Below are 240256 nucleotides of genomic sequence, written 5' to 3'. Positions count from 1 at the left end.
CAAGGTTGTTAATGAATAAGTGTTTCCGGTACCTGTCCTTAAAGCCAACAGAAAGGGGGTTGGAAAGATGGGGGAAGCATAAAAGTGGGGGCAATTAGGAAGTTTATTCCCTTCTGGACTAGTAGAGTGTTAGCCATGGCTTTCTGCCCAGCTCACTTGACAACAGAGCGGACATTCAGCTAAGCTTATCTTTCTTTATGTAACTTTTTTGCTTTCTTATCTACAACCTACATTTGTGAATGCAATTATAGAAAGGGATTTCCTGGTTTTTGTGTTTAGCTCCCTCTTTTCCATCTATCCATCCCCCACCTCCCAACCCCTCCTTCTCTCCATCGCTCACTTATTCCCTGAAAGGCTTGTCCATCATCACATGCCGGCAGAGCTAAGCCCTCCAAGAGTATACTTTGCTCCACATGAATGATTGCTCTGTTGACATGACTGCACGGGACACACACATGCATGCGCGATCACTCCTGCCAAATCCAGGGCCTGGTTTGCACATTCTTTATGAACAGGGGAGTTTAAGAATAAATCTGCAGGAAACATCACATGGTGTGTTGATATGACTCCAGATCCAAACTAATACGGGTTTTGCCTTTGGGGGCCTTAGAGACACCTTGAAAAGCGTTCAACCATGAACCTGCTTTTGTGTCTGTGCCTGCTTGTCTGTGGGCGACAACAAACTTAAGAACAAGTACTTTTCATGTGATTGACGTCAAAGCCTTGGGAGCTTTGTAAATGTTCAACCTTAAGTTGCAGAATTTGACTGCACTAAGAACAAAACTGTGGATTGCAGCCACCAGTGGGTTTACAGATTTTATATTCTACACAAAAATAGACAGAAAAAAATCTAATATTTACATTCTGATGTTCACATACACTGTAAAAACGGATAGACATTTTCATACTATTTGGCATTAGATGATTTTGATTACTTAAAGTGTTTCTACTTGTCAAATGCCACAATATAAGGCAATAAAATGTATTAAAAAATTTTCAAAACTTAAAATTGAAAAGCTTGCTTATTATAGAACTTTATTTTAAATCATATCACTTAGTTCAAATGCTTTGAGTATTCTTTCAAAGGTTCATCACAAGATTGCAGGAATTTCAAGCCAAAATTGGCTTGAGGCAAAATGTCTTTTGCCATTGAATTTTTCATGGGACATAAATCATGTCTGTGATGTTCCCTCCAAACATTTACTTTACTTTTTTTAAACCGCTCTTAAGCTCTATACTTTAGGTGCAGCAGCACATCCTACAGCAAAACACCCACGGTTACCCTGCAACTGGAAGGCGTTATGATTTTAGCCAAACACTTCACTTAAAGTTTCATCAAGCCACTAGACATTTCTCCAATAACTGAACTATTTGTCAATGAGTGCATTTGCAAAATATATTTTGGGCTTTTATGTTTCTTTTGGAATATTGGCTTCTTACCTGATCAGATGATAGCAATTCAAACCATATCATTACAGGAATTGATTCGCTAGAAAGAATGACATCCTTACAGCTTCAGGCGGCACCCTCACAAGGTCTTTTGCCTTCTTTCTGGGTCTGGCATGAACCAACTTTGCTTATTGATTTTATGATGTACAGTATTTTGGTCTTGTAGTGCTCTATAAATAAAATTGAAATGGTATCTGGAAAGCGTACCCAAGGTTCACAGTTTTCACAGTGTTTGGTCCATCACAGGAACTTGTTGGACTTGACTGCTTCTCTCAACCCCCACAGAGGAACTGTTCTTCCTACAACAGCCGTTCTAAACAAGTTGTATGTCCAAGTCCCCTGTGGCAGGACTTACTGGGCTCAAATGAACAGTTCTCCAGGCAACAATGCTGCTTGATAATTACATAAAGAACTTTTTTGTGGCATTTTTATATATTATAAAGAGATAAGCAGCAGCGTTGTAATACAGGTGCATATTTTTGCATATAATAGCTGCGTAAGTTTTGTTCAGTCTTCTGTAGACTTTCTTTGATGAACCAAAACATGATGTCTTGCTGTCCTTTGTTGGTTTTTAGAAAAGTCAATACCGATTTAAAAATTTTGGAGAAAGAGGAAAGATAACAGATTGATTGAGAAAAATGAGTGAGGAATGGAAAAGTATCATTCTAAAATTATTCTAAAATATTCCCAACCTAAAGTGTTTTCCACTTGATTTAAGTAATTAACATTTGTTTCACCTTGTCACTTCCAAAAGTAATTTCTATGCAATATACAGTTCCTTGAAAAGGTGTAAAAATATTTTTGCTCTTTTTGTGGTGTTGCACAAATTTCACATTTTAATGTGACTTAATGTGCTGCACAAACATGAAATAAAATTTTATAAATAAAAAAAATCTGAAAAACATGGCATGTTTTTGTATTCAGCCCTCTTTAGTGTGACATTGCTAAATTAAATCCAGTGTAAATAATTAAATTGAATTAAATTCAAATTCAAAAATACTTTATTGATCCCAAAGGTGTAGGTAAACTACTTTTGAAGGTGGTGATGGCTGTGGGGAGGAAGCATCTCCTGTAGTGGTCTGTATTGCAGGAATTTAAAGAAGCCTTTAGATTTGACTGTCTTTGCAAACTTTTGTGAAATTCATTCAATTTGAAAGATGCTGTAGAATGTATTGCTTTCTCAGAATCGGTTTTATTGCATAAAAGCAAGAAATCTTACTTTGGTTCAGAGATTCAAGTAGTCTTTGTATGTTTTTTTCTAGCTTTTTAAATCCTGCATTAACATCATTCACTGACAACGTTCAAATCTCTCACACAATTATGCTGCTGCACTATCAGTGCTGTTTTACAAAAGAGATCCTCTTCTAGTTTAAGTAAACATGTTTTTACCTACTCACAGTCGGTATAATTATTGGTACGGAAACCTTATTTTTTCGCAATAACTCTGTAAACGGTTATGAAGTATTTGCTAAACACTGTTTTTGAACACACCATTTCGGCTTTCCAGGAACTGTTTGATGAATAGGACAACACTTGGGAAGCAAAGCACCATTCAGATCTGGGAGAGCAAGGGAAATACTTTCGACTTCAAGAAAGAGCCGACATGATTCACTGCGCACTGCATCGCATTCAGAATCATCAAGTATGTGAGACAATCAGCTACAGAGCCAACAAGTGGATTATTCTCACAGCCTTCATCTGGGAAAACGAAAGACATAAATCCAGCTGTATCATAAATTAAAGATTTTTGTTGGTTGTTTCTTTCCATACAGTGCCTTGCAAAAGTATTCGGCTTACATTTTTCTACATTCTCACAAAATACAACCACCAAACTTCTGTGTATTTTATTTAGATTTTATGAGATATATCAACATAAAATAGTCTGTAAATGTGCCATGAAATAGAAGGAAAATAAAAAAGAAGAAGCAAAACTTTTCTTCAACTTTACACATCTATGTCCTGACAGACTCAAATACATCAAGATCATCTAAACGAAACTTCTTCTTTCACGTTTGCTGTGTCTTCTCGGAGGCTTTTGAAGAGCTTTAATTGCCAGACCCGGAGCCTTATTGTTTTCTTTTAACAATGGCTTTCTACTTGCTACTTTCAACTGTTGGGCCAATAAATAATTCCACCTCTAGATCTCTGCGACTCTTCTGGATTTCCTTCAGGCTTCATGACTGCTTCATTGATAAAAATTCTCCTTGTTTGGCCACACCTCACTTCTCAGATTAATTTTTTAAAATGTTTTCATCCATCTTCATAATAATGTGATTCTCTGAGTTAGTCTCTTACTTGAAACAATCCACAAATAAACCCATTTGTGTCTTCAAAATACATTGATGACACAAAATGTGAAAATGTTTAATTAGGGTGGACCTAACCACTCTGCTCAGAGATAGACACTTTGACTTTGACTTTCGAACAGCCAGAGATTAAGAAGGGACATATAGAAATAGCCAACAAATTGTGGGTAATTAAGCAAAAGGTGTAACCTAGCCATAGGGAATGGCCAGAGAAAAGACTGAAAGTTAAGACCAATGGAAAAATGGAGGAGGAAGAGGGGTAAAAAGAGAAGGGTAGGAGGGTGGGTGCTGGTTTGTGCAGGGAGTAGCCGTATGAGAATAATTATAATGACTGATGTTGTTTACTCCCATTTCCCTTCGTATCATTTATTCTGTAGAGGTAGAAAACCCACCCAGCCCCCTTTGCATTTTCTTTTTGCGTTACAGACGAGAGTGGTGCCAAGCCAATGTCACAATCTCCCCCTCATCCATTTACACTGGAAACATTTATCCTGCACTCCTTTACTTCTGTTCTGCTTCCATCTGCCTTTGCCTTTATCCATCTTGCTCCATTCCCTTTCTTTTCATTACTGCTACGAGTGCGAATTCTCGAACACATGTGAGATGTTAGCATGATGTACATCCGTTTACACTGAGGAAGACAAACTGAGGTTGGATGGTGTCACGCTTTCTTCCTTGTGTTTAATGTAGTCCTGGTGGGCACTCACACACAGAACCAGATGAGCACCCCACCACCCTCTTCCTTGTTTAAACTGTGCTGTTTGTCTTTGCCAGAAAACATGCAACATTGTATGGAAACAGATGCGTCATTCTAAACACCATGTAGGGGGGAAGTCAGTCCGGGAATAAGGGAAATACAAAGAAACCCACAACTACATATTTCCATGTGTGATTGAGATTGTTGAGCTAATTTACAATTATTTTCTCAATTTCCCAAAGTCTAAGTGGACGCCTTAAACATTTTTTTGCAGCCCTAAGCTGGGATCATAAGGAATAAAAATAAGGCTGTTTTTTCTAAAATAGAAAAAAAGAAAGCAGTATATTTGAGGAGGGTCTTTTCCAGGCTGATGATGGTATTCACTTTGGAATTTACTAATGATCTGCCCATTCACAAAGAGGCGAGGAGAGGATAAATATTTTTTTTTCCTTCCATCTGTGCTTATTGATTCTGGCACCATGACAGACACCTAATGAGGAACAGGACATGGAAAAAAGCTCTGAAGACCCTCAGAGGGAGACTTCGCCCGTGTGTCAAGACAGACGAGCAGAAAATACATAGCACTGCACTGATATGCATCAACGTTGTTGAGCTTCCATCAGAGGACACAGAGAATGACAACCCTGGACATGAAAATCAGTAACAAAACTGCACTGCTGTTATTTTCTGAATGACTATCAAATTGTAGAGATTTTGTCCAAAACAGTCTGTTTTGTTAGTTCATTACAGTTTTCAGACATTTATTCACGGTGCCTTACCAAAGTATTCGTAGCTCCAGAGCATTCTTACATTTTGTCAAGCTATAACCACCATCTTAAGTGTATATTATAGGAACTTTATGTGATTCTTCTTAAATTATAATTCACTCAATCTCAGACATATCAGATTACCTTAAAACCAAATTGCTTTCCTTGACTAAAAGTGCTTGATTGCCTTCTTTGGAATGTGTCCTTCAACAGTGATGCCTTTCATACTTCTCTGTGTGTTTTATATTTTGTCAAAATATATCTGTAGCCTTTGGTGACTAGTTTTTGAGACTCCCAGAGAAACTTGCTCTCTGTTGAATACCTACATGTGCACACTTGAGCTTAAACAAAGACTCAATTAGTGTAAAAGCTATCAGAGAAGCATTTTAGAGCAGGAAGTGTGTAATTATTGCAGACAGAGGGGCAGATAGATGGATGTGCTTGTGTTTAACACTCCCACTCAATTTCCCTGCAATCTACTGGACTAATAGAAAGCAGGTGTCTCACTCCCCATACCTCCTTCTCTCCCTTGAATTTCCTCTCTTGTGAGTTGGTGTGAGTGTAAGACATGTCATGGTAAAAATGGATAAAAAAGCTCTGCTATCAGGTTGTTGAACTTGTGAAATAGAGTGAACATTCAAACAAGTTCCTGTTAATTTTTGAATGACTTTATTTTCAGATTTAGTTTTTTCAAAACCCACAGGTTCAAAAACTACAGAGATAGTTTGATTTAAACACAGTCTTAGACTGAACAGGTTTTAGTTTGTTTGTCACAAAAGTTTAAATAACACAACGTAATACAAATTAGTTAAATGTAATAGTGAAGTCAATTTACTACTATTTGGATTATCTGATCCCTCAATACAAACTCTGAAGCTGAATTGACTTGACTATTGAAAAAACAGAGCTTAAACATGACAAAGGCAATGCATTAACAAAGATAAATCATTTCATCATTGCATAACATCATAACTCAAAAACATCAAATAAACAAATAAAGTCCATGAATATTTAACAAAAAAGCACACCTTATATAGAAATTAATATGTTAAAATTCAAATTCAATATGTAAAATTATATTAAAGTTGTGAATAACCTTATTTTGCAAACAAAACACAAATATAGAAATTATGACGAATAGGCAATTATCATCTGGCATTGTTTGTAACATATTCTGTATTCATAATCAATAAACTAAAATAACCATTTTGTTTGTCACATTAAAAGTGTCTTTCATGTACAATTGCCTTTAAGCAGGCATTAAAATGAGGGGTTTTCACAAACCCCTCATATTTGTACTAAAACTGTTTTAGTGGTCTGATGCAACAGTCTGATTCAAAATTGGAAATTACCAAATTAAAGGAAATATAAACTTGAAGACATCAGTCTCTGTAATTTATTAAATGTAATTCTGTTAATGAATTTGCTTACTGAAATGTATGAACTTCTCATTAATATTCTAATTTTATGTAATTTATTGGCTGTATATATGTCTTCTATATTTCAGTGCATGATGAAATACTTTAAACTGTCCACTGTCTGTGCCTTAATAGTGTTTTTACCACCAACTAATGCACCAATGGGCAGACCTTGATGCAAAACATTTGTATGTAAAAATTAAAGAGTTAAATAAATATGCATGCAGCTGTGGTTTTTGGAAGCACTGTTTCCTTGCAGCCAGAGAGTACTGGGTTCAAACGCTGGCCTGACGTTTTGGACGTTATCTTCGCTCATGTATGGGTTGTCTTCTGGTATTCCAACTTCCTCCCATGGCCCAAAAACGTGACTGTTGCACGTGATGTTTTCCAACCGTTCTCTATATCTCTGTGTTTCTCTGTAATGGACTGGTAATCTGTCTGGTGTGTGCTTTGCCTCTTGCCCAATGACAATAAATGGGTGAAGTATGCTTTGTTAAATAATTGAAATATTTTTTAATCTGTGACAAATGTATTTTGTCCTTTGTTTTCTATTTCAGATACTATCTAACGTTCATTAATTTGCTGAATCTTGTCCCTTTTGGACATCCAAAAGGGACAAGAAAATCTCAGCAGCTTCTTGATTGCCAAACAGAGCAGAGAGAGCTCTGATTACTATGCAGGACACAAAAATAGCTGAGGTAGGCAGAGTTGGCTTGAAAATTCTGTAAAAATTAACTCTAATAAAATAAGATGCCAACCATTGTGAGATTATTGATCATTTGGTAAATGAGTTGTATATGTCAAAGTGCAGCTCTCAGTGTGCAGAGAATGTAACAGTGCAGGATTGGTGCACACTGTACTTGTGTCTTGTGCACGCAATGCTGTTTCACATTGGTCACAGCATCCCTCGCCTTTTCTCCACCAATCCTCAGCTTCCTCCCTTAGCAATAAAGAAGGATGCCTGGAAACATGAACAGTGAATCCATGTGACTACATTTGTTTGTTCTTAAAATATTAGATGGAATGCAGGAGATAAATGTTTGTGTCTTCATTATGTGTCCATGTGAAACAGAAGACGGCGTAACATGCAATGTCATAAGTGTTGTGTAAGAAAAGAGATGATTGTTTTCCTCAAGGCAGAATATTACACACATTTTGTGTGTTGCCCACACCAGCAGAGGAGATTCTCCAGATGTGTATGTCCTTTTTGAAGTGCTTTGTGCTGGGCATTTCTTTTCATCTTCTGCATTTTTGTGCAGTGAAACACAAAGTCACGGATTGATGTCTGTTACCATTATATTAAACCATCTTTTTTCCCGATGTCATATCTTTTTCCATCTAAGTTGTAATACAATTATAGTACTTTTATTGCAGTTTTGTCATGTATGAAGGGTGTGGTAAGTGGTTGCTACAGAGGACAACAACATAACACAGCAATAAATAAAGAAATGGTGCACCATGCAACCAACTGAATTTCATCTTGTCCTCTGCTACTTACATAAAAATATACATGGGTGTTATTCATACAAAACCCATATTGCTTTGTAGTTGGCCGGAACAAGTTAAAATATGACTCTTTCATTGGAGTCATATTTTAACGCCTACAAAGTAGTTAAAATAGGGTCTTTGTTCAAAACAGATTATTTGTAAGCACATCCCAGTCTGACACATAGAAAGGATTTATGTAGATTAAATTTAGATAGTTAAAAACTGATAAATGCATATGTATGCATCCACTTTAACTGGATCATAATCACAGGGACGCTGGCAAATTTATCCAGAATCCATCATGCAAGCCAGGTACAACCTGACCATTCATTCATTCATTCATTCATTCATTCATTCATTCATTCATTCATTCATTCATATCATCGGTTTAAATTTAAATGAAATTTAAAAAAAAATTTTTGGAACAGTATTCAGATCATCAAGTAAAGAACAGCATTTGATAGAGCAAATAGGTGAGTTCTTGGACAAATTTGATGATATGTAGGATTTGTATGTTTTCTATGTAAAAGAAACAAAGGAACAAAACAGTTAAAAACATGTGTTCATTGTGCTTCATTATGTGTCTTATTGTCATCACTAGTGAGATTTATCTATTGATTTGATAAATTTACATCAATTTCATTTTATAAAAAGGCATATCTTTTTATTATACGTTCTGACACAACAATTCTGTCGGATGCTTTTTGCTAAATAAGTAACAAAACACAAACAATTAAAACAGATCAGTTGTATTTTTCCTGAAGGCTCGATTTGACTTATCCTGGTGTGTAGAGGACATTATTCTATTGCTGCTTTTTCAAAGCCTTAAAGATGTTTCTTTTGATAATTCAAGCAAAATGAAGTGAACTTAATATATATATAAATAAAGACAACACACACAAAAGAGATTAACACTTACACACACCTCATGTTCACAAACCTGTTCTCAAATGCACCATAGAACTTCTAGGGTTTGCTCTAGAGGCAAAAGACCCTGTTATTCTTTATCTATGAGACTGTACTGCTGTTACTCAAGGTGAGCACGTATAGCACAGACCAGGGCCTGTCCTGAAACGCTCTGCAGAATTCAAGTAGCAAATGCATGATTTAAAAATATTTGACCACACATAGACATACACAAGGACTGCATTCACCAGAAAAAAAATTGAGTAAATGCGCGTCTACAACTACATGTGTATAATCTCTTTCTCATGCAAGCCTGCTGTGCACTTATGCACACACATGTGCATGCTCAAACCAACACATGGGGCGATACGTATTTTAAACAATTTATTTTCTGCTGCTGCAAGTTTCTCCGGGTCTGGCAAAAGCTTAGATGATTTGTCACTTTGAGCCATGCTTGCTGGGAACCCCTCAGAAGTCCCTGTGGAACACACTCTGGAACCTTTAAGTTCCTGCCCCTGGAATGCACTCTGCTTCACCCTTTTAATGTTTAAACCTAAAATGTTTGACACAGAAATGAATGAATGAACCCACTCACCTACTTACATCTGCAAACAGAAACCAAGAATAGGCACAGTTTCAGAGTTGATTGTGTAGATTCCAGTGACATGCCAAATTTATTAATTAATGTATTCCTTAAACCCATGCATATCTGTTGCTGCTTATAATAAGATTGTTTGTCTTAAAACTATTTCTGGCATCCAAACATCATCATCAACAACAACAGCAACAACAACAAAATGTAGGGCTGTGGAATAAATTAAAAAAGTAATAATCCCAATTCTAATTAATCTGCTTCAAGAATATCATATTTATAAATACTCCAAATTACTTTAAACTTGATTGAACTAAAATCCTGATTATTAGGGTTTTTATGTGGTTGTTTGATTAAGTAGAAACTAATAAAATGTGTTTCACTTTATAATCACATCCAACTAAAAAAAATGATAATAAATTGAGTTTTGCGACTTCATTTCCCAGGAGTCTTTCCAAGGGGATGTCCGCGTACGTCAGAGCTCTCAGCAAATAGGATCCTTCCCAACCCGGAACTCACTAGAGAAGAGGGAAGTTCAGTTTCTTTCCGCGCAAAGAAAGAGGTTTTTGTCGGCTGTAAAGAATATTTTCGTATGACCAGCTTCTGCTTTGGAAATACATCAATTTGAGAGCTGCGCATACTATTTGAATGTAAGTTCACATTTGAATAATCTGCAGTCGACGGGTAATGACTGTCAAGTATGTATGTTGCTGAGAACATTCTAGATTAAAAACAATCCATGAAAGAGAGTATAAAAAAGTTTAAATGTATTCCTTTAACTTAACTTCGACACCGACTGACATACAACAGCAGTGGTTTGAGGCTGCGTTGGGTTTTTATTGATAGTTTTCCTTTATAAAACGGTCTTCTGTAGAGGAGGAAATACTGACATCCTGTGGTCTGATGTTGATACTGCACATATATGTCTATGTGCCCCCATCTATCTATCTATCTATCTATCTATCTATCTATCTATCTATCTATCTATCTATCTATCTATCTATCTATCTATCTATCTATCTATCTATCTATCTATCTATCTATCTATCTATCTATCTATCTATCTATCTATCTATCTATCTATTCAAAGACTAGACAGCAATAGGTTAGGCACTATTATTAGGCAAAATATACCATTTTGGTGATCTGTGAACCATGTGGTTGGCTTAGAAATTGCGGTGAGAAACTAAACTATAAACTGAGAAATTGATTGGCTGAGAAATCTTTTGTTTTATTCTTATATTTCCAAAAAGAACTAGATGAAAACGATGGCTAAATTTTTGTATGAAGCAGTGACATTCATTGTCCACAGCATGTAACTAGACTTGTCACAGTGACAAATTTTGCTGGATGGCAAATTGTCTGAGATGTTATTACGATAAATGATAACATTGTCGTTTTAGGACATATGCTATTGGCATACCAATGCAAGAACTCATTCTCAAAGGTTGATAAACATTACATTCTAATGGACATTTAACACTTTAACTGGGACGCATTTTAAATATTCAAAATAAACAAAACATGAATAAATAAAATTAGAAGTCTCTATAAGCAAAATTGTACTTCAAAAACAAGGGCTAGTTGAAACCAATGCAGCAGACTCACACATCACTGTCTCACTGCAGTGGGACATGGTCAGAATGGTCAGAATCAAACTGTCTGTCAAACTGTTTCTCATCTTATTAAACCGTGTTGAACATAAGGAAATCATATGCAGGCACATTTGCAGAAAGTGATGCTAAACTGATTTTGGTTGTACTGAAATAATGTCAACAATCTCATAATTACATCAGCAAACTGAGCAAAACCCAAAGTCCACAAACTTAGTTTAACACGTCCTCAAAGATAATATTTGACCAGTCACATCTCATTCCTCCTCCAAAATGTGCATATCTAATTCCAGAGCTGCTGCTGAGTCTGTTTGTACATGTACATGATTTTTTATTTTTTTTTTGTGTAACCTGAGTTTTAGAAGTTTTTCTTGTAACTGTATTTTATTTTTGTCTGTGCCTATATGTACTTGTAACTATAGGATAGAGATGTTAATGAAACTCCGCTAAGGTTGTTTTTCTTTTAGGTTCACCTTCAGATTTTTTGAAAATGGAGACCCTCAGAGACAAGTCAAAAAGAGTCGTTTGTTCCTAATTTGGTTTGGCATTTTTCCTCCCTGAAATTAGTATTTTTATATTCATTTCAGCGTGCCATAGGGGCTTTCCAGCTGAGCTGATGGCAAGACATTAAACAAATCATGTGTTACGAGGTGATCATAAAATACAAGCCTGTGGTGTCCCACATAGACCTGTCATTATGGCAAAACACAACAAACACGCACACACACGATTCTCGAGCTATATGCAGACATGAAACATGTCCTCATACACATCCTTGGGGCCTGCCCTTCTATGCTGTTTTCCATCTTCATAAAAGGTGAAGAATGTACTGTTTATTTTTCAGTAGGCAGTCTTGGATGTGCAGAAGATATTGCTTGGATCACAGGGATGTGATCATTAAATTGTGGTAATAAGAGGGTAGAATAACTAGATCAAAACAATTTATTTCCTCTTTTTTATTCATCCCACTTATTCTATTAACCTCCTATGAGAGCAAGGGTGGCTTTGGAGGATGTAGGCCACATATGCAGATATTGACGTAATTGTCAAAAGCATCTGTTTTTAGTTATTGTTTATTTAATACTAGCGTGGTAAAAACCAGCCGCTTGTTCTACACTTTCTACGCATGGACGATTGGGACACTTGGCTATTCAGAAATGATTGCTTGCTGGAGGCATGGACTCTGTTGAATTCTTAAACATTTGGCTGGGACATGTGTAAAGCGCCCGCTCAATAAAGCTTACCGGAAATTGCGTGAGCTGTAAACATTCCAGTGGGGAGTAGGATCATCTTTGCCAGCAATAAAATGTCTTGAATATTCCTCCAACTTTAATTGCTCAGTATTTGGAGGCGTGTCCAACACGGACTGAATAGCTTCTTTCACTTCCTCCTCTGCCACTGCCAAACTGCAAAGGCATACTTCAATTCTGAAATGGCACAGAAAAACGATGTCAAATCATTCATAACCCTTCTTTCTGTTTGCTGATTGGTCAGGTTGAAATTCATCTAGAGAAGTCAAGCTCAATGAGAATAAAACAGATTGACACTGAGGGGAGATTAATGCTAAGTTTGAACACATCCATTATCACAATATTCACATTAGAAAGAAGTGTTTGGAGTGCAATAATTGTTGGGTGATATATTCCAGGAGTTATCAACTTGGATTTTACATCCTAACGTAATGTTTAGGCAGATGCACAAAATCTGATGACATCAGATATTCACACTGGCCACAAATGAATGGACGGAATGCTTTAGATCACAGACTGAAGGAAGCACACATGAAAGTTGAATAAAAAATATGCATATATCACAACTAATATCATCAAAGCAATATTTACCAATGATTTTCTTATATCATACAGCCCTATCTAATAACCAGTTGTTTTATTTAAGTTTCATTTTCATGATCAAAATGTAACTTTTTCAGTAAGTCTAATTGGAATTTGAGATCTGCCTATTAGGATTATCTGGCCAATTTTTGACTTGGATATTTTCTAAGGCTTTGACCTGCTCAGTTCTCACTGTCTTTGTTTTTACACCAAATACAAGATATTTTTGCCAATTCTCATAAGAATCATATGATTTTTTTCCCCCCCTATAAACCCTGCCAGGAGTGGTGGTTAATTATTTGGAGTGGAGGTGGCATCACACAATGAGAGAGAGCAGTCGTTGTGAAATTGTATTTTATTATTTTAGATCAAAGACAAAAAGTGATTTTTCGAGTTTACATTTTAATTATTTTAAACATCACTAATGAACATGTTTAATGTTATGGTTAGTGTAGCTAGCATAACTCAATGCAGCACATGCTGCATGTGAGTGCACCAATGACTGACTTTCATACATGAAGTCGTGTCATGTTGCCAGAGCAACACTAAAAGGTTACCAGAGCGGCCTTTTAGTGTTCATTGATGGAACATTAACATTTGTTAATGTTCTTCAGTTTCTGACTTTCTGGGCTCCACTTTCTCTCTGTATCTAATTGTTATAATGTCTTTGTTGATGGTTGCCTACTTTCTACTGATGAAAGTAAACGTTATCAGCGATATTCTCTCTATTTAACAAATGATATGACCGTGCTATCATTTTCAAGTTAGGATCTTATGCTGTTCTTTTTGTCATTGAGCAGCCTACTAAAGACTGTTTATTATTTTTCTACTTCGTACCGGGCGTAGACAAATCGTGATTTAATTTGTTAATAATTACATTTTTTGAAAATCATTTATAGAAAAAGTTCCCATATAAATGTTTTTTTACTGTTTAAAGAAGTGAACCTGAGTTTTTATTTGTCAGTGTAACAGTAAATCTCCATGTGGAGTTTTCCTGTAAACAAAGTTTGTCTTATTTTTCAATCTTGTACTTCCCAAACACAATTTGTGTTTTCTTCAGGTTAAACAAAGTGGTTTATTACTTTTTTCTTTTATTTCTAAATACTTAGTGGTGCACAACATCTGAAGCCAATGAAACTGGATAGCGGGAAACGAAGAGATGTCAAAATAAATCAAACATCTATGTCCACAAATATGCTAACAGAAAAATGGTATACCGCCAAGATCCCTTTGCCATTATTCTGTCTTGATGCTTACAAAATATGATGGTAAAGTTCAAGTTTCATGACAATTTCTGTGTAATTCTTGACTTTAATGGCACATTTATTGCTGTTTCCTAGGATTTCTTTAAGCTCAAAAGTAAATTTGCCTGTGGAAAACGTCAAATGACTGAGCTGCAAGTTCAGCAAACCACAGCACAGTGGCCAAATGCTCAGGAGATGCCCTTCTGGCTTGAAAAAGCCATCGCTTGGGGCCAAATTGACACTCCACACACAGGGAAAGACATCTCCTTACACTTGAAGAGACTGAGGGATTTCCTCCAGCAGCTTCTCTCAGAAATCAGCAGTGTGGTGAGTAAATGTATTTGTTAATAGATTACAGTGCTACAGAAATAATGTAGAAAAGTTGGCTTTCAGAAATATTGCTGTTAGGCATAACATCATTACTACCTACCTAATTGTGTTGTGGTCCTCCTTATACTGCCACCTACCATATCGGCCACTGTTGAGTTGGCAGTAGATCATTTAAGTCTTGTAAGCTGTGACTTGTGAATTCCGTAGATAAGGTCTTTATTCTACAGATGTTGGATTTGATTGATATCCAGAGTATTAGACCAAATTGACACTCTTGTACACTTCTTGTTCTCTTGTACTCCTGACCCATTTCTGCTATGTGGCAAGGGCATTAAAAAGACGACAGGAAATACTGATTAACATCACAGGAAATACTGATTAACATCTTCAACAAGGCTTAGGTATCTTTTGTGTGCAAAAAGAACATGTACATGAACGGGAGAAGTCAGGGTTCCTCACAGAATAATGTTCAAGGCATCAAACTGCCTTTAACTTCTCTTCTTGTTTTCCCTTGATGAATGTTTTGGTTGTTTTGTTCCTATATAATCAGATGCATTGTAATTGCATGTTTTACCATTATTTAGGTGTACTTTTGTCTGCCATTGCAACTGAAAACTAATGCACAATATTACGGTGACAGGAGTGCAACAGTTTTTTTTTTCTGTTTTTACATGTTAACATTGCACTATATTGATTTTAAAGTTTTCACCTATCAGGCAGAACAGCAGCCATTTGATTAATGAAACTTTGAATAAATTAATACAGAAATAAGACTATCAAGTCTGCTCAAACATGCACCCACACCTTCTGAGTTTTAGCCAAGGCTTGAATGGTAATTCATTCAATGGAAGGGTCCTGCTAACAGACGCTGTTCTGTGTGTTGCTGAGGCAGTGTATGCCTGGCTGGCAGCTCTCAGTGTTGGGTTAGTTAGGTAATAGCCGCAGTGGGACCTTGAGTGCTAACCTGATGTATCCCTATATCAGATCCAGCAAATCTGGGAAGAGGTCCGAGGACAAGAAGGTCCGCTGTTCTCAGAGATTCCTGAACTTTTTGATCAAATCTTCTTTTTTTTCCCCCAACAACTCGGTGATTCACAGCATTTAAGATTATTCCTTCGTATATTAAGACTGGCTTTCCAGTTAAATCTTTGTTTTCTGTTTATCCATATTAAATTGCCCTTGGAAATTATGGTTTGAATTTTCCAATGTTTTACTGAAGCATTTAATAAGTAATTAAAAATCAGTTTTCTGTTTATATTTGACTTATTACTTCAGCTTCGACTTTTGAATCACCAGTATATTTTTATAGATCAACCCTCGCTTTTTTTCCCTGCAGGTCTCTCTTTCTGTCAGCATAATTCTGGCTCTGCGTAATGCAGATGAGTCAGAATGAGCAAAGTTATGGAGCACATGCAAAGAAACAGTATGGTAAAGCTTAATTGCATTGAAATCTTTTTTTCTTCGCAATGGGCTCATAAAAGACCAGCTGAGGATAACCCACTTTTTGGCAATGATATGAATCCTTTGATATCTTTACAGCTTTCCTGTGGCTTATGACCCAATATGTGAAATAATCCTATTGTTCATTTCCAGGTTCTATACATGTTTAGAACAGGTGAGGATGATTGTAAGACATCAACACTCTCAAAAGCCAATGCTTAAAGTTAACTTCTCAGAGTTTTCGTTTTCTTTTAGCCATTTCCTTGTCAGATGCAGTGGTTTCCATTTTCACAGTGATGGTCTCAACAGTATTATTGTGGAGAAATGTATCGTCCAGAAAATTCTGTTAACGTGACAGGTCTAATTTGCGGTCCACTTCACTTTACAACTGTTTTGAGTTATGAGAATGGATTGATACTGTTTCAAGCTGATGCCAGTGCAGTGCAGTATACCTACACAGTCAGAGAAGGAGATGGAGTAGAGTAATATTTTTGAACTTCCATAATGTATTTCTTAAAATATTATCTAGTTGCTGAATCAGTCCATCCATCGGACCGTCTGTTCATTCACCAACCCATTGATCCACACATCTGCTCTGTAAGTTGTAGTGTGTGATTTTTCAGGTTAATATCACACGTTTGAACAACGTTTGGTTGTGGCTACCATGTTGAGCTGTATTTGAAGTACTGTCATGACGATTGCCCCGAAATATATTTTGAAATGTATTCTGTTTCAAAATTGTCTTTGGCAGTAGCAGCACCAATAAAAGAATTTACAATAAAACAATTTGTACTTAATTTATTATTTCCTTGACTCTTTTTGAAGAAGAATTTATCTTTTTTATGTAATTATAAAACATAAAGCTGTTGATACATTACAGGATTAGCATGTCTAATAATAACACACTCACAAACGTGCTAATACTTGATTTGTTTGGGTCCATTGCTGTGGGAGTAATGTCTCTGAAGTTTTATTGGAGTGATTGGCTGGTTCTCATTCTTTTAGTCTGTGTACTACCCTCCCACGCATGCTGGGAAGAAGCTCTCTTTCCGTCAATTAAACTTGAACACAGTTATTGTGTAGGTGCGGCTCTCAGAAGAGCCTCGAGGTAAATCCAGGGCTTTTCTCCAGCTGCTTATCAGATACATCCTTCTGCAAATTCTGAAATTGGAAAACCAACTTCTCATTGGATTGCTTTTCTTTGCTCTTTTAGTAGAAACAAACATGGATATAATTTGTGCATGCAATGGAGCCATTCACTTCCATCTATCCTTTAAAAAGACAAAAGTTTACATTTTCATTGTTTTTCTTGTCAAACTTGTCTCAGTTTAGAGCTTCACATATTAGATAAACCCTAAAATACATATGCATGATTTATATGTATTTTTCATGTTGGTGTCTTTCTTCACCATCTATTTCATTCTCATCTATAAACATGTCTCCTTAGGCTCCTTGGCCAGTATGTAATCAGTCACTTCTGTCAAAGAATGTCTGGTTGTAATTACAACAAGATACATGGTCATAATTAGAGACAGTGCTGGTGAGGCTTTGATGCCAATTGTGCCCTGGTAGTCGGTCGTAATTGCTTTCTTTTGTGATGGCTTATTCTTATGGGCATTCCTTCAGTCACAGAGCATTCAACAGTTTGTATTGTAAATGAGCATTCTTTCTCTGTTGCATCAGCAACACACACGCGCGCGCACACACATACGCACACAGACGTTTACCATACAGCATTTACCATAGACTATTCAGCAATCCGGAGGCCAAATGTGAGGGCTGAGCAACACACAGAAACTGTGTTGTTGCAGACAATAGCTGGGGTATTTAGGTTCTATTTAAACTCTGCTTGACCTACCATTATGATTCCCATTGGTGGTGATCTCATCCTCTCAAATTAGTCGTTAGTCTTTCTCCATGAGACACTGCTATTTAAATATAAATGCCTGAATTTTTTATTTTATTTTTTTTAACAATGTTTTTTTTTTTTTTTTTTGTAATTGCTTAAATGTTAATTTATGTCTTTTTTTCTTTCCTTTTGATTCTGTTTTTCTTAGAGCTCCACAACAGAAACATTGAATACGCTTCCATTATTAGGTCAGCTTTTAGGCCGGCTGTGCTGGAACCCTCATGTCACTGCAGAAGGTGAATCTATGCTTTGGGCATTACTTTATCTTTTTAAAACATACTGTCAAAAAGAAACAAACATGAAAATTACCTTGAGAAAATTGGTAAATATTGTGTGTGTCTTGCAGATGAAAGTAGAAGACTTCTCCTCCAGTGTTTGTTGGCTCTGTATTCTGAGTATCCAAGCAATGCAGTGGAAACAAAAGCCAACCAGTGGATACAGGTAGAAACTGATCTTTTAAAATAAACTGCTTGACAAATTAGCCATTATTTAATGTGTTTTATTGACCAATATTTAGCTAATTTTCCAAATGTACAAGTAAATAGTTGTTCCATTTAAAAGATACATAAATGTTATTAAAATGAGAGAAGGTACAATCAGGCTATTGTTTAATAACATCAAAATAATTCAAGTGTACCAAAACCCTGTTCTACTAACTTTTGGAACTTCTTACACTTTGTTTGGAAAATTAAATAAATACATTGGATAATAATTCACAAACATACTCCGAATGCCATTAGATCTTTTCTCTGCTAAAACCTACGCTAATATAAAAACATGCCTTCTGAAGTCTTCTGGGGCGTAAAAAAAACCACAATTGTATCTCAAGTATATATGTTGAAGCGTGAGGGTTGTCCCATCGTATGCATAATGCTTACATGGTCAGAAGGTGGTGGTTATTTATTAGTTTCGCAGCTATACTCTGCAAAACTAGATGTATCTAGACACAGGCCAAGATTTATCACCAGTGATGACATTCATTACATAAATACTGATGGCCTGTGACAGACTGGCGACTATCCCAGGGTGTACCCTGCATCTCGCCTGAAATATTTGCTGGAGATGGGCACCAGTAGACCTTCTGACTCCACTAGGGACAAGGGTGTATAGAAGAAAGATGGATGGATGGATGGAAATACAGAAAGCAAAATGATATGACATGAAGGGAATCATCCTTCAATCACAATATAGCTTGACTTAATTGTTTTAGGGAAAACAGTTATATTTGATGCATTTGGGCTAGATAGATAAACATGACAAGGCAAAGCAAAAAATAATTAAATCATTAAAAAGACAAACAAGAAAGAGACATTGAAACCCAAGTTAATTATAATACTATTAGCGTGGGTGTTTTTAAAGTAGGTATTTGTAATTATCTCTCAATAAGAAGAGCTGTTATAGAAACCACAGAAAAATAGTTACTTATTGCTTCTGGATCTCCTCATCCATGACAAGTCTGAACGTGAGGCAGATAGAGTTACGATGTAGCAGGCAGTTTTCCACATTCACAGTAAGTTGGTCTCCTGCGTAAAACTTTTAAGTAGTGCTAATTTATAGGACCTAGTTTGTACGTTTTAATTGCCGCCTCCATTTTTGCGCTCCTGTTGTCTGTGGCATACACATTCACCAGGCTCTACCTTCTTTGTGCCTTTGGTCATCTGCTTTCTAATTAAGAGGAGTAATACTCAAAATAAAATGATGGTTTGCAAAATTTTTCTAAATAAAAACTGAAAGTTTCTCCTTATTAAACAGTTCAAGTTTTATTGGTGCAGTAGAATAAAACAAGACATCCAAACCGAAATTCCAAAATTGCGTTCTTTAACGGCTACTTTAGCCGTGTAGATGTTTAGATGTTGTTCCTTACACAGACCTGGCCAGCTTGGTCAATGGAGATTTAGAAGGAGGAACGACCAGACTATTTTTGTGCCAAGTTTATAACCTAATGACTCCCACTCTTAGCTGGGACTGGTCTTTGTAGTTTAATTTATTGCATGTGTTTGACACTGCGTATCTACTTCTTGTGCTGCATTTTACCATGGAATATGGCTCATAACAGGGAGAAATGGTGTTTACTCAATCAGGCAGGCTGAAACTGATGGTGGAGGTGCGGAAACCACCCATATTTTTAAGGACTTTGCTTTAATGGCGAGGAGACAACAAAGTGCAAGAGAGTAGGAGACTGCATATCCTTACCTTCTTAGAGATCCTGAAAACTGTACTAGAATTCTAATCTTGTGTAAAGAGGACATAAGCAAAGGTTTAACAGAATTGCACAGCTGATGGCCACTGCACAGCAAAGTTAGAAAAAAAATTGTGACAAAATCTCCTGAGTTTCCAGCCATTATTGATATTGAATTACTTGTGGTAAATCGTGCGCAACAGTGTATTCTTCCAGATCTTTTTCATAAGCCAGTTTTCATCACACCAGGCTGGGTCATTTTATTGTTTGTGTTCTGGATGACTTGACATAAAGATTACTTGGTAATAAAACACATTATTTTAACAAAAAGATCTCAAAATAATTCTTCTTTGACAGCCTCTGGACTGCTGAAGAGATTTTCTGTTTCATTTATTTTAATAGGGATGTGCTTTCCATCTCTGTCTTTCCAATCCAATTTAATATACACAATGAATTGAGTAGATTGTGTCTCTAATGGTCTTAGTCTGCATAGTCTCCAACTATGTTTCACTATTTTAAAGTCAAATTAAAAGTGACTGTTTCACAGCCTCTTGTCATCATTTAAGAATCTGCCTTCATATTAATGCTAGCCAGCAAAGCGCCCTGTGTGTTCTGTAAGCGAGCGCAGAGAGGAGGGAAAGAGAAGAGAGGGAAGAAAGCTTCTGCCATTTTCAACTTTGTGAGGGTTCACACAGATGGCTCATGATAAACAATGTGAAACCTTCACATTTCTGCCAGATTAACTGTGTGTTTGTATTCTTTTGATTAATTTCTCGTCTAATAAAACATCTTGCTAATTAAAACAGAGCCGAGAAAGTAAACCTTGAATTTTGCCAGATGTTCTTTGACCTGTTGGAGGGGAAGCTGAGTGCAAGTGAGCACAGTGGTGTCTGCATCTGTGTCAAGATGTTTTTATGTGTGGTCATATTTGATATTTTGCGCAGGATATACTGGCCAAATGTTCAGTAGTGTAGAAGGTACAATAATATTGACAATAACTGAAATTGTATTAAGGCTGTAAAAAGATTGCAGACTTACAAGCTTCTGCATTTTTCCTCCAAATGTAAAAATGGTCATTGTGGCCTAATAGTTTCTCTTTAGTTTAGTCTGACAACAGAACACGTCTCCAAAAATGAAGGTCTTTGGCTCTAGCTGCATTTGAAAACCACAAACTATTTAGTTGCTTATTTTATTGTTCTGGGGCCAATTTGCATATTTCAGACCAAAACACATCCATCTCCGGGACACAGAACTAATCTCCTTCCTGAGTGGTATGATGATTAGACATTCCCACCACCACCCACTTCTGTACTTGTGAATAATTGCTTGGACAGATGAACTTTCAACATTCAAGCATCTTCAAATTGTTCCCAAGAAGATGGGGAAGTCTAGAGACTTTCCCCATTGTTCCTGGTGTTGCCTTGAAATACATCCATCTATCTCCAATTAACTCAAGTGTGTCAGTAAACCCAACAGAAGTTTGCGAAACCATGAAACCATAATCTGGGTTCCCTTGGTAGTTCAAAGAGATGGTACTCATTCTCTAGGTAAACTTATGTTTTTGAAGGTATTAATGAATAAATCTGACAAATTCTTTCTGTCATTGTTCAACAAATAGAAACAATTTTAGTAATTCTGACCAAAAACAAGAGACGAGTGGGTTGATTTAACTTATCTGGGCTATTTATACTTCTGATTTCGATTATATTTAGAAATATAAATATATTTGGTGTTCCATGGTTATTTATTAAAGTTAATCTAGCTATATTATTGCAAATATACTTTCAGATTATCAAAATAAAAGTTCTTTATTGACTGACAGGGAAGGAAATTGGTTGCATCAAATTTTTATAAAAGAACAGAGTAAATGGGGTTGAATACAAATGTATGTAAATGTATGTGATCTTGAAAATTATTTGTTTTTTACTTCATAGGTGTAGAACAAGATTTTCAAGGATCCAATAACATCTTGTACAACAGTCATTGTCATTTTTGCAGCTTTTCTGCATTCTCTCCTTTTATGTTTTGAAGAATGTTCCATTTACCACCAGTGATGTGAGTGACAAGAAGCACAGCAGAATCTTTTTGCAACAACCTAGCTTGTCTATTGGGGAGAGCAGAGCAGATAATCTGTTTTAGGTCAGAGATGCTCCTTCTTTGTCTCTGTGTCTGCACAGCGCTGCCTGTCTTGGAATGTGAGGCAAAGCCTGTTTTTTGTTATCCTTGACTGATCGTGCTCCTCAACATTGTTTTCTTATTTCCTTCTTGAGAAACTGATCATCAGCTGCTATGTGGCATCCAAATGCTTTGTTCATGTGCATTTAGGTCATTTTGAGAATTTAATGAAATATTTCAGTTTCTTTGCTGTTGTATGTTTGCAGCAGCATGTTTCTCCCAATTGAAGTGTGTACAGTATTTCTCTGCCTTTACTTCAGCTTCCTGTCTGTCTCTCTTCTCCACATCTGAGTTTTCACATAGGGTTTGATAAATTCTGGGGTATAGCCACAAAGCTCCGGGCTGATAGTCATTAACTCTGTTGGTCTGTTTCTCAACATCCTGCACATGTAAAAAGACCTCACAGTGCTGCAGTAAAATGATCTTTGAGAAGATGACAGTAAGGCGAGTAAGAGTGTAAGTAAAGAGGGTGTAATTTTAGATAGCCAAACAATCAGCTGAATAATAGCTTAATCTGCTCTTTAGCTGCGCAAGGAACCACAAATATTTCCTGCAGCGACTGTAGACACTTTATACTGTATATTTGCAGCTGTTTGCTCATGCTAAGTTTACATTTTATTATTAAAAATAAAAACATTCCCTCTTCATATTAGCTTTGTTTTAAGTGTCATTGTACGACTAAAATACACTTTATGGTTCCAGGCACCTGGATGATCACCTTAATTCGTTCTCTTCATCTTTTCAAAAATGCTAAAAGAATATCAAAAAAATAAATAAATAAATAAAGAAACCTCATTACTCTGTGGTTGGCTGTCTTCAAAAGTTCTGCACGGTCTTAATTTTGTGGAGTCTCTAAATGTAAAATATTTGCAGTTTATTAATTTTTTGGAAATATGCTTCATATTATTTTGTTTTGTGATTTGTATTGTGGCTGAGTGGTGTACTTACAATATTTTTGTTAGATTATTCACTTCCAGCTTCTTGGTAATGCACATTTAAACAGGTTCTGTGTTTTTACAGAGATTTTCTAAGAGTTAACTAAAATCCATCCTCAATATGTTTTGCTGAGCTTACAATAAACTTTCAGGACTAAGGCTAGGTGTTGCTAAAAATCTCACAATTCAATTAATTTTTCAATTATTTGGGTCAGAGTTCAAATCAATATAAATTTGATTCAGTGTTGCTTAAAATACTTCAATACAGGTCTAGTAATAAGTTGAGTTGGAATTGGATTACCAATTAATAACTAACCATTGTGGTAGGCATTAGCTTATCAGTTTTTGACCAGTGAAATATGTAAAAATAAAACAGTCGCACAATAACACTTATGCTCAATATGTAACTATGAAAGCCAAAACATGACAGTACAGTATTATAATTGAAGTAAAGTATATGTAAAAATAAACAATTTGGCTTGTGGAAACTGAGATAAGTCACATAAGTTTTAAGTCACATTTTTAAGCTTTTCTGAACGGCACTTACACTCTGACCCAAATGCCACATTAAATTGAGTGGTTCCTAATTAGGCCCGAGCAGCAAAGCGCTGCGAAGGCCTATTGTTTTTGTACTGTTTCTTATTATTACGATTCTCCCTCCAAATGAATTGGCTTTTGGGAGGCTTTATCATATTCAAAAACTCACCAAACTTGGCGGAGGCCTTAAGCCTGGATAAAAATTTCGTATTTTAAGGTCGTTGCAAAAATCCCACAAGAAACGGCGCCACCTAGCAATTTTCAAAGGACCTTTTGCTATTCACTTACTTTATCATAGAGACATGAAATTTCCCCCGCAGTGGCCAATAGGCCGGAGCGGTGCTTGGCTGCGAGGGCCGCACGACGCCGCTAGCGGCTTTAATTTAAATTACAATGTTCTTAAAAGGCTACAAAAATAAAGTATTTGCTTTTAGCTTTAATAATGCTCTAATTGTAAAATCCATTGAATTTTGTGGGTGCGTTGGTCAAAATGTGAACATGTTGCTTTGGTATGAACACTTTTGAAAGGCAAAGTGTGTTAACTGTGCATAAAAAGAAATATACAAGAGGGCTGGATTGTTTTTTTATTTTTTCTAAAAGTAACTAACACTTAACATTTTTTTGGATTCCATCAACTATGTGGGCTAACTCTATATAGTCCCTCGATTGTTAGTGGGTGTTGTGCAAATAATGGACGGGCATACAGATTTATTACACTAAGTTTGAGGTTGAGTTGGTTCTAAATCAGTGCTTTTAGAGATCCAAATTCTTTATTTGTGCTCTTCCAGCGATTTCATCTCCCCTTTTTTGTCTCTGCTGTTTTGACCATCTGAGGCTATACTTAAGTCTGTCATTGGTTTTCAATCATGGTGCTGTAATTGTTAACAGACACCCATCCAAAGCAACCCAAGTCTTTGCCTCATGCCTTTTTTCTTACATCCTCTGTTTTAATTTTAGATTTATGGGGGATCATTTCTATGGCAGTAACTTGTCCCCAAAGCCAATTCAAGTTGCTTTTTTCTGTGTGAGAAAGATGGCTTTTGACCTAAAGTATTTGCCACCCATCGATCTTTCTGTTCTTTATCCCATTCCTCTGGTGACCACACACTTTTTCCCCTGTTCAGAATACAGACATCACAGTGACTTTTTGTCTCTGATACTTATTCTAACCAAACCTTCCTTACTTCTCATTCCTCATCCCCACTGTGCCTCCTCACTAACTGTGGGTTGAGTATGATTGGTTTTGTATGTACTATATGTGCTGGGTTTGAGGGCTCTCAGATGGTAGTGATTGGGGTGGTTTTGTGAGACTATGTGGAGGGTAAGCATCCTAGCGTGCTGCACAGCCAGGCCAAAGAAACCACAGGGCTGCACCAACAGCTCTGCAGTACTACTTTTCCTCAGATTTAGGTTTCACTGATCTCTTCTTTTTATACATATTCAACATCTCACAATGTCTTTCTCTTCTTATTTCCTTCTGTCTTTTATTCTGGTGTTTCAAAGCAGTTTGTATTTTTTCACTACTTAGTGAGCCACATGCCATGGTTTTGCTGTGTAATCAAGATGTCAGGTTTTAGGTAGTCAGCTTGTATTAATAAGTCTATTTCTTATGGGTAAATTAAAAGGGTTGTTTCAAAGACTTGAACAAGCTTTTGATCTGGTATTCTTAGGTTACACACACACGCATACAAGCACAACACAACCACAAAGTTATATATATAAAGCATTCAAACACTGCTTTGAATCCAGTGAGAGGAAAACAGCTGACCTTTAACAACAATTATACTGCCAATATCCTTCAATTACTTTTTGATTGTCTAATTTTGCAATAACATACGCAATTAGCAATTATCCTTAATTTAAATTTGATGTCTTGAAATTATCTCAAGACCTTTAACTTTTGGCTGGGGTACAGACCCCATTTTTGGGAACCACTCTAAGGTGTTTTTAAGAGGTCACAGCATCTAATCCAAAAGGCAGAGGTGGTAGTGGCTTTTCAGGTGGTTCTTCTATTTTGGTAAATGGCTTGCCTTCCAATAGAATAACTTCCAAGACCTTAGAAACTTCTCAGACACTTTTAAAATCATGCTTCTCTCTGAGTCCTGTACCTCGGTTGGAGATTAACAGAATTTTTATTTTGTATTTGTTTCCTGTATTTTTTTTAATTATTTTCTTCTGCTGCATTCGAACTTTTAGTTTTAAATTCTATGAAGTCATTGTATCTCCCACAGATTCACTTCAGGGTCATTGCTATGCAGCTTTTTAAAAAATGCTATATTAATAAAGTTGGCATTGTCCACTTTATGTTCTTACCATATACTTTGAGTGGATTGCTTTGCTTCATTTCAACCAACATTGTTCGCAGCTGATTATGGGTTGGGTTCATTATTCTTGTGTATCAAATTATCATGAGGCCCCGTTGTAAAACGGCAAGGGTCTGTTACAAAGAATGCTCATTTCTACTTCTACTCCTATGCTGCCAATGCATTCATACTCATTCATACTGGAATACCTTTTTTCCACTCATGTGTTTCAAATGATGTGATGCTGACATAGTCATCTGAGTTTCCAGTAACTAATTAGATTACTTTATTGAAACTTTTGGTTTTGATAAATTGATTTGGTTGCATTCATGATTTGGTTGCATTCATGACATGCCAAACCTGCATATTGTTTCTTCTGCTCCATCACAGAAAGTCCTGTGTCATCTGGCTACAGATGAAGAAGATGGTGCAGCCGTGGACCTGATGAAGCATTTAGGAGTGCCAACCAAAGAATACCATCTTAAAGTGCTGAGAAAGGTATTTTGTTTCTATAGCTTCTGTTTATAAGCATACTTGCATTTCATTTTGATTTCTTGCATTTCAGATGGTGACAAGAATACAGAAAAGCATTGGGAATAGTCGGTGTTCTGAGAGCAGCACAAATAAGGGGTGAATATAATTCACATTCAAACAAGCTGTAATCATGGTAGATTGGTTTCTGTTCTGTTGACTGAAATTGCAAGAAAGTTGATCAATAAAACAAAAACATACATAAATGAAATACTCTAAATACAAAAAGAAGTTAAAAGTATCTGTTAATCAGTTACAGACATCAGTAGTGCATCACATTCCCACAATTGAAACGTTTCCCAAATTTATGTGACTTACAACGATTAGTATGTTAATTTGACATCATTTGCGTTGAAAAAGGTACAATTATCAATTATTCTTTTTTTATTTTTAGAGTGTTCTCTTCTTGTCTGAATCTTAATGTTAGGATCTAATGTCTGCCTCATTAATGTAGAGTACTTTCTTTACAAAAAAACCCTAAGAAATAAACACTATAAATATGTGCAATAAAACGTTCTGTTAAGAACATTACTACTAGGTCTGTGCTTTTTAGGGGTTTTATGAAGGAGTAGACTTTAAATGAAAAACAAAGCAATGCAGGAAAGATCAGCAAACATTAACTCTAATCTTCACCTCCTATTGTTCTGTCTCCACAGTAATATAACTTTAACATTTTGAAAACTCCACATAGGTGTTCATGTGGCAGTATTTGGGCTGCGTCTGAGGCTTGTGTGCCTCTCATCACATGTCCTGAAGCATCTCCTCTTATTGGTGCTTTGCTGCAACAGCAGATGACTTGCATCAGAGAAGGTCTGAGTGAAAACTTCCTTGATACTCTACATTCTGCCTACTCAAGGTACCGAAAATGTTTCTACTGCAATTTTAGCTTGTGCTGCTATATTTGAGAAAAATATGCTAAGTGTCTCAGTGGTGTACAATGTTGTACTTATTAAGAATTATTTTATGTCACAGTTCTAAAAATGATGTAAAGTCTTCATTACTAGAAAAGTTGGGAGATTTTCAGAAATGCTGTAAAATCTTATAGTTGTGGAATAAAACTGAATACTGAATACAATTTTTAAGTCTTTATTAATACATTTTAATATGTTGATGTCCAATTTGGAGATGAAAAGGATTTAATTGTACTCAAACGATAATTGTTAACCTTGTTGAGGAGGAAAAATTTAGAACACCCTCCTACCTAATAAGTGGCTTTACCCCCTTTGACTGAAATAGCTGCAGGGAAACACCTCTGGTAACTATCTACCCATTCCTGACATCCCGTCTAAGTAAGGTTTTTCCTACTCCTCACTTTCAGCTGCAGTATATTTTAGTGGTTCTTGTACTGCCTGCTTCAATTCTCCTGAAAATGTCAAAAAAAAGATCAAGTTACTAATAGCATATGTGTCATTATCTAAATAGTGCAAAATTATGAAATTTTATTTTAAAACATAACCCTTCAAATATTTCCAGATGCGACCTGCTACTGGACGAGCAGGCAGTTGTTTCTCTGTGGTGTCAGAGCTTACACAGCCTGGAGGAAGCTGTGCTCAGTCTGTTGGAGTCTGCTACTAAAGCAGAATCAACACCAAACAAGGTGGAGGAGCAAGTGTCAAAGTCGTTACTGGTGGGTCCTCTTCTCATGATTATAGAAACATGTCTGACTTTCCACATCTGACAGTGGGACCTGACAAACAGCTGTCGAGGCACTATTGTATACGCTACCATATTTGACCAAGCAGAACAGATCGAGTCATTAGTGAGGCGGGATTTAAAGAGACAGAATTCAAAATGAATGTTTTCAAACAGATGTTGTCCCTATGTTTGAAGGTGTCAACAAAACGGTATACATTTAACAAACTTGTTGTATTTTGCATTTTTTTAATTAATTAAAGGGAGGATGGGAGGGGAGGGAGGGAAAGTGAAACTGTTGAATTGTTATAACTTTTTATTTGCCTATCTTCTGTGCTGCAGCATTTTTGTTATTTTCTCTGCTGCCTGATTTGATAACACTTGATCCATTTGATAAGCTTCTGATAAATATGTTGCTCCTGTTAAATTAGTTTTTTGGTACACAGGGTCTCATCTGCCTCAAATTAAAGAGTCTCACAAGAGAAACCATTGCACACATCCATTTGTGCTCAGTTCCCCTTTGAAGCACTTTGTAAACTGAAACTCAACAATTTTAATAAGTGAGGATCTTAGGAATGTTCCATTGTATTTTTTGGGGTGGGTCATTATTGAGTGCTTTGCCTGTCAGATCTACTTTTGGCTTTTGTTCTGCTTGCCTCTCACATAATTTGGCAAGCTCCAGATCACATCTCACATCATTTGGCTGTGTGATATTATACTCACTATTTCTTCAATGGCTCTGTGCTCGTCACTTCACATGGCTTCATATATGTTCTTTTTTTTTTTTTACTTTAGAATTGCCGTTACTGAACTTAATTTCTTCATTTGTTGCCCAAAGAGAGGCTGGCAAGTTGTTTTCCAGGATTACTTTATAGTCACTGGGAGATTAGGATCAGTGTGAAGTAATTTAACCTGTCACAGAAAACAGAAATTTAATAAAGCAAATTCTGAATCTTGCCAAAGCATGGATGTCTATATGTAGTCCCTGTACACATCCATAAAATTATTCACACAACCATAAAATGTCTGTACACATCCATAAAATTATTCACACAAAGGTTATTACTGACATCTTGTTTACCTCACTTTCTGATTGCACTTGTTGGCATTTTGGGATGTCAGTAAAAGTTAAATGAGAAAGACAAACTTACCTGCCTTTTGTTTTGAAAAGGCAGCGGTGCTGCTTACTTCATTCAGTAGTGATGGTCCACTTAACCTGTGTATATATCAAGGGGAACTGCACACCCTTTGTGTTTAGAGATACTGCTCACAAATTAAGAGATGGCAGTGCACACTAGTGCATATTCATTTGGCTTACAAATACAGAAATTAAACCTGCCTGATAAATCTGATTAAATCTGCCATTTTGGGTTGGGAGTAACTGTTCTGTCATAAATTTAGTTTCAAGTGTGCCTGAACTGTAGGTTTTCATTCTGCATCTCCAAATGGAATTAACTGACCATTAACAAAGTACCTGAAAGGTAATTTTTTTCTTTTCATCTAGTATCTTGGGATCCCATGTACGCTCTTAATTCAAATGTATGTGCCCTTGTGTTAATTCAGTCCATCAGCCACTCATGTCGTGGTTTTGATTATAATATTACATCTGGCATTGTGTTTTTATTAAGAAAAAGGGAGGTTCAGGTTTCATGTGACTGTTTATATGACTGTGTGGGATACTTCTAAACAAAAATAAAAAGTAAAGAAATCTGAGATGTCTGGGGTCTGTCCATCCCCTCACTTTCCTGCCTTTCTCGAACTTGTTTATACTACAGTCAAAAATAGGAAACATAAAAATGCGTTCGCATTCCTCATTTTGGCTTTTCCTACCGCCTTCTGACCCAGGCAGAGGGCCCAATAACAATAAACACTCACTTCCTGCCCCAGACTGCTAAAAAAAAACAGGATGTTTGTTGTGTGCTGTAATTGACTCTCCTTGAAGTCATACCTCTTTCATAGTCGTAAGGTATGAAGGAGGATGCTAAAAAAGCAGCTTTTAGGATTCATGATACTTCACACCAGGGGTGCTGCCAGGAATCTTGGGCCCCCTGACAAAAAATTAAATTGGGGCCCCCCCACGCAGCTGCTGTTACAATTATTTGAGTCTATCTGACCCATCAAAAGCATCACAATTTAGTTTCTTGCAACTGCCTTGCTTTCTTTGGTCCGATACTGATAACTAGCACAATATTTACTGCTCATGAATTTTACATCCAACAGACTGCATACAGTATGCAAGTAGGTAGATTAAATTTTTTCTATTAGTTTTAGATTACTGAAATGTCTCTTTCCATGAGCAATATGCAAAGTACACATAAAGCAATCCAGAGTTCTCAAAAAAATGCTATGCAGTTGCTTTTTATTCAAGCTGCAGTATATAACATTAATAAAAAATATGTTTTCTCCATATTTGTTAAACAATTTCCCTTTGCTGAGACATGCAAAGGGCAATTGCTTGGTCTTGTTTTGTAAGAATAAAGTTTGGAGTATTTTGTGGTTGTAATTACACTGTATGGACACTTGGTGGAACTATTTGTTGTTTAATTCTGTTATAATTTGACTCATACCCTGGTCTTTTGTCCATTTCATTTAATAACTGTTAGTGATGCTATGTGCAGTTTTATCCCCTCTGTTTAATCAGATTACTCCTCATTTGTTCATATCTGGACATAGAGCCATTATATATTTTACCTGCAGTATATCAAGTCCCAACTCTTAATGCGTTCTAAACCACAAATTACTGATTTATCACCAGCTGCCAGTAAATCATGCAAAAACAAACAAACAAAAAAGTAAATTCAAATGTGTCATGCATTCATCTGTTATTACTGTACTGCTCTGCTGGGGTAAAGCCTGTGAGGTGTATAACATGTTAACCACATGGTATTATATGTGTTGTGTGTTGAGCGCCAAATATTTAGGGACTTAGCGACATGCACAGTACAGCTGTTAAATGTTTGCACTGGGGCGTTTTAGAATGTATTAAATCTGAAACACATGATGAGTGTGGATTAGGAGGAGATGAGAAAATGAGTATGTGGGAGTGTTAGGGAGGCTTGACAGAGTGGGAAACTGAGTGTTTAATGAGGAGAAAGTGAGAACAGAGAAACTGATTTCAAAAGTAATCATTTAGATGGTCCAACAGTGTCACCTGGTGGTTAAGCACTCGTTAAAAAGTGATAGATTTTTGCCATAGTTTTCTGAACCTTCTGATATTATTGATGCATTTTAAAATGTATGGCCATAGCTTGTAAAGTTTGCCCTTTTGTGTGTTTTAGCCTAAAGCTTGTGCTCAGCATTGTTCAGTATTCCTGGTTGTAAATGACATCTTCAGGTAAGTGCCGTGGATTTAATTTGAATTTAAGGTGTTATTTAACCCATGCTGAATTTCATGCTGAATATTATGTGTTCTTTTTTGCCCCCACTTTTGGCAGGACTGTTCTTAAACAGACTGAAAGGAATGAGCGTATTAAAAATGTTTTTCAAACATTTACCAAATTCTTCTTCGTGGAGCTTTCACGACTGCAGCCTCGGGTAAGACGGATTTTTTTATTTTGCCTTTTAAAAGAGACTCACATTGTTGCTTTATTATATGGCTTATTAGAGTCAGTAAAGCACTTTATTTTTTCTTATAGTGACAAAGATAAAAGAAAAATTCCCAAATGAAGAATTTTGGCTTTACTGATGAACGGTCAGGTTTATTGAAGTAAATCATAAGATTCACCATAAGAGCTTTAGTACATACACAAACACAAAAAGTGTGTGTTCTGTAGTTTAAGCTACAAAACACACTCTTACAACCGTAATGTTTCAAAACTGAAATCAACGTTCACTACCAACAACATTAACCGATTCAAAAACTATAACATATCTAAATACAATAAAGCAAAGATCACAATTCCAATTGATCAATATTAGAAATATCTTAGTTATAAAATAAACGTAACCTGTGCTTCTGTCAAGGGAGGCCACTAATAACAAAATCCATTTTATAACATTGTCACCACTTATCTTCCGTTCCTTCTGTTGCCAAGCTGCTGCTGCACAACATAAACAGTGGAAGGTCTCTCATTAAAATGAAAGCATTAAATTCAAAAACCGGAAGTCAACTAACAAAATAAAAGCAACAAGCACAAAAAAAAAAGACAAATGAGGAGCTTAACCTGGGTTATTTACAAGAGGAAAGGGTAAAAAAAAATGTATATTGTATTGTGACATAAACTAATAAGTGCAATCAGAATGAACACACAAATCAAAAATATCTATAGAGCTAAACTTCTCTGCTAAAGAAAATAGTTTGAATAAAATATGCAGAAGGAAATTAAATGTCCATATTTTCTTGATAATACAATCTATTTTTCCTACATGCTAGAGTGAAGTGTTTAGTTGTGATGAAAGTCACACTATATTAAGCGAAAAGCCTGCAAAAATAACAAATGATAAAATCTTGCATCAAATTGTCTTTAATATCTATTAACTTGAGACGAAAATCTATACAAAATTTAGAATGTTACTGAAAAGGATTCATTATTGAAATAAAAAAAAGAAAAAGCTTATTGTTACACCACAGGGTTAGCTGAACACCTAAGGTGGAGAATAATGTTCTGCACTCAGCAGGAAAATTCACTGCTGATGAATCTTCACCATCATTATTGCTTCATCTCCAGCTGAGAGCTCTACTATTCATACTACACTCCCATAGCTGACACCTCTACTTGACTGACAATGAATTCAAATGATCAATTTACATGTAAAACCTTTGTCCAGATAATCACCTGGAGTGATTAGTGCATATGCTGCCCTGAATATGCATTCATTTCACTGTGTACTTTAGCTGAAACTCTCAGCCCTTAGTATGGTTCTGTTGCTTTATCATCCAATTAGAAGTCCTGCATGGCCATATTGTAATTATCTGGCACCTGCATGTCACACATAAATATTAAGAGACAAGTAAATGTGGTACACTGAAAATTCACATACAATCTACAAAACAGTTATGTGAATGCTGTATATTTCTCTTAACTTTTATCTATAATTACAAGGGTGATAGTTTAAAAAAGTTATAAAAATGATGGAAATAGGTTATTTTGTTTTTTGTAGGTTTGAATAATTACGATAAATGAAACCATGGAGTATGGAAAATTGTTTCTTTTAATATTTAATGCCTTTGTTTTTCCAGAAGCTAAAACTAAAACTGAATTCCTAAATGCTCACTATATTTCTGATGCCATACTTATTCCTAAAATCGCTTCATCACAATTTGTGTTTCATGTTTCTGGCATTAACAATATCATAGAAATTGTTTTTTGTTTCTAGTCAACTTAAATTTAGAGTTTTGAATTGGGTCTGAATTAGGTGCCAAAACAATCTTATCAATGTTTTATTTATTTATTTTGTGTAAATGTTACAAAATTCACAATTTAAATGACCTGTACTTAAAACAGAAAAATATCAACCCTGATATGGAATATATGTTATTGATTTTTAAATGGAGCCCATCTAAGTTTGTGGAGTTGGAAGAAAAGATGTGAAATATCCTTTTTTTTGTAGTTTATGGAAGATACAGTAATTGAAACAGAAATCAGAACTGACTATGAGTTTTTTTTTTTTTTACTTTTTAAATCCTCAATAATATTTTATTCAACAAAAAAATTTTAAGTAAGCTTTCACAATTAATTGCACAAGATAAAACAAAGGTAACTAAAGCTTTAGACTTGAAATAATATGAAATAATTTCACCTCCAAAATGGCAAAAACTAAAACCGAATACCTGGTTGCTCTGATTTTTTACAACTGAAAAAGCCTGTGAGTGTTCACTGCACCAAATATGACAAGGCTGAACTGGGAATAAAAAAAGGTCTCCATTTACAACCCCAAATGAAAAAGAATGTATTTCTCTCAGACTGTTTAATTTACTTAGAATGATAAAGATCATTAATATTTAAGGTGTATTTGCACAGAACTTCCAAATAACTTGTCTCCATCAAGTTTTTGTGTTATATTTGAGTTTGCTCGGTTTACATTTTATTTGTTTCAGATATGACAATGTTTTAGACATTTAACTGGAATTAAACCAGAGAACCACTGGTTCCATCGGCTAGACATTAGCATGTTGGCACAGCGTTAATCAACCAGCGTGCCTCTCAACATCAGACAATGCATCTAACTTCACAGAGAATATTCAGCAGCTTCAGAGGCTCATCAGTAATCCCTGGTTATCGCCTCTTCAAAATACTCATGCATGGCCCTTGTTCTGCTGTGGTTTGCATCCAAGGCTTACAGGACATTCAAACCTCCATTCATTGTTATCTGACTTGAAGTATCTCCACACTTTGGATCATTTTAGTCTGTGGGAACTTTAAAACCTGGCTTAATCAAGAACGAAAACGAAATGATCCATAGCACGTAGAAATGTATGAAACTCAATGACCAACTGCAGCAGGTGACTTTTACACGCTGCAGCAGTTTGGTACAATAATTTTTTTATTTTTTATTACAAAGATACATTTATTTTTTAAAGATTGTGTCTACTTTTAGTAGTCTACTAAAAATATCAGTGGCGGTTGATTAATATTCGAGATTCCATGGACTATGAAGATAGACTGCAGCAGTGCAAATACAATGTGTTATGTGCATTTTCAAAATAAATTTCTATAATTTGATTAAACAAAACAATCTAAAAAAATGTATGTGGAAAAGCCTAGATAGTTAATATAGATATTTATGGTAGGAGCAATCAGAGCCGACGGAAGAGTTATGCTGTTTGTATGGACCTCTGTTTCAGTTGTTGTTGTCACATTGCTCGTATTACATGCCACATTACACATTTGCTCAAGCATTATCACCGTGCTTTTCAGGATGTCATTTGAAGGGTGCAGAAAGTGACTTGAAGTCTTATCTCCACTATTCAGTTAATTTTTTTCCCTCTATTTCAGACATCTGCATCTTTAAAAGCCTTCTTCCCACAGTCCCCTCCAACTCTTCTGATTCCTCTCTTTACCATGCCTTCAGGTCAGTGTGCTCATACATCTTTCACTGAGTTTGTCTGCCTTAACTCCTGGGAGAAATGCCCAAACCTCTCCAGAGTAATAGTGTACAGACGTGTTATTTAGCAGTGCGTAAACAGATTTTCTTCAACAGAATGAATAAGCAAGTTTGTGTCTTTATATGTAACATACTTATTCAGTAACTATTTTTTGTCAGTTATTCAAGTTACTATGATGTAAGGTGTGATTATTTCTCTAAGATCGATACACAGGTTTAATCATTTGCTTTGCCAACTCAGCAGAAATGCTGCTTATCAGTGTATGCCCAGACTGGCCCACAGGCAGGAATTATTTACCTGAATGGAGCCATTTAGGGACACACTGAAGCCCTGCCAGAAATCACAGTTAATTATTACTCTGTGCGTGTGTGTTTGTGCTGAAAGGTAATATTTCACTAGGGACTGAATAGTAATGATATTGTAAAAAGGTGAAAGATCCCAGTTTCACCCATTCTGTGTAAGTCATAAATACACAAATAGCATTGCATTCTTAATACTTAGCCCAAGGAGACCCTCAGATATTTGTTAGTTTGTCGAGCTGAAGTGTCATCTTGTAGGAAAATGTCCTCGTTACAGGAAAAGTATTTTCCCGAAATGCAGCTCCTAACATCAAAACAACTTGATAGCTGTTTTATTTTCTCCTTTTCAATAACAACAGCAAAAACAATGAAACAACAAAACAAGCGGAAGACGTTCGATTCAAGTATCTTTGAATTTAGAGTCTTCTTAGATATGGTCAATAACAATTCCTTTCACTGGACCGTGGTGAGAAGTATCAGCTTCACTTTTAATTTCTTTTTTTGTTTTTTCATTTTAATCATGTTTTTTGTTGTTGTTGTTGTTGTCTTCGTAAACTGCTTTGTGAATTTTCACTGTGAAAGCAGCAATATAAATAATTTGCTCATGAAAGAAATGCAACTTAAAAACAAGAGAAATAGCATTAATTAGTACTTTATACTCCCATTTATTACCAAGCCCTTGCTATTTTGTCCATTTTCAATCTGTAAACAAGTTGCAGGTTGTGTTGTAGTTAAGTTTATTCCTGTAATTGGAGATAAATTGTCTTTAAAATGTTCAATAACAATTCCTTCCACTAGACCATGGTAAGAAGCATTAGCTTTATTAGAGGTGGGGTACAAAACATGTATAAATTGTAATTACAACTAGAAAAAAATGCATTTCCTTTCAAAATGCAATGTGAGGGCTATACGCTTAATATTTTAATTGCAGAAGGATTTGAAGTCACCTGCAGAGGATGTGCGAAAATGTAAGAAATGGGAAGAAGCAGCAGAATAAGGCAAAAGCCTGCAAAATGCAAATGAAGAAAGCTGTAGAAGAGAAGAGAAAACTTTCAGTCAATGCAAAAATTCCAGCCAAAGACTATGCAAAACATTGTTTACAACGCTAAGCAGGGTTAGAAGGAGGGTTTGAATTAGCTTTGGAAAAAGAGGTGAATTTAGGATTGTACTGAGATGTGGAAGGAGGGTAGGAATTATGTTCTGTGCACTTCAAAGAGGCCAAAAATGATTGCAAAAAGCTGGATATTTCATAAACTGTAGAAGATGTCAGTACCAAAATACATAGTCTGAACAATCAGAATAAGGTAATAATTGAAAGGTTGAAATGGCACATAGTATGGAGAATTAGTTAAGTGGGAAAAAGTGTACTGGATAAAAAGTAGAGCATTCACATTAATCGTGATCTTAGAGTAAAATTTAGTTATTTGTATTTTTGTCCTTTTCTTAATACACAAATAGAAATTACATTGATTTAATATGAGGGTTTTTTTTTTTCCAGAGATGCCTCAGGAGAGTTTGAAAAACCACCTGATGTGGGTCAGCAGCTCATTACAGAGGCTGACTGAGGAGGAAGAAGATGAGGAAAACTCAGATAGAAGCAACATCAGGTGAGACACAGAGACTCAACAGCGAAATGTGCTAATGTGCGTCTGCTTCCAGAAACATGTTGGAACCCTGTTTAGCATGGTGTTCCTATTTCCATTAGTTGCCATTGAGATGGTGGTCGCATCATAGCAGAGCGGTCCTGGAGCACAGTGTGGCTTATCCAAGCATTCATTAGAGGCCATTTGCTTTGGGGGAAAAAGAGCACATTGGAAAAAAGAGACATTATGAGGTCCAATAAATAGTGAGAGAAGTCATTCAGGACAAGAAGTAGAAAGCAGGGAGAAGGTGCACACATTAAATAACATCGCTATGGAAAAAAGAAAACATGTACAGTTGTCTTGAATTAACTCTTTTTTTTTTTTTTTTTTTTTTTTTAAAGGAAGATCGAGTAGAAAAACATACATTTAAAAAAAAGAAAAACAGATGATGTCGTAAAGATGGAGACGGGTGACTTGATACCCTCAGGATGCGGTTTTTGAACGGGGCCTATTATCCCGCCGCCGCTCGAATCTGAAGCTCCATTCAAAAGTCTCTAAGTGAGCCAGCGGTGGTAAATAGTGCCTTACTGCTGCCAAGGCCCTGCAGAGGGCTGCTGCTGTTGGTATATTGAAGCCAAGTGGAAGAGAGGATGAGGAGAGAAATGATGGTATTAGAGAAAATTTGAGAATCATCTTTAGTCCTCAGTCTTCACATTGCCTTCAGTCTCAGTCTGCTGCAACATTCTTATTTTCCAGATTGTTTACAATCTATTTTTGTCACAGCACTACATAATTTTCACATTTTTCATATTCACTCCAGCTCTCTAAATGATTTCCTCTTTTTAAAAGTCATCATACATAATCAGGACACTGATGACAGAAGAGACTTTTCGCTTTTTGAAGTTTAGGACACAAACCATTCCTGTGCTTGTTGAACAACATGTTGTTTTAGCAGTTTGAATTGCATGCCTGTGCTAACCATGACAGATAATATGTCTGTTGCAGTGAACAAAGCAAGAGGTTATCATCATAGAAGATATTTACATGGCAGGAAGATAGTTGCAGTGTAGGTGGCTTTTATTTATTTATTGCTTGGAACCCTTTTTTGTTTATTTTTACATTTTAGAATAAGAAAAATGGTACTATTTACTGCAAAGTTAATGTCAAAGGCTTGAATGCCATCAATTTCAGATCTTTTTAACTTGAACTCTTCTTTTTTTATGAGTTACTTAATTTAGGCTGAGGCTGAGGAAGGCGACCTCAAAATTGTTGTTAATTAGCCTGTTGTATCCGTTCTGAAGCCGATTCTGATTCCAGCTTGAGTTGATTTTCTAGTTGGGATGAATAACTGTGTCAAAATTTTAATCATTTAGTTGACAAAGATTTGTTCACAGTACTTTTTCTTTACCAGGCCATTCACTTTGTGTGCTGCACTACCAACCTTTTGAATATATATATGTTCTTATATTAAATAATATTTAAAATACATTAAAATAAATAAAACGTGAGGGCTGCACAGTGGAACTGTTGCAAGGCAAGTGTTACCCTGGGTTTTATTCCCAACCCAGGGTCTTTCTGCTTGGAGTTTGCATATTTCCGGCTCTCTCCGGGTACTCAAGCTTCCTCCCACATGACTGTAAGGTTAATCGCAGCTGGTGAGAGCGAGTGTGTTGCCCTGCGACAGACTAGCGACCTGTCCAGGGTATGCTCCGCCTCTTGCCCGAAACGTATTGTATTTGATCAGCTGTCCATTGAACAACATGTCAGTCAACTGCTTTAGAAAAAAAATAAGAATAAATTTTCAGAAGCAAAGAAAGCTTGTATGTATCTGCGATGCATTTAAAGCAGACAATTTTTTCGATTTTTTTATGATGCTTATCTTGATTTTATTTTATTTTTTTAGTCGGAGCAACACTGACTTTTTAGTAAATTGTCCCAACGGTGACAATAATAGTAATAATTTGTTGTATGATAGTTTCTTTGAAGTTGGGTTCATTTTTGCTGCTAGGAAACACTTAAAGTTGTCATACAACTTTAAGTGTGATGACTTCACAGCGGGTTTTTTTTATAAAAGTGAGAGATGCATAGCATAGTGGAAAAACTGAGACTTAGGTGGGTTTAGTGCCAGGGTGTTAAAAGAATTAAACCAGACCACCCAAATCACTGGAGTAAATGAGCTGTTTACTGCTCTGTTTGCATTTCACCCTGGTCTAATTTCTCTAAGATTCTTTGTTTTTACACAGACATAGCACCCTGAAATGAGAAATCTTTTCACTCTTCACAATTTTCATCTTGACAAGGTGAAAATAAGTAAACATTGCTGAATTACTTTTACATCTATCTCTACCACCAAACTATTTTTCCCCAAATGTTCATGAAAGATTTAATTACCTGTTAACCTGTGATCGCTGCTCTTCCTCCTGTCCTACAGAGGGAACCATAAAGTGTTTGAGGCATGGTTCCTGCTGGTTCAGTGTGCCTACTGGATGCAGGTGGTGGTCCAACTGCTGGTCACATCAGGTCCCGACGACTGTGGTCCCCTTCTCTGGTTACTGACCTTTTATCATCACCCCACCAACAGGTGGCACCATAGAGCTTCACAGCTGGTGAGAGTTTTTCTCATAAATGGCGTTTGCAGTACCTTGCAAAAAATTTTCTTCACAACCACAGATTTCAGTGTATTTTATGTGATAAACTAATACAAAATAACTTAATTATGAAGTGAAAAATCTGATACATGTTTTTGTATCTGTGTTCAAATAAGAATTTGAAAAGTTTATATATTTTCAAAGCTTTGTACTGTTATAGCCTGAGAATTTGACACACCCCTTTTTAATTTGTGGTTATATTTGTTTAGGGTATTTAATAATATGTATATATATAATTTTGATTTAATTTCATCCACCCATTATCTAACACGCTTATCCCTTGTGGGATCATGAAGGGTGCTGGTGCCTATCTTCAGTGGTTTTTGATTAAATTTGTATAATACTAATTATTTTTTACCTAACTTATTGGTTTTATTCTTGTTTTGGGGATTTTTGTATCTGGACAAAAATTGTGAAAGAAACCTCTTGTGTTGCAGGTGTTATTATTTAGATTGCTCATGTTGCTTTCATTTTTTTTTTTTTTTTTTTTTTTTTTTTTTTTTTGTTTTACCATCACCAAGTAAGTTAAATCAATCAATCAAATGTAGACCATCATTGACATTTTGGGCTACTTGCCAAATTGTGGCAGTCCTTAAATATGACTATTCACACACACTCTCAATATAATCTGACTGAGATTAAGCTATTTTTTCCCCACTTTGCACTCATTTTCTTATTTTGTTGGTTAATTGCCTTAAATCCCAAAATGCTTTGAAGGTTGAGCTGTAAAGTGAAAATTTATGAATACTTCTGCAAGGTGATGCATTCATGTATGATATTGTCCTTCTTGTGCATCTGTTTGCTTCCAACTGTCACTGACTAGATGAAAGTGCTTTGAAAATGTGATGCAGACGTCTGTTTTCGCCTGTCTGAGAAGTTATGAGATGCTGTGAACTTCAGTTGCGTTATGTTGCTCTGCTGGAGCTAAACTATGAAGAACAGAGTTATAAGGTGCTGACATTTGTCTTGTGAGCTGAGTGGACACAGTGTGGATAAAATCTCATCAAGCTTGCGCAGCATCATAACTCAACCGGGCAACGGTGTGGAAGGTTTGTTATTTTCCTGCAGACAGGTGTGTTGTTGCTGAAAGCCAAAGAGCCAACACAGAAAAGGGAGATACATTAAATAATAAATAATGGATGACAACACCACCCTCCCTGCCCTCTCCCATGTGAGAGGTAGTGGAGAGCTGAAGAGAAGGCGGTACAGATGAGCAAGGGGAGCTGGGTGAAAAGGGGAATGCACTATTGATTTCTCAATGAGCGTCTGGCCAGCTGGCCTGAGGTTTGTCTCCGTGTCTCCTGTTTGTCCGCCTCCTCTCATAACCATCGGAAACTCACCACCCCTTATGATGACATGCTCATCTCGCATTAAGCTTACCTTCTGTATTTCTTCTAAATAATAAGTGTGTTGCTCTTTGTTCGTAGGAAAGTCACGGTTAGTCACATAACCTTTCTGTCCTCCAGGTCCAGGCCAAAGCAGCGTGGGACCACCTGTACAGTCTTTTCTCCAGCGCGGCTCATCCTCTTCCTTCTGACCACCTGCAGTCTTTTATCAATCTGCTGGCACCAAAACCTCAGCAGCCGTTACTTGCCCCGTCGTTGACCCTTAACCTTTTGGTTAACTTTGCTACTTTTGGTCAACTTCCCCTGAGCATATCAGCAGAGATTACACAGAAGGTGAGGAAATGATTTTCTCTTAAACCTCTTCATAGCACATCACTTTTGTCCTGTTTCCACAAAATCTAGTGTATTTTGTTGGGATTTCATATGATAGACCAACACAAAGAAACCCCTAATTATGCAAGAAATCAAAATACATAGTTTTCATGCCTTACTTCAGCTGAATAAGTCTGCAGTGAGAATGACTAGTTTTATATTCAACCTGTATTACTGTAGCCTGGTAAAGACCAGCTCCTTTTGCTACACATTACTTCCTACAGAGGGTCTAGGCTCTCAGCTGTTGAGAAACAAATGCTTCTTGGAGGCATGGACTGTGTTAAGGTTTTAAGTTTTACCCAATTACTAAAGTTCTTCACTGCAAAGAGAGAAGTGCTCATCCGAACAAGGCGGCTGTTAATGTTAAATCAATATTTGGAAGGGTTTCCAACACGACGGAATGACTTTCATCACTTCCTCTACTGCCATTGGTAAAACTAAAGGCAGACAGCAATTCTGAAACAGTGCAAAAAATCAACATCATTGTTTAGAACTTCTCCTTCTGTTCGCTGATTGGCCCTGTTAATATTGACCGGAGACAATTGGAGTCAAAGGTAGAAAGCCCAGACTGCTGGAAGCAAGAATTTTTTTCGAGCTGACTTTTTAGTCTTACTCTGATACCATTTAAATAATATCCAGAGTGTGATCAGGCTGGTCACTGAAGGCCTCAGAGATTTCTTTCAACATTAACGTTAAACCACATCATGAAGACCAGGAAACTCACCAGACAGGTCAGAGGTAAACTTGCGACAAGACAGACAGACTTGCAGAGCATTATTCAACCCATCATTCAAAAATGGAAAGACCATCGCTTTCTCTCTAGCTAAATTTACAGGGTGAGTAAGGAGAACATTTTTTAGAGAACATTTTTTCAATCAGAAACTGGTTGAGGGTTCAGCTTCTTTTCTGCCCGAGCAGTTTGAAATGATGAAAGAAAACGAACATCTGCATAAAATAAAATATAACCATCATCTTGGTTATTTAATAGTTGCAGTACACCCTAAATTCTGTTATATTTTGCTTCCAAGAAGCCAGACTTTATTCAGATTACCTAAATTGGTTTTCAACAATATTTCCTCAGGCTTTCCAAAAAACTTTTGGAAACTGGCTCCTTTTTAAATTCATTTTCCGTCCAGTCCTTATACCTAGCTATTTTAAGAATTTTTTCATTAATTGTGAAACCACTTGAAAGTAAGCTATGAATCATTCAGGCATAAATACATGCTTGTAATTTAAGGAAGGGGCTGGCAGGGGGAAAAGATGCTTTCTGCGTTACTCAGAGGTAATTGTGGGTTTTCAGAATTATTTCTGTCAAATGAAATCCCACCTTTTTTCCTACAGCAGTTTGATGAGACCAGATCATTTCCTTTTCAGCCTCTCCTGGGCGATGACTTGTCGATTGTGTGTGTGTGCGTGTGTCACTCCAGGTGGTGCATCAGTCTGGTCTGCAGGATGAAGCGACACGTGTTCTCAGCTCGCTGCGTCTCAGACTGACTGACCGAGGCAGCTTTGCAAACGACAGAGTTCATCTCAGGATCGAGGAACTTCACAACACAATAAAAAACAAATGTAAGCCAGATGCACGCTCACAAGCTGACACATAGCTTCGCTGCTGTGTTGTCCTACAGTGGAGGGAGGCTGTTGAAAACATCACAGTGAGGACAGATTGCAGGACATGAGGACACAGTTATAAACACACATGTAAGACAGTTACATGTCCCACAAACACTGTTGAGCAGTGAAAGATGCCCGTGTTAGGAAGCATCTGCGTGTACGTGTCAGAGTCTGCCTGCTCACTAAATTTCTACAAGTCCCATCAAACTGCACAGGCTGAACGCAAGACAACAGTAAGAAGTACTCTACAGTATCAGTGATTGTGCTTTACTTGTGCAAACCTACTGTGCATGGAATATTGCAAGTATGTTAGAAACTGTCAATAGTTCTGCTCATTTGTGTATTGTGTATTTCTTTGTCATTGGGATCACATTTACTATGACAAACACAAACGTAAGCACCCATTGTGAAATGCATATATACTTAATATTTCAGATTTCTATGAAGAATGTAGACATTTCCTTGATATCTAGTTTTAATTTGTAAATTTACTGTAAAATTGGATTTATTTTATTTACACTTGAAAAAAAAGAAAAGATAAAGATCTATCAAACTTTCCTGTATGTGTTCAGACAAGAGATGCATTTATGTCAAAGCACATAATTTCAACTATTTTATTTGGTTAATTTATGAATATGGTTTCTAGCTCTTTCACCTCAGAAAATGTGTATAGAATCGAGTGATTGACAAAAATAGATTTTCCTATGGTATTGTGATTTGTGTCAATGTGCTTGTAGAAAAAGAAACAGTGACTTGCTTTGTTCTCTTACAGTGTAAAGTTATAATATTTAATTTTTACTCTTGCCAGAATTTGAATTTAGTTGCCTCTGTTTGCTTTCATTATTTGTTTAAAAAGATGTTGTCTTTCAAAGCAGCTTGTGTTGCATCTGTCTGAAATAGATGGAAAATTTGCTATGTGGGGCAGGTGTTGCCTAGTTGTGCAGCATTGTAACTTTTTTATTTTCAAGGTGTCCCACAAATTTGGATGAAATTTTAGAAGTAAATTCCTGCAGCAACTAAAAAAAAAAGAAAAGAGCACTGCATTTCTTAACCAAGTTTACTTCTGATATTTTGAACCTACTTGCCTAAAGTTCTTTAAATTTGGTTTATTCTGGTTTTGTCATGTTCTATATAGAATGGGTCTCATTGATAGAATTTGAGTTTAGGATAAACAGAAAACACAAGAAACATATCATTTATTTTTGTGGAAATGTTTATTTACTATAAAAATATTATTTTCCTAAAATTCATTAAACCGACACAGAAAAATGCTGTGAGCTGTCTGGGGTCAGTTTTATTGCAGTCAAGAGTGAAGTAGGAATAACGTTTGTGAAATGTACCTTCCCTTAAAGAATTTCCAGTCTAAACTTCAGAGAACCAGATCATGATTTAAGACTAAACAGATGTGAACTCATCCCTAAACACACCCCTGACGACTGCATCAACTAAAGCTCATACACCTCTGAGCTTTTATCTGTGAAATCCCCATTTATCCTCCATTAACGTTAAAAAACAATGAAGAATGACGGTTTTTATTTTGCCTGACAACGCTGTTCCGCTACGAACAGCTTGTGTAGTCTCATTGTAATCGAATACGTTGGAGCTTTCCAGTTGGCTGTAGAGCACAAAGGCAGCCTTCTGGTGTTCCTGCAGAGTCCCAGAGAAAGACGGAGCGAATGCTGCATCCTCGTACATCCTCCGGGCCAAACTCTTGTTGTCTCTGTCCGCATCCTGCAAACCTACAAAAAACATAAAAGACACACATTGGAACATTGTGTGACATTTGGTCATAGTTTCAAATATCCAACATGAGGTGAAGCAGGTCAGTAAATACTTTGAGTCCATAGCAATCTGGGCCATGACACATTAAACTGTAGTTTAGAAGCTTAGACTTATTTGTCTAAATATTTATCAATGATGAAGATTTAATATGTATGGCTTAATGGCAGTTAATGGCACTAATATGGATGAATGTTTCTCTTGTGCTGCCATTAACTCTATTCTCTTGGTTTTTCCATTTTTCTGTCAATAGTAAGTAGTCTTGGCGCTTCCGATAAGAAGCAATTGACAGATCTATTGCTGCCTTAAACTGTGTACTTTTTTTCACGGAGTGTAACCCCGGCCCAGTTTACAGATCAGTTGGTTTCCTTCAAAAACACGTATTAATAATTAAACAAAGCTTAAACTTATTTCCTAATAATTGCATCAAATGAAAGCTTTAACAGTTCAATTGAATGAAGCATTAGCTGTTTGTTTGTGACGTGCCAGATGGAAACGGTTTTTGGTCCTGTTGTTAGTGGACTGGACTCCTGTTCCTGCTGAACTGAGCCAGTGGTTCGATAGGACTGATTATCAGCTCAGTAGGCACAGGAATCCCAGCCCAAATGTCTTTCTCATCCAAAGTTGGCTGTGAACAGATTATTTTCTAGTTTGTCTTCAATGACACCAATGCAAACCTACAAGAAACCCGATTTCTTGTGTGTATTCAAGACCGTTCAATTTCTACAGCCGTCAAGATAGTTGGAAGCTCTTGGCTGAATGGTCAGAGTAGTTCAAGAAGACTGACGCAAAGCTGGCACAGAAAGAATACTGCTGTTATGCCTCTGACTCTCCAAGCAAGGATAGTTTCACCTGCTTATCAGCCGACTTATACAGTATGAGGGCAAACCACCTCTAGTTGAGTTAGTAGTGACAAATGGTTTGAGCAATCAGATCACAGCAGGAATGAGAAGCATGAGCATTTGAAGTATTAAACCAATATTGCTAAGCTGAGTTAATTTGACATTATTGTATTTAAAGAAATGGAATGGAGAGATGTCTGACAGATTTTAGACCATTCGCTCAAGTCAAAGCCGCACCACAACTGCTGTTATCCTGCATCTTCCTCTTAAGGAATATAAATGGTAAACTAGCTTAGACGTGGTTCATCCAGGCAAATGTTTTGTGAAAGAGGCCATTGTCCTGATAGAAGGTGAACCTTCACTGCAGTGTTAACTTTTCGTAGCCTCTTTCTTCCAGGACTAGCCTGTACCAGATTTGTCTGCCATGTTCTTCATTCTTCCTGGTGCCTCTAAGGCCTTCACAGCTGGATTTATGCTGACTTGAAACTGCACACAGCTGGACTCTACAACCAGTCAGGTGTTATCTGAAGTCAGCTGGTTGCACTTGGTTTTATTAAGGAATACCAGAGTAAAGAGGCAAAACACTAATCAGGTTTCCTTCCACTTTGTAAATTCTCACTTTATATCAATCTGTCATATAAAATCCACAGAGTTGTGGTTGTGTTATGATGTGTGAGAGGCCGTGTAAAATACAAAATGGTAACATCTCATCACCTTCTCTGATGCCCACACACTGCCTCATTTCAGACTAAAGAATTTTCCAATGCACTCTTTGAAATCCAATGCATTTCAGCTTTTTGAAAAGCACACAACATAAAAGAGACAATCAGTTTAAACACACATGAGGAGAAGATGTGGGCTTTTTGTGGGGCAAATCAGTTTATTTTCGGAAGCTTTATACAGGGTTGCTTGATCCTTTGATGTGCAGAGAACCATTTCCCTTCCCATTAGAGAGTAATAAATCACCCTTTAGATTCAGGCTCTGATGGCAATTCTTTTTTTTTTTTTTACAGGCCTTTGATGGTCATTACTCTTTTAACAGGCCCTAAATATAGGTCTAAAAATGGCAAGCTCCACATGGCCCTCATTGCTAATTCACACATCTGTCCTCGTTTAGTCGTCATTTTGTCGTCGCCGATGTAGAGCGCAGTAATACCTCCTCACTCCATATATATTCTAGCAGAAAATGTAAAAAAGAAACCAAGACTGACCAGTTTGAAATTCATTTTCACCCATCTGTCACGGCTTAGATCAAGGAACAGAGTGATCAAGAACTGCATCGCAATTAGCCTGTTGCATATCAGACTCTTCGCAGACTGCGCACACACACGCACACACACACGATGCAGCTGAATTAGCAAACATCCCAGCTGCAGATATCAACAGATTGGCTGTCAAAAGAGAAGTGCACTTAGCTGGAACGAGATTTTTTCATTTAGTTATCATTATTATTATTATTTTGATTAGTTTGAACATGCAAATATTGCGCAGCTAGTGGTGTGACTATTCCATGGTGAGTCCCTTTTGACCTCAATGTACGAAGACAGTTATTGGTCATTTTGTTTGCTAAAGAAACATGCACCTTCTTGCACAGCGCCTCTATGTTTTTATCTTTTTTTCTGCTAATTTGGGAGTCTTCTCTCAGTAGGATCTTCAAACGTAGCATGTCGCATGACCGAGCTAAACATTCCAGCGGGTGTTTTACAAGGTCTCTTAGTCTGAGACTAAACAAAAGACGCTTACGTAATGCAAATTTAATCTACTGTATAAAAACACTCAATAGATCCAATAAAGTTAGAATGACATCTAACCCGCTGAAGAACCTTGAAAATGTTATCAGGAGATTCATCTTTGACGCCTTGGCCTTGTTTTCCCTCTCTGAGTGGGAATGTGTGAGAACTTGCCTCTCTGTATCTGGGCTGCCTCAGGCTCAGATTAGATCAGAAATCAATGCACATCAGCCAATGACGCCTCAGCACCTCTCTTCACCAACAAAGTCTTTTCAGGCCTAAACCTCCAGATTCTTTACCTAAACAATTAAATCTGTTTTTTTTTTTTTTTAATATTACATCTGTTTCCCAGTTTGATTGCAAAGTTAAAGAACTGTTTGCATTTTTTTTGAGTCAGTTGACTTGGCCAACATCAAAGACTCAAACCTTAAATCTTGGTATGACATTTTGGAGCTGCAAGGCAGTGAAAAATAAACCGCAACAAGCCAAGAAAGAGTTTCACACAAAGTTTCCCCAGTAAATTTAGAAAGTTGTAGTTCAGCCTTCATTTTTTTGTAATAAAGCTATGAAATAAGAGGCCTGAGAGATATTGAATGGTACATTTTAAATATTTTTGCCAAGATTTGGTGAATATTTGAGGGAGAAAACAAATTTCTCTCAAAAAAAGTGTTTCTTTCCCTAATAGATAACAAGCTTAGCATTTAGAGTTCTCATTGGACGCATACATGCACAAATTTGCATGAATAAATGTATTTTGGGCTTTTGATGACTTATTTGGACAAAAATTTTTTCTAATAATGAAAAAAGTTTTTGCTATACTTCCATAATAAATTTGAAAAACAGTGACTGAGTGGACATTTTTTAATTTAGTGTGGATTTTTTTTCTAATAAATTGGGTCAAAATACAGGAGGAAAAAGTTAATCAATATATATTTACATATAGACTTGTATATCTACAAATATTAGAATCAATTTAGCTTAGCAAGTTGCAGAAAAAAAAAAATTGTGTTGAGTATACTTTTTAAATTCCAAAACAAGTTGTGATGTGTGTTATGGATCATAGTTCTCTTAGAAGACCCTACTGTTTACTTTGCAGTTGTTGATTTTTAAGAGAAGTTAAACCATATGGGAGTTTGGCGTTCCACACATTTTGTGCAAAATGTTTAGGTACACTTTGAAAATCATGTCATTGCCTCTTCCTTCACAGTTATGCATTTTGAATAACATGTTATATATTTATCAGATACATGCATAACAATGTATGTTATACATTATTTTGTATAATGCTGTGATTAATAACTTTAAAATGCGGGATAACAACTTTGGTTTTATGTAATTGCATTTTACATCCCATTTTTGCCTTGTTATTGATATTCAATTTTACATATAGTTTAGATGTTTTGGACACTAGCAAAATGAATGAGAAATACGATACAAATAAAGCACATAAAATAAAATAACTCCTCATCACAGTCAAAGTTATGTTATTGCCCCGTCCAACCAAAAACCTGTCCTTGTATTATGACAGGTTATTACAAGTTTCAACTGTACTAAAAATTTATATTGAATTTTTTTGTTGTTTAACTTCAACGTTTTTAATAGGCTTTATAAAGAGATTAACCCTAACATTATTCTAATAATATACCCTGAGGTTTGTGGTTGCAACTTCATAAAATGTAATAATAAGAAAAAAAAAACAGTATTATTCATACTTCTGCAAGGCACTGTAACTCGAGTTTAAATGTATTGCATCAGTCTGAAGCCCTGCTATATTTTGCTGGCAGGTCTTACATTTACTTTGACTGACAGAATGCTGTACTGTCAGATTGTGGTCGCTGCTTTGTATTTGATTAAATCTGTCAGTGTCGCTAAGCAGAGTCAGGGTCTCACTAGGCCTCATTAGCACACAGCTAGTAGACCCACCAAGGTGCTTGGCTCTCCACCTTTGCCAGGATTACAGAGCCCGATAAAGGCATCATGTGCAGAATCATGCTGGATATATGGATCAAAGCGGAGGCGGAGATGTGTGTGGGGAGGTTTTACATGCAGGCTCTCGAAAACGATGACTGGGATAAGAGCTTGAAAAAAAAAAGGTGAAAAATGATCCAGAAACGGTAAAGAAGCAGAAGATAAAGAGACTGTGGTACTTTAAAGAGGCGGAAAAATACGGCTCCACTGTCTTTACACACATTTCTTTTCTTTCCATTGTCTCCCTGTCTGGGTCAAGCTCTCCTCAGGTGCAGAACTTAGCCACTGTGAACAAAGAGGAAATCAATCACTGTTCACCAATCAGCTAAGCTCTGTATCTGGCTGGAGAGAGGGTTCAGAAGCTGGCCCAGGTGATTGATGTGTGGTCAAACCATCGTGCTGATGAGTCCCCCTCATCATTGTCATTTCAAATCACCGTCTCCTCAAACATAATCACGCAAACCCTTAAATAATCAGGCCCTCTAGAGTTCTGGTTTCTTCAGTGTGCAAGCGTGTGAAGATGTTTGTGCATTGAAGGAGCTCTGGTTGCCAGAGCAGCCGGCGGGGTCAGGACTGTGTGGTAATCCCTGGCAATGTGATTTTATCATAAGCCACAAATCAGCACGCCAGGAACCCTCACAGCCCAGACATGAAAGAACAAGATCTCCTCTCTGTCTCTCATTTCCCTCCCTCTCTCTCTACCTGCTGAATCGGAGTCCAGTTCACTGCTAACACCCTGAAAGTAAAAACTTTCTCTGCTCTGGCCTCCTGTTTTTCTCCCCTCACGTCTGCCATAAGAACTCAGCCGTGAAAGACCACAACTGCAGATGATTCACTGCCTTACTCTCACCCGCTATTTCCTTGGTTACCCTTCTCGTCTCCTATTCGCCACGCTTGGCTGACCCGGCGATATGCCCCTCATTAAGCGGATCAAGAGGGATTCCAAAGGCATGTACTGGGGGGAGGAAAATTACAAGACAGCGAGCATGGTAGGATGGAAAAAAGAAAAAAAAAGGTACTGAAAGACCACCCTAACACTCTAAAGAGTTGTGCTTTTCAGGTTCAAAAACAAAGTGGAGGAGGGAGCACGCCTTCATAGACATGTTTTCAGTTAAAACCCACTCAGCCTGCCTCAGCAAAATCAACATAATCCACTGTGATTGAGACTGAATGTTTGGGGGGAAAGGGTACAGGGAGAACTGTTCAAGTTAGGGTTCCTAGATATTTACATATTTCTCTGTAAATATCCAACGGTTTACCAATCTTGACATTCCAGTGAACTCTTCTTAAAATGTCAAATACTAAAATTCCCAGGGCATAAAATTATTTCTCTGCAGTGGGCAAAATGAGTGCTTCAAAAAAAATAAAAATAGAAGAAAAGAGCAATAAACGTAAGGCCATGAAAAGGATGAACAAGGAAGGGAGAGGGCAGAAGGAAAAAAGAATGAGCGATAGTATGCAATAAATGACATGAAGGAAGGAAAAACAGAATGCCAAAGAAAGGAAGAGAGGTAGGAGGAAGTAAAGGAAGAAAAAAAGAAGAGAGAATGATTCGTAGGACAGTAGGACATAAGGACATAAGGATCAAAGCAAGGAATGGAAAATGGGAACAAAGACTTAACATAAGGAATCACATAAGAGAAGGGACAGAAGAATATAGGAAAGACATGAGGACCAAAGTAAGGAAGGATGGAAGTAAAGAAGAGCACAAGGAAGGAAGGTGGTCACAAGAAAACTAATAAAAAGAACAGGGGGATAGAAAAAGAAACAAGGAGCAAACTATGAGCAAAGAAAAGGACACAATGAACTGCTTGAAGAAAGAATGACGACATGACAGCAAGCCAGGTAGGACCCAAGGAGGAAGGAAGGACAACATCCCTTGATCCATTGGAACATGGAATACAATCTGGAAATGTAATATTTCTTAATACTCTAGCTTCCTTTTTCAGGCTTATTCAAACCTTGAGAATGCTGAAATCAAGTTCCAGACTGTGTAGGATCCCAATCAAGTAAACCAAAAAAAGACGATTTAGTAACACACACTGAGAAGGGAAACATAAATCCACCTCCCTACAGAGAGATATGAAAAGGCAGCAAGGAGGTCTGTTCATCCATCATTTTAATTGGAGTGAGATCTCAGATGACCAGTGGGATCCACTGATGTTTATGGGGGCCTGCTTGGGTCGGTCCAATGGGAAGTCATAGTAAAAGTTGGAGTATTAATCTCTAAATGCTTCTTCTGCTCTTCTGAGGTGACGGGAGGAGGAGGATGGCAGAAAGATGTGGGAATACTTGTGGCAGCGTATCTGTGTCAGCGAGATTTATCGGGACAGAGCCGGATGCCAAACACTTGTAGAAAAAGCCTTTCACTGGGAAAAACGGCATCTGAAGATAAAAGCTTGTCGTGGCAGCTCGACGAAGAGGATTCAGAGCTGCGAGGTTGATGTTGGACAAGTTTTTAGCTGCACCTTCTGACAGACTGAGTAAACCAAGGTCACAAATGCCTTCTCGAGTGTTATTAGGTGGAGAGAGGAGAAATAATAACACAGCTCCATTTGATTTAAGCCAAAAATCATTTGCTGTACCTGCTTATATTTTGGCGGGATTTTTGATCATGTAATTTTCATGTAAGTTGCAGACACATTGGCTGGTAAAGATGTGTAAAAAGCCTTAAAATAAATTAGTCTTCTATAACAGCGTTATAACCATATGCTAAAACCGTTTGAAAAACCTAATGTTTAATCTGAGTGTATTTGCTCAGTGTGTGAAAAATAAATGGCATTTTAAGAAATAATTGTTTTACCAAAATCCCTAGAGGCACATTTACTGCTGTGCTTATGGTCAATACCTTGGAAAACAACCTTTTGGCAGTAGGGCAGCACTTAGTCTGCTCTTGTAGTTTTAGAGATAGATCTAGATCAGGGGACTCGAACTCCTGTCCTTGACAGCCACAATCCTGCAACTTTTAGGTGTGTCCCTGCTCCAGCATGCCTTGATCAAATGACTGACTGACCTTCTCTGCATGTTGCAGGCCAGGTAATGAGACATTCATTTATATTAAGGTTCTGGGATGGGCAGTAATATATTTGACCTGACCATAGAGCTCAGGATAAGTGTTGGGACACTTTGCCAATAGAAAAGATAAGAAAGCAGTAGTTCATCTCAACAAATGACTTCATCATAATATTCACCAAAACTGTTGCATTGTCATATTTTCCTTTTATCCCACAAATAGGTTATCTTCAGCCATAACCTTTTATTTATAAAACATTTGTGTAAATAGCTGTTTTTGACTTCCATTTTCATTAACATTTAAACTATGGCTGTAAGATATATCTCAAATTAACTGTTATTCCTTTGAACTGCAATAAATAATAATTGATTCTACTTTAAGTACCAGGCCCTCAGGCTCTCTGTAGCTGTATTATATCTAGTGATGTTTGATGTTTAATGCAAAAAAAAAAAGTAGTTTCTTTTCCAAACTAGCAGGCGTAGCCAGATGCATCTGTCTCAGTAGTACCACATTGAAACAGAGACTGAGATAATTTTTTTAAATATATATATATATATATTTCCCTTTTCGTTTTCTCCAAATCAAAACTTTTCATCTTTCCTTCATTTAGTGCCAGAGTAAGAAACCCCTCACTGCTCAGGATAAGCCAGGAGGCCACTAGTTGACAGCTGTGATTATGCATATAAACAACACCCAGTGGAGGAATTCCAGGATGGACTGTGTGCAAATCGCTCCAAATTGAGTGGAGACCATCCTGAGCCCTTCAGCACATGCTCACTGACCCATTTTCTCTGCGTTACTGTCTTCCAGCAGAGCTTGTTTGAGGAACAAATTCCCAAATTCCTTCTCTGACAAATATGGTAATGGTGCTGCCGTGAAACCTCATGAGCCTACGATCTCGCTTACAGGTCAGAAAGGAATGTGCAGCAAAGGTAGCCAGCAAATTCACATGTAGTCTCCCTGCTACACTGGATCAAAATAGATTCAACACAAAGCTTTCTTTATAGAGCGCCAGGTCAAATAAGGCAAAGTTTCAGGAAATACACTTATCAGACAATAATTACCCTGACGTATGCTATACATGTTAATTTACAGTGAAGACTCTGGACTTTCAAGACACATGTTGGTTAAAATTAGCAGTTTCTGCTCAAACCGTTGAAAGGAAAAGAACTAAAAGCTACTGTTCAGTAGAGTGTCAGAAACCCTGTTGGAGCTGCTAAAACTAAAAATCTGCTAAACAAAAATGACACTTCACCTCCAATGTCACAGAATCATCTCCACCACAACTCTGCGTGCTGATTGGTCCATTTCCTCCTGGACCAATGCGAGACATCGACGAGCCAAAGCCTGCTGCTCTGGATCCTCCTGAAGCATCAGCTCCCCGTAAAGATACACACCCATTGCCTGAAACACACACATTTTGTTCGAAATCTACTCATTGCTTTTCTACATGACTTGAATGATTATGGAATAAGAGTGATAATGCTAATGTTTTACCTGATCATGAAGCAGAAAGTCCTCAACATCACAGTAAGCCTGAGAGTAGGAATGCTTAACAACCAGCTCACACCAGCGATGTCGGACCTGCAACCAAAACGGGGAGAAAAAAAACAACTGCTAGTCATAAATACTACATTTCAGTTTCAGAATAATGTCAGTTTGACAGTTTGCAACACCTCCGGTCTTTGAAGAAAGATAGTTACCAAGTTACATGGCCTAGTAGCTGATAGGTGGAAGTAGCACAAGCGATGCCCTGTTTGTAGGCTTCATTTAGAGTTTGTAGACATTCATTGTCACAAAATAAGGCAAATTGAGGCATTAAAGCATCTTGGGATATAATCAGGGTCATTGCTAGGATTTATAAATTGATCTAGTTTTATGGTTTTATTTCTAATATTGAATTCAAAATTGCTGTACGAAATGTACGATAAATAAACTTGACTTCACTTGATTTGGACGTCTGTTCTCATCAATAAATTTTGGTAATCACTCTTGCGTTATCATTGAGAAGCACAATTATATTGAATGTTACATTTCTTTAAAAATCCATTCACCCCATCCACCGTCTGCAACAGCTTGTCCATGCAGGGTCGCAGGTGGGCTGGTGCCCACCTCAGTGGTCATTGGATCAGAGCTGGGAGACAGCAGTTCATTCGTGAAAAAATTTCAAGACATTAATGTAGAATTAACAGATCGGGGCTTCTGTTAAACCTGAAAATATCATGTGAGAAACTACAATTTGATTTTCTGACCGTGGATTTGTTGTGTGCGTTTGTGAAAGCTGCTGCCTGGCAGGATCAATAGGAGCTCTGTTGCTGCGGTTACAGGAGAGACCAGACACTGCCTCGACCATCATCCGTCATCATCTGATACGAGCGCACATGAGTGTGTGTACGTACATTTATATACTTGTTGAGGAGGCTGGCAGAGGACGATAAAAGATATTGAGGAGCGCTAAAAATTTTGAGATGAAAAATCTTTTAAAGCATCATCAATTCTTTCAAAGCTTAGCTGTTTCCCCTTGACTGCATTTTTCGTGGGTGTTTTCAGTCTTCCTCAAAGTGTCTCCACTGACTCAGGGTAATAAACTAGTCCCTTGAAGAATTCAGTGTGGGATTTCTGGTGATTGATTTGATCTCAGCAGCTCAAGCTCTGGGAAAAGAAAAAGGTACAAGAATTCATTTAGAGGTTTTAGAAACTGAGCAGAAGTGATCCTCCAAGGCCTTTTTTCAAGCTTTCACTCTCATCACAGAAGTCTGAGTCTTTAAAACGCGACATTATTCTCCTTTCATCTTTGAGGTGTCAAAACTGAGACCGACCAATGCTTCATTTGGAAGCCAAAAAGGTTAGTTTAATCGGTTTTTTAATTAAGTTATATTTAGTAAGAACTCAAAAAGCAGATATATTTCAGAAATCAGCTCCATTTCCCTCTAGAAATATGTCTTCCTGTCTTTGCACGAATGTGCACAATATGTTTACCCTCTAGTGCTAGTTCTGCCCTCCTGGCCTGTGCAGCCCCAGCAGCTGCTGACTATACTGGGTTACATTCCTGGGGAGAGCCTTGGGGCACAGCAGCTGCTTGGTGCACCTCTTCTTCTCCCTTTTTTTTTTTTCTTTAAACTATGTTTCCTCTTGCAGGGCCCCTCTTCCTGACAGCACATGCAATTACGCAGTGACATTCCTTCATTTATTACTGCACCGTTGTTCTTCCCTTCATTCCTCTCTACCCCTGGTGTTATCACACACAGGAACTGCAACTGTTGCTTAAATATTCAGTGTGCATGCAAAGTTACAGACTATCCTTTGTCTTTACTATCTCCAAATGCTCCAAATTCTGCTTAATACCGTAAGAGCTTAATTTTAAATCAGGTTGACTGCTATCTGCTAAATCAGTGGTCACTTCAGGAAGGTTTGCTTTGTCTGCATTATTGGTCAGGGTAGTATGTACTTCTAAAATTAACTTTGATTTAATTAATTTGTGCTGTAACATGATGATTGATGATCATCACCTATTGGTTTACTCTCATTTTGCAACAATATTGCCAAGGGATAAAGTGTCCCAACTGCCCGCTAAAGGAGGGAGAAAAATTTTGTCAATAATTTAGTCACTAATTTTTATGTTATCATGCACAAAATGTAAATAGAAGACGTAACGTGTTTTTCAACCAGTAAACATCTCAACAATGTTAACAGCTGTCAGTGTTTGACAGTTGTTATTTTTGATCATTTTATTAAACTTAAACTTGGAAATGGACTTCATTAAAACTATTTTATCATCACAACTATTCTAAAGTGTAGATAATCAATGTGCAGCTACTTATTGAATTACCAAATTCACATGCTGAAAGCTTGAAAGCCAATTCCATTCATAATGTAATTTTTTTTAAGAACTGTTCGCTTTTTGGATGTATTTTCTGCATGGACAGATTTGCTTTTTAATGTAAGCTCAGATACACATCTATGTTGCACAGACTATTTCTGAATCCCGTCGTCTGTTCCTCCCTGGGCAGTAAGCCATGTTTAATCAAAATCTTCAAATGTGTACATTATGTATAAACATAATGTACACATAAACATTATGTTATAAACATTATGTTATAAACATTATGTATAAACATAATGTACACATTTCGATTTGTTTAGATTTGTGAGTGACTGTAGCTCCGATGTACAGCAGTACAGTCAGTATAACTAGAAAAGTGCTGCGTAAAGTTCAATCCACTTATTCTCATCTGATTCTAATTCAGTTTCACAGTGTAAGCACTGTGATAGCACAATATAAGGCTGGAACATTGTAATCTCAACTTGTAGATTAGAACTCTCACAAAAGAACTCTCACCGTTTATGAAAAAAGATCTAAAACAGTTGACAGCTTTTTTAATTAGCACAAACCAAATTCTTGAACTCCAGTGCAACCTGGAGTCAGCAAACTTAACAGAATGAGTTGCCTTTGACACATGTGCAACCTACCAAGAGTGCACAAGTAGATTTACACTCGACCTCAAGTCACACCAGGGAAGGGAAGTGGGCCAAAGTCGCATTCTTACATGCAAACACATGCACACAGGTCCACCAGCACAAATATTCATGGCCACTAACAGCCAACACACACACAAACACCTGGTTGCACACGCAATGACAGTCAGCTTCTCACTTTTGATCAGATTTTCACATTCACAAAAATGCTACAGGACAGCATTTTACAAGCTTTTTTATCACTTTTACTCTACAGTATCGCACCACTGTGCAGATATTTGTTTACCACAAGAACGTATGGTGAAACATGGAACAGCAGCCTGTGATCACATTTGAATGAAAGATTTATATATATATATATATATATATATATATATATATATATATATATATATATATATATATATATATATATATATATATATATATATATATATATATATATATATATATATATATATATATATATATATATATAAAAATGTTTTTTTTATATGTATAAGAGGAGGTGACATGTATACTGTTCAATCTGACAAAACACCATTACAAAGTGATTGTATTATTAGTTCCCTTTTAGAATCAAAAACATCCATTTATATCATCCAATATTCAATAACTCCAGAAAGCTCCCATCTGTGATTGAAACAGCACTCAGATCTGTTTTAATCTAAGAGTTTTAAACAAATTAATTAGCATTTATCAAAAGAGAATGTGGTGCAAGAAAGTGAGAAGTGGAAGAAAATAAGTTTCAAACACAGAAAAAAAAGTATAACTGCATTTATGAGGAGAGTTGAAATTGATTAACCTCTTGAGAATGTGACAAATAACCCTGGACCGCGCCACTGCCTTAGAGAAGTGTGTGTAAGTGTGAATGTTTTGCAAGTATGTTATTTCTGCACCACTACTTGGATAATGGTCCTGCTTATTTTTAGCGAATAGTGAGAGCTTTTTTTTCCCCTGGAAACTGTGGAGGAGAATCTGCATTTTATCTGCCAGGAAGTGTCCTGATCCTGAAAGCTGGATCCGAGGCCAAACACAGAGCGGCCTCCGTTTTGTTACTACGAGGTCGATAAGCAGCCACTGAGTAATTATACAAATAAAAAGGTACATATTTATTTTTATTTATGTGATTATGTCGTCGACAATTTTTTTATTTTATTTTAATATTTTAATGCACCTTTTCTCATCAGGATAAGTTCAATGACTGCTCAAGTGACTCCACAACAAAACATCTGAGTCCCATTAGATGCACTGCAGCCTCAACAACAGCTCGTATAATTAATAGGAAGCTGTAAAAACCTAAATATGTATCAAGTTTTTCTTTTCAAAATGAGCCATGTGTTAACGACAGAGGTTAGCATGGACAGTTTACAGGTTTCTGCCACAGCTGTGTTTCCACACCAGTTCTCCTGTACTTTATAGCAACTCTGTAGTGTAAAATAATCTTGATTATTGCAAATACCAATACAGTCAAAAATACACAAATGCAAATACTGTCTTAAAAGTACAAATATATATATAACCTACATTGGCTTATCAAGGCACTCAGCTCATTTTGCCACATCACAACCACTCACTTCAGTGACTATTACCTACAAAAAGTTGATCATACTGTAATGTAGATGGAAAATTCAAGATGTTTTTATTAGATTATTATTATTATTATAAGATTATTATTATTATTTTACAACTAAAAGCCTTGATCATGAAACACAGTAGTGGTAGCATCATGCTGTGGGAATGCTTCTCTTCTGCATTACCTCCCAGCAGGGCATCATCTTTAAGCATACAGGCCGAGCTGCAATAGCATATTGTTTTTAACCACAGCATATTCAGGTGTTGGAGCTACCTAGCCAAACCTTAATTCAAAGAGAAAATTTGAAACTTTCTTGTATCAATTGATATTTATACAAGATGTTTAATCCCTGTAGCCGAGTTCAGAGAACTTGGTTATGTTTGCTCACTTGTCTGAGCTCGTGTGCACGTTGTGTCTCACCTCAGCATCTTGATTCTGCAGATTGTAGGTTTTGTGCAGAGCACGCATCGATGACACACTCAGCTCCGATTCTTCCAGCAGAAGCTCCAAAAGCATCACCAGCTGCTCCGTCGTCAGCTGAGGAGACAAAACGGTTCATAATATCAATAGAGGCTCACTCATGAAACTTACTCTGACACACTATTAAAGATTATAAGTGTAACCTTCTTCATGCAACTAACAACACCAAACAAGCAAAATTATCCAAGCTTTCAAAATAATTTAAATACCGGATATTGCTTGCAAGCACATTGGTATTGTTTTCTGAAAGCTTCATTTTCTTTTCTGTGCTGTGACTGCCTTCGTGGGAGAAAATCAGTGGAAAACTGGCATTTAATTGAGCTCCTCAAACCGCGAAAGAGGTGAGGCAATAAAATCAGAGATGCTAAATAAATAAATATGATAATGTAAAAGAATATTGAGCTACAAAGAAATATTACAAGAGAAAATGAGACGAAGCGATAATATTACGATTGGAGAACAAGACAGAGAAGTGAGATGAAAGAAAGCAGGGATGCCGTCTTTGTTAGCTTTGAACCAAAAGTAGGAATCCTGTTTGGGAATAAACAGTGCTATAAAAGTCTATTTTTGTTAGCACAATTATGCTTTTTAAGCGTTGCAATCCCATAGTGCAATAATGTATGGGTTTTAAAACAGAAAGGAAAAAAAGAACAAATGTTTTCAAGAATTTCTGGCTTTTGCCTCCTTTTATCCTGCTGTCCTGGAGTAAACAGGCTTTTTTCTTTTTCAGATGACTAAAATCTTCAGAGACGAGTATTCTGGGAAACCATGTAGGCAGAGATATGAGAAAGTGGCTTCCTCCTCTGGGGACAGCTGTGCCCAGCCTTGCCTGCCTTCCCTGCTGGGTACACCCAACACTTTCCCCCCAGTCCCAGCCTGGGACACAGTTAATGGCTGGAGGCGCCTCAGAGACCAATGTGAAAATGAGTATGAAGTTTGTGTGTGACTGAGGGGAAGCAGAGTGCGAGAGAGAAACAACACATCCTACCTTAAGTTGGAGTGAATGAATCATGCATGAATGTCATAAACGACGACCTTAATTCACGTTACAACCAGAACCTTCAACGTATTCTACTGGTATTTTGTGTGAAAAGGAAAGTGATACATGCCTTTACAAATTGTACAAATAAATATCAGAAGAAAGAGTAAATACTTTGCAAAATGAATGTGCTTTAACATGAACCACTGTAGATGTGGCAGCATGTTTAGGGTTGTGTTGTGCTGGAAGGTAAACCTCCATCCCAGACTGCAGCATCAACCAGGTTTTCTACCAGGGTTGCTCCGTATCTATCTGCATTCATCTTTCCATTAACTCCAACCAGATTTGATTTGCTTGTGGAAAATTTAAAACAAGACGTCTTATGCTTCTTTTTTTTTTTTTTTGCTTATTTGTTTTGTTCTCCCAACAGTGACTTTTGTCTCCCCGCTCTTCAATAAAGACCAGGTTTTTCAAGTGCAAAACCAGTAGTTTTTCTGTCAACAGATTCTCCCACCTGAGCTGAGAGTCCAGGCAGCTACTTAAGATTAATGCTGTTAGTTGTTTTCTTTCTTTGTAAGATTCTAGATCAAATAGGGCTCTATGAGGTGCTCAAAGCTCGATGTTTTGCTTTAAAAGATAACCTTGACTTAAAGCAACCGAGAGCTTCATCCTCACCGTTGACCTCCAATCTTCCCCAACAAACCTCTGAAGCCTTTGCAGAACAGCTGAATTCATGCCGAGTTTGAATTGCACAAATTGTACACAAATTGTTTGGTAAAAAGCTTGGAAACCATCTATTTTTATCCTTCAATTTCACAATCATGTTCTCCTTTGGGTTGAACCATCACATCAAATATGAACAGATTTCAGTGATGTTTGTGGTTGTGGTGGCACAAAAGCTGAAGAATTTGAAGAGGTAGGAATATTTCCGCAAGGCGCTGCACCTCCTGGAGCTGAGGGAATCACATTTAGACTTGAGCTGGCCAACAGTCAAATTAAACCGTACTTGCACTGCAGAGACATATTTACAATGGCTAACATATGATATCTCAGATTCCCTTCACTCTCTATCCACTCCCCTCTTTTGCTCTCTCCTCCCTCCATTTTGTGAAGGCTGAGTGTTTTCTGAAGTGACGTCTCCATCTTCAATGAGTCTCATTGGGGCCCACCCATGATCTCTCTTAACCCCCCCTCACCCACCCACCTACCCCACTCTTTGAAAATGAGCAGTTGGCAGCAATAAAACACCACACTCACAGGAGCGCTCACACAACCTCTCTGCACTCTGTGACTGTGAGGTCCTGTTTTGCCTGTATGTATTTATGTTGCTATGGCGGTAATCAATATGTCTGCAGCAGTGTCTCCAGAAACAAATTCCTGGTCAATGATGATATATTTGAAACTAGTTCACATTGTTATTATCCTGTCACACACAGCGTGCACTTCGTGGCAGACAGGGATGGAACCGTCTCCCCTTATCAAATGACACCCGTTCATGACTTCAACAGCAGTTAACAGTGGAACCCACAAATACTGTCCTGCACTTTAACAGGAACACAGGATTTGCTGTTACTGGCAAAGAAGGATGGTCTTTTCTGTTACTTCAATCTGACAATTAGCTAAAATTTACAGGAAATATCAGGAGCTGTTTTTCCACCCGACAGTCAAATATGAGTAATTTGTTTCCCACGCTTCTGCCTCAAGATGGCCAGCATTATGTTTCCTTAAAGAACCCCTCAGGAGAATAAAACACGTGCCTGAAAGCAGATTACTTATTCACGCAACATTCTCTGCTACTTTTTCTACACCTGGAATTTCTTTCTCTGTGCTCCTTAAAATTTGTGGTTTTCATTTTGCAACCTTAAAAAGACAAAAACTTAGGACAGTGAACAAGAAGAATTCTGAAATGTTTTGACAGTCATTAAGCTTCTGTTTGTGTCATACAAATCAAGCTGGGAGAGAAACGAATCCAGAGATTATTTTTTTGATCTTATGGATTCACTTTTATTAAAAACTAAATAAACTCTATCCAACCAATCATTTTTATACTATCTAGAAACCTTCCACATTAATTTGTAAAAATGCCTCTATAAAATAAAAAAATCACAGCTCACAGTAGCAAATTTTCACAAACAGAAAAAAAAAATAGACAAATATGTTTTTTTTTCCACTCAGTGGTGAAAAAAATACCACATGAATAAACAAATGTTGCCAGACTTGTGTGATGTCTGAAAAACTCTTATTCATGTCTTTATAATGCAAGTGGCACAAAAGAAGGTTCTGCAGCACAAACCAGCACTAATGTGGCACAAATGTTTTTTCTGAAACTGAGCAAGATATAATTTTCAAAAAGAGCTGAATAAGTTTTACAGCTTTTGACAGTATTTTTTGTAGAGACAAAATGTTTCTACAAAATGCCTCACACTAAAGAGAAGAGTAATTTCTTCCTGGAAAAAAAAAAACCTCACAGAGACAGCTACGGTCAAAGCTGCGGGTTAAAGGTTGTCTGAATGTAAACATGTTAATCCCTGCAGTATATTTCCACTGTGAGGCTTTCACCTGTTTGCTTAGTCAAAGCCATATAGAGAGTTGTTTTTTTTTTGCTGGCAGGGAATACTAGGACTAGAATCCATGCAATAAACATATTTTTCTCAGAATTTCCAGAGTTTTACGTTTTCAGGCTGTTTTAAAATGCAAGAGTTGATAGTCATAGAAACCCCTACAGCTGAGAGTTGGAAATTTAAATGTTTCCCAGCATCTACTCTTTGTCTATACTTATCCAGACCATGGAAAACACTTGAATCGAATTCCAAACTTTGCCAGACGGCATTATCTTCCATTATAACACAATCAAAATGCCAGTGTTCACAATCTGCTGACAGAGGTCTGTTTCACCATCTGTACATTGAATTGAGCTTTGTTAGGACCTTTGGGAAATATGCTGCTGAAATGTCCCCTCACACACACTGACCTCTAAACCTCTACAGAACAATGTCACACAAATACCCATGTGTGTGGATGTAGGTATAAATACAGACTGGTTAGTTGACTGACAGCTCAATGCCACACAGCAATAGTAAAGACGGGAAATGATGTCCACTTTAAGCTATGAATACAATAAAGCAGTCTCGTTTGTCCATTACCTCATAGGGACCTTTTCTGGTATACTCTGCACCTAAGGACCAACAGTTGGTGCGATGCCTTAATAAGGACAAAACCATCCCCAGTGGAGGCATTTTTAGTGTAATAGACAATGATTGGAAACCTGAGCTAACCTGCCTTTTCACACAAACAAAGCACCTCTATTTATGGTATTTCTATCTAAAAAATCAGACTGAGAAGAAGACAGAATGAGAGTTACTTCTGACCTCTTTGCACCTGCTATGTTGAACGTGCTAAGATGTACTTTCTCCCGAGCAACCCATCACTTCTTCAGTATTTCTGTGGTAATGACACTTAGCGCCACTTTTTTTTTCTGTTTGAGGAGGGCAGAACCTTGTCCTCCATCAGGAGGCTTCAATTTTAAAATAAATCAGAGTCAAAATATTAATCTGTCACTTACATCCCCTTTGCTAAATGAGGTCAGAACACCTGAGAAAGTCAATTCAAATGTTTCCTGTTATTACTGCAGCCAGCCATATGACAGACATGCTCAACCCTGAAAAATTAATCTTCACTGTCATCATCTTATGTTTTTGCTTCAACAAACTAAATACAAAACAATGAATAATGAAAAACCCAATTGTTTCTTTGCTTAAAATATATTTATAATGAGGCTCTTGACATAAAATTCACCCCAGATGTCAGCAACAAACTAATCCAAACATACAAAAAAGCAAAAACAAAACATATGTTAGTTTCATAAAATAACTTAACTGGTAGCAGTCAATTGACAGCATGAATGGAAAGGATTCCTGTCCCTTTCTAAGTGGAAATTAATATCAAATAAATTAGTCCCTAAAAAAGATTTAAAATCTTTTAAGTTATCAATGTCTGGAATCGTATTGTTGCATTCATCGCAGAGGTTAAAGACGTTTCTAAACATCAAAACTACCCAGTAAGTTGACATAATCCAAAAGAGCAAAAAGCATAGCTTCTTTATAAACCAGTCATTAACATGTGTTCCTCAAACGATTTCTGACAGAGAAGTCAAGAGGACATTCTGATGAGTCGTCCAAGAACCCGTTCTTGACCTGGAAATGACAGATGCAGGATTTCCATGCAAACAGTTAATTCAACTAATGCACTCAACCACAATGGCCTCTATGTACACTCCCTACACGAGAGTCCACAGCTGAAGAAAAAGCACTCTGAAGCTCATTTAAGATTTGCTGCTGAACATAAGGACAAACAAATTAAATCCCAAACTGAACCCTTTGGGTGCAATTGCACACACCATGTTTGGAGGAGAAATGGCACCATATAATGCGTAAATACACCATTCTAACAAGTGTGGCTTGGAGGTGAAAACATTGTGTGGCATTTGTTTTTAGAATATGGTATTAACACATTTCATTTAAGTGAAAGAAATATAAATAAATAAAAAAAGCATTCTTGATAGGAATATGAAAATGAAACCGTGGAGAATCCTTCACCTCGACAATAATCCAAATGTAGCACCAATAAAAGTCTTAGTTTCAAATAAAGAAGATATAGCTGCTATTATGCGCCAGTCAAACAACTAACTGCAAACTTTATGGACAGAACTGAAGGTTAGAGTGCATGGAAGATGTTCCAAGTCTTCAATTTTTATTTGAAGTGGTTTTTACCCACAAAGGAATTTTTCCTACTTACTAAACTTTATTAATTATCTGAGAGAGTCTGCTTTATTGCAGCTAAATTATTAACTAATCTGTATGTGCGGATTTACTTGAGTTGTTATGAACATCTGGTGTTACTGTGTGTCACGGAAAACTATATTCACTGAGAAACAGTTGACATGTTTATCACTTGTTTTTCCTGCTGTTGTGATTACAGAATCTAAGTTGCTTTTCATCTCACTTTTCATTGGCTGTAGGAAAAATTATTAAAGCATATACCATTTTATACCTGAAGATATAACATCTTTTTTGATAGTTTAGGACTAATACAAAGAATGGAATCAAAAGAATTGATGGCTAGAAACAAAGACAGGAACCCCTTCTAAAAGTCAACCAGAAAACCAATTCACTGTGAAATAATTACAATTTTTTTTCCCTGCAGAGGATAAAGGAGGCCGTAAAATTCATAAAGTCCCTTGAGTTAAATTTGTGACTTGTGACATTATAGTGAGTAAAATTTGACTAGAAATGACTTGGCTTTAAAGGAAGACAGATGTTTTGGTAATACGTACCCCTACCTCTGTACCTACAGAGGGTGGGAGGTCTTTTTTGTTGAGCCACGCATCAATATGTGTGGTTGGAGACACTGACCGAGTGTGACATTATAAAAGCAAACTGTAATGTCTGAGCGGCCGCTGAATCGTTCGTGCATGTGCGCGTCTGTGTGTGGTGCCATTCAGGCACTCGGCTGCCTTTTATTTCTTTCTGACCGCAGGCTCGTAAAAACACATTCTGGCACCGGCAGCCAAAGGACTCGGCCCGCCCCTCAGGTACTAAGGTTTCATTCTTTCTTTCACTCAGATCCTTTCTTTTCTTTCTTCTGTTGGCTCTGTCTGCAACGCCGTCTGCTGTCTGTCTCCGTTCAGATCTTTTCATTACACCTTTTCAATGGGGCAAACTCTTGTGTTTGGCTTGGCCAATTAAACGCTCCTCTATTGCCCTTTTTAAATATATTTGTCTGCCTTAATTCTGCACATGGGGCCCAGATCACTTGTCAGGTGGAACGGCAGAGGCTGTATTAGGTCCCGAGGACGGACACGTATGTAAACAGATGGGACACCTTCGTAAATATCCACTTTAAATTGGCTCACACAGGTGCTGAAAAACTGCAAACTGAAAACTTGCAACAAAATTATTCATATCATTTAAAATCCCAATATAAAACACTAGTTTGTTATTGTAAAAAGGCTTGAGTCAACCTTTGCCAGACACTGTATAATTAAATAAGTTAAAAAAAAACAAGAAACAAGAAAAATATCTCAGAGCAATTTTGTATGAATAATTTTGCTGCAAGTTTTCAGTTTGCAACAAACTGAAAACTTTGTTGCAAACAAAGTTTTGCAACAAACTTTGTTTGCAAATGTAGAATTTTGCAAATATAAAATTGCATAATTTTACAATTATGCAATCCATAATTGTAAATCAATAAATAAGAATAAAATATCTTCATAATATATTTTAAAAAACAAAAGCTATACTGTGGTGTGCCCTTTACTCTGAAGACCAAGGGACACACCGCACAGATCAGGAATATTGCCTTAAACTCACCATCTCTACTCAGCATGATGCTGTGGGGAAGCTTTCTTAAACGATTACAGAGGTGATGAAAGGATGGATGGAGCAGGATCTAACAAAAACGTGTCACTGGGGCAGAGGGCAGAAGTGCCCCTTCAAGGCTTAGAATGGCCCAGTCAAAACCTGTTCCTAAATATAAAACAAAGTGATGTTTTGCAAATTGATTTGCACTGATTCTTTCCATCAAATCTGAACTTGAGCTATTTTGCATAATAGAATTAGCAAAAATGTCATTTGTTAACCCACAAAACCCCACAAAAAAAAAAAAAAAAAACGGATATCATTTTTCTTCTACCACAAAATGATAATGTTCTTTTGTTGGTCTAAAAATCCCAGTAAAATATTTTGAAATTTGTATTTATTAGAGAAAAAGTTCAAGGATTGTGAGAAGGAGCATTGTATATCTTGGGGTCATTTTTAGAAACATCCATGAGAGATTTTTATTCAGACATTCAGCTGTAATGTGAACACGCTATAACCATGATAAATGACTATGGAGGAGAAAGCCCCCCTCAAATCACAATGATACAGCAATCTTTGTGATCCACACAGTCTGAAGGGACATAAAACACGTCGCTCATACAGGATTTGTAAACCAATTTCGCGTAATGGTCAGAATGCAAACAGGCCTACAGGAGATACTGAAAGGTTATCCATGAGTCACATGTTGGCCTTTCAACTTGTGCAGCAGAGCTGCATGTTGTTCCATCAGTTTTATTAAATGACACGTACTGCTGTTGCAGCGCAAATGACCTCGACAATGACCGTTGGCTTCGACTGTCTATCTTTAATTTGATCATTAATAGCCCTCGTTCGGTTTGACAACAGCTCCAATCAACAAGCGCAGCAGCCGCAGATAGCAGAATAAGGCAAAAGATTGTGTGTTTATGAATCTTAACTGCTGCAATCAGTCTAGAGGCTAATCAAAACGCACAAAACAGAAGTACCAAAACTGAGAAACAAAGGGAGAAAAGACAACAAGCTTCAGAAGTTTTGACCTTGTAATCACTGCTTTTGGGATCAATTATATCAATGTTTTTCTCCAAACAAACACAAGCTGACAATAATAAGCCGGCTGTCAGGACTGATCTCCAGTTTTGAAAATGATGGGAACGAATATGCAGGACATGAATAATACACGGCTAATCATTAGAGGCCTCTGGGGAAACAAGGACTGTTCTGTGTGCTGGGTAAATTTTACACTTTAGCACGTGCTTTCCTTCCCAAATTCCTCTTTTCTGACTAACCTGTGTACATCTGGTGGTCATCTGAACAATGTTTAGCTGCAGGTTTAGAAAAAAGAAACAGTAAATCAGATGCTAAGATGCAGGAACAAAAAACACTGTTGTTGGATTCATCACTACATAATGGAAAGATGGTGTGGAAGTTTTTCTTCAACAGAGACACGGAAACTTATCAAAACTGGTCAGAAGATGAATGGTGCTAAAAGCACAATCCTAGAACAAAACCTCTGAAAGATAGAAAAAGATTCATAAAGGCATGGATGTTTACCTTTGAGCAGGACAATGTTAAACATATAGCCAGAGTTGTGTTGGTATTATGGTATTATGAGTCAAATTGGCACATAGCAAGTAAAACACAGGCGCAAAAATAAAATACCACACAGCTTTAGAGTAAGTACAACACTAGCAATGTAAGGGGGATTTAATTGATTTTTAAGTTTTTGCACCCAAAGAAGGAAGGTAACATTCTACCTTCATGCATTTTGGAACTGAGCCAAGGGCAATTAACGTGTTTTCTCTCATACTCATCACCGTTCTGACTCATAGCCACTCCGCACACACACGCCCCTGAAACAGAGGAAGTTTAATTAATCTATGGCACTTTGTGCTTTGACGCACGCTGCAAATCTGAGCGTCTCTGGTGGACGCCTGCTTCTTAACGTTCCTCCTCCTCCTCCGGTGTGTGCTTTCCCCAGTGGAGGAACATAACGAAAAGGGCACGGGCTTCAAATTAATCTTTCTAGCTTTTCCACCAAGTTTCCTAATAGGTTAGTTCAAGTCGCTATTTGAGCTTCTGCTAAAATAAAAAGGACATTCTTCCCACTGTTTTCACCTAAAGGGTAACTTGAGTTTCATTTGTACGATATCTTTTAATTTCCCATTTGTAGTACTTGGGTCATTTTTTGAAAATATGCACAGCATTGTTATTGTTATCATTTATTATAACCGTAAGGATCCACTACAGAGGACTGAACCCAGGTTTCTGTGGTGGCCTTTTTACCCTCCTATGCCACCACTACCCATAAGCCTTTGAAAGAGACGGGCCTTTGAAACTAAACTGGAACAAAGAGACTTCTGTTTGTGAGCGAGAGAGAAAAATCTGTAGCATTTGTAATCATGTGACACATCCAAACAGCTGGACGTCAGTTTAAACAAAAGCCGAGGTGAGCGGACAGGATGGTGGAGAACAAGCTTGTTTTGTATGGCTGCACAAAGACGATGTCCGAGAAACAATCAGATCAGTAGATACGTAAAATTCAAATTGTGTATGGGAGCTGAAATACTGTTATGTAGGTATTAACAACTATTATAAGAACACTTTGTGGAGTTGCAGATTTTTGTAAGTTAGAGTGAGATGTTGCACCAAAGAAAATCCTTGGTAGCACATTAGTGTAGCAGGACCTCAACATAAAATGGAAATTAAAATTAGTTATGTACTTAAAAATGTTCTTAAAAATACACAAAACAAGATTCATGTGTTTCTCTGTATGCTCCAGAAAGAACATTTTTACACACAATATGGTTTCAACAAAATTTATATTTCTATTATAATCTTGATTTCAGGGACCAATGAAAATGTTAATAATTACCTTTATAGAAACATTTTTGTAAGTGTGTTTAGTCTGTTGTCTGGTAAACGATAAATTATTATGCAGTATTTAAACATGGGCCTTTTTCTTGTCTAAAATACACTAGGGTTTCACAAATGCACTGGACTACACTACCTAAAATGATAAATCATACAGTCCTTCAGATGAGATGCCAGGATGACTAGAATGTTTTTTTTTTCCCTATACAGACCAAAGCTGCAGTGCCCCTCCTCACTTGTTGCTGCTTATTGTCAGTCATGTGACTGAAGAAGAAGAACTTGGCTTTGGTTTCACAGCGTACAATTTAAACATTTTCTGATCACACGTTTGTGAATCATGCACCACTTTCATCTTTTGGTTTGCATCAAACCTCACCAGGGCCCACACTTTCAGGCTTATGAACGTTAGACTGTTTAATCCACACCAAAAGTATAAGAATAGATTAACTCTATGCTTTTTTTAAAGTGGGCCAAGCTGTTCTGGTTGAGAATGCACTTCCAGGTCCAGACCTTATATCTAGTTTGTGGATCTTTGTAGTGTCCTGTAGGGGAATTTAAATTAGGAGTCATCATCATCCATCATCAATTTGATATCTTAGCAAACAAAGTTTTTATAGCTTTGTCCAGCAATACTGCAAGATCCTAAAAAACTAAAACCACTTTGAGGCAACAGGGAAAATTCAGGATCCAGGAGGAAAACCCAGACATCCCCAACGACACTTTGGTGTCATTCTGGCTAATGCTAGGAGATCCCAAAAATCATTTTTAATTTCTTAAGCAAGTTCTGGGTCTTCCCCAGGGCCTAATGTTATTGGATGTGTCTGAAAAACCTGATGCATGTTGGTGCCCAAACCACCATGGCTTAATCCTTTCAGCGCACAGCAGTGAGGCTCTTCCCTGATCTCTCTCTGGATGATCGAGCTCTTTAAGTCGGAGTCTAGGCGCCTCATGGAGGAAGCTTTTTCAGCTACGGTACTTACATCTTTATACATCTGATGACCATAGAGGAGAGACAGAAAGTAGATGGGATTGATAAATCAAAAGCTGTGCTTTTGGGCTCAGCTCTTCCTTCTTCATAGCAGGGCAAATGCCCTATTTAATTAAGATGTTTAAATAATGAGGTGAAATTAAAGAATTTAAGAAAATCCACATTCTTAACATAAATATCAACTTCAGACTTACTTTTAATTTGATATCGTACTGCCCACTCCCTGCAGACATTAGGTTTTTAAAGAGAAGAATGAAAAGTGGCGTTGGCTGAAAATAGGCCAGGCTCCATTTCCCAATGTCATTTGCTCTGTCAGGATTCTGGATAGGTGAGAGCAGCCAGGGGTTGTGCTTAAATTTTCTCTCTTAGGGAAAGTATCAAATGTAAGAAATAATAATAAAAAAAACTGACTCAGCCTCATTCTAGTTTCTTTTAAGGAGTTGTAGATGTCAACGTAACAAGCAAAAGACATTTGATCCTAATAATTACCAGACTTTAAAGGGCTTGCACAAAGGCATGTACAAAATAAAGGCACAGAAAACTTTTGTCGGATCCGTGGCATTTCGCAGCAGATCGTCTTACAAATGTCAGCGTGCACACTGAATACAAAAAGCATGCAAGAAACATCAATGCGTGAACATACACACAGGCAGCAAGGATCTGTCTATTCAAGCCACGTCAAATTAGACGATAACAATAATGGGGGTAAAAACACAAACATGCACTGGCAATGACCTCCAGCACAAAGTGATAGCATCTACTGTTGTTGAAAGACACACTGAGATACAGAGACTGAGAGCCTTAGAGGGAAAAAAAAAAACAGAAAACAAGATGGGATGACAGAGTCGGATCCAAAGTGGGAGTGACGGCAAGGAGAGGAGACAGCGGGGTAAGGCTAGCAGAACCATCAGAGAAAGGTTGTGTTCAGGAGGAGACCGGATTCCCCTGCAGCTGCATGGCTTTTCTGCCTGTGTGTGAGCTGTTTGACTCCCGTGTGTGTCGTCTTTCACGTGAACTCCAGATTGGCCTGGTTTAAGCATTCTGAGCTGACAGAGGTATTCAGGGTGGACGAGATATCTACTGCAAAGGCTGATAGACGCATGCAGTTGTGTAGTCATGCACAGTCACATTGAGCCACACGTAGAAACGATAGGAGACAATAATGAAAGCGGAGGAAGGTTAGGGAATGGCAGAAAACAACAGAAAGAACGAGATGATGAACATCAGGACAGACTAATGGAAACAGGGATACATAGTCAAAGCCCATACAAAGCCTTCTAAAAGTCATCACACCCCTTCAACCTTTCAACATTTTGTCACAGATCAGCACAAATCTGGATTGTTGTACTGGATTAAATATAAACAATCAACAAAAAGTAGTGTATATGGGAAGAGAACGATAAAGCATACATGGTTTTCAGAACTTCTTTTCACAAATAAAAGTGTCTAAAGTGCAGTATCCCAAATTTACCCATCTACTCTGCGGCTCTGTAGCACCTCCAGAGCTACCATGACCCCTTTGGTCTAAATCTCTAATTAACGTCAGTTTAGTTAGGCAGGCAAGACTTACCAAACCCTGCTTTAAATTTCACTTAAAGTTTATTTCTGACCTGTCTGCTGCATTCATTGGTCTACCAGATGCTGTTTTTTCACTAATATTCTCTATTTTAGAATATTAAGCAATAGTCCAATATCATTCAGTTGCTCTGTGATGTTTCATCAAGCAACTGGATTTATAACTATATTAAAATGATATGGAGGAAGACTCTATATAAATCTGAAGGCACTGAATATAAATGCAGACTAAAACTAAACATCTGTAGATTATGCAGATCTTTGAGTTAAAATATGTTGAGGTTTGGGGTTGTAGAGTGACAAAATGTTAAAAATATTCATTGGGTATTATTTTTACAAGGTCCTTTAGATACCCTCACATCATAAAAATATATATGACATGAACAGCTTAGCAGGACATGATTTCCCAGTCTGAGGAATTTGTAGAAAATGTTGCCTGGAGCATTGCTGACAGCCTTTTATTTTTTTCTCTCATTTTAAAGTAGATCTCACAAGATCTTTATAAAGATAAAGGTTGTAAATCTACAATGTGCTTGTCCCCTCGGGTGATGTTAATAGAACTGCCTCTGTTATTATTGTACAAGTTCATCACAGAAATAACTTTTGCTTAAGTGTTGTATGACCTCAGTTTTATGGGAGTCTTTCCTCTTTGAGCAGGACATATTTCAAATGCCACTGGTGAAATTATCCACGACACTTTCTGCATCTGAACCCCTCACAAAACACTTCTAAGAGAAACATTTCCACTTTCTATCCACTTCACAAATGTCAAAATATATTTTTAGAGTAGGATTTTTGACATATGAAGTGACTGCAAAACAATGTTTTACATCTGAATGTTTATTATGACCAATGTTAAAGAGCTGGGGTAACGTGCTGCGTCTTTGAAGGTGCTAGTGAGAATGTGATGAGCAGCGTTCTGAATCGGCTGCAACTGTCTTTCATGTTTAGGTAGACCTGTAAAAATACTGTTGCAGTCATCAATGCGATTAAAGACAAACACATGGCTGAGTTTTTCAAGAAGAATGTTTTTTTGGGACATTTGTTTTACATTAGTCAGCTCATTTCTAACTGGTTCAGTAGCACGTATTGCTGCCTTTACTTTGTGTGCAAGCCTGTGTGTGTTGTTGATGAGGCTAAATGCGTTATGTCTGTCTGAGGGTGCTGTAGGCTCCCCGGTTATTACCAGCAAAGACAGATGTTAAAGCACTCAATACGCAGCATTCTCAGACGTGCACAGACACAACATTACATACAGTACCTATAAAAGCGACTGGGTGACGCCTAAATCAGGCTTTATGGGAAAAGTATTGATTCATTTCACACCACTAAAAAGCCAGTTCCCTTTTACAGCTCAGCCCAATATTGCCATTACTCTCCACTTTATGTGTCTGAAGTGTCACCATCTTCAACACTGTGACCTACACACAGCTCTGTATTTTTATTGCGCCGCATTACACCAAATGTCTAAATTTGTGTTTGAATGGTTCCCAGAAAGAATTATGTGGAGTTGTGAGTTTACTAGCTACTAGTTTTTGTGTGTATTGTCGACAACATATTTAGAAAGCTGCTCTTCCTCTCCATCCCCGATATGTTTTCCATGTGTGGTGGTAAGGCAAACACAGCTGCACTTTAATGGCACTCAAATGCTTTTGGGATTCTGAATGCAAGTGCATGAGTGCATATGGATGTGTGTATGTGAATGTTAGTTCTTCTTGACCACTTCAGTAAAATGCCTGTTTCAGCTTTTCCCTCAAGCTATGTTCAGATTGCAGAACCTTCAGTTAACTGCAGTTCAAAGGAAAACTTTATGCGATCAGAGGAGAGATGGTTCTATCTTGAAGGATCTATGATGCAGATGTACAGCAAGTGCTCAGAAAAACATAATTGCGTGGCACAGTGATTGAACTACACCAGACAAATGCATGGACTAGCTCAGAGTCAAAGCACTGCACTGCAAACTAATACAAAGGGTAATAAGATAATAAGCAAGAAATTTTGCTATAGGTTAGAGACCACAACAGAGCAGGAACAACTATAATCCTTGAATACTTTAGGCTCATTGTAAGAAGACTTAGATCTGCCTAGATTGACAGTTTCCACACCAAATATACTTTAATATGCATTAATATAAACTGTGGAAACTGCCTTAACACTACCACTGAAACTGATACCTACATTCTTCCCTATGGTTGCTCTTGAGGTCACAGTCAATCAGGACCAAGGAAGATAAATGGCGCTCCTGGATTGGTTGTTTTGCAAATCTCAGTCACTATATCTAGATATTTCAGCAACCCAACATGCATTTTCTCTTGGATATGCATCTTTTGGATATTTTAGATATGCTCCACAAAAATATCCCAGAAACCGCCTTTTTATCATCCTGGATTTACACTGCACGTGTCTCCGCTGAACACTTTGCCAGTGGAGCAGAATAGTTCCCTCGACTCGAACCCTGATGTAGAGAATGGACATTTGTGCCTCAGAAACTGCCAGCAGACGCCCAAGTCAGTCAATAGTTTAAGTGAGTCTGTTGAAGAGCAGGTAACTGAACTACAATACATTTTGTGGAGGTTTTGAGCTCCCATTTATGTTTAAAGTTTATAGGTACACTTAAGTTTATAACATAAGTCATTAGGTCTGTGAGGATTTAAACAGACATGCATGGATGTACTCTACATGAAGGTGTGCTTTTAGTCACAAAAACTTGAGCAGCAATTCTTCGTTGCTATATCTGCCGTGATCAAGCTTGTCAGCAATGTAAACCTCACACAATCCCTTCTCAGTACACCTCCTCTTTTACCCACATAGCAGTGAGAGGACAGGAAGTTTTCGTAAGAGATGAGACGGACAATGAGCTTTAAATGACCCTGAACACAGAACAGCTGATGAATGATGAATGAAAAACACACTCTTCAGATTTCTTCCTCTGACTTTCTTACCATATCTTCAACACCTTATTAAAATGGCAGAAGTAGACCTGTCTCCTCTCTACCTTTGAAAGCAAATGTCCAACTTCTCATGCAACATTTGAGGAATACAATTACTGCAGTTTTAGTGTTCATTCCTCCCATTGGTTTCTCAATCTGTTTCAGAAAGAAACCCTATTGTCAGCTACCGACCAGACATCTTTTGACTTGTACTTTCAAGTCATGCAGAATTATCTTTCAAGATCACGGCATGAAATAAAAATGTTATATAAGGGAAGCTTTAGGCAGGTTTCATACCATGTGTTCAGCATGTGCTGAAAAGCATCGTTTGCATTGTAACTGCCGTGACATCAATTGACTGTCATGTGCCTTTTACACACAAATTTGTTTTTATTGAGTCGGACTTCTAAAATCAAGCCATAATAACCTGCTAAAAAAGTATATTTAATGTTAAATTTTAATGAACGTTTTTATAGTACAATGTATTTTGTTTGAAAATACTTTGGATGAATTCCCATCTTTACATGTACTTCTATACTAATAATACAATTTATTACTTCTTCTAACATATAAGGATTGTGTGAAAGAGAATTAACAGCTTTGTTGCTTAACTTTGTAAATTGTTAATTAGATATGTTGTTGATTTACAAATTTAATTATCTATGGATATGAATGGCAGACCATGTTTTTGGGGAGAGGCAAATACTTTATTCACTTTTAAAATTGGTGACAAACATAGTTAGTTGAATTATGAGTTAAAAAAGTTAGATTATGAAACTGATTTATTTGCACACATAACATAGCATATCAAACATGCCTGAATAAAACCAGTTTATACATATTATATGCCATGACCTTGAATATATTTAGAAATCAGCATTTGAGTCAACATTTTCTTCATAGATATCAAAATTATTTAAATAACTGGTTATATGAAAGTGTTTGATTTACCAAACACAAAGACTTCACCGTGCAGAAATACTGTGGAGGTTGTCGCAGGTGCTGCAGCAATACACACACTACACATTGCTGCTGAGAAGCTGGCATGAAACACAGATGGACACACAGCTGTTGATATGATCTGCATGCTGTATTGAAGGGACGTCTTTAGATATTTATTTATTCAATCACACAGTTGACCTGCGGTTTTATTTGCAGCTAAAACTGGATCAACAGCTTTTTGATTTGAAGTGTCCTGTGAATCAAACAGCTGTTGTTTGCTGCACTGATCCTTTAATTCGCACAGATTGAATCCTGGTCAGCACTTTCCACAAAAGATACAGCAAAAATTGATGAAGCCACCAGAATGCTTTCATTGATCTGTTGTCTTTCTTTGGTTCTATTGACTTTTTAGATGTCCAGAACTAAGTCCTTTTTTTTTCTGCTTTTGATTGTCTTCTGGTCCTTTTCTTTTCAATATTTTCTAACAATCTGGTTCATGTATGAAACCATCAGAATGTTTTCTCATCCTGCAACCGAAAAAGAAACTTGACAACCAGATGAGAAGTAAGTTTCAAGCACACAATCACATCCCTTCTGAGCAATGCAAAATCTTAAGCACAAAACTGAGTAGCACAGGTTGTTTTTCTCTTCCCTATGGTCACTTTTCACTTTCCACCTGTTTAATCTGGCAATGTCTGTTCTGAACGGCAGCCAAGCAAACAGCTGCACAATACAAACTTCTATTTTTTTGTTATTTATTTATTTACTTTTTAACTGGATAGAAAACCACAAACCATCTCAGGACATATCTAATACTGAAATAAATGCACCTCTGTTTATCCTGACAATCTTTACTGCGATTTCTACAGTAGAACACATGTAATACCTTCTCTGCACAAAAAATGTATTTCATGTGAAGACGAGTGCATTGGTAGTAGCAACAGTGATCTAGATTAGCCCTTAGCTCATCCCCTAGGCGACCTACTGATGGAGAAACACACACATACATTCTTCTTCCAACCATTTCCCATCCTGATGTAGAGTCTGGCCGGAAACAGCCATTTCCCTGAATGTTCCCATCTCTCCTCCGGCATACTCCCTCATCCCTGATTCATTGCCAATAAATCACACTAAGAGGCAGACACAGAAAGAGTGAGACAGACTTTGTGATAAAAGGCATAAGAGATTAGGAAAAGTGGAGAAGGAAACGAAGAAGACAAAATGAAACAGTTGACAGTGCACTGGAGAAATAAGAGATGGAGGGGGGAAAAACCAGATGTGTGAGTGTCAACACTTCAGAAACTGAGAGGATGCCAAATATGGCTGAGTGCTGAATGGAACAACAAAACAAAAGCAGATGCTGTGTTAGAAAAACGAACCCTGATATTTATGGGATGGATTGTGTTTTCAAGTGGTACTGATAAAAAATAAAAAACATACAGGTAGACTGGGAAACAGGAGGATAAAACTGTTAAGACTACCAAATGTTTCATGCATTCCTTTAAAAGAAACACAGCATGCTGGGATTATATTGCTTGCCCAATTCACCTTGAAAACTTTGATCTCCACTTTTCAAAGTAAGAATGCACTGAGACAGTGACAAATATTGGGAGATTTTTAGTTTCATCGGCCAGTCGGCTACTAAAATATTAATCATGCTCCATATTTTTCTTATTTTGCTCCTTCCATTTTACAACATAATGAGAGTACATGGGACACACCATACCAAAGTACAACTTAGGTATGAGGTAACTTCTTGTTAAGTTACCTCATATTGGTACAATAAGTACCAGTAAGGTAGGTTTCTTTAGGCTGAGTGAAAGAATATTAGCGAGTTTTAGTTTGGAGAAGCGCAGAAGTGTGACAAGGAATTGAAACAAAAACAGCCTTTTTTTTTTAAATTGGATGCTTAATTCTAATTAACTCTACTTCTAATTGAAAGATTAACAGCAAGTAAAGCAGACTGAAATAATTCTCTACATTGACCTCCTCTTTTTAAATCTTATACTTATAGCTTCATAATGTGCACCACCTGCCAACCCCACCCAAATGAACAACCTTTTGATCAGGGCCTTTTTGCTCTTCCATGCAGGGGCTCCAGTTACCATGGCCGCTTCCCCCCCCGTCCGACCATCAGCATCGCACCTCATTACAGCACAAGAGATTTCAGTCAGCACTCAAACATAACTAATTTCTTTGTGGGTTTACATTGTCTACAAAAATAGAAGCTGGCAGCATTGTCCCTGCGGCACACCAGCACTGCAAGGTCCATTTAATAGCTGCTTTGCAGCTTTTGATCCAAGTAGCTTGCCTTCCAAAATATAAATGGATGATGCCCCAATGAGTGGGCGAACACAAAAAATCCAAAACAGTCTTTTTAATGGAGCTTGAAGGAAAACAATACCTTTTCCCAATTTATTTGTTTAAAACTATACTTTCTGATCACAAAACACATGGAATATTAACTATGGGTGATCTATCTTTTCACAATGTTTTCAAGTAAACCACCCTTAATTGTCACAGTTGCAGATGTTTTCAGGTTGTTAATTATTGTTCTGACTTCACATACTGGCAACTTTGTTTAAAGAGAGAATAGACCTCTGTGTCATGTCATAGGGAAAAATTATTCCATTGATATTCAAGTCAACGTTTACAGACTAAGTAACTTAAAGTATCAATTAAATATTATCTGTTACATTTATTCTAGAGGAATTGTAAAGTGCACAGCTAAATATGGCACCAGAAATTGTTCTTAGCGTGAAAATGTTTCCTTGTATAATAAATGTAATCAAATGTAATTAAAGGTTCTGGACTAAAAGAACTTTTATATAATATAAGTATATTTGGACACTGTTGTAACTAATCTGTACAGAAACTGATCCTATCGATTAGGATGATGCAGATTCCCATCCTCCTGAGCAGACCAACCGACACTGGGAGCTGACTCATTCCCTCGCATCTACGGTGCACAGAAGGATTCTTGTGACCGGATTGTTACTTAATCTGTCTATGCAGAAACTTAGTGCATAAAAATACATGTCTGTTAAGTGTATCTTAAAATTTTATGTTCCTCATATGACGTTTCTATATTTTCCAGCTAATTAGAAGTAGTCTCCTGGAAATGAGCGCTGAACACTTCTGTTATCATTAAAGGTGTGAAGTTAAAAATAGTGTGGAACAGAGTAATTTAAAATAGATTATAAGAATTCAGGAGTACACCATTTCCTAGAATTTGTTTATCCAAGGTAAGAGCTGTGCAAACACTGTCTATATTTTTACCTTATATTTTTACCAGAACAACACAGGCTGAAAATATGCTGATCATACCATTCAGTAACATCAAAGACTTAACCCTTGTATTACAGTCGGATTACTACAGATGGACATGTTACGAGCCTAAAACTTAAGTATAAGAATTTTTGTAGCATCTGCTAGCCATTGAGCCCACTCTACAGACCAGTTGTTCCATGAAAGCCTGAGATTATTGAACACACTTTCCCAGAAAGTTACCCTAAGGTTTCATGGGATCGAGCCTTTGATGATGCCTATACTCTCCAGGTCAACATGGAATTTAATAAATGTAAAAACCAGGTCAATTACAATTCCTAATGTAAACCTTTACTAAGAAGAAAGGTATGTCATTAGTGTACCTGAGATCCCTTGCTACTCTAAAAATTTCCCCACAGGGTTTCCTGTCCTGATCAGCAGGGGCAGATGGACCCTCTCATTAAAGTGACCGCAGTTGAAAATGAGAGCAAAATGAGGCCCATTACCATGCAGGCGTGACTAATATCCTTTTGCAGACCTCTCCACACACTCTGCTCTCACATGCACACGCATCTCCCGTGCACACACAAGTTGTATTAGTGCGCAAAAAAGAAAGGCCAGATGTGCACGTTATGATGCTCGTTAATCAATAAGGGTAACTGAAACTGAAACAAGGGGAAGTTGGTAATAAACTTTGACTCTACAATATTGACCAGATCTCTGGCTACTCTGTGGGGGGTGTCTGGAACCCACTATGGAGTGCATATACAGATCTCTGTGAGAGTGCACATGTGTGCATGTTCCTAATGGTCCCTGATGTCATTAATGAGAAATACAAAAACTGACTCGGTCCACACATTCACCTTATGAGACTATTTCACCATCATTACCAACCCTTTCTAACTATTTTTACATAGTTTACATGAGTCTTATGGCTTAGATTTATGCATTCCTTTTGCTTTTTGGTCATAGAAAGTACTGCTGTTGCAGATTTTCTGTTTTTGTGATTTTTGGAGTTATGGCCAGACCTATTGCTGCCAGTTTTAATATGCTTTCCTGAATGCAGCTTTTCCTGTCACTACCTTGTCACTTTTTTCCCCCCCATAAAAGGTTCCAGTGCTTTTGTATTTCACTGTGTTTGATTCACGGATGGAGTCGTTTATGAAGCTTTGGCTGCCATTACCTTCACCTTCTACTTTTTTCCCCAGTAGGAAGCACTCCTGACCCAGTGCTTCTGTGTTTTTCAGTGTCTTCTTCCTGTCTTCCTCTCAGCCCTTTGGTAGTAATGGAAGATGGTTGTTCTGAGGGAGCATGGTTGTACTGGAAGTTTCTTTCTGTTAAAACAGTGTGGTTCCTTTCCTCTGCTGGATAGATTGGATAGATTCAAATTGCATCTGGAGCAAATTGGATCGAATCTAATTGGATAAGAATTTGTCCCTTTTGTCTTGTAAATTGCTTTGATATGACATTTGTTGGGACATGATGTTGTATATATACACTGAACTGAATGGAGAAGAAAAGTACATCATTTACGTCATGTGATTCTCACCAGCACTTTCATGACCTTTCAATATTTTGCAATAACGAATCCACCAGGGTCCTTGCTTAAAATGTATTATTTATCCACAAAAATCATCCTGACCCTAACCCTTTCTATCTCGTCAAGTATGTTTCCTTTTTCTGAGATTTCCATGTACAATCTTTGTTTGGATCGTCATTGTCTAATTTTTTCTTCACTCCAAATTTCTGACAAAATACTCCCTCCCTTCATCTCTGTCATACCCTAACTTCTTCTCCCACATCACATTCTACCGTATTGCCTCTTTCGTTTTGAGCGTTCTAAATTGCCTTTTGCGATCACTTCTGCTGATTGATTTATAACCTTGCAACAGGCTGGTAGACGGAGGGAGGAGAAAGAGCGAGGAGGATCAAGAGAGAGGGAGCTTAGCAGGAACAGGGCTGTCGGGGTGTTTGAAGTACATGAAGGAGTAATATAAAATACACCTGGTCCATCCATGGGGCACTCACTGTTCCTAGAAACAAAAGAAGGGGAGAGGGACACCGGGGAGGAGAGTGGAGAGGGTCGGTCCACAGGGGAGGGAATGGGGTCTCTCAGTTTTTCCTTTCAGACTGGCTTTTATGGTGTTACTTCAAACGCTGACCTCCTACCCACCCCCCTGCTCCCTCGCTCCATTCGTCCATCCATTTGCGCCTCCCTCCTCTTTCTCACTATTGTGTATGGCCAAGTGGACAGTAATTGGCTATTCTTTCATGAGGCTGATCTCAGCAGCCCCCTATACCCCAACAGGAAGGGGCCCTTTAGCTGCCTCTCAGAAGTAAGTGTATACGTGTGTGTGTGTGTGTGTTGTAAAATATGCCAGACATTTAGGTATCAGGTGGTTTTAAGGACAGAGGGGTGGCTGTGCTGGCATTTCATTCATAGCAAACTCAGGAATTTAAGGTAATCTCATCATGTTCCGACACAGGATTTTATGAGATGCCAAATGGGTTTAAGAATCAGCTTAGACGTGTTAAAATGATCTTTTTTAATATTTCTTCAATTAGATGCTTTAAGCTTGAGAACATTGTGTTCAAGAAAAAAGAAAAAGACGTCTAAAAAGGCAGCTGTCTTGGCAAGATTTTATTTCATGACACCAAGGAGTGCTTGCCTAACTTATTCATGAAATAAAATGTGTTGTAAAAAAAAGATGAGTGGTTTTGAAAAGGTTTTCAACAGTTTACAACATCTGAGAGTATTGTGAGTGATATATAAAAGCCGCTCTACTCTCGCTAATGACTTCTGGCCCTCGGTGGCTTATAGATCAGTGTGTGTTCATTAATGATGCAGGCGTGCGCAAGTGTGTGTGTGTCAATTAGTGGGTGGAAGGGATTAGCTGTCTCCAGAGATTCCTAATTAACACAACACATGCAGGCAAAACTGTGCTTTTTTTCCAGTTTTCCACTGATTCTTTACCTTTTTATGTGGTTAGTAAAACTTTAAACTGACAGAAAGAATGCAGAGACAAGTAAGATTAGAGAAAATAAAGATTACCAGTAAAGCGTTAGGTTTTTTTTTTTGCAAATTTCTCTAACACTAGTAGCAGACAGATGTCATTGCTCTGCCAGTTTGAAGAAAATCTCAGGGAAACTGAATGAAAAACATGCATAATGCGTTCATTTTGCATACAAACCCAAACATGCAGTTTTTATTTTGAAAAATTAGCTTTCGTCTTTTAAGCCCTTGTCTTTTACTTTATGATTTTCAAAGCTACATAAGCCATCACAGTCAGTCCTCCAGCAGTCACTCTGCATCCGTAAACAGAGATGTGAGTTAACCTAAGACATATCAGCTCTGCTGAAAAAAAAAGTGTTTATTTGCAGAGGTCAGAGTTATAGTGGTGTGCTTAGTTTGTGGAAAACTTGGTCAGATTTTCCTCTTAACATTTGCAGCCTCAGTTTTAATTCACAGACTAAACATGAAATAAAACATGGGACTTTGGTATTTTAAACAACTGCTTTAGTTAAATATAATTATATAGCTCAACTAAATATAATGCCTCAGTATGGTGGGTAACATTTGATTGGTCAAATGGTGGTCAGTTGCAAGGTCTTCTGTCTGTGGAAGAAATTTTTTAAATAGATCACATAATCAGTTATTTATTAATTAAATGCTTGCGTCCATCCATTAGCTTAGCCTTCAACAAAAGTCATGATTGGTCACATGATCCTAGTGGGAAACTAATAGCAACAACCCTGGTTTATACTGGTGTGGCTGACTTTGTCATCTACATCAATCCACCTAATCTGCTGCTGCTCATCACTTCCCTTAAAGACTGGACTTAACGTATGGCTGTCATTTTTGCAAAAACACTGTCAACGATAGTGCTTTCCAGGGCTTCTCCAGGTCTTTTTCTTGATTGAAGATTTATTCCATATTTTGTCAATAAAGTGGCTCAATAGAGCCAGCAGCCTCAAATATTGCCATTACACCTAGAAACCAGGCCATCTCTTGACTAAGAAATCAGTAATAAGCGGTCTCTTGTCTACAGGTTGAACTTCATGTTCTTTTTCAATATAGGAGAAAATTGCCCTGTCTTCCAATGGACAAAATCACTGAAGAAACAACTTCTATTAATAACTGTACGTGAGTTTCCAATACATTTTACAACTGCATCATAAAAAAAAAATGTGGATTTCTTTTCCAAGATGAAGCCACAAAAGCAGTTACTATTTTTAATTGTCTTCATTATTATTACTTCTAGACAGAAGAAATATGTTGGTCACATTAAAATAGTTTTCATAATATAAATCTGGAAGGAGTTTGAACAATTTTGGGCATAGCTGTATTTCTATATATAAAGTAGACTATTTGTGAAAAGCTTAGAGATACCTTTTGTTCTGAATTTGTGATACATTAAAAAAACTAAATTGAATTGCTGGTAGTCTTCCACTGATCTGAAGATGTATTCACTTTTCTGCAAACTCATGGTGATATAACAATTTTTCTACAGTACGTAAGGGGACAGACAATAACTTCACAATTACACTTTAAAAACTTTAAATATTCCTTCAAGTTCTGAATGTATGGGCTCAATGGTGGCTACCACCCAGGAAAACACAGACACCACATCCACTTTGACCATGACCACACACACACACACACACACACGCACTGTATGTGATGTATACACGCTCTTAAAAGGTTAAAACACACACCAGCCGAGGACAGGACATAAACGCAGACTGTAAAAGTACAGGGCTGTCTTGTCCTTTCAGACACAACACATCAACAGAGTTGGGGATAACCATGTTGTCCGACAAACAAAATTACTCTGAAGTTCAAAAGAAAAAAAAAAATCACAGCAATGTTTAAAGAGAAACCCACAACAGTTTGGGAAGAGAAAGGTCCTCTAAGGATAAAAAGGGGACATATTGAAGAGGAAGAAGTAGAGCGAGTAAAGAGATAAAGATAAGAGACTTAATACTGCAGAGTGCCTACCTCTTTGTAGTTCACCTTGGGTTCTGTTCTCTTCCGCTTTTTGCCCGTCGCCTGGTGAGTCCGACTGGAGAGAATCCATTTTACAACCTGCAGAGAGACGATGGTGGGGGTGAGGAGGTGAAGGCGGGAAAAGATAGGAAGAACAGACAGAGTAGCCCCGGGGGAAACAGTGTGATGGTGGAGGATAAAAAAATGACAAAGATGAAATAAAGGTGAGAGTGGAACATCAGAAAAGTGGACATTGTTCAACGAAAAAAAAAAAGCTCTCAGACAAAGACTTCAGATAAAACGCTCACAGAACAACAGAGCAGTCAGAAAGCTCATCAGAGTGCAAAGTGAACAAAAATTCACACAGCGAAAACAGTCCTGCACTCATTTGCAACTTTTCTGCACTCAACTAACATAAGCAACCAGCGAAGACAAAATAAATAAAACGGAGCACAGCAGCTTTCAATTTGCACAACAACCATCACGTGTTTCCAAAAAATGAATATATGAATATGGTTGAATGACATAGAACAAAGAAATACCTATGAACATTTAGACCTGAATCTGATGGATCTTTTTTTAAAATAAAGTCACTAAAGCTATTTTGGCACTTTAAAGTTAAAGGGCACATTTTATCTTTCTTTGTAGAAATATAAATGCGAGGATGTGAAAATATAGGCAAAGCAATTAAGAACAACATGGGAGCATTATGGGAAATCTGATAGGCAGCAGCGTACAACACGCAACAGATGCACAGCGCTGTGTGTGCACGCGCTGCACTCCTCTCGGAGGCAGACAGAGGGAGAGACTGAAGCGGGGAGTGAATGTGGGAAAGAGAGGTAAACAAAGTGCGAAAGAGGTAGAGATAAGAGATTATATCAAAATAATGTGAAATAAAGCATGGAACAATTTTTAAAAAGCGTAGAAATGAATTAAGGAAGCACTGAGGAGGCAAAGAAGGGGGAATTAACTTGGTAAAAGAGAAGACTGATGAAAATCAGATGATAATCATATCAAGCATGTGCAATATTTCCACTCTGAGCGCTTTTCTTGAAGACTGTCTGCCACTCCCTGAAGATGAGAAGAAGAAAGAGAGAGAAAAGGACAGAAGCGGAGGAGTTGTGCGCCTACCTCTGCTTTGACTTCTTCCACCAGCCTCGCCTGTGACCACACAGCGCTCCTTTCATGCAGCCACTGAACGACAGAGGAGAAGGGGAGAACAGTGAGCCGGGGGGGCAAGTGATCGGGACGGAGAGGAATGCTTTGCAGAGGCAGAGAAAGAGACCGAGCGAAGCAGGAAGGGGAGGGAGGAGAGGTGGGAGGAAAGGGAGAGAAGGTGGGTGCGCTATCACTTGTTCCTCTGACGGAAACTCGCTACTTGACTCCGGAGGGAGAGACAGAAGGAAAGTGAAGGAGGGGAGAGAAAAACAGGGAGAAAGGTAGAACGGGCAATTCTCTTCATTCCTCGTTTTTTCATTCTGATCCATTCATTCATTTGTGATTACACACTCAAACATAATAACGCTGATCATGCAAACACCTACGTACAGAAAAGCGCCCTGACCACAGCTTCTACTGTCTCATCTTAAGGTTGCAGTATATTGAATTATACAGCTGCATTTCAGTTTGTTTTAATCTATGGCTGATTTCATGGTGGTTTCCCAGTCATTTACATTCTCAGGTATGGTGTTTCCCATCTTCCCTTTGATAATACTCCATAAGTCATCTATGAATTTAGATCTCGACGGTAATGCCACGATCATTAAAGCAGGTATTGGTATTTTTGGTAATGTAAGCTGGCGCTAAGTTCTGCTGGGAAACTAAATCAGTCCTCATAAAGTTTGTCGGGAAATAATATGAAGTGATCAGAACTTTCCTGCTCGACAAACACCCAGACTTTGGACTTAATGAACAGCAGACCAGCACCAGCAGATGATTCCCCAAATCATTCCTGACTGTGGAAACATCACACTGGACCTCAAGCAACTGGTATTTTGTGTCTCTTCATCCTTCTCCCAGAGTCTGAACCATGTATTTCCAAATAAAATACAAAGTTCGCTTTTGTATGAAAAGCTGATAACGGGCAAACATCCTGTCCTATTATCTCTACAGCCCAGTTGAAAGGCTTCTGATGTCGTTTCTGAATCAAGAGATATAACGCACACATCTGTGTGTTGTGACACTTTAAGTCTTGAGTCCAGTTACAGTCCATGTCCTGTGAAGCTTTGCCAAACTCTTCACTAGCTTCTGTTTGACTGCCTGTGTTTGTGCACCTTTTGCTACTCCATATTCCACTCAACTTCCCATTAATGAGCTCAGATGCAGCAATCTGAACAGCCATTTTGTTTAATGACCTTTCTGTGTTTTAAAGTCTTTATGGAGGTCATCAATGACCTTTGCCTGAGCAAAGTCAGGCCAACATCCGTCCCCATAATCTTGACAAATGTTGGCCTGACACAAGACTGTTGTGCCATAGCACAACAGTCTTGTTTTAAACATGTTTTTGGGGGGTTTGGGTTATCATAAGCTCTAAACCACAATCATCAAAATAAAATGAAATAAATGGTTGAATTTTGGTGTTCAGTGGGTAATGAATATGTATAATATCTGAGTAACGTTTTGGAAAAAGAGTCTGTTTTTGATTATAATTTAATTAGATTCACCTGTAATAAAATCGGGTGCTTGCAATGATCTTGAGAAAATAAGTGGGTAAAAAGCAGTGCATGACATCAAGGTACCTTAAAACGCTCTGATAAAAATGGTGGAAGCAGCGTCCTCTGCCCATTATACACACTTCACAGATGTTCCCACACACATGCCTGTGCAGCATTTTAGCTATCATAGTTACCATAGCCACACACAGACACACACAAAGTACAGTAGTATAACTGCATGCCTGCGTACTTCATGACTTTTTTTTTTTTAAACAAAGGTACTCCAGCAGCATCAGATGTACTGAGGCAGAGAGAGAGGTGTTGGAGTGGGCAGTATAGAATGTAGTGAGTGTTGAGGCAGTAAATTGGCATTGTGTAACAGGATACCACACATAGCTCTTTTGCTGTTTGGATCTCAACAACTATTCTCTGGACAAAAAGCCCTTTGTCTACATCTAACACTCTGGTCCTGTTTCTGTGGCTGTGCAGTGTTTCTCTTTTGGATCAATATTAGATGACATCTAAAGGTCTCATCTCACGTTCCTTCAGCAAACAAGGAGGCGATAAATCACGTCAGCTGTTGGATTCAAAACTGTAATTTGGGGCATATCAGTTTCTAAATTAGGGTGTATGTAGAGAACAAATAATGGCACTGTGGCAATGTCCCTCATTCTAGGACAAAATGGATGACATCATGTGTTTAACATATCCAAACTGGTAAGATTTTGCACCTTAGTAATATAGTGGAGTGACCTGCAAGGTAGATCAAATCTACACAGAACCAATACCACTAACTAGGCACTGATAGAGTTTTACTAGTGTCTTGATGTATATGGTTATGTGAATAATGTATAACCTTTTAAATGTTGTTCTTCTGGTTACAAATTTCTCACAAATGCACACTTCACAGGTTGGCAACAAAAAAAATTACTGTTTATATTTTATGTAAGTTTGATGAACCTTCTGTGATGTTTCTGCTTCTGTACTTACAGGGTTCTGAAGCATTTTTCAGATAAAAATGTAATTTTTTTTTAAAAGAATTATTTCCATTTGAATTATTTTCTTTTGCTAACTTATAATAGCATTTGACTACAAAATAGTAAACTGCTTCAGTAGTTTTAGATCGTATTTTCTGCAGGTCTCATGTACCTAAACAATCAGATTTTAATTAATGAATAGTGGTAAAGTGGGGTGCTACTGCTTTTGTGGAATGTGGTCTGGCTTAGATCTTATGTGTTTTAAAATCTAGACTCCTAAAAAGGAATTACATATTCTACTCTAGAAATCTGGTATCTTTATTTTGGAAGTGCAAAGTACACAAACTTTTCATTGCTCTGCTTTGCATTTTCGGAGTCCAATTTAACTTGAATTTAAAGTAATTTAAAGACCATACAGGTGGCAGGGGTTTGACCTTGCATGTCTGGATGTCAAAACATGCAAAAAATTAAAATAAATAAATAAAAGAAGCTGAGTTAACATTTTTATATCCAATCTAACTTGTTATTTCAGACTTTCTATAAGGTCCACACAGATACTCAAATCCTTGAGTATCTGCTGCTGCATTTCTTTTTGAGTACAGAAATAAATCCAAAATGTATTTATTCATTAAAATATCATTATTATGAGCACTTTTGCAAGATAAACATATAACAAAAAATATAAATTTGTTATTATTTAGATTTAAATTTTGAGAAAAAATATATCAGTGAAAGTTTTGGCACATCAAGGGTGGCCTTTGTTCAGCTATCGTATCTGAGACGACTTCTATCTCCCTCCAAAGGGAGTTCTTACTCATCTAAACTAAAATATCTAAAATAGTCTCTCTCTCATTCCCCATCTTTTTTTCCAGGATTGGTGTGTGTCATTGTTTATTATTAGGCCAAACCATTTCCTGCCTCTTTGTGTGTGTGTGTGTGTGTGTGTGAGGGGGGGAGCAACACATGGGAGTCTGTGGCGATAAAGAGCGAGACAACCCGGGAAATTTTAAATGTGTTTGTGTGTAGTGTACACAATGGACAAGTGCTCGCATTTGTAAGAGGTTTTAATCGATCTGGCTGATCTACTTAGCCAGTGACTGGCACATCAAAACAAAAATAAATAAATAAACAAGCACTCAACCCTTATCCAATCAGGTAGGAGAAAACAGAAGTCCCCTCCACAGTGTCCTTCCCACCCTCAGAGGCCCCTGAAAGGCTCTAGTTACATCAGCACGTAATCTAGAAGGTGAATGTTCCCAGACAGTCATGCAAAAAAAAAAAAAAAACACAGACACACAGAATTTGCACGTACACTGTGTGGTAATTAAGATCAGTTACCATAGAAATAGGAGAATTGAAGAAGCCGTTAAAGTGGATTGATCGTGTGGGTGTGTATTTGTAATCCAATAATCTATGACTGGGGGTATTTTTCCCTGCTAGAGGCCAGTGGAGGAGAGGTGTTGCTCAGATAAAATAACAATCTATAGCTTACAATTACATAGACTTCTACTTTTTAGACTTTTTTTTTGTCTCACTTATGTTTGTCAGGTGATCAAATACATTTTAAAATCTGATAAAGGGAACATGAGTAAACTGAATGTTGTTTTTAAATAATTATTTTATCTATTAAGGGAAAGAAGGCTGTCCATAGCACAACAACTTGACCCTTTATGAGAAGTAATCAGTCCCCAAACATAATCACTGGCTGTCCAATAAATGGTAGCGAATCACTCAGTGATTGATGGCTGAACACCCTCATTTAGGATTTATAAATAGAGGGAAATATTCTATCAATTACAGCAAATTGAGAGTCCTGAAGCAATAAAGCAGCCCCTACTATAACACTGCCACCACCAGCTTTGATAGTAGGTATGCCGTTCTTTTTCTGAAGTACTATCTTAGTTTTATATCGGATGTAATGGATCTCACACCTTCAAGAAAGCTCCTATTTTGAATCTACAGTTGAAAAAATATTTTCCAAAAAGTCTTGTGATTCATTGAAAGGTTCCATTTATAGGTTGGCAAATGTGAGATGTATTCTTATGGTCTATTTGATCAGCAGTGATCTCACCCGAAAAATTATGGCTACAGTAAATTCCTGATTTACTGTAACCATAACCAGGAATAATTCCTGGTTACCAATCCAAACCAGCCTGGCTCTATGAGAAGAATTATTTCTTTGGATAGTTACTCACATAAATAAATAAATAAAATTATGAGTTGAAAATGGCATTTAGTATTCAGTTATTTATGTCTAATCTGAAACATTTAGGAGTGACAGAAAAATAAAACAAAGAAAACAAAAGTACTTTGTCACAGTTCTACAAAAAACTGGAAATTGATTTAAATTTAATTGACAAAGTGATCTACATATATTTTTTCCATTTGGGGCCTCAGTTGCCAGGAAAAGCTGTTAGCAAGAAAGCAACCATTATCAAGAATTTTTTCAATCACTTCTAGCAAACAGTCACACCACATTTAAGCTGGCGTATTTATCTAGATATTTACATCTAATTGGGGACATCATTTTGATTATGAGAGTTGTATTATGCAGATGTTTAGAGATGTTCAAAAGACATCCTCAAGTGTTATATCTGTCATTATCTAGTTGTACAGCATGTTTGCATCAACAGCACTAAAGAAGTGAGGCCAAGCAAAGAAAAAAAAAATTATTGATGTAAAATGAAGAACTATAATTTTTGGGAAACTGTCTTTAAAGTCCTGCCAGTTCTGTTGTGGCACATAAAGGTTGTACAGTGAATTCTCAAAGCAGGAGCCTCATTTAGAAATTTACACTTTCATTCATTAACAAGGCAGATTGCAAAAAGACTTCTCATACCTCTGGAATTCCCGGTCGATCAAGCCAGTCGGCGTAAATAGCACTGAGGGTGAGGCCCTTTCTGGAACACAATGGCACAAGTGTTAGTTTTATTCCTATTATTACAGTGACGATTGTTATTGCTCAAGAAACCCTTTTAAAAAACACGTCTCTGGGAAAATGCTGGAAGGGTTCTGACAGGTTTGAGTTTGGGCCAACACCTTAAACAAAGAAAAAAAGAAGAAAAAAAAATATTCAGGGACACACCCGTCTTCCTATACAAAATAAAGTAAACAGACATGTACAGACAATGAATTGGATTTAGATGTATGGATGTCATCCAGACAAGCATTTGTATGAAAAAGTGTAGCTGTGTCTATGAGACAAAGTGCATGTTTAGTGCATAAAAACCGTCTCAGACAGAACCGCCACAGTGACCGAAGCAACATGCAAAGACAAATGTGTGTGCAAACAAACCTTCTACAAGCAGTCAGCAGTAGGTATGCAAACTCCAAAGCACACGCAGAGTAGAAAAGTAACCATACGGCATACCCTTCACCACACTATTAATCTTTCTGGCTGTGTTTAAAAAAACAAAAAAAACTCCAGTCTCTCGCAATGAAGCTTTTACTGTGTGCCGTGAGATTCAGTCCATTAAAGAGGCCATTTTTTAAATGAAATGTTCTCATTCCCATCTTTACTTTTACAGCTATGCTCCCCTAACAGAGGCTCAATTACTGGTTTTATACATTTGCCAAATATATTCCATTAGAATCTTCCCCAAAATAGTTTTTTTAACTGTTCACTCAGAATTCCAGAATTGGACATTAAATAGTGCTTCAATGTTGATTTAAAGAAGTGGTTTTTGCAGACAGAGATAAAAACAATTTTCCTTTTTCTTGTGTTAATTTTTTTCAGTTTAGCTATGTGAAATTTCCATCTCCCAGATTCAAATTTAAACTGCAGTAAGGTTCGTTAAATGTCAGTTATGCTGTGTGAATTTATGCAAAACGTAATACAAGCAAGCAAACTATATGCATGTCAGTGAGGGTTGTAAATATGTGTAAACAGGGGCAAAGGGTCAACAGACAAATCAGTCACTCCACAGTTAGTGTGGTTAAAAATAAAGCCACTTAGTCGGGACCAGGCTTTACTCGTTGCTCACTAGGTTGACGTCTATTTTGTAATTTTTAGTTATTTTGTTAACACATTTACAAGGTGAATATAACATTTTAGTTTCGGAAAGCACACTAAAGTCTGACACAGATAAATTGTTTTTTAAATTCAAAGAATAATTTTAAAACACATTCTAGATCAATTTTTTCTCACATTAACTTGAAGTGTCTCTTTTGTTTCTTAACAATATGACATAATGTGTGGACAGCTATATTATCATAGTGCAGATAGACTGTGAGGATTAAAACACAGACTGGTGATGTGTAGAAAGACGAGACTTTCAGCTGTTTCAGTTCTCTGCAGCTACAATATTTTTTTAAACAGTTGCATCTTCAGCATAAAGAGAAAAATGAACACTGGAAAATGCTCATGAACAGCAATGCTGGTTAAAACTGGATGAGAAATGAGAACAATTATCTAAAGGACACGGCAAATAACAGGTAGTAGGCTTGACAAAAAACTTTTATTTCTACGGATATGGTGTCAGGCTGCTTGGCCTCCCAACCACTGCCTAAAAGAAAACATTTCCCCTGACTTCATCCTCCTTACCAGAGAAGTCAAAAGATAAGTCCTCCCCTTAAAAACTCACATTCCAGGAAGAGAATTTGCTATCACTACTTTCTTCTTGGGTAGCCACTGTGTTAATCATTGATGCCAGAGTTTGGTGTCCTGCATGTAACATCATAACTCTTGTAATTTTCCTTGGCATTACTAGCTGCTTTGTGGTAATTTTCCCCCTTATTTCCTCCTCTAACGAATATGGGCAATAAGTTTAAGGACAGTTAAGAAAAAAAATGTACTAAAAGAAATTATGATATATGGCTCCTAATGATCATTAGTAAATCCATATTCAGAAGTGTATAATGAACAGAAATGTTCCAATCTGCACACACATTACAGGCTTTACTGAAAAAGCCTAAGGTTTTGGCAAGACGAGTTGGTTCATAATAGAAGTATTGAGACATAAGCTTTTGGTCTCACAGGAGCCTTTACGGCTCAAATTTACCCATATTTTATGTAACTGAGAGGCAACTTTATTGCAGTTTCCAGATTATTATTTGGTAATTAAGAGATAAATGAGTTTACATAGGATGAAGATCTCAGGAAAAAGCTATCTTTTGTATAGATTTGCATAATCCTACATTGATTATGTCTTGATTATTTTATCCAGTAATGTGTGAGCATGCAAAAAGCAGCCATGACCCTCAACAAACGGTACTTTGATCCTAAATCCTTCTTGTCTTTTTGTGTTGTTTACAGACAGAGGGATCGCATCCAAATATTGACTGTGCCCAACTCTTTCTGTCTAATTCAATCAATTACTGACTGGTCCAGCAGCACCCTCCACCTGACAGAAAGGCAAAAAGACAAGATTCATGGCAGACAAAAGGTGAGGCAAAACAGAGCTAGAAACAGAAAGTTTGAACGTTGGGAGCGCTAATGTGAAATACGGACTGAGAAACTGGAAGAAGCAGGGAGAGGTTAATGAGGCAATCAGAAAAGATGGTGAATTGAATGATAAAGTAGAGAGGGAGAGACAAAACAAGAGAGGAGGAGAGCAGGAGGAACAGTTATCCTTTTACACTTCAATTAATATCAGAGTGGATGAGACTGTTCAGTTAACCAGATTGGTGTTTGGAGCTTTAATAGACTGATTGTTTCCACACCAGGACCTCCACAGAGAGTAAATCAACAGAAGCTTGCCTATTTCACATTAAGCTATCATCATCATCATCATCCAAAACTAAAATGCTTAAGCTACTTTTGGGAAAAAAAGAAAAGATTATGAAAGGTTTCTGCTATTTGACTGGAATGGAAATCCCCTACTTAAATGCAAGCAAATGGATTCAGAGCGTCATATAATTCATGAATTAAACAGTAATTCCTGCCACTTACATACCTCTCCATGTGTGGGAAGGTGATCAGGAACATTTGCAGGAAATCCTGTAAAAAAAACAACAAAACAGAACGACGAGAAGAAATGGGAGGCATAAAGTGAGATGTGGGAGGAAGAGTGTAAGAGACAGCAAGGCATACCTGATGTTAAGTCAAGTGTGCAAGGTCAGACCATGTTTATGTTACATCCATTATTTAGTGAGAAGATTCAATCTGCCACTGCAGATGCAGGAGCCAGGTGGAATGAATCACGTGCATACATGTGCACACATACAGACTCCCAGGTGTTATTGTTCAGGTGCTGGTGTCAGCAGGATAAACGTCTGTATGGGTGCTCATACACGGAGCTGAATGCTTAACATTAAAATTGCTCTTCAATTGGCTGCATGACTTGAAATGTTATTTTAAATATAGAATAATATTTTTTTCCCATTTTAAGTATTTTTATTTGCATTTTCAATGGTGGTAAGGTTATAATGACAGGTGCTGGAATACAAAAGCTGTGTCAGCAGGCGGCAATAATGTTGGCATCATTACGCTAAAGAAGATCGTAAGCATGGCTAAAGGAGTGATGGGTTTAAGCTCCTCCTAAAGCAAATGTATCTTGAGTTTTCTCTGACACCAATTACCATTTCCTCAGAGTCATTCATGTAAATTGAAAGTCAGTGGAAATACTCATAATGAAGTGTGACTGGTGTAAAAACACCAGAAAATGGCTTGTATTGTGGCTTCTTTATAACCATAAAGAAGACTAAACTATTGAGTGCACCTGAATATAAGCTGCAACCACTAATACTGAAAAATAAAAAAAAGATAAATATATGCCACATCAAGGCATTGGTTCATTTTGCAAATGGAAGAATTTGAGATATTTTTATGGGTTTTTCTCCTTCTGTCTCAATGCAAATTAACTTTGACAATGTCATCACTTGTTGAAAGAGAATAGGGTTTTTGACTAAAATCTAACAGAGCATCTATATGCAATTTTTTAAATTATTTTCTTTAAATTCCTTTTTTATTTTTTAAACCAACGGGAAGTGTCAAAGCAAAATCACAATTTTGCAAAACATCAATATTAGCAGACAAAAATATTCCTCTAAAGTACTTTGGTCTCACCTGAGACAAAACAAGTTGTCCATGGTATTTCTTTACAAATAATCTGAAGAAGTCAATTAAGTGCTGGTCCCCAACTTCACTGGCCAAGAACCTGAGAAGGAAGTAGCCCTAGGCAGGGAACAAAAGATGATCCATCACAGAACCACAAATAAACTCAATAGCGGGTCCAAGCACACTGAAGCTTTTTGGCAGGACAATTGAAAGGACAATCTCGAATTACTCTTATCATTTAATATGCCAATGCTGCAGTTCCGGTACTTTATATATTTTTCCTCTGTAAACCTCTGATTCTATTTTCTTATTTCCTCCCTGCCTTTAACGCAGTAGTCTCTTACCTTGAGGTAGTGGACTTGCATGAAGGTTTTGTCAGGGTTAAGAGCGTGTTTGATTGTGAAGGAGCCAGCGTCACTGACTTGACCAGTTCTTTCCATGTTCGGCCTACAGGAAAACAAACAAGTAAGAGTCTGAAACAAAATCACACAAAAGTTTTACATAGATAACTTTCAACTCTATTGTGTAATATTGTAGATATTGTTTTAAGGGGACATAGAGATGTTCTGATTAGCAATGAACTGGAGTTACATTGTTACACATTGTTTATTCAAGCTACACATTTTTATGTTTTCACCCATATTTTCTATTTGTTTGTTTTTTATGTATTGATTTGGCCATCTTTGATGAATAATTGGAGATAAGGACTCAGGTATAGCTTACTTTTGCATCTCAGATGTGATAGTTGTTTTAATTGAACTGTTTGAATTTATGGATTTATCACCAACCTATGAACAATCATTCAGTAGTGGGAAGATATTAAGAAAAAATATCTTAGTGCATGAACAAAATGGAAGGTAAAAACAAAGACTCTAAGGACAGAAAGTATATATTTCACTAATATTAGTGGTATTCCAGAAGCAGGAAAACCACAGTTTCTACATATCAACACTTCACTGTCACCATCACTAAATCCACCCAGTCAGGTAATCTCTCACTTGTGAACGAAGAGATTGTCCAGTTGCCATGCATCGCCTGAGGCAGGCAGGAACTCAAGCATCAGATTTATAATGGAGCACTATAGACTTATATGACCTCACAATGCTGCACTCGTACTTTACTACCTATGAGTCACGATGCAAACATATAACACTTCCACAAATAAAGCACCCCTGACTACCAGAACTCATTTTATGTCACCTAAACACAAATCATGCCTTAAACCTCCATAAACACACCAACAAACACACATAAAACCAATAAAGAAAAGGAAAAACAAAGCCCTGACATGGGACAACGTGCAGTGATAGTTTCAGTTAGCTGGTATTGATCAGGATGAGCAGATTAACTCCGTGTGCCAATAGGAAGGCCTTGAAGGATCACCCTCCCACCGAGTCGATACAGCAGGCGCCTGGCCCAGCGATCAATACCCCCTTCATCACTGCCTAGCATTTTCTACAGGAGCGCTTCATGACAAGACCAGGCGGATGCATGCACAAAAACAGATGAGCAATGAGATCGACCACGCAAATTGGAGATTCAGATCAACCAGGTACGGTATGTGAGGAATGAGTCAACGGTCAAACTTTTCATCTGTCTCTCCTACACGATGAGCAGAAGACTGGGGTATGGGTGGAGATGACGTTGATTACAGCGGCTGGCAGAAGGAGCAAGTGGTGAGGGAGAAATCGAGGACAGGAATGTTTGGTTTGCGAAACAGACTGAGAGAGGAAGTCATCAGCTTCCTGGAATTTCTAAATTTGACTGGACACTTACAACAGCTTACATCATGCATCTGAGGATGTATTTCTACTCATATTGAGACTTTGGGGAAATTGTGCCAATTTTGCTTTAAAGTTTGCACAAATATTCTCAGCCTGAAATGAACTGAATTACCTTAAAATATGATGGAACCACTTGAGTGTTTTCATATGTTACTTGCCAACAATACAGATATATCTTAGTATCCTGTATTGTCATGAAAGTGAATATATTTTGGTAATAGGTTCTAAAAGGGAAACTATATATAGATTTATGACATACGTATATTTATGATATATTTATATTTCAGGTAATTTCTGTTCATTTTGATTATAATAGCCTATAGCTAAAGAAAACTCAAAAGTAAATTTCTCAGAGATTACAATAGTATGCCAGGACAAAAAAAGATATTTAATTCAGACATTTTATGTTATAACTATTATATACCCATTACAATCATGGGGAAGACTGCCGACTCCTCACTGCAGATGTCTACAAATAGGGTGAGCCACAGAAGCTGACTGATTTTTTGGAAAGTTTATTGAGGAAAAATAAATAGAGTGTGGTAGAAAAGGTGCAGAAGCAATCATTACAACCAGAGCGTTGAGAGGACTGTGAAGCTGAGCTCATTTGAGAGTTTGAAGACATTCACAAGGTTTGGACTGCAGCTGGACTCAGAGCTTGAAGAACAGTAACATAGAAATATGTCACTCCTGAGTTGCAGACAAAGATAGGATGGTCATACCTGGGCTGAGGAACTAGGTAGACTACATATCAGTAGTCTAAAAATTTTCTTTCCAAATGAATGTCAAATTGAATTTCCTTTCAAACTTAAGATCCTAGAGACCGAAGGGAAAAGGGAGAAGCACAGAATAAAAGTTGCATGAGGTTCAGTGTGAAATATCCTCAATCTGGGATGATTTGAGGACCTATGTAATCACCTGGTGTTGGTTCACTGAATTTAGTTGAAAGTCACCATAGCCATCTGCATTGGTTTACAAGCTTAACAAGATGCCAATTTAAGTTTACAGCAGGACTTTGTGTCTGCCCACACTCTGCCAAAAGTAGTGTGGGCAGTGCTTTAATGCAGTACAGTCAGGAGATAAACAATGCAGATGAGATGAAAGCTGCTATGAAAGCACTCTGGACTTCTGAACTCCTCAGCAGATCCATAGTCTGATAACCTTTATGCCATGCTACGCTGATGCAGTAATGTATGCCAAAGGAGCCCCAACCAAGTACTGAATGCACTTACTACACAGTAAATTGACATTTTTTGCAGGCCAAAATTTCTGTATTAAAATTTCTTTTTTTCATTTTTTATCAACATACAGTAGTCACCAAAATTAACATTAAATCTCTCACATCTCACTGTGTGATGAATCTATAAATGGGAATCACTATTTGAATTGAATTACTGAAATAAAATCACCTTTTAGATGATTACAATTTGTCAAGACGCACTTGTATTTTTATTTTTTTTTACTTCCTCTCTGTTCAGTTCTCAGCTCTAAATGCCCATATCAGTCTGTTAGTGATGATAAGATAACATGGGCTCATTTATAGACAACAGGGGATCCTTTATCCATGGATGAATGTGTGTGCATGCGCGTGTGTGTATATATCTCTGTCAGACAGAGCAAAAAGATATACTTTGGCTAAAGAAAAAAAAAAGCAGTGAGAGGACATGCATTTCTAGGAAAAACAGGTCCACTTTGTGTGCACATTACACAGGAGAAAAATGTTGATCCGTCGATGGTGGATAACCCAAATTGACTCCACAGACGTGTAATCCCTCACTTTCTGCCTCTTTTTGACATAGGATTAGCTGAAGCTTCAGGTTGAAAAAAAAAACAATCGCTGCCTTGAACAACTCACAATCCATCAATGTATTTCTGAATAAGCAGGGCTCATTTCTGACTTGTAGCTTGTGTGTGCAAAAGAGGAAGGCTGTCTGTGCATTTGTTGTTTTGCATGCACCTGGGTGGGGCTGAGCTTGGGGAAGGAGAGAATGAGCGAGAAAGGAAATCGGGAGCTATTACTGACAAAACCTAATGTCAAACGCACACACTCACACACAAACACAAAGAGGTTTATAGCTCCGCGAGCCATATCCTGACAAATTACACTGGGTTGACTGTGGAAACCGGATAAGGTAGAGCAGCGCTTCTAGCAGCCCAGTAAATCAGCAGGGAGAATGGCGTCTGGCCCGGGCTGCCCTAAATATAACTCATCTGAAATGGTCTGATAAACACTGGCCACTGGGGCCCCTGCTGGATCATAGGCTGTCGATTGTGACCCACTGAACTTGAAAAGAACAACCTGCCATCTAGCTTTTGTCTGTTTTCCTGGTGAGTTGAGAGGATGGTGCTCTTCATATCTGTCTGTGCTGATTGGCCATATCATTATGATCATTGAAAGTCGAAGTAGCACTGCTCATCTGGTGTTTTTTTCTGAAAAAAAAAAAAGTTTTACATGGGTGTTACTCTGACATGAAACATTTTTCACAGACTAATTACAACTCCTCACACTATAGCAACACTCCACCTATTGTTCAACAAAGGAGAGAATAATATTTCACATACATCCACAAGCACAAGGCAGAACTTATTACTGTTATCCAATCCATCAGACAGAGTCTGCAATGTGTTATCCTATAAATCTTTAATTAAAATGGCAAAATGTATTCCTGGGATGTTAATGTCCCTCTAATGTCTTTATGATTCTAATGAGAAGTTCCTGGAAGGAACCCAATGCAATTTGGTTGCAATTATTGGGTTAATGATTACATCCACAGTAAATATTCAGAGATTGTTCTTTTTACGTGAACAAAATAATGTACAAATGTGAGCACATGTTGCATTCTCAACTGACCTGCAGACTGTAGAGCAATTAATTGGACAAATAAGTTGAGCATTTTGTCCATCTTACTAGGACCTGATGGTGTTGTAGTTTTCAAGGAAATAAAAAATAAAAAAACAGTTATTGGATGTCACTCAAGAACATTTTACAAAAATAACAGACACTATTTATAGAAGTATTAGGCTTTCCTCACACATGAACTTTAGTGATTCTCAATCCTGCAACGTCATCATTTCAGGGAAGGTCTTCTACAAGGTTTATTAGTATGTTTATGGGAATATCTGATGATTGTTACAGAGAAGCATCTGTGATGTCAGATACTGACATTGGAGAAGAAAGAATACAGTCTTGACTCTAATTCATCCAAAACCAAAGTTCCACTGGGTTGATAACTGCTGCACTTTTACAAAACATTTGAATACCATCAACGTATATTATTTCAGTTCAGTTACATATTAAAGTTCAGTTACAACTGCAGTTTAAAGTATTCACATTTGAAGGATTAACTTGGAGTGAATTTCAGTGATGTATTAGTAATTTTACAAATAAAGAATAATAGTTAATGTAATAGAAAATAGTTCACTATTTAATTTCCCAAAAAGTAATTTTTAATTAATTGGATTGGTGGCTGGTAAAGTAGTCAAGCATAGATGGAGTACTTTTGCAAATGTATCAACAACACAAGGGCAATCATATTATTGTGAAGCAAAGTTATACATATACAGATATTATCAGACTTTGGCAGGGGTCTTTACTTCCAGTCCTGGTGTCCAGGGCTGGTGTCCTGCAACTTTTAGATATGCATTTGCTTCAACACATCTAAGTCAAACAGGCAGGAAGAAAGAAACATTCCTTGAAGCTGCTGACTGTATCAGACTGCCAGATCAGACGTAACTCAGCAGTTCAATCTAACTCTGCCAAGAACAATTTGGGCTATTTAGAGAGCCATGCAGAAGTATCAAAGATGGTAAGCACCTCTACTTTTCTTACTTGTCATTTGAAAATGACCCCAGCGATTCTCTCATGTGTGCTGAAACTTAGACATTCCATATATAGAATGCACATATATGTATACAACATTGCGGCGAAATGTATAAATAAGCAATTCAAATGTCAGATCGACAACCCAATAATATGACTTAAGGTAATGCAAAACAATACAGGTAGCCTGTCTGCACTAATGAATGTTCAATGTGTATCAACTGTGGCAAATTATAAACATGACAAATACTTCACACTGAACTGGATGTTTTAGAAAATGTGCTCTGTTTCTTTATCTTTGAACTAATGATGAAACAACATACCTGGAAAGATAGGAAGCTGTGTGGCAGCAACTTAAGCAACAATGATTTAATACTGCAGGAAACGAAAAACCTAATCCAACTTAATCATATGTCTGCCTTGTTGAGGAACACCCTTGTAGGCAGACAGAGGGAGATTTTAATTGTATACTGAGTTGTTTTACTGAAACATCGCTTACTTTTGAAGATTAAACCAGAAGCATACTTTAGACATGAACTGCTGGCTAGAAATTTGCAAACATGGCTGTAATATTTACAATTGAGCAAATGTTATGTTAGGTTCCATAACTTTACCTAACACTGATTACCAAATTGTTCAAACTGTAAGTTGCTCCTTTCTGGTCTATATACACTAGCTTACTTACTGGTTTTCTACTGCAAAGCAAAATAACTAAGGACAAATATTTCAAATGTTTTTAAAGATTTGAGCATTTATCTCAGAAAGCAAGTCTCCAATTGTTCAATGAATGTGCAAATATGTTGCTGGAGGATAAAGTATTGTGCCCTCTGATATTATTGGCAGCTCTGCTAAAGAGGTGTACAATAACCTTTAAAATATTAGTTTTACTGAAATTTAATGTTCCAAAGACATGAGCTTTGGGGGTATTTTTACCTCTTACCATCCTGCTCACTGTGATTAGAAAGATAAATCCCATCTATCGCAGTTTTTGTAATTTAACATTTTAGAAATAGTGGTTATGATTGTCGAGAAGAAGATGTTTAAATGAGAAGATATTCTCTTTACAGAACTTGCAAAGGTCAGTGTGTATCTGAAATAGCTGATTTTCTCGTCTTTCCAATTTAAGAGTGTGCTTAGAGATAATTAATAATAAAAATGTTTCTCGTTGCTTAAACTTAAAAAGCAAACTTTAAAAAGTTTGAATTACAGCTGCATTAGTTTGATATAAAATTGTATTTTATCTAACATAAAATAAACAGTGAATGCATTAAATAAATTAATATATTAAATAATGTATTATGCTGCTGGAATAAAACAAGTCATTCTTTTAACGCTGTTCAGCTTGTATTGTTGTTTTTCAAGTGTTTTCTATTTAAGACGGTATTATGTGGAATTCATTTTAAGGCTTTTTAAAAATTCTTTACTTGGGGTGCTAATCGTTTTGTGATTGTGTATTTCTATGCACTACAAGCTATGCTCTGAAAACCTTTATGACAGTACTTAGTTACCATATAAGTAATTGAATCTTATAATGATTTCAATAGAGTCCGCGTTGATTGACGTGAACCTTTTGTAAGTAAAATAATTACTTTAAAATTTCCCATTCACTTTTCACTGTTCAGAGACAGTTAATCTGATTTCTGGTTGAGATTATTGTATTGTACCAGGACATCATTTCTAATTGAGGTGATACAATCAGAAGTCAGCTGCACAGAAAGGTGCAATGAAATCAATAAATCATTCTATTCCACTTTCTACTGCTTCTTACAAGAGTGAATGTCAATACTTCATTATAAATACAAGAGCTCCCTCCATCTCCACGATTTTTTATTCAACATCTTAAATGTTCATATGTCTATTAACAGATATTTAAAAAGTTAGCTCTTGGATGGGGTTTTATAACTATAATACCCGATGACAATTTCCTTCCACTCAGGATAAAAACAAACAGGGTGTGGGTCCCACATTGTCAGGATGAGATGAAGAGTTAGTGCATGCCTGGTGTCTCCATGTGTTGAGTTTTCCGAGACATGATGGTGCACCACACCTCAATAAATTGTCTTGCCACACCTGTTCCCCTGGAATGCATACAGTTTACACTTGGACACACACGCACACGCATACACAAAATACAGAAAACAAACAAGACTTTTTCTTCCTTGTTTAAGGTTTTAACATAGAAAATATAGAACATTGAGCCCAGTTACCCTGACTGCGTAAGAGTAAGCTCCTGCAACCTGTACCATTACACATTACTCGTGTCTGTGGTCAAGTAAATGTACATCTCAAAAAATAAAAGCATATCAGCTTTTATTTAGTACTGATATTTCCTAATTCATTCATAAAGCAGCAGATAAATAGAGGTACACACCGAAGAATTTGAAGTTCTTCATTTGAGTTCTGCAACTCATCTGAAAGTCGCCTCCACCTCAACAACGCCTTCAGGTCAAATTGCTCTAAAGTCTGTTGTGAAGACAGCTGCAGAGAAAATGGAGAGAATAAAGAACATGTCAGATGCTGACAAATATTAAGATTCCCCCTCCCAAAAAAAAAACATAAACATCAAATATTTACCAGACTGAAATGTTTCCAATACTACATGTAGTATTGGAAACATTAAAAAAGTGTTTCCAATAATAAAAGTGTCAATTGGTCAGAAATATTTCACAAGGCGAAATTTACTTAGCATACTGACTGATAGGATTAAAAAGAGAACAAAAGAAGAAAAGAAAGACATTTCTATCAGAACATGTATGCAAAGATTGGGTTCGCATGCATGTCCAGTGTCACATTAAAAGTGAAATGCACGGGAAATGCACTCCCTGTTTTTTTGGACTGTTTTCTCAAATATATATTTTTGAGGGGTTGTTGCTGTCCAACTCTGTAGGTGTTATGTTAATTGATTTATTTTGTAGTTGGATTTGGAAATCTCTTCCTCCATGTTGCTTGGCGAGCTCCTTTGACTTTCAGCCATTTCAGCACTTTGGTCTCTTTTTACATACACACCATCCTATTGTGGCATAGCTGATAAGTGTTTTTACTATGGTATATTCAAGATGCTTTCAAACCACAAATGTGCAAAGAAATCTTTGATGAAAGCATCTGTTTTTGCAAAATCAACTGCAAATCAGACTGAAGTTGTAATAAAATCTAAAAATCGCTAAAAGAGTTTGCCCTACTCTGATTAGTAAATGAGAAATAATAACATGTTTTGATGAAGTGATGTAATTTGACACCTATAGCTATTATAGTCACTGCTTGCAGCCTCTGTACAGCGTCCTAGTTTTTAAAAATCTGATACATCCATTAAATTAAAATTTGAACATTACAGACTTAATTTATGACTAGATTTTTTAAAAACACCTTCAAAATGTGAAAAAGGAGAATAAAATTGAAACAAAGGAACATTTTATGTTTAGGAACAAGTACTTGTTGTGCTTGGGCCCATATAATGTCCTCCAGGAAAGTAGCAAAGCCTTCACTGATCCATTCCTCTGTCCAGTCTCTGGCTCCAATAACCAGGCCAAACCAGGAGTGGGCAATCTCGTGGCAAATCCTGGATCCACTCAGAGTCAGTCTGTTCAGTCCAGAACCAGTACATTCCTTGCACAACACACTCTGGGACAGGAAAATTATATGGGGGCTGTAGAACACAAAGGACATGAAATCTGAGAATTAAATGTGTCAAGATCGAGGACATTAAGGAAGTAAGAGAAAAAAAAGAAGCTAAACAAAATTACTGGTTAAGAAAAAACACGGCATAAAGGCAGATAAGGACATAATGATGCGTCCTCCAAGCGTCTTTGAGCTGCTGTTCCACACCTAGGATTACAGTAAATTAAGTCTTTGCACGTCATGCAAGACAAATCCACGTGTGTGTTCTAACAAGAACAGAAGCTGCAAGCTGCCCATTCTTTCCACAATCCTCTACATTATATTTAGAAATGGTCAGCTTACTCATCAGGCATTCATGCCAAAGCTAACTGCTTTGTACAAGCCAATGTACTGTGAGCAACATTAGTTGTGATTGTTTGACACTACAGGGCTTATTTAAAGTGGTTTTCAATTCCACCTATTGCCTTTTCCTTCATGAACTCTAGAAGTATTGCACTTAAAATATTTACCTTGAAAAATATACTAAGTCTACATGAATCGAAGGCTAGTCAGATACCAGAGTAATAAAGATAGGTTTCACTGAGTCAAATAGAGAAAAGGAGAGTTAGAAACTGCAATAATGCATTAGAGAGAAATTATTGCCTTTTACTTTGCACTACAGAAGTATTAGTACATGTTACACTTTTGTGCACTTTGTCAAATAAACCAATAAATAATATAATTTTATGTATTTTTTTTATCATCATGTAACACATAGGAAAGTTCTTGAAATATTTTACAAGAACAAATCTAAGAATTATGGTCTGCCCATCTATTTAGCAACATTATTTTACAGTATGGAACTCTGTGGGAATTAGAAACAGAGCAGTGGGTAAGTCTCTCCCAGCTTTGTGCATCTACAGACCTATTATTATTATTTTTTTAATTCTAATCTTTAAATCTTTGATTTAAATCAATTCATTGTAGCTCTGCCTGAATGCTTAGAGTTGTTGTCCTGCTGGACGGTGACCTTTTCAGCCCAGTTTTTTGCACCATCAAATAGGTTTTCTTCCAGGTTTGAATTGTATTTAGCTCCCATCAACTCTGACCAATTTCTCAATCTGATAAGGCAAAAACAAATCCAAAAATTATGAGACTACAGAAAATTGTGTTTGTAATGCATTATTTCATGTAGGTCAATCACATTAAATCCACTCAAATATATATTGAAGTTTGAGATTACTATCAACCAAATGTGGGATAGTTCCATGGGTCTTCATACTTCTGAGTGTTTGCATGTACAATAATCTGTTAGATATTCTTACATTCTTTTCGCTATTTCAGCGAATACACCTTAGAATTGACAGTGAAACATGTAGCATGTTTCACAGCTACATGCCTGCAAGCACTATAATGAAAAGTAAAGAACTACACCCCATTCTTAAAATATGTTGTGTTATGTTTTTCCTGAAGGGAGAATTTTGCATTTTTATCTTCAGATACCCCAAAGAAAAACATTTGTGATACATAGTTGTGATACAATTTAAGCTTGCTCCATAACAGGTATGGACACTTGTGACATTTTGATTATTGTCCACGACTAATTTTAAAGAACAAGTATGTTACTGAGTCTTAGTTCACAGCATTGTAGAACCACTTAGGAAGAAAATTAATTACTAGCTGTGTTGTCAAATAGTTAAAATATGGTTCAAAAATCATGCGCATATGTGAAGGGCTTTCTGCTCTGCAAAGCTGGGAACATGACAGGCAAAAGTGCTGACTGACAGCACTCAGTGATCCATATCTAGGCCAATATTTAATGCATTCTTCCTTACCTCAAACTCCACCTTTATGTCTATTTTTTATGAAACAAAAATGTTAAGTACAGCATAAAGACAGGCATTTAAAACACATCCATCACCAAAGCATTTAAGGGATTTGCTAACCAGTTCTTTGAACAATACTGGCAGGCAGACAAGCAATAGTGAATGTCAGAGGTTAAGTAGCTATTTAGTTTTTAGACCCAAAATGCAAAAGGAGCATTAGATTGAGAATAAATAGTAATTAATACAAATATAAGGATTCATGAGAGGTAGTAGTGGCCAATGCTTTTGATGCAGAAAAGTTTCATTCAGATGAAAAGCCTGGAAATCAACAGAAGTAGCACTTATTACTTGGAATATATACAGCAATCCAAAGTGGCTGTGCTACATCTGGAATAAAGCAAGAAACTGAGAGAACATTCACATCATTCCTCATATGAATGCCTTTATTAGTTATTATTCCAGATTCTGAGATTTTATCTTGGAAATGTGCAAATAACACTGCCAACCATGAAAACCTGTTAAAGCAAGATCTTGGTAGAAGATTCATCAAAAAAAAAGTTTCTGCTTTCTTACATATCAAGCTGTGATGACCGTGAAGGTGAGGGAGCCACTTCTGTATGAGAAGGAGGCCATTCTTCAACGAAAAAATGGGGAAGAGGTGCAAATGAATGCACTTCTGCATTCTGCAGAGGTGCAAATGAATGGCCTCCTTCTTTGCAGGCTCATATAAAACACTAGACTGTCTGAAGACCTTTTCACTCTCATCTGACCTTCAGTGTCACAAATAACACCGACATGACATGTGAGAAAATTTATGGCAAACTGCAGGTCTGCAAGTTGTTGTTTTTTCCTACAATGGGGTACTATACCCAACTCCAGCAACAAACATGTTAAAATGTATTGGACACAACTCCGTAACTTTAAGTGCAAATGTCACAAGAGAAGAAAAGAAAATTTCCCACTTGGACACTTTGGTGCAACAGCAAAGTTTCCTCCTATAATTGGAAGAAACTTCAAGCTAACAACCCTCACTTTGGAAATGACAACAACCACCAGAAGAACACTGGGGAAAAGAAACGCACTAGGACCACTTATATGATCAAAAGTATTCATATCTGCGGGAATACTTTTTTGTCTTTTTCATTTTCTCATGGGGTGAGAAAAGTTTTGTTTTTACATATAGATATGACAAATTTAAAAGGCTTGCTTTTTGCTGCTCACATGCTTTTTAGTCTGCCCCACTGTGTCCTGTGTATCAACTGTCCAGCAACCCTGCACCACGCCACTGACGCACAGATCTGGGCCTGCGGTTTTCAACATCTAATGTTGTATTTAGGCATGGTTTATTGGTTTATTTAGACTTAAGTTCCGGATTCAGAGATGACTCCATGACAAATGTTCATAAGACAAACTATCCTTATTAGAAAATGAGTCAAAATTTTAAAACTTTTGGAATATTTTTCTAATTAGACAGATGGATAGTTTTTTTTTCTTTTTTCTTTTGGTGTTTGACATTATTGGAAAGTTTAGAATACACACTTTTAGAATCTAAATAACCCAAAACATCTCTATGGAGACTCCCTAGTTTTGTCATGGCTTTACAAATATGTTCTTATATTGCAATTCGAGAAATCCCTTTTGGCTAAAATTGATAAGAGCATGGTAAAGCTTAGAAAAATCTGAATCATAAATTGGCCTCACAATTAGTGCACGTCTACTTCAAACTCCTGAGATCTTAATTTTACTAGTAAAATTTCAGTTTGCTCTCTGTAGACAAATTAAGCTTAAATGCTCTTATTACTGATAACATATCTATAAAATAATTAACTGTAATCAAGCAAAAATCAACATCTTCTACTAAAAGAGATCATTTTTTCCTGGACATGGCCTATTTCCAGTGACAAGATAAGATGATTAGATCTTGTCAATAAAAAAAAAAAGAGAAAAGGCAGGTCTGGATGGATCTGCTGACCTGTTTTGGAGGGAAAAACAAAATCAGATATCTGAAAAACACAACTACTCTTTATTTCCCTCAGGACTCTTACATCAGGCGAAAGACAGGCTAGAGTGTTTTTTTTAATTTATTTAGAGATATGTCAGCATCATAAAAAGAGAGTCTTATGGGTATTATTTCTACGACAGTACCTCTGATCCAATTCCCTGTTTTTCCTCATTACACAAACAGTGGTTCTCACTAGAGTACAAGATGCTAACATTAGTCTGATAAGTTCTTTTTTTTTTTTGAAAGCGTAATCTTCTCCCTGCACAATTGGATAAGCAGTTCTTTGTTGTCAGTTTCAGCAGCGTGTCTGGGTGCGTCTGTGTGTTCGAGGTAGCGAGTGTGAAACACAAAGACAGCTTTTCAGAGACGGCGCTTGCACATGTTCCTCTGAGGGAGACGGAATCCATCACTACAGTGACAAATCGTGTCATCCCACCACGCTGGTGATGAATAACAACGGCATCTTTCACGTTCACTGACACACTGACTGGCGTTAGCTGACATCGGGGATCTGGCAGAGATGCATGCATGACAAACACTACAGATCCATACATATATAGCCACTGTCTGTCTGCTTTTCTTGATTACATAACCGTTATCTCTGTATCCGCTTATCCTAATAAACAGTCAATAATGTCTGTGTGCTTTCAGAAATCAATCTATGCAACCAGGTTTGAAAACCACAATTCTGAGGATGAATTTGCCAATTTGATTCTTTTCAAACAGTTTTTCTTCACTGTCTTTTAATTGACAAACAAAACTAAATCTAAGGTTTGTTGAACTCTGTTTTTATTGGTCAGATGTGACTACTGAGCATTGACCAAGAAATACTCCAGGTGGATGAGGTGTCCACCGGGCAATGTGTGGACAGAAAATATCATCAGGCATTTTAGCTGAATAACACCGTGTGGTAAAATCTTTGATTTTATCCTTCTTTCTTAACATCACACTCCCCTGACATAATTCCAAAAGAAATGTTTTGAAGAGACTAGAGCATAGAAAAGGATGCCAGGACTCTGGGTGATCAACAGAGATTGTGCAAAAAGAAAAAGAAATATATATATATATATATATATATATATATATATATATATATATATATATATATATATATATATATATATATATATATATATATATATATATATATATCACAAAGTTTTATATATATATATAAATATAAATATATATATATATATATATATATATAATATATATATATATATATATATATATATATATGTACAAATTTTGGAGGTTTTGCAAACATCTTTACAGATGACTCCAATAATCAGTCAGAGGCCTGCATGCTATTTTTGAGCTTAAATGTTTGGGCAGCAGCCAATGGCAGCTGAAGGGTGTCAGTATGTTTAAAATGTAGCTGCCAGTTCAAATCATTGTCCTGGTGTCAGTCGGTATGCCTATACTACACACACATTAAGGCTCACTCAGAGTTTCAGAACAAATACGTGGTGACCTTGAGAGCTGTAGGGAGCTGTGACTGAAGCAATCTTTAAATAAAGCTTGGGCTTCCTGATTTTGCAACTCTGTTGCTGACAGCAGCTCGTTTACTTTTTGTGTCGCTGCTTCTCCAATTCGCACTTGCTTTCTGAGCCTTACGGCATACATCAAATTTTAATGTTGTGTTTTAAAATTGCATACATTGTGAGTTCTTTATTTAAATGAAACTTTGAGAAAACGATCATCTGCATAATTTCAACAAATTAACACCACTTTGTATTTATTTTCTTATTTCTGTTTGTATATAAAGCACTAAAATATTTTAAAACATATTTTTCTGTCAAAGACTATGTAAGTATACCTGAAAATATTGTCTCAAAAAGAAAAAAAAATTGAGTAAACGAATCTGCAATTAAATGCAGTTTTAGTGCATTTAAAATTGAAACCCTCAATGACACATTCAGTTATCTTCCATGTAAAAATACGAAACACAAAGTAATAGAGATAAGCAGATTTACAACAGGATAAAAACAGGTTTCCAGAAGCCTAAGACAGATCCATTCAATCAATATTTAAAACTTTAACTCAGATTCACCTGTGTGACACTTGTGCAGGTGAATCTCTGTAGAAACTGCATATGCATCAAGGACAAGTAAAGAATAAGTAATGTGTGAATTTATAGAGCTTAGGGTCAAAAAATTCACAGGGTCAGTGCAAAAACTAAAGATTTCAGCTGCATGAGCTCCACAGCAACAAAATATGCATAGCAGCTCGCAGTCACCAGCTTTCTAAAACTTTGTGATGCACAGAAGCTCCAGGTTAAGATGAATGATTGTTGTTCAATTGTAACAAGACATTTTATTTCACATATTAAATCAGGTACAATTAACTCCCAAAACAACTAAAGCTATCTAATTCACACTATTCTTCCCTTTATGTGTGGTTGCATTTTCACTAGTGTCTTATTGGAGTTGTCTATTTTTTTTGTTTTACTTTCATTCTACATTTAAGTGGGAATGACTATACTTAACTCTGTATGGCCCATTCTCTGATCTCTGGGTTCAGGGATGATCACCCACAGTTGATAAAATGAGCAGTAAGCTAGAAACCATGCATGTCCTTTGCCTAAAAATGCTGTGGTGGTGAACTATGAATATGAATTGTTTCAAATACAATTTGACCTCAACATAACACTAGTTATTGTTAAGGGCAACACAGATCTTCCAGCTAAAACTACATGTCCAGAAACATGGAATAACTGGCTGGATGAAAATCAACTGAGAAAAAATAGCCAATGGGTATTCCTCTGATAGCCGAATCTCAGTGGGTTTTCTAACACAAAATATAACACTGATAAAAACTCTCCTGTACTTTCAAACATTACTACTTCACAGCTCACACTCACAGCAGGTAACTTGGCTCTGAGCTTCAGAGGTGTGAGATAGGGCAAATCTTCAATTTAGTAAGAAACAGATTGCAATAGTGTCTTGCTGCTCCATCTCTCCATCCATTATTCATCCCTCAATCCATCGTTGTTGGCTGTAGGCCATTTTTCCCCCAGTGGGACACTTCCATGCATAATGCAGCAGGGGCCTATCGTAGTCCTGTAAATGACATCCACAACCCTGCTCAGACCAGTGCTGGGACACCAATAAAAAAGCCCCATGAGGGAGAGGGACAAGGAAAAAGATGATGAGAGTGGAGTGTGTGTACTGGATGTGTAAATCACAGCTTAACACTAATGGATATATGGTGAACATCATATTAAAGACTGCAAAGTACCAAAAGACTTTCAGAAGTGATGGGAACAGAAACAGAAATGTAAACAACAGCATTGTGGCATTTTCCACGCTGAGTGATAAGCTTCACTCTCTACCAGAGAACACCTGTCCCAAGTGTAATTACTGTATAATTACGATGACACAAAAACAGCAAAAAAAAAAAAAAAAAATAGAAACACACTCACTACAGAAAACCTGGCAGAACAGCAATTAGATCCATGAAAGATGGAAAAAAAAAAACAGCTGCAAGTGGAAATTTGTATTTATCAACCTCTTGGGATGTGTAGCAAGATGCTAACATGTCTAAATGCAACACATCAAACAACATAGAGGAGCTCAACAAAGCAGAAAGAAATGATTGAATAGCAAAAATAAATCTAATTTTAATGTTTTAATACCCTGCTCCTGAAAACAAATTTTAATTGGGAGATTTTATGGGGGGGCAGCAGAACTTTTTCTCTTTAAGGGATTAATTCATCCAGCACAAGAATGTGCTGAACAAATGTCAGCACTACTATGTTATAATACATAGCATATTTAAACAAACAGCAGGGAAAAAATAGAATGTAATTATGTTTCTTTTCTGGCATAATTACACAAGATATAACCTTTGTCATATTTTGTTTAGAGAACATAATTTTGTAGTCTGATACATTTTTAATTTATATCAGTGTTTTTGTGTGAGTCAGTTGATAGAATGCATAATTCCACTGCCTTGACTCCCAAGTGATTCCTACAGTCAGATGCTGCTCTTAAAGTTTTCTGGAAAGCTTCTTTTTTTTTTTACTCATTAAAAACAGTAACTAAAATAATAAAAATTTGTATCAGGAGAAGTGGCAAAGGTATTCCTGTACAATCTATGAGCACATACTTTTTTACTATTTTCAAACAAATTATTAATTTTCATCATCTAAAGTTTCAAATGTGAGAAACTGTCATTTATATTAGTCTTATGTTTTAGATACGGATGCAGTCTTCACATTGCTGCAATAATTAGCACTGTATAAGTAAAAACTATAGATAAAGATAAGAGTTACATGATGTTTGTATACTTTGAAGTGGACTGAAAAGGTCATTTCAAAAAAGTACTGAGAATTAATATCAATTTCTTCTTCAGATACTCTTTCATTGAAGTATAGGATCTTACATTTATAAGATTAGTAAAATTATTAGACAAAGGGTCAACTTTCTTATCATCATTACTGTAGATCCTGAGCATCTGAAACCAGAAAACAGCTTTTGTTCATGGCACCTTTGCCTTTCTAAGACAACATCATCATTATCTGTTCAACAAAATGTGCAGATATGATCTTATTGCTTGGAGGTAAATAACAGCATATCTTATTTATTTTTTCTGTGTGTAAAGTGAGAGAAGTCACTTCACAATTCTTGCATCATCTTTGAAGCTTCTGTTTCTTTCTCGCTCACAGTTATTTCAGGTGCCTCGCAGAACAAGAGCCAGTAACGAGCAGCAATAATAAACGAGAACTCAAAAGAACACGTCCATTCCTTTCTGTTCACACAAAGGTTTTAGTGTCCTTTCATAGTTTACGGGAATAGGCTTTGTCTCACTCCCCTCCCACCCGGACAAAGTCTGTGGGCTATTTTAGACACAGGAGCCAGTTTGACCAAACTCCTACCACCCTTCATTTTTTTTTTTTAACAAGTCTGACTTCAAATGTCTGGCATTCCAGACTGGCTGCAGAACAGCTCCCTGCTTCCAGACAGGGACCCACAGGGCCAGTCCAAATGCCACACCATGTAGGGCCTGATCACATGAACATGGGCCAGGCAGGGCCCCCAAGAGAGCAGCCCCACCCACACAGCATCAGCGCCTGAAAATAAATTGCAGAAAAGATAGCAGAGGACATCCGCAAACCAGAAGAAACTCTGAAGAAACGGAAGCTTTGCAGTGTGAAATCCAACTTTAATTTGGGTCAGCTGGGATGTTTGGAGAAACATTTATGGCACACAAGTGGAATCTCCCAATGATGGTGACATTTTGTGTATAAGATGCTACACAAAATGTATTTAAAGCAACATTAAATCTTTATGCTAAGTATTCTTTATTTTTATCCGTACTTTTACAGCATCCAGAAATAGGAATACAAAGTCTGGCAGTGGCGAGGATTGATCACAGTGATTTACCAATGTGTGATTCATTTGCAAAGTAGACATGGAGTGGAATGGATCTGCTCGGCTCTAACTGTTGGTGATGGTATGCAGCAGGATGGATTACTGTGTCAGACTAACTGAGGAACATAAAGCAAGAAGAGCTCGTGGGAGAATCCACCGCTCGGTACGGATACAGCAGCAAAAAAACAAAGAAACAGTTTCTAGATTTGTCACTTGTTGGTTTTTCATAAAAAGTCACTAATTATAGTGACAACGTTTATAAGTAAGCAACAGTGCTTCCCTCGTCTTGACCACAATCCCATTTAACCCCTCTGCTCATCCCCACATTTAGCCGTGCCTCATAGTTTAAAGGTGGAGCTTTGGGTAAATAGGCAGCATATTGAGCAGGTATTGACACTTGCAAATGGCTGCCAAACAATACAGAAGGATTTCTCCGCATGCACAAATTTGTAAAAGAATGCGTTGAGTTGATTTTACATAATACCCTCCCTTTACTGAATTTTTACTTCTGAAGCAGCAGTTTTAGTCATTTAAGTCTATCTGAAAGTAAAGTAATCATTTGAACATTTCCATTATGCATCTTGAATTTTATGATGGTAATATCAAAGACTGACAGTGTCAAAAAAAAAAAGAGCAGCAAATTCAATCTTTTCTTCTGTGCAAACTTAATTTTTTGAAAATTAGATTTTCCCCCCCCCACATATATGTTGATAGGTAGGATTAACAAAGTTTGAAAAAATAACTTCATCTAATAGGAAATAATAAAATAATGGTCTTTACAGGAAACACCAGGGATGAAAAAAACACAAAAAAAACTGCATTGGTAATAATAATATATTTAAAAATGTTTTTTAATAGGAGTTAGGGGCACAAAGACTACAGATGAGAGAAAAAAAGTGGGTTTTTTTTCCTATTCAAAAGGCATATAAAATATGACCTAAAGGGGGGAAAAAAGAAAAACTCAGAAAAATTTATAATTCACAAAATCTGCTCATATTCAATGCCATTGGCATCAACACGGTAAAATTAAAGCAAAAATAAATAATGTAATTTTTTGGGGGGGGCATAAATGATGTTACGGCAAACTACAAGAATGTTACGGCAAACTACAAGAATTTGGAAACCAAACACTATCAAACCTCTGTGGCACAGCGCAGACAAAACAAACTTCAGAGAAAAGACCAAAACTAAATGCAACATATTTCAAACCTAGTCATATCCTGTCCTAATACAACACATTTTAATAGGATTAATTTGAAAAGAATGTGCCTAAATGAGTCCTAATCCAGTGCAGTATGAGTAGATTTGGCAACAGCAAGCTCCTCATCAATCAGCCAAAAGGAGACGTAGACATGGCATTTATTTCTCATAACCCACATTCCTCTATCACTGCCACCATTAGCATGCAAACCCCATCACTCATCATAGAGCACTCTGAGCCCTCTTTTGGCTTCCACTGTACCCCCTAATAAAGAGAACTGAACAAAATCTATTTCGCAGGATTATAATTTGAGACACTTTCTTGCCTTTAGGGTAATAAATAGACTATTTTCTCTCCCTTACGTAACGTGAGCAAATGGGACAGTGAGGAGATGGAAATTGCGACGTCTCAGTGTGGTGAGGCTATATGAGAAGTGTTTGACAGAATGGAAAGATGACTGATGATGGGAATGAAGTGAAATTAGGCAGTGAGCAGAGGTGTCTCCTCAAATGGAGCATTTAGGCTGCCACCTGACTGAGTTGCTAGCTGGTTAAGACTAAGCTCAAGCTGATTGATTTTGACTTAACGTTGACATAACAGAATCGGGGATGTTTGCAAGCAAACTTGATTTGAACATCCTTAATTCTAGATTAAGTATTAAACATAAGGCACAGCTACCAACAACAAATCCATGCAATAGTATTAACATTTGTATGCCCTAAAAGTCTTAAAATTTAAGGGCACATTTTGAGCAACAAGACAATTGAAAGTAGTTCATATGATAAGAATGATCTGTAATATATTTTGGTTATAAACCTACAGGAGTTACTGTGTTATAAATGTTGTCGGGGGGAATAAAATGTCGTACATAATCTACCAACCAAAACAGGTATCAGAACCAAAATCTAAGAATATGTTCTTTTTTTATATCTGAAATATATTTGATCAAATTATTTGTGCAATTTGAGCAGCTTTATGATTATTTTTCACCAAAATTCATAAAAAATATGTTGAAAACTGAAATGCAACTGTTTTGTATTTAAGATGACATTGGTTTATTTATTTCTACAAAAAAAGCAAAAAAAAAAAACAGGGATGGGATTGTAAGGCTTGAAAACAAAATGGGCATACAAAGAGCCAAACACATATTTTGAAAATCTAAGCACTGAAAGTATTGCAAGAATCTCACCCTTCCAATGGCATGCAGACTCACTGATATAAAGCTCTTTTGTATGACGGATATGTGTTGAATAGCTGTCTCCACTAGCCTATTGCAGTGGTATTAATGCAATTAGGTTACGTATGTGTATAAAGCAAAACAGTTAAAACATAAGACAAAGGAGATTTCGATGCCGTGTCAAAAATCAAATTTATACAAAGGCCAGACACAAACACCAAGAACGCAGTTCTAAGTTCTGATATTGTTTTTTTCTTTAATTCTTCAAATTGTGGCACCAGAATAATTTTTACTCATTTTATTATTCCATAAGTTTAATTTACAGTTGATTACAGTCTCTTAATTGGCTAGCGTTTTAAATGCTTTATATTATAAGTATACATTACACAAATGATGCTATCAATAAAGTTTTTATTTTTATTTTCTGGACTTAGATGTTTGTGTCAGATCATCAAAAGCTTGATATCAGTCAAAGTTTCTATATGGTTACGTAATCAGACATTAGGCAATCCAAACTAACACATGTGGCCCTATGTGAAAATATAACCTCCTTTTGTTCCTCTTGTTTAATTATGAAATTGATTAATCCAATATTTACCTATTAGTGGGGCGCTAACTCCCCTATGAATGCCTAAAAAATGTTTTGGCCTTGTGAAAGTTTGTATTTAAATCTTGTAAAAATTATATGAAGGGTTGTTAATGCTTAAAAAGCTTAATTAAAACTATTCTACAAAGAATAGTGGGCCATTTTTTTAAAAGCAATATTTAAGGCTCATTACAAATTCATCATGTGTCTGATAGAAGTTGTGCCCCCCAAAGTTGAAACAACAGGTTATTGGGGTGGAAGGAAACTACTTTTCCAGACTGGTTTAGACATAACTAACCCCTAAAAAATAATCATTTGAAAAATGCATTTTATATCTACTCTGGTTACCTTTATTTAATATTAAAATCTATTGAATAATCTTAAACAATTAAGAGTGTAAAAATGAGAAAAAGGAGTCATCTGAAACTGGCCAATTACTTTTTCACTGCATTATATTATTAACATGAGTTTATAAAGACAAACTTATGTAAAAGAAAACCCCTGGAAAGCTCAAATTAACCTGTGATGTAATTTTTACACTCAAAACTCTATTATCATCACCATTATCATCATCACGGTCATAATATGTACCACCATTCTCCACTCTAGGTTTAAAATATTTTTTGCTAAAACCACAGGTCGGCATAATTCCTCCCCAGACATCTAAACCTGTCCAGTGAACATTTCCCAGCACTCGTTTCAGATGTCTCCTTTTGTTCAGCTCAGCGCATAATGACCCTTGGACATTTGAAGTGTCTGGCTTTTCACAGATAAATAAAATTACCCTCAGCCTTTAGGGTTTACTATCGCACACCTCTGGATGCATTCAGAGATCAGCAGCACCTCCTCCTCTCCACCACACTCAACACAATGGAACGATCCATCAATTCAGAGAATGTATCCTGTGTTAGTGAAATGGGAGTGCAGTGACAAGCCTGCCTTTCCAGTGACTCTAATCCAGAGTTATGGCAGAGTCTGGCTGCGTTAGTGTTAAATGTATTAGTACACGCCAGCTGTTGCCTGCATGTTCTCATCTCAGTTCGGTTCAAAACAACACATCAATCTCTCACCAATATCTGGTGACAACTCAACAGTTGCAATAGAGATGCTTTATGCATATTATAGAGGCATTTTCAAATTAAAACAAGTGAGAATTGCATTTATTACAAAAACTACCCATTCACAATGTAATGAGTGCTCTTTCATTTGGGAGGGGAAATGATAGGAACAGAGGTAAGCTTACACTGCAGACGGGCAGAGAAAGGTGAAGCCTGAGATAACTGGAAAGGAATGCTGCCGCAATAAGAAAACACTTCCAAAAGCTCTGCTGCTATCTTCATTAAATGTTCAGAGAACGGTCCCACGAACGAAAAAAAAGGAGCAAGGAAGCAAAACGAGATGGATAGCAGCAGCCTCTCCTTGTGGGGTTAGGAGCTTTCCTGTGTGCTGTCTACAGGAAGCGAGCAGAACATGAGTACAGAAAAAAACAAGATAAACTAAATATATTAACTACTTGCAATCATTTTAAAAGCACACACAGAATACTCTCAGGCCTTCTGTTCAGGTGCAAGCATGCGTGTGCTGTCCTTTTTAAAAACTCCTATAGAGTTTTTGTGCATCTATAATCAAAAGGGAGATCCACACAAGTTGGGAAGAAAGGAATCCTCTTATTCTTGACTGTTAGATTAACAGCTATGTGCTCTGTGCCAAAAGAATTCAACCCCCTGGATGCTGCCCTCCCTTCCCTGAACTCCTCGACAGCCTCCTGAAAGAGCCGGTCTGTGTCACACACTTCTAGGGTTACTCTACAGATCAAACTGGAGAAGAGAGCAAAAAAAAGACAATATCCACAGAGACAAGAGTAAAGGAGGATAGAAATGAGCAAACAAGGATTTTTAAAATGAAAACAAAAAATGAGATGCACAAATTAATGTGGAGGTTAAAAACAACAGTATTTAGGTCAGGTTGTAACAAGGAGCTAAAATTTTATTTTAATCTACAGCTTTTCAAGAGGTGGTAACGAGCAGAACATGTTGCTCTTTTGTTAAAGATCTTAGCGAGCGGTTGCTGAATTTGCAGGAGTGAGCCTTTTACTTGATCTTGATCATCATGTGGAAAAAAAGTATTGCACTCCCTCTTCTCCCCTCTTCCACTTGTGATCAGTGATTTCAATTATTGCTTATCAACGTCATTGATAAGCAATACTTGAAAAGTATATGCTTACCATGAAGGACAGAAGTGTGCATATGAGAAAATAATAGGATTCAAAAGGATTTAAGAATAAAGAGGCCTCTCTAACTTGTGAGCTGGACAAAATCATCCTTGGAGCACAGCAAATAACATTTGTGTTAATGAGCAGCTGACACACATCTCGACCTCATTAACCCCATTTTTAGTGGAATATTAAAGCTGCAGAAATTTTGAATGGGATAAAATATGTGTGATTGTCAGAAAACATGGATACTGCAATATCCTAAATGTACTGTAAAAGGGGGGCTTAAATTATCCTAATCGGTACAAGGGACTAAAGTAAAAAATTTAAAAAAATAAAAACTATTTTGATGAGAAAATCCCTGAAATTGATATTTACCCAAAGGATAAGATGCTTACATGGAATCTCTCGCCAAAATGATAGAAAACATAAAATTCCCTATGTTGTCTCAAGAGTGCTTTTTTTGTTGAGTGATTTCAGTGAGTCCATTCATTCATCTATCTGCTTATGTGATGTCAGGTCACATGGATACTGGTCCAGGACAAAAACGCAGACACCCTGTTCCAGTTCATTTGAAATACCAGAAAGCCCTCCAGTATGTTTTGGGTCTTCCCCAAATTCTACACACAGTGAGACACCCAGAAATCCTCTTCAAAGAGTTATCCTTTTTAGATGCCCGGATCACCTGCATTGATTCCTTTTGACAAGCAGAAACCATGGCTCCACTGTGCGTTCACCTCAGATGATAGGGTTCCTCATCTTATCAGTAAAGGGGCCACCAGACACCGTTCAATCTAAGTTAATTAGAGACACCTTTATCCTGAATCACGGTCTTAACCCATCTCATCCTTTCAGCATCACAGGGCCAGGCTTGTCCACCCTTGCTCGGAGGGAGCTTTTTAATCTACAGCGACCTCTGCCAGGGTTATGGACTCACCTCCCCTTGACTCCTCAGACTCTGCTTCCTTCACAGAGGAAATGGAGGCTGGATTCAGGAGTTCCTTAAAAAAAGCCTCCTTTCACTGCTTGAAAGTAGAAAATGACTAAATCAAATGTGAAAACTAATATTACACTAATGGAAGCAGTCAGTTTGGCTATTTGACGAATATGTAATTTATACTGGGTTTGAGTCAGTAACCATCAACTGGCCCATCATATTGTTCTTTGACTCGGACAATATGGTTCTCTCGATTCTGGTCCTGAAAAGCCCAGGTGTCGCACTAAAGAGCTCCAACAGTGGCTTATACTCTAGGGTCCTGACTCCTCTGCTCCCTACTTCCTCCCAACAGGGAGCAATAGTCGATGTAACTTCCTGCTAGTCCATAAACAAACAGCACAATCAACTTAAGTCAGGCTGAAAATCCTCTTGTGCCACTTATAGAGGTCAAGAGGTATATACCAGCTATAATTTTACCTGACAAATTTATGGCCACTCAGTTGTGCTGTATTGCATGTGGAACTAGCATTTAAGCAAGCTGATCCTTTTTCTCACCATATTTTAAGACTTGCACTCCCCATGAGATAAGAGGGGCAAAAGAACAAGAATGAGAAATTCCATATTTGGAAAAATCCTGCTTTTAAAAGGGAAAAGTGTAACAAGCTTGTTATGTGTTTTTATTCATTTTTTTTACTTCAGCTTGAAAATCAGCAATGACTGCTAAGGGTATCAAAACTGCTAATTAAGCTATTGATCAGGTTTGCTGAGATATTTTTTTTTCTATTACAACTGTTCATCATGCCATCTGCAACAACATTGACCTGGCTCTGTTAATGGCAGACTACAAATGGTCTGTGTAACATTCTTTGGGCATGATGCCACTGCAAGAAAATACACGTTTACACAATTATTTAAACAGTACACACATCCATACAACACAAACACCAACCACAGGAATCTGTCAATCAGCAGTGAAGCAAAAACAAACCCCACATCGCCCACACCACTTAGAAGCCTGCTGCACGGCTGGTAGGGGGAGACTGCCACTCTCTTTGGGGATGTTGGACATGTCTTCATTTGGGTACACAATGATCTAAGATCAGTCCTGCATGTCCAGACTGCACTTGTGGGACACATAGACGTCAGCTTCAAAGAGCGAGAGGAAATGCCGTGCCCTTCCTGTCACTCCCAGTCGGACCCAAATGACGTGTTCTTGATGCGATTAAAAGATTACGCATTCAAAAAAGGAAGAAAGAGTATGAGCTAAGGCACATAAAAGTAAAGGAAAGAATGGTACAAATGTGAAAAATATATATATATATACTGTTTGGTTATGTTCATCAAACGGTGGGCAGTCAAATATGACTAACACTGAATAAACTCTTTGTATTTAAGTTTTTGGCTCACATCACTCCCATGTCTTTCAATTACTCACGACAATGGGCTTTTAATACAAGCTGGTGGTAGATTTAACTGTAAGGGATTCCCCATCTGTGTCAGAATTTACTTTAAGCCTTCCTCATGCTGTCCAATCAATGTTTAACCACCCATCTGTTAACTTTTTTTATCTTAAGTTTTACTAATGCAATGCCCTGTAAAGTTATCAACCTGAAAATGCATAAAGTATAGCAAAATGGCAACCTGACCATACATGTCTATCAAGACAAGGAACACAGACTATTAATCAGAGAAAGAATTCAGAGACTCACAGTAGGAGAAAGTCTCTTTTGAAAGAAAGCTAAACAAAGTTCTGTTAAAAAGAGAGAATAGGATGTGGAAGGAATAATGACCTTGAAAACACCATACACCCGGTGAAACATGTTGGTGGCAGCATCATGATGTGGGGATTCATTGCTACGGTAGGGACAGGAAATCTGTCCAGAGTTGATGTAAAGATGGACAAGCAATGAGTAAAAATAAACCTACTGAAAGCAGCAACTGACTTAAGATTAGCCCACCATCAGGTGTGGCAATGCCACACATACAGCCAGAGCTACAATGAAATGGTGTTCATCAAAGGATATGTATATGTTAAAATGGCCCATTCAAAGTCATGACCTTGGTCTAATGGAGAATATGTTGGAGGCAGGGGGACATAAAAAATAGCTATTCATATGTTTTTTTTTTAATTATATATATATATTTTATCTAACTGAGTCTGAACTATAAGAAGAAGCAGAAATTTTACTTGCTACATGTATAAAACAAGGGAGAGACAAAAATGGTGAATGGTGGCTCTACAAGGACTAGAGTCACTTTTCCACTCTCCAAAGTACAAAACAAAGTTTAAGGAATGTGAACTTTGCATGACACTATTGAATGGAAAAAGAGGTAAGACGCTAGTGCTTTTATATTCCATTATAAGCCTGGATCTTAGCTGCACAGTCTTGTGAAGTTTCATAAGTTTAGTTATCTTTGCCTGAAGGAAAACAACTCGTGGGTGGACAGCAATTCTGTCACAGCTCTTGAACATATACATGTCCTTACCCGACTTCTTAATCTCGGTTTACTCGCCTTCCTCATGCATCTCAGCATACCAACTTCATGCCACTGTGACTCCTATCCCTCCTTTGCCACTGTTTTCCCTCCATGTTTCACACTGCAACAGTTTTGTGCCTTCTTGCTGCAGCTCTTAGGTCACAAAGCCCCTTCCATTCCTGCTGTTTCCACTGGGGTACTGCACAGAAAAACAGCACTTGGCTCTGTCCCAACAATTGGGGCCCACATACCTCCCAATCTCTAGATTAAATAGCACCAGCCTCTGAAGTCCTTCCAGGGGCTAATGGCTTTTGTTGCTGGGAATAATCCACACATCCTCTCCCACATCCTGGGGATCCGCTGGCCTGTTGTGAACCCTGCCTTTGCCCTCTTAATTTCCCTCTCTCATCTCCGTCTTAATCTACCCTTCAATTTCGGTTGACCTCCCAGCCTTCCCATGGCACAGCCGTGCAGTTTTGTGCACTGGTATCCAGAACTGAGCCACCAGTGTTGAAGGTTGGATACAGTTGAGCTCACATTGGACTCAGAACCATGAACAGTTTTATAGGAGGTCAGTACAGGTGCTATGCTAAGCTTAATGAAGGCCCTAAATCTCTTCTTGGTCATCTGCAGCGAAAAGCAGCCGACCGAGCTAAGGAAAGAGGGAGAACTGCCTGGGAGCCCTCCGCCTGAGAAAAAGAAAAATATCCGTCAGACAGCAGCCCTTGTGTCAGCACTTGAAGTTCATTCAAAGCAAACATAGCAGAGGCAAGTTTTCGCAACACTGGGTAAAGGTTTACTTTGATCAAAGGAAACACTGTATTTTGATTGAAAACCAAAACCGAGTTCGCCCTCTTTCGTTCAAAATATCTCTGACAAAGACCACTTTTACCCATGACGTCAGAAAAGCAGATCACAAATTCTGGTCTGAGCTCATATCCTGTCTGGGACACTTTTTTCTCAAGGGAGACCAACATACGAGAAAGAGAAAGGCAGATGGAGGAAAAAAAGGAAAGAGACTGTGGTGCAGACCACAGACACTGGGACGTTTAATAGGCCTCTCTAATTACACTGCTTTATCAGTAACATTTAAAATAAAAAGGCCAGGCATCAAGGGCATTTATTTTGCATCAATTTTCAAATTATCTTGATTAACAAGCCTGTAGTTGGCTCCACACGGAGGCAAAATACAAGCAGAAACAGTTGTGTTAAAAACAAAGACAAGATTTCCAGAAAAACTGACACCCTTTTTCAAATGCTGGAGGCTAGATTAAGAAGTTATTGGTTACATATGGAATTGAAGGGAACAGAATGGAAAATGGAATATCAAGAAGGTCTACTTTTCATCTACTAACATGATGAAAAGTGGAAAAATGAGAGCAACAATGGTGAAGGGCAAAGAGACAGGGATATGAGAAAGGCAGTGATGGTTTTCAAACAAAAAAGATGGTAAAACAAAGCAAAGAATAATGATAAGATGAGGATAAACATACAAAAGATGCAGGGTGGAAACGTCTACAGTGGTTGATCAGCTTCCAAACCACTTCAACACTAGACAAAACTTCGGGGTCTGGTGTTCAGAGTTTTTTGGCTTAAAGAATTGCAGACAAAAACAAGAAGTAAAACGCCAAGCTTAAACAGAAATAAGTTATGCAGAAATGAGCATTGAGAAGACCAATGCTTTAGTGGGAAAAAACAAATGGATATAGTTGAACAAAAATTGTGAAAAATGGTGCAATAAGTAAAATAAGAAATTGAAGTTTCAGATACACTTTTTTACAATTATTATAAATATACCTCTCTAACAATAGCACATTCACTGACTGATAAATTTAAAAGTGAAATGGCAGATATATATTCTGCCAATAAAAACACTCAGTATGTCAGAAGTACCAAATTGGAAGAGTTGGCAAGTTAAAATGGAAATGACATCTAAGAAAGGAAATATGCAGAAAGACATTCAGTGAGGTGGATATCCACTAAGCAGAGTGAGACAGTGTAAAAAAAAAAAAGGTTGGAAAATTAATGTGACACTAAGTGTCTGGAGATTTTTAGAGGAAAAATTCAGCAAAAAGGAAGTTTAAACAGCACTGGGATGTGTATATCATGTGCAAAATAAAGTGTAGAAGCTAGTAATAAAAAATGTTTTTAAAAACTTTAAATAAAATAAAAATAATTAGCTAAACTAAAGAACTGCCAATAAATAAATAAACTCCTATTTCAGCAGCAGATAAAATAACCATATGCGCTGTGAAAGGTCTCACTTAATGCAACCGGATAATTGCCACCTCCACAAATCACTGATGTAGAGCATTTTCAGAATCTTTTACCTCACCGAACTCACACAGCAACTTAGCTGTTAGAGTTCACTCTTACTGCTTTTTATCACAGCTGTTTACAAATGCTTAAGGTAGCGGCTTTCAGAAAAAAAGGCCATTAAATCCACCTGTAAACAAACCACCATGCACTATTTAGCAAACCATTTTGTTAATAGCTGGTAAACATTCTGTAGCACCGAACAGTTATGAGTCAGATATTCCCCTCAGGAATTAATGGAGTCCAAAAGAAGAGGCTGAATCCTGGACTTGAGATTATTTCTATATTAGTCGACAACATCACAATTCAAACTCTTGTCTAACATTAGCTTGTGTTTGCTGAATGCATACAAAGGTTAACATTCAGGATAATATGACGATCTCGGGAGATAAAGTTCTGCTTTTCCAGAGTCTCAAAACAACTTAAAAACCACAAGTAACTCAAAAGACTTTAGTCGAATTGTAATTTTTTTATCAGTTCTTAAAGGAACACAGTGGCCATATTAACCAGGCTTAGTGGTTTGGCTTTGAGATGCTCCTTCTGTCAAGGAGCTCTGCCTCTTTTCTTACTGCACAACTATTAACAAGGATGCAAAAGATTACTGGAAAATTTATTTCCCCTTGGCTTCAGAGTCTTTAATTTCATATGCAATACATTAGTGGTTGGAAGTTTATATTTACTTACCAGTGAGATGGATATCACTTAAGTTAAATAGAACTTGAATAAAGGGGGACAAAAACAATACAAATCAGTTATACTTGAGTTAAAAGCAATGCACACAGGCTTAAACACCCACATTAATATTTGAGTAAAAGTCTTGTAACAGAGAAGCCATGCACTTTTTACACCCATTAACTAGTTTTAGTTTATTTCTATCTGCTATTTAACCAGTCCTTTTGGCAGGAAGAATACAGGTCATTTAATTCTGTCAGTTTTCTATTTTATCAGTTAAACAACAATTTAGTTTAAAAGGATAAAGGAAAAGAAAGATTGAAAAATGAGGGGCATGGAAGAAATTTAACAAAAAAGAATAGCAAGTTAGGAAGAATACAACATAGAACAAAGAAATGATAAGAGAGAAAGAGAAAGGATACAAAAACCAAGATTCAGGTCACGAAGAAGAACGGTTCAACAAGGATGGCGCAAAAGACACAAGGTGGGATAAGTGTAAGAACAGAAAGCAAGATGCCAGAGAAAGAAATAAAGATGTGAGAGGAAAAGAATAAAAGTCTGGTCTAGTTTTCATACAGTTTTTTCTCAGTTTTATTCGTATCCATAACTTGAAAATAATGACTATGTAGGAAACCAATACAAATCGATACAATCAACCTCACATACCACCATGCTACCTGCTCACATTAAATGGCTGCCATTTCTGACCATCTAATTAAAGACAGACAAGTGAATACCTGGCCATGCCAAGACTGGAGAACCCTGCTGGGACGATGAGGACGTCAAGTCGGGGAAAAGGGTGAACTCCTAGAACTGCATGGGCTGCAGCCAGGCATTGAGGCAGCAACTTGAGGATCTCCATCTGCCAAAAAACACAAATTATGTTAACCATAGGAGCAAAACAAACAAACAAAAAAAAGATTCAAACGCAAGCTTCTCTCAGTTTTAATTGTGTGAGCATAATGATACATGAGATATGTAAAAGCTTGCGGATATCCTGTATTTCTTTACCGCCACCTTTTACCTAAGTTTCGTAAAACATTGTGTCAGATCAGCTCTTTTGATTTGTGTACGAGACGAATATTTCAAATTAATGTGTTAAATGAGAAACATTTATGCTGATGGGATAAAAGTGAAAAACACATCACACTCTGACATAAACATTAAGCAACAGTAACAGTCCTTAATCTTTTAAAGTCTAATTAGCTGCAGTCTCGAAGCTGAGTTGTCAGAACCCCACCTGGGCCTTCCGGAGCAGGCAGGCAGGGCTAAATACACGGTGTGGAACCACCCGCTGGGACCAAGCCGACCGTTCAGTAAACCGACAAGGGTAGTCGCCATGGGAACAAGAGATGCCGTCATCATCCATGCCTGAATAATCAGTTAAAGAGAGCTCCTTATGCCCCAGGGAAGAGTGACAGAATGCAGAGTCTGAGCTGGTTGCCTCATCTCTGCTGAGGTAGATAAAAACAAAGGAAAAAAATACGTAAAAATTATTAACCATTTCTTTGGATTTATCATTTCAAGTATACACAAATCTGGAAGTGACGTAACTCATTATGTGGATTTCTTCCCCCCCTTTAAAATAATTAAGGAAACACCTGCAGCCTCTTGCAAATGTATTCATACTACTTAAAGCTTCAAAAGGTGATCACACAATAACAAGAGATATAAATGTTTTCATTGGGACATCACTTTGTAGAACCACCTTTCTGGTTTGACTGGAATATTCTAATACATGATTATTGGTATGATCCAAACCTTTCCATTGCAGCTCTAACTTTGGTGTCCTGGTCAAAACTCAAATTCTTCTGCAGCACCTAACAGATTTCCTAGCATTATTTATACACAATTTTTTTTTTCTCACATTTAGTGTTAAGGCCAAGAAGTTTCATACTCATCTAATCCAACCACAGCACTTTCTTCTATCAATTTGCAGTTGTGCAATTACGCTATATTTTGTGATGGTCTTTTTGATAAAATCAAAATAAGACTAATTTAAGTTTGCGGTTGTATTTTGACAATATATGGGAAGAGTTTCAGGGGTATGAATACTTTTGCATAAAGTCAAACCACAAATATGTCAAAATATTTAAGTGCTGACATGCAGTCTCATTCACCCTAATCCAATATTCAGCACTTACTCCGTCCTCGTCCTCTGGAACTTTCCATTGGTACCGAGTTACAGCCAAGTTTCCTTCCAGCCATTCAATGAGCATAAAGACGTCCCTTATACAGTAGCTAGAGACTCTGTGCTATGGCTACGTTTTTACTGGAGGAGAAATCATGAGTAGAGGCGGAGGATTACTGGAAACTACTGGCAGACTTGCCAACCTGCCAGCCAGTGGAGAGGGAAACACCGGCACAACCCTGCCCTGCCCAGTGGGAATTGGAGCTGACTAATGGCTCCAACCTAAACTTTATTTCCTGTACTGCTATAAAAAAATATGATGTCTTTAGTTTTTTCTCTCCAAAGATAATTTCCCCTAGCCAGCAAATGCAATGATCTGCAGCTCTACCTTTAACCCATTTCTCATAAAAAGCCAATTATGTTCTGAACACTATCCATCACCCTAACTTCAACTGAGTCATTTTTGGTCTGGTGAGAGAAAAGTTTCAACAAGAAATGCAGAAGGCCAGACTTGGGTTTATAGCAGTCTGGAGAAGAGGAGGTCCTACAACAAGAAAAGAACACAGGAAAACCATTAAAATACCTGCCAATCTGACATGGAGCGCCTCCTACTACTTCACCAGGAGACTTTGTAAGTTGTGACACAAGCTCAGCCTTGACGCAGCTGTAGCCCACCCCGTCTTCAACCTTGTTTTCCAGAGCTGAAGGAGCCTCTGCAGGAACTCGGCACCAGTGTCCCACAGCCAAAGTGAAAGTGGACGCAGGCATGGGCATTGTGACATAATAGTTCCAGGTCAGGAAATCTAAAGAGGTACAATAAATAAAAATATCCACAGTTGCAAAGTATAAAAGAACTGATGTACAAACATAAAACATTTGCTCATTTTATAATTTTTTTAATACATGTTCAGGTCAGATTTTGCTACCCGTTTTCAATCGTCTGTCATCATTCAAAACATTAAATGATACACATTTAGAGTGAAGGGATGTGGATAGTTTGTGATGATGATGAAAAAAAAAAATTCCAGGTAGGTGCATGTTATATCTTGAAATGTCAGGTTGTAGAAACAAGCAGAGGGTTGAAAAATCTGTTTAAGTCACTAAAAGTTCTTCACTAAGACACTAAGAGCTCATCTCCTATTAACAACTAAAACAACTAACAACTGGGGCGACTGTGGCTGTATGGCAGAGTAGTCGTCTTGCGATCGGTTGGTTGTAGGTTCGATTCCAGCTTCCTCCTGATACATGTTGATGTGCCTCTGGGCAAGGCACTTAACCCCAAATTGCCTACCGGTCTGTGTATCAGTGTATAAATGTATGGGTGAATGTGACTCTATATAAGTTCAGTCCATTCACCATAAATAATCTAACTCACATTAAATTTAACATTTTAGTACTTTCCCTTCCCCCCCATTATTATCACAGAAAAGACGGCGATGGTTCCTTCCTTTAGCAATCTAAATACGCAGCTCTGTCACTCTTATTAGGGAGAGCCAGATGTTTTCACAGTGCCACTGAAAGGGCAAAAAGAATCTGACATTCTTATACGAATGCCAAAAGTCTAAGACCAGACCATGTTGCACCAAAATAAGAGTTTCAAACGACTTAATCATTTCACCAAGGTATCATTGGTGAAGTGTGTATGTGATCAATTACACATACAGGATATTGCATACACAAATGTATGTACAGGACATTTAGATACAAAAGGGCATTTTTATTTTATGTCACAAATTTTTTGATAATCAAAGGAGAAAAATCAATAGGTAAATAGTTATAATGTAATATATATATATATTTTAAAACTCAAGGAAAAGCCTTGAGATGTGCTGACACCTGCGGCTTACAGACAAGTGCAGGCTATATATGTCTTTTTTCCAAAGTTAGTAAGTTCAGCTTATATTTAGCTGCACAGCTGTTTCTTACAGCTGTGCACATTCAGACATAAGGAAATTGTTTTTTACCCTTCTTGTCTGCAAATTGGATCAAACCAAGTCACATTGAAAGGACAGCATTCTTCAACATCACTTTTCTAGATTTGCCACAGATTCTTGATTTGACTGGTATTTACAGGAAATGGGAAAACTGTCCAAATAACAGCAGAATTATAAAGACTTGTTGATTTTATCGGGTGCAGTCATGGTTATGCTGTCTTATAGCTGCTGGCAGGAAGAATCTGCAATGACGCAGATCCAAACTTTAAAGTCACAAGTACTTTTGCAAGAGACTGCAAGGAGTGTCACATTTCACCACACAATTAACAAACATTTCTGATTACAAAAATCAGTTTGACTTCTTCTGGGTCTTACATGTGGCCCCGTCCTCAGTTGGAACAGCCTCCTCCTCCCCACTCATCAACACCACACAGTCACTGGGGGCTCGTACCCTCGCCTGCCACGTTGACATGGCAACAGGAGGCTCCTGGCAGGGGAAGAGGGCCCGGTTGTTGATGGGAGAGCCGGCGGTGTAAACACACTCCCTGGAAGGGTAAACAAAGGTAAATTATAAACAAACCTCCTTTCAGGACAACAAAACTCACACGAGCAATGAAAACCTCCTGTTTCTCAGAAGATATTTTGCAAACTGCCTGAGGTCTTTTTTTTTCTTTCTTTTTTTTTTTCTTTGAAGATTTTTTTGGACAGTTCTCGAAAATGACACCCCAAAAAGAATGTCATATATCTCAGGAACTACAAGGTCTATTTGACTGGTTCAGGTATCAAAATGAAGGTAATATTCCAGAGAACATTCTAGAGATCTAAAAATCAGCATTTGTGTTACCCATAGCATCATCATTCACCAATCACAAACGAGCGAAAACGCACATTTTTCGTAAATGACCGGAAAGCTCCAGCTGTGCGACGACAAAGGAGGTGGTACAACAGAAAAGTTGAAAATAGTGGAGAATCACCTCAGTGTGACACAAGGGCAATGGATTACAGTACCTGAGTGAAAATATTTACTCTAACATGGATTGTGACCACAAAACAGCAAAGGTAGAACTGAATTTGCTTTTAGCTTCGTGAAATGAGCTTTTTTAAAATATTTTTTCATTTCCTTTAGCTGCTGGTTCAGTGAGTTTTGTACGTGGCGTGGTGATTCTGGTATTGTTGGAAAGGGCAGAGCTTCAGTTTTACTCTGATAGCTTGTGTGCATTGGGTTATGTTGCAGCAGGTATGCCCCTTTAGCATCCAATTACTTTTTTTTTTTTTTTTTTTTTTTTTTTATCAAGCTGCTTAGTTTTGAAGTTGGGTGTTGTTGAGATAGAAAATATTGTTTCTATCATTTAGATGGTAAATGTATTGCATGTGTTTTTAATTGATATTGTCGGGGCAAGTGCTGAGGCGCCAGATGTGGGTCCTAAAGTCAGCAAGTGAAAATCTGTAAATGAATGAGTAATATCATCTTTAATATGGCTGTGTATATATTAGAATGAAGTATAGTAGCAAACCTGTTGTCCTGGTCCATGGTCCACCTCACTGAGCCTCCCAGTGGTCTTGTCATGTAGTAGATCCTAATAATACGGGGGAAGCCCTGTGAAGTAGTGACCCCTATTTTTTTCAGCTTCAAACTCCAGCGATCTGTGTGAAAGTGAAGCGAGTTGTTCTGGATGCCAGGGCTCTGGCTGCATAGTAAAAAGCACCGATGCTTTTCCTTCCAATGGGAAGAGGGCATGGAGAATAGGTGCTGAATAAAATCTGCTTGTGAGTCCAGTGATGCAGCTGTAAGGGGAAACCCCATTGCTGCCGATACAGAATTAATGTCCACCTCTTCCACTTTTGACACGTCAAGGTCACAGCAGTCCAGCACTAAAGTGAAATCCTCAGCATTGGAGCTCTGAAATAAATCTGAACTCTGAGTGTCACTTCCAAGCTTTGTATCTTCCTCATTGAGTTCCTGCCTTGCACCATCTCCAGTTTCTGGTCCAATATCATCCTTAGTTTTAGCCATCTCAGCAGAGCAAGGCTCAAGAAAGAGAACAATACTACCACTGATGATCTTCTTGTCAAAACAAACGGTCAGGTCCAACATGTAATGTCTGACGAGTATGTGGTTAGTATTGGCTCTGAGAGGAAGGTCATCTGTGTCCGGATTAAGCTCCTCATCTGGCTCCATGTCACAGAAATTAGGTCAAGGTAGAGCAGAAGTTGGCTGAGAACACAGTGGACATAATAAACTTCTGTTTTTGTTAAAAAAAATAAAAATAATTCTACATCTTCAAATAACCCATCTTCTGTAAAACATCAAGTCTGAGATTCATGTGATGCTTGATTCAGTCCTCTTTTCTATAATCAGATCTGACCAGTGACCTGCAGCTCAAAGAGTGAAAAATGTGAAGCATTTTCTAAACTGAAAAATTACAATTTTACATCTATAAATGTATCAGCACTCAGAGTTATGTTTCATGAACTTTGCTTAGTAAGAATTTGTTTCATAAGAGTGCCCAAATCCAGTCCTAAAGAGGTATTATCCTTGTGTCCTTGTTGTGCAGGATAGTAGCTCTGCACAACTGGAGTTGGGCACCCCTAAACTAGTAAAATATGTTTTGATTCAAACATATAATAGAAATATCCCTCATTGTAGGATCCCAAACCTGGTACCCCTGCCGTGCATGTTTTGCATGGTCTCTGTCCCAGAACACCTTATCCAAATGACTACAAGACCTCTCCCAAATGCTGCAGAAGCCTGATAATCACTCATTCAATTAAGTCGGTTGTTTGGAAGATGGAAGACACCTAAAATATGTATAATAGGAGCACCGAGATGGAGACCTAACAGTAGTTCTGCATCTCCAAACTTGACTAGGAGGCTGAATAAAAATGCACACTACACCTTTCAGATTCTATGTGAAAACGTTTCAAGTACTCCGTATCATCCTCTGGAAATAAAATACTTCCCTTAAGAGTTTGTCATCATCAAACAACACAAAATCCCATTAAAAATACATTAAAGACATTGGCTGCAACGTGACGAAACGTGAAAAAGTTCACAACAACCTTTATGATGGCTTATGTGCGGAAATATAAAAACGAAACACGTTAGGGGTTGCACACACAAAAAAAGACGTCTTTGTCAGCATTACGGCTAAAACAGGAACTACAAATGATGTGTTATTACTGTTGTGTGGAGACTAAAGAGTGAAGTTACCTGCTGAGAAAAAGCTAACTTTACATCACAAACCGGTCATTTATCGCATAAGTGCACAGAAACTAGAACTGTTGCGACTCTAAAGCTTTATTCGCTCTCCCTCTAGATCACAGTGCACAGCAACAATTTACAAACAGCTGCTAACGTACCGCAGAGCATGACAAGAACGCGATTATCGTGAAAGACTTCTACTACCGAGCAGTCAAACCTGTCGAAGTCCAGCGGTGATGTCGTCATCATAAAGCGACAGCAGATTTTGTAGTTCCACGGCACAGATCTCGTCTCGTCGTTCTTTAAACCATTCATTGGCGGGCACGTTCATAGTACAGAAGAACATTAATATATCAAACTTACACAGCACTTCAAGGATACTCAAAAACATAGAAAATCGCAGCTAAATCATTCAACTGTCAAAAGAAAATGATGTTTTAACATCATTTGTGTGTCCATCATTTTTATTTTTTAATAATCAGTTGAAACAAAAAGCTAAAACCAGTGACAGATTCATAAGAGTTTGGATTGTTTATATAATTATATTTTTTGTGTCTAGCTTCTGAAAGCTTTTACACTACTGTCACAATCTATATAAATGATTCTAAAAGCAGCTAATAACGTTTTTTTTTTTATTTAAGTGTTTTTACAAAGACGGCTTATTTTAATTTAGCATTATTTTATTTATTTATTTTTAATATTAGATGTAGATCTGCCTTCAAAGTGCTACATTCATAAATAAATTATCAAGATATTTCCATACATCATAAAGTACAAACTTAGGTTTAGTTATAAAATGGCTTATTTACTATTATTTATAATTCTGATTTAAATGTCAAATTTGTTGAATAGTAAGTTATTTTGTTTTAAAATCAAGTACAATTATTTCAGTTTTTCCTTTGTTGTGGTAGTGAAATGCACTATAAAATTGAACTGTTGACATAGGTTTCAGACAGCTTTTGATCACGGGAATATTTCAATTGCAGTGTTAGTCCCTCCAACTGACTTCATGAGCAATGGTATGGTGTTTTCTTATTGCACCGACAAGTTGGGTTCTGCAAGTTTCTGGTCAGCAGTACAACAGGATCACTCTCCTGCCAAAGTCAGAGGTTGCTCACCAATCCCAGTTCGATTTTAGATGTGGCAGATGAGCACATAAATTATAGAGAAAGATGCAAATACACACTATTTATTAGTACTTCTGATTATTTATATCTCAGTAAACCAGAGAGACACAACCATTACGTTCTACAGCCTCTATCTGCGACCACATTCTTTCAGTGTTTGAATGCATATTCATTATTTTACACAAATATAAAATTCTACTGATTTTATACCAACAAAGAAACTGGACATAATAGAGAGAAAAGAAATATGCATATGTTAAATTTATTAACTTTCTGCAAAAGGACTGTGCTTGACAAATGTTCCTAATTTAGTAAAACAAACAATATGAACAAATACACAACAAATGACAGATTTGAATGCCACAAATGTATCTTACAACACATGTTTAGATTAGTTCAAAAATAGAAATGCACTTTAATTAATACTTAGTTGATACAGCAAGTTTCATGACTTTGTTTTACTAAACCATTAAAAAAAATCTAACAGCTAATAAATACAAACAAATAATCAATTGAGCAATGATAATGTATTTAAAATGTATTTCTATTCATGAAAAATAAACACATTTACATTAAATACATTGTGACCTAGAACATAAAACTAGCAGTTTGAGCTGTCATGTGTGTAAATAATAAGATTAGAAATATTTTATTTTCAAAAGCAAGTCTTGCAAATCTTTCCTGAAAAAGTATTTCAGCATAGCCTGTGCTGGCAGGATTTTCAAAAATATTGCAATTATTCTGAAGTTTCTCATTTATGATAGAAAGAAACATTTTAAATGTGGCACTGGAACTGGTATATATACAAAAATTAAATTGCTATAAAATAAAATGCAAAATACCTTTTAATTTTTGTAAATGGAGCTATGTACAAAAAAAGTGGCTTTTATGCATCTGTGAACAGCAGTTTAGACCTCAGAGAGGATTTCCTGCACCTATTTGTTGATTAAATGCTGGATGTCCAGAAGTAAGGAAGCAAGACAAGGATGCAGGCTAAAGCGGACATGTGTACATATTTCTCCAGTGCATAATCCATCCATTTCAAATAATTGAACTTTCTCATTATTTATAAAGTTCAGTTATTTGAACTTGATAAATAATGAAACTAAAATTTAACAAAATGTCATGCATAGAAACCCAGAGGTTCTGTAGCAGAATTGTTGATCACTCAAACTTTTTTTATTCTGTGCCATATGCAAATCTGCAAGTTCATTCAGAAATGTACGTACATACAGGACACAACCATTAGCAGAATATACATAGTATGAACATTGGGTCAGTAAAAGAGCTTTGCTGACCAGGAGAAAATGTTTGCAGCAGTATCAGGACTTGATTTTACAGTGAAATATTTAAAAAGCTACACTTTGCTAAGGATAACCATTTACCCTCTTTTTCTGTGCTCTGTTCTTATGCAGCATACATGACATTACAAAAGTGGTCATGCATGTGTGCACAAGGCTGAATTTACAAAAAAAAAAGGTGAGTCCTCCATTTTGACACGCCTTTTTCCTCAGATACTTTAAGAGGTGTCACCAGCAGTTCTTTTTAGCTTATCTTCTTTCATGCCTTAGACTTTGTGACACTTCCCAACAAGCTGAGGAACCTCACGAGTTTTCCTCCAGAGTTCTGCGGAAACTCAGGCGTTTGAAAGAGTCCCTGAACATGGATCCGAAAAGACATGAAAAATGTGAATACAACAAGGAATAATGTTAGTAAGGATTACAAAGTAAAACAAATATAATGGGACTTACAAAGATGTGTAATATCAGTTCATAGAAAGACCGTATTAATATCCATTTCTTGCATGAGGTTTATTTTATTATTTTGAAACTGTCAATTTTTTAACTTCTCTAAATACAACCAGAGGAAAAAAAAAGAGGAATCACATTTTTGTTAAATATCAAAAAAATATTCAAATTTTAGCACATTTAAACATAGACAAACTGTCTTATAGATGCTATTTCATGACATGAACAGAAACCAACTTGAATTTTAGTGAAAGATCTACTAAGCTTAGGATGATTAACTCTAAAAATACTTAATGAGTGGCAGTCTTTATTGAAACTGTGGTTGAAAGTAATTTGGCATTATTGGTGAAAAAAACATTAAACCCTTGAAATAAAATGTCTCTCTTTAGACCCTCGTTATAAATTTCCAAAAAACGGCCGCTTAGTTCACCTGTTCTCCAGGCGAGGCCTGACGATGGGTTTGTAAAGCTCGGGAATCTTTCTCTCCAACATGGGCCTCAGGTTTTCTCTCAGGCGGTTGTAGTTCTTCTTCAGCTCCTGCTGGTACTCCTTCTGGTCTGATGTGATTAAGTGCTTATTCTTCTCAACAGCCTCACCACATCTACAAGACAGAGAGCAAAACAATATGAGATAGCTGTTATAAGCAAAGTTTGGTTTCACAGTATGAATTGACAAAAAATTGCTATTGCATTTTTTTTTAATACATAGAGCTAAAAGGAGCTCCAGAAGTAATCCTGAGCAGCCGATCTATTCATAATCCCCTCTCTCCCCCTCAAACCTTCAAGAATAACTGCAGTGTTCCATGCTAACAATGTCCTGTAACTACTTGACATAAATCTGAGTCCTTTCCACACCAGATCTCTAAATGGGTTTCCAGTTTATTAGACTCTTGGGAATTTCCATATGTTGATTGGATTCCTTCCAAGTACTCCTGCTGAAATGTGAAACAGACCGCGCATGACCCAGAGCAAAGTTAAACAGAGCAGAGGAAAAACAACTAACCAACAAATAAAACATTCTGGCCTCCCTCGTGCTAGAAAAAGGACAAAGCCTTGTTATGAAGGAAAGCACTAAAAGGATCTGGAGCAGAGAGGGAGTGTGGTTTCTCTCCACAGTGCTCTATCACGACATGTCTAACGGCCAACATACAGAGCCCTATGTAGGAACTAAGAAAGAAGGCGCTGATTACAAACACATGTCTGTGTTTATCTCTTAGCTTCTAATGAAGGTAATATGGAAACTCTAGGGTTGCGTAAGAATGTTCAGTAAAAGCGGTAATGATGGTAGAGTCACAAAACATCTGCTGGTGTTTGACTGACTGACTGACTAACTGACTAAACAACGTTCCATCTGATGAACATTTTAGATATTTGGCATCACTCTGCCAGTAAATCAAAAGATAATGATGGTCTTTTACAGTAAAATATGTTTGCACAAGTTCAGGCATCATCCTTGTATTTTCCTAGGCGACATAAACAAAATAAAAATAAATTCTCCAGCACTGCAAGCTTACAATCAAAATCAAGAGGAAAAGTGCATTCGAAAAGTATTTATACTCCATGAACTTGTTTACATTTAAATTTGTACCTATCTGTCTATGCAAAACATCTTCAGCCCAGTCACACACTGTGTGTTTTCAAGTTGTGCTACAAATCTTAAAAGGATCTGGACTTTGACTGAGCCGTTTTAGTATTTGCATATATTTTGAGGACAACTATTTGACTCCGGGTGTACGTGGAGAGTTCATGCCCTGCTGTAAGGTGATCTGCTGCCCCAGTCTCAAGTCTTTTGAAGCTTCTTACAAGATTTCGCTCCAGAACTGCCGCATATTCAGCCTCTTGGCTACTTCTCTGATTAATGCTTTCCCAGATTGGGATTCTGAGATTCTTTATGATGCTTTATTTGTTCACAAATATTTCATACCCAGAATAATTTAAACCCTTCAAAAAATAAAAGCGCTACTCATACTGAGATTAAATTACAGACAACAGGGCTTGATTTACTGATCATGTGACTGCTGGTGGTATTTTTTTTAAGTCAGTAGCATTAGATTTGAAAGAAAAGTCATTTTGTTGCATTATGCATCAAACATCATCCTCCAGCTTAATAGCTTAATGCCAAAGGCAGTTTACAAACCAATCACAGCAACAAAAAGCTTGAGACAAGCAGGCCAGTACTCAATCAATCAACCCCCCTCTAAAAACCCGGTTGTTTAAGTCCTAATCTTTACAATTATGTATTTTACAAGAGCAGGTTAGAACAAGTTTCTGCTTTTAAGAGGCACTGAGGAGAAGAAGGGAAGCAGCTTTTGACTTTTTAATGAGAAACAAAAAAACATTTTGCCCTTGCTTATAAGCTAAGGGAAAAGTGCTACTTTCTGGATTATAGTGGGCATGTGATTATCTTTTTGCAGCCAGTTTTATCTAAATGTTTGTTTTTTTGTTTGCCTACTCTTGTAATTTCAATACAGCTTATTATCTAAAAGTTTTTTTTATATCTAGAGCTGGTTTTATAACTCATAACCATTTGGAGATTTCACACACAGTTTAACTGATATAGTATCAATCACTATGCAATGGATGGACATTTTGTTTAAAGTGCAACACATTAAATCTATTGGGAAGGAAAAGTTATACAACAAACTAAGAGCAGTTTTTTGTTGTTGCTGAAGATTAGGACACTAATCATCTTATGCTGTCTTGTTTGGATTTAGATCTAAAATAGAAAAATAAACCTTTCTGAAATTAGTGTAAATATTTGCCAACCTGCTTGTAGCAATCAAGGCAGCTGGATGAAACATGTTGGTCAGAAAAATGTAAACCATCTTTTGGAGGAAAGTCTCACATGCACAGGAGATGAGTGGCCAAAAACACAAACAAGAAGATATCTGTGCACAAACATCCACTGTGTCACCATCAGGAGGGTTAAGATTACATTTAGAATATATAAAATATCAAAAAAACTCTACATTTTAATTAAATTTAAAATAGTCTGAACAAAACCAGAACCCTTCAGAGACATTGCAACCTCAGGCAAAGACATGTAGAAAGTCTTACAATATATTATTTTTTTAATTCAGCAGCACAATCTCACACTGAACTTTTTTTTTAAAAAGTCAGCCTTGACTTTCACATATCTTCACCAGGGGGAGGAGTTCATCCACTAGTCACTGTTCAAAATCTGAGAGATCTTGTCATTTCAAAAGGCACATGTGTTAAAGATAAGATCTTGCGATTGTGATCATTTTGGTGAATACTGCAAAGATGATAAACAAATATGTGCTTTTTCTTCCTTCCCCTCATTCTATCCTGTGCTTCCATCACTTTCTGACCTTCAGCATTTTGGAAAATATCATTTGTGTCCAGTGTGATCATCTGCTTCTGTGAAAATGTATATATCACATTACGATGAAAAATTCAAGTTCATTCCACTTGGAATATATTGTTGGATGAATATACCAGCCAACTAATATTGCATTCCAAACAGTCCTTTGTATATGAATATTTTTGCAAACAGAAGTTGCCATAAAGATACATTAGCAATATATTGTACAGTTATAGTGTCTCCCTTTAATAGAATAGACATGGTAGCTGTCAGTAAACAACTATAAAAATAAATTTAAAAAGTGTCAAATAAAACTGTGACAAACAAGGCTGGATGAGAAACTTTTTGTTTGCCATCACCTGTAGCAAGGAAGGTAAAAACTGTCATTGTCTGACAGAAGAGCTGCGATGCTAGGAGTCAGTTTCACTTTCAAAGGTTCCAGTAAGTGTATCAGAGTTCATGGTACTACAGACTATTTGAAATAGCAGGATATTTTAATAAAACATGTGGTGAGCTCCGCTTGAAAACTGAAAACATTTTTCAACATAATAAAAAAGTAGAGCAAAAAGTGGACTCTGGATAAACCCACCAAGACTGCGTAAAGAGAAATGGCCACAGATCTCTTCCTCTGAATGCTGCAACCTTGTGAGAAAAGACTAAATCCTGTCATTTGGCAAAAGCGAACTGCACCAACATTAAAAGTAGTGATACAAACAATTATTCCTCTTGTAACTTGGTTAAAAACTATTACTTCTTAACATGGGGTTTCTTTTATTGTTGTCCTCTAATAAAGATGTGATGCTTCAAATGTATAAATGTGAGATTTTACTGCTGCAATAAAGGCCTTTCTTTTATTACAGATGACTTTTAATATAGTCAGATGGCAAGAATTAAAACTTAATTCTTGTCGATTTATATTCTTTAACCATAACTTGATTTAATTTAGAAAAACTCTTAGCCTTCTGAATTAACATAATTTAAGCAATACGACCACACAATGTCTAGGGAGGATTTTTACTTTCTTCAAGTCGTCACCAAAAAATATTGTCATTTCTACAAAGAAAATCTCTTTGAAGTTTGATTCTTTTCTTTTTTTTAATCTTGTCAGCCACTGCCATTAACCAAAATCACTAAACAGACTGACTGGTGAAATGAAAAAGGGCTCATGAACTTCTATCACTCACCTAAAAAGCATCTACATGCGGTAAATGACCTGTGCTTGCGTAGCCCTGTATCAAGTCCAGAGGAACCCAAAGCACGTCACAGTGCATTAAGTCATTCACACACTGGTGGTGGTAAGTACAGTATGTTTATGCTGCCTTTTTCAATTTTTGCATGAATCTGCTGTGGTGTGTATGAAAAGGTGGTGATCATTTGCTCCTGTCTTACCTCATTATAAACTCTTTGAAACACAGGCGCAGTTTATTGTGGTGACGGAAGAGCTTGGGGTCTGCCGGGATCTCATTCAGGAAGACCTGGGCCACCTCCAGCGGGCCCTGCAGCATGGGCGGAGAGGGAGAGAGTGGAGGGAAGGAACAAACACAAAGGGACAAAGTTAGAGAGGGAGGAAGAAAGAGAAAGGAAAACACGGCAGAGGAAGGAATGAGAGGAAGTGCTTGGGAGCATATGAACAAAAGAAGGGATGAGAATGGTTCTTGTTTAGAAATGGGGGGAAATTAACTTATTGTCTAATGCAACTAGGAAACAAGGGCCTAAACCAAAGCATGAGGAAGAGATCAGATCAGAGGAGACATGATTAGCGTACTGAATGGCTAAAGTCCCCGCCAAGCCTGCGTAGAGCCACCATTTGGCTGCCATTTCCCCAGCATGAAATCTTGTTATCCTAACTTATATTCATCATAAAACCACAGAACGCTCACACTAAGCTCACATCACGACAGGCACAGTTAAACAGCTCTGATTAGCATCATAAATGCATTGGATCTGGGCCTCAGACCTGGGTCTGAGCTACAGATCCACACACAGAAATCCAGCCTCCTGCACTGATTACAGTCAGGAGTTATATGTTTACCAAGCTGCTGAGCATTTGCGTTATGTATACAACCATCAAGTCAGAGCGAGAGAAACTGTCAGATTAAGACACTGGAAGATAGAACATAAGGAGAGAAAGGAAACTGAGAAACTGAAGCTTGCTTTGTCATTACTCCAACATTCACCATACTGGCAGAACCTGGAAGCTATCAGATCAAAGAGACCTCCGGTTCAACACGCCACACAGCAAAGACATGAAAGGAGAAAGGGTCCATGGATTGACGTTTAACTGAATCAAGAGAAAGCAAAGGAAGGATTAAGGTTATAGATGGGATGAAAGCTTTGATGTGTGATCCCTGTCTTTTGTCTGATGTAAAGACTTGGACTAAGATGAAAATTGCAAATGTAATAACAGAAATAAAGGTGATCTAGTTTTTTATATATTCATTGTATGACAAAACAGAGCAGGAGTCATCTTAGGAGGTCTTATCGCCAACCACACTTATAATGTCCATCATGGTAAACCAGGGGCTATTTTCATTCAAAAATAAATCTGAAACCCTGCTTACCTGGTTAACAGTGGCTCCCACAGAGCCTTGTAGCACCATCTGTAGCATCTTAGCATCGGGTTGCTCCCGATGTGTGGCAACTGCAAGCTCCCTAGTTTTCTTCTGCATGTCCTCTATGGCCACTTCTATAGGAGTAAGGTCAAACTAGAAGGAATAGAGATAAACAAAAGAGATCAATAAAATGATTGCAGTGTAATGGTGTTAATGTCAAACATGCATGGGTTGGTCTCTGGTATGAAGCCACAATAAAGTTTCACACATTCATGCTGATCATGACTGGTTTTTGAAACCAGTCATGGTTTCAAAAAAGCTCTTATGATTTAACATGTTGACATTTTTATGATTAAGGGCTGTAATAACTACTGTTTATTTAAGCGATGTGGTGCTATAAGGTTATGCAGTGCTGCTCCTCTTATACCTGTTATTGAGCATTGTCAATCAGGTGCTGGACAAACTGACTCATCTTTTCCCCAAAAGAAAGACAAATTAAGCTGCTTGGAAAACAAATTATGATTCCTCTTAGTTTTCCTTAAGTGTGAGTGAGTGTATATGTGGTTGTTTGCCCTGTCTCTTTTTTTGCCCTGCAATGGCTTGGCGTCCTGTCTTGGTGTCCTCCACCTCTCACCAGTGGACCCTTGCGATAAATACCAGCCTCCCCTCGCAACTCACAAGCATAAGTATGTTAGGAAATGGCTGGATGATTTAAAACTACATGTAGAAAGTTTTTATGTCTGTAAATAAGTCAAACCCAAGACATGCATCCGTGCAATTAGCCAGACTAATTAACTTGATGATGTCAGTTTATCATATTTCTGTTAGTCCACAAAGACCAGGACAAATACGTGTAGCATTTTGTGCTGAAAGTACTTAGAAACTACTACTTTGTCTATCAGAACACATAAACACATGATATAAATGACAAATATTAATTCAGTATGTTAATTTGTCTTAGGCAATTTGGGGACTAACAAGTTTCATTGTGTTTTGTTTTTGCTCAGTACACACTGTCATGGTCATATATTTACTCAAGGTGCTTGTATTGTAAAAATGTCATTCCTGCCCATTTACATTGTCAAAAAAATACATAAATAAAACCCCATCCCTTTTATGGAACTGACCTCCTCTTTCTGGATGACATTGATGCGTGTCTTGACATAGGGGAAGGCGTGCATGGTGGTGAGGATGGTCTTCCTCTTGTACTGCTCATTGAGCTCACCTCGAGGTCGACCACTCTTGGTGAAGGGCGTGGTGTACATAAACCGCCTCAGATTGAAGTTCTTCTCAAAGTTCGTTAGACGGTCTTTCATCTCATAGTCATCAAAGTAGGGTTCCACGTATGTGATCTGAATATATGCCTAGACAGAAGTGGTGGTTTATTTGAGAACTGAGATTTAGTGCATTGTACAGTTCAGGTATTTGCTTTGCTTGGATGTTTTCCATCACATTCATTAAAAACTGAAGATATTCTTGGTGGAATATTTTAAATTGAGTGAGGATTTAAACTTGGTGTGGACTACATATGGGTAAAAAAATACTTTACCTATGTATGTAGGAGGAGGGTGCTATATTGACAGCTGACTAGCCTAGAGAGTGAGCATGTGCAAATGGTCAAGAGAGTGACCATCCACAAAGTGGGCCACAGTCTTGAATCCCCTCTGGATATCCATTCCACACACACCAAGACTTTGTATTTACTTTGCAAAAACATATTGATGAGTGAGGACAGGATTGTCAATTAATGAAAATAAATGTGGTTTATTTTGGAAAGGAAAGAAGCAAAACAACCAAGACAAAGCAGAAAAGTGCTTGGCAGTGCCACTGCTTAGTGTCTATTATCTGTTGGTCAGTGGTAACCATTAAACTTCATACTTACTCAATGATGTTTGACAGACATCAGTGGAAAAACTGTGTAGTACAGTAGAACAGTGACCTACCTTGCTGGGGTTGAGCTGTTTTCTGTCCACAGGTGTAGAGTCCTTAATCATTACCAGCGTGTCATCTCCAAAACACTGGCTATAGAAGTTCTGAGAATAGGGAATGTTTTTGTTAACTTAATATTATCTTTATAAAATACTGAATACTTTGAGATAATTCATGTTGATGTTTGGAAGATATTATAAAGCAAAGCATAGCCGATTCCCTGGTGAGATGAATGCTTGATGCTGACATTATATGGACTTAATTCCCCTCACAAGCATGTAAATGATTTTTCCATGCTCCTAAAAGGCTCACAAAAAACAGATGGATAATTGCTAGTTATTGCACTCTCTCATGCTGTTAACTCAAAGTCCCTCTGCTGTTATGGGATTCTACCAGTCCAGCTGGGCGCCATCTTCCCATTTCATTTCAGTCAAAACACACATACAGTTCAGTCCCTTGTACCTCTAGCCTGTGTGATATCTCAGGGAGATGTGTGATTCCAGGCTCCTTGTAAATAAATTCCCGTTCATCTAGGTCTCCAAACTTGGCTCCATAAAAACCCACACGGAAATAGGTGCCAAACATCCTCTTGTGGCCCTGATGGGGAAAACAAGAAGAGTTTAAATCAGCTTAATCACTATGGCACGTGTGCCATGTTTTCTTTATTATGTCAAATTCTATTTTTACATGAGGATTCATTTTGAGAGCCATAATTATGAGAAGCTTTCTATAAAATGGCTCCCAGCCTCACAAAAAGGTTTTCTATTGTATGTTTAACATCACCTAGATGAATAAATTTGAAGTTTCATTATAGTCCTCACCTTCTGGATGATGTTATCGAAAGCTCTGTGAAGCTTGTCATGTGTGGAAGCCAGTTTTCGAAAATCTCTTCGAGCCTCCAAGATTGGTATGATGATCTTGTAGACTTCATTCACTGCCTCATAGAGACCACCCTAATAAAAAACACATGTTATAGCATGAAGATGAACCATATATCTATAAAGAACTTATAGGTCACATGTGACTCAGTTGTTGGCACCCATCCTATCCAAAAGGATGTCACTCACGGTTTTATTTAGAACATTTAGAAAGACTGGATCATAGAGAAAGAGGAATTATTGAGGAGTCATTCTGTCAATGCTTCCTCTTTCAATGAGGAATCCTCTTTAGCATAATCACTCTAGGAAGTGGTGAAATATTCATGAAAGGTTACCATTAACTACAATTGTAAAAAATAGCATGCACTTATTTTTTTTTTATAGTTTAAAGGAAATGATACAATTAATTGTAAGAGCTAGCAAATAAAATTAACTGCACCAATACTTGCATTTCACTTAGAACACATGTATCCTAACCACATATTTTCAAAATTATGAAGAATTACAGTAATTTTTACAATGATATCAGATGGTGGTACATATTTCACATTGCTATAGCCTCATTATCTTACATTGCTGAAAAGCTCAGCAGCCTGTTCGAGCAATCCCACCAAGCCGCTTTCTGTGAAGTACCGTCCCGAGCACACGCCATCCTCGTCCGGGGACAGGATGTCATCGGACACAGCTGACTCCTCAAGCACATTGGGGGAAATGTTCTGTGAAGAAAAATCAGTCGCCAAATCAATTAGTTAGCCCACTTAATCAAATAATCAATCAAGTGGCTTAAAAGGATGTGTCCTGCTGTGGTGAGAAGGAACCATCTGGATTATCATCCAATCAATGAACTGCTGACTGATTCAGAATTCAGTGTCCTGTGCTATTAAGAGTGTTACAGAGGTCTTGTATGGGAAATGCCTCATTAATGGTGCCATCATTTTTGGAACCGTTATGGCCATTTAGTTTCCATTTGTTTTCACTTTAGGTCAGCTGGCTGCGAAATGAATATACTTAGGTTTTTGTCCTCCCTCATTTTTAAGACAAACATTTCAGTGGACCTTGTCTTGATGGTAGAAGCATACGACTTCCTTTTTTTCCTCCTCAAGGACTTCAAGGCATTAATTAGACCAACTTGACAAATGTCAGACCAAAATGACTTGGGCAGGTGTCAATAAAGTCTTGATCAGGATGTCTCTTTGTTGGGTTAAAATTTGTTAAAATTACTTCCTCCAGTATCATTCCATGTGTTTCTTGCCTTTCTCTGCATACCTGAAAGGTGACACTTCCAACAGGAAGGTATTTGTGATCCTCCAACATGCTGAGGTACTCAGCCACCAGAGCAGCAGCATGGACCAGGCACATGGCTGACTCTGTGTAACACTTCCTGTTGTTGTGCTTCTCTGCCATGTTCTGCAGCCAGGTCAAACGGAGGTCAGGAGATGTCTGGTAGCCCTTTGCTATCCTGGAGGGTAAAGAGACAGAGCATACGTTTTTCCTCCTTTGCCCTTTTTTTAATCGCTTACAGGACTAATTAAGATTAAAATCTGCCTTGAGAGCAACTCAACTGAGAAAAAAAAAAACTTTGCAGCACAAACAAGATCACAGAGTGGGAATGCGTCGTATGCAGTTTTAAGGCACATTTACAGAACATTGCAAAAATATTTGAACCTCTTTAAGCTTTTCTCCCCCCATTTCATCACGTTAAAATCCCAAACGTCAAGGTTTTTATTGTAAATTTTAGGAGATAGACAAAAATGATGTTCACAGCTGTTAAGTTGAAGATAATAAACGTCTTAAATATCTCACAATTCAAATCCTCATATTTAAGTGCACATGTTTAGGTACATGTAAAAGAAATTGTATGTGAAGGTCCTCCTGCTGGACTGTCAACACAGCCACTCACCAGGTGACTAGCAAAAACTGAACAGAAAGTTGCATGACGAATAAGATACGATGCATCACTGAGTCACAACGATGTGGAGTGCCAGAATCATCAGTAGCACATGTATACTCTCTTTGTTTCGATGCATCCCCCACTTGCTCCTTCTCAAACACGAACAAGCATTCTCGCATTTGTATGCACACTGTTTAGTTTTGCATGTACACAAAACCAGATCAGAGGACTAAACTGCTACCACATGGTTACCATAGTGAAGACAGCAAATAGGGGCTAAACAGCGCAGACCACAGAGAAATAAGAACCAGCATTGAGGGGTTGGAAGAAGCAAGAGAATGATAAGCAAAATAAAAACAGATGATATAAAGAGGCAGATCGGAAGAAGGAGGTGCCTCTTTCTACATCAGGTTCTTTCTCATTCTTACCTATACATAAGATCCATAAGCATTTCAGGATCCTCCTGAAACTCCCTCATCTTCACAGTGTCTGACAAGATGCTGTTAAGGTTTCTTAACAGCTCATCCACCTGAACACCAGACATAAGTAAGCTCATGCTTTTTAGAGTCAGGATTGCTCATGGTTTCTGACACTGTGTTTAAGCCTTCACCTGTGAGGGAAGCTGGGTGTTCTGCATCTCGGCATCCTCCTCTGCATAAGCCAGGATGGTGCGGAGGGAGCGCCTCAGATATTCCTCCTGGAAATCTGATGATTTGCCCACAAGTGAGGCCAGTGACATGGTGACCTGCATCTTCACCCTTGAAAAGTTCTGAGAAGACCACAAAACACACAACATTTAGCAACATTTAGCAACATTTAGCAATGTATCCATGGATTCACAACAAATATTGAGAGAATCAGGTGCTTTTTCCTTCACTTTTATGTGAAGAACAAAATGCTGCACTGTGTAAATAATAAGCAATAATAAATGAACGAATAAAAGCTAATATCCAACCAAATCTGAAAGCAGCCAATTTATTAGAAATAAATTTACTGCATCAGATTCAAAGAAATGGATCACCAATCGATCCGAACTGAAGAGGAAACAAGAAAAATATAAACCTTAATCACCACTAAGCTGTCATTTCAAAACATCTTAATCAATGGGAGAAAAACTCTGAAATGATGGTAAGGGGGCCTTTCAACCACATGAAACTGGAGCTCATCGCCAAAGATGAATTGTTAAAACACCAGTGACAGCATGTAGAAAACTGGTAAAGAATTAACGAGGGTTTCATTGGTGTGATGACAATGTAGAATTATTCCTTTGATTATTGAAGAGGATAAAATATCATGTAATTTATTTAGTAAAATGCATCATTTTGTTCTTAGACTGTTCTATTTTTTTCCGTTTAATCTTCTGTAAGAAATAAATTTCTTGGTTGAATGGAAATACTTTCAAATCTATATCTGCTTACAATTAACTTAATTCTAAATAAATGACTGAACTAAATGTCTGAACTAAACCTATTTAAAACAGATGGGATAAGAACAAATACCTGTCTTTTTTCCCTTCTATTTCTTGACTCCTCCTCTTTCACACTGCCTGTCCAAGAACAAGAGCCTGACAAACACGCTTCCATCTTCTGAGCAAATGTGCGAAAGAGATGGTGCCCATGCTTGCGAGATGTCCCATCCATCTCCAGCATGACTAGCTAAGCGGGAAATGATCTCCCATTAGCAGAGACATAATCACCCATGGATCATCTCTACGGCCCCATTCTGTTCAACTGAGCATGGAGCCAAGGGCTCACCACTCATCACTGCCCTCTAACTCAGTGTGTGTGTGTGTGTGTGTGTGTGTGCATGTGTGTGTTTGCCCTACAATACGAACTTAATGACAGTTTAAGTCAACACATAAAACCTCTTTGTCTTTCTTTTTATTTTTACTTTTAGCATCATCTGGCCCTCTTCCCTCTACTTCCAGAACTGGAACTGGATGTGTGTTCCTGGTATTTTCTCATTTTATTGTTATAATCCAAAATTAAACAAAGAAGGGTAAATCAGAGATGAAAAAATAGGTGTCTGTGACAGATGGAGAACGAAATGTGGGTGGAAAACAGGATCAGTTCATAAACAAAGAAAGAGGTAGATGGTAAACATTGTATGGATGACTCATTTGGCTGCTACGCTAATTCAGATCACAGCTCCTTCTGTATACACTGTATAAACAAACATAAACAGGGACACAGAGAAGGGCAAGACTCCCTAGAAAGTGGAGATACTGTATGTATGTGCGTGTAAGCGTGTTCCATAGACAGGCGCCTGACTTTGATTAAAGTGAACAGATTGTAAACACAGGAAATATTGACTGCAGCAGCAGTTATCGAACCGGGGAAGAAAATGAAAGAAGATACTCTGTCTTATGCCCGCTACTCCTTTTAGATCTGTCTTTTTCATTTCCCACTATTGCTGCTTCACTTCTGTTACAAACACTCCTCTATCTTCATCAAGATTTTCTTCTCTCCGGGCCCTTTGAAATTTCTTCTCTTCCTTCCCCATGTGGCACAAACGCATACACACGCATATATACCGAATCACACACACACACACACACACACACACACACACACACACACACACACACACACACACACACACACACACACACACAGAAGGGGTGTCATTAGTTAAAGAGGGATAAGAACATGGGGAGACAGACAGTAACATATCTCTCTGCTCTCTACTTAAGAGACACATCCTTCACCAGGAACTTTCTCTTCCACGCTCAAAATAGACATGGAAAAGACATTAAAGCTGAGCAGAGAGGAAGAGCAGATAGGATACAGATCTGAGTGACTCCTTGCTTCAATGGGTCTGAATCAGGGAGCCATTCTGAATTCTCACTGGCACAAAATTTACAATGCCTTGCAAAAACTACTTGTGACCTTAGAACCACAAACTTCTGTGTGTATTATTGGGATTTGAGGTTTTAGATCAACACAACTCAGAGCACAATTGTGAAGTAGAAGGAAAAACATCTACAAAGTGTTTTGGTGGCATTAAAACATTTGAGAAGTTATCGGAGGGACAAGTTAATAGAATGCAACAATCACGTGGAAGAAGTTGCTCTGGTCAACGGAGGCGTGAACAGAACTTTGTGTCATAACTAAATTATTTGAGCACTATGAACACACACCGTCACTGTAGTAAAACATGGTGGTGGCACAGACATGTGGTAGGGATGTTTATAGGGATAATAAAAAAAAAAGCTCAAGATGTATGAAAACATTTGAAAAGCACTGTAAATTAACTTCAAAGACTAACTATGAATGAATCTTTGCACAGCGAGACCTTAAAAGCAGGATTTTTACAAAGCTTATTGGATGCTCTGTTGTGTGTGTGTTTTAACTTACGCTGGCATTACTGTAGCTGTATCTCATGATGAGATAGAGCGTGGCACATGCCTGGCTTCTGTTCTCATCAACAGGGCTGCTGCAGTACTGAAGCACCTTCTGGCACAGATCTGCACACTGCTCCGCCTCCTCCTCGAACAACAGGTCTCCGAACTGCACACAAGCAAACCATCAGGTGTGCTCTATAAGGCGGTGTGCTTACATGCATCTATAATTCTAGCTTACATCAGCGGTTTGACACCCACACAAACAAATAAGAACATCTAATTTATACTCAGATAATGTTTGTGTAATGATACCAACCCACACACACGGCATCCTTTTCAGAAAAACAGACACACACACACGATTATGATAATGTAACTACCTTGACGACAAGTGCTCTCAGTGTGCTGAAGGTGTGACGGAGGAAAGTGGTGCTCTGGTTGCAGGTGAGAGAGTGGAGTAACACCTTCAACACGCCGCCAACAACGCTATCTTTACACTCATTTAACGGCACCGCCTGCACACAGAGAAGATGGAGAAATTAGTCATAAAATGCAGATAGAAACACCTGCGGGTGGAACCCAGTAAATAAACACCGAGAGGACACAACAAACCGACTATGTCAAACTGAGATTAAAACATCTGGTGAGTCAATTACACTCTTATCTATTATTATTTGGAATAATTGATGGTTCACCCTGATTTACCTTGAGGTTTTTGTTGTACTTCTTCAAAAAGCTCACCATGATAAGACTCAACATACAATTTTGAGTATGTTGAGTTTTGAGTATGTAAAATGTTGTACTTTGTGGTAAAATCCCAGGTGAGTGTAAACCGGTGGTGTCAAAACTTTTCACAACGTGGGTTGAATTTGTAAAGTTGTAAGTACTTGCAGGGCACAAGAAATTAATTCCTAAATAAAAATAGAAAATACTTTTCTAATCATTTTTTTATGCTTGTAGGAAGGGTGAGAAAGCTTCAGCTAATAGAGGTTTCCTTATAGCACAAACATATCCAGTCAATATTAAGAATGAGGGAAAAGGAACAAAATGGGATTGAATCCAAGCAAATTGCTATGAACCTTTTTGCCAAAATTATTCCAAGTAGGAAATTTTATCCAAATGTTGATTTTGAGGTTTTTGAAGACACTATGAAATAAATTAGGGAAGAAATGACACCCACACCAAAAAACATTTCCATGCCATCAATGGAGCTAAAAAACTGGCAAAAAACTTACAAGTGTAATAATTACATATAATTGTAGAAAATCTTAACCATAATTTATTTGGTTGAAAAAGCAGTCTTTTATTTTCAAAACCTTTAGATCAGCAATTGTATACCTTGTTTACTTGTTTTCATGCCAGTTCAATGTTTCCTTTTATAATTTTTTTTCTCTTCAATTCGTTGAATCTGTATTTCAAAGTAATTTGCCGTAAATTATATTACTTCAGTAAGCTGAGTGATAGTTCTAATGTGATTATGAAAAGATTATTTTCCAACCTGTATTATGGTCTCCAACAGGTCCAGGACTATAAGATTAGCCTCTGTGGCTAAATTCCCACTGATGAGAGCCTCCTGGTCCAACTCTGCTTTCGTTCTGAAAGGCGATGATACAAAGGTTACACAAAAATTTAAAAAAATAAACATTGACCGTAGGAAATAGGGTTGGTAATTAGAGGAAAACCAGGAGTCACATATGGTATTCGTACTTATCCTGTCGATCGTTTGTTTGTCTCCACTGAGTGAGGTCTTTCCTCCAGCGCAGGTTCTCTCTCTGACCCACAGTTCTGTCCGTTCCTGTCAGGAATTCAAAAGAAGGTTACGAATAAACAGGAAAAGGAAGTAAGAAGACTGTCAAACAAACTTACCTATGCTTTTTATTTCGTATATGAAGCCGTCCTTGTATGTAAGATGAATATTTATTACAAACCTACACTGGCCTATCTTAAGTTTAAAAAAACTTGATTAACAATTCATTAATTGGAAAAAAATGTAAAAAAAATAAATAAAAATTAAACCTTAATGCTAAATAGAGTTTATGTGAAAAAATTTTTAGGCTCTGTTCTGATTTATTTTAATATAACAAGACATCAAAAAAATGTTGTACTCCTTAAAATAAAAACACAACAACAAATGTGTTACCTCCAACCCGTTTCATCATTTCTCCACGGGCTCCCATTCCTCTCAGCAGGGCTTCTTCTAGCTGCAGCTTGGCCTGCTGAGATTTCTGTAAGGCCTGTGTGCTCACTTTGTCACTGCTCTGCTTACCCTGCAGATGCACATTAAAAACAAAATCATCAGTTTGAAAGCACAACTCATCCAATTTGAATATTTTGTAATAAAAATATGTAAATGCAGACAAGAAATTCAAAAGATACAACTAGAATGAGTTTTTTTTTATTATTATTTAAATAAAAGTTAAAGAAAATTAAGAAACATAAGAAACATAAAGGCCCATAACTGACCCTGTACTCAAAGCAAGATACACATATAGTCAGGAGCTCCAGCAATTTATTGAGTTGTGAAGGAGGCATATCCACAGTCCAGCGCTGGATAAGGTTTCTATCAGCATTCTTCATCACCCAGAGGAAACAAACTAGCAGGTGGCGACTGGTGTCTGCAGCCAGGGTGGCAACAGATTTACCTTGCTGGGAACACATGAAGACAGACAGATACAAATTACATTCTTTAGAAAATAAGGGAAAACATAACTTTGATTTATAACGTATTTATTTGTCTGAAGAGTCCCCAGGCTGGCGTCTGGCGTCTGCATAAACTGAGTTCAACTTGGGTCATTGGTTGGTTCTGTCTGAGCTGCACTTTCAAAACAAACACTGTGGATAAAGTATCTGGTTAGCCTCTGGCTCAAATCACACCTTTGTCAATTCATAAGACCATTTTGTACCAACATATTTTTGTTGTCGCTTTCATTTCAGATCTGCAAGCATTATACACATGTAAAAATTTCATATCATGCTAATTTCCGCAGCATTTAAGTATTTACAAAGCTTATAGATAACATTTCTTAAAATGCTTAATGAATTTAATTCAAGAGAATGTTTATGTATTATCATCTGAAATATTTTTAAGTACCACTCCCATTTATTCTGCTTTATTCATAAAGCATCCCCGTTTGGATGCTTTATGAGATATGAGTCTATGCGTGTATCTTTTGGCATCCCTTTTAGAGATAACCCAACTCAAAATCATGCCACAATCCTCTTTCGAAAGGATCAAGCTGAGGTCCATCAATAAGTGTATCTAATAGTATATCATTCACAAGCTTCTCTAAACCTCATTGTGAAGTGATTGGTCAGCTCTTTCACTCTGGCTTCAGAGAAGTTCCTCCCCATCTCAACAGGCCTTTAATCTCCTGCAGATTAATTTAGCTTCATTCATGTGATGATGAATCACTGCTGTGGATGACTACTGCTGCTTCGTTGTGTGGCAGTTTTGATAAATGTAGCCATTAAGCTCCCACTGCCCTATGTGTCTCACCTACAACCCGGTTCCTGGAGTCTCTTTTTGTCCACAGCTGACCAAACAGACACCGGACACCATCACATGTAAGCAAAAACGTGTCGCTGTTTATTTGAATATGTACATTACCAATTCTCCTGCAGTGACTAAATGATTCATGAATATTCTGTTTGAAGGCAAGCTGCCTGAAAATGAGGAACCAGCGCTTTGGCTGCTGCTCCTCCGGTTTCTGAGCCCAGGCCATGGGCTCGTTCACGTGAAAACTCTTTCCGCAACAGCATTTCTCGTAACAACAAACGGAGGGAACTGATTCATGTTCTGGAGTGGAAGAGAATGGCGGTGCTCAGTTTTGGTGCCTGTGCTGTTGTTGCAGCCGCAGCGTGATGGATGTGTTTGTCAAGGAGGACGGCCCTGTTCACTTATGTTGGCAATGCCTGGCCATAAACCATCTTCCACAGATGTACGTGTTTATGTGAATGAGTGATTTTTTTCTCTTTTTTTGCAGGATGGATGAAGTGCATGTGGCTCTGACAGCTAATCAATCAGCATCTACCCAGCTCACCTGTTGGGAAGCAAAACAATCCCAAAACAAAATCATACAAACGTTTTTAAACCCATTTAAAACTCTACAATTATCATTCCAACTAACAGCATAAACTTTACCAGGGATGCCATGGAGATGAGAACGTTACGCCCCAACGTGTTGAAGGGATTTCCAGCAATCGCCATGGCAACAGACTGATTGATAGCCGGGACGTTTTCAAGGTCATCCTCGGATTCGCCGGTCTTGTTCTTGCCGGCGCGTGTGTCACAAACTGAATGAGACAAACAGGAGCCGGGCGTATTTAAGTGAAGCAGAGAGGAGTTACAGCTGTAAGTTCAGCACTGCTGTGTCTTAAGTAGACGTGAGACAGACAATAGAGTCCAGCATAAACACATTCATGTCAGGGTGAAGAAAGATGGATGAGCGCAGGTATTTAGAAAAATAAAGTCATTTCATTGTGGCTAATTGACGATTAAAGGCATGAACCTTCCACCTTGTTAAACCTCATTAAATAGGAGGTTCCACAGAATCTCCCTCACCAACACTTGGAGTATTTTATTGTCTTTTATCCAAAATACTGAAAGAAAAACTGTCATCGATCCATGATACTTTACCGCATACCTGTGAAATCCAAGTAGTTGGTCGACTCTATAATAATCCCCACCAGGGGGAGGTAGAGAGCAGAAACCTTGGCTCTGACATCAGTTTTAACACAACGATCATCCAGATCATGGGAACACAGCAAACTGTAAATTGCATTGATCGCCTTTCTTTGAACCTTTCCCCTGCAAACAGAGAAAAAAGGTCAATCAGCGTTTTTTTACATTTCCTCACATTCCTCACAAACATAAAAGCGTATTTTATGATAGACCTTCACAAACTAGTGTAATAATTTCAAAAGATAGCGATGGTTTAAAACAGTTTTACTGTGACAAAAAGTTAAACATTTTCTCATTTGATGAAGATTCAGAATGCAGCTTTTGAATAAAACAAATCTGAAAGAAGCAAAAAAAACAATTGGAAACAATTTGACAGAGTTCCTCCCTACCCTTCTGACTCCATGTCAAGTGCTGCGCTAAGTTCTGTTAAGAGCAGACCGGTGAGGTAATGCTGTTGCTTGAATTCCTGAGACAGATCAAACAACGCCAAGATCCTCTGCTGTTCCTGGTAGGAGCCAGAACTCTGAATGGAAAAAAAACAAAACAATGAAATGGAGGGAAACGGTCAGAAACCAGAAGTAACTGCAATTTTTGAAAACATGTTGACTGAATGATCCGATATTGTCTCTACACTCCTCTTTATGGTATTTCCAGAATAAAGTATTCTGCAGCTTTGTTACTTTGCAGTTACAGCCATGATGTGTTATGCAAAATATGTGCTTTGCTATAAAACGGCATTAAATTTGATGGCCTTGGATACAAATTCGAAATCTTCCACTCGAGTGGGCACACCTGCGAAGAAATGGACGGGCAGGGAGAGGCGGGCGCAGAAGCCGGGCTGCTGAAGAAGAGGCTCAGGTTGAGGTAGTGCTCATGGCTGCAGAGGATTCGCAGGAACTCCAGGCGCATGCTGATCAAAGTTGGCATTGAAACACTCTTAGCAGACATCTACAAGTGAAAAAAAGAAGAGGAATGGTCAATATTACCTCCAAGGCATGTTACCTTGTACAAAATTGTATATATTAAATCTAAAATGATGCTTCTGCTTGCGTCTGAGTGCGACTTCACCTGGTTGCAGTAGTTTTTCACAAGCTGGAAAACAAACCCTCGGTCCATGAGGGACAGCAGGTCATAGAGGAAGAAGGCCAGACTGATGTTGATTTTCTCTGCTTGCTCTACCTCCTGAAACAACAGTCAACAAACAGCAATCAGTAAGCTGCACTGACCGGATCTCGACAAGCATCTAGCTGAGCAAGCCAAGCTTTTGTTACCACAGAGACAAATTTAATTAGCACTTCCAGCTCCCTGTTGTTTAGAGGACACAGAGAAGATGAACACTCAAACAGCCCAACTCAAGAGATCAGAAGGTGTGGAGGGGATCCTCTGTTAAACAGCTTTGGGACTCGAGTTGAGGGAATCTGCTTCACTTGGCTCAGCGGATAAATGTCTTTATATTTTGTCACCTTTTGTTGTTTGACAAGGATTGTGCAAATCTCTGCTGTGACCACAGAGACGATGGTGGTGACGTCATCTTTGAATCTGTCGGAGAAGCGGCTCCTTCGGGGGACAGTGTACCTGTCTAGCTGAGACACATGCTGAGCCATGCTTTTCACCTGTTTACACAAGCCACACAGGAAACAAACAGGAATCACACATCAGGAAAACATGGAGCGGAAAAAAAAAGCCAAACACATGCAGCAACCACACAGTCAGTATATGGAAATTGGTTGACAGCATGGAGAATTTAAAATACATGTTGTTAAACATTAGAATTGTCGTATTTTAGTTTCCCATTTTTAGTGGAGTAGAAACGTCTTAATTTTGATGAAAAATAAACACAGAAGGCATTTAAAATGTTATAAGGAAGAGGCATTAAACCCTCCTGTTATCAGAGGCAAACCCAGCAAAAATGTTGCCCTGTTTATATTATATTATGTACAACTGTAGTTAATATAATATAAATAGGATATTAAATAATATACAGATTTTAACAATACTTGTAATAAACTATAGTATACATTTGTGGTTTCACCTATACACTGACTTTTATAGCATATGTAGTCACAATCGAGAATTCAGCTCAAGTTTGAAAAATTATCTTTTGTGTTTGTTCTTTTACAAGAAAGGGTTGATAAATCTTAAATCTTGCTTAAATGAAAGAATTTCTTACAAATAAAATACTTAAGTTTAGGTCTGAACATTAAACATTTTCAGCTGGAGAACAATGTAGACTCCTTAAAAGAAACAATAGTTTGGTTCTGAATTTTAAAATCCAAGTTGTATACCAATTTCAATGTCACAGGCCACCTGTGGAGTACAGGAGTATTTTCTTCACTTTGCCATTAGAATTTATTGGGCATGTGTATGAGCAATACAAAACTCTATTCTGCACAAAAACATATTTTTTCTTTTGCTCCATGTTGCCCCCTTCCAGGCTGTGCAATCCTAAAAACATCCAAACAGCAACTGTCGGCATCAACAGTAATGTCAATGTTTAATTTGAATCCTTTGGATATTTTTTTTTTAAATAAACACCATTTATTACCAATATTTAAAGCCATATGTGTATTTAACTTTTTGCCTTGTAAGTTAAATTCAAACATGGAGTCGTAAAAGATAGAAAAAAATTGACACTGACCAACAGCTCAAAGAAGAACCAGGCATATTTATAAGCGTTTTCTCTGCAGACGCCAGTGCTGACAACCATCTGCAGAGCCAGCTCCTCATGAAATTGCTGTAACAGAAAAAATAAAATGTAGGGAAAAATAGTGCACCTACAGTGTTGAACTCTAATCAACCACAATGTCCTCAATGTTACACTCCCACCTTGTGGCTAATAGAGGATAATAGATGGTGAATTTTTCAGACTGTAGGTGTTTGTTTTGTTTTTCCACACCTTTCCTCTGTATGTGTACAGATTATAACTTAAAACTGTCATTTCCTAAAAGAGTTAAGTCCTCTTGTCCAACATAAAGAATTCAGTCATATTTTAAATGCGGTCATATTTTATACCCTACTATTGTTGACAATAGTAGGGTATAGCAAGAAGAAAAAATTAGTCCTCAAATGACCAGGAGCTGCTGTTTGAACTCTCTGTATAGTATCCTGTCCTTATTCTATTTCCCCCCCAAAAAAATTCTCTCTTCCTCTCATTCTCCAAATAAAAATTAACATGTATGTCACACTAGATTTTATGCTTTTCAGGTTTTCTGTTCTTTCAGTCGGTACCTTTCTGTTGGAGGGTCTTGTGCTTCCTGCAGAGTTCTGATAGTTGCTGGTTTCCACATAGGTGGACACGCGGCTGCCCGGGTAGTTGAGGCCCTGCACACAAAATGTTCCATCAAACTATGATGGATATTTTCATTAGACTGGCTAACTGGTGGCCTATTACAATACCTAACACACAGAGAGGGACTGAAGAGTAAATTCTGTATAAACGGAAAAGTTGGGGTGTTTACAGACAGAACCAGATATTTACATACACTTTGTCAAACATGCATTAGATTTTTTTTCCTCCAACTGTTTCACATTAAATCCGTCTGAACTATTTCTGTTTCAAGACACATATTACCAAGAATATGCCACAATTTGAGTGTTACTTATTATTTTTCTTCAAAGTCAGAAGTGTAGATAAATTACTGTTGCTATGCAAGTTAAAATGGCCAGATAACAATGTGCAGGCTCGATGTGCTTCTGAAGGGATAATTAACATTTGAGCTAAACAGAGCCGTACATATCTTCAGCTAAGCATCCTTCTTCTTTGTGTGAAATCATAGAAAACCCTTAAGGAAATCAGCAAAGATAGCATGAAGATGCTTGTGGACCCTCACAAGCTTGGTTCATCCTTTCCAGAAAATGCAACATTCATCTGTATCAAGTCTGACCATTCTGTGTCTGATCTCTTAGACACACAATGGGTTCTGTGTCTTAGAGATGCAAAAGCAACAGACCTTGTGAAGATGCTGGCTAAAGCTAATGCAGGGCAGTGTCGTTATCCAGCTAGCATGCACGACGTCACTTTTCCACAAACAAAATATTCAGCAAATTGAATACTTTTGTTAATCCCATGTGAATAGCAGAAAAAGTTTTGTATGACTATTAAACAATGAGGAAAAAAGTTCAAGGGTGTTTTTATGACATGTATGTAAAAACGTCTCCTCTATACAGTGCATGCCATACTCTGTGATCCTTTATATAACAATCAGGTAAAAGATATACATTCAGTGAAAACTGAAATAGATCACTTCACACTTCAAATTGCATCTGTATTGGTCAAATTAATTATTACCTTTGCAGAGAGAATATCTTTGATCTCTGCATCTTCTTCAGAAGCTTGCTGAGCAGGGATGTCGGGGTTGCTGCTGCTGCGGGCCCGGGACTGGAGGAGCATGCTGCCGACTCTGGCAGCCGTAGCCGGACCTATGGTCATGTAACGGCTGTCTGATGATGGAGCTGAACCTGCTGGACCTGAGGTCAAGGCCCCAAGAAAACATAGAAATCACAAATCTGGAGATTTTGGCAGTAAACGCACTCCAGTGACTGAAATGATGAGGACATTACCGGCATTCTGTGTGTCTCGGGGGGGATCAGGAAGACGAAAGACCCAGTAAAGGTAGGTTGCTAAGAGGATATTTCTTCCCAGCTGGTCCCTGAATAGCTCCTGGCTGTTGTGAAGACTGTTGACAATAGACACCACCGATTCAAAGGCTATCTGGGCCAGATTGGCTAAAAAAAGGGGACATGTGCACAAATATGCACACATATATGGTTAGAAATGGAAAAATCAGAAATTATAAGTAAAAGGATAAAACAATTTTGTTATACTATGACAAAATATGAGAAACATCTTATTTTAAGTGGCATCTCACCAGTTTGGCCAGCTATGACCATAGGCTGCATGATGAGGGTGAAAAGTTTATCCAGTACCCGGTGGAGGAAGAGCACCAGAGGCTCTAAATTAGAGGAGGACAAAGATACGATGCTGAGCTTCAGCTCAGGTTCCAGTTTGTTCTCGGGAATCTTCTCGTCCTTGATCCGCACAGGGAATGTAGTTCCACCTTCCAGCGCATGACACAGGGTGAAGAAACGCTCCAAGTGATTGTCCTGGTGCAGTATGGTTGTTTCAGACAAGTCACAATAAAAGGGTGCAGAAAGGAGTATTAGAAAGCAAAAAGAGGTTGTAATTGAAGATGATCTATCTGGTCTGCGAAACCAGTAAAACTTTGAAATTTGTATTTACTTGAGGGTGAACAGACGATACAGCTTGGACCTCAAGGTTGAAAAGCCCTTTGTGGCTCTCCATCCACTTGACCGGAGGGACCTGGGGTGGAAGTTTCTACAAGAAACACGGGAGAAAAATTTTTTTATTTCAGTCTGCAAAAATATTCTTAAAGTGCAATTTTTAAATAGATAAAAATTGCACCACAAAAAATTTATTAGAAACACCTTTAAATTAATTTTTTAAAATCCTATTTATTCCGTTATGTGTTGGAAATCAACAAACTCGAAAGTAAATGTGTTAGTGCCTGAAGTGATGCATCTTTGCCAGCTTTATCAAGATAAATTCCACCAAGATTGTGGCTACAACATGACAAAATTTGAAAAATTCTGTCATGTTAATTTTGTCAATGTAGCCTTAACACAAATGTAGCCAAGTATTCTGGCTACATTTGCAGTTCACATATTTAATTGTGTGTACCTCTGGAGTGTGTAGCGAGTAGTTGACAGGAAGTCGCTCCAGAACGATGGGCAGACAGAACTGCCCAGTCTGCAGCCGGTCGCAGTTCAGGATGGGCAACCACTGCACCAAAGGCAATCACCAGATTCATTAGATCAGCATAGTTACAGACTGAAGACTTCAAGACTGAAACGAGGAGTGTCATCAGAGAAAAGCTAAATCTCACAGAGTATCCAATTAGGGTCTCCCAGTTGCCGCTCTGGTTCTGTTTCTGTTGGCAGCTGATGTGGTAGAAAGTGAACAGCAAGTGATGTCTCTCCGTCAGACGGGCTGGAAGGGAAAGCTTCACCTCTTCATAGAAGTCTGGAGACCTGAGAAAGACAATAAAACAAGAAAAAGAGAACAAAAAAAAAAAAAAAAAGAAGATGAGAAAAAAGATTTACCAAACAAGTATTCAAATAAAGTAGGGCGAAGTGAGTGGAGAAGTGGAGACACAGACTAAAGTCCTTTGAAATGTAACAAAATGAATATTATAAAACAAAGAAAAAATATGACTAACAGGGGAAGATGTTACAAAATAAACTGAGAAATGAATATGCTTTATGGACTAAATATTTCAAAACATACATGCTGATGAACCACAGTAAGAAATTTCTCAAATTTCAAGTTTTAATAATTAATTTATTCATTCATTCATTCATACTTGTATGTATATTTTTGGAATGTCACAACATTTAAGGTATCAAGATTATATGCAATAATGAGTACTTGCTTGTTATGGTATGTAACAGGTGTGTAAACTTCTTGTAAGAACTCCGGACCGCCGGATTTCCCAAAAATAACCTAAAAGTAAAAAGGAACATAAAAATGAATAAAAACATGAATGCATTTCACAATATGTCAACGTTCAACGTGTTTAATGATTTTAAACAGCTACACTCACAGGCAGAACACAACTGGGGTCCTCTCCACTCATGAACTGGATTTTGATGGTGATATTTCTTGCTGAAGTGAGCCTGTTGACAAAGTTCAGTCTCTGGGGATACACATAGAGCAGGTTCCTACAGACAAACAAAGAAAATGAGGATGAGACTTCCTGGTTATAACATAAAAAATAAAAAGTCCTAAGAAATATGTGAGTGAAAGAAAGCAATTACAAAAAAATTCACTAGATGGCGCTCCTGTAGCAAATATATTTTAGTTGTCTGGATGAGACTTCCTGGTTATAACATAAAAAATAAAAAATCCTAAGAAATATGTGAGTGAAAGAAAGCAATTACAAAAAAATTCACTAGATGGCGCTCCTGTAGCAAATATATTTTAGTTGTCTGGTGGTAAGTTGAGGAAAATCTCTCCCTGCCTCTCAGGGTTTGCTAACACCACTTCATTAAGAAGGCAATGCAATATTTGCACTTCCTGAGATTGCTCCAGAAGGAGAAAATCGACCAGAAGCTGCTCATAACCTTCTGACGGTCCTCCATCGAGATCATCCTAACCTATTGTGCCTTTGACTGGAAGAGAGCAATCAAAAAAGAGCAAAAGATCATGGGCTGCAGTCTCTCTTCTCTAAAATGCAATTAAGAGTCTTCCCTGCCTCAGCACAGCAAAGCACATTAACAAAACAGCACCTTTTTATTCTTTTCCTTTTCGAAGATAGTAGAGCCAAACAGCACTTTGATGTAGCCTTTGAATTTTGTTTTACTTCCAAAAAGATTTGTTATATACAATTATGATAAAAGGTTTCTATTCTAACAGGCGCCAAACACACCTGTAAATGTTGTGAGGGACGTAAACTTCACTGGAGGGAAACTCCAGCACCTCTTTGACGGGACGGATGTTTTTCTCAGCCACGGGTATGAGTGGGATGAGTTCGGTGGACAGGCAGGCCTGCGGCGTGTCGTGGATGGGAGACATGTCCAATTTAATGCAACCTGGAAGACACGATCATTTAAATTTGCTTCTCTGGCACATTAAATACTGCGTCAGCCAAGAAGCAGACACCCAATAATTAGAGAGGGTGATGGGGAAAAAAAACACTCCTTCAGTGAAATGCACTTTCTGGCCATGAATGAGATCCGATCAATACCTCTATATTAGAAAAAAAACACTTTTTAATCAGTTTGATAGCATTACATTGGAGAACTGTTAAGGAGAACTGTTAGCTGCATTATTCCTCTTTACTCTCTGTCAAAAATAAATAAATAAATAAAAGCTGCTGCATGAGATTCAATAAACACATCAAATAGTTAAATGCAATGAGGAAAAACCTGGTATTGTCTTGATCCTTCTTTGTGGAGTTGAGGATTTCTTAATATCAGCTAAGAATTTCAACAAATCTTCGTCACTTAGACGATCCCCTTCCTGAAACATAAACACATGCAATATTTATTAATTTACAAAAGGCGCAACTACAAAGCAGAAACATTGAAAGAGCTTGAAGCATTTAGTGTGTTTTTCTTTTCATAATGGGCCGCAGGGGCAAGCTGGTACACGCCCTCGTCTTTGTGACATTTATCTTGTAGAGTTTAGCTTTAAAAGAAAACAAAGCCTGATTTCTGTGTTTGGCTGTCTAACCTGTTTGAAAATCGTTGTGATAGTGATGGTTGCAGGTTTGAAAGTGTGAACGTTATAACATGCTTCCTCCATGCTGGTGAAACGCTCGGAGTTCCTCCTGGGGAGCTGCGTTTTCCGGTCCATGCTGCTGGATTTACCTTCAGGAAAGAGAAGAAAACTGAATGAATATTAACTCAGTGAATAATGAATTTATTATGACAGGTTTTTGAACAAAACTATGTCTTTTTTTACAATATGTGGAAAGACTTTTCAAAACTGCAAGAGAACAAATGAGTACAATTAGCTGAAAAACTGACATGCAGGAGATGATTTGTTGAGAAATGATGATATCACTTATGAATATCCAGACGTATTAATTTAGAAAAGGGTCTAAACCACTTGACAGTTTTATAGACAATTGCAGTTGTTTGCAGATCACTGCCATTCGCTTTTCATCTTGGCTTGGCACTAATTCCCACATCTCACCAGAGCCTGTGCTGGTCTTTGCTGCTTTTTTGTATCTTTTTTTAAGACATGGCTTTCAGAAATCTTTTTGGTCTGACATTTCTTCCCACTCTCCTGTTTTTTTACTTCAGCAATATACTAATACAGTCGATAAGAAGGACTTGACAGGACATCGATGCTCATAAAATCCTCATTTGAAAAATGTGTCTCTTATGTGAAATATACAAATATTTCTACTTTTTAATGCTGTGAAGGAAGCATTAAAAGTTGTGCCCAAGAATACTTTGTACTCATTTAAAATAAAACATAATCTGGATCATCTGGTGAATCTCCAAAATGTGATGAAAAACCACATGCAGGAAATGACTCTAGTCTGGAGCAGGTTCTTCTGTGGACAAACTCATAACCACCTCCTTTTACGCCGTCAGAATCCGTGACATCGCGGTCCGAGGCAGCAGTTTGAGAGATGACCTCCATGATGTTAACTGTTGCCCAAGCAAAAGGCATGCGATAGCGGCCCAGCCTCTGGCAGAAAGCCTCCGCCTGGCTCTTCAATTTCTCAAGTTTGTCTCTGTTCTAAAAAAAAAAGAAAGAAAGCCACAAATCTTTACTTTAATTTTAGAGTTATTAATGAACCCACAAGAATCATTGGTTTTACCAGGGGAAGAAGGAAACAGACCAGCTTGTTTCTGTGAAGTGAGTCTGGTGACACAACAAACAGATTGTTCTGCTACTTTACCTTTGTAGAGTCACTCTCCCGCATTGTTAAATAGGGGTCAGCACAGTCACTAATCTCTCCTTGCTGGAGGACCTTCTCAATCTGAAACACAGACAGGAAGTACAAAAGTAACCAGAGAAGCTTGCGACATATAACCCCCCTAAAAAAAATCTATATCTTACTGGCAAAGGTTCACAGTGCACTGAATTACAAGGTGCGCAGTATATTTTATATTTCAACTACAGGATTTACTTAAAACCAGGAATCTTGGCTGTTTTTCACATGACTGTTAAAGGATTTTGGTTTTTATTCTTACCTTGATGACCAGGTATATATCAGGGGACGGGTAAGTAACAGAGAAGATGGCAGACCTTGCCAAGGTGGAGTGATCCACATGTGGAGTGTGAGGTTTCAAGAAGTTTCTAAACTGCTCTGAGTTAAGATCACAGTAGAAGTTCTCTGATATCTGGATGATGAAATGAAAGAAACATGATTTTTTTTAAAAAGAGAAGAGTAGTATGTTAGACAAGCAGCAAACTCAATAAATTGATTAGAAAGCCCTACTGACTCAGCACTCAGCAATTTCTCTTCTCCCTTTTTTAATACAGCCTGCAGGCTGATCTGCAGGCTGTACCTGCTGTGTGTCACTGCAGGGCTTTTGACCTCTGTCCATAATACTGCACATACCTCTGCTGCACTGACCAGAGCAGCACACATTCAAACAAACCAAACCCGTCATGGCTGGTAGATAGAAATCATCAAGATTAACTTTGCTCAGCCTGCATGCTTAGATAAGTTTTTTGCAGCAGTCTTTTTGTCTAATCTGTTTTTTTCTACTACAAAACATCTCATAGCATATTGACTGGTTTTAAAGCAATATGTTTTATGATAAATACACTTTCTTGCAAGACATCCACCCACTTATATATGCAGGATTACCCAGAAAGCTGGTGCCTATCTTCAGCCATCATTGAAAACTCAACAACTAGTTGGACTTCTGTAGGTAAATAGTTGCAGTGTATGTTATTTCTGTTTATCAGACTAAACGTAATGAATAAATTGCATCCTATACTTTTCTTACTTTACTTTTGAAACATTTTAAAAAACTATTCATCTTTTGCTAATATGAGCCAGATGACGAGTTAGACATGCATCACTCACTCACTAAAAGTAAAGCAAAGGCCCAGTGTTCACTATGTTAATATTCAGAGAGAATCGTTATTGCAAATCACTATTAAACTGTGATGAAATGAGACACATGGAATGTAATAACCCCTCTTCAACATGACATCGTTTCTGGTCACAGAGTGAAGTGTCCGCCTTGCACCAACAAGCTTTGCATTGTCAGAAGAAGAACATCTGGCGCCTTTGAATTAGCATCTGCGTAGCACGTTCCTCTTCTAACAGCTTCAATCAAAACAAATCTTTGTGAAAACTGCTGCAGAAAAAAAAAATCTAGAATGCCTGCTTATTTATTTTCTGTGCATAAACTGCATGAGTCTGACCTTATACTGCTGACTACAGAGGAATGGTCTTCAGGATTGATATATCATTCTTATTAGGGAATACTTGTAAAGAATCTATTTTTTTATTGCTGTAAAATTAAGCTCATTTTGGTTGCATGCCTAACGTAAAACCTCTGTCTGTTTTACATCTGCACATTTGAAATCATAAGTAGGTCGCTTGTTGGGCCAAAGCCTGCCTCTGTGCTCTAAGAAGGACATTTTTTAATAACCCAGAGTATTAAGTGGACCTTTATGAACATCTGCTGCAGATTTCACAAACGTAAAACAGCCTGAGAGGTGCATGAAAAAACACAACACAAGCAATAACCTATTTTAAACCACAACACTGAAAACAGAGAAAAACAGGCTCAACAAGCACACTGAGGAGAGCTTCAGAAATATGTCGAGGAAAAAAAGGAGAAGATTTTAAAGACAAGTAGGTCAAAAGTGATCGGTTTGTAGTTGCAACTGTAATTATCTCTGACAAAACAAGAGTGACAGTTTCCTCAACATGCAGATTGAGACATGCTTCATGACTTTTCAACAGTCAGCCTCTGTTTTTACTCATAGCAATAGACAGGAAGTTGTTTCACTGCCACAAAGATACGGTATCAAAATTGCAACTTCACATTATTTGCAATAATTTTTTTAACTTAGTGTGCTCTCTGGACATATTGGTGCTCCTGGTAAAGATTAATTTAAAAAGCTTAGAAAGAAAATTGGCTTTTTTTTTAACTATCATTTTGAAAACCGCTTTCAATATAATTTATTTAAGGTGAGTGGGTATTGCCACATTTGTAGGGACCCCTAAAATTGCCTCTCTCTCCATTTTTTTATTTAACACCTTTATTTCTTAAAGTCAATCAGAGTGTCATATAGTCTAAATACCAGCTGTCGATATGCCAATCGATTATTTGAGAGACCTACCAGGAAAGAGCCCCCTCTGTAGGACAGAAACAGTATTTAGCAGGCTGCGTCTGCTAAATACTGTTGTATTTTTAAATGTAATTGCTCACTTTGGTACAATGAGACCAAGATTAAACTTTTCAGAAACAAATACTTAGCAATTTGAATGATGAGTATATAGGTGCTGTTAAGTACTGTGTGGAGTCTGTAACGCAATGGGTCTTGTTTTCTTCTCAAATGTTCTTTGACATACAATTCTAAATACAATTTCTGCATACAAGAGCAATAAAACATTAAGTGGTTCACAGGCTTTTTACTAGTCTCAATAACAGACTTTTATTTGGTGAATCATCCTGAAATATACACTAGTAAATCTCCTTCTGTGGTGGTAATTTTCAGTTCTTCTCTTCTACCCACTGGAGTATCATAAAACTGTTGATCTTGCTACGCAGCAAAAAACCAGGAGAGCAGAATAGCTAAAAAGGTCAATAGAAAAGTCTCATTTTAGAGGTCAATATGTTCATAATCTTTCCATTCTTTTTCCTCCCAAAAAATATTCGCTCATGTAAATCCAGACGTTTCTTAAGCTATTCGTTTACAAGTGGTCAGTCATTTTAAAACTAAAGATTTATTTGGTCATATTGCCTCTGTTCAAATCACCGGAGGCAATTCATTGCTGCCAATTGCCATACAATATGGCTTTCTTTTTTCAGTACGTCTGAAAGATCTGATGGAGCGAAAACTTTTTTTTCCCGATTCTGTCATACAAAGTAGCTCAACCTGAGTCAAACTAGATGAAAAGTGAGACCTCCTCCCAAATCCTACATCTTTACAAAGATTTGAAGAATATAGCTGACTGACTATCACTAGTATTAGAATTAATGTGATGAAATCATCTGTGAGAACACTGGGACACACCTGATAGACCAGTACTACCTAATAAGAGGAGCTATTCTGCAAAAATAATGAGTTTTCTTACCTTTTTTTTCTCTTTCAGGTCATATAAGGCCATGGTGGCAAAAATGGGCTCAATGTCGATTTCAAACCTTGAAGTGAAGGAAGAAGAGGAAATATGCAAATTAACTATAGCGAATGACTGGAACTCTGTTTTTACAGTTGAGCTCAGAATATATTTTCTTCCTGTAAACGGCAGTCGTGACAGGAAGGAACCAATTGTCCCAATGCTAAATGATGACATGCTGAAAAGGGGTCAGATAGTATGATGCCAAACCACTGCAATTTGAGAAATTAACCCAGACATTTGGCAGCTGTATGGGCTGCACAGGGACAGGCATTATGAAAAGTGTAAGGCCGAAAAAATGTGAGTGGTCTGTGTGTGTGTGTGTGTGTGTGTGTGTGTGTGTGTGTGTGTGTGTGTGTGTGTGTGTGTGTGTGTGTGTGTGTGTGTGTACATGGGCGTGTACGTGTGTGTGTAAGACAGAGAAAAATTCAGCAAGTAGGGAGAGGAATACAGACATTTTAGGGAGGAACCCCTCCACAGAGCAGTTCTCCACCCTGATGGATTGCTTTGTCAGAATGAATTCATTTTTATTAATCTACTTAGACTCATAAATGACAATCTCTAAAGTTTACTTTCATACATTATTGGGTGCTTGAAGATTTGCACTTTAAAACAAGCAACTGTTGGCTCTTTGCCCGCCATGCACAATGAACAGAAAGCAGCTGATGAAATGATAGGACCACTCTCCCTCCCACAATATAATGAAAATGCATGACATACTTCATGGCCTGGCATCGAATCAAGATGCGTTCTCCAATGTGTTCTTTGGGGCAGTCGGGAATGGGCCGGATTTCCACCGCATCGTCCTAGAACAAAAACAAAAAGAAGCAAGAAATGAAAAGCAGATGTAGATGAGCCGGAAGAAAATGTATATTTTCAGATAAATGTTTTTGCACAATGCAAGTGCCGATTTTCCTAAATATTTGATGTTCTGCAAATGTGGAAACTAAAATGAAGCTCAAATCTGCTCAGAGTTAAGATTTATATTAAAAGTTTGATACTACAAGTTTTGTGGAAACTTGCATAAGTTTCCACAAATAAAACCTTGATTAACTGCTTTGGTTGATTTAAACATGTGAACTATCCATATTTAAACAGCTAAATAGTGAATACTTCACCTCATCAGGTGGTGGGTACAGCGCAAACACCTCAGGATGTCTTTTTGCATGCCGCGCCTCCTGGTTGAAGCGATCCAGCTCCTCATGGCTGCTGAAGGCCAGCAGTCCTTCTACCCTCTGGTCCGGAGTCAGGCTTCGCAAATTAAAATCACACGAGGTCAGTGTGCGGCTGGAGTCATCGCTCAGCCCTGCAAGAGTTGGGGACTTGACCTGAGGCAAAGATGGAGGAGGACACGTGGAGGAGGACACGTTAGTGTGCAGGAATGATCCAAGTGGGAGCAGCAGAATCACATTCATGTGACAGGAATGAAAATACTTGAGAGAAAAATCATTAATGAATAAAAGATGGCCATCGTTTATGTAAAGTGCCTTGAGGCAATATTTATTGTGAATTGGGGCTATATAGAAAAACTGAATGAAGCTGACACTTTTCCTACTGTACTCTTTAAGCTAGCTGTCTCTATTGTTATCTCCAGGACACACAGGACGTATGTAGTCAATTTGTCCTGAGCAGCACAGAGTACAGAACTCATGTGTTCATTTATTTCTGGAGTTGATGATTATTTGACAACCAAAACGCTGCAAGCAACACATCTGGACTGAAGAAAGCATCGGGAACTTCCACTAATCAAGTGAATTTCCTTTTTCGATATACAGATATGTTCAGAGGCCCTTTAGAGTCATCTTTGATCATGTCTGAAAAATAAACCCACTTGTAGTATCAAAGTACTTCCAGATTGGTTGAAGCCATCTTAAAATAATACAACCTTCCTAAAACGTTCTGTCACAGCTAGGTCATTTCCTAAACTGTGTTTACACACGAGCTCTTTGGAGCAACCCCAGGATTTCAACCCCAGAAGACGGTGTGTTGGGACAAGGCCATGTTTTCAGATTATATTTTCACAAGCCTGAGTTGAAAAAAAGACAATCCATCTTTTTTGTGACAGTTTCTTATGTATATGCAAAAGTAAAGAAATTAATTCATTCATCCATTTAATCCAAATGATGAAATGAAATGATGATCAGAAAATACTCTTTAATTTCAATAACTTTTGTGTTTAAAGAGAAAGTTCTGTTCCTCGCAAGAACACCAAGCTACTGGGCATGGCATGACTCCTCTGTAGCTGCACTGCATGATGAGGACCTTCTCTCATGCCACCCCCCCTCTTGCTGTCTTTTTCACTCTCATCATCCATCAAGCCCAGATCCAAGCTGTTACACTACAGGGTAAGTCTGACCGAGCAGCCACCCTGGTAAAGCTTCGCTCTGTCAAGGCTCCAGGAGTCCATCATACCACATACCCCGGGCTTTTGTTGAAACAGATTGGACCAAGGACAGGGGACAATAGTGTTGTTCTTCCCCTCTCTCTTTCTATCTGGCATAGACATGATGGGAAGCCTGCAGCAGTAATAGGGGGCCTTTGGTTTTGGATGATTAACCAGAGCAAGCAGTGGCTGGAAGTGGTGCTTTAAGGGAGCTGGGTGGCAGGGACAGCCTAACTGTGGGAGCCAGGGATTTGGTCACTCTGTGACAGAAAAAGTACAGAGAGGCCAGCTTGGGAAGTTGGCCTAATAAATCACCACTAGGAAAATGAGGCAGTGTCCTGAGCAGCTTGTTAGTGGTTGGTGAATTCAGAATTTTTCACATTTTACAACACGGAGAACTTATTTTGTTAAACAAATTGGTAAAATAGTATGTTTTATTTCTGTGCCAACGAGGCAAAATAAACTTGAAAGCGCCATTCTCACAGTGAAGGGAGTGATAAGAATAACAACACACTGTTGTGTTCGGTATTAAAGAACCCACCCCCATGCTTTTCACATTCATGCTTCTCAGGCCTTCATCAGTATGGGCTGCCATACTGCTCTTAGTGAAGCGTCTTCAACAAAAGACACTTTAAATAAAGAGACTGCTTTTCCTGCAGCTCCTTTAAAAAACAGTCTGATTACAAGGAAAGTGGACAAATATTAATTTATCCATACACAAGTACATGGGAGCAAGCTGGATTTTGAGAGATCCGTTCAGCTGTGTGTACTAACTGAAAACATGAGGGAAGTTTTGCTTTCATTGGTGCAACAAGTACTTTAGCATGCAGACTGCTTCTGCAAACATTTGTGATAGAGTGGGTCATCCTCAGGAAATTCAAATTTGTTATTATGAGAGGATGCCACCTGACCTGTGTATGTCAAATTGTAAAGATCACTTGTTACTAAATAGCCCAGAGTCAACTGCAAGTGGCATCATAACAATGTGAAAGTGAACAGCAACAATTGTGGCAAGCTGAGTGAATGCTGAGGAGCAAAGTATGCCAAGATTGGCATCTTTCTGGAGGGTCAATAGCTACTTAAATGAGACATCTAATCATGCACACATGACAAAGATTATGCCAAGTCTGCATTATCACATCGGCTAAATGGAAAGATGATTACCAGGTTTTATGTCTACCTGACTGTCAGTTATTGTCAATGGTCAACATGCAAATATATTTACATACTAGGTGGTCATGTGATCAAATAGATGCTGTGATGTCTGGAATACTACATTTGCATTTGCATTGAGCCTCTCTGCGCAAACTGTTCATTCACTGTTCACTGTGTTCATTGTTGAAAAGGGAATAAAGGCCGAAAACCTTCTATAAACTCAGGTTAATCAACCAAATATTAGTGCGTTTCACGTTAGCTTGATTAGCAGTCTATTTTGTGCTTAAACTGTTCAAAACAGGCTGGAATTATAATGTCATACAAACAGTCCTGTAAGTAAGTAGGCTTCTTACTGGTTTGTCTTTGTTTTCTGGTTGGAAATCAGACTCAAAGATTTGCTTATGCAGGACTTTATGCAGGCCGACTCGCTCTGAATATGCACTCCAGCCATCCCCCTGGCACCTTTACATGCACAAACACAGACAACAAGGATTAACATGCGATGTACAGAATGTTGATGTTTGTCATTCAGGGAAAAATGGAGATCACTGGACAGAAACAAAGTTGCAGAGTTTACCTCCTGGAAACAACCAGCCACGGCTGGGTGTAACTCTTCACGCAATCTCTCACATGTGGATCTAAGTCGCCTCTGAAAGGAAAGGAATGAGAACAGAAAAAAAATATGCAGACACGCAAATATGTAAGCAGACATTCAGAGACATCTGAAAACCATTAATTCTACATTTTAGCTTATCTGAAAGTCATGGTCAAGGTGCAGGACACGCATGTTTCGCAAGATAAAATTGCAAAATAGTTTACGAAATGAAAGAAAACATTCCAATAAAAGCCTTGTGTCTTAAAGTCTTTCTCTAAGAGATTGTGAAACTGTGGCCATTATATAAATCTTCCTCTCCTTGATGTTTTCTGGCTCATAACCCACCCATCCTCTGGGACAGAGTGCCGGATGGTACGTCGCTCCTTCTCCACCTGCTCCACCTTCAGGTCATCGTCAGGAAAATCTCCAAATTCATGCATCAGATCTGAATCTTCACTTCTTAACTGTGACATCAGGAACTCCTCCAGGTCCAATGGCTCCACTGCGTCATACGCCGGAGGCTGAGAAATCCATAGATCATAGATATGAAAGTTAAGTTTTCTGATGGAAGGAGATTAAAGGAACCTTAAGGCATTTTAGCAGCAAATGTAATCAAATGTTTTAAGGAAACATTAAAGCTTTGCATCTCAAGAGAAATTACCTTTTTACCAAAAAATAATTGTGATTTCTTTAAAGGATTACATATATTTCCGGGTATGAGCACCCTGGATCACCATGGCAACATTCAACAACATTAAAGCAAGAAAATATTAGGGCCACAGACTTTCATCTAGACAGGGAAAAGGTTAATCAGAAAAGCAGACAAGAGGACGGACCACTGTAACTCTGGAGAAGCTTCAGATATTCACAGCTCAGGTGGAAATATCTGTTGCAAAGAATAAGCACAACCAGGTGAATGGGTGAAAAAGTTGCAAAGGAAGTAGAGACATACCCCAAAATATCTAGAAGATTAAAAAGGTGGATATAAAATAAATCAACAAAGCTAGTCTGTTGTGCACATCACATTTTATATTTCTATTAGTAAAAAGAGAAACTATATGGAATTTTCCTCCTACTTCATAGTTATTCATTACTTTATTGTGTAAACTGGCAATACAATGCATTGAAGTTGATGGTAGTAATCTGAGAATATGTGAAAAAGTTCAGCTAGCATGTATACTTGTGTAATTCACTGTAAGCAGAAAAGATTTTTTTATTTTTTTTTAAAGGGGCGGTAGGACCAACAAGTTGAATCATGACTATTTTCTAATACCTCATACCTGTCTAGGAACAAAAGACACACAAACCGACATAAATAGTAACTGGAAAAACTTGGCTTGTGTTAGACAGCTGGGCCTTTTCTGCTCTTAGTGAATCTATTTTTAGACAGTAACTCTAAAACCCCAATCTCCTCTCAAGCAGATCAAAAGGAAATCTATAATTATCTTAACATTCAAGGATAAAGGCAATTCTGCATATAGTTAGCATAATCACTTGAATACACACTTTAACAAATCCCCAAGATCAATGTTTAGTGAGCCTTTTTTGTAAGGGAACTGGAAGCAAAATGCCCAACTGATTAGGAAAGTCTAAGTAGTCAGGCTAAGCTGGTTATGCAGGTAAAAAGAGGGTCCTGCAGGAACGTAAAAGAAAATTGGGCATATTTTCCAGTCTGTTAACAGGGTGCAGAGACAGACAACTTACAGAAACATGAGTCTCCTTCTGAAATCTTAAAAATAGTTTACAAAGACAAATGCAAAAAAGACAAGCAGCATCTCCTTGCATATAAATATTCAGAACAGCTTACAAAAAAAAAACATCTAAGCTTTTAATCATGCTTATTCTCCTACAAGGGTTTAGCAGAGTGTATTTTTAAAACTCTACATGTAGGGAGGTGGAAAAGAGAAAAATAAAAGCACAGCGGTATTATTGCATATGTTATGCACGCACTCATGAGCAGTATGTGCACAGAGGAGAGGTGGGGAAATCAGCAACAACATAAGTCATTGTTCTACGCAGCTCTTACAGGCAGAGCAAATTCTGTATGCCTGCAGACATGTTTTTGCACATCCGCGCACCCTGAAGCACATTTCTCTGCAAAACTAATGACACGAGCGCCTGTATCAGCAAGCTACAAAATAGTAGCAATTAAAAAAAAGAGCTATGCGATATTATATAGTGTACACAGGTGAAGCATCTTGACTCTACAGAGATGGTGTGTGCCTCAACATAATTCCAAATTAGGCACTCTTACTCAGACCTAGAACAACCATCATAGCATAGCCTCTCTCTATTTTAGTGCAGAGCATGAACTCCCCCCAAAAAAATAATGAATGCTAATGCATGCATGTTTGTAATCTGTGACTGGTGCTCTGCAGAGTTAACACAAGGGAGAAAGGAAGACTGCTTAAGAATTCAATCAGCTCTCAATGATGATGATCATATTTCTGCAAAATCTGCTTTTTAAGGCAGATCAGCCAGATGATACAAACTGTGACCTTTCATATGCTTTATTATTAGGCTATAAGAGACAAAAATGCTCCAAGATTTAACATAATGAATTCTCTTATTTAAACGTTTTCAGTATACATCAGGTACGGTTATTTAAGAAACTGATAAATCTTCCGACACTTTGCTATTATAATCCACCCTATCAAGCCAGATGAGACTGCAACAGAAACTGTAAGCAATTTAACCTCACCACAGATATGAGTTTTAAATGTAGCTTTAAAGTCTCTGTCAGTACCTGCACAACTCAAATAGATATGTTAGACTTACCCTGCTCTCAACTGAAAAGTGCCACTTTAAAGAGGAAGTGTACAAAATGGCGCAGTCCGGATATGGGAACCTGCACTACTGTTCGTTTGACGCTGATTACTTTTTACTGAAACTAAACCACAACCTAGCGAACAGATCCTCTTTACGATCATCCTCTCATTCATAGAAGATGAAAACAACAGAGGGTTGTGGAGGGAAACATCCAACATCAGGACCAGTTGGAGTGAAAGATGGCACCATCTGCTTTCTATTAGCTTAAATTCAGACTAAAAACTTGAACATGCTTAAAAACCACCAACGCTTTGGAGGAAGTGACATCACTGAAGCGCTCCCACTTTCAAACAGTGTTTCAACACAGGAACAGATTGCACAGGGGCAAACAGGAGCAGCGCACAATATTATGCAAAGCTTTTCGTTTAATCTCTTCATTTTTGCAGCAAAACTAAAATAACACTCAACCAGCAACACACAGATTTCCAAGCACAACTGCCACAGTGAATATCCCTCACTCATCCCTCAGCTTTCACTGCTGAATGACAAGAAAACCACCGTCCCAGAGATTATGGCATTAAAATCTCTCTCCCTGCATGCCAAATCCAGACATATTAAACATTTGGTGCCCCTTATAAGCTGGAAGGTAAACAGCCCCATCCAGTGCCAGTCAGCAGCCTCGACGCTGACCCATTTCCCGACTCAAACAGGTTACAGATTAACAGCGTTGGATGCCAGCAGGTGGAGGTGGAAGAGTGGGGTGAATAGTCTAAGTAGTGCAACCGAAACCATGTCAGCTGAGAAGCTCAAGGATCAAACCCAGGGAAGTATAACAGGGTTTTAGCTAAGTCACGCTACAGATATGTCAGGAGACTTCGCACTTAAGAGCTTTAGTAAACTTTTGAGTGACAAAAATGTAGGGCAGTAAAGTATGATGAAATGACAGAGAAAAGCTAGGATTAAAAAAAGAAGGAAGTGGAAGATAAAACACTGGACAGCATAGACAGGGACTCAAAGGGTGCCACAGAAAGTCTTGAAGCGTAGTGTGGGAACCAATTCCTGCACAGGATTAGACTGCATCATTCTGCTTGTTTGCTCAGAAGAACTGTGATAACAACCTGCTCTGCTCCAACCTGCAATGATGATATTCACTCCTTTGTAGAAAGAAATCCAGAGTTTTCCAAACCGTGTTTAGGAAACATGTATTGTTGTCTAGGTACATCTAATTGAATTACAATAATGTGAAAACGATAATATATTTCAGGCATTCAGTTTAAAAAAATAAAACTTGTGTTAATTTTTTAAGCAGGGTGTTATATCCTAAAGAATTTATTTCACTTATTTTCAATAATGATGGCTTAGCGCTAATGAGAAAAAATAAATAAATAAATTTTAAAAAATCAGTTTCTGGGCAAATGCCAAAAATACATAATGCCAAAAACTAAAGGATCTTAGATACAGGAACACAGGACAGTGACTCAATACTAGTTGGGGCTCCTTTTACATGAATTAATGCAACAACGCAGTGTGGCATGGAGGTTTATTAGCCTGTGGCTCTCCTAAGGTTCAATGGAGGTTTAGACTGACTATATGCAATAGAGTCTATAGCACAGCATGCTGTTGGATTTTAGGTCAGACAAATTTGCTGGTCTATTAATACCTCATTTTAGGAGGTATTAGTACTGCTGACAGAGTGGGTAGGTGTCAGGTCCTGTTGGAAAATGTGAAAATTGGCATTTACATGTAGCTTGCCAGCAGAAAAAAAACATGACACTTTCTGATAGATGTTTGCCCTTTATTTGGACTTAAGACTACACAGTGGACCAACACCATCAATGACCTGCCTTCCTTGCCCATCATGGATTGTAAAAACTGGTACATTTTCCAGACCAAAATGTACCCTCATCTAAAAAAAGAACTTTGGATCTCTCAGAAACAGTCTGTTCCTTCTTCTCTTGAGACCAGATGGAAAAACTTCTAACATCTTTGCTTCAGGAGTGATTTAATAGAAGGAGCAGAACAGAACAACGTAGAGCATGAACTTGATAGATCTGTATGTTGTGGCTCTCAAGGCTGTGACTCTAGTCCAGTCCACATTTTGGGAATCTCCTCTGAACTCTAAAATGGTGTTTTACAACTACCAAAAGGCTGCTTTCTACCAAAGCTGTTCTTCCATCCAGCATTCTATTAAAATGTTTGGATAGCACTCTGAACAACTAGCTCCATTAGCAAAGGCATCTTTTCTCCTTCCGAAGGATTTTATTTGACATTTTCAAACAATATTGCATCATTAAAAATAATTTCAAAATGCTTTCATTAAAGTGGTCTGATTAAATATTCTAGCTTCTTAGAAACAAGACATTGTGTAATCATTAACTTTAAGTCATAAAAATGTGAATCAACAATAGTAAACATTTGAAACATATCACTCTAATTATGAGGAGTCATTTTAATATGTGAGCTGTGTATTTTAAATTGAATTAGCAAAATCATTTCACTTTTTAATTATTTTGCATGCTTGCTGGGCACACCTGCTTATTCCCATCCACTGCGATTATTCATACAGTCGTCTTTGCTAAGGCATTTTCTTGTTTTGTTGAAGATTTTTTGGACTTAAAGAATAATCTCCAAGACTAGACATTGCACTGAGTCAGTCTTTCTCCAGGATAATGACAGTAAAGAGGATGCGAGGATGATACGCTTACAAACACTAAAGCTGTTAGAGTGCTGCTGCATTAGGGGGAAAAATTCAGCAAACAGTAACAATATTACAACAGATTACATTTACAGTGTTTTAGTGTGTTGATCCTCAAAGTTTATATTGAATAGCAGGAAAAGCAAGAAAAAACATCAGTGAAAAAAAATATTCCATTTCCTTGCATGCAGTTATGCTACCTCAGAATTAGTTGAATATTTGAAAGGCACATTTTATGATGATGATGTGGGATATCAATAGAATAAACAGGTGTGAACTCAAACGCAAATGTATTATTTTCCTACAGAACGAAACTCACCACATTGACGTAGGCCGTGGAAGAAGAATTGGAGTTGGACCGACTATGATATAAGCCATAGTTCCCAATGAAATTCCGTCTGGCCTCTGCAGAACTGTGCCTGGAATAAACATAACATATTTGTAAGGCTTTATGATCATAAGGCAGAAAAAAGGAAATTAGCAAGATTTATTTGTGCTATAGATGCACCAAGAAATTAATTTTTGTTCAGTTAACACATCATATGCAAATAATCTAGGTTGCATTGACAACAACACTTCCTGGTTTGGAAGCTGTCACTGAGTGAAGACTTTCGTCATCTGTGGAATGTTTGAAAATAAGTCAAACAAGGCAACAAACTCTGTTTTAGGAGAAGTTGCTATTTCATTTTATTACGAGAGTTTACTAAAACAAATATTCAACTGTTATTTATCATTCTTAAAGGAAAACTGGAGCTGGTCAAAAATCAATTTTGAAGATCAAAGATTTTAAAAAAATTATCGTTTTAAAAATTGCCACAAAATCTTACATTAGTGCATTTCTGATTTGATACAGCTACAGACTTTACAAAAAAAAATCTGAAAACCTCATCCACTTTCTTCAGAAAGAATGTATGTCTAAATAATATTAGATCCACTTTTGGTCTAAAACACATTGGGTTCCATCAATTTTTGAGTTGGATTATCTATACTTTTGCTTCCACTAGCAAATTTCCACTGACATTGAAATGCTTTGTCAAGTTGAAAATAAACCAGCTTTGGATGAAATGATGGTGTTCTGATTCAAGGGTCAAACCAAGCAGGAAATCAACATGACAGACGGATAAAGGAGTATTCAGAAATGCTGGGTAGACAGTGTTTGTCTGTGCTTTCCTAGAGCTACCCCTATAAAAGGAAGGGAGAACAAGAACTGGGAGACAGTGCCCCAGTTTGTTCCTCACATTCCATATGCTCAGAGAGGGTTCATCGTCTATTTTTTCATAATTAATCTACCATGTCATAGAAGATTGACCAAATCTTCCACAGAAAATCCTTTACTTGTTTCATGTAATTATATATACTGTCTGCATATTAACAAAGGTTTGATAAGTGCCTGTTTTAGAATATTCAAATGTCAGAAGTGTGACACATCCACACAGCAAATATTTAAAGGGCACAAGACTTGAGCAAATGGGTCACACTGCTGGTTGCTTCCCCTGTGGTCAGTCTCATGAGTTTGTTAAGCCTGTTGCAACATAACTGTTACTAATTATCTCCACAAACCATAGACAATGAAATGTTGGGAGAGAGTGTCACAACACTAAAGCCTATGAAGCTGTAGTAAAACACATATGAGCAGAAAGACAGCTTCATTCAGCTTCATTCGCATGTAAACACAGTTAATGTCATGTAAGATCCAATATTGCTTATTAGTAGTATTTTGGCATATTTACTCTCGCAATATAACTGCTGAACATCCTTGAAGGTGTTCAATTCCTGTTCCACTGTCCCTATAAATCACGTTACAAGCTGAGTGAGTACAGTAAGGTCAAGACATGGGTGGTGTGCAAGCAAATCTACACAAAGAGCAAAGTCCAGCAGGGCAGTGGTATTTATTCAAACACATAGCCACACTGCCACTAAAATAAAATGATTGAATAAAAAGATTAAAGACAATGTTTAGCAAAACACCACTGCAAACTAAGATTAAAACAATTGCATGGGGTGAACTCAAGAAATACACCAAAAATGGGATCATAAAGGTATAACCACAGACACATAACAGCACATACACACACACACACATTCTGCTTCCACAAGAATCCTTCGGTGCATTGCAATTACAAGGCCAAACAATGAAACTCTCTACCTTGTACTAATGCAAAAGTTGCTTTGAAATCATCAGAACCGACCCCCACAACAGTGCGCACACACGGTCTTACAACCTGACTCTGCAAATATCCACAATGCTGTTGGTCCCTTAACTGGTTTATTGAAGCAGCATATTTGCACCTTGCACCAAAGCAGGCCGGCTAATGATTGTGTCAGGAGCTTGTTATGCTCTTCAAGCTCACCATATACTTCTTATGCTTCTGATTTCTGACAGGAATCCCACAACCCATTTAGTCCCTTACAAAAGTATGTACACACCTTGTTGGTCTATTACAGAGATTATCCAGACGTGTGTGGTTGTAGTGTCAAAATATGTGCAAAAGTTTAAGAGAATTGAATATTTAAGAAAACTAAAATTTAAGAAATATTCAAGTAATTTCTGGTTTGTGCACTACAAGATTGATACAGTGCTTATGAGAAGAGCAGATTTACACATTAACCACATTCCTTCCATTTTTTGATGATTTAACAGAACTTCAAGGGATGCTCAGTATGCTAGAACTTTTTTTATATCCATCTCCTGAGTGATACTTTCAATAACCTTTTCTCTGATCTCCTTGGAGTGTTCTGATGTTTCATTCTGTAATCACAGCCAGGAATATTGATTAACCAGTCTGTGGACCTTCCAGACACAGACGTCTTTGGACTACAATCACTGCATTCAGAAAATCTCCATTCTGCCCCTTGTGAAACCGCTAGCTCTAATTGTTGAATTAGGTCAGTCATTTTGAAGATGGTAAGTGAAGCAATTACTTATTTTTGTGTCAAATATTCATAGTTATTTTGCAAATGATTTTGTTGCAAATTTTGTTGATTGTGACTGATTTGCAAAAATCAATGAAAAGGGTGAAACATTCAGGGAGGGGAATATTTTTTATAGGCCTTTCTTTGTATTTACTCAAACTGACTTGTCTATAAATTATAAATTTGCTGCTTGTATAATTTACCAGATCAATATGAAAATGTATACTTTTAGACCTGTTATCTTTTCTAGTTTATGCTGTTAACACAAAAACTTTGAAACAAAAACACAATTTTTTAAAATAATTGTTTATTCTTTGGTGCTTAAGCTGAATTTTCATAAAAAAACAACTAAAAATCCAAAAGACAGTTTATAACATAACTTAGTACAAAGTAACCTCCTGACAACACTGGCATTAATTCCTTTCTGCATGTTCCATCAGTCCTACAAAGACCAGAATGATTCAACCTACAATTCAATACAAGTCATGTACAAAATGTATAATTTGTAGGCACAAAATTTTGCAGGCATGCACAAAGGAGATTGTTAGATCACAAACAATGACTGACATTAGGTCCCTGTCTATAAAAAGACCAGGGAATGAAAACTGTAATCAGCTCTTGCCAGTAGAACCAAGCTGACATTATTTTACCGCTGGTAAGCAAACAGCTTGTGACAGCAGGCAACAGCTGTCTCTCTCTTCAGCGGGCCTCTCCCTGGGCATCCTTTGTCACAGAAAAGCTAAGCGCCAGTCAAGAGGATAAAAACAAAAGCTTTGGATTTTGTCATTTTACCAAAAGCAGCTTGCATTGAAACTTCTGGAAATAACCTGAGTTCTTCTGAGGATCCAAACCGAGTCAAGATTTCACGTGAAAACATCAGAAGAACATCTGGAGCTTTTGGATGACAGGACAAGAAGTCCATGAGATCTCTAAATGAGGTCAAAACCCTACTGCCAAATGAAAAAAAAAATGTGCAACCACTTTGGTCTAAAAAAGCTGGGATGTTAAACCTCATCAAAACACAAAATCTCTGCCTTACTGCCAATCTCTGAAAATAGTTAAAGTGGCACTTCTTAAAACATACACTTCATCACTGTTCCTTCAATGACATAATGTCATTTGAACTTAAAAAGAAAGTAATAAAAACATGAATCTTTCAACAAATCAGACACACTAGATAATTAAATTAAAGGAATGTCAATCGGTCATGTTCACAAGTTCCTCCCCCAAAACCAATGAGTCTGCCGATAACACTTAATTTCTACAAGGTATGTAGTTAATCGCTGTAATATTTTATATGTAATAGGGATGTAACAATTAAAACATTTTGCATCAAGTGTTTGTATTGTATGTGAACTTTTACCATATTTATCAATATTGTCATCAGAAATGTATTGCAAAAAAATCCTGAAAATCACAATAAAGGAATTCACAGATGAACTACAGTCTTTTATGGCAGTGGGTTTCTTGTTTGTGTGACATGGGCAACCGCCCAGGGTGGCATCTTGAGGGAAACTGAGGATGCTCCAGTCTGCATCCTCCAAGCCTCAGATTGAAATCACTACCTTACCCCAGCACTCACCACTCTCAATACACTGGACTCAGTTATAGTCAATAGAGCAGGAATCAGCCTTCCTGACCACTATTGATTATGAGGTCTGACCTGCTAATTCTGGCCAATCTCAATGTTGTTTTTCGGAACAATAAGACAGACAAGCTCATCTTTTTAAACAGACAGATGGATCTTTAGAGAACGAGACAAGGAATGATGTCTGATAATGCTGCTATTTTATGCTCAATTTTTGTTCTGAATAAATAATCAGACCTGAAAGATATTTTATTTTCCCTTTCTTTCAAGATTTTCCAGACCATACTGGGCATGTGCAATAGAGCAAAGCATTTTTAGCAATAATTTCAATGTATGCACAGCTTTTATGTGAAATATTTATGGCATGTGGACCGTGTCCTTCACCTCTCCCTACTTTAGTTAAACTTCAAGCTATTATGCTTTAAGATTTGAAGAACCTGCTTGTGAAATCCAGTGCTGTGATGATGACAGCATGAGATTGTCACTGGAGGACAAATTCCTAAAATGATCATCCTTTGTCAAAGTGGTGAGATTTCCAAATTGTGTCAGGAAATTTTCCATGAAACCTCATCTCAGCATGTGTTGTGGGCCTAACATCAACTACAATGCATCTGCAAGCTGGAAGCTTTTTGTTATGTCACACATGGCAGGCCTACACTTGCTGTTTGAGTGTATGGTGGGTTCCTGTCAGTGTTTCTGGCATAATTCCCAAACCTCTCCTTCAAGCTGAATGTGAGCCATCACTGCTTGTGAGCCATCACTGCTTGTTTACAATTTTTGTTTTATAAAATGTTTATAAGTTGCAAATGTGATACTTTAAAGTGTGTTTTACATACAACTTCATCCTACTACCACATATTTAGGTACTTGTAAATCAGACATGATTTTGAATTAACATTTACAGTTACCCTGAGGCACTAAACACAGAAACATTTAACATATTTCTGAAACCACTCACAGGCTTCTTAGTGACACACATTAAAAAAGGTAAGCCTCCTTGGGAGAATGAATTAAACCTTCTATTTTACACAATGTTAAAGGACTAATGTGTTTAAATTGTGAGTTTAACATTTGTCCACTTACCCGTCTGATGCTGTTTCAGCTGTTGCTGAACTGGAGAGCTCCTCCAGTGACAGACTACTGCACCCTAATAAAGCACATTAGTGCTTTATTGCAGGTCCTGCCTTCAAGCACCTATAAGATTTTACTGCCATGGCTGTTCCCAACAAGCTCGAAAAGCTATTGCTGTTATATGCAGTTTTTGTCATTTTAGATAAAATACAAATCATCTAAAATAACAGGAATAAATAATGCTGTTTTAGCATTGTTTTCACAAACATGAATGTCATCTGTATTTTTGTTTTTTTAAATCACCCCACTCAGCTGCACAATTCATTTCATCTGAGGATTCTATTTCAATAATTGTATAGATTTTTTTATTTATTTTACAAATTTGTCCTTGATGCAGTTTTTTGTTTTTTTTGCCTTAGTGTGACTGTACATGTTTTAACTTACTTTAACTTGCTGCTTTGACATCTGAATTTCCCCACTGTTGGACAATAAAGGATATTTCTAATCTGTTCAGGTTACACAGAGAAACTAACCTACAATCCTAAACCCGAGACTGGCCCCTACATTCTCCAGCAGAAATGGAGAATGCAATATGATATCTGCTCCAAATATAAAAATATATTTTCTACAAGAAATTAAAAATATGTAATGGTGCACAAATATTTCTTAAAAATGTAGCATAATAAAACTGTTGGAATTATTTAATTTTATTCAGTTAATGGTTTATTATTTTAGTTTTTAATACATTTGTATTTTTGTGTATGTATTTTATGTGCTCATCACGTTACTTTTAAGTTTTATTTTAATGCAATTATATGTTGACTGTTATTCCTCAACAGTGAAACATTCAAGAAGCCAACCCTTTAAATGCATAGATTTTTAAAAAAAATAATTGATTAAACATATAGTTTTATTCATCGATCAATTTGCTACTTACTTCCAATTATCTGTAAAACAAACCAAGTAAGGAATTACAATAATTCTGCTCTGCAAATATTATAAAAGTGGCTAAATTATTGTATTGCTCTTCATTGTTTGAATAATCATTTTGCTTGTTTATTAAATTTTAGTTTTTGATCATGTTTATTCAGTTTGTATAATGTAATATTATTTAAAAAAACACAAAGACTTTTATATCATTTTAACTATTTTCCATTCAATTATTTTTCAAACAGAACTGAAATGAGAGAAATTCCTGTCCTATAAACTTTATGCACTGTAAACTTAATGTAAAAAGAATAACAGTTTGACTCCTATTATTTGCTAGTGGATTCCTAAAATACAACTGAAAATGTCTTAGATCAATTGAAAGATGTAAACAAAATTATTAGTTTTACTCCTAACAAGTCAGCTCCTGAGGGAATTTGTTCTGAAAACTGTCTGCAGTCCTATTTGTTTGTCTATGGGAGGAGTGTTTCTGTAAATCTTAAAATCCTTCTCCTTAGAATCAAAGTTCTTTCTTTTAATCTAAGCCAAGAAGAAAAGACAAGAGATCAAGAAAAGCAGAGTGGCATGGATACAAGAGAAGTGAGAGGACTAAAAAGATGGTCCCCACTGTGTGTCTCATCCTATCATATGTCTCCAGACTTAATGGGTCTTACTGCTATCAGCAACATCACAATGCAACTTCCTCTCGAAGGGAGGCACACACTAACATAACCATCATTTGCAAGAATTGTGTCGCTGGAGGCTTCAAGTGAAAACCAGGGTCCAAAAGAGACTTTCATAAAAACAAAGGCAGAATTTGTCTCTTGAATTTGAAGAGATATGTTTATTTCAGTCTTTTACTGAGAAGTACCAGAGCGGCCCACCAGCAAACCCGGTGGTCAACAGATGACATCTGCCGAAAACCCACAGGAAATCAGATGAAACACAATCCAGAGCCCCCCTCTCCACTTAGAAGTATTGAACAATAGAGGCTGCATGCCCACAGCTGTCCTCACACCTGTTACCATATGCTCTTAAATCACATCAAGTTCAAATGGAGATTATTAGATATTTACCACCTTTTCCAGCTAAACTCAGCAGTCATCTCTTATGTGATGAATGTCTTGCATTTGTTGACAGGCAAACTTCTTCCCCGTTCCCCTTTTTTTTTCGGTGCCTATATCAAGAAACACATTTCCTGCTCTTAACACCGAAAAGTGAAGTGATACGAGTGAGTGATGGTGTGTTCTCAGTTTGCAGGATTTCCTTTGCACACGCTGTGCTGATAAAAAGATGTGGAGGCAAGGAGGTGCTCCTGAGACTATAGAATATTTATGGGGTGTATAAACAAAAGATTGTTTCAGCCTGATAAGGACAATGAAAACATGTCTACAAATGTGTATCAGTGTAAATGATAAGAAAGATATTTTCATCTTACTCAAACTGTAGAGTTTCAACTTGTGCTGCTGTTCCTCTTTGTGACTGGCTGGCTTACTTTCCAAGTTTCTTTTGACTTATTGTTGCACTTAGAAGCTATTTGACCAATGCACCCAAAGATTGAAATTCAATCAATGTTTATTTCTTTCATCAACTTCAACTTATAAAGGGCCCCTCACAGGGACCACTACTCCCAAGGCAACATAAGAAACTGATTACAGTTTACAGTTGAACTCGGGGACAAAAACACTACATGTGGATGCATGTCCTGTGGGTTGATGAAACTAAATTTGAAGTGTTTGATCATCTTTGTTACATTTAGAGAGGAAAATGGAGAACTTGCATGATTTAGAACACCTTCCCAAATATCAGGTATGAAGGGGACAACATCATGTTGTAGGTGTGTTTTCCTACAGGATGAACTGGTGCACCTCACAAATCAGATAGTATCATGAGGAGACGTCATTATAGGAAGATATTGAGACAGCATTTCAAGATAAGCTTAGGCAAAAATTAGCTCTTCAAAATAAACAACTGCGCTAAACACACAACCAAATTAGTTACAAACAGGCCTAAGAAAATAAAGGTTTTAAAGTTGCCATCACACAGTCCTAATCAGCAACTCCCAGAACATTTCTGGATGTTGCTGAAAATGTGTGCATGAGCACGGTGGCTAACAAAACTGACTCACTTGCACCAGTTCTGTCATAAGAAATGACACAACTACAGCAAACTTGTGAGAAGCTTGTGGAAAGATATCCAAAATGTTAGACACAAGCAATTCAAAGATAAAGCTAGAAAAAACTAAGGAAAGGTATGCCAACATCTGACCAACATGCTGCCAGATATTCGGGGGAAAGCTATAAGACAACTTCCAAACAGTCTAAATCTGATCTAAAATGAGAAAAGATTATTTATAAGTAGTAAAAATTTACAACAGTTGCCAAATAGCTAATTCATTCTGAAATCAGACTTTATGTGATGTCTAAATATATTGCTTAACATATAAAACCTGACTACTAGTTCTTGGTTAAAAGTGGGTCATCAGTACAACGACAAACTGAATGAAATGCTGTGGCGGGGCTAAATCAGAAAACCTCAAGGAACCAAATTATGTTGGAGTTGATTTTGTGATGTAGATGCCTGAGACCATGTAAGTGATACTTTCTTTAGAATCAATACAGATAAAATTCAAAACAGAAAAAACTAAAAGGAAAAGAGAAAAAAGATAGTACATAATAAGCCAGGGAGTGTCAAATAAGCACAAATAAAATAACATTAACAACAACGGTTTCCATATGTAGTTTCTTTTAGGTGAGAAAACAAATTTTCTGCGTCTTTGGTGGTAATTTCTTGAGCCTCAAAAAATCTATTTGTTTTGTTTGCCGCAAGATCTTGTAATGAAACTTCTTCAGGCGGGCAACTTTGTTCTTTTGGAAGTTTGGATAAATCGTTCACTGGGACTGCGCTTGTCACCAAATGTCATCTTCTTTAAAACCGAACTTAAGTCTTCAGACTCGACAGTCTCCATTTCAAATCTGATCTCTTGAAATGCCGTCTTAGTCCAAACAGCCTCAGCTGTCTCGTTTTCATGGCAAACTTCCCCAGCAGGGGAAGAATCAAAAGGAAGAGGATCAAACTCATTGCTATGGAAACGATCAAATCAGTTCTGCATAACCCAAACTATTAACCATTTGCAATGGCGTCACTTAATCACTCGAGGCGCCAAGATGTTGTAGATATTCAATTAATGAGTCACCTCAAAGTTCCTTAATGGTTGTAAGAGCATGATAGTCATACAGAAGAAAATCTGTTTTGTTGTAATGACATTTTACATTTCATAGACTTTATCTGGCTTTATTTTAATCCACCTTAGTAGTTTGTAAACATTAGGTTTGCCTTAAACAGTAAAACAAAATCCACAAGGAAGTGGCACTACACTTGGCGGAGGCACCATTGTCTTGTGACATAGAAGAAAAACTGAGTGTCTGATCCATGGGTATTGGTCAAGGTGGCTAGAAAACAAATGAATCACTCAGAATAGAATCCTTTAGCTGTCCCTTTATGGGAAAATGTAACCATAATAGCAGGAATAAACAAATAAAATAGAAACTGTATAGTAATATCAATTTTAGATAACTAAAATTCTAATTAAATAGCAACTATAGAAGGAATGTACAGATGATTGGGATAAAATAAAAATAAAAAATACAAAGTGTGCTGTTTAATTGTTGATTATTGAAGCCTGTGTAAGAAGAGCAGAAATGTAAACAGCTTATTGAGTGAGAAACAGCTGCAGGGAGGAAAGACCTACGATAATGCCCTTATGTCTGTTTAAGATGTAGAAGCCTGTTACTAAAGGAGCTCTCCAGTGCTGTAACATGCAATGAGTGGAAGAGATTGTCCAGGAGGGAGTTCCTATTCTTTATCCTTTACCATCTCCACTGGGTTGAGAGGGGAATCCTCGGACTGACCTGGTCTTCCCGATCAGTAATCAAATTGCATTACAGTACCAAAAGTAGGAGCACTTGCTCAAGCAACAACAGATGCATGAATAGTTTAATGTATAAGTTTGCAGCCTTTATCAGAGGTTTCCTTATCTCAGATTATATTTCCTCTGGCTTCTTTGCATTATACCATCTCCAAACAGATCTCAAGAAAACATGTGGGGCTACATTCTATAAAACATTCCTGGAAGAAATAAATTCTCCATTATCTGACAACTCTTCTCTATCTAATTTTTACAGATTTCCTCCCGGATAAGAGTTTACCAGCCTTCTCTTATTAAGCTGTTTTTCAGATTGCTCTTTCTGACATGAGATATTTGCAGTGCTCTAAAGAGGAAATATATACCTCCACCTTAAACTTTTCACACTATAGCTTATTTCATTGGGATTTTATGTGAGAGATACACAGTGCACAGTCAGCAAAGGAAACAGATACATATATTTTAAGCAAATAAAATGTAGAAATGCTTTGCTAGTGTATCATATTTACTCCCCACTTACTCTGACACCCCTAAATAAAACCTTAAGATGCAACTAACGGCCTTCAGAAGTCACCAAAATAGTAATGTGAGTCTACCTGTGGTTAATGTCAGTATAAATACAGCTGTTACGTGAAGGCCTCAGAAGGTTGTTAGTGAACAATAGAGAACAAACAGTACCATGAAGATCGAAATATTAACTTGTCTACCCGCAGACAAGTTAGAGGTGACATGAACAAACCAGGTTAAGATAAAATAACAATCTATGGAACACCTGCAATAAGAACACCTTCATTGAGAGGAAGCTACCAGATCCCTGATTTAAAGCAACATAAAACATTATGAAACCGCAACAGCTAAAAACCTCTTAACTGCTAATCGATGCAAACTGCAGAGTTTTATTGCATTCAAATGGTTCAGTAAGGCTTAATGAAACTACACAGTTGATACATAAATCTGTTCAAACACCTTGCAATGCTACAGTATCACGTGTTGTAGCCAGCCCAGATGCTGGCTCATCACTGCATTCAGGCTCTGGCCCAACTTCTCTCTGATCTCCCAACCGCTGAGCTCAGCTCTGCACAGCGCAGCACAAAAACAGAGAACCACGATTTCTCCTGGCTATTTCAATCAAGAATGCAGCTCTATTATTACTGCACATGGGGAAACAAAGAAAAGATCCCACTGACCACTGACAAACTCATTCATTTGCAAATACTGCAGAGAATTATTACTTTCACTACAACAAACCCAAAGCAAAAAAATAAAATATTTTGGAATCAAAATGACCCCTCCTCTACATCCACTTTCACAATGTGAATGAACTCCAGTGCACTGTCAGACTTCTGCAATATTACACAAAACACACAAGCTTTTGAGTCACTGCAGGTCTAATCATAGTAGAAGTCAAAAACAGAGAAGGAATAGGACACAATGGACTTCCATATGCATACTTCCTTCCCACCTGGTCAGCTTCACAGTGGGAACTATGATCACACAACCCTCATTTATACCAATTCCCTGGACTTGTCAGAGCTAACTCACCACAGGAAATGATCACATTAGAATCTGCATGGTCAAGAAGAGGAAATGACACTCATGGACAGATCTAAAGCACAAGGTTTGCTTCCGAAATGTATACCATTATCTGGGACAGAAAAAGAAATGATGTAAATAAGAGTGAACTTATAAAAAAAAAAAAAAACATTGTCAATATTACCAAGCCTGTTGCAACAGGTCTTAATAAGACTTCCAGTCAAGTTATAGAAACGTTGGGACAGTTGATAGCCCTTCAGGCTGCCTTTTTTTTCCGGGGCAGAGTGAAACAACCTGCAGCTTTTATTATTCACAACATGTGCCTGCCTGCTCCGCGCTGAACAAACTGCGCCCTCCCACTATTTCTCTGCAGTTTTGCATTCGCTCGTTTCATCCCGAAGGATCATAAACAAATCATAAGCTTTTAGTTTTTAGTTTTTTTTTTTCCTTACCTGTTGATCTTCAGAGCGAAAGCCCGTCGCTCTGCGCTGCTGAGAGAAGCCATGTGCGGGGTCTGAGGTCCAGTCCAGCGGATCCGGCTGTGGTGTTTCCTGGCGGCGTCGCCTCGCCCGCCTCCTCGCTGTCACTGCTTCCCCTCCTAATGATCAACTGTCAGAAGCTCATTTGAGCTGCGGCGGCGGCAGCAGCAGCTGTCCGGGGTGGAAACTTCCGCATGTGCTTTGAGGTATCCCGTCGAGGGAGTAAATGCGAGATAGAGGGAGTCAGACTGACACCGGAGCGAGGGAGGAGGAAGAGGAGGAGGAGGAGAATGGGACAGACAGGGTGGATGCATGAGGCTCATGCGCTCCCTCGCTGCTGACATGAGCGTTACCAGAAATTTATTTATTTATTTATTTATTTATTTATTTATTTGTTTATTCATTTACTTGTTCAAAAGGCATTTGAGGCACGTGGGAAGATTTTATTTCTCCCCAATCTGAGTGTGCTGCGCAAAAGTCTTACCTACATTTGCGCAGTAGTATTTTAAAGTGGCCTGACTAATAGATTTTGCTCGCTTTTCTTAACACTTTCTCAATAACTTCTAGAAATCTTGGCTGCTTTTTTATGGCTTATTTCAGCTTTAAACGGATCCTAAATTGCTCCTGGTTAAATCCCCACTTTACGACGTTGTACCCTCACTTTGCTGATGGGTTGAACCATTTTTAAAAGGAACCTTTTAGAAGACCCTTAGAAAGCACACCTATCCACAAAGAACTTCTTTAAAGATTGAAAGGAAGTTATAAGAAGCTGTACGTTATCTTACTTTGTATTCATTCAATTTGACACACTCACTAATAGTGTGTTGCATATGATAACCTATAACATCATTTTGACCTGCTTCAGCCACGTTTTAAGATTGGAAAGGAAACAAATAATGAACTAATAGAAACAATTGTTTTGAACTTAACTGACCTGCACTGTATGAGTTGCATATGTAATCCTATAGCATCATACTCAACTCCTACTCAAACCACATTTGAAGGTTTAACGTCACTTTTGAATTTTTATAGTAATCTTTACAGAAATTTAGAAAGAGAACTCTCTTATATGAAGCATTTTTGTTGTTATTATCATATGTTAAAATTGACAGTTGATATTTTAAAAATAAAAATAATACAATAAATAAATAATAAAATATCTTAACTAAATATGACAAACTAAAATAAACAATTGCGATTGATAACTAAAATGTTTTTGCAAGGTCTTGAAGGCGCATAATTAAGGGAGCATTATAATGTATTAGTCAGAACAAAATTTGCATATTTCCAGATCATTTTAGTGCCCATTCCCGCCATGAGAATGAATTCAGTGAGCTCATCTAAAATGTTTTTGTCGACATCTTCTGGTTGATTTATGTCACTGTGCATTGATCAAGCCCCTTGGTTCTGTCAGACTATTTCCAAAACAAGCTGAAAAATAAAATTCTTGTGTATTTAATTTCGAAAACAAGTTTTGATTTTTAAAACTTGCAGATAATTTACATTTTGAGTAGTGTTTATTTTAGTTTTAGTAGTTGGTAATTTTGGAATTGTAAAACCACTAGAAGAAGAAGAAGGGGGAAAAAGCGGAACCATGGCTGGAGCACGAGGATCTTACCGGACAATATTTAGTGTGGCGCACGCTGTCATAACTATAAATCGAGGGGCTGTAAAGCTCTTTGTGGGAGCAAAGTTGTCAATCCGAGGTCGTTTTTTCACGCTTTTTGTGAATTAATAACTTATGTTGCCGTGATCACCCATCAGGTTGGAGGATTATCTGTCTATGCAGTGTTTATTATCATTGTTTTATCATTGATTAGATTACGACTAACATATTGAGTGATGTTGTTTAGGCTTGCATTTATCAACAGCCTTTCCTGGAATTAAATTATAGAAACACCAAGCCTCATTTTGAGTAATATTAGGGGAAAAAAACTTCATTCCAACTGTTTTATGATATTAACATTGATGCAAGTTGTTCATAAAGGCACGTATGTCACATTCATGGATCCTAATTAATGTAACTTTTTTTATTCATTACTCCCAATTAAGCTTACAAAATGGAGGAGGAGGATGATTGTCCAGAGTTGGTGCCCATTGACAGCCAACCTGGTCTCCCAGCTCGACAGATTCCTGTCACCATCATCACTGGCTACCTGGGTGAGATGTGAACTAAATAAGAAGATTAAAAGCTCAGACAAAGCTGTAGGACTGTTAACTCAGACTGTTTAATATCATAAGTGTAGCACCTTGGAAAAGTACTCATACCCCTTGAACTAGTTTACATCTTATCATTTTATTTTATGTGATGGGACAATTAAAAAGTAGTTGTCCAATTATTTTTTTTTTTTTACTATATAAAAATATATATTTTTTTATATAGTCTTTGTGAATGATCCTTTCCAGTTTTGCCACAGATTAGGTCTGGACTATGACTGGGACAATTGAACACATGAGGATTATTCGATTTAAGCAATTCCATCGTCACACTGCCCTTATTTTTAGTATTGTTCTGCTGGAAAGTGAACCCCCTCCCCAATCTCAAGCATTTAGTAGATTCTAAACACAGACTGGCTCTGAAATAATAAAAATTACTGATGGGACTTGCATAGGTACCCTTTTGTGTGTGCATAAAACCTCAACATAAAATCCATTTCTTTACAGGGGCCGGGAAAACCACACTGCTGAATTATATCTTGACGGAACAACACAACAAGCGGATTGCTGTCATTCTCAATGAGTTTGGAGAAGGTAATTGAGGAGAAGAAGTGACGTAAAACCTAACTGAAAACATGTGCAGCCTGTTTAGTAGATGGTTGAGTCACATCTTGGATTTGTGCTATGAGCAGCTAATGTGCAAAGAAAAAAGTATGCTACTCTAATATTAATTAAAAAGGGATTTGTGTGTTAGGTCAGAGCTAACAGGTGAATAAAATAGGACAATGTCTATGATCTACACATGAATACTTATATACAGGAAAATGAAACTGTAATCAGGAACTGAAAGCTCACTTGTTATTCTTAATGAAGACTGAATGGTATGTTGTTTTTTCTCTTTTTTAAAACCTATAAAATGGTGGTTCCTTGAAAATTACGACACATTTTTGCAGGTTTTTAATTAAAACTTACTTTAGTTTTTGAAAGGTTATTAAACCTAATGAGCTTTATATAGCTGAAATACAAGTAAAACTATCTATTTGTATTATAAAGTTTACAGACCCCTGCTCTTGACAATATGAGATTTGAATATATTTGTTTATGAACTACACAGATAAGAAAATTCGCCTAGTAAATGGTTTTCACTGAAATGCTTCAGATGTTTAAAAACTGATAAAATATTTAGAAATGTCTTTTAAGCCTTAACAGTACCTCTGAAAGCTGCCTATCCTCTGTTGCCCCCTGTACCACCTTCCCCTCCCTGCAGGGAGCGCTCTTGAGAAGTCGCTGGCAGTGAGTCAGGCAGGGGAGCTGTATGAGGAGTGGCTGGAGCTGAGAAATGGCTGCCTTTGCTGCTCTGTCAAGTATGCATTGGAACTGCAGTTCATCTGAAATGCACTTTTAGAAATCTTTTTTGTCACGAATATATTTTAACTTAAAAAATCACATGGAAGAATAAAAATATTTATATTTTTGTTTATTAACATTAAAACATATTTTAGTTTGGTATCTTTTGTGTATGTATATGTTTTTTGAAAAGTGATGATACTGTGGAAAAAAAGATGTTTATCTCTAGAGTTTGTTGAATAGTTTCTCTTAGCACATGCGGCAACAACCAACTACTTAATTCAACTTCCTCAGATCTAGGTTCTCTTTTGTAAAATACTCAGTCTTGTGGAGATTTTTTACAGAAAAATAGAAATGCTTCTGCCAACTCTCCCTCTTAATTTGCGAACCTAGTCAAAAAAATTCAGTGTCACTGCAGAGTCTGTAATTTTTTTTTAAAGCAAAAAAAAATTGTAATATAATAACATTTCAATATTCCTTTCAAATTGATCTTTAGTTTATTTTTGGTTGTCTATGTTTTATTTCAATTGCCCAGTAATTAACTGAAATTTGAACTAGAAACATTTTGCAGATTCGTCATTCTCCTACTCTTAAAATAACAAATTCAGACCCAAAGTAGCCTACTGATCTGCTGATTGGTGTATAAATGTGTGCATGTTTGTGAGGGCAATTGCTCTGGTGGTCATTAGACTGGAAATGTGACGTATGAAATCAGTCCAGTAAGTATTTTCATGTACTTACCTTAGCTATAGCCTGCTCATTGCTTGGTTCTTTTGCTATTTCCTTAGGGATAACGGGCTCAAAGCCATTGAAAACCTGATGGAGAAGAAAGGAAAGTTTGACTACATTCTTCTAGAAACAACAGGACTTGCTGATCCAGGTAATGCACTTAGAGCTAAATCCAGGCAAGATGTTATAAATATGTGTTTCCTGATTGGCTGATCGTGTTATATATAAGTGATGACCCCAGGATGTCACATTGTCCATTGAGTTCTCCATCACTGAGCCCCTATTCCAGCCTTAATTTTCACAGTTCATATTGTCTATTTAAACATAGGTCACTTAACTTTACTGCTATAAATGCAGCAATGTACCTGTTTATTGATCTATGCAAACAGACACCAATCTGCATCTAGTGTAATGGTATGTTTTCTTGTCTTTGTTCTATATTGATGTTTATTCTATCTTAAACCATAAAAATGTTCCATATGTAGTGATTAACTCCAATGAGGAAAGATTCAATTAAGAAAGCATTTTATTGCATTTATTTTTGAAGGGAATGTTAGGGGTGATATGGAAGATTTTTATTTTAAGGGTGAACAAAACCTTTTTTTTAGCATTGTATTTTTTCTCTCCTATCAGGACTTAAAGCTTTGGGTTTTCTAAAATGTTCAGTTTAATAATATTAGAATAAAAGATTAATTTACACATGTTACAAGTTGTACAAGAGTAAAACAAAAGGGGAAAACTGTGTGTTTTCTTCATTTCAGTTAATTCTGAATCCATCTTTTACTGTTATTTTTTCTTTTCTTGTGTGTGTGTCCAAATTGATAGTTTCTCCCACATACTTTGTAAATCTCACATCAAAAGTTGGACATTTTCTGACAAGCCAAAGATCAAAGTCATGTTGCTGTGACAGCAACACCAAGGGGAATCCTGAAAAGCATCTAATTGTCCGTTCATCTCTTTGCTGCCAATCTGGAAATAAGCTTTGGGCTGTTAAAGTGGGGGCATTGTGGCATGTCGCTAAGTGACAGGTGTCAGGAGATAGCGTCACTGGAAGACACTCGCTACCCCAGCTCTCAGTCAAAACAAACAGAGCAGACCCAGACTGGGGCTGGCCTGACTCTTCTTCCTCATCATTGGCTCGTTATGGCCCCCGACAGGCCTGTCATTGGCTCCGGCAGCGCTGTCAATCATAAAGACTCCAGGGAGGATTCTCCTCTGGTCTTCCAAGCATGAGGTTGGATGACTTATATGAAACATGCCATTCAAGAACTGCATTTGTATTATGCGCCCATCAAATATTTGCAATTATTACTTATCCTCACCTGACAGGTTGACAAATGTGCGAAATGGAAACAAACCAAATGTACCAGAAGGACGAGAACAATTGATGGCTTTTGAAATTGCTTTTATCCGGATTTCTGGGCTCTGTCTGAAAAAAAAAATAGTTTGGATATAGAAAATTCCAAAGTAGATTAATTTCTAAATAAGAGCAAGCAAACATCAAGTCATTTCTCTTCACTTTAAGTCAGAACAAAAATAAATGTCATATTTTCTATCTTTTTTTTTTTCTTGCTTTTTTTTTTTTTTTTTTTTACATTTTGTTGAAGTATTGTTGTCCATCAAACGAAGCACAAGATGTCATTTTCATAAGTTATGAAAATTTCTGTTCTGTTATTTTAAAATCTAAAACCTTAATGAATCAGGAAATAAAAATCTTGCTTTTGCCATAAATTTTAGGCCAATTTTCACATTTACTCATATAAATCAGCATATATTAGCGTACTGGCAAGGTTATGTATAAATTAGATCTCTGATCTCGCTCTAGTTTAGCTTTAATCTTTCTATTTTTCCCTCCTTCTTCTTTTTCCTAATATACTGCCTCCTCTTCGCAGGAGCTGTGGCCTCCATGTTTTGGGTTGATGCAGAGCTTGGCAGTGATGTCTACTTAGATGGTGAATATCTGTTTTTGTATTGTTTTGTGAGCCTCTTTGTTTGAACCAAGTTCCTGTTGATGCGGGGAGAAGATTGAGAATCCAAAGGTAGTGCCCCATTATGCATGATCCTACCTCCACAACTGCTAAACAGCTGGTAGATCTTACATTTGAAAACCTCATGCAGAGTCATCCAAACATTGTTGGTGTACTTTATAGTTCAACATTTGTGTGACACTGATAAATTTCTTTGAGCTTAAAGGTGTCACTTTTTATGCAAGTGTTTTTTTTTTTTTTGAGTGTGCAGCAGGCTTGTTAACCATACACTGGAACCATTAGAACAAGTAATGTTGAGCTGTCATAGGTGTCATAGTTTTAACTCAATATTTACCACATTGTATTTAGTTTGCTCTCAATTCCTACTTTTCTTGTTCATTTGCTTCATTTTGGGATGTTTGAATGAATGAGCTGCTGCTCCTCACACAGAATGCTCAGCTGTCCTCTCTGTTCCGGCTCATTCACCAAGTCCTCTGTTCAGACTGAATAACTCAGAAAATTACTGACTGACACCGAAATGGAGCTTTGGTTCAGAAAAAAAAGTGTTCGATTCATGTTTTGATCATTTTTTTGCTTTTTTTACTGCAGGAATTGTGACTGTCATTGATGCAAAGTATGGGCTTCAGGTATGTGACGGAGATGTTTGTTTTAATAGGAAGACAGAATAAAAAGTTTTTTTTCGTTCATTTGAGAGCTTATTCTGCTGTAAATTCTTTCGTTTAGTAGTTTCTGATTTTCACAGGCAACCTGAAATCACTGATTTGTTATATTTACTGTTGGTGCAGATTTTATTTTATTTTTTTACATCTACAGCAGTCTGCTTAACCTCTGAGATTCTTACATTCCCCTCCTTTCAGTGAACAAACACATCCTGCCTCTTTGTGCTACTTAAAAGGAACAAGACAAGTGACACCCAGATAATGGGCTCTAATTTAGAGGTGTCATGCTCAGTGAAGTGACACATTTCATGGCATTTTGTGAAGCAAGATGAAGGGAATCCTGACAGATAGGAGGGAATCAAACTCATGTTGGCAGAGTAATAGATATCAGAGGAATGACCATTGCAATGGGGCTGTCATGTCCTCTTACCTGCTTCCCATTGCATTTATTTTTTTGATATTGATCTAAAAATACCACTCTCCTCCCTCACCTTCCTGAAATGTACCTATCTATCTAACATTTTGTGTTTCTCTTGTGATGGTATGGGTTTGATAAAACAGGAGTGAGTGGGTGGGCTTATTGTGGCCATGTGTGGCTGAGATCACCACAGTGATCTTAGTGATTCATGCAGCCCTAATGTTCTGTTATCACACTGTCTTGCCAAATTATTAAGACTCCTCAACTCTGCAAGCATTGAACTGAGCTTGAGATACTTTGCAAAGCAGAATGGCTTAACATTTCAGCCTCTAGGTATGCTCAGCTGGTAACGACATACTCCAGCAGAGTTGCATCTATAACTCCAGCAAATGATGGTTCTGATTACACACATTTTTATTAGCAAAAACCTTTGTAAACGATATGCGCTTTTGGTTCCACTTTATGATTTCACACGAGTTTGTTTAGGTCTATCACACAAAACCCCAATCCTGGTATTTGTATGGATTTCTCCTTTAATATTGTAAAGTTAATTTTGAGAATTTCTGTGCAACATCTTTATTATTTCTTCTTTTATAGCAACTAAAGGAGGAGAAAGCAGAAGGACTTGTCAATGAGGCATCCAGGTCTGACTACTGACGTTTATGTATTTTAGCTCTTTTTTTTATTTATTTTGTTTCTCTTGCTCACTAAATACTATCAATACACACTCCTTTTGAGGGAGTGTGTCTATGAGACACCAGTGCTCTTTAATGAATAGCCCTGATCTGAACTTTTAAAAAATAAGAACGAGTTCAAAAGCTACCTTAAAACTATGAAAAAAGCCAGCTGTCAGATATCAGGTCAATTATTGCTAACAAGTGTAAAAAACATTTTACAAACATGACTGAGCAAAACTTTATCCTGGTCCATGATTACGGCTAGAACAGTGTTTCTAGATGTAGAAAAAAGATTTTAAAAAAATTTTATTTTTAAAATCTTTTTTAAGAATAAAGATTTGACGATGGTAAAGGAACCTTTACCGTATTCGCTCTTCTTTGCTTAATGTCTTCTCAGACAGGTTGCTCTCGCTGACCTCACCATTATCAATAAAACCGATCTGGTGGAGGAGGAGGAACTGAACCAAGTTCGAGACACTGTCAGGTCCAAAACGACTTCTTACAACCAATCCTCCATCACTGATGTGGGTTTAAAAGTAAGGCTGAGCTGCCAATTCGAATGATCGTAATTTTTCTCCTCTCACCTCAGGTCTATAAATGGTCTTGTTAAGATTTTAGAGACCCAGAGATCAAGGTGAGTCCTTTTTTTTTTTCAAACAAATAAAGGGTCATTCGCTGAGATGAGGTTAAGTAGCTTTTTCTGTGGTCCAGCTATCCTGCTGTGTTCATCATAACTCTTGCTCAGATCTTTGTATCAAAGATGAAGCAGCTCAGACAAGGAGACGTGCACATAAGCAAACACAAACTACAGCGCCCTGAGTAAACATCAAGCCCACGTTGGTGTCCAGTTTCCCACAAGTCTTTGCCCTCTGACCCCCAGGCCTGCAGGGTGGCTCCATGTTGAATGTGCGTACACACAAATGCGTGTGTAGCAGCCCGCAGAGGCCTAACACACTGTGGTGTAAATGAAAGGTCGGGTGTGTTTGGACTCTGTGCCGCCCTCCTGCAGAGCTCAGACCTGGGTGAACAGATGAAAGGCCGTTCAGCGAGGGGCTAATTGAAACAGTATTGTGGAGGCATTTATTGTTGGTTAGTTCTCGTTGTTACCCTTAAGGTTAGTTCAGGACCAAAGCTCAAATTATTCCTTGTGGTTCGTTTTAAGTTTAAATGAAATGGAAGAAAATGTTATCATCTTTGCAGAGTGGATCTCTGTGACGTCCTGGATCTGCATTCATTTGACTGTCAGGACGGAGCAAAGTAAGTTTGGTTTTTATTTTACTTTTGTTGAGAAAAATGTGTACTATTTAGTCATTTATGCCCGATTTAAGCTTTACTTGCTTACAAACTCTACTGCAGTAATGTACTAGTTATATATTTACTAAGGATGTCTATATTGAAAAGTGTGACTAATGATGATCTGACTCACTTAAGATTGGACATGTACTGACTTCTTTAAAATAATTACTTTTCACATGCACTGAAGTAATACACTGCATTTAACATCTGTTTTTTCTTTGAAAAAAGATATCTGTGTCCATCTTCAGTAAATTTACATCTGTCTTCTACTGATGGTCTTTTCATAAAACAGAAAACATAATTTATGAAAATGCTAGGATTTCTGGTAGCTTGTTCTCTCTGTTTTGACACAGGCTGAAGTGAGTCTGCTCGTAAAAATTTTCAGCCCGCTTTTAATTCTGTCACAGGAAAGATGTACAGAAAAAATTGTTCTGCTGCATCATTAAACTAACGTCATCAGATTTAATAATTAGTATTTCAGCTGCTTTCTTCACAGTTGTTCCCAAACTGACATCTGTCTGAGGAGAGTTGGATTTAACAAAGTAGTCAGTGTGAAGATATTTGATTTTTCCTCATGTATCAACACTTCAACTTTTCTTTTATTGATGCACCTAATTTGTGTGAACAAAAAGGTCTGAGAAATACTTCCACACTAAAGACAATTATGTACCTTCTGAGTTCGGTATTTATCTTCTAAAACTATGAAACATATGAACTAATAATATGGCATTCTTGCAAAACCTGCAGGGTAAAAATATTTCTATTCCATTGTTGGCTTTTGTTACTAGTTTGTCTGACAGCAGCCTTTGATATTGCTGCTATGTTTCTCTCTAATTAACAGACTCCCTTTTTTTTTTTGACTGACTGTGTCCCGCCCCCCCATCACACCGCAGGACGGTCATCATATTGTATACCCAGCTGAATCTCATTCTCATGAATAGAATCGGTGTTCGTCCCTTCATATGAATGAACCAGCCGCCGCGTTAAAGCTCCCTTACATGACCCGAGTCAGTGTCTCTTGACCAGATGCAGAGGATTAGAGCTGTGTGTGTCCACTGGCACCCAGTGAGTCCCCCTTGTCCCAACAGATAGTTCCTTTCCCCCTGCCTTTTGAGTCTTGGCCCCTCCTCGTTTTTCAGCCCCATGCTGGCCGTTTGAAGCCCCCCTCCCCCGCAGCTCTGCCTGAGTGGTACTACCAGCATGGAGGGCTAAAGCAGCTGGACACAACATTTAGCCTCCTTGTGAGGTCAGAGGGAACTGGGGTAATAGTTTGTTTGGGAGCTGTGGTCAGTATCCCAAAGGATTTAATTGCCATTTCTAAAGCATTCGCAACTCCATTTAGGGATGTCATTAAGCATCGACACAAGTAGAGATGTAAGACGGAAGAAAAAGTTCTTCTGTAGGTGGGAATTTCAAATATTTCAAATACTCCCACACCTTTTATTTTTAACTATTATAGAATTTAAGTTTTAAAAATAATTAATTATAGGTTAATTTTTTAACTAAGTAAGCATCTTTAATGTTAAAGGTAGTTAATGAATCATGAGTTGCAGTGTAAAGCTCAAACTATCAGAAACAAAAGCTTGGTTTATCTGCTTGTTAATAAGTCTAACATAGCCTAACAACTTCAAAATGTTTCTTCAAGTTATCAGGTGTTTAAAAATAACGTTGGATGAAATTGTTGGATGAGACTGTGAAACAAATTTTCATGTCTATTTATATCTCTGATCTGAAAGACTCGCTGAGAAGCTCCAGCTTGCGAAACCGACCAGACCACACCTGGACAAGGTTTGTTTACACCGATCTGAGTTTGCTTTGTGCATTGCTGATAGTGTTACCATATTTTTAGTTTGTTAATTTATTTCAGCACATCGTTTCCTGCAGGATAAAGGGGAATGCGGGGCTTTAACACTTCAGTGAAAACTCCCGCCCTGCTGTACTTTTTGTGTTGTGATCAACTTGATGCGTTTGCTTTCATGTTAGATTACAAATGGAGTCAATCTGAGCTTACAGCAACCCAAGCACTGTAGCCCTAGACTAGCAAGAACTCCCCCGCCCACATTAAACATTTTTAGATATTTGTAACTTTGAAACCACAATTTTCAATCTCTACAGCAAGTTACCATCCTCACACCATCCAGTGAGGATGGTGTGTTTTCAATTCGATATAAAACAGAATAGATATTTATGTACTGTACCACAATGAGGAAATTCTACTGCGGCAAAGTCATGTGGAATCAAAGTAAGTAAGTTCACACAAAGATCGGATATAAAATATGTAACAACAAAATAAAGGAGAAAATGCTGCACAATGAGGTCAAAATTTCAACACAAATATTATCTTGTTATTAAAGAATAGCGTAGTCCAAATGTGTAACTGGGTAGATTAATTTTTTAAAAATAGTTGAGATTGCGCATGTATTTTTGAGTTTTAAAAAACAGAAGAACTTCTACAAAAAGTGACTGTGGAACATCAGAGATATGTGGACGCCAACGAAAATGTCAAACACCTGTACTCTAATACATAGGTGTATTGAAATAGAGAAAATATTGATATGTGGCTATAATGTATATAATCCCAATGAAATGCATAGATTTTTTTTCTTGTATTTTTGGAAAGTATGCGGAAAGTTCAAATATTTTTGTATGGCCCTCAAAATGTTGTCAACCATCATTTTTCTGAACTTCTTTAATATTTTTTTCCACACAAGAGTACCACGAGAAATGACGCTCTGCTGCAGTTAGTTGTGCTTTATACACATGAACTTTTATCACAGGATGAGGATAAACCGGGGTTAATAACACCATTGTTTGTGTGTTTTCTCTCAAGTTCCTTTTCCCGCATGAATCTCCACTGTCCTTCAGATCCCCCTGACACACGACCACACCTCCATCACACCCCTCTTTTCATGTAAATGAGAATGCCACTTTTTCTGTTGTTATACCAAATGACAAGGAACTGTGTAACCTCAGCACTAAAACCCAAACCTCCCACGAATATCCGCAAGGTGTCCTTTTTAATGTTGTGAGGAAGCATCAAAGAAGGAGGGGCGAGCGTGTGTGTGAGAAAGATGCAAAGAGCGGGACACCGTCACTCCATTTCGGGTGCCAAATGGGACTGTGGGTTTTGACACATTCACTGACAAAGTCCTCAGCCGGGGCGTAAAAAGTGCATCTTTTGTTCAGAGCTCACCATTAGTCTCACTAAACTGAAAACATCTTTGCAAATAAATGTTTAGCTCCTGAAAATAAGATTTTTTAAGTTATTAAAGCAGCAGTGCTAGTCAGCAAATTACGTATCAAATACAGAACGAGCTTTGCATTTCATATGGAAGTGTACAGTTTTATTGTCATGGTTACTATTTATGTTTTTAAAAACAACATGAATCTACCTATAATGTAATGTATGCGTTATTTTTCTATCACCTCCAGAGTATTTTAACTGCGACGTTTGAGGTGACGGGAGACCTCTGTGAAGATGCCCTAAATACTTTCATCCAAGTAAAGACACGATCTATTATTCTTCTCCCTGTTGCCACTGCTAATTAGTTTTGGTACCATTACATTCTTTGAAACGTAAACACTCACTTTCCACTGTCACAGGATTTGCTTTGGGAAAAGAAGTTCTGTAACAAAGCAGGGGAACCCATGAGTGTCATCCGGTTGAAGGTACAGCAGAACACAATAGTTCCCTGGTGGTTTTATTATCTATTAACCAGTTAGACTATTCATTTGAGGCAGCTTAATGTTTTACTTGTGACTTGTGTGTTTTCAGGGTATAGTATCATTTGCAGGCAAAGCGCACCAAGTAATGCTGCAGGGGGTCCATGAGCTATACGAGTTAAATGAGACTCCACAACTTTGGGAGGAAAACCCACACACAAACAGGCTGGTGTTTATAGGTAGGTAAGCTCATATACACATATGTACACACACATCTTGATGCCTTTTTAGACATTGTTGTCAGAAAAATGTATAAATGTTAATGAACTTAAAGTTGTTTTGGGGAGGTTTCAGTGAATTTATAACATGATGCTTTTGATTTTATTTCACAATAATACATTTTAGTCCTTTTACTGTAGTTTTTGGCTTCCTAAAACATATCCCACCAAATCATCCTAAATGATAATTTTATTATTAGCATTACTGTTTACACTGATTAGTGTCATTAAAGTTAGTTGTAGAATGAAGGTTGGATTTGCAGGTACAGTTCCTTGCAAAAGTACACAGACCCATTTGAATGTTTTCTCACTTTATCAAGTTACAACCACAAGCTAGATTAAAATTTGTATTATTGTGTGGACAATAGTAGCCACAGAAGCAGATAAGAGGTCTATGTTGACTCTGGAGGAGAGTTGGATCTCAGGTGGGAGAATCTGTCAGTGTTGAGAATTTGTTGTTTGCTTAAAACCAAATTCAAATTTATTTTGTCATTCCAGATAAAGAGTGTACAACACTGTAGCAAGAATAATATTCTCAAAATTGTAGAAACATTGCTACTTGCATGTCTAATTAAATGTGGCCTTCATAGAAGAGTGCTGCACGTCACCCTGATGATCACCATAATGAAACATGTCAGTAGCAGCATTATACTAAATACCTGTAAATCCTCTATGAAAACCTGCACTAAAGACTTGAGTCAGGTTGAACACACACCTAAAGGTTTGAAGTGTTTGTTCAGTATTTTTCAACATGAATGTGTCTTTATTCTGCTGTCCTAAATTAACTTTTTGCCCTTACTTTAAATTGCAGGAAAGAACCTGGACAAGAACATCCTGCAGCAGATTTTTATTTCTACTGTTGTGATGGATGGAGTTAAAAAATAGGTTTTAAGCTCCTTTGTGAAAATCTCTGTAGTTGATTGTGTAGTAAGAAGGTTATGGCAGATTTCATATAACTGATTATGCTTCTCAAGCTCTATTTTCTATAGATGACTGAATGGAAGAATAGAAAGTAAAAATAACTGCAACTTCTTTAACCTGTGATATTTAATCACAACCTCTACCTTTGAAAAAGCTAGATAGTAAAAAATTAAAGTGGAAAAAAAGTGTTTAACGCCTAAAGGAGTAAAGAGAGTGATCAACATATTGCACTTTTTAAATGAAACTTTAAATGAGTTTGCCAGTATTTACATTTCTGATACTCAATTGGACTTGTATTCATATCAGTTCTGTATCTTCAAATTAATTTAAATAAATTATCTTCTAAATATGGTGTTCTGATACTTTTTTGTTCTATCCTCATTACATAATAATAATAATGAATAATGTTTTGTTCTGAAAGAAAGTTGCTCTAAAGGTGACAAAAGAATGAGTTTCAGCTTTCATTTAAAATACTGTCAGAAGACCAGAGAGCTCTCCAGGGCTGAGCATTCCAGCATCGATCAAGTTTAGGATTCTGCTGTGTTCAGGACTGCAGACGTTTTCAGGTTTCAGTCAAATCACATACATGCATAGTGGTTGTATGTTTGTGATTGCAAATAATTTCCCCCTTGCTCTTCATGTGGAGCCCTTCCACGTTGACCATTTGCAATGTAGATGCTGTAACAGCGTGTGTTTTGTTTGTTGTTGTTGTTGTTTTTTTTTCTTCGTTTTTGTGTGTGTGTGTGTGTGTGTGTGTGTGTGTGTGTGTGTGTGTGTGTGTGTGTGTGTGTGTGTGTGTGTGTGTGTGTGTGTGTGTGTGTGTGTCGATGGCGCTGTTGGAGCTCCCTTGCTTTGACGCTTCCTTTTCAGCTCCGCGTCCCGAACCCGAGCCGCGTCACCGCGGAGCGCATCACGCAGCTGAACCGTTTCCTTGTTGATTCTCATGCTGATGGCCTCATTAGGTGCAAACACTGCCTGTTCTCTCCGCAGGCTGCAGGAAGCCCCATCCCGCCACCATTTTCACGGTCACTCCACCCGCGGGGCATCCAGAGGTGGAAAACTTGAGTTAGGTGTAAGGTTGTAAACCTGGAACACCTCACGCTTGAATATGGTGTATTATTTATTTATTTCAGTTAATTTATTATTGTTGTTTTATTGTGAAGCGGTAAAGCAGAGAAACTGGTTTCAAGTATCCTCTTTGCAGATGTAAGTCTTTGATCTTAGTCTATAAAATGTAGGACAACTAAAAAAAAGTCTCGTTTGATAATTGGATATCACGATATACATTATTCTTTACGATATACATTATTCTTTACAATGGCCAAGATGTTATTAACCAGAGGCCTATGTGATGCTGCATTCATTGGCAACTCCAAAGAGCGAGAGCATGTCACCGTAGAATCACTAACACCCAGCACTCCCATCATGCTCACATCCCCCACCTCACCAGTGTAGTCATTTATAATCAAAATTTGTTACAAATGACGACGGGGGTATCTTATTTGAGAAAGCTTAAGCTGAACTTGGTTAATTTAAGACCCAACAGCAGTCAATTTGTGCCATAAAATATTATATATTTACTTAATTCCTGAGTAGATAAACAAATAAAATAAAAAATTACAACAAAGTTATGTTTGCGTCTTAATTGCATAAAAAATGTTGTGATTTCAAATAGATGATTTTTCCCTTAAGGGCAAAATTCTGTTCTTCTCAGCCTTCAGCACTGTTAGGCGCCCCCACACCGCTACCCTTTCCAACACTTCTGGATGCGCCTTTGTTAGTAATCACTTTCTTTCTTCGTGTCGTTCCAACTACCTCCTTACTAACAGGTATCCTAAAGAATGCCTCATTCGGCCATTCTTGGGGTGAAAGGACCTTTCGCACCAACCAGGCATTCCCCTCCGCCCCATCTTGCAGTGGCCCCCTGCAGCGAGGGGGCTCTGATAGGTCCGAAGGATTAATGGGACTGGCCTGCAGGGCAGAAGCATCCCTGTCTATAAAACCTCTTCGCTCCCCATCGCAAACCGCCTTGTGTTTAAACAGGCAGACCACAGACGCGCTTTTACGCACGACGCACCGTTACGCTTGTTTTGGCATACAAAGTTTAGGCGCGACTATGATTCTGTCCGGTGAATCTGAGGCGTCTCACCAAACTAGACTGTCTATTGAAGAGCATGAGATTGATATAGTGGGCGGTGAAGAGCCTGTCCACCCGCTGGTGTTCCGGACCGAGCGCTCCACGGACGCTGTATTTTCGACAGAATCTGGTGCCGAGTTCGACTCCTCAGAGCCCGATTCCTCCGGGGAAAGCGAGAGCAGCTTCAGTACGGACACTCCGATGCCCAGGAAGGCTCAGAGTGGCTCGGTAAAGCCTCCGTACTCCTACATCGCCCTCATCACCATGGCCATCCTGCAGAGCCCACTGAAGAAGCTGACGCTGAGCAGCATCTGCGACTTCATCAGCAACAAGTTTCCCTACTACAGGGAGAAGTTCCCAGCTTGGCAGAACTCCATCAGACACAACCTCTCTCTCAATGACTGTTTCGTTAAGATCCCAAGGGAGCCCGGGAACCCGGGGAAAGGTAACTACTGGTCTCTGGACCCTGCGTCTGAGGATATGTTTGACAACGGCAGCTTCCTGCGCAGGAGAAAGCGATTCAAGAGGAACCAGCCGGACTTTAGCAGAGACGGATTGTTTTACTCTAACCTGAGCAGCTACAGGCCGTACGGACAGCCGTATGGCGCACAGGGGCAGGTAAATCTCATACCCGCTGCTCCTGCTCGGTACATACCCCTGCAGGATGGAACTATGATGCCCCCTTCTCCTTTCCATCTTTGTCCGCGGGCTCTAAACGCTCACGGGAAACGCAGTGGGCCTAAAGACTTCAGAGCGCAGCCGTGGTTAACAGAGCCAAAGTCTGGCGCTCAAGCAAAGTGCTCATTCAGCATCGACAGCATCATGAGCAGACCATCTCCCAGCGGTGCACGCAACCCACATCCACCCCACTCTCTTCACGGTGGTCTTGGATTTGGGTATCTGATGTCAAACCCGGCATCCCGTTTGGTTCCAGCGCTCCTGCAGCCTTTAAAGACTCCCCTGTACTACAGGCCTGCAATGCCGAGCACAGCTCCTTTAATAAACGAGCATCTCCTACGTTCTGTCCCTCAATGCTGAGGCCACCTGAGACACTTTACAGTCTGTTTTTTTTTTATTGTTGTCTGTTTCTTAAAGAAATACTTTGGTTGCATGACATTTATGTGCTTTACCTGTAGCTTTAAAGGGAGTAATGTAAATAAGAAGAGTGGTAATATATCTGTGATATTGGATGGTGAGTTGTTTTATTGTTTTCCTACCAACTGGGGTGTCAAAATAAATGTTTGAGAAGTATGTTTTGGCTTCGTGATAATTTGAAAAATTCAAACTCCAAAAAACCATGGAGTTTGGATTTTTTTTTTTTTTTGTAACATTGTATTTCTGATTAAAATGTTCTTGTTTCATAAAATATTTTTCTGAGTTGGTTTTTACTTGGTTGACGTGGGAAAAAAAAGGAAGAAAAGTTCAAAACATATTTGTTGTGTTCACTACTTTAGAATGTTGAAGCAATGATCAAATAGAAAACACACACAGAGACCTAAACAAGAACATACAGAGTAAAAACTACACAGTTAAATATCAAAAATATTTCCAAATGCAAATGTGAAGTTTCAAATACAAAAATGAAAAAAAAAAAGAAAGAACTGAAGTTGGTACTTTGATGCTTTTATGCTAAAGAAGGAAGAGAAACATTAATAAACTATTTAAACCTGCATCCTGGCTATACAGATTGTTAGATTTCCCTCTTATGTCATTAGCAGCCTTTTCTTAAAGTTTTAGCTGCCATCCTTCTTTTTTTCTACTTTATTTGTCAATAAGGCAGCGAAATGCAAGATTTGAATAAACTATTTTGTTTTGTTTAGGTTTCATAAAAACCTTTAGCCAATCTGAAGAAGTGCATCTTTTTTAAGAAAGAAACAAAGATGCACTTCTTCTAATCATCCACTAGGCAGCACTGTTTCTTAAACCAGATTTGAAGATGAGAGGCCAGGTTACAAACCCTCGATTATAAATAAAAAGGCTGTTGCATCAATTTTTACAGAAGTGAATGACAAAAAATAGTTAAAACAGCTGCTAGATCCATCACACCTTGCGGACTGATTTATTCTCCCACACATAATGTGAAGTTGAACAACTTCTTGGGTGCTCACTCTGCTGTTCCCTGTTCCTCTTGCATTTATCTTCATCTGAGAGTTCATTTAAACCAAAATATCACAGTGAAGATGACTCATTTGTGTTGATGGTGGTTCTTTATTTTTCTTGTCAGTCCTTTAGACTAGGAGATACGTAATCCAGATGTCTTAACTGTTAAAGAAGCTATGTTTGACTATTTGTTGAAAGTTTGTTTAAATATTGGCAAGGTATATGCATCTATTATTAGCTGGTAAAACTGGAAAATTTCTGCAAAGAAATATTCACTCAAATCTAAGTAACCAGTATTCACATTGTTACAAGCATAAGTGGTTTTTGGACAATGCTGTCCTGGGGAAGTCCCTTCCCCTACATTCAGACACACACAACCAGCCACACTGACCTCACCACCAAAGGAGCTCTACCCAACAATAATAAATGAAACTATGTGAAGAATAGAGCAATCCAAATGCCAAAAGAGCTTTTAAAATGCTTGTTTTGTGTTTTAACAATAGAATACCAGGCTAATAATTCTCAAATAGTGCTTTAAAGATTGTTTGAGATGACCAGGTATCACTAAATGTATGCATTTTTAAAACGAGTGCAGTTTCTCTCCATAGACAAGGAAGCCTTTAATACAGGCTGAAAGCTCAAGCTAGAAATTAGATACCAACTTCAGGGTCGTTGGTCACCTGAGGTGAATATCAAAATGACTCTATAGGTGCCCATTCGGAATGCTTGAACATGCAAATAAGCTGTAGAAGACTCATTTTGGTGCAAAAAGAAAAAAAAGAAACCTCATGATTTTTAATGTTTGGTTTTATGGGGCCCCTTGGCAGTGCCTCTCTGAGTGGAGAGCCTCACCACCCAAATCAAAACGTCATTTTTTATTTATTTATTTATATTTATTTATTTATTTTTTTGCTTAATGTCTAACCGCTTGTTTTTTTAAGTGTGTTTTCTCAGCGGGGTGGCAGGACAGTAGAGACACAGACATAGTGTCCGGTTGCACTCCGCGCCCCAGCACAATTCCTCTACTCCCTCCAGTTAGATGTCTATTTTTGGCGTGAGGCTCAGCTGATTGTAACACTGAAAGCTCAGTCCCTCCCTGATTTTTTTCCTCTCCTCTTGTCGACAGTTGTTCATTCTTATTAGGAAAAGACGGAGGTTTGCTGCGGGGCTCAGTCAGGATAGAGATAGAGATAGAGATAGAGGGATGCTCCTCTCTTGGCTTAAGCTGTCAAGGTGAAAAAATAAACTTTTTCGCTCTCCTCCTCAACCACCTTGACTCCACAACTTTTGGTTTTCCAACTTTACAATTTTTTTCTCCTTTCTTATTTTTATTTATTTTTTTATTACTTGGTGATCGGTTATTCCCAGTTGCCTGCTGGAGCCCCGCTGGGTCGCGGCAGAAAACGAGACGGAGGATGGAGACGAGCCCCATCCCGGTGGTGACGGTCCAAACCGCGCCCTTTGAGGACCAGCGGCCCGGAACCAACGGGCTGCGGAGGAAGACCGCGGTGTTCGAGGGGAAGAAGAACTACCTGCAGAACTACGTCCAGAGCCTCCTGTCCTCCATCGACTTGCGGGACAGACAGGGCTGCACCATGGTGGTGGGCAGCGACGGCCGCTATTTCAGCCGGGCTGCCATTGAGGTGATAGTGCAGATGGCAGCTGCCAATGGGGTAAGGAGACCTGGAGATGGTCACTAAATGTTATACATCATTTGGGTGTGCAGTACTTAAGTCATTTGGTCCAAAGTTCAAACTATGTCCCACCTAATTATTGGCTCTATGTGTTTTTTTTTTTTTTTTTTAAGCAGCACATACGGATAAGTTGTGTTTAAATATCTGGTTAATATCCAGTAGATGAATAAAGCAGGAAAGTCTCCAACACCCAAAGGTCAACATTTAGAAAAAAAAAAACTAAAAATCTAAATGGATTTACATAATCCTGGAAACACAACAACCAATGAAAACCCCCCAAAAGCTGGAAAAGTAAACAGGAAATATAAAGTATAATAATAATAATAATAATAATAATAATAATAATAATAATAATAATAATAATAATAATAATAATAATAATGCTGTGAAAAACCGTCACTACTCTAAAAGTAAATGAGTAAATCAAGATTATCAGGCTGTCGGTTTTAGTGTGAAGTACTACGGCCTGTTGATTGTGTTTATTTTTAGGCTGGAAACATAAATTTTCACACCACCTTTCAGCACATGTCCCATGTTGTGTCACAGATGGTTGGTTGACATTTAGTTACCCTATTTATATTAAATATGTTTGTTAAGGAATGTGGAGGGGGAAAAAACAAAGTAGTGAGTAATGTGAGGTGGAAAGAAAATTATTTTTCAAAAAGAAAAAAAAATTACAAAGAAAAACAAAACAAAACGGTGACATTTATGTACTCTGATAATCCCAAACTGTGATGAAACTGTTTGAGTTTTCAGGTTTGTTTCTGCTTCCATCACTTAGTTATTTATGCTTTCATTCTTGCCTTTTCTTTTGCTCAGTGTTTCTAACTTGGTTATTTTTTTCCTCTTCTCTACTCTCTTCATGTTCATCTACCTTCTTTCCTCAACCTTTCTGCTTAGTTTCTCCTCACAGCCTCATTCTGTTTCCAGTCTTTTCTTCATGTTCCTCAGTATTTAAGCTCCTTATTCTCCTTCACACACTGGTGGGTTCTTGCTTTTGCACTGTTGTTTTGGTTCTCCTTTGTTGGTCTGATGACTCCTTGAGTGTTTTTCCCAAAAGATTTTTTTAAATTCTTTATTATAATCCTCCTGACCGACAACTTGGACTTTAGTCTGTCCTCAAACTCAGATTAGATGACACAAATAAAATCTAGCTCAAGAAATTGTAGTAAAAAATGATCTTAACTGTTGAACAGACTCCTCAGCTGTGTAAGTAAATTTCAATATAAAGAACACTTACAGAACAAGAAGAAACTTGTAATAATCTCAGCTGGTGATTATAAAAATATGACGAGAGATTAAGAAAACTTAGAGGAAACTCCCCAAGTTGCTTCCAAAATTCTGTGCTGTGAGAAGTTTACCTTGGACTATTTCCAAAGGAAAAAAGAGCTAAAGGGAATATAATTTTTTTGTTGACATCGGTCCTTATGTTTCCGCTGACCTTGGCCAAATGTCTCCTGATGTCAGCCTTGTCAGCACTTCCATCCATCCTGCTCCTTTTCCTGCCTACGTTCGGCCACACCAGCAGCTCGCTCCCGCAGCACCGTTACGCCTCTGCACAGCTGAACTGTACACACTGGGGATGCCCCTGTCACAGAGTATGGAAAAGACCCAACTATGAAGCATCAACACTTGGCACACAAACCCAGGCCTTCCATCTCCTTCTAATTTTCACTTATAGCTGAGTTCACACCAATTCAGACTTTCACTACCCCAAGCTATCCTGTATAAAATCTATTTTTTTCTTTGGAGGATGAATTCCTTTGTGTTGAGGGCACTCTTCTTTAGAGCGGCTGATGAGCAGGATGTGGGTATTAGCACTTTATAAGTAGCATGCAAAGTATAAATAGAGAGTGTGGACTCACTTGGGTGGAGATCATTTACTTGATAAAGCTAACAGTACATTAGACCCTGTGAAGTGATACAATTTTGGGAGCTCTTTCTTTTAAACCTTTTTGGGTCAAACCAGATATTTGTATGTAAATAAATATTGTAGCGTGCCTTCTTAAAGTATTCACAGGAGCTTTCTCAAATATTGTCATAATGCAATTACAAAACTTTTGTATTTTTACAATAAAAGAGCTCATAATTGAGAAGTGGAGAGAAAGAGATAAACCAGCTGAAGACTTTAGAGGTTTGTTAGAGAGCGTGAGTTAAGAATTGGTATCATCAGCAGACAGGTCTAGGGTAAAGTTCTGAAAAATTTATTTGTGTTGATCCATCATCTGTCAAGACTTTGGCATCAGTCTGAACTGATATGTTGGTCAAGGAAAGCATTAAGCAGAAAACCAGCCACAAGGACCATTGTAACTCTGGAGGATATAAAGAGATCCACAACTTTGGTGGATGAATCTTATGACGGGACATTCGGAAGAGCAGCAAGAAGAAAGCAGTTGTTGAAAGAAAACTGATCATGGTTTGTCATAAGTGATGAAGAGGACAGCAACAATGAGGCAGATTGTTCTGGTCAAAGGCATGCAAAATCAAGTCTTGTGTTGAAAAACTACTGCTGTCCATCGTCCTACGATGCATGGTGGTGGGTATTAATCATACAAACCACATTCATTTTTATTTGAAAAAAAAAATACTTTGAAACAATGTTTCATTTTCCTTCTGCTTCCTATTTATGCATAAATTTTTGGTGGTTTTTTGTAAAATCTTCACAAAAATGTCTAGAAATATTAATGTTATATAAAAAAAAAACCTCCCAAGCTCCTTCCTTGCCTCCCACATTTCTATCTTCGTATTCTTTTTATTTCACATCAATTAAAAAATCTTATTGAAAATTTCTGTGTTCTTTTCCTTCCACTGCACCACTATGGACCACTTTGATGTCTATCTCATAAAATCCCCTCAAAATACAATGAAGTTCGAGATTGTAGCACAAAAAAATCTGGAAGTGTTCAAGGGGATGAACAGTTTTCAAGGTGCTGTATAACAAGTAAAATTCAGATGTTTTTTTTTTTTCTGATGGCCATCTATTCCATTCAGATTGGTCGTCTGGTAATGGGTCTCAATGGCCTTCTCTCCACTCCTGCCGTGTCATGCATCATGAGGAAAATCAAGGCAATCGGTGGAATTATCCTCACGGCGAGCCACAACCCCGGAGGTCCTGGCGGAGACTTTGGAATTAAGTTCAACGTGGCTAACGGAGGTGAAGGCTTTGCATTTGTTTTTGGACATCAGAAGTAGTTGAAACCATTGGTTTATGGGTGTTAAGTTGACTAAAAAATTTTGCCTGGAAGGCCCGTCTACTGACACGGTGATGGAGAGAATCTCTCATGTCAGCCGGACTCTGGAGGAGTACGCCATCTGCCCAGATCTGCGCATTGATCTCTCAAGGCTTGGAAGACAAGAGTTTGATCTTGAGAACAAGTTCAAGCCTTTTAGAGGTACAAAGCTCATGCATGATGTGCAAATATACATTTCTCTAAGTGGAATAATATATATTTGAGATAAGTCAGAAATCAATTCTGCACAGTCCTACATACGTAGTTTCCTCTGTCTTGACAGTGGAGATCGTAGACTCAGTTGAAGTCTACCTTCAAATGCTCCGAAACATCTTTGACTTCTCTGCCATTAAAAGTCTCCTCACAGGACCAGATCAGCTGAAGATACACATAGATGCCATGAATGGAGGTGAGTTAGGCACCCTGTGTAATAAACTTTACAACAAATCAAGATAATTTCACTTCTTGCTTTACATATTCCCTCTGTTGGTTGGCATAGTGATGGGTCCCTATGTAAGAAGGATTCTGTGTGACGAGCTTGGGGCACCGGCCAATTCTGCCGTCAACTGCGTCCCCCTAGAGGACTTTGGTGGTCGACCACCGGAGCCTAACCTGACCTATGCCACCTCTCTGGTAGATGCTATGAAAGGGGGCGAGTTTGGCTTTGGAGCGGCATTTGATGCAGACGGGGTAAGGTGTTCATATCAACACTCCAACTTGTTGACTTCTAAATCAGCTGCACGTCTGATAGTGATCAGACTTGATCACCATCAGACTATCTGTCTGACTATATTAAGTCAGACAGAGACAGGAATCACTTTCACATTGCCTCCAGGTCTAAAACAGAAATTAATGTTTATTTTTAATTGCTTGTTCATAAAAGCAGAAAAAACCAATGAGAGTTTATCAATAATAATGCAAAAAATTTGATCTGTTTATCACATCGTAATGACATTTCTATCACGCCTATGCTGTTTATCATTCAAAGATCTGACAGGGAGAATGCTCCTTCATTAGACTTTTCTGTTTTATTGATTTCCCCTCACATGCCCTGCATGAAGGAAAACATGCAAAGCTTTACACACATAGCTTTATACAAGCCTATGTTTAATGAGAAGAGAGTGAATGGTATATATAAATGGAGGGAATATTTTCAGTTACATATTTGGTGAGTTAGTAAGTATTAATGGCAGTCAGAGGGCTTGCCCAGGTCGGACCTGAAACACGCCACAGACGGAGTAAGTTTCACGATGCAGAATCAGTGTCTGAGCATCAAAGACCTGATCAGTTTGTTGGTAATTAATTTCTTATGCTTGTAGTTTTTTGCCGTTTTTGTTTAAAAGAAGTTAAAAGATAATATGTATTATCTAAATGTGACTCCTGATTTTCTGCATGATGTGTCTGTACCAGGACCGGTACATGATCCTCGGAGAAAACGGCTTCTTTGTGAACCCTTCGGACTCGGTTGCAGTCATAGCTGCGAACCTCTCCACCATCCCTTATTTCAGACAACATGGCGCCAGAGGCTTTGCTAGGAGTATGGCCACCAGCGCAGCCCTTGACAGGTACAGCAAACACACAAACCCACACAAAGGAAGGAGTTGTCTGAGGGTACAACGACTGTTTACACAACCTCTTAAGGAGCTCGAAATCTGCAAAAAGAGATACTCCCCATGTTGAGTTCACATAAAAAATCCTTCACCTACACACCCTTGATTTTATTTCTGTCCATAAATAATGCCTGTCATTTAAAACAAGAGTCGAGCAAAGAGTGCTGATTGAATGCATGCAATGAAGCTAAAGTTATCCCCATTAATGTTTTTCTCAGCTGGAGAGGAGCTCTCCTCTGAGTGTTGCCTGCAGAAAAAAGGTTATTATAGAGTTAACTAATCAGAAGTGATACAAGTCAGACAGTCAGACCTACAAATATATTCACAAAACAGTGTTTCTAATAAGATTAGTTGAAATCTAATTTACTGATTGTAAACTCTACAAAAAAACTGTGATGAGTGGCCGATGTTCTGTAATTAAATGTAGATACCACCTCAACTCTTACTGAGAATTTTTGACAAGAACTTGAGATCATGTCCCGCTTTAATACAAATGCCCTGTCCCTGTCAGCAAGACCATATTTGATCTTATCCTTATGTGTTTGGTGGACCTTCATATTTATGAAATACCTGTAAAGCCATGCATTTGTTTAAAATTTGACCTTTAAAAGCTTCAAAACTGTAGGCATGTCAACGTGGTTTTAGAAACAGTGTTTTTTTGGTGCTGAATAAGAAAAGAGACAAAAATGAGTTCTGGTAAAAGAAAATGGTGCCTCATTTTTTCTTCTTTGCAATGCATTTATCCAACTTCTTGTGTACTTCAAAAGAGAAATATCCCTCAGAATAATTTAGCTTCCTTTGCATTATGATCTCATAAAGCAGCACATACCTAGTTTTATACCCACTACACTTGCAACACTCACTTTGCTCAGCTCTCAGTTGCACTGCCACCTCTCATGTTCCTAATGTAACACTCAGGGAAAAGTTTGCATGTCTCTGACAAACTCCAGGAAGTGTTGAAATGCCTGGTGGTATGGTGTGTGTAATGTTGGAGTCAACCCAAGTGTGAGCCTTTTTAGGATGGTGTCTCTGGGAGTTTTGACTGAGGTTTCCCCCCCTGCTCTGTGGTTCTGGCTAGTCAAGCACAGTGTAGTAAAAACACAACCGAGCGCATTCTGTGTGCAATTGTTTGTATTTTGAAAAATGTGCAGTCATATTCAAGAAATGTAAGGAATTTATCAGCTGAAAAGGTGACATGTTTTTCCAGCTCTATGAACCAATACGGGGATGACTGGCTATGTTTGTGTTGCCTGAGTTTTTGTGACATTCTTGACACAAACTGAATGAGAAATAGCTGATGCAGTCATGGCAGAGAGGACAGCAGTATATACATTTTAAAGGAAACGTCTGCTTGCCCTAAGTTCAAGAATGAAGGGATGGACTCAGTCACTGACATGTTAATTTACTGCTTTTGTTTTATAAGAAATGAAATTAACAAAAGATTTCCACAGTTTTGTTTTAAAAATGGAAAAATATTTATCATTTATTTTACATCAATCCTTAAAAATAACCATTTTGGGTGTCACAGGACAACATCCTGAGCATAGAATGAAGGAACAACAGAAAAAGCGATTGTGTCCTCCTAACTTTCATCTCATTAGTGAAAGTTTTTCTTCCCATGGTGTTGTGTCTGCTATGGGTCACTTCCTTCTCTCCTCCTCTTCTCCCTGCTTCTGACCCCGTGGTCCATCAGCTCAACAGCCAATAGGACCAGAAGTTTAGTGCCAGTTTTTGTTGAGGCACATGTTTCACATCAAGCTCAAAAAGTGCTGATGTTTTGCAGCAGCTTTTGTTTGGGGGACTTTGTAAGGTTCAGGTCCAAGCAGTGCTTTATGCAGTCAAGTATTATTGGTGGCATTTTGTGAGTTTGTTCCTCAGTCAGCTGGCTCTTAAGAGAAAACACTTTATAACAAGTAGATCAGGTTTAACTTATGAAAAAAAAAAAGTTTTTTTTAATTCATTTTCTGATTTAATCGCACACTTTGAATTCATGAAATGTTTGTTACAATAGCATGATCTAACTCTGCACCTCAGTTAAAGTTTTGGAGTGGGAGGATAAGGGGAATCTTATGTTCAGGAAAATCACTGGAGACCTCAACAACCCAAATAAAAGTAATTGACAAGGTTTTTAGAATGTATATACTTTTGTTTGTTGATCAGACTTTTTAGGACATTATAATTGGCAATCCATGTCTCAGAGTATGAATATGACATGAGGCAGAGGTTCACTTGTTTTAAGCGATGGTCACTGGGCTAGATGAGGATTAACAAACACATTCCCAGATTGAGCGGGATGGTAAAGGAGGGAACAAAATCTGCTAGTAGAGAACTGCAGGAAAAGTAGAGGAGAGACAACCATTTAAATTTTAACAGCCATTTTAGAATTTTCAACTGGCATTATTAAATTACCTACATGCCATTTGGTTGTTTGCAATGGCTTTATCATTAAAAACTCATAGATGGAATTTGTTAAGAGCTACTTAGATCATTCCTGGAACCATTCATTTTTATCTGATTAGACCAGTAAACTATTCTGCTACAGAGACTGCACAGATATGGTGTCCACTGTATGGTGAAGAATGTGTGATACTGTGGGCCTGCTTCTCTTCCAAATGGTGTTGTTGGAGTGCTCTGTATTATCAACTCTTGAAAGCATTGGACATTTGAAAATGTTTCCTTGTTTTGTTTGTCAACAGAAGTGTGTGCAATATTGTCTTAAGCTGGACATTCCTTGGGAATTGATTAAAAGACAATACACAAGAGCTGCAGAAACTTCCTGAGAATACAGGTTCTCTTGAATGTGACAACAACCAGCGGTTCAAATATCTGGCCCAGGGAGTGTGGCTATAAAAAAAAACACTTTTCTTATAAGGTAAACATCTAGGCCTGACTGAAAACCTCCCAAAGCCTTGATTCAGTCATGTATTGTCGGCACAAAAAGCAACATTATACATCTGCAAAGGAATAACATGAAAGCAGTGAAAAATGGTGGGAGCAGCGTTGTGATGGAAGCACCACTTTTTTGGGTTAAAATTGGTGAATAGTTTTTGATTTCCTGTCACATCTGATTCAAAACCTTTGATTTGTTTCATTCTTCAACTATACAGTGTGACCAAGCATTATTTTTTTTAAGTAAAGCAATAACATGATCACAAGAAAATACAGTTTTGAAATGGTGTAGCCTGAGATCAAGAAACTATATCTGACAGCAGATCTGTCAGATATAGTTTGGCAAACATTGTTCACTTGACTAAAATAGCATGGTGTGTTTGTCCAACGCACTTAAGGTGGTATACAGCAGATATGCCCCGCCCTGCCCTAAAGGCTCACTTGGCTCGAAGGTTGCTGATTTTGGGCCCGAGCAACAGCACAATATAATCAAGCCACTGTTGAAACCTGAGCAACATAAGAGTTAGAGACAATCCTGAAGATGCTGCTGGAAATGTGTGATAAGATAAGGAACAAGCTGCAGCTCCTCTTTCAAGGCAAAATTAAGAGCTCTGCCTTCACTCATCAGCTGCTCAAACTGAGCGCACCACAGTGATCCAAGGGGTGCGCAGTTACTTTAATTGTGAGCTGTTTATGTCCTCGACTTTTTTTCTCAGTCAATCAATGCAGCCATAAGGGCAAAAGTGAACTGATTCTCACACTTTTTTTTTGTTGTTGTTGTTGCGTGTAATTTAGCTTGAAAGCCGACCCCCCCCTGCATCGAGAGTCTTGGCTTATTTTGGCCGGTGGACGTGCTATTTAAAACGGCAGAGGCTCATCAGAGGGGCCTGTTTGTTTTCTTTTAAGGAATTCCAGGCTTTCCGTTCCAGTGCTTGCATCCCCAGAGGGAGATCAAGCTGGTTTACTCATATTTGGTAATTCATCCCTTCTACTTGTAAACAACTGCACCGAACGCTGCAGGGATTTATTTACGCCTGAGATTATTATGCAGATATTTTCACCACCACTTAAAAACCCTAAAAGCCACCCACATTCAGACATCGCAGAGTGGGTTTTTTCAAGGACTGACTTGTCCACATTTTTGCCCGTTTGGTTGAAACATCTGTTTTGCTGGTTTGAATATTGCATCAAGAAATCTTGGAGTAGTCATATGTGTTTATATTCTGCTGTGATCATAGCAGTATCAATGCTGTGTGGGTAGCAACAAGTAGTGTTGATGATAACATTGTACTTTATTATTCCTACTTAAACTTATATTTTATTTTGCCTTCTTGTGTTTTGTTTTTAGTGTTGTTCTCTCTCACAGCCTGAAAGAACCACATACATGTCATAAAAATGAAAGCTTCTTTTTAAATATCTTCTTACATTTCCCTGAGTTCATTTTTGCACACCAGTATTTCAATTTGATTTAAATGACCACACATACTTATTTAATTAGCATTATATTTATCTTCTGAATTCTGGCACTTTTGAAACTTGATCAAGTCTGAATTATTATTTGATTTCAATTTTGTAAACCGGAAAATTAATCCCAGAAATGTGTTATTTTCTTCTTACAGAAAAAAACCCAAACATTTCATACAAAAAATGGTTTGCTATGGGAAAAACCTCTGATTCTCCTTTGCCTTTCTTTTCACACATATTTGACATGCACACACTCACGCATACAAACACACAGCTCACTCCCCATGACCCCATTATAAGATGTATAAACATGCGGGCTCATAATCCCTCTTTTCTCCTGTTCTTTGGTGACTACATGGCCTGTGTTCAGAGCACATAGAGTGAAAGGTTGACTCATTTTGTTCCTGCAGTGTTTTGCCTTATTAAGTTATTGGATGAATTGTTGGCAGATAGCTGCTGTCATGCAGCATTTGGTTTGCTTTATTTGAAAGGTCAGAGGATTTGCTTGCAGACTCACCCTTCTGATCTGATAAAAGCAAAAGTACAAACTTTGTTCTTGCTTCTCTCTCTCTTTCTCTCTCCTGTGCTGTTTGTAGGGTAGCCAAAGCCATGAAGCTGGCCCTTTATGAGACTCCCACAGGCTGGAGGTACTTTGGGAACCTGATGGATTCTGGGCGCTGTTCCCTATGTGGGGAGGAGAGCTTTGGAACTGGTACGATCTAGCACACAAGGACACACTCCGAATATAAAAGGCTCATAAAGAGAGATTTGCGATTGCTAAAATGTCTTGTGCAGTTAAAATAGTAAAAACAAAAGCAGAAGCGGACTGTTGGACAGGAAAGAACGGATCATAGATGCAAATCTGTGGATTGGCTTGGAGAATTTGTGAGGTTTTGTGCTTGAGAAGTCCCCCTTTCCCCCTTTCCTTGTGGATCAACTATTGTCAAGATGCCTTTAAAACAGAGTTACGGAGTTGTTTTTGCTTTGCTCCAAATGCACTTGTGCAGATGTCTTCAACCTCTTTTAATCTGATATGTTTTTCATCTGAGAATAATGATCCAAGAGTCCAGCATAGGATTAGACTCCAGAAGTGTCTGTTTTCCACAACATTTCTAATTGGCTTGTGGCAAATACTGAAAAAAGACGATGAAATGGCTTTCATTCAATCATTCTTCTTTTTCTTTCCAGTCTGCCAAAACTTTTGCAATGATTGAACTGAGGTCTGAGATGTTCAAACCTGACTTCTGAGTTCAATTGATTACGTTAGATTTTACACAAGGGATCCAAGTAGGGCCTAAACATAACACCATGCCACACTTTTCAGATTTGAAAAGTGTTTTCCTTATACTTCACAATTCCTTTCTTCTTTGTGTTCTTCTACCACACAAGCTCTGAAAATACATTGACATGTGTCAACATATGGGGGAACATGTGCAAATGTTCAAGGTGTGTACATGGCTCTTTTGCAAAGCAGTGTATGGGATCTAATTATCAGTGCAGGAACAGCCAAACGGGCAAGTGATCGTATGTCAGCCACAGTGTCGCAGCTTTGCTTCTCTTTCAGTCTATTTCAGGTCTAGAGTTGTAAGCAGTGGATCCTGGTCGCCTTCAGCCCTAGTCAGAGCACTCTAATAGATGATAGGGCTGTGACCCTGACCACATGTGTAAATAATCCTCATTCCTCTGCTATAAAAGGAGACAGGGGCTTCGTGAATCATCGCAACATGCCAACAAACCCCCACGGGAAATGTTTTTTACTAAATGCAAATTCAGAGGCATGTTAACACGCTGTAGATGCCAGAAATTATTTGAACTCTAACTGATATTTTAACAATTTAAACTCTGCAAATCATAAGTTGATCTTTGTCATTTTAAATCTGACCCACGAGGTACATTTCTAAAACCATGGAGGTAGAAGCAGAAGGAAAGCGGAAGAAAACAGACGGCGGCCGAGTTTGAATTGAAAAAGTGCCGACCGAGATGAGAGGAAAGTAAGCAGAGAGTTTGAGAGCCCAGAGGACTTCGGGAGCTCACTCGATGTCTATCCTTGTAAGGCAAAAAGCTTCGAGAGAGCCCTGCAGAGTAAATCATTACCGCTCCCGCTCTTCACTAGAATGAACTGCAACGTTGTTGTACGCTGGGATTCTCATTATCCAGGCCTTTGATCTAAGATTAAAAAAAAGCAAACGATTAATGAATCATCGTTTGTGCAAAAATATTTTCGTCAAAACATTAGAGAAAAGTTATGTTAACATGTTTTTAAGGGCTATCTAGCAGCAGGTGATGAAGGGGCAGAGCTGAGCTAAAAAGAAAATCAGTGCAGCAACGAGCGCTCATTAATAAGTGCAGCTGTGCTTTGACGATGCAGATCTTGAATCTGTTTTACAGAGTGACCCTCTTTGAAAGTGAGGGACAGACAAAAGGGTAGACAGACAGTAAAGCTGGGCTTAGATAATCACAACTGTCAGTTTCCTAACAACTGTATGCTGACGGAGCCGGACACAGGGATCAACAGTTCTTCTCATCTTCTCAGTCCGTGACGAGGAAAATAACTGTGTATGCAAATTTACAGAGTAGAAGAGACAGAAAGATGCTTTTGATCTGTTCACAGATGTAATGAACTTAGAAAGACACCCATAGACATCGGACTCCTTTTCCCACTTCTAGCTCCAGCGTGGAAACATTACTGTCACATTCTTAACCTTTGAGATACCTTTATGGTGCAGCTGTCTCTGTTGAAAGCCTTCTTGTGAAAGAGACTTTGGGGGTCTCTTTCTCTTTTGTGTTCTTTAAATCTGACTCACATTTCCATTTTGTTTTTTTCTGGTCCACTCAATTTTATGGATCAAAGAGTAAAGAAGATGACTTCTCGGAAGAAGAACTCAAATTTCCTATTTTGTTTTTTCTGCGTCAGTGTCCTATATGGAAATCAGCTATTAGGCAGTTCTTGCTTAAACATTGATGTTTAAGCAAGAATGCACCTAATGAATTCCTTCATCTATGTTATCTATGTTTTCTCCATAGTTTGCTTAACATCAAGCTTATGGGACACAATGCTTTTCTTTGAATGCTCTGTCTGAATCTATACAACAAATTTCTTGAGAAATGTGATATCCTGTTTCCTTTTCTTCCTCAGGTTCTGACCACATTCGTGAGAAAGACGGCCTGTGGTCAGTGTTGGCATGGTTGTCCATCATAGCAGCCAGACGTGGACAAGGCGTGGAGCAGATTGTCAGGGAACACTGGGCCAGATTTGGACGCAACTACTTCTGCAGGTGATGATTCCTGAAAGACATTCAGTCATCTGTTTCTGAATGCAGTGATAATGTTGTGTTTTCATCATTTCAGTCAAATTATGAATGCTCTAGCAATTTATCCTAAAGTAAAATTTAATGTTGCATAACTCACATAATCAAACTATGTTCAGGTTTGTTGTGGACGGTGGTGCTTTGATAGTATGTTCACTATATAGTAATGTTACTGCTGTTTGCTAATTTTAGCATCTTTAGCAACTAATGGTATAAAACCTGCTTCAACAATACATTAACGTGTTAGCCATAATGCTAATATTGATAACATGATCTCTGACTTAAAACAGAATTGCTCCACCAAGCTCATTACCAGAGCCTCACTATGCTGTAGGGGTGACAGGGTGATGCCAGGAGATGAGGCCCATTAAAATGTACTCATGAATATACTTTTTTTTTAAAGTAACCATGCTTTCCATTCTCCTACCAAAGCTAAATCAGCACTGTAGGCCAACATCTTGCTGGGATGTAATGTGTCCTTGTTTCACCCTTTCCCCTGTGACAGTTTGTGCAGAAAGCGTTCCCAGTGATAGTTGCTCCAGCTTTGTACTGCATATTCCCACAGAAGGTTTTTATAAACTGACTGATATTTCCCACAAGACATAAATGGCAAGGACAAATGAGTTAGGATAAGGCATAATCATGATTTTTAAAAGATCTGTCAGCATTTGGAGAAAATATAAGTCATTCACCCTCATTAATCATCTCTGAGAATTCAGTTTTTTTCAGCCCCCTGAACCTAGCGATTGAATACATGTGTCCATTTGTCTGTTTGTGACTTTCAGGTTTGACTATGAAGGCTTGGACCCACGTGCAGCCTTTTACCTGATGAGGGATCTAGAGACAGTAATCTCAGACAAGGCTTTCTGCAGCCAGAAGTTTGCTGTTGGCGATCATGTCTACAGCGTGGAGAAGGCAGAGAACTTTGAGTACATTGACCCGGTGGACGGGACAGTCGCTCGGAACCAGGTCAGTGTGAGACAGCGCCGGATGTCGCATGAAAAAATAAGTTTAGATAAAATTGAGCACCGAAGAAATGCAAACTGTAAATAGTTGCAAACTGCAAAAAAATAAAATAAAATAAAATAAAATTACAAAACTTGCTAAAACAAATAATGTTTTATTAAAACCTTAGGTGCTCTTTGGTAAAATACACAAGGTTTGACAATATTTACATTTAAGAAAGGGGAAAAAACGTTGCAGTTATCGTCTGGTTTACACTGGATATGGCCTAATATATCCTAACAGTTGGCATAAAGACAATCTAAACAGTATTATACTGTTGACCCATCAGTGGTTGTAATGGATACAAATAAGGCTGTTTTAAACACAGCCACAAAAAGTGCACTTTGTGAAGGCCATTATTAACTTCTGTTCTCTTCTTAAATAAGCAATAATATATTTTCTAAATTTTTAACCCCTTATAAAAAGAAATAAATAAATAAAGTTTATTTGGGGTATTTCATGAGCTTTAAAATGTGAATTGGCAGCATTTCTTTCATACAAAATTTTCAAAACTCAAGAAAATCAGTGATTGTTTTCTACAATTAAAACGGAAATCTAGTTGCAAAGGTCGTTCATTCAAAAATCCTTTTTCATTGAAAGTGTCACTAAAAAGGGACAAAAACTGCATGTTAAAAACATTAAGATAAAAAGTGGAAAGTGAAATAAAAATTGCATTCATAGTACACAACTTGACCACATTTTATGAAGTTTGTGTATATTTTCCTGTGAGGTTTTGGAGAAACAAGATAAAATGTTTAAAAAGCATCTTGAAAAATCTGAATGGGCCCAAGAAGGTCTCACACTTGCCCTTGTTCTCTCTCTTCCCACCCTACAGACCACCCACTTCGTTCGGATATCCACATCTTATCTGTAGTTTTACATCATAAACTCGTCTCTATACACATATCACACATTTTAGGTCTCCTCACACACTGGTAACATGTTTGGTTAGTACAACCTTCCTTTCACAGTCCTTTTAACTCACTTGCTGTTTTTCAATCGACTTTTCCCTTTCTTATTCCGCAGACAAAGGTGTAATTATTTTTATTTCTTAGAAACTAATGTTACAACAACTAGTACTTACTCATTTTCCTTTCAGCAGGTTTAGTTGCTCCCGCCAAGAATATTGTCCACCCAGATACATGCACACACTCTGAGCGTTTCAGTTTGGGTTTGCAAAAGCAAAAGCATGTCTCAGTGTGGATACAGCAGGTCTTACCACTAGTTAGTCGGTCACCCTGAAATGGTAAATCCCCAGCAACCCAGTCAGCCCCTAATGACTCACATTCCTCTCAGGACAAAATGATATCAGCTGTCGTCTCTCTTGCAGCGTCTCCATCACAGAGGGGGGAGGAAGTCGGCGCGCAGAGACAAACGCATTCAAACAGAAATGTGCCAGACAATGCTTGGAGGATTTACACTGCAGTTGCATGGCAGCATTTCTGTTGTTGGCTTCTGAATTCATCTGGCATTGTCTGCGTATCAGACAGAGAACGGATGGATTTAAGCCCCTAGATTCAGCTGTCTGTTTTTGGGAAATGTGGCACCGACATGTTCATCTTTCAGTTCTCATCTCCACTTTTCTTCACAAGATGAACTTATAATCAACTTGTCTCGGTAGAAAGCATTTACATTAGGCGGGTCAGCTTTATTTTATGTTTACTTTGATTTGTATTTGTTCACCTGGATGTTTTAAGTTAACCATAATCTCTAGTTGCATAATCTCTAGTTGCATAATCTCTCAGCCAGTCATTGTAATTACATGGGTACTAAGAGCAGAGAACACTCTGACTTTCTTTCAACAACTAGATTCTTGTTTCCTGCCACTTAAGACATAGCATGCGTTAGTTAGAGTTGTCAATGTGCCTCTGTGCCAAACTCTTTTCATTTTCAGATAATGGACTGAGCAGTACTCTGTGAAGTGTTCAAAACTATTTTTTTTTTAACTTAACCCAGCTTAAAACTTCTCTACAACGTTCTCCCTGAGATGTTTGTTGTGTTCCTAGATCTTTCTGATGCTGCTTGTTCGCTAATGTTCTCTAACAAACCTCTGAGATGTAAACTGAGATTAAAAGACACACTAGTAGGCTTTATTTACAATTTTTGTGCCTGGTGAAGGGTGCTTTCATACACAATTGGTTGCACTAGATTTTATTTATAGCATCAGAGTAAGGTGGGGAAGACTTGTCAAAATGTTGTCCGTTCAAACATTGAAAGATGTGGTTGTCACATGACACAATGTGGAAACTCTTGATGGGGTGTGAATATCTTTTAAAAATCCACCTCATTTAAAGACGTAGCCTCTGAGCACTAGAACAGATGGTGTTTTTAACAAGCATTAGTCTGACGGCCCGCTGATAACTGCTGCTCTATTGTTAGAGATGAGCCGGCACACTCCCAGATACAGCCGGGCAGGCGGACATCTCTCATTATCACGACTCTCTTTTCACATTCGCTTCCACTTCCCGCCTAACATCCAGAGTCATGATAAAGGTGAAGAACTGGAGTTTTCCAGATGAAGGGTCTAAAATGTTCTCGCCTCGTTGACTGCATGGACAGCCCATGTGACTTTTGTTCTAAAAATACTCCATAAGACTGAACTGAACTGTTGTTACATTTTGATGCCTGAGGTGGGGAATATTGTTGACAAATCTTTGAAAAGCTAACCGATGAAATAAAGGTATTCTATTAAACTCACCAGCACAGAAACAGACTTTGAAGTTCTTACGATTTTTTTTCTCAACCATAATGTCATATGTGAACTTAATATGTTTACGTTACCATGCAGGGGATATGGTTAACTAGCCTATCACAGTAAAATCCTATTTGCTCCATAGATGACAACAACAAACTATGTGTCTCTGAATGTTCTATTCTCCAAAAAAATAAAAAATAAAAATAACTGGAGTTAATTCAGTAGCTCCAAATCTGGCATCATAGTTGAAATGTTTTAGGACCATATCATTTAAAAATATTGCTGAGTTTAATTGCTGAACGTGGTTAAAAATGACTCATTGCCAACAAACGGCACAGTGACAGCGACATCTAGTGGAAATTTGCTTTCAATGCACATCAGGGAGGACACTGTAGAAATAGATATGAGGAGTCCCGGTTAAAGTGCATATAATATAAATATGTTTTGTAAATTGAATTATATACCTTACCAAAGAAAATTACCTAGATATTATTATAATTATTATTATTTTATTCCAGGGTTTAAGGATTATCTTCACCGACTCTTCCCGCCTTGTGTTTCGGATGAGCGGCAGCGGTGGAGGGACGGGTACCACCATACGCATTTATGCTGAGAGCTTTGAGAGAGACCCTGAGAGGCACAGGAGGGAGACTCAGGTAAGGGAGCTGAGAGTTATCTGTCTATACCTGTTCTGTTTACACACGCAGAAGGACCAGCGCACAACTCCAGCTTTCACCTGCAACCTGGAACAGGGGCAAACTGCTTCACAACTACTTTGGCTTCATTAAAACCTTTTGTTTTGACTTTAATGTCGTGAATGGATTATTAACATTTAAGAGATTAAGAATTATGCATGAATAAGAAACAAATCACCCATGGATTAATTTGTTGTGTATTTATTTATTTTGCTATTCATTTTTTGTTTATTTGTTTGCTGAAGAGTAGTTAAGCTCCCACCACTGAGGAATAACAGTATTGTGAAATGTTTGGAGGTGTTTATTTGCTATAAAAACTAGACTTCATCCTTTAATTCATGTCAGAGTGAAACAATGATCTCCCTACATATTTACTTTCTCTCTGCAGGTGGTGCTGGGTCCTCTCATCGCCATCGCCCTGAAGATCTCCAACATCCATGAGAGGACAGGACGGCGCGGCCCAAACGTCATCACATGAGTTAAAAGAGAATGAGGAAGATACACACACGTTATATGCATCTATCATGCCCACACTGATAAATTATACAGCCTTCTGCAGCTTCACTTCGCTTGGAACAGCTTTTAACCCGAGATTTCTTTTTTTGTGCTGGAATTTGTCTCTCAAAGACAAAAGTGTCACAGCTGCACATCTATGTTCATTGTTGTTCACAATAAAAAGTCAGTTATTGATAAAGCAATAAACACAAACGTGACGACAGAATGTCAGTGTTTCTTGATTTCTTATATTACAACTTACTCACTGTGAGCTTATTAATTTTACAAGATTGTTTCTTTTTTACTTTTATTAATATTGAACATTTTACAGTGCACATATAATTTGTTATTATTACACATCGCAAGTTATTTCCTTACCAAAATGAGAAAAGTTATAACTTTCTCATAAATCAACCTTTGTTCACATTTGGATTGTAAGGAAATAAAATCCTATTAAAAGTTTCTTGTTGCCCTTTGGCATGTTGGGATTTCACTGAACCGTGTCCTCATTGCTGGACTTATTTGCTGTGATTGAACGGTTCTTGTTTTCCAGCTGAACAGGAAACAAACTGAAGCTGTTGAGCTCTGATAAGAAGTTATGAGGTTTGATCTTTACACCGCTCAGATGAGACTCTGAGAGCATAAACATGTTGTTTGCTGTCATTCTGATTTGAGGATAAATCCAGTGGATATTCAAAAAAAAAATACTATTTTTAATCACATTAAAAACATATAAAGTTCTGGTTATTTTTTCATCTCAATGTTTATTGTGCTGAAGTGAACCATCAGGTGTTTTGAACCTAAACAACCTGCCTGGTGCTCGTGACAGACATTCACAGAGATATGGTGTGATGTTTGAAGGAAATACATAAAATTCATGAGACGCGGTGGTGTCCTGTTGACACACTAGTTAATCTTTTCTATGTTTTTATAATGTTGTAGTTGCAACCTTTGACTTGAATAACTAGACAAAGCAATATAGTCATAGTCATTTTGTCTATTTTCGCTTCAGCTAAACTGAGAATTAACCAAGTTTCTGATCATTTCCCTGGAGTGCTTGTTTCATCTGATCAGGCACTGAAAGGTTTCTAAAAGCAACAGTTTGAAAACAGTTATCCGTATTGTTCCTTATCATGTGAAATTGATTGAAAATCAAAATAAAACATCCTCCACGATTTGGCTTTCCAAAAAACAATATATTAAATTTTATGTCACTCATGCATTTCAGCATCAGTCTTTTTTATTTTATTTTTTTTGTTTTGTTCCCTAGTTTTAATGCAGCTAATCTCTAAAAAATATATATATTAATAACACTAAGTGCAAGCTCAGTAAAAAATTAATATATGTTATTTATTGCATTTTGTTTTGGGTTGTATTGTTTGTTTTACTTACAGGTTAGCTTGGTGTAAATGAATTTATTTGTAGCCTTAATAAGGGACTTGATTTGTTTTAATTAAAGCAACGTCAGGTTTAACATGAAACAGGATTTATTAAAGACTATTTAACTATTTTTAGTGTGTTGCGACATAAAAATTTGAAAATAGATATAAAAACATTAACATTATTGAGCCTTGATAAAAGAACAAATGAGGAACAATATATACATTATTACACAAGCAATACAACAGTGTGCAACATCTTTAGAAAATATTATGATCTCACTCTGTAAAACGTCTCAAACATAACAGAGGTATTCAGTTCTCTGACTTACTTGTTACACAACCAAACAACTTGCTCTGAAGATGGACTGTTAAAAAAAGCTAAATAAAAAAGCTTTTTGATCCAGAAGCAAAATCATTCAAGTAACTTCAACACAAATTTCAGTTCCGATGCAACAGGTCTTTAAAGTCCCAGAAAATTGTGTCCCCTGACACAGTGCAGAGTTGGTGTTGACACAGCAGCTGATGTCATTTTGCAGTAGCGCAAAGTCACAAAATTAGTGATGTCCACAGTTTTTTATGAACCTTCTCCTAGTTAGTAGTCCTCGCTCTGAGGAAGTTGATTAAAAACCAATTTCTCCTTTGTGTTGGAAGCAACATCTCCTCACTTCCATCCATCTATCTCTGTTCAGTATGGACCACCTGACTGTATCGAGGTGGTTGCTCCCAGCTCCACCTGCAGTCTGGACTCTCTGAACTGTTCTGGGTGTACAGTGGAGGTGCAACACCCAAAACCACGGGAACTCCATCAACTGATACAACCGCCTCATGCATGCTGCACGGACTGACGTGGCAGGGACTCTGGAACTCTTCGTACGGAGGAGGGAAGGAGCTCGGCCTGCTGAAGAGAAGATCCAGGTTCAGATAGAATGGGTTTATCAAAAACATTAACATTTTTAACTGTTTCTTTTACATGCAAGTATGATCACGCAAAGACTGAGCAATAAATAAATAAATCAGTGCAAGCATTTACAGGCTGATTCACCTTTCAACTGTGAAGATCTGGATGTCACTGTCGTGTCTTCTTCTGTGGTACATCTTGCTCCTCATAGAGTGACAGAGGCTCCAGAACACCCCGATGAACATGGCCAGGAAGCCGAAGACGATCATGGTGTAAACAGGGACCATCCTGTGATCAAAGCCTTGCCTGTTCTGCTGGGACACCAGGTAGCCTCCGATGCATGTGAACACAAATCCCACAGAAGGTAGGAACATGCGGGTAAAGGACAACAGCTGTTTCTTCACATCCATGACCGCTGAAGTGTCCTGTGCGTTGCTTCTTCGGTGCAAGTTGGAGATGCCCTCTAAATGACGACAGTGCATTCAAATCTCAGATAAATGAATGTGCGCGAAAATGTCTCAGCACCTCTTAGACACGTCTCAGTGAGCAGCTATGCCTCCTCAGTTGTAAAAGGAAGTGGCTGCAATGATCCTCCCAGCTGGGCTGTATATTAACGCAGGGAGGTCACAAGTATGAGAAAGATATTGCCTGTGGTTTGGCAAAAACACAAGGGGAAAAAAACTATAATGCTAGTGCTAAAGACTAAAGTTTGCTGATGTTGTGGTATTTATTCAGCAATTTCTGTTATATCTATGAAGCATTTAAGTGCCCTGATTCCAATGACTTTAGTCTCATTAGTGATTTAGCATTATTCTTATCTTTTTTTATTCCTTAGCTTTGTAATTTTAAAAAATAATTTGAAAACTGTTTTTCATTTACTCAGGTTACCATTTGCTGATATTAAGTGTGACTGTGGCTCAGTGTGCATATGAGGTAGTGGGGAGCAAGAATCAATGAATGTCTCAAGTTGTTTTGACTTGGTAGATGTTATGAATCTTAATTTTTTGCCAATTTTGTTAAAAAGGATAAAGACACATCTTTTCTTATTGCAATATTCCATCTCAAGCTCTCACTTGCTAATATCCTACTGGTTTTATAACACCTGAAACGTATCGGTCTTTACCATCACAAAGGAGGTAAGCTAAATATTACAATACAAATAAAGAAACAGGAATACAATTATCAATCTAGTTTAGAAACTCATGGTACATTGTCCAAGTTCAAGAAACAGATTTTTTCGGTCCCCTCAGCTCCACAGCTACAACAAAGCTGTCAGGTTCAGACATTTGGTGCTTATAAACTCTAACAGCATTGCACAACATTTTTTCTCAAAGAACTTTAACACAAGACTTTGCACAGGTCATGGGTAATGTTTCCATAAAAGTGTTTTCATTAACCAAAGAAAGACTAATTTTCCAGCTTCTCTGACGACTGTGAAGAGACCTGGTTTATCTGCCAGAATACATTTGAGGTTGGATAGTAAGTGCTTATGCTAAAGATCTTTAACCTTTTTGTGAATGTATTTTCTTTCTTTTTTTTTTCTTTCTTTTTTGCTATTTTTCAATGCACTCATAATTCATAATTACATCCTTAAATAAAGTTACTCAAACCCAACATGTCCAATAAAGTTCTCGGGACGCTTTGTGCTCGATGTTTGTTATACGTTCCATTTGAAACTCTTCTAACTTTCTTGTCATACAAAAAAAAAATGACAGCACTAAACATTTAAATCGGATATGTGGCAGAAAAATGAAGTCAGTTTAGCAGGTTTTATGTTGCTGTCATGAGTCTCTGCAGAAATATGAATATGCTGTGGAGCCCTGAGGGGGTTTGTTATTTGTGACGTTTTTGTGAATAACATTTTTGTAAAGCATTGCATACTTGATACAGATGCTTCTTTCATTGCTTGTCATTTTGCTTTCAATAGAGCACTTTGCTCTTGGTATGTTGCACAATATCATCATGGAATCATCTCTTGAATAGTTTCATATTTATGAATGAAATGTCACCACCCTCCTCAATGCTCATTGAGGCTGATTGCTAAATCAACTGTGTCTGTCAGCTGGACTGACAGAGTGTATCTTGATTTTGCACCAGTGCAATGACATTCTAGTCAACACACCCCAGTGTTTCAGAACCATGACATTCAGTGACATGTAAGAGCATTCAGACCACTCAAACCTTTGAATTTTCTCACATAGCAACAGCAAACATAATATGTTTCATACAATGGATTAAGAAAAAGCAGGGCATTTCTGTGGAGTGGGAGGAAAATTAGACAACTAATCAGACAATCTGAAAAGTGTGTGGAAAGTGTTATTTCAGCTGTGCGTCCTGTGAAGGTCTCACGGGTTTGTTAGAAAACAGTGGCGATTAAACGGTTTCACAAAGTCTGAGGAAGACTGAAGACGTTTCAGAAGTCAGATTATGGAGAAGTTTAAAGTGGAGCTGGTTATAAAACAATTTCTAAGCCTTGAGCATCACATTGAGCAATCGTCAGCTAATCATCTGCAAATGGAAACCATTTGACACAAGTCCAAACCCTCTAATCTGGGCTGCATAATATAGGGAAAACATGTAATTACCGTGGCATTGCTGAACATTGTGATGATGACAAGATGACAATGAAAAATCCAAACATCAGGACAAATATATCACTAGCACAAAGAAATGGTGTGCAGGACACATGAAATATATCAACCCACCAAATATTGCATCCAAGCAATCATTTGTGATTGTGATATGGCACACATTGATGCAATGATGAGCATGACTTGCACTCTGTTGTGATTGACGTGAGAGACACACACAAAGGAATGCATAAATAGTAAAGTGCAAGGAAATTGTTTTAAATGGATATTTTTTACAAATTAAAATGTGGAATTTATATTTATTTATCCTCCTCTACTTTGACATTTCTAAATAACTATATGTCACAACCAGTTGTGTGCGTGCGTGTGTGTAGGTGTGTGTGCGTGTGTGTAGGTCTCTATGCGTGTCTGTGTGTTCTTATCTCAGCATAAATCCATCAGTTCATCGTAGCTCAAAAAGGTTTGTTGGAGAACATTAGTGTATTATGAAAACCATACAGCAAATAAGTCAGGAATGAAGTAGAGAAGTTTAAAATGGTGTTGAATTTAAAAGTTTTATCTGCGCTCTGGTACAACTGTAAACCTACCAACTCATGGGTCCCTATGTAAACTGGCACTGTCAAAGAAAACTTGTTCGAGACGAGATAAGACTTGGGATTGGGATGACACGTACCTCTCTGCAGGACATCATACAGCCCCAATGGACAGATATGGATCAAAACCCATTTATGTGTTCCTATGCCACAATCACAATTCAATTGAGGACATCTGGAAAAGGTTCAAAACTGCTGTCTTTCCGATCTGAGTTTGAACTGTTTTTCAAAAAAAAAAAAAATGGGGGAAAATGTGTTTCTAGTTGTGCAAAGTTGCTGCCTGGAGCCATTGCAAAAAGATACAGTGCAGAGTGCACTTCATGTGACATACTGTGAAGGTGTGTCACATGAATTTAAGCCAATTTTATTTGCACATCAAATTTGAGCAACAAGGCAATTCACAGTGCTTTACATGACTCAAAAGAAAAAAATAACATCAAACAAGAAAAAAGTGGTAAAATGAAACATCTTATGAATCCATAATTGGTTGTAACATGAAAACATTGAAAAAGTTCAAGGAACTTGAATAGTTTTGACAAGACACTCTACAGTACCTGATTACGCAGAAGCTGCCAAACATTAAATCTGAATCATGGCATTAATTATTGCTAAGCAAGCCATACATCAATTGCTGAAGCACACATTCTGCAGCCTGGTGCAGCATATAAAATCATGACAGATGCGGTACTGAGCTGTGTTTAACAGCCCAGGAATTTTACAGTGCTTTGAAGATGATGACGACTTCTATTATCTTTAGCACAGCTGTCACACAGTGTCTGGTCTGGTTGGTTGCCCTAAGAACGTAAATTGAATCCTTGAATGGTGCTGCAGTTTTCTGCTTGTGCATACCACAGATTAAGCACATATTCAGAGGATGCAGTTTCATCTGAATCAGTTTTACTGCAGGTGAGAAATCCTATCCTATAGTGAATTTATTTTATTTATTTGGAAAAGCTCTGAGTTGGAGCTTTTGTTTTTAAGGCTTTGATGGCCACTTTAAGTTATAAAATCATGGAAAGGGTGCGTCGGTGTGGGATCCATGCAAGGGCTCTAATAAAGGACACTAGAGCTAAAACAATCCTTAAAAAAAGTACATTGATAAATAAAACCCTGGCCATACAATGCACAATCATATTCGAAAAACTGAAAGTATTATTGAAAAATGTATCTATTTCACTCCTACTTATAGTAAGAATTTTCTCCTCCAGCTACTGAAAGTAGAAAAGTTTAACATTTAAAGCGATTTTCCAAACATTTAAGATTGGAAAATTGCATCAGAACAATAAAGAAAAAACTCCTTATGCCATTCATGCCCCGAATTTTTTGCTGCAATAATTATGGGGTAAGTTCAAAAAGTGCAAGAGAAATGAACTCTTGGGGCCATTTACCTATTGAGGGTTGATGATTTCTGAGTGCTGGAATGAACTAATACACAAATTTAGATACTTTCCCTACTTGGTGACTTGGGTTCCCTCAGTATTCAGCCTGTTCTGAAACAGTAAACTTTTTAATAAATATCTAAAAAATCAACTTTGCACACATCTGTGAAATAATCTAATTTATTTGCAAGTTCTAATACAAAAGCGGACGCATGTACACTGCTTATAAATTCAAAGCGCAACGCGCAACTGCGCACGCGCACACAAAACACACACACATACCTTCTTTTAGATCTCATTATTGAGTGATAATAATAGACAGGATGAAGCCGGGAGCCATTAGTAGCGAGGAAAGGAGTGAAGGGCCGGATATTAATCAGATGGACCCTGATGAGGACCTGCCAACCCCCGTCATCAATCAGGGTCAGACTGCACGCTCAGCAGAACACAACTTCACTTATTATATGGTCACTAACTCAATAGATATCAGCAATTTGATTGTTTAGCCGATGGTGTTGTATTTATGCACATAAATCACAGTGTGTGCAAGACTGGTCTTGCACACACTGTGATGGCGGAGAGGCCCAGATGCAGTTGCACTGATGCTCCACTTGCGGCAGCGTTGCATTAACTTTTTTTCCCCCGACCACCGCTGCCCATGCAACAGGGAAAGTTTGCTGAGCTGCTTGGTGATCGTGTGGTGTGGGATGATGTGAAGCAACTGTCTGAAACACACGGTTTCCCCCACAGCAACCAGCTTGATGAGCTCATTTTGAGGTGCTAAAGCATACCTGATGGCTTCAGTTATGTATGTAAGTTAATATGAGGCAGTCTGAGGAACAGTGAAGCTTCCAGCCTGCCTGGTTTCAATAACCACCATGATGCTCCTTCACTATGAAAACTGTGGCCAAGTTTTTTTCTGCCCATTTTGTCACAGATTATAAATCTTCTCAGCTTTAAGAGAACATCTTTATAATGGTGAAACCTTTCACTCCAGTCTCAATCAGCAGTGTCACTTTATGGATCTGGAGATGATTCCAGATAGCAGCTTGATAAAATCAGAGCCATGTGTGATGAAGGAAGAAATATTTTGGAAATTTTTCTTAAAGAAAGGAAAGGAAGGGAGGAGACTGGGAGACAACGAAGGAAGAAATGAGGGTTTAAAATGTTCTGGTTTTTCTCTGATTTGTTACATTGTGTCTGCAAACTTCAACATATCTCCAAAATAGCTAATAACTGCAAAAAAGAAGGGAATTAATGCATGAAATCTTCTTTTTTTTTCTTTTTTTTTTACTTAGACCATTTCATTGTGCCATGGCATTATGTTTAGGGGTTTTGTCCTGGTTGAAGTTTTGATCTGCCTCTGAAAAGCTCTGTATTTTGCTCCATCCATCTTCCCGTTAACTCTTAACAACTTCCCTGTTCGGTGGAATAAAATGCAGCCCCAACATGATGCTGCCACAGCCATGTTTCATTGTGAAAATGATTTGTTCATGGTCTCACTTTATCCCACTACACATAATGCTTTGTGCATGGAAGGAAATTTTACTCAGCTTTGAGCTAGCTTCTTCCACGTTTTTTTGTGTTCTCTATGTGGCCTGTGGCTAATTTCAAACAGAACTTCTTGTGTTTTTTATTTTTTCACTATTCAGCACATAAATGCCAGTTTTTGTGCAGCTCTCTCAACAGATTTTCTCACCTGAGTTGTGAATCTCAGCAGCTCTAACAAACCTTCACAGACCAGCTGGATTTAAAGCTGAGATTAAACAGGTAACTTCTCAAGGCTGTTGGGATATTTATTTAGGAGTATCACAATAGAGGAGGTTGAATATGTATTTCATTTGTAAAAACCATTTAAAACCGTTAATGATTCTCTTTCCACTTCATAATTATGGATTGGTTTATATGGATTGCTTACATAAAATCTCAGTGGAGTACAACTCATGCTTTCAATGACAACTTAGCAAAATGTTGAAAACTTCAGGGGCTGTGAATACTTTGCACGCCCCCTCAGCAGATAACTTTCAAGCCTCACTTAATATTTCTTCAACTGCTCCTGGTGCTCTTGTCTGTAGCGCTTCATGGCTCTTTCAGATGGTAGCCGTGTGAGCCCACACGCTTGTCTGGATCGGCCAAGGCAGGAGGGGATCAATGAGGAGATCGATAGGGTCCCTGGGAGTCCTAATAGCCCTGTTACTGCTCCCTGACTCCCTGCCTGGCTGCCTGATATAGCACCACACTGGGGGGGAGAGAGACCACTGTGTGTGTATGTGTGTGTGTGGGCCATCCTAAATAATGGCTATGAACCCCGCTGAGTCTGTACTTACACTTTGGCCATGATACAGCACAACATGTTGGGTAATTGTACTCACTGATGGAGGTGATTGCTTTATGAGTGCAGCAAAGCACCATATTGAGCTCAGTTTCATCATTATTACAAGTAAACATGATGATAAAGGCCCTGTAAAAAGAAAGTTACACAACTTCACACAACTTTGATGAACAAAAGAAACATATTTATGGAGAAGAGATTATTATGATAAGTGATCTGTTATTCTACTCTCAAATATGAAAATAAGCTGACAAAATGTATGGTATACATTATTAAAGGAAGTGTCCAAACTTTTTGGACATTCATGTGGGCCAAAATTGTCACGTCAAAAGTATTTGTGAACCAAGATCATGTTAAGCATTAAAATCAGGCAGAGAAAGTAGTCCAACATATATTTTTTATTCGTAGGAAAAGGATGCTATTTATTATAGATTCAAAATTTTTAAAGGATTTTGCACATTTATTAAAAGACGGGCATATGGTTTTTAAATTATTTTGGGTTCCATTGAACAAATTTATTTTTAATTAGAATTGGGTTACTTCCTTTCAGACGCTTGCTATATTGAGCCAGCTTTAATAATGTAAATAAAAGCTGATTTGTGTGGGAAAGTTAGCTTTTCTATGAAAGTGTCTCAATAAACGTGGTTCTACTTATTATTAAAGCCTGATTATAAATATAGAAATACATGTGTTTCACTTAATTCTTTTCATTGTCAGTAATTATGTCAGTTATAATTTTGCCAATTACAAATGGGCAGTTTAAGATGACGATCCGCACAATGCTGAGCTTTGGACTGACATCTAGTGGTCTATACTACAGTTTGCATCTGCCAACTGCAGTTTGCAAATTGGCAAATAAGATAAGCAAATGTATTGTAATTTTATGTATAGGATAATACAATCAAATTATGTCGACAACAGTCAGTCCAACGGTCAGTCCAACAGCTGTGAAACAGCAAAGTACTTCTACAAAAGTTTTAAAATATTAAATAACAAAAAGATTAAAAACTGCAGTTGTGTTATTTTATACATTAAAGTTATATATAAATTAAGCAGGATGCACATATTTGAGAGTTAGAGAAGGCTGCCCTGGGTTTCTCACTCATCCAGTTTCAAAGTGGTTGGTTTAACAGAGTATCTACCATCTAAAAGCTGTTTTTGAGCCGGGTTGTGTGTGCCCTGTGGGTCCTCATTCTGCCGGATGGGAGGGCGGCAGAGTGGGAGTATCCTGGGTGTGAGGAGTCCTTTAGGATGCTATTTGCATGCTTGTGCAGGCGTGCTGAGTATATGTTCTCAATGCCAGGCTGTGGGGATCTGATGATCTACTGGGCCATTTTAGTCACTCGCTGCAGGCTCTTCTTCACCACCACAGTGCAGTTAGAGTACCACACTGTGCAACAGAAAGTCAGTCTCTATTGTGCATCAGTGGAATCTAGTCAGGAGCTTCTTTGCTAACAAAACAGGCAGCTTTGTTGAAGCTAGAACTTTTTTATCAGGTGTAAAGTGTTAAGGCTCATTCAAGATGTGGACCCCAGCATAAAGCTTCTGACTCTTTCCACTTGCTGGTTGTTTATGCTCAATATGGATGAATTGTCCTCATTTTCTTGAAGTGCCTGAAGATCATCTGCTTTGTCTTTAGTAATCAGGATCAGCTTGTCCTTCCTGCACCAGACTGCCAGCCACCTCCTCTCTGCAGGTCCCAACTTTGTGGTCATTGATGAGGCCTGTGATGTTGCGGTTGCCCTGCAGTCATGGGTAAACAGAGAGCAGAGGCCCCGACTGAACACTTGGAGGTTTCCTGTGCTGAGTGTGAGGTCACAAGAGGTGAGGTAACGTGTTTGTTAAAGTCTCTGATCCACCAGCTTGTTGAGGCTGAGGCGTTAATGGCCCAACTGAAATCCACTAATGCCATCCTCACACAAGTTTTTGGTAAATGTTGTATTATAAAGACTTTCATTGACCTCTCACTTTTTAAGTGGTGGATGGATGTTGTCATTAAGAACAGCTGTCTATTCAAATAACTGTGCTGTTAACCAAATTTTCATACATATTTTTGTTAATCGTTTAATCCATGAACATAGTTTTTGGTCCTGATTGAGTTGCATGGTCCTAAAGTGCTTCTTCAACATTCACTTACTGAAATAATAAGGTATAAAAGTGTAGGAAACACAACATATGTACTATATAAATATTTTTTTTAACTTTTTTTGACCTATGATGAATACTTTCAGGTTACAAATATTAATCTTTAGATCACTGGAGCCGCAACACTTATAAATCCAGCTGGATGACAATTTTCCATGTGACAGAGCAAATACAAGCACACACAAAGTTGCACCAGGTGTGTTTTCAAACCTCTCGAGACACACAGTTTTTGATCCTGTTTGTCTTATATTACATTGACATGTGTGTAAGACAAATCTTCACCTAGAGATGTATCTCTGGTTCCTCGCCTTGATATTGAAGTCTACTGCATTGTCCGTGTCATCTAGTTTTTGACAGCAACCCCCTCTGTGTGTCTGCATTGATATGTGCTCCATGATACAACACTGATTCTCTCAGGGTGGCCACTCAAAAGATGAGTTGTGAAAAGTACACTATATCAGGACCGCCGGAGCTCGCTGCTCACTGAACACCCCGCTGATTTCCCACATTATTAAACTTCACACGGGCTCCTCAGTAGTAGAAACAAATACGAGGGAAGGAGCAACAAGAACATGAGTCCAGACCTTGTGATTTTGCACCATTGACATCACAGTTGCACAGTTTCTTAAATCCTTCACAAATAGGAACAAGATTTTTAGTTTTTCCGCCAGATTTCTTTGGGGTTGGATCATCGCTGTATTTCTCTCATAAACATCAAAACCAGATGAGAATCAAAAGAACTGCAAACAGGCATGTGGAAGTCGCTGTGGGTCCAAGTGGAAAATATCTTACAAAACAAAGCCTTTAAAGGTGCCTTTAAAAAATACCTATACCACTTGAACATTTTTCACATTGTGCGTCTTTACAACAAACTGCAATGTATTTGTTCCTCAATGCTCTTTTTTGAGTGTGAAGTTGAAGAAACAAATATGTGATTAATGTGTTTTTGAATGAAAAAATCAACATGCATTGCATTGAGCCTCCTTCCCCATCAATAAATGTCGCCTAATTAGTAAATACCTACTTAGTTCACCTGTGCGTAATTTAAACTCTGCATAAATCCAGCTGTTCTGTGAAGGTTGGTGTGTTGGACAACATCATTGAACAGACAGCATCATGATGACAAGGAAGCACTGCATGTTTCAGTATAACGACCTGAACCACTTGCAGATTGGTGAGAAAACACCCGAATGAGAAAAATAACAAACACAAAAAAATAAAGTTTATTTACAGAGATAAAGCAATGTGTACAGTGAAAGGAGGCTTGGATCAGAGTTCAGTGTTGTTTCAAAGAAGTGAACTGATGTTAAGGGTTGAGATCCCGGCTGTGAGACCTCAGTGGCTATACAATGCTGGAGAGGAGGCAGGCAGGTGGACTTTGAGGAAGATGGAGTTGTCGCAGATGACCACAGAGAGGGTAAGCTTTCAGGGGAGATCTGATTTAGAGAGGTTTGTTGGAGGGTTCGAGGGTTTTGATTTGAAAAAGACGTCGTCTGGCAGCCCCTCAAATCCTCTCCAGGAAATGAGGTCGTTGCACACAGGGATGGAGTCTGCAGCAGGCAGGCCACCCTCTCCAGCAGAGATAATCAGTTCAGTAAAAGAGTCAAAAAACAAACACTGATAAACACTGAAGATCAGAATTGTAAAGGTCTAACAGTTAATAGGTTTTATTTTTTAAAAATCTGTCCTTTCTGAAAAATAGGAAAGAAGTGTTTGAAAGAGAGCCATTAAAAGTAATGTTTGCAATACTTGAAACATGTGACCAGATGTTCTGGCCAAATAAAATGAAAACTAAAGCTTTCAATGTATTTGCAATGGCACACAACCCAAAACACAACATCAACATGGTGATGCTTGGTGGTGGCAGCATCATTCCTTGAAAAAGCTCTCTATTATAAAAGAGAGATGAGGAGTAAATTGGTAGGTGGATGGAGCTAAATACACTACAGTCACAGATGAAGACCGAGAGCCTGGAAAAGACTTCTGACTGGAGCCGAGGTTTACTTTACTGCAGAGCAACTGGAAACATACAGCCAGAGTTACAAATCCAGTCATATTGACGCGACCTAGATCCAACGGAGAATTTGTGCAAAAAAAGTGATGTGGGCAACACTGTTTGAGACACAACACTAAAAAAAGTGAAGCAGAAATAGCAACAGAAAACATTTCTAAAGACTGTTGACTCAGGGGCACTGAATGAAAATCATGTGTCATCATTTTATAACTATACAATACATTTGTCTTGGTTTATCACATAAAATCTTAAGAAATTGACGTTTGTGGCTGTGGCATTAAATGTGATAGAAAAAACAGTCTACAATGGGTGCGAGTATTTTTTCAAGCCACTCTAAAGTTAAAGTCTGGTTACAATTTCCTCTTAGGTACAGTGAAGATCATAGAGAGCTGTGGAACAACTTTGGATGGTTTTACACTTTAGCACCAGAGAACACAAATTCAGATTTCCAGTCATGTGGGGATCTGCTGAACCCTTAGATTATACACAGCAGTGAGTCCCACACCCGCATCAGAAATTTCCCTCTGCAGCCCAATATAGCTTTCTGTAAAAAAAAAAAAAAAAAACCATGCCAGTCATGCACCCCCATACATCACATGCTGTGGATGTAAGCCTGTAAAGTTCAAAGAAACACAGCGGAGTCATGTTGAAGGCAGATGTTGTGTTATATATCCATAGCTGGGTGCGTTATGTTCCTCCTGGGTAAGATGATAAGACGATAAGGCCAGGGTCGGTCTGCATAGACCAGGGGGAGAGGTAATAATCACAGCGTATAATTCAGGGTAATGAAGGCTCCGCCACTACATCGGCCATAAAGAATGATAGGAGAGGCAGACGGGAAGCCGTTCACGCGTTTGACCTCCGCTGGCTTTCCTCCACCCCCTATAAATTTTTTGGTGTGCTCTGTCTGCAGGCAAAAAAAAAAAGAGAGGGAAGTGATGGTGGAGGAAAGAAGAGGAGGAAGATGGACAGATGTGAAGGAAAGGGTCAGAAAAGAGATGAGTGACAGAGGAAAACAGAGCGAAAAAGAGCAGATGATTTAGCCTTGGCAAAGACACAAAGGTCAAACCTCTCTCTCTCTCTCTGATCTTCTGAAAAATATACAGTACCCCTCATGTCCTGTGAGACCTCCGGAGCAAGAGCAGTTCACTGCAATGTATCAGAGCAACAGATCAAAAGAAAAGTCTGTCAAATTTCCAGTGATTGCAGCAGGATTCTATCATATGTGATTGACATAAGAAAACAACCATATAAATAAACAATGGCGTCCATTACCATCGAGCAGGGAA

General features: G+C 37.7%; 7 protein-coding genes across 11 annotated transcripts; 4 read left to right on the top strand and 3 right to left on the bottom strand.

The window, feature by feature from the left end:
* Positions 1-10184: 10184 nt before the first annotated feature.
* fancc (FA complementation group C) lies at positions 10185-44391 on the top strand. The gene is made up of 15 exons (XM_055039418.1): positions 10185-10273; positions 14409-14639; positions 18140-18227; positions 18338-18432; positions 26511-26618; positions 26686-26750; positions 27343-27507; positions 28125-28278; positions 31562-31617; positions 31718-31817; positions 35219-35294; positions 37126-37234; positions 39642-39816; positions 41325-41537; positions 43004-44391. Exons 2-15 carry the CDS (start codon positions 14454-14456, stop codon positions 43178-43180), a joined length of 1767 nt encoding a protein of 588 aa, XP_054895393.1. The 5' UTR covers positions 10185-10273; positions 14409-14453; the 3' UTR covers positions 43181-44391.
* aopep (aminopeptidase O (putative)) lies at positions 44386-132019 on the bottom strand. Its single transcript, XM_055039416.1, has 18 exons — positions 131837-132019; positions 130140-130840; positions 129001-129170; positions 127275-127494; positions 125801-126014; positions 125298-125422; positions 103611-103824; positions 102553-102659; positions 94922-95024; positions 94587-94694; positions 93475-93518; positions 90420-90480; positions 85081-85143; positions 83962-84048; positions 58995-59111; positions 54020-54106; positions 53778-53926; positions 44386-44929 (listed from the first exon to the last, which is right to left on the bottom strand). Exons 2-17 carry the CDS (start codon positions 130802-130804, stop codon positions 53786-53788), a joined length of 2526 nt encoding a protein of 841 aa, XP_054895391.1. The 5' UTR covers positions 130805-130840; positions 131837-132019; the 3' UTR covers positions 44386-44929; positions 53778-53785.
* A 1181-nt stretch (positions 132020-133200) lies between these two features.
* On the bottom strand, positions 133201-188386 carry dock8 (dedicator of cytokinesis 8). Of its 3 annotated transcripts, XR_008606557.1 has the most exons (49): positions 188152-188386; positions 176062-176161; positions 170624-170799; positions 170261-170332; positions 170037-170145; positions 167264-167473; positions 166866-166951; positions 166104-166170; positions 163030-163179; positions 162735-162815; positions 162406-162571; positions 161552-161688; positions 161245-161338; positions 160746-160908; positions 159921-160038; positions 159750-159820; positions 159204-159348; positions 158999-159100; positions 158540-158635; positions 158169-158403; positions 157861-158025; positions 157589-157767; positions 156529-156621; positions 155939-156034; positions 154764-154913; positions 154369-154482; positions 154093-154248; positions 153690-153823; positions 153263-153426; positions 152761-152912; positions 151083-151265; positions 150760-150886; positions 150327-150414; positions 150118-150214; positions 149000-149134; positions 148633-148785; positions 145887-146045; positions 145705-145805; positions 144652-144844; positions 143958-144101; positions 143329-143460; positions 142970-143104; positions 142522-142611; positions 141706-141942; positions 140588-140731; positions 139416-139522; positions 135133-135303; positions 134706-134804; positions 133201-134610 (listed from the first exon to the last, which is right to left on the bottom strand). XR_008606557.1 is itself a non-coding variant. In XM_055039336.1 (48 exons), exons 1-48 carry the CDS (start codon positions 188202-188204, stop codon positions 134559-134561), a joined length of 6282 nt encoding a protein of 2093 aa, XP_054895311.1. In that variant the 5' UTR covers positions 188205-188386; the 3' UTR covers positions 133201-134558. The 3 variants fall into 3 exon arrangements, 2 of the variants coding, with proteins under 2 accessions (XP_054895311.1, XP_054895312.1); XM_055039336.1 differs by lacking the exon at positions 134706-134804; XM_055039337.1 differs by lacking the exons at positions 134706-134804; positions 176062-176161; positions 188152-188386 and adding an exon at positions 173057-173315.
* Positions 188387-189820: 1434 nt separating this feature from the next.
* Positions 189821-202652, top strand: cbwd (COBW domain containing). The gene is made up of 16 exons (XM_055039344.1): positions 189821-189942; positions 190231-190338; positions 190843-190929; positions 191603-191699; positions 192471-192562; positions 194304-194363; positions 194988-195025; positions 196074-196120; positions 196551-196637; positions 196743-196787; positions 197354-197410; positions 199186-199237; positions 200882-200950; positions 201053-201118; positions 201225-201351; positions 202202-202652. The coding sequence occupies exons 2-16, from the start codon at positions 190239-190241 to the stop codon at positions 202273-202275; spliced, it is 1098 nt and encodes a 365-aa protein (XP_054895319.1). The 5' UTR covers positions 189821-189942; positions 190231-190238; the 3' UTR covers positions 202276-202652.
* A 106-nt stretch (positions 202653-202758) lies between these two features.
* foxd5 (forkhead box D5) lies at positions 202759-205653 on the top strand. The gene is made up of 2 exons (XM_055039342.1): positions 202759-202808; positions 204133-205653. Exons 1-2 carry the CDS (start codon positions 202759-202761, stop codon positions 205484-205486), a joined length of 1404 nt encoding a protein of 467 aa, XP_054895317.1. The 3' UTR covers positions 205487-205653.
* A 1983-nt stretch (positions 205654-207636) lies between these two features.
* On the top strand, positions 207637-225859 carry pgm5 (phosphoglucomutase 5). Of its 2 annotated transcripts, XM_055039340.1 has the most exons (12): positions 207637-207781; positions 207917-208221; positions 211234-211396; positions 211488-211634; positions 211756-211881; positions 211972-212162; positions 212883-213037; positions 218032-218147; positions 220572-220710; positions 221529-221712; positions 224962-225099; positions 225527-225859. In XM_055039340.1, the coding sequence occupies exons 2-12, from the start codon at positions 207964-207966 to the stop codon at positions 225614-225616; spliced, it is 1707 nt and encodes a 568-aa protein (XP_054895315.1). In that variant the 5' UTR covers positions 207637-207781; positions 207917-207963; the 3' UTR covers positions 225617-225859. The 2 variants fall into 2 exon arrangements, with proteins under 2 accessions (XP_054895315.1, XP_054895316.1); XM_055039341.1 differs by having other exon boundaries at positions 207687-208221.
* A 1083-nt stretch (positions 225860-226942) lies between these two features.
* Positions 226943-228469, bottom strand: LOC129365834 (transmembrane protein 252-like). 2 transcript variants are annotated; one of them, XM_055039347.1, is made up of 2 exons: positions 228058-228469; positions 226943-227910 (listed from the first exon to the last, which is right to left on the bottom strand). In XM_055039347.1, exons 1-2 carry the CDS (start codon positions 228393-228395, stop codon positions 227691-227693), a joined length of 558 nt encoding a protein of 185 aa, XP_054895322.1. In that variant the 5' UTR covers positions 228396-228469; the 3' UTR covers positions 226943-227690. The 2 variants fall into 2 exon arrangements, with proteins under 2 accessions (XP_054895322.1, XP_054895321.1); XM_055039346.1 differs by having other exon boundaries at positions 226944-227913.
* Between the last annotated feature and the right edge of the window lie 11787 nt (positions 228470-240256).

The sequence above is a fragment of the Poeciliopsis prolifica genome, unplaced genomic scaffold, assembly GCF_027474105.1.
Source record: "Poeciliopsis prolifica strain line A6 unplaced genomic scaffold, Auburn_PproV2 SCAFFOLD014, whole genome shotgun sequence".
In the NCBI taxonomy this organism is placed as follows: Eukaryota; Metazoa; Chordata; class Actinopteri; order Cyprinodontiformes; family Poeciliidae; genus Poeciliopsis; species Poeciliopsis prolifica.
This window is presented reverse-complemented; position numbering and strand designations above follow the sequence as displayed.

Coding starts and splice junctions, on each gene's coding strand:
- fancc (XM_055039418.1), top strand. CDS start 14,454: ATGACTGAGCTGCAAGTTCAGCAAACCACAGCACAGTGGCCAAATGCT. Junction 31,618..31,717: donor GTTGTAAATGACATCTTCAG/GTAAGTGCCGTG, acceptor CACTTTTGGCAG/GACTGTTCTTAAACAGACTG. Junction 35,295..37,125: donor TCTCTTTACCATGCCTTCAG/GTCAGTGTGCTC, acceptor TTTTTTTTCCAG/AGATGCCTCAGGAGAGTTTG.
- aopep (XM_055039416.1), bottom strand. CDS start 130,804: ATGGAGCCAGATGAGGAGCTTAATCCGGACACAGATGACCTTCCTCTC. Junction 103,825..125,297: donor TCCAGTCTTGGCATGGCCAG/GTATTCACTTGT, acceptor TGTGTTCTACAG/CCCCCATATAATTTTCCTGT. Junction 59,112..83,961: donor CCAAGGTGAACTACAAAGAG/GTAGGCACTCTG, acceptor TTGTCTCCTCAG/CTGACGACGGAGCAGCTGGT.
- dock8 (XM_055039336.1), bottom strand. CDS start 188,204: ATGGCTTCTCTCAGCAGCGCAGAGCGACGGGCTTTCGCTCTGAAGATC. Junction 170,333..170,623: donor CACTCTGTCCCAGAGGATGG/GTGGGTTATGAG, acceptor CTTTCCTTTCAG/AGGCGACTTAGATCCACATG. Junction 163,180..166,103: donor ACCTGAAAGAGAAAAAAAAG/GTAAGAAAACTC, acceptor TTCATCATCCAG/ATATCAGAGAACTTCTACTG.
- cbwd (XM_055039344.1), top strand. CDS start 190,239: ATGGAGGAGGAGGATGATTGTCCAGAGTTGGTGCCCATTGACAGCCAA. Junction 190,930..191,602: donor TCTCAATGAGTTTGGAGAAG/GTAATTGAGGAG, acceptor CCCTCCCTGCAG/GGAGCGCTCTTGAGAAGTCG. Junction 201,119..201,224: donor TGAGTGTCATCCGGTTGAAG/GTACAGCAGAAC, acceptor GTGTGTTTTCAG/GGTATAGTATCATTTGCAGG.
- foxd5 (XM_055039342.1), top strand. CDS start 202,759: ATGAGTTTCAGCTTTCATTTAAAATACTGTCAGAAGACCAGAGAGCTC. Junction 202,809..204,132: donor CAGAAGACCAGAGAGCTCTC/CAGGGCTGAGCA, acceptor AACTACCTCCTT/ACTAACAGGTATCCTAAAGA.
- pgm5 (XM_055039340.1), top strand. CDS start 207,964: ATGGAGACGAGCCCCATCCCGGTGGTGACGGTCCAAACCGCGCCCTTT. Junction 218,148..220,571: donor GGAGGAGAGCTTTGGAACTG/GTACGATCTAGC, acceptor TTTCTTCCTCAG/GTTCTGACCACATTCGTGAG. Junction 220,711..221,528: donor GGACGCAACTACTTCTGCAG/GTGATGATTCCT, acceptor TGTGACTTTCAG/GTTTGACTATGAAGGCTTGG.
- LOC129365834 (XM_055039346.1), bottom strand. CDS start 228,395: ATGCACTGTCGTCATTTAGAGGGCATCTCCAACTTGCACCGAAGAAGC. Junction 227,914..228,057: donor CAGATCTTCACAGTTGAAAG/GTGAATCAGCCT, acceptor TCTTCTCTTCAG/CAGGCCGAGCTCCTTCCCTC.